The 257,591-nt window shown below is 40.6% G+C and overlaps 4 protein-coding genes across 5 annotated transcripts; 3 read left to right on the forward strand and 1 right to left on the reverse strand.

Annotated features, from left to right (window-relative positions):
* Nucleotides 1–7,058: 7,058 nt before the first annotated feature.
* mims2 (mitochondrial inner membrane scaffold 2) lies at nt 7,059–63,779 on the forward strand. Its single transcript, XM_043710206.2, has 3 exons — nt 7,059–7,581; nt 48,460–48,641; nt 62,213–63,779. The coding sequence occupies exons 1-3, from the start codon at nt 7,327–7,329 to the stop codon at nt 62,427–62,429; spliced, it is 654 nt and encodes a 217-aa protein (XP_043566141.2). The 5' UTR covers nt 7,059–7,326; the 3' UTR covers nt 62,430–63,779.
* Nucleotides 63,780–69,202: 5,423 nt separating this feature from the next.
* Nucleotides 69,203–100,208, reverse strand: aurka (aurora kinase A). Its single transcript, XM_043710203.2, has 9 exons — nt 100,102–100,208; nt 98,641–98,697; nt 91,460–91,769; nt 84,296–84,353; nt 83,451–83,642; nt 76,305–76,443; nt 74,412–74,560; nt 70,947–71,121; nt 69,203–70,241 (listed from the first exon to the last, which is right to left on the reverse strand). Exons 2-9 carry the CDS (start codon nt 98,680–98,682, stop codon nt 70,053–70,055), a joined length of 1,254 nt encoding a protein of 417 aa, XP_043566138.1. The 5' UTR covers nt 98,683–98,697; nt 100,102–100,208; the 3' UTR covers nt 69,203–70,052.
* Nucleotides 100,209–109,504: 9,296 nt separating this feature from the next.
* Nucleotides 109,505–170,177, forward strand: LOC122560031 (NFX1-type zinc finger-containing protein 1). 2 transcript variants are annotated; one of them, XM_043710199.2, is made up of 14 exons: nt 109,505–109,834; nt 120,646–120,780; nt 125,860–127,767; nt 132,599–132,730; nt 137,308–137,456; nt 137,544–137,687; nt 138,431–138,551; nt 147,219–147,451; nt 148,543–148,682; nt 150,402–150,556; nt 153,293–153,438; nt 157,710–157,820; nt 160,490–160,585; nt 165,249–170,177. In XM_043710199.2, the coding sequence occupies exons 2-14, from the start codon at nt 120,660–120,662 to the stop codon at nt 167,688–167,690; spliced, it is 5,898 nt and encodes a 1,965-aa protein (XP_043566134.2). In that variant the 5' UTR covers nt 109,505–109,834; nt 120,646–120,659; the 3' UTR covers nt 167,691–170,177. The 2 variants fall into 2 exon arrangements, with proteins under 2 accessions (XP_043566134.2, XP_043566132.2); XM_043710197.2 differs by lacking the exon at nt 109,505–109,834 and adding an exon at nt 109,864–110,208.
* A 13,404-nt stretch (nt 170,178–183,581) lies between these two features.
* Nucleotides 183,582–214,805, forward strand: ccndbp1 (cyclin D-type binding-protein 1). The gene is made up of 11 exons (XM_043710205.2): nt 183,582–183,736; nt 188,076–188,135; nt 191,921–192,000; nt 192,085–192,166; nt 194,030–194,126; nt 196,906–196,979; nt 199,023–199,099; nt 202,149–202,399; nt 203,027–203,087; nt 204,037–204,083; nt 214,078–214,805. Exons 1-11 carry the CDS (start codon nt 183,619–183,621, stop codon nt 214,184–214,186), a joined length of 1,056 nt encoding a protein of 351 aa, XP_043566140.1. The 5' UTR covers nt 183,582–183,618; the 3' UTR covers nt 214,187–214,805.
* The last annotated feature ends 42,786 nt before the right edge of the window (nt 214,806–257,591 follow it).

The raw sequence follows: 257,591 nt of genomic DNA on the forward strand, positions 1-257,591 counted from the left end.
CAAAGAGGTCTGGAAAATTTCTATCAAAATTGGAAAGTATTTACCTTGCTTCACTTTCATTATGTCCATTTGACTTACATTCAGAGCCGGTTGTTTTGATTTATCATTCATTTTTAAGGCTATTGTGTGGCCAGTCAGGACTGAGAGAAGCAATGCACTGCCAGAGATTCCATTTATCAGATAAATGTCAAACTGACTCAGGTGAATACAAAATGTCCCATGGACTATTTAGAAGAAGGGCAGGAAAATTCCCTATGGAATCCTGGCCAACATTTATCAACCAAAATCAAATAGATAATTTCATCACATTGGTAAAAACAATGACTCCAAATGCTGGAAACCAGATTCTGGATTAGTGGTGCTGGAAGAGCACAGCCATTCAGGCAGCATCCGAGGAGCAGTAAAATCAGGGATGAAGGGCTTTTGCCCGAAACGTCGATTTTACTGCTCCTCGGATGCTGCCTGAATGGCTGTGCTCTTCCAGCACCACTAATCCAGAAATATTTCATCACATTGTTCATGCCATATTTTATTTATTCAAGGATCAGTTACACTTCAAACATACTCAAAGAGCTACAAAGTAAGGTACGCTGAGACATTTTGAGATCATGAACAATGCTATACGAATTCAAGCTGTTTCTTTTTCCACTTTTTTCAGCTGTTTGACTGGTTTTGCAAGTTTTCTAGGCCAGCATGTGGGTGTAATGCATAATTAAAATAGTTTTTGTTCCCTCTTTTTAAAATAACAAAAGCAATTACGAACTAATCTTTAAGCCACTCCCATCAGAAGGTGCAATGACTTGCAGTTTTTTTGCTTTATCACTGATCAGAAACACCTTTAATCACTTATTTAAAAGGAGCATTATTACTAACATGTGAACCCAACAAAGTAAATGCTTGGGACAGCATCATTTCCTTCCAAATTTCCATCCTCAGCAAAGGATGTTGCCCCCTGATGGAGTACAGTTCCATCTGTGTCCCCTGGAACTTTGTCCATTTAACCATTTTTCATGTTACAATGAACAGCAACAGATTGTGATTGTAAAGAAGACAGATTGCAATCTTACCCTAACCCACCTGGCACTGATGGAGAAATATTACGTGGCAAGTGCCTTAGATTAGCAAACAGTGAACTGGCGCTCTCTCTCATCCTGGGTAAGGCCTATAGAGAACAATTATAGTTGTTTTTTATTCTAAGTCAATTCTTCCTCAGCCTGAAAGCAGATTTGCTCCATAGTGCTACAACCTCCATGATGAATAGTGCAAGGAGGTAGGTGAATGGCAACTTTATCTCACTGAGGGTGCATGTATGGAATGAGCTGTCAGAGAAAGTGGCAGAGGCGAGCATGTTTAAAATACATTTGGACAGGTACATGATGGGAACGATTTAGAGAGATATAGGCGAAATGCAGCCAAATGGGACCAGTTCAGCTGAGGAAATTGGGTCCGCACGGATGATTTGGGCCAAAGGTTCTTTTTCAATGCTGTATGACTCTAAATGGCCATCGATGCTCATTCAATTTAAGTCTGAGATACACAAATCTTTATGAAGCAAGGATATCAAGGAACATGCAGGTCCAATGGACCCAAGGGAGGCATATGGAGCTAGGCTGGAGTTGAGAGTGTATGCTGGAAAAGCACAGCCGGTCAGGCAGCACCCGAGGAGCAGGAGAATTGACGCTTCGGACATAAGTCCTTATTCAAGAATGAGACTTGTGGGCCAAGGGGGCTAAGAGGTAGATGAGAGGGGAGTGGGACTTGGGGGAAGATAGCTGAGAGTGCGATAGGTAGATGAAGGTGGGGGTGAAGGTGGTAGGTTGGAGAGGAGGGTGGAGCGGATAGGTGGGAAGGAAGATGGACGGATGGACAGGTCAAGAGGGCTGAGTTGGAAGATTGGATCTGTGATAAGGTGGGGGGGAGGGGAAATGAGGAAACTGGTGAAATCCATATTAATCCCATTTGGATGGAGGGTCCCAAGGTGGAAGAAAAAGCATTCTTCCTCCAGGCGGCGGGTGGTAAGGGTTTGAGGATAGAGGAGGCCCAGGACCTGCATGTTCATGGGGGAGTGGGAGTGGGGAGTTGAAATATTCAGCTTCATGAGGCGGTGGGGTTACTTCGTGCGTGTGTCCTGAAGATGTTCTCTGAAGCTTTCCACAAGTAGGCATCCTGTTTCTCCAATGCAGAGGAGACTGTATCGGGAGCAACGGATACAGTGAATGACGTGTGTGGAAGTGCAGGCAAACCTCTGATGGATATGGAAGGCTCCTTTGGGGACTTGGATAGAGGTGAAGGGGGGAGGCGTGGGTGCAGGTTTTGCAATTCTTGTGGTGGCAGTGGAAGGTGCCAGGAGGGGAGGGTGGGTTGGTGGGGAGCGTGGACCTGACAGGAGAGAAGCGGAGGGAATGGTCTTTATGGAACGCACATAAGAGTGGCGAAGGAAATATATCCTGGCAGTCTTCACTTTTTCCACATGGAGTTAGGCTACAGATCAACCATGATCTTATAGAAGGGTGACAGAGACAAAAAAAAACGCAGGTGCTGGAATCCAAAGTAGACAGGCAGGAGGTTGGAAGAACACAGCAAGTCAGGCAGTATCAGGAGGTGAAGAAGTCAACGTTTTACATGTAACCCTTCTTTAGGACTGGGCCGGTTGGTGTGGGGAAAGCTGCAGATAAAGCAGGAGGCCGGGGCAAGATGGTGAAGTGGGGATAGGGGAAGACAGGTAGAGTGTCCGACCTGTTTGGTCAATGGAGGAATGGATCCAGTTGGTGGCAGGGAGCAGTGGCACTTAGGGGGCTGGGAAGGGAGTCGAGGGATGGGGAGGGAGGTTATTTGAAATTGGATAACTCGGTACCCTCTACCTGTCTTCACCCATCCCCACTTCACCATCCTGCCCCTGCCTCCCCCGTTATTTGCAACTCCCCCCATACCCACCCCCAGTCCTGAAGAAGGGTTACACCCAAACATTGACTTCTCCACCTCCTGATGCTGCCTGACTTGCTGTGTTTTTCCAGCCTCCTGCCTGTCTACTTATACAATGGTGGAGCAGGTTTGAGGGGCTAAATGACGTACTCCATGTTCTGATGACTTTAACCCAGAACTTCTGGCTTAGAGGCAAAGATGCTACCCACTGCACCACAAGGTTTCTCTAAACAAACTAAGTTCGGCTAAAGCAATATAGACTGTGGCACAAAGACTTGGACCTCCCTGATTGCGTTATGCAGTTTGTTGCTAGGTACTGCAACTTTTAGCAGAATTGTTGGGAAGCTGCGCATTCCCAAACGACTGCTCACAGCAGTCATACTATGGTGTGGGCAGCATGTGATTCAGTCCAATAGACTAGTCAACATGTCTAAATTACCCCTAATTATTCACTTAAAAATTGCAAGTAGGCTGCTGATTTTGGCAATCTGTCCCTAACATATTAGTGAGGTGAGTTTGGGTAATAAGGTGGATTGGTGATGTGGTAGTTAGCTTATACACCACTCCCCTCCCTGCTGCAAAAACACCCTCTGCCTAAACTAGTAAAATCCAGCACATATAGAACATAGAACAGTGCAGCACGGGAACAGGTCCTTCGGCCCACCACATCTATGCCGACTATGATGCTATTCTAAACTAATCCCGTCTACCCGCACATAGTTCATAACCTTCTATTCTCTGCCGGTTCATGTGTCTGTCTAAATGCCTCTTAAACCTTGCTTTCATATCTGCTTCTATGACCTCCCCCAGTCACACAGTTCCAAGAAGGATTGGTAATCAAAGAATGGGGATTTAAACTAATTGGAAAATGAAACAGAAGCAACATGAGGCAACAATATTTTATGCGTAATGCGTTCCCTGAAAGATTGATGAAGCATATTCAATCGTAACTTCCATAAGAGAATTGATGAATAGTTGAAGGTGACGATGGGGAAAAGCTGGGGATGTGGCTATCTGGAAGCCTTTGCAAAGAGCTGGCATTGGTATTATGGGCCATATAATCTCCTTTCCTGCTGTACTTTTGTATATAAATATGATGTGGTCCTTTAGAATTATAAAAAGGATGATTGTGCTGAAATGAATTCCAAATCAATTCAGGTTTATCAAGTTTACTTCTTTAGACCATGTCACTCATTGAAGGAAGCAAAGTGTATGACTTGAAAAGGATGGCATATTTGCCAATAAATCCACTCCATACGTAAGAAGCTGAAATTTGAATGTAACACAGAAAACTTTAAATCAAATCAAAATTAGTTTTCCTTGAGTACACAACCCTGACCTACAATAGGTACAAGCTGTTAGTACCTGTGCTCACACCTCTTCCCTTACCTCTATCCAAGGCCCTAAAGGAGCCTTCCACATTCATCAAAGTTTTACCTGCACATCCACTAATATCATTTATTGTATCCGTTGCTCCCGATGCAGTCTCCTCTACATTGGGGAGACTGGGCGCCTCCTAGCACAGCGCTTTAGGGAACATCTCCGAGATACCCGCACCAATCAACCAAACCATCCCGTGGCCCAACATTTCAACTCCCCCTCCCACTCTGCCGAGGACATGGAGGTCCTGGGCCTCCTTCACCGCCGCTCCCTCACCACCAGACGCCTGGAGGAAGAACGCCTCATCTTCCGCCTCGGAACACTTCAACCCCAGGGCATCAATGTGGACTTCAACAGCTTCCTCATTTCCCCTTCCCCCACCTCATCCTAGTTCCTAACTTCCAGCTCCCACTGTCCCCTTGACTTGTCCGGACTTGTCCAACCTGCCTAGCTCCTTTTCCACCTATCCACTCCACCCTCTCCTCCCTGACCTATCACCTTCATCTCCTCCCCCACTCACCTATTGTACTCTATGCTACTTTCTCCCCACCCCCACCCTCCTCTAGCTTATCTCTCCATGCTTCAGGTTCTCTGCCTTTATTCCTGATGAAGGGCTTTTGCCCGAAACGTCGATTTTGCTGCTCGTCGGATGCTGCCTGAATTGCTGTGCTCTTCCAGCACCACTAATCCACAAGCTGTTAGTAGTTTGAACTCAAACCAAAACAACTCCAATGCAAAACACCTTCCACTGTTGAATCATAACAGTGGTTTACTGCAAAGGTCTTTCTGTATTTAAACAATTTTGAGGTTAAATACTGGACTCGCTTTGGATGCTACAATGCATATCTGTCTTCTAACTTCAATGTCCATGTTAATTTTTTATGATTATTATATTAATAGCATGCTTCCTAGCATATTTATTGGTTTAAGTTCTGAGGACTCCAGTAATATTTATAGGTTTTTCATTTTACTTTTCTTCTTCCAAATGCAAATATTTAAACTCACCTCTTGACCCGGACTACACGTGTACTCCGCCACACTGAATTTAGGAGGAAGTGAGGTCTGCAGATGCTGGAGATCAGAGTCGAGACTGTGGTGCTGGAAAAGCATAACAGGTCAGGCAACATCCGAGGAGCAGGAGAATCGACGTTTCAGGCATAAGTCTTTGTGGTACATTTCTCGCAGTTCACAAGTCTTTGTTTTAAATTACAGCTCTGCTAATGATGGCAGATATCAATATAAAAGCCTGTTTAAAACGAGATAACTTTTATCCCAAATGATTATCAATGCAAACAAAGATGCATGTTTGAACAGTGAAACACAATTCTCCATTCCAGTAATTATTCAAACAAATGAAAAAAAAGGACTAACTTGAAGCAATTCCATCGCGATTGTAAAATGGATTCCTGTGTAAGGTAACGGAAAATTAAATCAATGAACAGAAAGCAGACATAAGATAGAAACAACTATAAAATAAACGTCATATTTTATAGGAAGTTTATTTTTCTTTGTGGAAGGTAAACGTGCTGGTCGCATACAGGATGTTATGTTAACACAATACCAGTGACCAAACCTACATCTACAACATTCTCCAAGGCCAGAAGTTTCAGGGTCTTGGAAAGAAACAAATGATACAATAAGAACACATTCTTCCGGTTCAAAAGGTTAACACGTTTTAATGGTCAACTTCCTTCAAGATTTCCCACAAAATTGCAGATCTCGAGATGATAAAGCACATGCAGAAACTGCCAGGTTTGCAGAGGATCTCAAACAGGCTTAGAGGAGGTGAATTGCTTGTTTCTGAGTTGGAACCATCCGTTGATGTAATGACTTCAGCATCAGTTACAATTTCCTAGGCTTTCAAAGGACCGCCTTCAGTACATTTCCAGTTCAACAACACACGAACGTGGAGCTAAGTTACATGTTCTGAAGTGTTGGGGTCAAAATTCAGGCACCATTCTGTGTCCTTTCAGTGGTGTGATGTTGGTTGAAGGCATACCGTGACAACAAAGCAAAGTGAGAAAGCAAATTTTTCTCCCAGCCAAAAGAACCTTACTGCACAAGACCTTTTTTTTCCCTCCCTGATGGTCAATAGTCACCACTCTCATATGATTGTACATCATAAAATCCTGAAGAGTTTCCCATATCACGGTTGTTGATTTTTCTTCCATTTATTTTCACTTACAAAATACACTTTTAAATTCCCAATCGGCGGGGACAAAAAAAAAGCAAAATGAAATTTTCTTTAGATTTTCTTTAGCTTTTAGTGTGCCACGTCATGTTCAATGCACTTGATCCATTCACGCACAGTTCCAGCAACTTCAGGAAGTGCCGTCCCTATATCACCCAGGACAGTGGAAATCTCGGTCTCAGTTGAGAAACGAGGCTGATTTTAATTCCTCGGGCCTGGTGTGTCCCGGCTGTTCTCACATGAGTATTTTTATTTGTATTTTAAGCAGCTGTCCTGCCTTCCCTGCGCTGTGTGTGTGTAAACATTGTGATCGTCAATGTTTTTGCATGGCACCGAACTTCTCTCGTTTTTCCTAAACCCTAATTTGCAGGTCTTTGGGCTTCAATGCATGATTTGTGTGTGTTAACACGAAGTGCCTTTTGTGTTTTTCTTTCTTTGTCTTGTAGTTGTTTATTCTCCAAATTCATGTGTTGGTTGGGACTTTGAAGCATGTGTTTGTGTGTATGGGATGGTTGGCTGTCAATCAGGTCAGCTCCTGGCCAATGAGGCATCTCTCTGCCGATTTTTTTGTGTGTGTTGTGTGTCTGGGGGAAGGAGGGCTTTAGTGTGAAACTGACAACAGCTGAATCACGCGGAGAGAGGAGACAGCCAGACAAGAGGAATAGTGTGGGCTCCGGGGTTAGTAAGTAGCAGCTGTAACACTGCAACACAGTAACAGAGAGGGAGATCCTTCTGCTCAGGACTCTTCTGTGTGTGTGTGTGGCTCGACAGGGACAGAAGGAGGAGAGGAGGTTTAAAGAGGAACCAAACACACCCACCCCGACACTTCAACGATGCTCTCGCCTTTTCTCCTCCAGCAGCCCGGGCAGAGCCGTGCCTTGCTGCTGCTGCTGCTTCCTCAGTGCCCGGGGAGAGGAGCCCGCTGCGCCGCCAGAACTGGGGCGGCGATCGGGAAAGGATTCCGGAGCCGGGCGGCCACTACCACCAGCAGCAGCGGGGCACGGAGTCACTGCAGCGGGGGAGTGAGTTGTGCAGCCGCCCGGGGATGGCCAGAGCCCCGCTTCGGTGTACTGAGAGGGCTACGCACGGTGAGTATTGCTGCGGTAAGATTTGCAAACTGAATCCCACCCCCCTTCCTTTCCTTTCCCTTCCCTTCCCTTCCCCAGTCCGTCTGCTGGCAACATCGGGAACAGGGAACCCCTGTCTGCCTAACACGTGAACATCATCTGTTCAGCCACGGTGCAAAAAAAAGTTGTTTGTATTTTTAATTATTTATTATGTAACAGCGGCGCCTAAGCAAAAAAAAGTCAGATGTGTCGGCGGCTCCTAACACTTTCTCCAGCTACAGTTGTTGCTTTTTTTCACTCCCCTAATAACCTGTGAAATTAACAACTGCATCATAAAACAAACATTGCCTTAAGTCAGCTGTGCCATTTTTCACTGGAGGAGAGTTGTCAGATACAGTACGCTTGCTGGGCGAAGGTCAACAGCGAGACAAGCCCCTGAGTCAGAGAGCTTAGGCTATTTTTTGTTTTGGACGATAAGAGATAAGTCTGGGGACAGCTCGCTGCTCCGCAACTTGCAAATTAAGATAACCCCCAGGGGAAGCGGATGAATGCCTGCGAGGCCGGGATAAATTTAAGGTGCGGTTGAAATTGTTGCATTTCTTTGCTTAACTGTTCACATGTAAATACTACCAGTGCAAACAGGTCCCAAACCGTTTTTGTTTGCAACTTATTGGATAGCAGTTTAATTATTTCCTGAAGACAGGGCATGTTTACAGATTTGGTATTTTGGATTTTACATGACAGCGTCTTCTGAAATCACCATTTGGTTTGGACTGACCTCAACGTCTGTAACTGTGCACCTGTTCATTAAAAATAAGATACATTTGCATTAATTCCTTGCAGCGGCAAAGTGAGGGTTATTTGTTTGCAACTTCCATTATATGAAACTTTGCTAACAACGGACAGCATTTGTGTTAAGCAGGAACATGGTGTCTTGGAATACAGCTTGTTTCAAATTTTGAATGCCTCAGAGGTTTATAAACGACACAGTAGGAAAGGAGTATATGAACTGAACAAAGTGGTAATAAGCTGGATCACTGAAGGATGGCAGCTGCTACATGTAAGCAGAGCAAGTGAGGACAGACTGTTGAAAATGACTGAGGCTAAAACTGAAAATTCTGGTTGGACTTTACTATGGGGATTGAGAGCTCCTACATTTTTTTTATGGAAACAGTATGGTTCACATTTGACAGAAGGGTTTAGTGTTTTGATTTATTTGGTGATCTGATGGCTAAGTAAAAAAAATCATAAATAAAGCTGGCTTGAGAAATGAAGAGTTATCTCTAGTTGTGGTTTTGAGCATGAATCACACACAATATTTACTATTTGCAGGACTTCCAGTGAAATTCCAATGAAGCCCATTCACCTATTTGATAGGAATTATTTAAAATGTGCTCTTCAATGTAATCATGGCTGATCTTAGGCTTCAAATCCTTTTTTCTACCTGCATATTATACTCTTTTAACTCTGAGAGTCCTTCAGTATTATCAATGAAGCACCATGGAGTCATCTGTTTCAAAGTTCAAGAATCTTTAAAGAAATTTCTCCTAATCTCAGTTCTAAATGCTCAGTCTGTTATCCTGGTACTGATCCCACGATCGAGATGCCCAGTCAGGGAAAACAAACCTCTCCCTGTCCATCTGTAAAACATCTTAAGAATCTTCTGTGTTTCACTATGGCATCATAATCCAGAAACATTATTCATGCAAGTTCCTGGCAGTATTTTAAAGATTAATGAAGTTATTTTAATGAATTAGTCCTAAAACAGACTCTGTGTTTCCAGTTGGTGTGTGTGTGTAGTCTCAATTTTTCCTGGTTTTGTAGTTGGCAGTGGTGTAATAGGTCTGAGACAATTCAGAATGAAGCATTCAATCAATTACAGCTTTCAGTGGAATATAAAATAACTTTGCAATTAGTAATCAGTAAAGAAGTATTTTAAGGGTATTCAATAAATGTATATTTATCATGTAATATACTTTAAATCGCAAACAACAATGACTCAGCATTAAAACCGAATGAGACAGAATTCAAATTATTTTTGTGAGAATCACAATAAGTTGCTTGTCACATCTTGTTTTGAGTAGGTGGTGTGAAATTAAAATATGCATTGTGGAAGATGACGTTGTGGGTTACCAAATGCTGCTATTGTCACAAAAAGCATGCTGAGCTAGCACTGTGAAACCTTCATCTTAGCCAGGACTTATACAATTAATGGTAGGGTTCTGGGGAGTGTTGTAGAACAGAGAGACCTCAGGGTTTAGGTATATAATTCTTTGAAATTGCATCCCAGGTAGACCGGGTGGTTAAGAAGGCATTTGGCAAGTTTGCCTTCATTGCTGAGACGCTTTGAGTACAGGACATCATATTGAAGTTGTACAGCACATTGGTGAGGCCTATTCTGGTGTACTGTATGCAGTTCTGGGTGCCCTGTTGCAGGAAGGATATTATTAAACTTGAGAAGGTTCAGAAAAAAAATTACCAGTAGGTTGTTGAGAATGTAGAGTTTGATGTATAAAAATAGACTGGAAAACCTGAAACTTTTTTTCACTGAGCATAGGAGATCGAGGCGTGATCTTACTGAGGTTTATAACATCATGAGGAGCATAGATAAGTTGAACGACAATGGTCTTTTTCCTAGGGTAGGGGAGTTCAAAACAATGGGGGATATTTTTAAGGTGAGAGGAGAAAACTTTAAACAAGATATGAGGGGGAATTTCTTTTAGACAGAATGGTTTGTGTGTGGAATGAGCGAAGGATCTTTGATGAGTTTCTGCACTGCATCTTGAAGGCAGTACATACTGCTGCTACTGAGCGTCAGGAGTGTCAAGAGTGGATGTTTGTAGATGTGGTGCCAATCAAGTAGACTGCTTTGACCTGGATGGTGTAAAGCTTTTCAAGTGTTCGTTGATGATTTCACAATGTTCAGCACAATTTGTGATTCCATGTAACGATTCACAAATGCAACATGATCTGGACAATAGCCAAACACTGTCTGGCAAGTAACATTTGTGCCATGTAATTGACAGGCAATGACCATTTCCAGTAAGAAAAAATCTAAGAACCATTCCTTGATGTTCAATGGTGTTACTGAATCCACTATTATGAACACCTTTGGTGTTACCATTGACCAGATTCTCAACTGGACACACCACATAATCACAATGGCTACAAGATCAGGTCAGAGACTAGGAATACTGAGGTGAGTAACTCACCTCCTGACTTCCCAAAGCCTATCCACCATTTACAAGGTGCAAGTCAGGAGCGTGATGGAACACTCCCCACTTTTCTGGCTGTGTGCAGCTCCAACAACACTTGAAAAGCTTTACATCATCCAGGACAAAGCAGTCTGCTTGATTGGTACCACATCTACAAACATCCACTCCTGACACTCAGTAGCAGCAGTATGTACCGCCTTCAAGATGCAGTGCAGAAACTCATCAAAGGTCCTTAGACAGCACTTTTGAAAATCCAGTGACCACCTGCAGAAGATATTGAATCAGTGAACTCCATACAAATGCTTTAGAATTGAAAACAACCAGACATTATGATTGCATAATTAGCTAATAATATAAACATACAATTACTGTAATTAATTTGAAATGGTGACATTGTATGAGACAAATAGGTTAGTAATGATTTACAGCAAATTGGATCTGAAATCCTTGTTGAAATGAAGTCAGCTGAATGGATAGATTTAATAATGAGCTCAGTGAACATATTCATAAAGTCATGCATGTTGACTTGACCAGTATCTTCAGAGATTATTCCAGTAGCTGAATTTAATTGCTAATCTTCCTTTTCATAAAGTGGACAAAGCAATGATCCCTTTATTTTGAATATGTCCAATGGAGCTTGTATGTGGTAAGCTGCATGACAGGTTTTACAGTGTATGTCATGATGTTATGAAAGGGCAAAACTATGCCCCAGGCAGAAAATAACTTAATGAGTCTTTGTTTGTTATTTAAAATTTCTGAAGAGTGTATACTTTGATTCATATGCTCACTTGTCACATTCACACTTTTGTAGTGTTATCTTAGTGAACTCAATAACAACCAAGGGCTCAGTAATACCATGTGAAAGTCATGGCCTGTGAAAAAGATCGTCCTTGTTGCATGAAAATTATGGCTGAGGTAGTGTTTAAACAAAAATTTATTAGTCAGCTGTGACGTGCTTTAATTTGGCTACTGACGGTTGGTCTATAAAGAAGGGCAATGTGTTCCAGGTCTACCTTCTGTAGCTTTGGTTGAAGTAGGTTCAGCAAATCTGAGAGAGTGTTGTTAAGGCTAAGAACATCACGAGTACCTCAGTGTGTTGAAGCTTCCATCATCTATTGTGTTAAAAATCACACAACACCAGGTTATGGTCCAACAGGTTTATATGGGAGCACTAGCTTTCGGAGTACTGCTCCTTCATCAGATGGTGCACCTGACACAACTACCAGATGAAGGAGCAGCACTCCAAAAGCTAGTGCTCCCATATAAACCTATTGGACCATAACCTGATGTTGTGTGATTTTCAACTTTGTACATTCCAATCCAGCACCAGCACCTCCATATCATTCTCTATTGCAGCCTTCATTGATGTTGCATTGGGATTGCCACCATTACTTTCAATGTCAATAGGCCGTTGAGCACAAGAAAGCAACCAGGATCCGAGCTCCAGATTTGCCGTAGATCGTGTTTCTCCCATCTCATCCACTACAAATTATGTAGAAGAATGTTGGATCAGGACAAGTTTGTGCTTGATTGAAATAGCTTTGTGACCCAAGCACATTAAGAAATGCTGTGGAAGATGAGTAACTTTTTCAGGATAGCACCACGTGCTGATGAAGCAATACCCTTGCATGTGCCATTGTTCTCAGAAGATAATTCAAAAGCAGAATCATGCTGGTACATTTACAACTATTGAACCATAATGAACAGGATCAATCTATAACATTTGTGTGGTTTATTTTAACTTTGCTAATCAGCTAACTCTGTCAGGATTCTACATAATCAAGTTCATTGAGTTTTTGTCTCTGTCTGAATTAAAAGGCAAAGTATGAATTATTTTGCTTGAGAACCAAATGCCCTTCCACTGTGGAATTGAACAAAAAGATGTGCAGCATAGTTAGATATTTATTTGCAACAGCACCAAACTTATTGGATCCTTACTGCATTGCTGTCATTAAGTGAAAGAGTATGGTATTTTATGAATGCAAGTATTGGCACCTATGTAGCCTTTTTTTAATGTTGTTGTGTTTGGAAAACTAGGAGTAAGTTGCTAGTTTGAGAGAAATTGTTTTGCTAATGTGTATGTGTTTCTGCTGGAACTTTTTAGATGTTAAGAGTTAAGCTGTGGAGTAAAAGATGTAACTACAGCACTCAAAAACATGCACAATAATTTTGTAGGTAAGTTTAATCACTTTGTGAATTTTAAAAATTCTTATGAAGATATATGTTTAGTCTCTGGTGTCCACTGCTGCCAAACCCCTCGGCATTTGGACTGTTTGTCTTAGTTTGCTTGCTTTTGACTGCTTCAATACCTTTTCAAATTCTGCTGTGCACCCAGCCACTGAGGTACAATAAGGTCATTCATATGACTTCACTTCGCAGTGTTCACTCCTGGGGCCACACTACCTCAAAATTGGTGAATGTTCCTTGTATGCCTGCCTAGGATTGAAATCTGATGGCAAATGTTGCATTTATTTTAATCCCCCATGGCCTGCCAAGTAATTATTCCCCTGATCACTAAAACAGATTATCTGGTTAATATCATCTTACCTTTTTCTGAACGTTTGCTGAATAGAACTATGGCAGCCAATTTGCATGTTACAAGAATGACTCTAAAGCAGTTTGGAGTGAAAAGCATTATCTAAATGCACGTTTTTGTTTTATTAATCTACATTCCTATTTCTCCACTAAATGTAGAGAATGCTGTATCATTACTCTTCCATCTTATTTGAGGAGATCTGGAATCATGTGAAGTAACCGTACTTAGTAATAGGATCTAGGACATCAGTTCAAAAAAAAATTATTGAAGTACTATGGAACTTTTCAGCTGCAACTTAGAAACAGCCCTTGTGTTTCTGAGTCAGGAGTTCGTAGATTCAAGAGGCTTAAGCACATGTCCAAGCCTAATGCTCCAGCTGTTTTCTGTCAGAGATGGTGTACTTCTGAGAAACCATGAAACTGAGGCTCTGTTTGTCTTAAACAAAAAAAAACCCAGAAATTGCTACAGAAACTCAGCAGTTCTGGTAGCATCTGTGCTGAGAGAAAGAGAGTTAATGTTTGACTCAGGGTATCAAAGGGAGAAGATTTAGGGAAGTAAACATGGGGTTAAAGGACTGGTGTGGGGAAGAGGGGTTCCATTTCATGGGGCACCGACATCAGTATTGGGATAGAAGGGAAATGTAGCTTTGGAAATGGTTCCAGCTGAATCAGTCTGAACCACAAAGACCAGGATCCTTGTGAAAAGGTGGAGTGTGGTGGTCACCAGCACTTTAAATTAGTTGGGGATGGTGGGGGGAGTGGGAAGTGGGTGCAGAGGCCTGATGGGGTGCTATTAAAGTTTGCAGAACCAATAGTAGGACAGACAGTATGGAAAGGGTCAAGAATCTAACTTCAGGCAGAGCACATAAGGGAACAACTATGAGAAGGGGAATGGTCAACGAAGGACTGATGATACTGTATTCAATTCTGGTCTCCCTGCTATAGGAAATATGTTGTGAAACGTGAAAGTGTTCAGAAAACATTTACAAGGATGGAGGATTTGAGCTATAGGGAGATGCTCAATAGAATGGGATTATTTTTCCTGGAGCGTTGGAGGCTGAGGGTTGATCTTAGAGGTTTATAAAATCATGAGGGCATGGAGATAAATAGACAAGGTCTTTTCCCTGGAGTGGGGGAGTCCCAAAACTGGAGGGCATAGGTTTAAGATGAGAGGGGAAAGATTTAAAAGGGACCTAAGGGGCAACCTTTTCACGCAGAGGGTGGTACGTGTATGGAATGAGCTGCTAGAGGAAGTGTTGGAGGCTGATACAATTACAGCATTTAAAAGGTATGTATAGGAAGGGTTCAGAGGATATGGGGCAAATGCTGGTAAATGGGACTAGACCAGTTTATGATATCTGGTCGGCATGAATGAGTTGGTCCAAGGGGTCTGTTTCCATGCTATACATTTCTATGACCCTATGTTGTATTTAAATGCATGTAGCATTTGAATCGAGGTAAATGAACTTCTACATAGATTAAAATTGGCAAGTTGTGGGCATCACAGAGATGTGGCTGCAAGTGGATCAGAGCTGGCAACTAAATATCCAAGGATATGCACGCTATCAAAAAGATAGACAGACGGTTTGTTAGTAAGAAATGAAATGAAATCAACAGTAAGAAGTGATGTATGGTCAGAACATATAGAATCTGTGTGGGTAGGGCTGAGGAACCACAGAATAGAACAGACTCTAATTGGAGTTATGTTCAAGCCCCCCCCCCCCCCCCCCCACAATGTGCCAATGGACTAGGAAAATCCGATCGCTAGCAGATTCCATGAAAAGGAATATGTAGGTTGTCGGGTTTTTTTGATCAGTTTGTGCTAGAGCCAACTAGGGAACAGGAAATTCTGGATTTAGTGATGTGTAGTGGAGTCATAGAGTACAGAAACCAGACCATTTAGTCCAATCAGTCCATGCCAAATGTAATCCTAAGCTATCTAGTCCCACCTGCCTGCTCTTGGCCTATATCACTCCAAATCTTTCCTATTCATGTACTTAACCAAATGCCTTTTAAATGTTGTACCCACATCCACTCCTTGCTCCATGTTATGACGCGGGGTAAACCCTCCTGCTCAACCTAAACCAGCAACACAGAAAAGATTTATCCCATGCAGTAATCTGTGAAAATTTGAGAGGCCGAGAACTACATAAAGTAAAAATTAACAACTTTATTTTTTAAAGTCTAGCAGGATAATTAATTGACAACTATTTCCAACTCCTTTCTCTAACCAATCATTTACTTTCCCTTCTATAATACTAGTCCGATAAAACCCCTAATTAAGATTTACCAAAAATTCAAATTTGAAAACAGGCAGCTGTTGTATCTTCTGGAGAATTTCTTCTTCTTAGGATTTCTCTTTCACAGGTCGTTGATAGATAAATGTACCTTTAAGAGAGCTGTGTTTTGGGCAGTCTGTACGTGCTGGTGGCTTGGCAGTTCTCCCCCAACTGTTCACGTATTCCCGGTCTTACACCCCCAAAGCATCAGATTGTGTCATTGGCTTTTAATGTTGTCAATATACTAAATTCAAACTTGATTGGAGTTTGGTATTTTTGGGGGTAAAATTTAAACTGATTGGCCTAATTCGAATTTGTTTTTGTCTCCAGGCAACCAGCTACACTAGCTGGTGGACCAAAAGGTTGCATTGTATCTTGTTCAGAATACTTTGTGCTGTTAGGTAGTTCTGGTAGCTTTTAATTTTCTTAAAAGTACAATACACTTCTACACCTTCTAATATCAGGAAGTTCATTCCATATGCGAACCACCCTCTATGTAAAAAAAAAAAATTACTGCTCATGAATGACGAGAACTTGATTAGGGAGCTTAAGGTGAAGGAACCCCTAGGGAGCAATGACTGTAACATGATAGAAATCATCCTGCAGTTTGAGAAGGAGGAGTTAGAATCAGATGTAATCATATTACAATTGATGAGAAGTAGCTGAGGGAAGAGCTGGCCAGAGTTGACAGAAATCGGGAACAGCATAAAAACAAAAGATAAAAGCATACAATGTGGTAAAAAGGATTGGGAAGCAAGTGGATTGAGAAGCCTTAAAAAAAAACCCAACAGAGGGCAACTAAAAAAAGCAAGAAGGAGAGAAAAAAATTAAATATGAGAGTAAGCTAGTTAGTAATATAAAAAAGATCACAAAGGTTTTTTTTTAGATAGGCATGAATGGACTTTGGACTGCTGTAAAGTGAGGCTGCAAACATAATAATGGAAACAAAGAAATGGTGGAGGAATGGAGTAGGTACTTTTGCACCAGTTTTCATAGTGAAAGATACCAAAACTTCAAGAGAATAAGGAGGCAGAGATGTGTGTAGTAGCCATCATTAATACAAAGGTGTTGAGAAGCTGAAAGGTTTGAAGGTGGATAAATCAGCTTGATCAGATGGACTACAGTGCAGAATTCTGAAGGAGATAGCTGAGGAGATTGTGGAGGCATTGAAGTGATCCTTCAGGTATCAGTGGAATCAGGGAGGCTCCCAGAAATCCTGTTGAAAAATGGGTAATGTAACACTGTGTTTAAGAAAGAAGGGAGTCAGAAGATGGGAATTTATAGGCTGGTTAGCCTGACCTTGGTTGTTGCTGATACTTAAGAGTCCATTGTTAAGGATGACCATTGCAGAGTACTTGGAAGTGCACAGTAAAATAGCGCTACGTCAAGGTGGACCATGCTTGACAAATCTGTTAGAATTCTTTTGGGAGATAACAAACAAGTTAGCCAAAGAAGAGCCAGTGGATCTGATCAATTTGGATTTCCAGAAGGCCTTTGACAAGTTGCAGCACAGGAGGCAGCTAAATAAGACAAGAGCCCAAGGTACAGGCATGGATAGAGGATTTGCTGACTGAGAAGGCAGAGAGTAAAGATAAAGTGGTCTTTTTCAGGATAGCAGCCAGTGACTACTGGAGTTCACTTGTGTCTATGTTGGGACCACAACTATCCACGTGATACATTAAAGATCTGGATGAAGCAACTGAGGGCACTGTTGCTAAATTTGTGGATGACACAAAGATAGGTGGAGTGACAGGTAGTGTTGAGGATGCAGAAGGACTTGGCAGGCTAGAACTGTAGGCAGAAAAATGGCAGATGGAACACAAGGTGTGAGGTTATGCACTTTGATAGGAAGAATAGAGGCATAGACTGTTTTCTAAATGGGGAAAGGCTTCAGAATTCTGAAGAGATTTGGAAGTCCTAGTTCAAGATTCTCATAAGATTAACATGCAGGTTCATTTCCTAGTCGGGAAGGCAAACATAATATTAGTTCTCATTTCAAGAGGGTTAGAATACAAAGCAGGGTGCCGAGGCTGTGTGAGGGTCTGGTCAAATTGCATTTGGAATATTATGAGCAGTACTGGGACCCATATCCAAGGAAGGAAGTGCAAACTTTGGAGGGAGTCCAGAAGAGATTCACAAGAATGATTCTAGGGATTAAGGGCTTGTCACTTGAGCAGTTGAAGACTCTGGGTCTGTACTTGATGGAGTTTAGAAGGATGATGGGGGATCTGACTGACAGTTACAGAATATTGAGAAGTTTGGATAGAATGGAAGTGGAGAAGCAGTTTTCACTGGTAGGAGAGACCAAGAGCCGAGGGCACAGCCTCATAGTAAAGGGATGACTCTTTGGAACTGAGATAGGAATTTCTTCAGTCGGAGGGTGGTGAATCTGTGGAACTCCTTGCTGCTGAAGACTATGGAGGCCAAGTCATTGAGTGTCTTTAAGACAGAGGCTCTTAATTAGTAAGGGTATCAAAGTTGACTGGGAAGAAGCAGAAGAATGGGATTGAATGGTGGAGTAGACCCGTTGGGCCAAATGGCCTAATCCCGCTCCTATATCTCTTGCCTTATGGACCCTTCTTTGGAATCATGATCACTTACCGGACTGCTATTTGTGGGAGTTCACTGTATACAAATGCTTTACTTACATATGTCTGTCTTTTTGGGTTGTGATAAAGCATTCAATATACGATTGAAAGAGGATTGGGGAGGTTTTCATAAGGTGTTGATCAGAACCTTTCCCTCAACCAAATATATCACAAAAACACATTTGATTACTTACCACTAAAATGAAAATAAAATACCTGTGGCTGCTGGAGATTTGAAATACTATACATGGAAAGTGCTGGGAAAAATCTGCTGATTTGGCAGCATGTGTGGAGTGAGAAATAGAATTAAAGTTTTGCGTTAACTATGACTCTTCATAGAGTCATAAAGATGTACAGCATGGAAACAGACTCTTCGGTCCAAATCGTCCATGTCAACCAGATATCCCAACCTAATCCAATCCCATTTGCTAGCACTTGGCTCATATCCCTCCAAACCCTTCCTATTCATAAACCCATCTGGATGCCTTTTAAAATGTTGCAATTGTACTAGCCTGCACCACTTCCTCTGGCAGCTCATTCCAGACACGCACCACCCTCTGCGTGAAAAAGTTGCCCCTTAGGTCCCTTTTTATATCTTTCCCCTTTCACCGTCAATCTATGCCCTCTAGTTCTGGAATCCCCCATCCCAGGGAAAATATTTTGTCTATTTGCCCTATCCATGTCCCTCATGATTTCATAAACCTCAATAAGGTCACCCCTCAGCCTCTGACGTTCCAGGGAAAACAGCCCCAGCCTATTCAGCCTCTCCCTAATAGCTCAAATCCTCCAACCTTGGCAACATCCTTGTAAATCTTTTCTGAACCCTCAAGTTTCAGAACGTCCTCCTGATAGGGAGGAGAACAGAATTGCACGCAATATTCCAAGAGTGGCCTCGCCAATGTCCTCCGAACCATGATCACTTACCCCATTAGTGTTTGTGGGAGCTTGCTGCTTGACATCTATTTATTTCTGTAATTTATAACAGGGGTGCTCAGAAGAGAAATGTAGTGCATTGACTGTGAAGCATGTTGCGATATCCCAAGGTTGTGCGCTGTTTGGACAAAAGTATTTTTTGATTGGAAAGAGAAGTTTGCAGTCTTCATAAAATTGCTTCAAAAACTTATTGTTGCATAACAGAACAGTGGTAGTTCTAGAGTCATAGAGCGCGGTAACAGATCCTTCAGTCCAACATGTCCATGCTGACCAGATATCCTAAACTGATCAAGTCCCATTTGTCAATATCTAGTCCATTAACCCTCTAAACCCTTCCTTCTCATGTACCCATCCAGATACCTTTTATATGACATGTTTGTACCCGCATTCACCACTTCCTCTGGCAGCTTGTTCCAAATGTGCACCACCATCTGTGTGAAAAAAGTTGGCTCTCAGGTTCCTCTTAAATATACATTGGCAATGTAAAGTCAGATCTGTGTCAGACAGAGGCTGGGCTGCGATGAGCAGTGGGACCAGGTGCATGAACATCTTGAATGCTTGTCCACAAAAAAAGTTTAAAGGTGTGAGTTGGTGGGATTGACTTTGTATGCCGAGATGTTTGTAGTTCCAAAGCTCGAGTTGTAGATACAGGTGTTAAATGAACCGACCATAACTATGATCTATGCAGAAAGGAAGATGATTGTTTGTTTGTGTTTTACTTTCTTACAGATCTGGTTACATTTATCTTGTAGATGAGACAGTGACCTGAGCTTTCCCTGTCAGCTCCCACTGTTATTCCAAAGAGGAGTTGGGAGTTCTCCCTGCTGACCTGGCCAAAATTTATTCATCCACGAACCAACGTCACTTAAAAACAGATTATCTTGCAGTTAACTAATTGTTGTCTGTGGGATCATCCTATGTAGTAGTTGTGCCGCAAAATTCTTGACTGAACACTGTGGAGCTGTTAATAACCATCAGGCTACACAACAGCCAATCATATAATAGGATTTTCACAGACATGCTCCTTCTATCACAAATAAAATCTGCAAAAAATGACAAAAGGAAAATTCTCTAATTTCTTTTCACATGGAGAAAGTTTGTGATTGGGGCATAAATATATATATATTATAGAATGTACGAATTAAAATATCCTGAGCAATGGACATAGCAGTTGCTTTAGGAATCTAACATATTTTTGCACTAACTCTGTCTATTAGATGTTGTTAATTACAGCATTATCAAAAGGTTAGTTTGAAAGAGTAAGCTGTAGCTTTTTATGGACTTTTTAATTGTAATGTTGAAGTAGGGAAGTTGCATTCTCAGAGATTCCAATGAGAACTGCAGTGCAGCCTGTGGTGGAGCACTGTATGATGTACTGAAACTTCAGGATTTCGGTGTGTGCCAGACATTCTGAAGCTGCAGTCAATTTCAGAGGGTAATGACAAATGCTGACAGCTGACTATTATGTAAAGGTTTATACCAATACTTGCTGACTTAGGAAATTGGCCCTTCTGTAAAAGTTTTTTTTAAAAGTGTCTCTGCATGTGGGTCTGTGTGTGAATATATATATTTATCTGTATTGAGGGAATCACAGAATTGTTACATTATAGAAGGAGACCATTCAGCCCGATGTGTTTGTACCAGCTCTAAGTGAAAAATTCATTTGGTGAATTATATGATTATTTATATAAGCCACATCTTTTGAATTTGAGGTGAAGTGAGGGATTCAACATCCGGCACCTTCACTGGCTTGTCCAGATTACCAGAGTAATGTTTGTGTAGATCAATAGCTTCTGTCATTTTGTGGATGGTATAATTACCAAAATGGAAATACTACCCTGTTGGTTAGCACTGTTGCCTCTCAGCGCCAGGGACCTGGGTTCGATTCCAAACCCGGGCAACTGTCTGTGTGGAGTTTGCACATACTCCCCGTGTCTGCACGGGTTTCCTCTGGGCACTACAGTTTCCTCCCACAATCCAAAGATGTGCAGTTTAGGTGAATTAGCCATGCTAAATTGCCCTTGGTGTTCAGGGACATATAGGGTGCATTAGTCAGGGGTAAATGGTAGAGTAATAAGATAGGGGAATGGGTCTGGGTGAGTTACTCTTCAGAGAGTCGGTGTGAATGTGTTGGGCCTTATGGCCATTTCCACACTGTAGGGATTCTGTGATTGTATGAAAATGAAGGTGAAACCTCAACAGTGTGCTCTGTGGTCAGCTACTGAGTTGAGTAGAAGCTATGATTGAGCTGCTTTATGTAGTACATCTACTTCTTTTATTAAATACTGTTCAACTAACCAGTCCTGCTGGGTGGCTACAAGATGTTCTTTCATGTGTATATCTGACAATTTGATAGCAGATCCTTCACACAAGGCTGTATAGATACAGTAGTATTATTATTTATTGGTCTAGATGAACAGTGACGATAATATGTCCAGCAACTGTGTGGTAACTGAAAGGAGATGTTCTCGCTATTAACCTTAAACAGTACACAGCAGCCACTATCCGTGTGCAGTGCTACAATCATAAATGCTATGTGTAGATGAAGTTACACCAGAAAAATGCTAGGCAACAGGAAATATAGTATCTAATGAGCAAAAACAGTGTGAAGTAGAAAATAAAAGAGAGAGAACTTTAAATGTCGTACTAACAATCAGTGCTTTCCAGATTAATTTAACTTTACCCATCAAAAATCTGAACTTGTCACTGAGACCAGGAAGGTGCAAGTTCATGGATGTACTTCCAATCAAGACTTTCAAAGATTTTTGTGTTGCAAATGCTGAAGTTAAGTTTGTGGCAGTAATTGGAAACTGACATGTTTGGGCTGTCTGTGGAAATGAAAACATAAGAATATGAAGCAGGATTAGGCAATTCAGCCCCACGGGTTTGCTCAACCTTTTATGGCCTCTCATTCTAGATTAGTTCACTGGGGCAAAAATAGGCTTTCTGTCTAATCTATCAATCCCCTTTAGCATCTTTTATGCTTCAATTAGATTCCCTCTCTTTCTTCCAACCTGTCGTGAGTATAGGCTTAAATTGCACACACTCTGCTCAGAGAGAAGATATATGCGACATTCAATTGTTTTGATGACAGATCAAATCAGACCATCATAGATTTAAAATAAAAATGCTCTAGCTCCAGGAATGTGTATTACTTCAGATTAAAGATCTGATTAAGGTCAGAACGGCATAATTTAGCATTGATTTATATTTAAATCTCTCCGTTATTAATCTTGATGATCTTGTCATTAAAATCTCTTACTTTTAAAAAAATCCCTAATTTTCTAAACTGACCTGTTACATTAGGTACTGATAACTCCCAAGGCATGAAAAATGAATATTCATTTGTATTTCTTATATCTTCTATTTGTCAAATTGAACTTTTCTGTTTTTAGAATCCTAGAATCCCTACAGTGCACACAGACCATTCAGCCCTCGAGTCTGCACTAACCCTCTGTACAGCATCCCACCCAGATCCACATCCCCACCCAATTCCTGTAGCCTTGCAGTTACCAAGGTTAATTCACCTAACTTGTGCATCCCTGGACACAATGGGGCAATTTAGCATGGCAAATCCATTTAACCTGCACCCATTTCGACCTTAGGAGGAAACTGGTGTTCCCAGAGAAAACCCACACAGATACAGGGAGAATGTGCAAACTCCACACAAGTTCATTACCCAAGGCTGGAATCAAACTTTGGGTTTCTGGTGCTGTGATTCTCCTAGAAAGGGCTGGAGAGGGTTTCAGTTGAGGAAGTTGGTTGCATTTACGTTCGTAAAACAAAATGAATTATGAAGACATGATTTATAAGCCCCTTTTTTTAAGCTCATTTTTATGCCAGTGGACAAGAAACTAGCTGGATGACTGACACAAATTGGTCTCCAATCAGCTAAATTGTAATATTTATTAAATTGTAAACATTTCACTGAAAAGTTGAAAATCAAACTAAACTTGTATGGCCCAACTAAGTGAAAGCCCTGAATGAGATTATATCGGTGGTAATTGAGGAAACCAGAACCCGTCTATTTATCCTGGAAAGTACCAAGGAATCTTTTACACCACTTGAGTAGACAGACCGGTTTATCAACTCATCTGGCTCACTCATCCAGTTTTTGATTTATCAACTGTACTCAAAATTGTACTCCAGTGTCAAGCCCATTTATTTGCCAATGGGGAACTTGCTCTCATGAGATAGAGGTTATAAGTGTGAGAAAGTGTGCAGTACCTCTGTTTACCTTTATTAAAAGACCATTGAAAATAATATTTCCTCAAAGATCTGTTCCCAAACATTTACTAGTCTCAATGACTCTGCTAATGTTTGCAACGCCTGCATCGCCTTTTGTTACATAATACTTTCAAAAAAGAGAAATCTTTTCCATTTAAGAAATGCATTCTATCTTAATAAGTATGATACACACTTGCATAGCTGAAAGCTTATTGGAATAGCATTGATAGATGGTACAAAATAAACATTTTGATACAAAATAAACATTAAATGTTTCCTCCTTTTAATAAAAATTGTTTTATGAGTGAAATTGTACTGTGTTGCATGAACTGTTTCTGCATGAAGAAACAATTATCTCCATTATCTAGTCTTGACACCAATGTCATTAAGGGATTAGTACAAGGGAATGCAGTGGTCAATTTGTGAGTCACTCTAGAGACTTTTAGAGGCTGATAATTGAATAAGGTTGAATGTAGTGGCATCGTGATGCCCAGAGATTTAGCGATTCCATGTACAGTGACAGGTACTTCTTTGAGGATTGATTTATCTGTACGATGTGTCAATAGATTTTTTTTAAATGCTGTAACAAGCCTGAGTAAGTCTAGTACAACTTACTTCAGTGTCATTATTACCATTCGTGAAGGTAAAACTTCACTAGTTTCAAATACCCACTGACTTAATTTCTAACACCAAAACATTGCTAACTAAATGGTAATCATATGGCCAAGCTAATGAATATTTTTCAATATTTTTGTGATGCTTTGTCTGCTGTTACACCAATGTGGAGTATGCTGTTCCTTTAACTATATCTGCCTGAATAGTGACAAGAGTGCTGTCAAACTTTAAGACAAATCTTTTTGGTTAGAAAATATCTTATAACAAAAAAAAATCTGTTAACAGTCTGCCTCCAATTAAATATGCGTCATCTGTTCCATGAGGTAATTTGGCCATATGGAACAGATGAAACCTATCCGATCAGAGTAAACTTGGTGTTTGTGTTATTGTTAGGTCTGTCAGAAACTGTTCCTGAAGGACTAGCTGTTAATGCTGGTGGGGAGGGAGAGAAACACAAGCGACAAAGATAAATCTGAGAATTGGAAATTTCCATGATGGGAATAGGCTGAGTATTGTTTACCTTTTGAAAGAGGAGCCTCAACGTTTTCCAGATTATGAAGGCAGCTGGTGAATTGTGAAGGGTTAAATACTGAGACGTGGACTGATAATCATTAATTTGATTAGAGACGGGATCACGAGGTACATTTTTACCTTTAAAGACAATACAGTTGTGGGGTTTGTTATACAGGAAGGCCATTACAACTGACACATACATTGTCTGTGTTTCTGAAGAGGAGTACGAAGGGCAGGCAAGTAGAACTAATCCATCAAAAAGGATATGCTTCATTTTTCAAAAGATTGCTCTCCTTTAGATTTTGATTGAGAAGGTGACTGTTTGAATACTGAGTTGATTTAGAATTTGCAGTGGTGCCTTATCCATAATGAAGAATAGCGTGAACTGCAAAGAGAGCAATCAATATTTGTATCAGAGCCCAAGTGACCTAGCAGGTCTAGGTTTGGCATTCCTTTCACATTGAAACGTTTAATTGTATCATTGTTGCTGATAGATTTGTTGGAGGTAGTTGTCTTTAGTGCCTGCCTAATATAAGTGGAGGCAGGTCAATGTTAGGGAAGCAGATGCTGGCTTGCTGTTTGGAATGTGTGACAGATATGTGTATGTGGGCAGAGGAAATTTGTGGTGGGTGTGTGTTTTGGGGGTGGGGAAATGTGTGGCAAGCATAATTTGTGCGTAGGGAGAGAAAGTTGAGTCAACAGATTAGCTAATCGACCAAATGTTGTCACATCTGATCAGTCACCAGGAGTAGAGGCGGTGAGAGTTTATGCTGTCATTTGAGGACATGAGCTAAAGTTAGAGACTTACTTAAAGCTCTGTAGAAACGATACTGCTTCAGCAATGTAGTTCCAACTGAACCTCTGTGGTAATAAGGTAGCGTGGCTGCATTCTACCTAGGGCTTTGTTGTGGTTTTCTGTTGTGGTTATTGCATCATTGCTCAAATTGTCTGGCTCCCTTCGAAATGCTACGATAAAGACACTGGTGAAACATGATTTTGCTGTCAATGCAGATTAGCGTCAGTTCTAAGTGCTTATGTTCTATATCTCCTGGCAACATAGTCGCATTCCATCAGTTGGAAAGGCAAATGCTGTATGAAGCGAGAATATTTCCTGAGTAATAATATTGCTGAAACGCCAGTGCGTAATAACCTGTTTTTATTCACTTGAGATGTTTTATTTAGTAATTGTAAATAATTGCTTGCACAAATATAATTAATTTAACTGTAAAAAACATTGTGATTTTCTGTTGTCTAAATCCCTTTGGGAAGGGGAAAACAAACCTGAATGTGCACTGGGAAAACTGAAATAGTTTTCTTTTAAAAAGTACTTTAAGTGATAAAATTAATTGAAAGAAGCAGCCATCTATCGACCTCACAATTAATTTGAAAGTACAAAGTGCCTGGAGACACTGAACTATGTGAATCAAAGCTAGTAATGTATCAAATATTCATAGATCAAAGTTTTATGCTACGGGGGAAGTTTGGTGTTCAACAATACTTCAGTCACATTGAACTGAATTAGCACTTTGGAATGATATAGACTGGAGGCTCAGTGTCTGATTAAAGCACAGGGGAAGGGCAGTCCTGTCCAACCTAGAGCTTTGTAAGATGCTACTTGAGAAACTATTTGCCTAAAAGCCATAGATTGGAAGTGAAGTGTTTGCTGCAAACGAGCAGTGGAGAGGAATGCATTGATATTATTCTTGTGTGTGGTCTGTGATATTCTGAAAGCATTTGGTCTGTTGAATGGTTGCTGTGGGAGTGACACACACTCCACGTGTTCTCCACACTGGTAACATGTCGCAACACACTATATTTAAAACATTGAAAGAGAGCAATTTTAAAAAAAAGACCTGAAGTATTAACTATCTAAATTATTTACTTAAGAGCATTGTATTACATTGCCCCAACTTGAGATTATCCAGTATTTAACTATAAAGTCTTAATTTTGTGCATGAATAACTTTATTTAATTCATATAGTCAGTTTTATAATTTAACTTCAACCTTGCCATTTAATTGTTGATCTCTTTGTTATAATTCTGGATATCTCCAAATCTGACCTTTGTGTCTGTCTGATATTCATCCTCTATCCCTGACAGCTGGGCTTCAACTTATAGATGTCACTGTCTGGAAATCCCTTCTCTTTTTTTTTAGATGCCCCTTAAAAGCCTTGGACCCAAGTTTTTCGTTCACCTGTCTCAGTGGTTAGCAGTGCTGCCTCACAGTGCCAGGGACCTAGGTTTCATTCCAGCCTTAGATGACTGTCTGGGGAATTTCCAGGTTCTCCCCATATCTGCATGGGTTTCCTGTGGGTGCTCCGGTTTCTTCACATGGCCTAAAGATGCGTGAGTTCGGTCCCATTGGCCATGGTAAATCCAGGTTATAGAGATGGGGTTGGATCTGGGTGGGATGCTCTTCAGAGGGTTGATGCAGACTCGATGGACCAAATGGTGTCTCAGTGCTCTGGAAGGATTCAATGATTCTAATACTTCCAGCGTCACTTGGTGACAAGTGTTGCTTGACAATGGTCGTTTGAAGGATCCTGATGTACTTCATTAAATGTGCTCTCCAAGTAAGTATTATTTTATTGCCTATTTCCCCTTCCCAGTTAGTTTACCCTGGGATTGTTTCTCTTCTTTTGTCGAGTTCTTCTCTTGATGTTAGGCCTTATTAGGTTATATCGGTATTTCCTAACCATGTAGCATACAAAAGGAGGCCTTTCGTCCCATTGTGCCAGGACAGATTCTACCCCTGAGCCCCAAGTTGGACATACTTGATTGAGCTTGTTTACAAAACTATTGGTGGAGTGCAGCAGTTCAAGAAGGCAACTCATCACCACCACCTTAAGGCAACAGTAAATGCTAACAAGCCAGTGATGCTCACACCCCACAAATGAATATTAAAAAAATTAAGCTGTCCCCCGCAAATCATTCTGATGTAGGTAGCCAGTGTACCCTTCACCTTTACAAACAGAGTGGAACTTCACTGGCATCATAGAGGAGTTTTATTGATTCCAAGTTTAAAGTCTGCTGTCACAAAAAAAAAATCACATTTCTATGATTATATTTATCCTCTGATTATTGTACTGTAGAAATTTTACATTTTAGAATTCCAATCTGCCACCTCCTTTAATTTTTTTTTTCCCTTTGACACAGTAACTTTTCCTTATTAGAAAAATGTTTGGTGATTCACAACATCAGTTGCAACTTTTTAGGTAGTGTAATTTCAAGGCTGTGAGAACAGATAAGAGAGTTTCGTTATTTCCAGTGGGATTGCACAACAGGATAAGAAAGCGAGCAGCTCGTAATGTTATCTTTTAATGGAAAACCTTGACTTTTAAGTTACTTCCACATTTTTTACACTGGAGCGTCAACACCACCCTGGTAGGTTTTAATGGTTTGGGGGAATGACACGCACGCCCACCCGACTCATGGTAATGAAAACGCTAATATGTGCATTCCAGATGACTCTCTTTATTTTCCCAAAGATAAATGAAGCAGATGTGCAAAGTTGATAAGAAGCAACCAAATTTTCTATTTCATTTCAAATGTGTTCACACAATTGCTTTTTTATAAATGATACCATCCAGAAGGAGGCCTTCATCCCTGTGCTGGCTCTTGAGAGATTTATTTAATTAGTTTCACTGCCTCAGTCTGTGCCCATAACCCTCCATTATTTTTCCCCTTTTTAAGTATGCATCCAATTTTCTCTTTGAAGGTGCTAATAAATCTGTTTCCGTCGCTCTTTCACCAGTGCATTTCAGACCATAACTCATTGTAAAGCCCTCTAATTTTGCTAATTGTCACAATTGTTGTGCCCTCTTGCTATTGAGATCCTGCCAATGAAAATAGTTCCTCTTTCATTGTTCAACCAAAATGCTTCACACTTTTAAGTACTCTACTCTATTAAATCCCCTCCTCGGCCTTCTCAGCTCTACAAATTGTAGTTAGTCACTGAGATATGGCAGTTAATGCTTCCAGGTATTTATTTCACTTAATTATCTAAATGCAGAGAAACTTCAAAATGCAGAGGAATCTTGGCGTCCTCATACATACATCACAGAAAACTATGTAGGTGCAATTGGTAATAAGGAGGGCAACTGGAATTTTGTTTTTTGCTAAGGGAATGGAGTATAAAAGTGGGAAAGTGTTCTTGCAATTGTGCAAGACGTTGAGACTGTGTGTCTGAAGTACTGCGTACAGGTTTTGGTCGCATAACTTAAGGAAGAATGTAATTGCATTGGAGGCACATCACTGCATTATCCAGAGCTCAAAGGGCAGTCCTACAAAGAGAAATTGAGCAGTTTAGGCCTATACTCGGTGGAGTTCAGAAGGATGACAGTAGGTCTAATTGAGATATATAAGATATTAAGGGGATCAACAATATAGATATGGAGTGGATGTTTCTGTTTGAGCAGCAATCAAGAACCAAAAGTCATAATTTTGGGCTAAGAGGTGACATATAAAAGAGAGATTACATAGAGCATAGAACAGTGCCAGAGACCTGGGTTCAATTCCCGTCTCAGGCGACTGACTGTGTGGAGTTTGCACATTCTCCCCGTGTCTGCGTGGGTTTCCTCCGGGTGCTCCGGTTTCCTCCCACCATCCAAAGATGTGCAGGGTCAGGTGAAATGGCCATACTAAATTGCCTGTAGTGTTAGGTAAGGGGTAAATGTAGGGGTATGGGTGGGTTTCACTTTGGCAGGTCGGTGTGGACTTGTTGGGCCGAAGGGCCTGTTTCCACATTGTAATCTAATCTAATCTAATCTAATAAAAGTACAGCACAGAACAGGCCCTTCAGCCCACGATGTTGTGCCGACCACTGATCCTCATGTATGCACCCTCAAATTTCTGTGACCATATGTATGTCAAGGAGTCTCTTAAATGTCCCCAATGACCCTGCCTCTACAACTGCTGCTGGCAACGCATTCCATGCTCTCTCAACTCTCTGTAAAGAACCCGCCTCTGACATCCCCTCTATACTTTCCTCCAACCAGCTTAAAACTATGACCCCTCGTGTTAGTCATTTCTGCCATGGGAAATAGTCTCGGCTATCAACTCTATCTATGCATCTCATTACCTTGTATACCTCAATTAGGTCCCCTCTTCTCCTTCTCTCCAATGAAAAAAGTCCGACCTCTCCTTATAAGATAAGCCCTCCAGTCCAGGCAGCATTCTGGTAAACCTCCTCTGAACCCGCTCGAAAGTATCCACATCTTTCTTATAATAGGGCGACCAGAACTGGACGCAGTATTCCAAATGCGGTCTAACCAAAGTTTTATAGAGCTGCAACAAGATCTCACGACTCTTAAACTCAATTCCCCTGTTAATGAAAGCCAAAACACCATATGCTTTCTTAACAACCCTGTCCACTTGGGTGGCCATTTTAAGGATCTATGTACCTGCACCCCAAGATCCCTCTGTTCCTCCACACTACCAAGAATCCTATCCTTAATCCTGTACTTAGCTTTCAAATTCAACCTTCCTCGCATTTATCCAGGTTGAACTCCATCTGCCACCTCTCAGCCCATATCTGCATCCTGTCAATATCCCGCTGCAGCCTACAACAGCCCTCTATACTGTAGATTACTTCTTTCAAAGATTACTTCTTTCAAAGGGTTGTGAATCTGTGGCATTCACTACTCCAAGAGTGCAGTGAACACCAGATTGCTCAATAAATTTTAAGAAGCAGATAGATTTTTCAGGGTTATGGGCTACAGGCAGAAATAGTGGAGTTGATGCCAAGATAAGATCATCGAGGAGAAAGTGAGGACTGCAGATGCTGGAGATCAGAGCTAAAAATGTGTTGCTGGAAAAGCGCAGCAGGTCAGGCAGCATCCAAGGAACAGGAGAATCGACGTTTCGGGCATAAGCCCTTCTTCAGGAAGGCTTATGCCCAAAACGTCGATTCTCCTGTTCCTTGGATGCTGCCTGACCTGCTGCGCTTTTCCAGCAACACATTTTCAGTCAAGATAAGGTCAGCCATGATCATATTAAATGACAGAACAGACTGGAGGCGCTAGATTGCCTGCTTCTGCTCCTGGGTTTTATATTCTTTCCATTTCTTAAGAAGCAATAATAATAACATGCAGTTATATATTGCATTTGGCTCACAAAAATATCCAAAGCCATTTAATAACAGTGGGAGCAGAGGAAGAGACCCCAGAAGGGTTGAGCTGATGTAAAACTTGGTCCAAGAACTGGATTTTGAGGAGGCCCTGGAGGGAAGTGAGCAATATGAAGGTTGATTACTTTAGTGAAGAAATTCCAGAGCATTTGGGCTTAAACAGGATGCAAGGCTGCCATTAATAGGACAAGGGAATGTAGTAGAGTCAGACTATAACTGTACCCACCTCCACAGCTTCCTCTGGCAGCTCGTTCCATATTTGCACCACCCTCTGCATGACCTCTCGGGTCCTTTTTAAATCTTGCCCCCCTTCCCAGCCTTACCTTAAATCTATGCCCTCTAGTTTTGGATTCTACTACTGCAGAAAAAAGACCTTGGCTATTCATCCTTTCCATGTCCCTCATGATGTTATAAACCTCTACAAGTGCAGTCACTATTAGAATAAATATAGGAATCATGGCAGCTAATGTGTACACAGCAAGTTTGAGTAAACAGCAATGGGATAACAATCCAATAATCTGTTTTTTTTGGCATTGGTTTGAGATATAATTTTTGGTCAAAGCATGTGGAAAAACCCTACCCATCCTCGACAAAGAACTTCGGGAAGTTTGCATCTACCAGAGAGCAAAGACGTCCTTGATCTAACATCTTATCTGAAAGACAGCAGTCCTGATGCTGCAGCATTTCCTTTGTGCCACAGTGGAATGTCCCAACTTTGATTATTTTGCCTAATCCCCAGGAGTAGGATTTGAACCTAGCCCTCTGAATCTGAATCAACCGAAAAGGAATAAAACAGTAAAACTTCAGAATGACGGATAATACTCCCACTTGTTCTGTATACCTTAGAACAATGCTCTAGTATGACTAATATGTTCAGAGAATCTTACAGTATGGAAACAGGCCCTTCGGCCCAACTCATCCATGCTGATTAGGTTTCCTAAACTGAACTAGTCCAGTTTGCCCGCGTTTGGCCATAAATCTTTCCTATCCATGTACCTCTCCAAATGTCTTTTAAAGCTTTGTAATTGTACCTGCCTCTATCCCTTTCACTTCCAATTATGTTTCTTTTAAACTTTTTTTTTCTGGGAAAAGTGCTACCAACTGAGCCAGTCTGGCATGCGGTGCAGATCGAGATTAATTTAAGTAGCAAGCTGTTTTGTTTTTGTGGAGACATCACAATTACTTTTGGAGCACAAGTCTTTAGCATGACAGTTCAGGTGTTGTCAAGGCCCAAAACATTTGCTGTTACCAATATGTTCAGCCATTTCTTCATAACACGTGGAGTTAATCAAATTGCCTGAAAGATTGGCATCTGTGATAATAGGGACCTCACAGGAAACTGTGCTGTTGGGAAACATTAAAGGATAGAAACTTGTAGTGCAGAAAGAGGCCATTCAGCCTCAAATGCTGCTTTGAAACAGCAATTGTGGTTGACTGATTGATCAGGAGTGATATCCTTGTGCCAGTCTAAACACTTGACAGCAAGACCCAGATTTCATCTTCTACCACCATCTCAACAGTCAGTGCCTCACAAGCTCTTATAGCCCTTCCTTTTCCTCTTTCACTCCCAAAGCTGACCAGTTGCCAAGGTGATAGTTGCAGCTCTGAAGTAAAACTTCAGTTTTTACTGATTCTGTCAGAGCTGCTTTTCATGGCACAAACAGGAAAACGTTCACACCAAAGGAATAAACCCTGACCAAGAATTGTGAACCCAGGCTGCAGTGTTGACAGTGCTGCCAACTCCTTAAAAAAAGAAAATAAGAGACCTCAGGAACAAGCTCGAGATGGGCCTGATTGGGTAAGAGTGACAGGTTTACTTCTCTAATGGAGATTAGTGAGCAGATTCGGATTTACAACATAGTAGAATTATTGCACAGCTATATTACAAAGGGAGGTTATTTGACCTGTTGAGCCTATGCCAGTTTTCTGCGCAAACAATTTAATTGGTCCCATAGTAACCTTTTACAGTTACTGCAATTTTATTCTTGATTGATTTAGTAGATTAAATTTAAGTTCCTCCACTCCCTTGGTGGGATTGAGCTCATGGTTTGGATCATTAGGCTAGGTCCCATGGATTACTGTTTGAGTAACACAACATTATGTTGCTATGCCCACGAGTGAAACAAAATCAAAACAGCGTTGCGAAGAATTTGATCTGAAACAGAAAAACCTGGAAACATTTTGGAGAAACAGATCAAAACTTTCAAACCCAGTCTTTCAAGCATTTTATTTTTGATCTCAAATAGGTAGAGCTAGGGCGGACCTGGTTAGACCAGTACAGCTCGGTTTCTCAGTAACTTAATTAGAAAATTGACACTTAGCTGCCAGGCTTGGTGTAAATTTTAAACTTGGCAAGTTGGCTCTGAATCAAGGCATTCTATGAGAAATGTACCAGCAAATGGCTGTGACCAATTTTGTTGAGTTGAAATAGAGGTAATGCATATATATGTTCTTTCCATTTGCAAAGGATGGGGTCTTGCATACTAATATGGGCCGTTTCCACTAAACATTAGTGGACTACACTTTGACTGACAAATTTATGTTTGTTCTAAACAATCTCTGCTTATTAGATGAATGCTCCGATTTGAAGACAATTAACCTTCAAGATGACAATGAAATGTGTTATTTCTAGTTAAGTTACTTAACTGGTAATCTGGACGCCCAGATTAATGATTAGGAAGTACATATTCCATCTCAGCTGGGAGAATTCAAGGGGCGGCACGGTGGCACAGTGGTTAGCACTGTTGCCTCACAGCGCCACAGACCCGGGTTCAATTCCTGCCTCAGGTGACTGACTGACTGTGTGGAGTTTGCACGTTCTCCCCGTGTCTGCGTGGGTTTCCTCCGGGTGCTCCGGTTTCCTCCCCCAGTCCAAAGATGTGCAGGTCAGGTGAATTGGCCATGCTAAATTGTCCGTAGTGTTAGGTATAGGGGTAAATGTGGGTGTATGCGTGGGTTGCGCTTCGGCGGGTCGGTGTGGACTTGTTGGGCCGAAGGGCCTGTTTCTACACTGCAATGTAATCTAATCAATTCATGAGTAATTTTAGAGAAAAAAACTGGTATCATGAATAGCAACCATGAAACTACTGAATCATTGCAAAATCCTTTTGTGGATTCACTAATGTCCTCTTGGGAAGGAAATATGTAATTCTCAGCTGATCTGGCTTCTTTGTGAATTCAGGAATATAGTTGAACCTTAACAGCCTTCTGAAGCTGTCTGGCAAGCCACTCAGTTTTGCAATTAAGGATGGCCAATAACTGTTGGCTTTGCCAGTGACACTCCTATCTTGTTCTCAGGTTACACTGCAGCAGGCACTACTTTGTTTCTTCCTGTTCTTTGCTTCTGCATTAGCATTTCTGGGTCACCAGTCTGCTTTGCTTTATCCAAATGGTTCCCTTAGATGTAGGAGTGGCACTCAGGTGGTAGTGCCCTCGTGACTGTTGTCATGGTGACATGTCTGGAAGCAGAGCTCCCTATACGTGCAGTCAAATGGATTGCATACTGTTCATTGCTGATGGCATTGGCACTGATAACTCAACTCAATAGAAACTGTACAGGTGTGAGAATACATCACTTTAGGGCTAATAGATACTCTCACTTTTAAAGCCACGTTTCCTTTTGGGGCAAAAGCAAAATTCCGTCATCTCTAATGGATTTGGATATGTATATAATTCACGCTGTTTGCAAATGTCACGCCTAATGATACTTTAAGAGTGTTGATAGCTCCGAACACAGGTGGCAGCTGGAGATTTACTGTTTAACACAGCCACAGTCTGTAATACGTAAAAAAATGTATGTAATGGGTTTGTTTGCCTTTTACATTATAAAGTGTAGCCAAAACTCTAGTGTATGCAAAGTCTGGCTGATCAGGTTATTGAGTGCAGTCGAGTTCCATGTGAGAATCCATGGGTTTGTAATGACAACTTGGACCCTGGAAATGTAGACCAATGGAAGGTGAGGGTCAAAGATGATCAGGTGGCGGTGAGAAAAGTGCGGAATTGGATTTTTTTTAAACAATTCTCGAGAACAGGAAGCATTACAAATAATCAGTGAATTGGAAGAAAGATTTGAGGAAAGGGGTGGGAGGTGTGATCTGAATTGTAAAAACTTCTTTTGTAACATCCCAGCAAAAAAAACATTATGGCATAAATGCTGTCCCCTCCACACTTCAGCTCTGATGAAGAGTCATCCAGACACAAAATGTTAATTTGCTCTCTCGCCATGGATACTGCCTGACCTGCTGTGATCTCCAGCATTGGTTGCTTTCTGCAAGGTAGAGATCAATATGCCTGACAACCACAGTGCCATACTTGTTGCAGGTTTGATAATAAAGCTAGGGTTACACTTCTGAGAGCAGAGTGCAACAAGTTTGGGAAAAGGGGACGGTTAGTGGCAGTGAATTTAAGGGAGCCAATGTAATGGACCAAGAGCAGGTAAGATGGTGGAGCCAGATGTCCAAAGGAAGGGAGGGTAATGAATGATTCCATGGAGGAAGAAGAAGACTTTTGTCCAAAGAAGTGGATGTGGAGATAAGGGCAATGAAAGAAGAATTCAACGTTGTGTTGCGCCTGAAATTCATTGGAGTGAGGGCATAAATAGATAGAATGGCACCAATTGTTCAGCGTCACAGAGCAGAAGGCCAGAAGGTGTAGTAAATCCATGACCAGAGGGGCAATTAGAATGAGAGATGGGGGGGGGGGGAAGGGGAAGGGAACAGGATATGAGGAAGGTTTTGGAGCTTGCATTCCCTAATACCTGAAAGGAAGAGAAAAGGTTTCTTGTTAAGATGTTAGATGAGTCGAAGAATAAATGGAACATAGACCAGGACAGCTTCGAGTTGCTGAGAGTCGCTGCTGTGTGTGCTGATATATGGTACTGAATGTGTATCTCAAGCTGCAATGATCACATCAATCTGGGGAACATTCTATACCTCACATGAACAGGCAGCATATAGAGAGAAACAGATCATGTGCAGGCAGATGGGATTGGTTTATAACAGTAACGTGGTCAGCACAGATATAGTGGGCTGAAGGGGTTCTTCCTGTGCTTTACTCTTCTGTGTTCCGCGTTCTTATTGATAAGTGAAATCCTGGTGGATTTGAAACACCAAGATTGGAACTTAAACTGGAATCCAGGTTAGATAGGTCAGAGTTGGAGTCAGACGCTGAGGAAAGAGCTGTGGCTTGAAAGTGAGTTTTCACAGAAATCTTATCAAAACAAAAGCAAATACTGTGACAGTTCTTAATTTCCTGCAGAAGTGGTGGAGAAACCTAGCACTTCTGGCAGCATCTGTTAGAATTCTTATCTTCACAGTTAAATCTTTCCAAGCCAGTCCTTTTTGGCTTCTGGTAGCCCTCCAACCCTCTTGAAAATTCTGTTTTTCTTCCGTTCTAATCCTTTGTGCATTCACCACATCTTTATTCCATTTTCAATGGTCTTCAGGCTCTCTTGTAACATACATTGGGGCTGGAATCACAATCTGGCTCACACAATACACGTACAACTTATTTCTAAACATGCAGGATAAATGTGTGGGAATCATGGGTAATAGACTATGATCAAACTGTTCCCACATCAAACAGGAAATGCAATCAAGACAGATCCCCATACCTGTGTCCCAGCAGGTCATAAAATCTCACTGAATTTCGCAAGTGAGATTTTCCAGTCTGACCTTGTCTATTCTTGTATGAACTGCCTCAGTAATAATTCCTGTTCTGATCCAGAGGTTTTATCTCCAACTCCCTTACCTTTATGGTTACAAATACAATAGAATAGCTTCCTCTCGACTCTATCACCGTTTCAGACTTGTAGCAATTATCTGTGACTTGACAAATAACTTCCCATTCTGACTTCCAGTCCTAATACCCATAATGCAGCCCTTCGGTCAGGGTACCAGTTTCTCCGATGCACATTATACCACCATGAGTCAAACTAACCACTTAGGATTTGACCAGAAATACCTTTCATTCATCAAAAGAATTAAAACAATGGTTATATGATTCAAAATTATTAATACAATACAGAAGTGAACAATATTTTGATTGTGTGTGTGTGTGTGTGTGTGTATGTAGAATGACACATGCAAAGGCTTACAACGTGGAGTGGAATTTGAACCTGGAACATTGTGGCTAGGAGGTAAGAGTAGTATCAACTGAGCCATGACTAAATTTGCAGATGTGGAGGAGCTGGTGTTGGACAGGAATGCACAAAGTTAAAAATCACAACACCAAATTATAGTCCAACAGGTTTATTTGAAAGGACAAGCTTTCAGAATGCTGCTCCTTCAGCTACCTGATCGTTGATCTCTAATAATAACTTTTAGTTTGTGCAAGTTATTTGGAAAATGTGCAACTGAGTTCTTAGTTATTTCTTCACGAGGCACTATATTTATTTGGAAGAAGTAGATCTGAGCTTCTAACTTTGAAAACATTTGGTATTGGCTCAGAGTTGAGGAATTGTAAGTATTCCTTGTGGATTAATCAGATTTGGGGTCGTGTTCTCACTAGGTGGGTGGTTTTTGCCTAAGGTTTTTATTTGAACAAACAAATTGTTGCCGAATTAACACTGCTGTGCACCACTCAAGTAAAAACTGGCACATTATTTCCACTATGTAGAAATTTATGCAATCTTAACTCTTACTGTTCTATTGTGTAGGCATTTTACAGCTTGTGTAGTCGGATTTTCAACCTTTGAAACAATCGAGTTATTGTGGGTGTACCTACAACAAATGATTGCAACAATTCAGGCAAATTGCTCACCACCAACATCTCCGATGGCAGCTAGGGACGGGAGTAAATTCTGGCCCAGTGAGTGATACCCACATCTCTGAATGAATTTAAATAAAAAAACTACTGCATGGTAATTGGGAGGATTAAGCCTATAGTTTATCTTCCACCCGTCATACTACTTAGTCTCCCACTAAATTCTTACGACGTATCATAAGAGGTACAGTTAGTAAGTTTGCAGATGACACCAAAATTGGAGGTGTAGTGGACAGTGAAAAGAGTTACCTCCGATTACAACAGGATCTTGACCAGACGGACCAATGGGCTGAGAAGTGGCATATGGAGTTGAATTCAGATAAATGCGAGGTCCTGCATTTTGGGAAAGCAAATCTTAACAGGACTTATACACTTAATGGTAAGGTCCTAGGGAGTGTTACTGAACAAAGAGACCTTGGAGTGCAGGTTCATAGCTCCTTAAGTGGAGTCGCAAGTAGATAGGATAGTGAAGAAGGCATTTGGTATGCTTTCCTTTATTGGTCAGAGTATTGAGTACAGGAGTTGGGAGGCCATGTTGCGGCTGTACAGGACATTGGTTAGGCCACTGTTGAAATATTGCATGCAATTCTGGTCTCCTTCCTATCGGAAGGATGTTGTGAAACTTGAAAGGGTTCAGAAAAGATTTACAAGGATGTTGCCAGGGTTGGAGGATTTGAGCTATAGGGAGAGGCTGAACAGGCTGGGGCTGTTTTCCCTGGAGCGTTGGAGGCTGAGGGGTGACCTTATAGAGGTTTACAAAATTATGAGGGGCATGGATAGGGTAAATAGGCAAAGTCTTTTCCCTGGGGTCGGGGAGTCCAGAACTAGAGGGCATAGGTTTAGGGTGAGAGGGGAAAAGATATAAAAGAGCCCTAAGGGGCAACGTTTTCACACAGTGGGTGGTATTGTGTATGGAATGAGCTGCCAGAGGAAGTGGTGGATGATGGTACAATTGCAACATCTAAAAGGCATCTGGATGGGTATATGAATAAGAAGGGTTTGGAGGGAGATGGGCTGGGTGCTGGCAGGTGGGACTAGATTGGGTTGGGATATCAGGTCGGCATGGACAGGTTGGTCTGAAGGGTCTGTTTCCATGCTGTATATCTCTATGACTCTATGGCATTATCACTGTGTGCTTACTGTATTCATGGTGTCTGTACAGCACTGAAACAGACCCTTCGGTCCAACTTATCCCTGGCGACCAGACATCTGAAATTAATGTAGTCCCATTTGCCAGCATTTGGCCCATGTCTCTCCAAACCCTTCTACTCATATACCCATCGAGATGCCTTTTAAAGGTTGCAGTTGTCCCAGCCTCCAACACTTCCTCTGGCAGGTCACTCCAACCATGTACCATCTCTGCATGAAAAAGTTGCCTCTTAGGTTCCTTTTCAAATTTTTTCCCTCCTACCTTAAACAATGCCTTCCAGTTTTTGACTCCCCCCCCCCCCCCCCCACACACACACACACACACACACACACACACACACACACACACACACACACACACACACACACACACACACACACACACACACGAAAAAGACCTTGAATATTTACTGAACCTCATGACTTTATAAATGTCTGAGGTCACCCCTCCGCCTCCAAACCTCCAGGGAAAATAACCCCAGACTATTCAGCCTCTCCCTATAGCTCAAACCCTCCAACTCTGGCAGATCCTTCTAAATCTTTTCTGAATCCTTTCAAGTTTCACAACATCCTTCCTATAGCAGGGAGACCAGAACTGCAGGCAATATTCCAAAAATGGTCTAACCAATGTCCTGTTCAGCTGCAACATTACCTCCCAACTCCTGTACTCAATCCCCTGATCATAAAGCAAGCATACTAAACACCTTCTTCACCATGCTACCTACCCATTATTCCAATTTCAAGGAACTACGAACCTGCATTCCAAGATCTTTTTGTTCAGCAACACTATCCAGGACCTTACCATTAAGTGTATAAGTCCTGCCCTAAATTGCCTTTCCAAAATGCAGCACCTCACATTTATCTAACTTAAACTCCATCTGCCATTCCTAAGCCCATTGGGCCCATCAGATCAGATTCCTGAAGAAGGGCTTATGCCCGAAACGTTGATTCTCCTGCTCCTTTGATGCTGCCTGACCTGCTGCGCTTTTCCAGCAACACATTTTTCGGCACCATCAGATCAAGATCCCATTGTACTCTGAGGTAACCTCCTCCATTGTCCACTACACCTCCAATTTTGGTGTCCATCTGCAAACCTACTAACCATACCTGCTATGTTCATATCCAAGTCATTCAATCAAATATTAATCCTTTTCAGACTGATTGAACAGTTAGCAGTTTGCTGTGGGATGTTAACAAAATCTAATTCAATGTATGGATCTTGCAGTGGGCCAGTCTTATAGGGAAGAAGCTGGGAGACCAGTTAACTTTAATAAACGCTCATTTTACAGATGCATTTTGTCTCCTTGTGTTCAGTTGATAAGCATTTGCAATACAATGGTAGCCAGCAATCAACTCACTGTCATTATGCTGTAAAACATGGCCTTTTGTTTGCTAGGTGCAGACGATGCTGAAGCAGTCTGTTCCTCCTCCATCCCATGTAGAATATGTGCTGATTTGATTTTCTTCCACAGTTTGTACTTGATGGAATCAATTTCACTCTTTAATGATTATACATCATCTACACACCATAAGTCTGTCATCACAAAGCTTATAAAATTCTCATTTCACATTTCTAGCATCCACTCGGTATTATGTTTAAGAAATGTACTTTCATGTGACAGCAGCAAATATCTTTGATATCTCCAGATTTTTAAATTATTTATACAGGACATTCAAGGACCACTCTGACATTAATGGGAAGCTGGATTTAAACTGTACGTAAACGTCAAATGGCTAATTCTACCAGATCTTTGTGGTCTATTAGTACAGTTGCTTCTTTGGCAAATCAGTCCAAAAACCACCCATCCTACATTCTCCCCGTGTCTGCGTGGGTTTCCTCCGGGTGCTCCGGTTTCCTCCCACAGTCCAAAGATGTGCAGGTTAGGTGAATTGGCCATGCTAAATTGCCCATAGTGTTAGGAGAAGGGGTAAATGTAGGGGAATGGGTCTGGGTGTGTTGCTGTTTGGAGGGTCGGTGTGGACTTGTTGGGCCGAAGGGCCTGTTTCCACACTGCAAGTAATCTAATCTAATCTAAATCCCTGGGCTGACAAAGCTCTTGCTAAACCAACCAACCATCCAAATGTAAAATGGAATGAGTTGCTTGGCTTTCAAAGGCTGGATTTCCAGGAATCTAGGCTCGTAGTCAACGTTGTTGATGACCCTTCATTTCAATGACTATTTCTGTTCAGGGTCATAGGTTACTACCATGGGTCTTTGTGGCTGCATAGGCCAATTTTCAGCCTTTGGAGCAGCAAGGTCCATGAACTTTTGGGATCTTCAACACAGGATTTTCTTTCCTTCCCTGTAGCTAGTCTGCATCATCACTAAAATATGACTCAAAACCTGATGTAGTCTTATACTTTGAGAGATTAGTAGCAAGCTTCTCCCCATCATTAATGGCGTAGCTGCTGCAATACATGGAGAGCGTTAGAGTGTCTTTATTGTATTTATTTTCTTTGGCCTCCACTGATATGATTGCACCTAAAGAGTTTACCAAACAGGACTTAGCAGAGAAAATAATTTTTAACCCAATGGACACAGTGGCTGGTTCCATCGACATTGATTTTTTTTCGAGAGTTTTGTAGCTTGTAGAAAGATAATAGTTTCTCTTCCCCCAAGTGCAGCCGTTGAATTTCGGAGATTTGGTGGAGATGTTGCTGGTGGAAGGGTCTCTCTCTCTTCTGCTTTGCTAATACACAATCCAGGTCTCGCTATAGTACGAGAGATATCGATGACTAAGACATTTGTTGACTTTGTTCTCGAAGACTTGATGGTGTAGTTTGTGACAGGCTGTGCTAGTGCAGCTGATTCACCATTGGATCTCCTCATCAATGCTGCGTGAGGCGAGTCCTGAGGAATGTAAAGAACTCGATGTTCCCAGGTCTCTCCTTCAACATATGATAGACATGGCGTATTTGACTGATCAGCTGTGGTTGATGTGAGCTTTGTTTGGGTGACATTCAGGAACAGACTGTGTTTCTTGTTTTAAGTACTGAAAAGACATGGCTCTCAGGCACTTTTGAGTCTTCTTCATTATGCTGCACTGCAGTAATATGTGGAAGTGGATCTCATCCATACAATGATGGAGACACCTACCAAATAGATAATTTACCTGCTCTTGTCTTTCCAAAGTATAAACAGATAAATCACGAGTTAAGATTGCTCCAAAACAAGCTTCAATATTTAGTGCAGTGTAACAAGTTGCAGTATCCATGACTGTATGACATGAAACTAACTCGCACATTATTGTGGCCCTGATCTGGGTTATAAATTTCGTCATAGCTGCAGGATGTTTTCAAATAAATGCTGTATGAATATTTAACAGTGAAAGGCCAAGCCATGTCTGTGCTATCAATGTTGTTATCCTGCCAACTAGGCAATTTGCTTGACAGATCCTAGCTGAGATCTAATTAAAGTGGCTTCTTGACCTACAGGGTGCTAGCAAGCTCATCAAGTTACTGTGTGCTAATAGCAAATCTAGTCAAACATTGTGCTCCCACGTCCAGTATTAATGCAATGGATTGTACCCTGCTGGTTTCTACAAAGTGCCCATACTTGCTGGCTACAGTATATTTAAGGAATGCTACGGGTTTTAATTTGCTTGCAAGGCCAGCATATGTTTTCCATCCCTAAATGTCCTTGAACTAGTGTAGCCACTCAAGTCTATTTCAAAGAGCACTTTAGAGTGGACCACATTGCTGTGGTTAAGGAGTCACATATAGGCCAGACCAGGTATGAATGACAGATTTCCTTTCCGATGAGATATTCTTGAACCAGATGGGTTTGTACAATAATCAATGTTTAGAATCATGGTTGCCATCACTTACAGCTAGTTCTGTATTCCAGATCTATTAAATGAATTCCAATTTCACCAGCTGCCCATACGAGATTTGAAACAATACCAGTAGAGTATTAGTCTGGGTCTCTGAATTACTCTGGAGCGACCTCAGACATTACCAGCACTCTGTGCAATGTCAATTATGTCTGCACGCCTCTCAGAATTGGAGACCTATGCTTTTGTAAAGGCCTCAAATTACTCTTGAGTCTTTGATCAATGAATATTTTTTCTCCAAGTGTGAGGCATCAGAGGCAAGAGTACTCTTTCAGATGCATTAGTTAACTAATGTGTTATGTGCCATATCAGGGCAATTTATAAAAGCTAAGGGAGCTGAACTGGGAGAAGTTGAGTTTTAAAAGATTCATCACTTTTTTCCAAATTTTATTCCAAACAAGCATACAACCAGTTTGAAAATATGTGAAGATAGATGGAGAAGGTAAGTTTTATCCTTTACAATTTTTATTGAATTCATTATCCTGGCAATTAAAAAGTGTTTGGGATTGTGTTTGGCACATATTTAACAGAAATATGTGCAATATAAAATATTAATCTTTTGGATTTGGAGTGTGTCTTTTGTGGATTATTCTTATACTATAAAGGTTCTAGCAGAATGAATTTTACAGGGGATGATTTGAACAGTTTAAGGTGCAAAATAGAACAGGGAGGTGCAGTTTTGAAAATTGTCTTTATCAATTTTGTAGATCAGAAGTATGAGTCTGGGTGACTGAACATAACGTTAGCTGAGGAGACCTCTGGAAGGTTAGCTGCAAAGGTGTTTATATTGTCAATGGCCCTGTTGAGCCACTGGGTGGGAAAGTATTGTCACTGCTTGTGGTGAGGTATTGAAGGCTGAGCATTATTTTAGTGTTGTTCTTGTCCTCATTCTTAAGTGTAGGCACATAATGTAATGCAGGAAATACAACAGCCAATTTGCAAAAGTAAACTCCTGTATACTGTACAGAAAACTGCCACCAAACAACAATGTGATCGTGACCAGAAAATCTGTTCCTTTTGTGATATGGATTGAGGGGTAGAGGCGAATGCAGTTACTGAGCCTGATTATAATATCTCCTATCCAAAAAAAAGATCTTTGGTGAGTAGCAATGACCAGTGGTTATTTAACAGACTATAGATGGAATTAATATCGTCACACAGAAATTTGCCAACCAGCACAATAAAAATTAGCTGCAAACAGCCCTTGTCTGAGAGACTATTTCTTTTTCAATCTTCTAAAAAGATGGATGGATCATAGAGTCATAAAAATGTACAGCCCAGAAACAGACCCTTCGGTCCAACTCGTCCATGCCGACCAGATATCCCAACCTAAAAGGCACTTGCTAGCACCTGGCCCATGTCTCTCCAAACCCTTCCTATTCATATACCCATCCAGATGCCTTTTAAATGTTGTATTGTACCAGCCTCCACTTCCTCTGGCAGCTCGTTCCAACGAGCACCTCCCTCTGCTTGAAAACATTGCCCCTTAGGTTTCTTTTATATCTTTCCTCTCTCACCCTCCACCTATGCTGTAGTTCTGGACTCTCATTTTTCTCTCTCTCTGTCCCTCTCCCTCCCTCCCCCCACCCAACACACACCCCAGGGAAAACACCTTGTCTATTTATCCTATTTGTCAAAAAACATATTCTGGCAGCCCATCTGCTTCCAGGTGTATGAATGTGCAGGTTTGACTACTTTCTATGACCATTTATCTATGGAAATATTCTGTTTTCTATCACCCCAGGCTGATGTGTTTCTGAATAAAATTATTAATCTCCATCCATTGCATTAACCTAGTTTCACAGAAATGGTACAGGGTATCATTAATCTCCCTGGTGTTGCATATGACCTGACCTCCTTACTCTCCCAAATCTGTCTGCTGCATTAAATTTGTGCTCATTTTTATTTTCATTGGCAAGCAGTTAAAATGACTGTTTTATCCATATTCTGGTAAATCCTAGTGATACAGCAGGATAGAATACCTTCCCAGAGGGGCTTCCTTTGTAATTTAAGATTGCAGACAGGCAGTTGCTTTCAACAAAGCTGCATTGCTTGTTGCCAAGATGGGGATTGATATGTGATATACCTACAAATGACCTGATGGTGGTGGCTATGTTAGTCAGGTCTCAGTGATTGTAACCGTCTAGGCTTTCAGTTGTTATACATTTTCTCAATAAAAGCATGCATTGCTGGAGTGAAACCTACCCCTTACCACCCTGCCTTTTGCTTTGGCACTTCTGCAGTTTACCTGTTTCAATTCTGAAGTGCCTTGGGCATCTTATTATATTCCAGCTGCTGTACAATTGCAAGTCAGTGTGAAATTCAATCTCTATTTAAAGAAGGATTTTTAAATGCTTCCACAAGGAACATTTTATATAATGGAATTCCGTTGGATTTTTGAAGTCTGTTTACTTAGTGATTTTTCAAATTGGTGACTGTTAATCATTACCACTTAAGTTTTTGATCCTGGTGATAGGAACTTGTACGTTTTCCTGCAATCTAGTTTGGCCAGCGATTACCATTTGTTCGCACTCTCTCGCTGTCTAATTTACAATTTGGAGCTGGGCTGGGAATGTTTCAGGCCTTGCAGCTGATCAGCTGGCACCTACAAACACAAACAATTCATGCAAGTCTTAAAGGAGGACATTCACTCCTCTGCTGTTTTTCCAGAGGTACTGTCTGACCTGCTGTATGATTCTGGCATTCATTGTTTATGTTGCTGATGCTCTCGTGTTTGTATTTATTTTCACCAAGTGGCAGATGAGGGTACTGCAGTTGTAATCTATCAAAGTTTTGGGTAATTTTGAAAAAATTTATTCAATTAAATTCAATTCCCTCTTGTGTATTTGATCAATTATTGCATGGCTAGTGTTGTACAAAGTAGTGATTCTGAAGGGGTTAATGTTAAGGTTAAAGGCCATATTTGCTCCATTTATTCCACTGCTGTCTGTGTGTGTGTGTGTGTGTGTGTACTCATGTTCTCAGAGTGAGACCCCCTATAGTCCTAATCATTATCACCAGACCAAGTATAGTTGTACTGATTACAATCATGCAATAAACCTTCTTGTTACCCAAGAATAGTGTCACTTCTTTGCTGTATAGAGATATTTCCTTCTTTTTAAAAAAGGTATGCTCATAGAATGTGGGCATAGCTGGCTAGGCCAGTATTTATTGCCCACTGCTGTTCGCTCAGAGAAGGTGGTGGTGAACTACCGCTAACCATCAGGTTCATGACAGGAGAGACAACGTTGGTGGTAATCTCATGCAAAGTAACACATACTGAGATGGCAAATATCACGAGGTTCCAGCATTGGTCATCTGATAAAGTGCTAAGGGTCGGATCTCCTGATAAGTCCATACATGCACTAACTGTGTGCCTCAGTACTCCATGCTGTTACCTGGGCCACAATAAATCTAAACTCGAGGATGCAAGTTATATAGTTGGTGAATACTGGAAATATATAGCATGCTACTCATGCTAGTCTCTGTGGTGGAAAAATACACATCACAAAGTTTCAGACAAGGCTCATCAGGATCTGCCTGAAGTGTTTTTGCACTCTTGCAGTTTGTAGGAATACACTGACCTGCTGTGTTTTTCCATCATTTTCTATATTTCATTTTTTAAGCTTTTTTGTCTTGCCTAATGACTAGTGACTAAAATTGTGAGCTTCACTATGTACAAATGCATGAGAAGTAATTGGAAGTAGATTAAAAACCCTTTTTCAAGAACATATTTTTTAATGATTAATGCACAAACAAGTATTGGAAATCTAGATTTCCCTCTGCCCGGGTAATTCATTTCAAATATTTAAAGAAAAAAAATAATGTTAATGTTGATGCTATGACTCTTCTATGTTTAGCCATAACTGAGTTGGTAACCTGATGTTTTGTGTTCAAGTCCTACTCCATTACTTATTTTGAGTGCATTCCTGGGGGAGTGCTGCATTGCCATATGTCCTTTGATTGAGACATTAAAGTGAGGCTCCAATCTGTCTTTTGAGGTGAGCATAAGGGCTTCAAGACACTTTTAAAAAGTGGTTAGGAGAGTTATCCTGGCTAATAGTTATTTCTCAATCAGTGTCACAAAGAAAAATCCAATTATTATTTAGTTGTTTCTGGGAATTTGCTGGCTACAAATTTACATTATAATTACAATCTACAATATACTGCACAACTTGCATTGTAACCATGACAACTCTTCAAAAAGACTTCAAGAAATCGGAGGTGGTTTGAGCCATCTAGTGGTCATGAAAGGTGCTATATAAATGCCAGACTTTTTCTTCATTCCTTGAAGGTTATGAATTGATTGCCTTTCATCAGCTTTTTCTTTTCCTTGAAGCAAGTTGACACTGTTACATGACCATTGTTTGAGTGCCACAAACCTTGGAAAATCCCACTGAATATGTGAAGATACCAACACAGCCCTGTGGCACCTCCCCCTGCAACTGCAGAAGGTGTAACATCTGCCCGTTATCTTCCTCCCTCCTCAGAGTCAGAGGGAACTAAACACACATTCGAGATGAAGCAGCACCATCCACCTGCACTTCATACAATCTAGTCTACTGCATTCACTACTCGCAATGAGGTCTCCTCTACAATGGGGAAAACGAAGCATACACTGGGTGACTGCTTCACAGAAAACCTATGTTCTGTCTGCAAAAACGACCCTGAGCTTCCATTTGCCTGCCATTTCAATACGCCACCTTGTACCCAAAATCTCTGTCTCAGGCTTGCTGCAGTGCTCTGGCTGAGCCTGAAGAACAGCATCTCATTTTCTGCTTGGGAACTCTACAGCCTTTTGGACTCAATATTGAGTTCAACAGCTTTAGGGCTTGACCTGTCCCATGTCCTTACTCCTATTCTCAGACACAAGCCTTATTATCACATGGTCTGCTATTACACACAACCCATTGTTAGCCAATAATGGTCCCCATTAGTAGCTATTCACCCTCCCAATCTGATCGTTATTTACTTTGGCTGTCTGTCTTTTGGCCTTCTATTATTTCAATGAGCCAACACACACTGCAGCAAAGAGGAACTACGCAGAGCAGAGGAAAATCACTGTATTCAAAAAGAATGGGTACCCATTAACGCAGTCCACTGATTGCTCAGCAACAAACCAAAACAAGCAGTCAAAACCCGTCCAGAAACCCAAGCCACTCTCCCCTACATCAAAGACATCTCAGAAATGACTGCCAGACTACTCAGACCCCTTGGCATCATGGTAGCTCACAAACCCACCAACACACTAAAACAGCAGCTAATGAACTTGAAAGACCCTATACAGACAATGAGCAAAACTAACGTCATTTACAAAATACCGTGCAAGGACTGTAACAAACACTACATTGGACAAACAGGCAGAAAACTAGTCACCAGGATGCATGAACACCAGCTAGCCACAAAAAGACATGACCCTCTTTCACTAGTATCCTCACATTCCGATGAGGAATGACACCACTTTGACTGGGACAATACATCCAACCTAGGACAAGCCAATTAAAGACACGCATGAGAATTCCTAGAAGCGTGGCATTCCAACTGAACTCTATCAACAAACACATCGAGTTAGACCCCATCTACCACCCCCTGAGAAAAGGAACAGGAAGTGACTTCACCACAGGAAATAACATCACCACAGGAAATGACATCACCAACCCAAAGAAATCCAAACATAGAAAGCAGGAATTTTCAGCATTGCTTTGCATGAGGCCAACTGATATTGTTACCTAGTAAGGTAACGAAATGTCTGGAAATGAACCTCCAAGCTCAGCGAGCAAACCTACATCCAAAATCTCAACCTGAGCTACAAATCTTCTCAAAACTCGCTTTGGCCTTCACTTCAGCTATTGTTTACTCCTCCTTCTCCAGCACAGCTCTCTTTCCCCCCACCCACTCATCATCTGCATAAAAACTGACATTTTCCTAGATACCATCTGTTATGAGGAAGGGTCACTCTGATTTTCTCTACAGGTGCTGCCAGACCTGCTGAGCTTTTCCAGCAATTTCTGTTTTTGTTTCTGATTTCCAGCATCCACATTTCTTTTGATTTTTATAAGATGTGTTTTGTTGCTTTTGCTTTATCCTTCATCAATAAACTTCCTCTTTGTTGTGCCTCCTTAGAGTGTAAGTGGAGATGGAACAACTCGGAATGAAGCCAGAAGATTTAACAGCAGTGATGGTAAAAAACTCAGCAAGTCCCAGCAGCTGAAACAAGTCTTCAAAGAGTATGGAGCTGTAGGGGTTGTATTTCATGTTGGAATATCACTGACCTCACTTGGAATATTTTATCTGGTGGTCTCAAGGTTAGTCTTCTGAAGGATCCATTTTTAATTGTAATAGAACAGAGAAAGGTACAGCACACAGTACAGACCCTTCAGCCCACAATGTTGTGCTGAGGATTAATCCTAATCTAAAATAAAATAACCTAACCTCGCTCCTCAATTCCCTGCTGACAATGTGAATGTCCAGCTGTCGCTTAAATGTCTCTAATGACTCTGCTTCCACCACTATGACTGCCAATGCATTCCATGCGCTCTCAACACTAAGCATAAAGACCCTAACTCTGATGTCTCTCCTTTACCTTCCTCCTAAAACCTTAAAACTATGACCCCTTGTGGCAGTCAATCCTGCCCTGGGGAAAAGTCTCTGGCTATCAACTCTATCCATGCCTCTCATTACGTTGTGCACCTCGATCAGGTCACTTCTCTTCCTCCTTCTCTCCAGAGAGAAACATCTGAGCTCAGTCAACCTCTCCTCGTAAGACCAGCCTCTAGTCCAGGTAGCATATTAAATAATGAGTGGATATTTCGAACAATGTGATTATGCAGTGTTTATTGTTTCTCCAAATTTTGCCCCTTTTCTACCTTCTGTCCTTAGGCACTGACTTCTTATAAGGCTGTAAGATGTGTATCAGGTGTCAAGTAATGTCATTTTTCAAGTAACTACTCCTTCATGTGTAAGCCTTGGCAGGGCTTATATTTTAAACGTGAAGGCCATCACAGCTTAATCCGATCCTATTCTCACTTTTTATCTAAAACCAGATAAATGAAAATGAGTTCCACTAGATCATAGTCAGGAGACGGCTCATGTAATTTCTAGTTCAGATTAACTAACATGAGGGACTTTCGTTAACTGTTGCATCGTGAGCTACTAACAGCATCCAACTCTGTTGAAAACACACACAAATATGTGAAGTAATCTTTCCCAAAGTGTTTCCCTGAGTCAACATCATCAAAAACCAGTGACTAACATGTTTAGAAATTATTTGAATGCACTTTCTAATAATTGGTTTATAAGGTTTGCTTGAATAACGCAGTTTTCAGAAGTAATTCACTGATTGTCATGATTGTATATTGAATGCAGTGAACGTGAAGACACCAGATGATTGCAACAATTGAAAGGCAGCTCACAATCACTTGCTCAAGCAATTGAACATTGCTAATAAATGGTGGTGTTACCAGCAATGCCCATATCCCATGAACAAATTAAAAAAAAAACCCAGAATGCCATCGAATGTATGTCAGATAAACAGTCATGTGACCCAAGCAATTCCTGGAAACATTTATGCACCATCCAAGCTTCAATCTTTCCTAATTCAACTAGATCAAGATTGACATAAAGAAGTTCAGTAAAAATATGAATGTGACTTTATTAATTTGAAGAATTAGAGCTCCATCATTCATCTCTCTTCCTATATTGAAACACACTGTTGTAAAGCAGCACTGATTTTAATATAGTTTAAAAATTGCATTTAGGTCGAAGAGGTTAACTTGAATCAGAGCAAACAGCAGTTGTTATGATAAGGAATTTAAGGAATGTGTTCATTTCGTGGAACATGTTTTTTTCTATGTTGCTTATTTTCTTTTGATGAAGATTGGAAATTTCTTCCTGTTAACTTTGTGTTTTCCTGAGTAGTCATCCAAGAACATAGAAAAGTACAGCACAAAACAGAACCTTTGGCCCACGATGTTGTGCTGAGCATTATTCCTAATCTAAAATAAAATAACCTAACATGTGCACCCCTCAATTCACTGCTGTCCATGTCTATGTCCAGCAATTGCTTAAATGCCCTTAATGACTTTGCTTCCACCACCACCGCTGGCAATGCATTCCATGCATTCACAACTCTCTGCATAAAGAACCTTTTCTCTGACGTCTCCTCTATACCTTCCTCCTAATATCTTCAAACTATGACCCCTCATGCCAATCAATCCTGCTCTGGGGAAAAATCTCTGGCTATCGCCTCTATCCAAGCCTCTAATGACCTTGTATACCTTGATCAGGTCGCATCTCTTCCTCCTTCTCTCCAGAGAGAAATGTCCAAGCTTAGTTAACCTCTGTTTGTAAGACAAGCGCTCCAGTCCAGGCAGCATCCTGGTAAACCTTCTTTGCACCTCTCCAAAGCCTCTGTATCTTTCCTATAGTAGGGCGACCAGGACCGCGCACAATATTCCAAGTGTAGTCAAACCAGGGTCTTGTAGGGCTGCAGCAAAACCTCACGGCTCTTAAACACGAAATCCCCTGTTAACGAAAAGCAAAATACCATATGCTTTCTTAACAACCCTATCCACTTGGGTGGCAACTTTGAGGGATCAATGCACTTGAACACCAAGATCCCTCTGTTCTTCCACACTGCCAAGAATCCAATCTTTAATCCTATATTTAGCATTCAAGTTCGACCTTCCAAAATGCATCACTCCACATTTACCCAGGTTGAACTCCATCTACCATTTCTCAACCCAGCTCTGCATCCTGTCTATGTCACACTGCAGCCTGCAATAGCCCTCGATACTTCCAAAGGCACCTCCAACCTTTGTGTCATCGGCAAATTTACTAACCCACCCCCAATCTTCTCATCCAAGTCATTTATAAAAAATTACAAAGAGCAGAGGCCCAAGATCAAGGCTCTGCGGGACACCACTCACCACTGACCTCCAGGCAGAATAATTTCCATCTACAACCACTCTCTGCCTTCTGTCAGCCAATCAGTTCTGAATCCAGACAGCCTGACTTTATGAATGTGTCTACCATGGGGAACCTTAACAAATGCTTTGCTGAAGTCCAAATACACCACATCCACAGCTCGACCTTCATTGACCTGTCTGGTCACCTCCTCAAAGAACTCAATAAGATTTGTGAGGCATGACCTGCCCCTCACAAAGCCATATGACTGACTGCCTTTAATCAGGCTATGTATTTCCACATAGTCAAAAATTCTATCCCTCAGAATTCTTCCAAAAACCTTGCTGACCACAGATGTAAGACTGACTAGTCATAGAGTCATAGAGATGTACAGCATGGAAACAGACCCTTCGGTCCAACCTGTCCATGCCGACCAGATATCTCAACCCAATCTAGTCCCACCTGCCAGCACCCGGCCCATGTCCCTCCAAACCCTTCCTATTCATATACCCATCCAAATGCCTCTTAAATGTTGTAATTGTACCAGCCTCCACCTAATCCTCTGGGAGCTCATTCCATATCCGTACCACCCTCTGTGTGTAAATGTTGACCCTTAAGTCTCTTTTATATCTTTCCCCTCTCAGCCTAAACCTATACCCTCTAGTTCTGGACTCCCCGACCCCATGGAAAAGACTTTGCCTATTTACCCTATCCATGCCCCTCATAATTTTGTAAACCTCTGTAAGGTCACCCCTCCGCTCCGAAGCTCCAGGGAAAACAGCCCCAGTCATTTCAGCCTCTCCCTATAGCTCAAATCCTCCAACCCTGGCAATATCCTTGTAAATCTTTTCTGAACCCTTTCAAGTTTCACAACATCTTTCTGATAGGAAGGAGACCAGAATTGCACGCAATATTCCAACAGTGGCCTAACCAATATCCTGTACAGCCGCAACATGACCTCCCAAATCCTGTACTCCATACTCTGACCAATAGAGGAAAGCATACCAAACGCCTTCTTCACTATCCTATCTACCTGCGACTTTCAAGGAGCTATGAACCTGCACTCCAAGGTCTCTTTGTTCAGCAACACTCCCTAGGACCTTACCATTAAGTGGATAAGTCCTGCTAAGATTTGCTTTCCCAAAATGCAGCACCTCGCATTTATCTGAATTAAACTCCATCTGCCACTTCTCAGCCCATTGGCCCATCTGGTCCAGATCCTGTTGTAATCTGAAGTAACCCTCTTCGCTGTCCACTACACCTCCAATTTTGGTGTCATCTGCAAATTTACTAACTGTACCTCTTATGCTCACATCCAAATCATTTATGTAAATGACAAAAAGTAGGGAACCCAGCACTGATCCTTGTGGCACTTCACTGGTCACAGGCCTCCAGTCTGAAAAACAACCCTCCACCACCACCCTTTGTCTTCTACCTTTGAGCCAGTTCTGTATCCAAATGGCTAGTTTTCCCTTTATTCCATGTGATCTAACCTTGCTAATCAATCTCCCACGGGGAACCTTGTCAAGTGCCTTACTGAAGTCCATATAGATCACATCTACTGCTCTGCCCTCATCAATCTTCTTTGTTACTCCTTCAAAAAAGCTCAATCAAGTTTGTGAGACATGATTTCCCACGCACAAATCCATGTTGACTATCCCGAATCAGTCCTTGCCTTTCCAAATACATGTACATCCTGTCCCTCAGGATTCCCTCCAACAACTTGCCCAGCACTGAGATCAGGCTATAGTCCCTGGTCTATAGTTCCCTGGCTTGTCTTTACCACCCTTCTTAAACAGTGGCACCACGTTTTCCAACCTCCAGTCTTCTGGCACCTCACCTGTGACAATCGATGATACAAATATCTCCGCAAGAGACCCAGCAATCACTTCTCTAGCTTCCCACAGAGTAGTCTGGTACACCTGATCAGATCCTGGGGATTTATCCACCTTTAACAGTTTCAAGACACGCAGCACTTCCTCCTCTGTAATCTGGACATTTTGCAAGATGTCTCCATCTATTTCCCTACAGTCTATATCTTCCATATCCTTTTCCACAGTAAATACTGATGCAAAATATTCATTTAGTATCTCCCCCATTTTCTGTGGCTCCACACAAAGGCCACCTTGCTGATCTTTGAGGGGCCCTATTCTCTCCCGAGTTACCCTTTTGTCCTTAATATATTTGTAAAAACCCTTTGGATTCTCCTTAATTGTATTTGCCAACGCTATCTCATGTCCCCTTTTAGACCTCCTGATTTCTCTCTTAAGTATACACCTACTTCCTTTATACTCTTCTAAGGATTTACTCGATCTATCCTGCTTATACCTGACATATGCTTCCTTCTTTTTCTTAACCAAACCCTCAAGTTCTTTAGTCATCCAGCATTCCCTGAACCTACCAGCTTTCTCTTTCACCCTGACAGGAATATACTTTCTCTGGATTCTTGTTATCTCATTTAGATTTAGATTACTTACAGTGTGGAAACAGGCCCTTCGGCCCAACACGTCCACACCGACACATCGAAGCGCACCCCCCCAGATCTATTCTCCTACATTTATCCCTGCACCTAACACTATGGCAATTTAGCCTGGCCAATTCACCTAACCTGTCCATTTTTGGACTGTGGGAGGAAACCGGAGCACCCGGAGGAAACCCACGCAGAATGTGCAAACTCCACACGGTCAGTCGCCTGAGGCGGGATTTGAACCCAGGTCTCTGGCGCTGTGAGGCAGCAGTGCTAACCACTGTGCCACTGTGCTGCCCATTTCTGAAGGCTTCCCATTTTCCAGCCATCCCTTTACCTGCAAACATCGGCCTCCAATCAGCTTTCGAAAGTTCTTGCCTAATACCGTCAAAATTGACCTTTCTCCAATTTAGAACTTCAACTTTTAGATCTGGTCTATCGTTTTCCATCACTATTTTAAAACAAATAGAATTATGGTCGCTGGCCTGAAAAGTACTCCCCCACTGACACCTTAGTCACCTGCCCTGCCTTATTACACAAGGGTAGGTCAAGTTTTGCACCTTCTCTAGTAGGTTCATCCACATACTGAATCAGAAAATTGTCTTATATCCACTTAAGAAATTCCTCTCCATCGAAACCTTTAACACTATGGCAGTCCCAGTCGATGTTTGGAAAGTTAGAATCCCCGACCATAACTACGCTATTATTCTTACAGATAACTGAGATCTCCTTTATAAGTTTGTTTCTCAATTTCCCTCTGACTATTAGGGGGTCTATAATACAATCCCAATAAGGTGATCATCCCTTTCTTATTTCTCAGTTCCACCCAAATAACTTCCCTGGATGTATTTCCGGGAATATCCTCCCTCAGCACAGCTGTAATGCTATCCCTGATCAAAAATGCCACTCCCCCTCCTCTTTTGCCTCCCTTTCTATCCTTCCTGTAGCATTTGTATCCTGGAACATTAAGCTGCCAGTCCTGCCCATCCCTGAGCCATGTTTCCGTAATTGCTATGGTATCCCAGCCCCATGTTCCTAACCATGCCCTGAGTTCATCTGCCTTCCCTGTTAGGCTCCTTGCATTGAAATAAATGCAGTTTAATTTATTAGTCCTACCTTGTCCCTGCCTGCCCTGACTGTTTGTTTGATTCACTTCTGTTCTCAACTGTACCAGTCGCAGATTGATCTCTTCCCTCGCTATCTCCCTGGGCCCCACAACCCCACCTTACTAGTTTAAATCCTCCTGAGCAGTTCGAGCAAATTTCCCTGCCAGTATATTAGTCCCCTTCCAATTTAGGTGCAATCTGTCCTTCTTGTACAGGTCACTTCTACCCCAAAAGAGATTCCAATGATCCAAAAATGTAAATCTTTCTCCCATACAGATTCCCCTAACACAATCGAACTCTTGGAAGCCGATGTATCGCTTGTTGCATTAGAGCCAGTCTCAATACCAGAACTTGACTGGTCTGCCAGGGATTCCCTATTCCCCTTCTTGAAAAGAGGAACAACATTCTCTCTCCAATTCTCTGGTACAACTCCTGTGGAGAGTGAGGAAGCAAAGATCTTCCCCAGAGGCTTTGCAACTCCTTTCTCGCTTCCCGGAGCATCCTAGGATAAATCTGGTCTGGCCCTGGGGACTTGTCAATCTTAATGTTAGCCAAATTTTCCAGCACATCAATCCTGATCTGTTCAAGCCTGTTTCCCAACTTCTCAAAGTTCTCATTCACAACAAGGTCCCTTTCCATCGTGAAAACCGAAGCAAAAATCTCATTTAGGGCTTCCCCTATCTGCTCAAACTCCACGCACAAGTTCCCTACGCTATCCCTGACCGGCCCTACCTTCTCTCTGATCATTCTCCTATTCTTCACGTATGAGTAAAATGGCTTTGGATTCTCCCTAATCCTTCCTGCCAAACCTTCAGTCCATTTCTGAGCTCCTTTCTAGCGAGCCTGTATTCCTCTAAAGCTGTACTAGATCCTTACTTCCTCCACCTTACGTAAGCTGCCTTATTCCTTTTGACGAGAAGCTTCTACGTTCTCGTCATCCAAAACTCCTTAAGTTTACCCCTTCATGTCTGTCTCAGAGGAAGAAATTTGAGCATCATTTGCAACAATGCTCCTTATACAGTGTCCACATGTCTGTTGTGCCCTTTCTGTGGAACAATTGCTCCCAAACTGTACTTCCCAACTCCTGTCTGATAGCGTCATAATTTCCTTTTCCCCAATTAAATATCTTCTCTTTGGTAACTGCTCCTTTCCCTCGCCAAGGCTATAGTAAATGTGAGGCAGTTGTGGTCACTGTGGCCAAAGTGTTCTCCCACCACGAGATCTGACACCTGTCCTGACTCATTGCCGAGCACCAAATCCAAAATGGCCTCTCCCCTTATTGGCCTGTCTACATACTGAGTAAGGAAACCCTCCTGAATACACCTGACAAAAATTGCTCCATCCAAACCATCTGCACTAAGGAGGTTCCAGTCGACGTTGGGAAAGTGGAAGTTACCCATAACAACAGCCCTGCTACTTCTGCATTTTTCCAAGCCTATGAGTTCTTCGATCTCCCTACTGCTATTAGGGGGGCCTGTAGAAAACCCCCAATGAAGTGGCTGCTCCCTTGCTGCTCCTAAATTCCACCCATACTGACTCAGTAGTTAAACCTTCCTCAACAACCTTCGTTTCTGTAGCTGTGATGCACTTTGATTAGCAATGCTACACCCCTTCCTCTTTTTCCACCCTCCCTGTTCGTTTTAAACGTTCTAAACCCTGAAACATCAAGCAACCATTCCTGCCCCTGTGAAACCCACATCTCTATTATGGCCATAATATCATAGTTCCAAATACTAATCATCACTCTTATTTCTGACAGTTCTTATGTTAAAGCAGGCACACTTTAACCGATCCCTTTGATTCATCACATGAAAAACCTTCCCAATAGTTTCACTACATCCTGTCACTGCCCCATCTACAACTACCCCCCTCTCAGATATGTAGCTCCGGATCCCACCACCTTGCCAAACTCGTTTGTGTTGTCTTCAGAGGGATGGGCCAATATGTCACTTACCCCATCCTACTCCAGATAATGATGCATTGTTTTCCTTGTTTAATTTGCAACAGTGTAGAATTCTCTTCCTCCACCAATTTTGTGCATTCCAGATCAGCTCAGTTCTTCTCACAGCAGTTAATTAATCACACTCCATACCATTCACCTTATCATTGTGTCAGCTGCTTGAGGAATATTTCAATCTTGATATCTTTTAATTTTCTGCTTCATGATTTGACTGCTGCAATTTTTGATTTGACTAAAATTCCATGTCTTTCCAAACCAAGTAATTGGATGACCATCTCTGTGGTAACAATTTGGATTGTATTTCAAGGTGTGTGGAAAAGCATAATTCTCGTATTTTGCAGGACATCAAATTGCTACCACAGGGGAAAAAAAATTTATTTTCTGCCTGATGGTAATTTTCCTACTTGAAGTTAGTATTAAGCCTGTTAATGAGATTTTAATTGGACATTCTTATCAGAATTCAGCAGTAGTTAAGTGACAAAAATGATTTGTTTGGGGTGCTCTTCCCAATTTGGCATTGTTCCACACGCTCTTCCTGTTTTCTGGGCAACCTGCTCCCAGATCCTCAGGAGAGAATTGCTTGGAAAGCTGTCATTAACAGCATGCACAAAAATGGCTGAGATGGTTTTCCTGATTCAGGGTTCATTCTCCCACCACTTATATAGGGAAAATAAGTTGGGTTGGGCCTCTTGGATTGTGAGCATGTACATGTTGTGGCACAGGGTTTCTCGTATCTTTACTCCCAAATGAGAATGCTGTTAGAAAATGCCTGGGTAAATTACTGTGCAACATATTGTAAATGATATGGACACCACTGCCGACTGAGAAAGTTGTGGCTGGGGAGTCCAATCAGGTGGCTGCCTTGAGTTGTGATGATATTTTTGTGTTGGAGTCTCACAAATTTGAGCAAAATTGAGAACATGCCATCACATTTCTAATTGGGCCTTGAACATTGGTGGGTAGGCTTTGTTGGGAAGTAAGTTACTCACTGCAAATTTCCCAGCCTCTGACCTGTTCTTCTAGTCATGATATTTGGGTGACTAGTCCAGTTCAATTCTGGTCATTGGTAACCCTAAGCCACTGGGTGATCCAGCAATGGTAATGCTTTTAAATGTAAAAAGCAGGGGATAAGATTTTCACATTGGAGGTGGTCATTGCTTGACATTTCTTTGCTGCAAATGTTATTTGCTACTTATCAGTCAAAGCCTGGTATGGTACCTTACTGAAACAGTGCATACCAGCATTCAACAAGTGAGAAGTTACAGATGGAACTGAGCATTGTTCCCTCATGATTGCACATTCCCATTTTGACCTTCTGATGGAAGGAAAGAAATTGCTGCAGAAGCTGAAACCGGCCTAAACCAGTGTTCTGAAGAAGTGACATCCTGCACTGATGTTCTGGGGAAATGGATTTGCCTACACCACCACAAAGCATCTTCATTTGTGTTAGATTTAACTCTAATGGGCGGCACGGTGGCGCAGAGGTTAGCACTGCTGCCTCACAACACCAGGGTCCCAGGTTTGATTCCAGCCTCGGGTGACTGTCTGCATGGGTTTCCTCCGGGTGCTCCGGTTTCCTCCTACAGTCCAAAGATGTGCAAGGCAGGTGAATTGGCTGTGTTAAATTGCCCATAGTGTTAGGTGCATTAGTCAGAGGAAAATGGGTCTGGGTGGGTTACTCTTCGGAGGGTTGATGTGGACTTGTTTCCACACTGTAGGGAATCTAATCTAATTAGTGGAGAACACCTCACCCCCCCCCCCCCAACTTGCACTAACTCCAACGTTTGGTCTCTTTAATGCCACCCTGTTAACTGCTGCCTTGATGTTGTCTCTCTCATTTCACCATAAACCTTTTAATTTTTGGGGGGCGGGAAGAGAGCGAGTTCTCAAAACCAAAAGGAAATCACCCTGAGCACCTTCAGAAGGAACCTTCACACAGGGGATTTCTGCTCAGACACCCAGAATCTTTATTTTTAGGCACATTTTCTGTTGATTTATCAAAACCACATTTGCGAATTTAATACCTTGAGAAACCCAGGGCTAATTTGGCTCCGTTTGCAACTGTTTTCCAACCTGGAACCATTAATTATTGCTAGTTAAAGTTGAGTACTAAGTTGCATTGAACCATGGAGTTTGTCCTATTTTTTAGTATCACCATAGAAAAACTTACTGTTTACCTTTTGAAATAGTTTGTCAGATAGGAATTTCCTCTTGTTGAAATTTTATTTTGTGCCTGACAGTTGGCTTTCTAACCTGTTTGTCTTCTAAGTTCTGCTATACAAGCAGCTCTCTCTAATTCTGGTCTGAACCAACTGCCAGGACTTGCACAAACCAGAAATATTTCTGAAATTGAGAAGCTTGAGTACTTGAAGCAGGTCACCAATAAAATTGAAAGCAGTAAGAATATTCCATCATTCCTTTGCCAACATGCTGGTGCAACAGAAAAGTGAAAATTATGTTCAAAGACAAACTTGCAGACAGTTCCTGTGGTGCAAAATAGTCTGCCAATTTGCTATGGCCTACCAACTTATAATTAATCTTGACATTCTGGTATGCTACTGGGGTCTTCCACATATAAAGTACTTGTTCAGTTCTTCTGCCAACTTTGATCCCCTTACTTCTCTAGCCTCATTTTCCAGTGGTCCAATGTCCACGCCTGCCTCTCTTCTCTCCTCTCCCCCCACCCCCACAGTTGTCCTCTGTTGGCTATTAAAATATTTCCCAATAATTTTCATCACATTGTATGCTTTTATGTGGTAACTTTTTGTTAGCCATGTTTGTCTTGTCCTCCCCTTAGTACATGAATGTTCAATCATGTTTGTTTTAGATTAGATTACTTAGTGTGGAAACAGGCCCTTCAGCCCAACAAGTCCACACTGACCGTCTGAAGAGCAACCCACCTAGACCCATTCCCCTACATTTACCCCTTCACCTAACACTACGGGCAATTTAGCATGGCCAATTCATCTGACCTGCACATTTTCCGGACTGTGGGAGGACAATGGGAGAATGTGCAAACTCCACACAGACAGTTGCCTGGGCCGGGAATTGAACCTGGGTCTCTGGCGCTGTGAGGCAGCAGTGCTAACCCCTGTGCCACCCATGTTCATTTTGTTTAATAGATCTTTACATTCTGAGTCGACAAAAAGTGGCTTGCCTTTATGAAGCATCTATTATAGTGAATGGTTGTTTTGGAATTTTTAAAAAAGTACTTTTATTCCACAAACCTATTTTCATTTTCAGTGCCGGTTTGAAAGGATTCAAGTTCACTTCAGCTGATTGGTTCAGTGATGAGTCATATTACTTGTTGTGGTGAAGGGTGACTGGCAGGAATATTTTGAAGCAAATGGCTTTTAGAAATCAACGCTTTGAACTTTTACCTTTGACAGTACTGCCATTTAACTGACTGAAGATACTATCTTTCAGCTAGGACACCTGCTCTCTTAGGTAGATGCAAAAGAAAATCACGTGGCATTATTTATTTGAAATTCTCCTGGCACTCAGGATGATCTTTATCACTCAACTGTTATGACATTATGGTAAACCCTTCTGCTAATTAAACAAAACAAACAAAAGCTCAGCTCGCCTCTTAATCTATGAAAGTATGAGTGACAGAACTACCCAAATTCCACTATTTAACAAAAAAATAATTTTATTCTTTAATTATTTACAACTCTAAGCCTCCTTTCTCTTAAAGGTTTGTTATCTACCTCCCACTCTGTAAACAATATACTGACACAATAAAGCCTCTGTTAAATTTACAGCAACTCAATCTTCAAAACCGGACAGTGGCTGTCGTCTCTGGTATCGATCTTCCTCTATTTGTAGACTATGCAGGGAGATCTTCGATCTTCTACTGTACAGATTTTTCATATGAAAAAGGTACCTTTGCCTGAGAGTTTTCAGGCAGTCTGTCAGACAATGGCAGATTAGGGCTCTTTCTGGCTAATTGTCCAAAATTTGGATAATCTAATTGGTTCTATGTTGTCAAAAACAGTAAAATTCAAATTTGATTGGGTTTTTGTACCTTGAGGCATAATTTAAACTGGTTAAATTCAAATAGTTGTGTAAAACATTGGTATCGAAGTTACAGCCAAAATGTTACATCTTTCAGTTTTCCAGCACACTGATATGACAGGTGCTTGGCAGTTTTCACCCCCTCAAAAGTACAATGCCTTCAACTTCATAACACAAGCAGTGCCTGGATCATCTATTTTTAAATTGCTATTTGCATTTAGACCCTGTATGCAAATTGGCTTCTGCGTTTTCATACATTACTCTTCAAGAGTACATTATTGGCTAGGATGTTATTGTAAATTCAAATTATTTCTGGCTTAATAATAAGAGGCTTCTGGCATCTTTCAGCCCAGATGTCAGCCACAAGTATCACAATTCCTGAGCTAAATTGGCCAAGTGTGGCATTGGCCAGAAATTCTACCACCCCATAATCATAAGTCTGACTTTTGAACTTTGGCCTAAGAGCAGCTTCTCATACAGACTTTGGAACAAAACTGCTTCAGGGTAAGGGCAGAGATAGCAGCAGTGTACAATTCACTCTAAACTTAGTTGAGTTAGTCAAAACGTGAAAATATTAAGAACTCTTGCATTTGCAGTCAACTGACAGGGACACCCCTAAATCACTAGACCCACTTTCCTCAACATTTTTAACATATTTGCTTGTTAGAACCTATAGTATATTGGAATATGATACTGTAGGCAGAAGTGGCAAGAATTCTAACATTCATGCGTTTTGGTGTGTAAAAATAAAAGGACACCACAGGTAGGCACAATCTCATCAACTAATAGAAAAGAGTTCCAGTTTTGCAGCATCTCATTTTATGTTCTGTACTAGTCTTAACAATGTGTCCTAAGTTCAAGAACTTCTAATCAACTTCCAATAATAACATTCTATACATTAGGACAAAATTAAAACCTTAATATTTCATAAAATCATGTGCTTATTTAAAAAGGATTTGGCAGGTCAATTTCAATTTTCCATAAAAAAGCTTAATTTTAGTGATTTAATTTGTTTTCTAGTGTTTGTTCCATTTTAGAGATAATTTAACTAGTCATATCTATATCTGTCTTCTGAAGGAAGAGTTTACCTTGTGCCACTTCTACTGTTGAAGTATGGTGCTAATAGCAGTAACTTTATTTTTTACATAATGATCCAATTTGCTTGAGAGACACCGAATTGACTCCACCACTACCACAGACTATGTATGCCCAGATCCTAACCAGGTTCTCACAGGAAAAAGTGTCACCATTTGCTAATCATGTCAAATCTATGTCCTCTGGTTTTTGACCTTTCCATTAACAAAACCTTCTGTCAACCTTCTAAGAGATTGGTTACTTGGAAACAAATATAATAGGTTGAAAATAAAAACCTAGTACAATTCATTGCAGTAAATTGCCTTTAACTTTTTTTTTGCTTTTCAGTGGTGTGGATGTGGCTGCACTCCTTTACAAGATGGGATTTAGTGAAGCAGTCGTGCAGTCCAGAATGGCAGCTGGTACCAGTACCTTTGTACTAGCATATGCTGTTCATAAGGTCTTCGCTCCAGTACGAATGAGCATTACTTTGATTTCTGTGCCATTAATAGTAAGATACTTTCGCAAGATTGGAATTTTTAAAGCATCTACTTCCAAACCATGAAGAAATACTTGAATCTTAAGATTGTAGCTGCAAAGGACCTAGACAATTGAAAAAAAAATCCATAAATGAATGCAGTACTTATGTTGTTAGGCAGTAGTTACCTGTAAGCCTGTGCTCTTGATGGCTGTTTTCAACTTGAAGCTGAACTATAATGTCAATCTCAGCCTTGTGCAGGACACTTTTACAAAGGCATCTATTGCCTAGATTGCAGCAGCTGAAGTGTCAGTTGCAGGGAAGGTAATAATCATTGGAAATATTTGCATGAGACAACTAAAATTAACTGTCAATATGTATCATTTGACAATCTAAAACTTGAATGCAGCCAAATTATTGACTTGAGAAGGAAATAAGTGAGCAGTGTGGAAAAACAACAAACATGCTGTTAGAACACAGGGGGGTATTCTTTCAGCAGACTTACTCACCCAACTAATTTCCCCAGCAAGGTGAGACTAATTTAAAACTCCATTACATGATTGTTGGTTAAGCCTTTCAGTTCACTTCAAATTGCAAACATTCCCATGATGTGCAGCTTAAAATGAAGTTGCACTTCCCTAAAGTAGTGCTTGAAGTATGTGTAGGGAAGAGTGAGAAGGCATTGCCTCCTGTATTCATTCCTTAGCCAAAGCAATGAATTTGGATATCAATGTCCAGAAAAGTTACCTAATAATTTTAGTTTGTTATGCACACACAGGCAAATGCTTGGGAGAAGTAACAGTGAACAAGCTATTTATCCTGATGTAGAAATTTTGGTATTTCAATTTTTTAAAAAAGGATGATCACTTCTGAAGAATATTTTATATGATAAATCCATACACATCCAACTCATTACATACAAATTAGCTGTCAACGGGGGCTACCCCTCTACAATCGTGGCTCTTCTGTTAATACTGCACTACACCTGTCCAATGCAAACTCATAATTGGAAGCTGCAACAGAAAATGTGATATTAGCTCATTCACATTATAGCCAATAACTTCATTAATACAATAGATTAATACATACTACAGACTAAGTGTTGATTTTATTCAAATTAGTATGTACTGCCTGCTAATGCAACTTTCCAAATCCAATACTTCGAGACAAGTTTAACCTAGCATAAATATTAAGTTAAATAATCAAAACCACAACAGTAGCACCAATCTCATCCATTCACTTAAAAATCAATTTAAAATCAATAAGCAATAATTGTTATTCCATTAAGGGTGAATTAGGACCAAAGGAAACTTCAATACCTTGCTGCATTGTGTAAGATTAGTATAATCACAAACAAATACTTGAACTGTAATTGTTTACTGTTTGCCTTTTCAAATACTGGTGTTTCATTAAACAAGACCCCAGACTGAAGATTAATTTTCATTGTCATTTGAGTCTTTACATATTTTGTAAGTTACTGGCAGCGTGCTAGCAAGTGATAGTATTCTAATTACCACTTAATATTTAATTATTAATGCTTTGCTGCTGCACACTCTAATGAGTAAGTGGTAACATTAGAGATTTATTTGGAATCTTAAATTTGAGCATTGTGAAACTTAGGAAGTTTCCATTAAATGGCAAGTATCCCAAATCCTGAAGTGGGGAAAATAACTGATCAAGCAAAAACCAGACTTGAATGTATTCACCATTACAAGTTGAAGTTGCCTTAGTCAATCCATAGCCATCTTTACCTTTCAAAACCAGGCTTTGCAAACTCAAGATGAATAGACAACTCTTTCAAAAGAGAACCAATGTTGATTTTAACACATGGGTACTGACCATCAGAAGTGCAACAATGGCATGCTTTAAAACTAGGAATTCATTAAAATATCTGGTAGATTTCTCCTCCCTCCATTAATACTAATGCATACATTCAAGTTTAGAGTTCTTTCACAGAACATTGAAACTGGTCTCTGCTTGTATTTGCTAACTCAATATTTTTTTAAAAGGGCACATTTTAGAATGGAGATGTAAAGCTAGGAAATAAAAATTGCTGCCAGAATGCAATACCAAATAATGCAGGTGCTCATTGCATTGAAACCTTTACTGTAACGAAATAGTATAGAGTTTTGTGATTTAGTTTATCCTCTTCAATGTTCAAGTTAATCATAACAGTAGGAAAATTCTGCAGTAAATACAAATGCCATATACCACTCCACAGGATCAGAGCAGAGTTTCACTAGTGTGTAGGTTTGTTTTACCATTAGTTCTAGAGATGCATAAACAAGTCATCACCAGCATTTAAACTAAAACAATGTTGCAGAATAGAGCACTTAAATACAAGTGTGATAGACAGTTGAAACTTACCATGCTAGTACTCATAGGCCTAAAGCCATATATTGACAATATAACCTCTACTGTGAATCAGTTTTCTACAAGTAAAACATAGCCTGTAGAACCATTGAATTTTTAAAAACTATGCATATACAAAAGCGTTAAGACCTTCAGAATTGGGTTATAACTAACCTGTAAATAATTTCAGTATGCTAAACATTAAGGCAAATGGTGAAAAGTTTTAATTTAACCAGATAAGTTTTAACATCTGTTTCTTCTACTCGAGTAAACTAGTTACTTTTACACTTTATTCAACTTCCACTGGTGAATCAACTTCAAAAATGTAATGCTTTGATGGATAGTGTTTTCCACAAAAACAAAAGTAAATATTTTTACTTTCCTTGAAAACATTTTCAAAACATGACAGATTTGAAATCTGCAAGTGAATCATTTACTGTAAAGTTAATTGTTTATATTAGAAAAAAAACTAGATTGTAGAAACTAGGAAACAAGAGACTGGTTTTATGTATATAAGTTAAATAAAAGAGTTGGTTTAAAAAAAAGTGTCAGTCCTTACTTTTCTCTCCTGCTACTTGTGCTCCTAAAAGGTTATGAATTGAACAGGTACATTAATCTGAAAGTAGGTATATACATTATGTAGATTCCATTAAACAGAACATTTGTGGAATCAAAAGTTAGAATATAGAAGAATACAGCGCAGAACAGGCCCTTCGGCCCTCGATTTTGCACTGACCTGTGATCTATTCTCAGCTCATCCCAACACTCTCCCAAAATCATCCATGTGCTGATCTAAGGATTGTTTAAATCTCCCTGAACAAACAAAGGCTTTGAAAGATTAACTGCTTGCATCACCCAAAGGAGCCACCAGCAGAGGGATATGTTCAGCAGCTTTCAAAAGAAAAATTCCACAGGATGCAGGCATGCAATATAATTTTTAAACTTGTTCAAACTTCATTGTACAAAATGAAGTACCCATTGTGCTCTGTACCTTTTAAAGATAGTAATTTTTAAGTTGAAGACACCCCACGCTATAATGCCACCCTTACACAATAGTTGTTTGAATTGGAATCATTCTAAGTTTGTGAGAAGATTCGTAGCTCGGGTGCTCATTGGTGTGGTTTTGTTCGCGGAGCTGGGAATGTGTTGCAGACATTTCGTCCCCTGTCTAGGTGACATCCTCAGTGCTTGGGAGCCTCCTGTGAAGCGCTTCTGTGATCTTTCCTCTGGCATTTATAGTGGTTTGAATCTGTCGCTTCCTGTTGTCAGTTCTACTGTCCGTTGCAGTGGTTGGTATATTGGGTCCAGGTCGATGTGCTTATTGATTGAATCTGTGGATGCGTGCGAGGCCTCTGGCTGTTCTCTGCTTGGCTTGTCCTATAATAGTAGTGTTATCCCAGTCAAATTCATGTTGCTTGTCATCTGCGTGTGTGGCTACTAGGGATAGCTGGTCATGTCATTTTGTGGCTAGTTGGTGTTCATGGATGCGGATCGTTAGCTGTCTTCCTGTTTGTCCTATGTAGTGTTTTGTACAGTCCTTGCATGGGATTTTGTACACTACCTTGGTTTTGCTCATGCTGGGTGTCAGGTCCTTCGTTCTGGTGAGTTGTTGTTGGTTTGTGTGCTGTTATGAGTCCTAGTGGTCACAGTAGTCTGGCTGTCAGTTCAGAATTGCTCTTGCTGTATGGTAGTGTGGCTGTTCCTTTGGGTTGCGGCATGTCCTTATTCCATTGTCTTTCCTTTAGGCATCTGTTGATGAAATTGTGCAGGTATCTGTTTTTGGCGAATACATTGTATAGGGGTTCTTCCTCTTTTTGCAGTTCTGGTGTACTGCAGTGTCTTGATGCAACTTCTTTTGTGTGTGTAGGGGTGGTTGCTTTCATAGTTTAGGACTTGGTCGGTGTGTGTAGCTTTCCTGTATACCTTTGCGGTGAATTCTCAGTTAGGTGTTCTGTACCATCATGTCTAGGAATGGGAGTTGGTTGTCCTTTTCTTCCTCTCTAGTGAATTGGATTCCTGTGAGTGTGGCATTGATGATCCGGTGTGTGTTCTGTGTTTTTAATGATTACAAAGGTGTCATCCACATATCTGACCCAGAGTTTGAGTTGAATTTACAGTAAGACTGTTTGTTCTAATCTTTGCATTACCACTTCTGAGTCCAGAGATGGGTGTGCCATTGATTTGTTCATATTTCGTTGTTGAATGTGAAGTGTGTTGAGGCACAGGTCCAGTAGTTTGAGTGTGCAGTCTTTGTTGATAGGTTCAACGTCCTGTTGTCTGTTCTGTATGTCCAGTAGGTTGGCTATTGTTTCTCTGGCTAGAGTTTTGTCGATAGACATGAATAGTGCCGCAACCCAAAGGACTAGCCACACTACCATACATCAAGAGCATTTCTGAACTGAGTCAGACTACTGCAACCACTAGGACTCAACAGCACACAAAACAACAGCCACTCTCAGACAACAACTCACCAGAATGAAGGACCCAACACCCAGCATGAGCAAAACCAATGTAGTGTACAAAATCCCATGCAAGGAATGTACAAAACATGATTCTTGGATAGTCCAGGGTTGCCCAGAATTGACTATTGATGTTTAGAAGAAATTGACTTTGATTAAATCATATTCCCAATGCAGGTCCATAAGACAATTCCAGGAAAGATCTTTATTCCTCAAATTGAAAAAATTGTTTTTCATGATGATCTGTGGGATAAGTTTTATAAATAAACAGGTTTTGTACTTGGAATACATTTGAACAAAGAATCAAAATCCCTTGTGTGGAAACAGGCCATTTGGCCTAACATGTCCAGACCAACCCTCTGAAAAGTAACCCACCCAGACCCATTTCCCTAATCTATTGCTCAACATTTACCCAACTAATGCACCTAACCTACACATTTGATTAGGTGAATTGGCTATGCTAAATTGCCCATAATCTGTACAGAGTCAGATGTACTGCATGGAAACAGACTCTTCGGTCCAACCTGTCCACACAGACTAGCTATCCTAACCCAATCTAGTCCCACCTACCAGCACCCAGTCCATATCCCTCCAAACCTTTCCTCTTCACATACCCATCCAAATGCCTCAATATTGCAATTGTACCTGCCTCCACCACTTCCTCTGGCAACTCATTCCATACACATACCACCCTCTGAAAAAATTGCCCCTTAGGTCTCTTATCTTCTCACCCTAAACCTATGCCCTCTAGTTACCGGAGGAAACTCTCACACACTGGAATTGAACCCACGTCTCTGGCACTGAGGCAACAGTGCAAACCATTGAGCCACCATGGTACCACTTGACTTAAGGCCAAAGGACACCAAAAAAACCACTAAGTTAATGCCAGAGATTTGTCAGTCAAGTCAGAACCATGGCTCAGTTTTTCCCAGTTGAAAATCTAGTGTTTGGTCAGATACATACAGAAATTAGATTTTTTTTTTAAAAATCCAGAATAGTGCAGCATATTACAGGCCTTTTGGCCCACAATATTGTGCTGACCATTTTTCCTATTTTAAAAAGGCCAAACTAACCTACATACTCTTCATTTTACTAGCATCCATGTGCCTATCCAAGAGTGATGTAAATGTCCCTAATGTATCTAACTTTAGTACCACTGCTGGCAGTGCATTCCATGCATCACTGCTCTATAAGAGCCTAACTCTGACATCTCCCCTAAAATCTTCCTTCAAATTACATCCCCCTCATGATAGCCATTTCTGCCCTAGGAGGGAAAAAACCCAGTCTGTCTATCAACTCTTGGCCTCATCTTGTACACCTCTATCAAGTCGTCTATGTTTAAAAAAAAAAGTGATATGCTGCACTCAATGTAATGTCGCAGTAAATTTAGCTGACAACCAAATCCAAATTTAAGTCAGTCAGCAAGTTCCATTTTTGAGCACCACTTGGTTGTCAGTGCATAAACTCCCCCATTGTGCTCATTTTTAATGCTTCACTTAAGAAACTCCATTTACAAAAAACAAAGTGGGAGAGAAGAAAAATGGAGATTGCTGTATTGGGGCAGGAAGCTTAAGCATTGTTGTACAGGTACAAGAAAAAGAAGTTTGCAAGCCCCATTACTGACAGCAATTATTCTTCAGAGCTCATTCCATTATGCCACAGGTAGCACTAGTAAGTCACTTAAAAAGGAGCCTTCATCAGATTCCTATTCTTAATCTTCATTTCCTCAGCATCATTACTGCCCAAGCTCAGCCCAATTACTTGTCCCATGAGCATACGGAGTTTACCCAAAGTTTTGGATCACAGTTTGAAATACTCCAGCAAAAAAGTTTAAGCCATAGCTCTTCAGAGTTAAATATTTAGCCAAAGATGTTTCTTAAACCAAAATCATTTCCATTTCAAGATTCATGAATTGCAAAAGTATGTGCTCCCCTACCCCACTTTGATTATCACAATTCAGTTTGAAAGAAGGTAGTCTTGAAATACAGCAAACACCTTAACTGGATCAGTAACAATTGAAGGATAAAGGGGCAGGAGGAAAAGTTTAATTTTAAAAGCTAGATTGTTTATTAACATAGACAAGATTAACTTCATAGATACTGTAATCATAGCTTTAAGAGACACTTTCAACTAGATCAAGAAATTCAATAGGAAAATTGAAGATAGGTGATCCATAAACTGCATGAAAATCAGAGTTCCTGCATATCAAATCTTACCATTTTCAACTCTGATCGAATAATGGACGTTTTGGCACAAAGTAATAAGTATTTTACAACTGCAGTTTAAAGATCACCTCCCTTGATACCACAAGTACATTGACAGAACAAGACATTGGACAAGTTATTAAACATTAATAATTGTATTTATACAGCCTGGAGTGTAATTAACTCAATTTACACAGTCCAAGAAACCGACCACACAATTTTGACGAGGTGCAAAGGAGTAAATTGTTACTGTCTGAAGCAGTGCAAGCAACAGCTACACAAATGCCCTTCTGGTCTTTAATCCAAGTTAGATCCCATTACATTAGAATTAATATTTTTAAATTCAACTCAGTTATTAGCACAAAACCTGAAGTGTGTCCAATTCCTTATGTAAAGCGACCATGTGCTAGCAGTTGCAAAATTCAGATTCACAACTAGGGTTTTGTTTGTTCATTTCATCCCATTCATTAGTGAAAACATCGTAGTATACACTCACCAGTGAAAACAAATTGTGAATTCTAAACATGTACAAAGAGGTAAATTAAGAAATTCACCAATTCTCTATTAGCCAGAGTCATCTGCTGACAGGAAGAAAGATTCCAGCACTCCAATCAGACAATATGGTGGCTGCTGCCACTCAAAATGGTTATTGCACTGCCAAGTCTCAATCTATACATGTCCTTTACATTCCTGGTTTACAGATTGGGATCAGATGGTGTCACAGGTTCCTTTTTTTGGGAGGCCGATTTAATGGAGTGCTTAACCACCCAAAAATGTTCAAGCACATCTTTCAAAGGTAGTCGTTGGTTTGGGTTATGCTTCAGCAGCCGAGTGATCAGATCTTTTGCACCCTCCATTATAAAGGATGGAAATTTAAGGTCAACCTGAAAAGATAGAGCACAAAATAGTTTTAGTACCAGATTATGTAGGCACATTTAATCAATAATACATAATTTTTTTGTTGGATTTATTAAACTGCTCAGTATTTCATTTTTTATGCAAATTAATTTTCCTTATACTGTCAAACTACCCAAAATACTGATAAGACAAGTAGTTCTAAATTGTAGCTGATGTGGGTATTTATGAAAACCTCATGAGTCTCAGGAAGAAAATTAATAAAGCCCAACACTGATCTTATGTAACCACAAGCACCACCTTGGATATTCAACAAGTCAGTTTGCTAACCTTCTAGGTGAAGGAGAGAAATATCTACCTCCAGGTTATCATTTTTAGTTCGAAGGGGATGCAGGAAATGAATTTATATAAAGTGTGGTTCAGTCAGCAATTAATTAGTTAATTAGTGACTTTGTATATCAGGAAAATGAACATCGCATGTATGTTTAAAGATGGTGATCACCTGGACCTCAAATGCTTGAAGTTAATGCCTTTATTAGATTCAGATCCTACAAAATTAAAAATTTAAAACTAAATTTCTAATCCTTATACACAGATGTAGATGTATCCCTGCTGAAAGCAAACTAGACTACTTCAGGACATTTGGTTCAGCTTAAATGTGAGCAATTTCTACTATAAAACAAATCTACAATAATAGTTGCAATGGAAATTGTGTAATTATCCAGGTCACTCACTTTAGAAATTCTCCGAAAGGTTTCTTGACGGTCTGCTGCTTCAAATGGAGGGTGGCCTACCAAAAATTCATAACAAAGAACACCTAGACTCCAAAGGTCAACCTTTTCATCGTGCATTTTCCCCTCAATCATCTCTGGTGGTAAATAATCCAGGGTACCACATAATGTTGCTCTTCTGTACAAATAAAAACAAAATGTTGAAAATACACATTCCAACAGACTATTAAATGTATTGTTTCTAGTAGTAGTTAATTTTGACAGACTGCCTATACAAAGTACATCAACTTCTAAAGACATTCAAGAGGTATCACAAGGACTTGGGGAAAGTTATAGATAATGAAATTAAAAAAGGAACAAAACAATGTGGATAAAAAAAATTGAATGAAGGATCAAAAGGAACAGTTATAATGGTATTTTAGAATGAAACAGTACAAGGTCCCTTGTGTTGGTGTTGGACTCTTACTTTTCACATGACTTAGATTTTAGTATGCAGGGACAATTTCAAAAGTTTGAAAGTGACAAAGAAAGACTTAAACTGAAACTTCAGAAAAGGATATCAACAAGTTTGAAGTAGTGAGCTGATAGAAATGTAAGGCAGCATACAATAAAAAAAAGGGTACTAGTGGGAGGTAGAGGGAGAGAGTTCAGGAGAGTTTTAGGGATGAGGCTTTAGTTATGCAGAAAGGTTAGAAGATAAGACTGTTATTTTCCTTGGTCAGAAGACGAAGGACACTTTAAACAAGTTTTCAAAATCTGAGGGCATGGCCAAAAGTAGATTGGGAGAATAACCACTTGGTTAAAAAGAAACAAATAAAACTGGATTCATTGCGAGTAGGGGCAAGCACAAGAAAACAGATATATACAGAATGGTATTGAAAAATTAGAAGGAAATGGAGTCACCAACTGAAGTCATCAATTACACAGAACACTCAAAACTATAAAGTTACATTACTAAAGTCCTGTGTAAAAGAAAGGGTCGCTTGAAGCTTTATAATAACTCCATCTTATTAGTTAACCAAACCTGAATCTGTAGGTTATTGCAGCCTTGACTTAGTAATTTTGCCCAAAGCTTAGATTTAAACCAAGCAATTTCCTTCCTTAGTGATTAGGATCAATTTTTCATCTACATTTCCAGCCAAATAAACTTTTATTTCTGCACTGAGGATTTGAGGGGATAAAAAAGTTAATAGTTTGACATCAAATCAGTGAGTACTTCATTTGTAAGTCTTGGTTTTATCTTCCTTGAAACGTTGAAACAGTCCCTGCAGACCAGAACCATATGCAAAGTAGGAATCATCTGAATACTTCAAATGTTGAAAACATTTCTGCTTCTATCACCCTTACAGGAAGAGTTAGATTCCTGCCTTTTTTTGGGGGGGGGGGGGGGGGGGCACAGGGAAGCATTTTCTTCATATACTTTCCAAAACTTTTGCCCTTACCATTAAAAAAAAGGGTAAACTCCCTGGTCATTGATCCTTCCACCAACAGAAAAAGGTTTCCTCCTGTCTATTCCCTAGTCTTCTCTGCTCAAAAAAAGGGACAGTAACAGTTTACCCAATCTCTTTTCATTAACTCTTCAAACTGGAGAACATCCTGGTAGATTTCCTTTTAAGTCTTCTCATGCAAATCACCTCCCTGTGATAATATGGATTCCAAACTGTCCACAGCTAGAGAATCTATACTATGTATTATGCAGTTTCATCACAACCTGCCTGCTCTTCAATTGTATGCCTTGGCTAAGAAAGGAGTTTATCCCATAGGCCTTCTGAGCCACCTGACCTACTTGTCCCATTACTTTCAGGAACCAGTGGACATGCACACCAAAGTGGGGATTCTTCTTGCTCCAAGCTCCTACCAATCCTTTTTTTGCCCATTTGGCCTGCCCAAGTGCACACTTATCAGTTGCCAGCGATCAGCCTATGTCCTCCTATAATCCAAGGCTATCTTCACTATTTACTATCTCAAATTTTTATATCATCTGCAAACATACTGATCAAACCTCCATTCAAGTAGGAATCAAAACACACTCACTCCCCATCAGAAAATGGGCCCCAATACAGATCCCTACAGAACTCACTTCCAGTTAAAAATGCCCCTTAACTTCTTGCTACCCAGCCATCTGAATCCAATTTATCTTTGCTGTTGATCTCACTAACTAAAAACCTTGAAGTCCAAGTATACTAAAGATATTGCCCTCATTTGCTCATGTGGTCACCTCTGAAAAATTGTATCAAGTTGGTCAGACATGAGCTCCCCTTAACAAATCCATACAGACTGTTCTGGATTAATCCCTGCCTCTGCAAATGAAGAATAGCTCTGTTCCTCAAATTGATTCCAAATGTTTCCTCATTTACCCCATCCTCCCTTCTTGATTAGAGGTACCACATTTGCTGTGCTCCAGACCTGCGCCTGTGACCAGAGATGTATTGAAAGTTACCAGTGTTCCTATTATTTACTTGCCTGACTCAGCCTGGGATACATTTCATCCAGCCCAGGAGAGGAATCTAAATTTTAATCTAACCAGACCACATCAATTTTATATAATTAGCCCTTATATCTCTCAGGAAGTTGATTGTTTAACTCTAGGGGACCCACTTAAGGGAAGAATGACACTAACATTTAGAGCAATTTATAAAGTTGCAGAAACTGAACTCAGCAGGTCTGAAATGGTTATTCAAAGTTTAATGGATTGGTTTCTGATAAGTAATTACTTTTCTGCAGAGATATTGATGAAATAGATGAGCAAATGGCCACACTACCCAAGCTCAAAATATTTGGTTGTACCACAATTAAATCATTTGGACTTTACAAGCATATCATGAAGTGGGAATAGTCCAGCCACTGAAGTGATGATCATTGCTGTATTATGTGGAAAGACTCAATTTTTAAATAGTTCACTTTAGCCCATTAAACATGCAAGATCATCTGCCAGCAGAGTCTTCTTTGCCATCTACCCTCAACTCACTTAACTATCCTCTACAACCTGGCTTTCATTTCGAAGAAATCCTGTTACACACATCTCTCCATAACTACTACTTAACATTTCCAGTCAGTGATCAGTACACAAGAATAATCTCTATTAAATGCTTGCCATCATCTCCCATTGAGGCCTACAACTAGATGCCCTTTCAATCCTAACTCCCAACTGACTTTGCAGACAAAAAAGGTTTGCTGTGACATTGATTTTTGCTGAAGATTATTAACACTAAAAGATTCTTTTATCATATTGAATGTAGTGACAAGTGGGTCAATGGGTGCAGAAAGAAAAGTCTATTGACTTAAATGTTTGATAGCAACAATCATACTAAATGAAAAATAGATTTAGAAAAAGTAACTTAGTGTAAGCATCAAAATTTGTTTCGAAACCAGAACTCATAGGAAAGAAAATCTTTAAATAGATGATAGATATATGAACCCAAAATGGAATTCATGCAGCTAAAAAAAGTTGTTTAATAGAATCAGTACCTGGATGCTGGAGCATGCACAGACCATCCAAAATCTGCAATTTTCAGCTCTCCATTTGCTCCTAGTAATAAATTCTCTGGCTTAATGTCTCTATGAATCACCTTCTTTGAATGACAGTATACTAGTGCATCAGCCAGCTCGGATATATACTATAAAAAGGAAAAATGTTACCAAATCATTATGTAGTACTAACAGAGTCAACCCTAATGATTCATTGGTTGTGCTTACAGATCCTCATTGCATTTTTAATGAGATTACTCTAAAGAGCTCGTCCCTCCAAACATTCACTCAAATTATACCTTTTTTTTATTAGATTTAATTCCTTAGAACTCCATTTCTTCTCCTATCTCCTGTTACTTGGGAGTACTTGAATGATGAACATTTAAAAAGGTAACCATGTTCTGCTCTATTCCCTGACTTACAGCTCAATTCTTTAAGCTGAAAGCAAAATTAATGCACACCAATTGTGTCTTTATGAAGTAGCACTCAGCTGCTGCAAGGTGTTACAGAGTAAATCCTTCTGCTCGTTTAAACCAGAAAATCTCAACTTGCCTTGTAATCTGTAAAAGTGAGAGTGACAAAGAACTGCCAAATCCCACTATTTAGAGAAAAGAAATTAACAATTTATTCTTTAACTCCAAGAGAGAAAAAAACGACTATCTACACTGTAATCCTCCTTTGTCTGTTCAGATTATCTACTTCCAACTCTACAACAACATACCGATTCGATAATCGGGGAGTAGGGGGTTAAGATTTACAAAAAAACTCAAATTTCAAAACCAGTCAGCTGTGTCGATTCTCCTCTGAATCTTCCTGGACATTTTTTCTGGGTCTTATCTTCAGTCTTCTGCGGCACAGATTTCACATGAACAGGTACCTTTCAGAGGCTGATTTTGCAGGCTGTTTTTGGTGCTCTTTGCCACTCTGGCTAACTGTTCAAAGTGTCTGGTTTTTATACCCCAAAGCAATCTGATTGTATCATTGATTTGACATAATCAAAACAGCAAAATTCAAATTCAATTGACCTTTGGTATCTGGAGGCATAATTTAAACTGGATTGGCCAAATTCAAATTTGTTGTGTACCATAGCAACAGCTCAGCTAGTTGCTTCACAACCAAATGTTACATTTTTAAACTTTTTCAACACTGTGCTCAAGTGCTTGCCAGCTTTAACTCTCAAAAAGGTACAGTACAAGCTTACACTTTCATAAAAGTAACAATAAATGACATTTCAAAACCATACATGTCTTGAAGGCACACATCCCTGTACTTTGTTGCCTGAAATTGATGAAACCTATACTATAGAATAGGCTTAGGTTTAACTACATTTCATGTTTTCCAGTGTAGCTTACCCAATAGCAGTGATTAATAAAAATTGCTAAAAATACTCAGGTTCAGCAATGTGCGCAGAATTAAACATTTAACTGTTCTCCATTTTCTTCAAACCCACTCAATACTTGCAGGATTCCAGCATCCATAGTATGTTCCTTTCATTTTAATCTAATGGCACTCCATGCAAGTTTGTAACCACCCACACTCTTACCACACACCACCCAAACTGGTTTCAAGCTATGGATCAGAATAGGACAAGAATAAAAAAAAGGACCAAGTATTTCAGCATTGCAGACTTCAAATGAATAGTGTAATGTAACTGAAATTGATAGAACAAATTGACCATGTTACCAAAAGGAAAATGGTCAGAAACAGGTGATACTCTTTTGCAAGCTGTTTCAGTTCACATGTAGAATGTGCATGATATCTTAATGTCTGTGACCAAAGAGTGTCTAACACTGGAGGAAAAGGTTGAATTGCTTCACTGTAACCCTGGTTTGGTTGATTCACATGGGAAGTGATCCAGTGTTGCTGTCCAAAGAGCAAATAATGATCTCATACCGTAGCACTTCGTCCATCGTCAAACTTTCCACATCGCTGCAGCTCTTTATAAAGTTCACCACGGGGAGCATACTCCAAGATCAAATAAACCCGAGAAGCATCATGAAAGTAACCAAATAGCCGTAAAATGTTAGGATGTCTGGAAAAAATAGATAGGTCACAATACTTAGTTATGTAGCTTCTGAATATTAAAACAGTCACTTCTATAGAAAAGTTGTCACTTCATACCAAGTCAAAATAAGCACACAATGGTCTGAAATTTAGAGCTCATCTTAAACCAGTCTTGGCTGTGTTAAAGTCAGATCTGGAGTCAGGCACGGCTGCCCTCTCTCACTCCTGCCTTGTTTGTGTGCTGCATAGAGCTATTTGCCGAGTCCATCAGGAAAGATGCGAGCCTGAGAGGGGTGACTATTCCTGGCAGCGGGGGCCTGCAGGTTAAGGCCTCCCTGTACATGTTTTCTGCTTGGATCCGCTGTCCGTGCACAAACTCATGTGCATATGTGACCAGTTCGAACGGGCCTCGGGGGCCAAGGTAAACCCAGGCAAGAGCGAGGCCATGCTCTTTGGGAACTGGGCCGACCAATCCTCGTCCCCTTCACCGTCAGGACCGACCACCTGAAGGTGCTGGGTATTTGGTTCGGGGAGGCTGGAGCGTGCGCCAAGTCTTGGGAGGAGCATATCAGCAAAGTGAGGCAAAAACTGGGCAGATGGACGCTACGGTCACTCTCCATCGCAGGAAAGAACCTGGTCATCAGGTGTGAGGCACTGTCATTGCTATTATACATGGCACAGGTCTGGCCTATTCCCAGAACATGTGCTGCTGCAGTCATCCGGGCAATCTTCCAGTTCATATGGAGGTCAAAGATGGACCGGGTCCGAAGGGACTCGCTGTACAAAGATCTGGGCAACTGGGGAAAAATACACCCAATGCCATCCTCACCCCGATGGCCACCTTTGTGTGGCTGCATCAAGCTGTGCGTGGATCCCCAGTACGCAAACACCAAGGGTCACTACGTACTGAGGTTCTACCTGTCCCCGGTGTTGCGAAGGATGGGCCTGGCCTCGCTGCCGTGGAACGCTCTGAGTAGTTGGACCGTTCCGTATCACCTGTCCTTCGTGGAGAAGTTTATGAAGAAAAACACCTTTGACCACAAGTCCATCAGGAAGTGGTCAGCACGTAGTGTCCTTGAGACCCTTCGGGAAAAGGAGAGGGCGGATCCTATCGAGCTGTTCCCTGAGCAGACTGTCAAAGCCATTTGGCAGAATGCCTCATCGCCAGAACTTTCCAACAAGCACCAAGACATGGCTTGGCTGGTGGTGAGAAGGGCTCTGCCTGTGAGATCCTTTATGCACGCCCGGACACTCAGCCGCACCGCATGCTGCCCTCGAAGCAGCTGCGGGGGGAGACGAGACTGTCACACACCTTCTGGAATGTGCCTACGCAGAGGAAATCTGGAGAGGAATGCAGTGGTGTTTGTCGAGGTTCGTCCCGAGCAGTGCCGTGACGCGGAACTCCGTGCTCTACGGCCTGTTCCCCGGGACGCACACCGAGATGAACATCAACTCTGCCTGGAGGATCATTAACTCAGTGAAGGACGCTCTCTGGGTGGTCCGAAACCTGCTGATCTTCCAGCTGAAGGAGTTGACCCCGACAGTGTTGCAGACTGGCATATTCCAAGGTTCAGGACTACGTGTTGAGGGATGCGCTGAAGCTTGGGGCAGCTGCTGCCAAGGCACAATGGGGAAAGACCACTGTGTAAAGTCTGCCTGCCTAACAAAGAACATGGGGCCCATGCATGCATTTGGGCTCTGCTGACACCTCAGCTAATTATATGGGCAAATGATTGAAAAATGCACAGATCTGTATAAAAATGATAATTCTGATCTCTATGTACATGTTTACATATGATGGCATACAAACTGTACAGATCAAATTATTTTATGAATAAAGTATATTTTTGAAATAAAAAAATCAGCCCATTTCAAACAAATCTATCAAATCCATTAACTGGTTTACTTTACAAACATCAGAAGGAGGCAGGTTCAGAAAGATTTCACATGTTTTCTAAGCGATGCTGCAAATCACAAATTGAAAGATAGTGAAGGGTGGTAGGGTTTAAAGGCCTTTGAGATACTCATCTAGTTTAATTTTGAACAGTCAGGTCAGACAAACAGACTATGATTACGTCCTAGAAGAAAGGGAGGACTGCAGATGCTTGAGATGAGAGGCGAAGAGTGTGGGGCTGGAAAAGCACAACTGGTCAGGCAGCAGAGGAGCAGCAGAATCCACATTTCGAGCATGTGAGTGTGCGCACATGGTGAAAAGGTAGGAATGAGATAGGTAGATGAATTTGGGAGTGAAGGGGATAGATCAGAGGACAGGATAGGTGGGAAGGAAGATGGACAGGTAGGACAGTTCAAGAGGGCAGTGCAGAGTTGGAGGGTTAGGATAAATTGAGGGGGAGGGGAAATCATAGAATCCCTACAATGTGTAAACAGGCCCTTTGGCCCAAAACATCCACAGTGACCCTCCAAGGATTATCAATGAAATGAGGAACCTCTACATTAGAGACAGGACACCAACTTGTGGAATGTTTCAGAGAATATCTGCACTAAACAGCCCCACTGCCCTGTGGCCAAACACGAACTCCCCCTCCCACTGCACCAAGGAAATGCAAATCCTGGTCTCTTCTACTGCCAAACTGTAACCACCAGATACCTGGAGAAAGAATTACCTCGTCTTTCGCCTTGCGACCCTCCAATTACATGGAATCAATGTGGATTTCCCCTCCCGCCCACCTTATCCCAGATCCAACCTTCCAACTCCGTACCGTCTTCTTGCATTGTCCATTTTCTTTCCCCAACATCTGCTGCACCCTCCTTTCCAACCTATCATTTTCACTCACTTTCATCTACCTATTGCATCCCCAGGAACCTTCCCCTCAGCCCCATCCCATTTATCGGTCAGCCCCCTTGGGCCACAAGCCTCAATCATGATGAAGGGCTTATGTTCAAAATTATGATCTTCCTCAACTACAGATACTGAATCAAGAAATTGACCATAACAGAAATTGCTGGAGAAATTCAGCAAGTGGAGCAGCATCTATGGAGAGAAAGCAGAGTTAACATTTTAGTCGAGTGACTCTTCTGAATGCAGTAGCATTTCAATTTGGATCGAAAGTTTGGTCCCTATTTCTAACCAGTATTGACCACAATGGAGATGTTGCCACCTAAATTTAACAAGTCTATTTAAAAAAAAACAACAAAGCCATGCCACATATTTTATACTTCCGTTGGAGGAAGAATTGTCTTTGTATTTTTTTTTAAAAAGTTGTTTTAGGTGAGGGAAACATTGCACATTTCAAGCATATTGTACTGTAGAGCTAAGCTCATCAAGATGATTAGGAAGAAAGCAGCAAGCTATTTTTAAGTTGAGTGAAAAAATTCAGTTCAGTTGAAGCAAAAAGTTGCCTAGTAAACACAAACCATCTAGAAGAATGCATTTTTAAAGTAGTTCAAATCACATCTAAAACAACTGCATTTGCAGCACCATTCAAATGGTGAAGTAGTTCAAGTGAAAAATTACTCCCAAAAATGGTAATTACTCAATCAAAAGGAAAACAATTTTCTGTTGTATGTAGTCAACGAAGCTGCCAGTCCTCAACTAGCATTTGCTAAGGACTGAAGACCTAAGTAACACATTTAGTATCTCCCATCACCACCATCATTCCACTGTCCACTTGAAAAGTACACTCCTGGCTTTCACTTTGAAAGAATGCTGACTGCTAACAATGTTGCCCAATTAGAATCATTGGTAGATGCAAAATGCAAACAGAAACACTGAACAGTGCCATCAAGTGGTTGGCAAAGATATGAAAGCATCAAAAAAGAGTTGTCAAACTGATGCATCAACTTTATGGAAATAGAAGCTGGCAGCCAATTAACAGCAAGTATTATCCCAGTTATCTGGATCAGTGGTGCTGGAAGAGCACAGCAATTCAGGCAGCATCAGACGAGCAGCAAAATCGACGTTTCGGGCAAAAGCCCTTCATCAGGAAGGGCTTTGCCCGAAACGTCGATTTTGCTGCTCGTCCGATGCTGCCTGAATTGCTGTGCTCTTCCAGCACCACTGATCCAGAATCTGGTTTCCAGCATCTGCAGTCATTGTTTTTACCTCATTATCCCAGTTATGACATTTTTCTCTGGTTTTAGAAGTCACTGGTTGGGTTACTGCTGATCAGTGGATACCCTTCAGAATGAGGCAACAAGCTAGCTTCTACATAATGGGACTGTAGCAGATGAAGGTTTTAGTTTTGACCAGCAATACTATTAGGAAAGGAATTCCAAGATTTTGATCGAGCTACTCTGAAGGAACAGCAACACATTTCCAGGACAGCATGGGAGAGGCTTGAAGGGGAGCTTGCAGCTGGTGTTCCCATGTACAGAGGAATCTCAATTATCCAAATATAAAGATTATCTGATGAAGATCAAAGTCTCAAAAACATTACCTCAAAGCAGTAAAGAATTCAGGTTACCTATACTGAAGAACAAGTGAAAATGCTGGCAAAAAAAACAAAGAAACAAGCATCTCAGGCAACAGCAGCTGGATTTTTAAAAAACACAAGGACTAGTTACACAGTCCTTTGCAAAGTGCTTGGTGTCACTTTACCAGGGTGTTCATGAAGAAAAAAGTAGCAAAGCAAGCAGTGCTTCTGTCTTTCTGCTGCGACACGGAGTTCAGCAGAAACTGAAATGCCCTTATAAGATTGTAGAAGCTATTCGGGACCTTGCTTAATGCTGGAATTTCATATATTTAAGTGATAAGGGTTTAGTCCTTCAGTTTAACATGCAATTTGTAGAATGCAAAAATTAGTTTAAATAGCAGACTTATCAAAATAGATTTAAACAAACTCTCCAGTAGAGCACAGCACTAGATCAGTATGGCTTCCCTTGTTTAAGGAGAAAGTGAGGTCTGCAGATGCTGGAGATCAGAGCTGAAAATGTGTTGCTGGAAAAGCGCAGGTCAGGCAGCATCCAGGGAACAGGAGAATCGACATTTCGGGCATAAGCCCTTCTTCAGGAATGAGGAAAGTTTGTCCAGCAGGCTGAGATAAAAGGTAGGGAGGAGGGACTTGGGGAGGGGCGTCAGAAATGCAATAGGTGGAAAGAGGTCAAGGTGAGGGTGATAGGTCAGACTGGGGTGGGGGCAGAGAGGTCAGGAAGAAGATTGCAGGTTAGGAAGGTGGTGCTGAGTTCGAGGGTTGGGACTGAGACAAGGTGGGGGGGGGGGAGGGGAGGGGAAATGAGGAAACTGGAGAAATCTAAGTTCATCCCTTGTGGTCGGAGGGTTCCTAGGCGGAAGATGAGGCGCTCTTTCTCCAACCGTCGTGTTGTTGCGGTCTGGCGATGGAGGAGTCCAAAGACCTGCATATCCTTGGTGGAGTGGGAGGGGGAGTTGAAATGTTGAGCCACAGGGTGGTTGGGTTGGTTGGTCCGGGTGTCCCAGAGGTGTTCCCTGAAAGGCTCCCCAAGTAGGCGGCCTGTCTCCCCAATATAGAGGAGGCCACATCGGGTGCAGAGGATGCAATAGGTGGTGTGTGGAGGTGCAGGCGAATCTGTGGCGGATATGGAAGTTTCCTTTGAGGCCCTGGAGGGAGGTGAGGAGGGGAGGGGGGGGGGGGGGGTCAAGAGGTGTGGGCGCAAGTTCCCTTGTTTAAAGGCCAAAATCGATCTGAACAAAATACTGCCAGCCCATCTTTGGATAATCAAGGTTTCTCTGTATCTTTGTTCCTCTAGATAGTAGTGGTTAGTGGTTTGTGTTCATTTTCTGTCAAAATTAATGTCCAGGATGTTGGGAATGGGTGGTAATGCCACTGAATTTCAAAGGCTCATGGTTAGAATTGCTCTTTGATTCAAGATGGTGCTGACACTGGGCAACTCTTTGCAAGCCCTCCATAGCAGCTCTTTTTCTCGTTTCTTTTAATTATTCCACACTTAAAATCTAAATCTACAATGTTCTCACCTTTTGTACAGCCAGATGTATGCTTTGCTCTAAGCACCACGAATTGTCCTGGTTTGCTGTATGCAGCACTGCTCTTTTCATTATATACTACTTAGATACAATAAATCAAATTAAATTATACTTGTTGTAAATTTTATTTGCCATCCCAAGTCTGGATATTGTCCCGATTGTGCTACATTTGGACAAGAACTGCTTCAGTATCAGTCTTATCATAAAGGTGTAATGTTTAGCACCAACCCAGTGACAAATATCCCTACTTCTGACTTAGATGGGAGGGAAGATCAATGAAACCGCTGAAGTTGGACCAGGACATTTGCCAGAGGCATTTCTGTTGGGGTGCCCTGGAGCAGAGATGACTAACTAATAGCCACAACCATCTTCCTGTGAGATAAGTATGCCCCTCCTTTAGTTTGTTCTTTTAAAGCCAGAAGAAAAATATTTGTGTAATGCCAAAGTTAACATTTGTATATTATGAATTTCCAATTAATATGTTGGAAACTGAACAAAAACACTACCAAAAACTAGCCACCCAACTTTGTAAGTAACAGCCACCCCATTTCAAAATGGAGCAGAGGAATAGTGTAGTCACTGACCTTTCCTGGAGGTATTCCAGAAAATAAAAAGTTTCAAATTAAAATAGGTCATTGAAAAAGATGCTAGCCATCTCAAATTTAGGATATTAAACAGACGCTTGTAATTCAAGGAAATTATCTTGGCTGCTTTTCAAAACTCCAGCACAAATTGAATGTTAAACTGAAAGCCATCAAAGCAGCTGCAATACATTCAAGCTCCCAAAGCATGAAACAGCAATGCCAGTTACAAAGGAATACAATTTGTCAACCTACATCTGTGGGCCAAAATGCCCAATTTTAGACTGATTTTAAAGGTTAAAAGGAAAAGAAGCAATTTATTTTCCATACAAACAGCTATATGTAACTAAAGATCTGGCCCAATCTTATGAAATAGGCATTTGAATGTCCATACTGTATGTAGTAGACAACTTTATTTCAAACATATTTCTCTTATCAATAATGAACTACCACACAGAAATCATTAGAGTGTCAGTTTTGTGCTCACTATTTTCCTTACACCCCATTCTGACACCTCCACAAATAGTAACTTACCGGAGATGTGATTGGATTTCAACTTCTCTTCGGAGTTGGTGTTCCACACCAGCCTTCTCAAGTTGAGACTTAAAAAGCACTTTCAATGCCAGGATAAATCTGGACTGTCGTTCACGGGCCAAGTACACATTTCCAAATTTACCTTTCCCAAGTGGACGCCCAATTTCAAAGTCATCCAAACACCATTGCTTTCTAAAAAAGAAAATACATTGGATTGTTTTGGCATTTTCAGAAATAAAGAGGCCATGAAATATTGCATTCATTTCCAAAATAAGAATTTACCTAGCATCTTGGGATTAATAAATAAAATGTCCCTAAAACAAAATCATTGTTTCATCAATGTACATCCAACCATATTTTCAAACCTCAACTCTTAAGTAGGTCAAATTGAACTAAGCAGTGAAATTTGAGTACAACATATTTCTTAGGATATTAGGGAAAAAATGTAGAAGGGGCCAAAATTCATTTTTCCCACTAGTAACCTATAGACATTACATTCATAGTAGAGCTCGATTATCATAATCTTCAGTTGGACAAGTGATTACTTAGTTCAACATTTTAAATTAACCCAACAAAATTAGCAAGTCGAAGTGGCCCTAAAGACTTAAAATTGACACATACGGACGCTGAAAGGAACTGGCTTTAGTAGGAAGACCAACTCAACAAAGTGATCAAATAATCAGATCTGTCAACTTGTGATTGACACTGGAAACAAAGGCGATAGATGGGAGTTTCAAAATTAGGTGGTGAGATGAATATTGGTAAGGGATTTGATGGAGGGAAAGTTTTTCCAGAATAGTAAATTCAAAGAGAAGTGTTGAGATAAAAAAAAGTTACCAACTCACTTCTTTTTCTTTTCACTTGTACTATGACAATCTGTTGATGCACTCGCAGTAGTCTTTCCTATTTAATAAAACAAAAATTGACAAAGCTGTCAACAGACAATCCATAGCCAGAAACTTCCTTTTAGAAAAGATAGTCAAAAAATTAGATTCTGGCTCCCTTTCTTAGTTTGTGAAAAACTTTTGTTACTTATGCGCATATCCTCAACTAACTTCAGTAATTAATCTGCTCTACGCTACACACACACACCAAAATTCACTTAGTCAATTCTGTTCAAAAAAGTCATTTGGGAATGGAGCATCCACTTCAGGTGCAATTAAAGATCAGAGTACCAATTTTGAAAAAATAATTTTTATCCATTTTGAAAATGGCAAAAGCTTATGCTTTATAACCATATCCAGAGTTATCCGGTCATGGATTATATTCTAACATGCCCATCCCTTCTCTTTCTCAGAAGACTAAATGCTTGGAGTGAAGGCATTGTAGAGTAAAAGAAATCAGTTGGTTAAAACAAAATCAAATTGAAACACATTGATGCAATTTAATGGCTTTTGTTCAATTAACTCAGAAGTTAAGAAGAAATAGCACAGTTGAGATGTTTTTGACATCAAACCTATCCATGACAATAGGGAAAACATCGAGATGAGTTTGTGCCGATAAGTTTAACTCAGTCACCAATCTTCTAGAATTTTAAAGTCAGTTTAAAAAGCCAGTTAAAAAGACATGCCAAGCAATAGTTGCCATTGCATGTAAACCAGAAGATAACCTAATTCTCTTGGGCTACAAACTATAAATAGCAGCAACTATTGTTTGTTGTTGAAAGAATCTAGTGGTTAAAAGTTCTATACAACTATCACCACTGGAACTCAGGTGCCAAAGTCTGGTTTTTATGTGACAAATTTCTCACCCCTAACATAACCAAAGATCAAACTCCCAGTTCTTCCCTCCTTTTTCAAATTACAAATTCAAAAGTTGGAATAATTGGGTTTAAAACTAGCTTTAATGTATAGAGGGTGATGCATTGTTATGTGTACCTACTACATTTTGGGATGAGGCTTGGATGGGACACTAATTTGTTTTCCTACACTGCAGTGGTGAGGAAATGGCCTAGTGATATTATTGCTAGACTATTAATCCAAAAACTCTTCTGGGCCGTGCATATTATTAAAATTAAATTTTTAAAAAATCTGAAATTAAGAGTTACTGATGACCATGAAACCAGCAATTGTTGGATCAACTCATTGCACTCACTAATGCCCTTCATCACCACCTGGTCAACATGTGACTCCAGACCCACAGCAATGTGGTTGAACCAACTGCCCCCTGAAATGGACAAACAAGACACTCAATTGTATCAAATTGCTACAAAGTCTTGAAAAGAAATGCAATTGGACAGACAACCTAGACATCATAAAGCATGAAGAAACAGCACTATCAATCCTGTAAAATGCTGCTTAGTAATAGCTGGGGGCTAGCGCCAAAACCAGGAGCGCTGTCTCAGACTAGTCAAGCAAGAGCTTGACCAAGTCAGTCATACGCAGAACACCACCTGACAAACATCCCAGCCACTACCATCACAATCCCTGATACATGCCCTGTCCCACTGGTAGGGCTATCAGAAGTGGCAGCACAGTGCTATGAACAGTTGGGAGTTGCACTGGGAATTCTCACCACTCCATGAAGTCTCATGAATTCCCATGGAAACCTCCTGGTGATAAGTGTACTTCTTTCTACTGATTAATCTGTACTCAGTGTTGAGCAACATTGAGAAAGCAATGTGGGTGGCAAGGAAAAGAAAATATACTCTGGATAGGGGATTTCAATGTCCCCTATCAAAACGTCTTGGCAGCAGCACTACTGACCTTAGGTCCTAAAGGACATAGCAACTCGACTGGCTCTGTGGCAGGTGGGGAAGAGAACCAACAGGAGAAAAACATAATTGGTCTTATCCTCACCATTCTACTGACATCTGTTTACCACATTCTGACAGCATTAGTAAATGATCACCTTATGAGAGCAATGTTCTACCTCACATTGAGAATACTCGTGTAGAGTGGCACTTTCACTGCACTAAATAGAACAGACTTCAGACTGACCTAGCAACTCAAGAGTGTTCATGAAGCGGTGTGGACCAATAACAGCAAGATTATACCCAACACAATCTGTAAACTCAGCTTGGCATATCCCCCACTCGACAACAAAGCCAGGGATCAGATGGTCAGAGACAAGGAATACGGCAGCAAGTAACTCACCTGTTTTTCCAAAGCCTATCCACCATCTACAAGTCAGGAGTGCAATGGATTACTCCGAACTTGCATGGATGAGTGCAGCTCTAACAGCACTTTAGAAACTGGACACCATCCAGGACAAAAGCAGCATATTTAACTGACACCCCATTTGCTCCCAGACACTCAGTAACATTGGTAATGATTAACAAGATGCACTACAGAAATTCCCAAAGATCCTTAGACATTACCCTCAAAACCCACAACCACTTCCAACCAAAAAGGATATGACAGCAGATACGTGGAAACACCACCTGCAAACTACCCTCCAAGCCACTTACTATTCTGTCCTAGAAATATGTCACCATTCCTTCATAGTCACTGGGTCAAAATCCTAGAATTCCTTCTCACACGAGATGGTGGGTCAACCTACAACAGACTGCAGCAATTCAAGACGGCAGCTCACCACTACCTTAAAGGGCAACAATCGTGGGCAATAAATGCTGGTCAGCACGAAAGAGGCAACAGCTTGTGGTATTATCACTGGTCTGTTAATCTGGAGTCACAGATAATGTTCTGGGAACCTAGATTCAAATTCAACCATCTGTTGTGATGGGATTTGAATTCAATAGAGATTTGGAATTAACCCAATAATCTAATTATGACCATGAATTCATTGCCAATTGTCACTAATGCCCTCAAGGGAAGGAAACTGGCATCCTTAACTGGTCTGAGCTACATGTGACACCCGACCTACAAAGTGGTGATTGACTCAACTGTCCTCTGGGCAATAAATAGTTTTCAAAATAAATTAATAAAGCAAGTCAGACCATCAAACAGAAAAGTAAGTCAGGATGGGGCAGGGGGTGAAGCAAGAGATTCACAAATAGGAAATATCAGAAGTCAGTAGAGCGAGGTGCTGGAAAAGCACAGCAGGTCAGGTAGTATTCAGGGAGCAGGAGAATCTGTTTGGGGCGTAAGCCCTTCATCATCCCTGATAAGGGCTTTTGCCTGAAACGTCGATTCTTCTGCTCCCTTGGAAGCTGCCTGACCTACTGTGCTTTTCTAGCACTACACGCACAACTGATCTCCAGCAACTGCAGTCCTCACTTTCACCTAATTCCAGAAGTTCATAGATTCAAATTTATCACAATGTTTCAGCCACTTGTGAATATGTCATCTATCGATGACCACACTATCTTCAGATATTTCTGATGAAATCTTTGATCTAAGCTTAGAAGGCCAGAGCTCATTGGGCTACCATATCCAAACTTGGGAATAAGTAATTTTATAATTTACTACCTGAAACATGAATTAATATATTGATTGACATCTATATCTTAGACTTCTGGAGATAGCACTGCAAGTGCAACATTTCCTGGCTGCAGCCAAAGAACACAAACTGCTAGACTGGAGTCACTTAATCTACATCTTCAGAATGGTCACATGACAGTTTGTTGGGGTAATAAAACTACTGCATTTGAACAAAGCCAGAGAAATAACTTGCCTGAATCATAGACTGAAGGCATTAAGTTAAGGAGAATAATGTTGAGCTGCAAACCCACCAGGAAAGTGGATTGCTGAGGTGAATTCAGAATCTACCACTGCAATCTCTACAGAAAAACCAGATCAATTTATGGCTGGCCGAACCAAGACCACACAACCTCCAAAGTCACTTTTACACATAGGCTTCAGCTACAGTCCAACATGTGGGACAATCTAGAGAAATGATTATGTTGCAATCTGAATTATTCCAAGTACTTAAGAACTGCAGAGTTTTGTACTACCCTTATGGTAGAATGGGAGGTTATTGGCAGTTAGTGAAATATCCTCCTTTATGCTACGTATGACTAGTCAGCAGAGAGTTCCAAATTTATTTAGATTCTCAGTGCCTCTACTTTTGCTTTTATCCATGTGGACACCAGTCCTTCCTGAAGGAGGGCTCAGGCCAAAAATGTCGATTCTCCTGGTCCTTGGATGCTGCCTGACCTGCTGCGCTTTTCCAGCAACACATTTTCAACCATGTGGTGATGTCAAGCCACACCTCCCTTCTGTAGCTTGGCTTTTTTTGGCCAAATCTGGGGCTGTGATCATAGCAGAGTACCTTGATGCAACACAAAGGGCTGGTAAGCAGTTGCATTTACTGCTACTATTGACAAATCTTGGTTCTATGATGCAGAGCCACATACATACTGTAAAAAGTTAGCAATGTGACTTTCCTTTGACTTGGTGACCACAAAAGGAGTGGAACAAGGAAAGGAATTCCTAGCAGAAGAACAAATTCAATTTTTTGGAGAAAGTGAGTAATGAGAAAGTCAAAGTTACAGAAAACATTTTGCTGCTTATTCATTTTTAATATTGATGAGAGCATGCTTTTTATTCCATCTACTTTAATGTCAGCTCATCTTTTAAAAGTTAAGAAAATTTGGGGACATATTATAGCCACTAGTACATAAACACTCTTGATACAATCAAGTTTTACCAGAGGTTCTATACTATTGAGAGCAATTATAAAGGTTGCTGAAAAAGACACTACTGAAACTTTAGTCTTGCACTCCAAGCCAAACAAAATGCAAAGTTTCCAGTGATTACAGTAAGGTATACTGCAAACAAGTGTTCAAGAAAAGCTTCAACATATTGTTCAGCAATAATTCCAGCTTAGTTTGATATTGGGTAGTAAAAGCAAATAACTTGCAGGATTATGGGCGGGGGGGGTGGAAGAGACAATATCCATTTTATGACAAGAACAAAAAATAAAAACCTCCAAAACACTGGCAAAAGACTGCCATGAGAAATGACATTTTGTACCCTTGCCAATTGTATACTTGACCATTATTCATTAATTTGACATTGATTTACTGTTTCCATACCAATAAACCATTATTTGCAAAAAACATGGGGGGGGGTTGCAGGGGGAAGACGTCGCCATACAAATGCTAAGGAGACCTTTCTCAAGTCAAAAATTACAGTCAGACAACAACCCACAAAGATTTCAGTGGCCAATCTGTTCAGTAAAATGTACTAGTGTCTCTTCACACCTGCATTAGTCTTTAAATTTTCTTAAACATACAATGAGCACTGAATTTAAACAACATTATCTTCAATCAAGTTTATCCTGACCCACCAATTGCAAAACATTTCTCTTCCAACTCATGAACTGCAAACCAAATAACATAGCAGCACAAAGACAAGGCAGTAGTATGGCAAAAGGCCATTCAACCATCATATTTACTTTAAATCTTTGTTGGAATAAATTCATTTCCCCAGTTGGTATCCTCATGCTCTACTTCACAATATACAAAGCGATGGCAAAACAGATGTGAATTTAAAAAAATTCAAAGATACGAACACGGTTGGCTGGATCTGCCTTATCCTAATTGTCCTTGAGGTGGTCAGCTGCCTTATTGAAGGGCTGCAGTCGATGTGCAATAGGAAGACCTACATTGGGACTAGAAAAGGAGTTTTAGGAATTTGAACTAGCAACTGAAAAAAAAAATGACAACATATTTCCAAGTCAGGTGAACAAGTGACTTGGAGATGAACTTGCAGGTGTTTAATTTCTATGTATCTGTTATCCCTGTCCTTCTAGATGATAACAGAAGTGGGTTGGGAGATTCTTGAATTTCTGCAGTGCATTTTGTAAATAGTACACACTGTTCCCACTGATGCTCAGTAGCAGAGAGTGATTGAATGTTTGTTGACATGGTGCCAATCATCAAGTGGGCTGCTCTGCCTTGGATGGTGTCAAGCTTTAATTGTTGTTGGAGCTGGACTTACCCAGGCAGGTGAGGGTGGGCAAGTGAATTACATCCAATACCCAATTTGTGCCTTGGAGATGGCAGACAAGATTTGGAGATGGCAGACAAGATTTGGAGAGTTAGGTGGCGAGTTACAGACTGCAGAAATCCCAGCCTCTGATCTAAGTAGGTAGCCATTTGGTTATTAATTAGACCAGTTCAGTTTCTAACTAACGGGAAGCTCTCATACTGTGAAAGCAGAGGATTCAGTGATAAGTGATGTCATTGACTCTAGAGTCATTAGTTATATACTTACTGGAAATAGCAACTACACAACACTTTTTGCAAGTAATGCTCATGCCACTTGTCAGCACAAACCTGACTATTGTTCACATCTTGTTGCATTTCGACATGGACTAATTCAATATCTGTGAAGGTACCAACGTACAACATTTACCAACCGTTAGCAAAGATTGCTAATTCTAACTACACGGAGAGGTCATAGATGAAGTAGCTGAAGACTGACCTCTGTCAACCACAACTTACTTTCTTTATGCCGGGTATGACTCCAGTCAAAGAAGAAATTGACCTGATTCCTGTCAGCTCCAGTTTTGCAAGAGCTCCTTGATCCAGTCTATGTCAAGGGCATTCATTCTCACCTTATCTGGAATTCAGATTTGTTCATGTCTGAACAATGTGCAATAAGGTCAGAAACTGAGAAGTCTTGGCTAACCTAAACTGAGCAAGTACAACTTTATAGGACTGATATACTTTCATTACTTTGATTGAGGTAAAAACTGATGGGGCAATAATTGGTCAGGTTAGATTTGCATGCTGTGTATACAGGACATACCTGGCCAGATATATTTGTGATGTCAGACTGGTGCCGGTTTTACAGTTTTAGTGGAGTATCTTGGTTAGGGGCCATTTTTGGGATATACAAGATTTAAATTCTTAGTCAATTAAAAAAAAGTATACACATTGGGAATTAAAAAACTGTTTGACAAATTTACCAAAAACATGACTGCCTGAATCCAAAATTTACCAGTTTTGAATCTGCATAGTCCACAGAACATTAAGGCAGGCATCAAATCAAATAGCAGATCAACCAAGATCTCTCACCGGTTGTGGTTAGCTTCAAAACCAACAAATATTGTAGCATGCTGACATATACAACATTAGCATTGTGAGAAAGTATACATACCATCACTCGACACCTCACCAGGTTGTATACTAGTTTGATTTTTAGGAGGTTCACAAGTTTGTTGACCATCTTTCTGGCAAATTGGTTTCAGTTGGGAAGGCACTTGCACTGCCTGTTTCACTTGATTTGTTAACACTGGACGCTTGATTGGAAGCGAATTGGCAGACATAACCCGCGTTTGAAGTGGTACACTTTGCTGGCCTGAGTTAGGAGCAGATACCACTTGTGTTGACAAACTCCCTGTAGGTGGTTGATTCTGAGAATTGTGCTTTGCTTCTACAACACGTTTTGGACCATCCAAGGCTGGCATCTTTATTAAAAAAAGGAAAATAAAAGTGGCTTTTCATACAATAACATCCAATTGTTACAAATACTCTGCTGGCTCAGCAAGTGCATTGTTTCAGAATTTTTCAATCCAGAATGCCATATAAAAATAACCTAGAGGTCATCCATGTGTCTGCTTTGACCATTGAAATACAGCACAACGACAAATTAATCTTTATTTTGTTGCATGTCTCGGTTGGTGGGTGCATGTGCACATATAGATAGGAGCAGCCACACTTTTGTCTGATGTCAGTGGGTGCAAGCAGAAGGGGAGGCACAGGATAATTATGTATTACTAACACCAAATCCAAAAATCATAGGTAGGCAGGAGTCAGTCTAACGCCTCAGCTGGGTGGAGTTTCAGATACTAAACCATATCACCTCTATTAGAGAAGATACCCTCATTATATCGTTTGAAGATACGAAATTAGTGCAAGCCAGTTTGTTGCATCTAGCACTCAGCAAAGCATTAAACAATTAATTCAATTGCCTTATATATTGCAAGTTATATAAGACGTACGAAAGAGTAACTGGTTTATAGTAGTGAATGTCACATGGGTACAATGTACCCATGTCACAATGTACTCTTGGGTAATGAGTACACAGAGTGGATTTTTGGTGATCATTTGCCATTGATATCTTCTAGGTGTGTTCCTCATGAAGTGAAAATATTTTGTCTATAAACACCCTCATTTATTTTCTCCTGCAAACGAGACCACCCATTCTGGCAACCTTTTCTCAATATGAACAATCTGGCATCTTCAGTATCATCCTGGTGGCTCTATTCTGGTCATAGAATGGTAAGCAGAAATGCTAAATATTCCAAAATCACCTGACCAGAAATACAACCTGGCATTTTCTTTACTTTTGTGGCCATGCAAAAAAATTAACTGTTAGTGACTGATATATGCACAGTTGAATCCCTTTCTCCTCCTCTCCCCCCCCCCCCCCCCCAAATCTTTCAAGGCAAGTTGCCTATTCTATCAGCATTACTTTACTTATCTGTACTAAAGATCTGCAAGTTAATGTCAGGGTGCAATTTCTTGCACTCCAACAATCCTCCCTAGCTTGTCAACTACAAACATCAAAATTGTAGTTTTGATTCCAAATTCCAAAACACCAAGTGTAAATTATGAACAGTAATGCCTCAGCACTGATCCTTGTGGATCACTGAACAGCTACTTTATTTCCACTCAGTTTCATTTCTTGAAGCCAGCTCACAATCTATTTGGCCACTTGTCATGAAATGTTATGATTGATCAGTCTATAATGGGGCATCCTAAATCAAAGGCTTTTTTGAAATTGCAGATGCAGTGGATGCAAGTTCCTGTCTACTGTGCTACCTACTCAAAATAAAAGCAGGAGAAAAGTCATTACGCTTGGTCACAAAATGTGGTTTTCAAAATGAGAGAAATTTAATAATAAACAGTCAACGTTCTCTTCTCTCCATTAGTAAGGGTTCATTATTTTTCCTAGCAGTGGCTTTAAACTGACTGGTCTGCAATTCTCAGGCACATTCAGTATCCTTAAAAATAAAAAAGGGAATTTACCAGGCACCTGTCTTTTGGTACTACAAATGTTTGCGTTATTAAAAAAACAAGCAAAAAAAAAAAGAATAATTCCTCTGTATCTCTTCCCATATTATTTTATAGTAGAGGTGTATTTACCCACAGTTTGTAGAATTATAAAACAAACCCCCTTTATATGCACTTGTGTCCACCTAATATCATTACCTATTTAAACTCCCAGACTCATACTAACAGTACATTTGAGTACTGATAAAGACTGTCAAAGCTTTACAAGCTGTATTCATCAGAATAATTTACAAGAAGACTGGTTTAAGAGTATCACAAAAGGTTCATAATCATGGATAACTTGCAGACATTGAACTTCTATTTGCAAAAGGTTTTTGAAAGAGAAATGGACATGCAGACCAAAAGAATGCAAGTTTGGTCAAAGCTATTCAGTGAGTGCCTGAAAGATCCGTGAATCATCAGTAGTCTCAATGAGTCAGGAATGTCACAATTCATAGATATCAAGGAAGCTTCAAGAAGAGGACTTAAAATGAAGAACTATAAACCCCTATGAGTTCTCAGAGTGTGAACCTGAGGGGAGAAGACAGAAATCTGGACAAAAGACAATGTTTGTGTATTCTTAAAAGTGGAAAACACAAGACCTGGGGTACTTTCAAGTCATGCTTGTGGGTACTAGTGGACAAAGATTTGTTTAAGCGTCACAAATGAGAAACCAAGTCATTCTTGATTTACTTGTAAAATAAAGGGATTATTGTCTCTTTCTGGAAACCAAGAGTAAGCATACAGAGTCAGTCATACAGATGTACAGCATGGAAACAGACCCTTCGGTCCAACTCATCCATGCCAACCAGATATCCCAAACCAATCTCGTCCATCTTGCCAGCACATGTCCCATATTGTGAGGAAGGAGACCAGAGTTGCACGCAATATTCCAATAGTGGCCTAACCAATGTCCTGTACAGCCGCAACATGACCTCCCAACTCCTGTAGTCAATACTCTGACCAATAAAGGAAAGCATACCAAATGCCTTCTTCACTATCCTATCTACCTGCAACTCCATTTTCAAGGAGCTATGAACGTGTAATCCAAGGTCTTTGTTCAGCAACACTCCCTAGGATCTTGCCATTAAGTGTATAAGTACTGCTAAGATTTACTTTAAGCAGAACAAAGGTCTTCCAGCTAACTTACAAGCCCAAACCTCAAAATCAATTGTTCATTTATCAAATGTGTTATTAGTATCACCCAAATTAACTGCCACAACTTCACAAAATTCAAAGACCAACACATCTGTCCTTTTATAAATTCTCTTTAAGATGCTTCACACTTCTAAAGTTGTGTACACTTGTTGCATTTTGATGGGGAAGACAGTGAGTTGGAAGTAATGAGGAAGGGGAGTCACTTCATTCCTCCTCAACCAATAGCTTAATAATCTGGGGTATCACGTCTGGAGCGTAATAAACCCAGAAACTTCAACCATCAATCCAAATTTGTGTTGTAGGAGAGGATTGGTTGACAAATGGACTCATTGTTAAATGTATTGCCCGAGATGGTGCACCAACTTTTCAGAAACATTCAGGTTTTGTATTACTGACCATTTTTTCCCAAGCTGTGCTGGGTCCACTGCTTTTTGTCATTTTATATTAATATTTGGATGGAATATAGGAGGAATGGTTAAAAAGTTTGCAGACTATACCAAAATTGGTGACATAGTGAACAGCAAAGGAGGTTGCCTCAATAAATATGACCGCAGTCAGATGGGCCAAGGAGCAGCAGATGGGGAAAAAAAAAATCTAGAAAGTGGGAGGTGCTACATTTTGATAGAGCAAATCAGGGCTGTACTTCTACATTTACTGACAAGATCCTGGGGAGTGTTGCCAAAACACAAAAAAGGAAACCTTGGAGTGCAGGTTCATAGTTCCTTGAAAATCAAGTCACAGGTAGACATGGTGTTAAAGATAGCACAAAAGCAGAAGTTGCTGGAAAGGTTCAGCAGGTCTGTCAGCATCTAAAACAAAATCAGTTAACATTTGGGTCTGGTGATCCTTCCTCAGAACTGATGGCAGCTAGGAAAATGTCAGTTTATAAAAACCATTCATTGGTCAGTGCATAGAGTATGGAGTTTGGACATCATGTTGTAGCTGTACAGGACATTGGCCCACCCTCCAATTGCAACAAGGTCAGAACCTTCCAAGCCACCAACCATAAGTCACATCATCCATGGACATGTTATCTACAAATGGACCCCAGCAAAGACCATTCCCTCTGCAACTACCTGGTCAGGTCCACACCCCCTAACAACCTACCGTCCCCTCCTGGCACCTTCCCCTGCTACCATAGGCATTGCAAAACCTGCGCTCACACCTTCTCCCTCACCTCCATCCAAGGCTCCAAAGGAGCCTTCCACCTCCAAAGTTTCACCTGCACTTCCACCAATGTCATTTATTGTATCTGTTGCTCCTGATGCGGTCTCCTCTACATTGGGGAGACTGGACACCTTCTCGCACAGTGATTTAGGGACCTCTCCGGGACACTCACACCAAACAACCCCACCACCCAGTGGTCAAACATTTCAACTCCCCCTCCCACTCTGCCAAGGACATGCAGGTGCTGGGCTTCCTCCACCGCCACTCCCTCACTACCTGGAGGAAGAACGCTTTATCTTCCACCTCGGGACGCTTCAACCCCAGGGCATCAATGTGGACTTGACCAGTTTCCTCATTTCCCCTCCACCTACCTTACTCCAGTTCCAACCTTCCAGCTCAGTACCACCCTTATGACCTGTCCCACCTGTCAATCCTCCCCACCCATCCGCTCCACCCTCCTCTGATCTATCACCCTTTCCCTCCACCTACTGCACTCAGCTACTTTCTCCCCAGTCCCACCCCACCCTCCCATTTATCTCTCCACCCCCAAGGCTCCCAGCCTCATTTCTGATGAAGGGCTCCAGCCCAAAATGTCAATTTGCCTGCTCCTTGAATGCTGCCTGACCTGCTGTGCTTTTCCAGCAACATACTTAACTGATCTCCAGCATTTGCAGACCTCACTGTCTCCTAGGGAGTCCAAAACTTGAGGGCATAGGTTTAGTGTTGGGGGAGAAAGATTTAACAGGGATCTAAAATAGGTTGGAAGTGCAAGTTTTATGGTGGGACAGTTGACAAGCAATGGAGGACTTCCAGAGCAATTTTTCAAAGTGCTCAGCAGAAGTAGTATCAGTGAAAAGCAAGGACTGTAGGAAAAGGGAAATCTGCCATGGGTGCCAGAATAAATAAGGGAGGCCATCAAATTAAAAGAGAAGACAGACCAAGTGACAAAAATCAACAGGAAACTGGAAGATTGGGAAAACGTTAAAGGTCAATAAAAAGCCACACAAAAAATGCTGTAAAGAAATGCAACATAGATTATGAGAGTCAACTAGGTCAGAATATCAAGACAGAGCAAAAGTTTCTGTAAATATATAAAATGAAAGAGAGAGGCCAAGGTAAACACTGCTCCTTTACAGGATGAAAAGGGTGATTTAATAAGATGAGGAAGTGGCCAAGGTATTGAACAAATATCTTGTGTCAGTCCTCCCAGTGGAGGGCATGAATAATATACCAGTAATTGTCAAAGAGACAAAGGTAGGTGAGGACATGGAAACAGTCAATCACAAAAAAGAGGTTGTGTTGGGCAAACTAATGGAGCTAAAGGTAGACAAGTCTCCTGGCCCTGATAGAATGCATCTCAAGGTACTGAAAGAAATGGCAAAAGCAGCAAATGCACTTGGTAATTTCCATTAATTCACTGGTTTCTGGGGCAGTTCCAACAGATTGGAAAACAGCAAATTTAATGTCACTGTTTAATAAAATAAAGGTAAACAAAAGATGGGGAATTATAGACTGATTAGTTTAACTTCTGTAGTGAGGAAAATGCTTGAATCTATCATCAAGGAAAAAATAGCAAGACATCTAGATAGAAATTGTATCTTTGGGCAGACATAGCATGGGCTCATGAAATTAGGTCATGGTTCACTAATCTACTGGAAATCTATGAAGACATTATGAGCATGGTGGTCAACAATGACCCAGGAGATATGGTGAATCAAGATATCCAAAAGGCATTTGGCAAGCAGAACAAAAGGATGTTGCACAAAATAAAGATGCATGGCATTACAAGTAATTTATCAGCATGGATAGAGGATTGGTTAGCTAACAGGAAGCCAAGAGTGGGGATAAATAAGTGTTCTCTGGTTAGCAGTGGTTCTCTGGTATGCCTCAGGGATCTGCGTGGGACCGCAATTATTCACAACGTATGTACATGGTTTGGAGTTGGAGATCATGTGTAGTGTGTCAAAGTTTGCAGATGACACTAAAATGAGAGGTAAAGCAAAGTTTGTAGAGGACTGAAACTTTGTATAAGGACATAGATAGTTTAAGAGTTGGGGCAAAGGTCTGACAGATGGAGTACAGTGTTAATAAATGTGAAGGCATCCATTTTGTTAAGCAGTAACAGTAAAAAGGACTATTACTTAAATGGTAAAAAATTGAAGCATGCTGCTGTGCAGAAGGACCTGGATGCATGAATCACAGAAGGTTGACCTGCAGGTGCAACAGGTAAATAAGGCAGCAAATGGAATTTTGTCCCTCGTTAAAAGCAGGGAGATTACATTGTAGTGTATAGGATGCTGGTAAGGCCACACCTGGAGTACTGCATGCAGTTTTGGTCTCCTTACTTGAGAAAGTATGTACAAGCACTTGAGGGGGTGCAGAGGTGGATCACTGATTCCAGAGTGAGGCAGTTGGCTTGTGAGGACAGACTGAGTAAACTGGGATTATATTAATTGGAATTTAGAAGAATGAGGCAAGGGGAAACCTTATAGAAACATATGAAATTAGTAAGGGAACAGATAAGATAGAAGTAGAGGATGTTTCCACTGGTGGGTGGAACTGCGACAAGACAGCATAGCCTCAGAATTAGGAGCAATTGAGAAAGAACTTCTTCACCCAGACGGTCAAGAATCTGTGGAATTCCATATCCAGTGACATAGTTGAGGCATCCTCAATGAGGATGTTTTTAAGCTTAGATAATTCCTACACTGTTCAAAAAATTAAGGGCTCTGGTGAAAGGATGGATAAGTGGAGCTGAGGCCACACGGAGATCAGCGATGATGTTATTGAATGGCAGAGTTTCAAGGGCCAAGTGGCCTACTCCTATTTCTTAGGGAGATATCTGGTTAGCATGTACAAGTTGGATCAAAAAGCCTGTTTCTTAATGCCCAAGTAGTTATTCAATATTTCACCAGCTTCATAACCAATTGTTAGCACATCAATTGACAACAAATATACCTTTCCAGCATGTCCTCTTTGGCTCGCAACCTTTTTCTCCATTTGCAATCAAAAATCCTGCAAGTAGAAGTTAAAAAGTTATTGTACGGACAGCAGTAGCTAGTATGTACAGTTTCCCAGAGAATTAGGTCATATGAAAACCCACTGTGCATCCTTCCCATTGAAGCAGCAAAAACAATTATTTTTGGGCAGGAATACACTCACTCTGGAACAGAATCCAAATTTGAGAGATTTGTTTACTCACATTAACAGTTAATGCAATCAGCATTTCCACCCTGTACATTTTCTCACTCTTCACATCCATGAACAGGATTGCCCATCAAGAGCAATTCTATAGGGGTGTTGAGATGGAACAAAATAGAAAACATTTGGAATAAAATGGTTCAGGGCTTTATAGTGACACCTTCTGCATTTTATTGCATGGGCTTGAAGAAAATAAAGCAAAAACTACTAGTATCAAAAAAAAATCCACTGGACAGGACCACTTTGCACAAGTTAATGGCGTGGTAGCAGCCACGTTTCATTATGGCGATAAGCATACTCTACCCCTACTAATCCAGTTGGTCTGTGCTTATTCTGGATCAGCCAGCAACAGCATCATTAAACACAGAACTCCTAAGAAAGGTCACTGGAACCTGAAACGTTAACTCTGCTTTCGCTCTACAGATCCTGCCAGACCTGCGGAGTTTTTCCAGCAAAACCTGATTTTTGCTCCCAGGCATTTGTCATTCCAATCTCCACACAAGTGGATGAGAGACAGAGTGCTATTTGTCAATCCATCTTGTAATTAACCGAACGGTTCTCGTACAAAGCCACAAGAGTAAGACTAGTGTCTACTGGATGAATGGCAACAAAGCTCAAAAGAAACGAATTCCCCGCATGAGTAAATTAACTCATGCCTAAAAAAAATAGGAGATTACATCCCACAACGTAACACTATCATAAACTTCAGTTCAAAGAACAAGACAAGTGAAATTATCTCAGCACCCATGAATACCTCGGATGTGATTGGCAATTATTTACCATGGGGGGGGGGGGGGGGGGCGCGGAGGGTATGGGGCGGACTCACTCTTAAGCCATTAAGGATTTGAAAGACTACTGAAATATTTAATGCATTCCAAATACCCTGCAATCGATAGCCACCAAAATCAGATGCTGCTGCTCGGAAACATCCCAGCGAAGGGAGTTATACTGGAGAGGGGGGGAGGGAAAAGAGAGAAGACAGGGGCGATCTCGGCACCTTACCACACCCCAGTTTGACCCTGACAGACAAGTTAGGGCCTGTTGAAGGAGGGAGGTGAATGATGATGATGTTGATTATTGTTGATTATTGTTGATTATTATTGCCAGCTCTCCCCCCCCCCAGTCCCTGAGATACAGGGAGGAACAGGAGCACAACTGGAGAAGGCATCACCAGGCCCCCAAAGCCACGGGAGAGAGAAAAGAGCGGACAGAACTCACCCGACAAACGGTCAAGAACGTAAACCGACGCGGGGTGGGGAGCTCTTCCAGCCCCAAGCCCTTCTCTTCCACTTGGTTTTTCTTTCACCCCCCCCCCTTAATCCCAAAGTCACAGCAGCCCTACGTAACCCCCCTCTCTCTCCACCCGACTCACCGCCCGTTTCCCTCAGCTCCTATGGCCGTTTAAATTCAAATCCACCGCACTTTAACCCATTTAACAGAGCCCGCGCGCCAATTGGCCGGCGCTCGCCCGTCGCTGGCTCGCTATTGGCGGCTCTTCAACGGACTGACGCAGGCCGACGTCAAGCGTCATCGCGCACACCGTCTGCGTCGCTATTGTTCCAGCCGGGAGGTTGACACATGCGCAGACACGGAGGCGTCCGGAAGTTGTGAATCTAGTGTTATGCATGGAGGTCATAAGGCCCTGTGGTTTTCTTTAAAGCAGATATATACTTAGTTCTCTTGTTTGTTCTTTTCCTCCATATTTTAAACATTTACATTTATCTGTCACATTTTTTTAACTGTGAAGTTTGATTCAACTACAGTTTCTGGTAGGCCAGCTTCCCTTCCTACATGAAAACAGAATATGTTAAGCTGTCCCTTTTTCTTAAATGTCTATCTTCTATTGACTAGTCAGTTAAAATGATGAATTTTCCCCATTTTTAGCTGGGCTTATATGAATTTTAACATTAAATTTGAAAGGAAGAATCAGGAAGCTATCTAGTCCTGATGAGATATAAGCTATTTTACTGTATTTTTTTCTGATACAAAAACATTAACCTCAAGCCTTAATTCTGTGTCTTTCTACAAATGGTTGCTGAGTATTTACCATTTTTGTTTGTCTGTGCATTGTGCCTAACTCCCAAGTTCTTAATTCTGTATCATACACACAGTATCCTAGAATATGAATGTAAAGAAATGATAGATGACAGCTTGACTTTAATTTTATTCCTCTCCTGCAATGTTCCTCTCCTTATCTATTTAAGTCTTTGTAATTTATAATTGTTTGCCAAGTATATGTTCCCAGTGTGAAACAATGATACCTGATTATTAGTTATGTGCCTGATTTGTTAAATATAACAATAAACTGGCAGAGACATTGCATGTGACTTTATTTTGTTATCTTTGCATTTATACTGGAATTTACAGGTTTTCACAAAAAAGTAACAATTTATAAAGTAATTAAAAACTGAAGCTTGTATGTAATCATATCATCCTTTACATGATGTGTCAGACTTATGGTTTTTCCTTGGGAGAAACTGAGGACTGCAGATGCTGGAGATTAGAATTGAGAGTGTGGTGCTGGAAAAGCACAACGGGTCAGGCAACATCAGGGGAGCATGAGAATCGACATTTCGGGCAAAAGCCCATCATCAGGCTTTTTCTTGCCAGGGAGTTCAGGTCATATAGGTTTGCTATGTTGTTGAGTACAGGTTGGTATAATGCCTGATACTAATGGATTTTGTCAGTGTTGTAGCCATAATTCAGTGTCCCTGAGTGTGGGATTGGAACCTAATATGTGAATATCTGTATCAGAAAATGCATCTCCTTTTGACTATGGAGTCAGTTTACTTCCCATCTACTGGAGCTTCAGTGGGAGGATTACAGAAACATAACGAAAATGGCATTAACTTTGCTTACACTTTTTTTTTGAGGGCTTTTATGGCTCTCCCACCAAAGTTACACTGTATGGTTTTACAAAACTCTTAAAAGCCTTTCCTTCTATGATTTTGTTTTAATGTAATCTAGATTATCCCAAATTTGATCATGAAAGGAAGGTTCATGGTGGATGCTCGGGCATTTACATTATCCTTTGAGTTGTAGGAACATAGAAAATAAGAACAAGAGTAGGCCATTCTGTCTTTTAACATGACTATAGCTGATTCTCAATCTCAATGACATACTCCTGCCCTCTCCACACTTCCCTTATGCATTTAGTCTTAAAAAAAACTATATCTTAAACACATTCAAAGACTTGGGCTTGACAACATGCTATGGCAGAGAATTCCATAAGTTCACCGTCCTCTGAGTAAAGACATTTCTGACCATCTGTCTGATATGGCTTGCCCTATATTCTGAAACTGTGACCCTTTGTCTGGACACGACTCACCCCCACCAACCTCTTTTCTCACCTCCCAGCCAGGGAGACAGCATCCCTGTATCCAGTCTGTCTAGCCCTGTAAGAATGTTATATGTTTCATTGCAATCCCTTCTCGTTCTTACAATCTCCAGTGAGTTCAGGCCTAATCAGCCAGTCTCGTCTCAAAAAAACAAACCTGCCATTCCCAGGAATCAGTCTGGTGAACCTGCACTGCACTCCCTCTATGTCAAGTATATTTTTTAGGTAAAGAGACCAAAACTGCATATGATGATATGTGTGATCTCAATCTATCCATTGCTTGTGAGAATTTTCAAAAGGCCAGGCACCAATCTGAGGTGCAGGTCCTCACTACTATTAAAAACATTTGATAATGTGGTTGACTTCAATATCGAATATGGAAGATGTGTATGTCTTGTTGTTTCATGATGTTGCAATAATTTGTCTTGCAAAGTGACATCTTTACAGAGCCTGCAGAGAATGAAGGGCCGCAGGTGCAATAAGGTAATGGAAGAAGCCAACAGAAGAAACTCTCTGCTGTGAACTTGAAAAATAGGTGCAGCTGTCACATAAGAGACTCTCTTAGCTGAATATATATCTTCATCATGCCTACACTTAATACTCATGTCCATATTCTTACCTTTTAACACAATGCATAAAACTATCATTTGTTTAACATTTTCTTTTAAATCTTTCATGGAATGTGGACATTACCCATCATTTAATGCCCAAACCTAGTTGGCCTTAAGAAGGTGGTGGTGAGCTGCCTCCTTGAATCGTTATGATCCATATGCTGTAGGTAGACCCTCAACAGTATTAGGGAGGGAATTCCAGGATATTGAACCAGCGACACTGAAAGAATGGCCATATCTTTCCAAGTCGGGATGGTGAGTGGTCTTGAGAGGAAGTTGGAGGTGTTGGTGTTCCCATGTAACTACTGTGCTTGTACTGCTAAATGGTCGTGGGTTTGGAAGGTGTTGTCAAAAGAACCTTGGTGAATTTCTGCAGTGCATCTTATAGGTGGCAATATACTGCTGCTACTGAGTGTCCTTGTTGGAGGTAGTGTATGTGGTACCAAATCAAATTTATTCAGGCTGGTTTCAAGCTTCTTGAGTATTGATGGAATTGCCCTCATCCAGGCAAGTGGGAAGTGTTCCATCACACTCCTGACTTCTGTCTTTTAAAGGTGTCAGGAGGTGAGATAGCACCTGCAGGACTCATTGCGTTAGTATGACTAGTCCAGTTAGTTTCTGGTCATGATAACCCCCAGGACATTGATAATTGGGGAATTTATATTAAAACCCATTTCCAGACTTTACAAGTACACTCTGCATAGTCAGCAATTAGGATGTGACTGTATTTTTAATTCGTCAAAAAATCCACCCGTACTACTACTTACCACTGTGTTTGATCTGCGTTATGCTTGATGACAGGATATGATGTGTGTTTTGATAATAATCTGGTGATTCATCAAGGTGATCCCTCAGTGACAAGATTCTCTGAGGTGGCTTACTACTGTGTTAGTTATTGAGTTTGTTGTGGTTCTGTTCGCCGAGCTGGGAATTTGTGTTGCAGATGTTTCGTCCCCTGTCTAGGTGACATCCTCAGTGCTTGAGAGCCTCCTGTGAAGCACTTCTGTGATCTTTCCTCCGGCATTTGTAATGGTTTGAATCTGCCGCTTCCGGTTGTCAGTTCCAGCTGTCCGTTGCAGTCGGTATATTGGGTCCAGATCGATGTGCTTATTGATTGAATCTGTGGATGAGTGCCATGCCTCTAGGAATTCCCTGGCTGTTCTCTGTTTGGCTTGTCCTATAATAGTAGTGTTGTCCCAGTCGAATTCATGTTGCTTGTCATCTGCGTGTGTGGCGACGAAGGATAGCTGGTCGTGTCGTTTCGTGGCTAGTTGGTGTTCATGGATGCAGATCGTTAGCTGTCTTCCTGTTTGTCCTATATAGTGTTTTGTGCAGTCCTTGCACGGGACTTTGTACACTACATTGGTTTTGCTCATGCTGGGTATCGGGTCCTTCGTTCTGGTGAGTTGTTGTTTGAGAGTGGCTGTTGGTTTGTGTGCTGTTTTGAGTCCTAGTGGTCGCAGTAGTCTGGCTGTCAGTTCGGAAATGCTCTTGATATATGGTAGTGTGGCTAGTCCTTTGAGTTGTGGCATGTCCTCATTCCGTTGTCTTTCCCTTAGGCATCTGTTGATGAAATTGCGCGGGTATCCGTTTTTGGTGAATACATTGTATAGGTGTTCTTCCTCTTTTTGCAGTTCTGGTGTACTGCAGTGTGTTGTGGCCCTTTTGAATAGTGTCTTGATGCAACTTCTTTTGTGTGTGTTGGGGTGGTTGCTTTCTAGCCAGAGAAACAATAGCCAACCTGCTGGACATACAGAACAGACAACAGGATGTTGAACCTATCAACAAAGACTGCACACTCAAACTACTGGACCTGTGCCTCACAACACACTTCACATTCAACAACCAAATATATGAACAAATCAACGGCACACCGATGGGCTCACCGATCTCGGGACTCATAGCAGAAGCGGTAATGCAAAGATTAGAACAAACAGTCTTACTGCAAATTCAACCCGAACTCTGGGTCAGATATGTGGATGACACTTTTGTAATCATTAAAAACGCAGAAATAGAGAACACACGCCGGATCATCAACGCCACACTCACAGTAATCCGATTCACTAGAGAGGAAGAAAAGGACAACCAACTCCCATTCCTAGACATGATGGTACAGAGAACACTTAACGGAGAATTCACCACAAAAGTATACAGGAAAGCCACACACACAGACCAAGTCCTGAACTACGAAAGCAACCACCCCAACACACACAAAAGAAGTTGCATCAAGACACTATTCAAAAGGGCCACAACACACTGCAGTACACCAGAACTGCAAAAAGAGGAAGAAGAACACCTATACAATGTATTTGCCAAAAACGGATACCCGCGCAATTTCATCAACAGATGCCTAAGGGAAAGACAACGGAACGAGAACATGCCGCAACCCAAAGGACTAGCCACACTACCATATATCAAGAGCATTTCCGAACTGACAGCCAGACTACTGCGACCACTAGAACTCATAACAGCACACAAACCAACAGCCACTCTCAGACAACAACTCACCAGAACAAAGGACCCGATACCCAGCATGATCAAAACCAATATAGTGTACAAAATCCCGTGCAAGGACTGCACAAAACACTACATAGGACAAACAGGAAGACAGCTAACGATCCACATCCATGAACACCAACTAGCCACGAAACGACACGACCAGCTATCCCTAGTAGCCACACACGCAAATGACAAGCAAGATGAATTCGATTGGGACAACACTACTTATTATAGGACAAGCCAAACAGAAAACAGCCAGGGATTCCTAGAGGCATGGCACTCATCCACAGATTCAATCAATAAGCACATCGACCTGGACCCAATATACCGGCCACTGCAACGGACAGCTGGAACTGACAACCGGAAGCGGCAGATTCAAACCACTACAAATGCCGGAGGAAAGATCACAGAAGCGCTTCACAGAAGGCTCCCAAGCACTGAGAATGGCTCATAGACAGGGGACAAAACGTCTGCAACACAAATTCCCAGCTCGGCGAACAGAACCACAACAACCAGCACCCGAGCTACAAATCTTCTCACAAACTTTGAATTATTGAGTTTCCTGAGATTGAGTTGACCCTTGTCTCACAACAGTTAAGAGTCATATGGTGCAATGTATGAGCAAAGTCAAACATTGGATATGGTTTTTCTCAGCCACATAGAGAGGGTAAAAAAATAAAATAAAATGGCACGTGTAATGCAGCAGACTTCACAGTCAGTTTACAGTAGAAGTTTTGGTATGGACCAGGGTATCATGGTATAGAAACTCAGTATGGAAATACGTATTCAGAATTTCGTGAGAAAGTAAGCATACTTTTTGAACAATTAGTCCATATAAATTTTTAATGTATGGAAGATAGTGGAAAGAAAACTTAAGCTGTTGTACAAGCTTGGGCCAGGGAATAGTTTAACCTTAAGCTGATTGGAAGCTTGGAGAAGCATTTGCCAGCTGCTGAGCTCCATAATAAGACATTAGTAAAAATGAAGAAGTGTTCATTATGTTGCTTAAAGGGTTTCCTGCTTAAAATGTCAAGAATAGGGGACAAACAAGTTTACAATATAACGGAATACTGGTAGACTAATCAGGTTGGCTAAAATGAGGCTTCACCTTTCTCGAGGATAAACTAATCAATAGCACAAGGCTAGACCCAAAAAAAGTCTCATTTGCCTCGTCAGATCAATTGTTTGAGCATAAGCCCCTTAATCGCAAGCTCATGGTTTTTGTTTAAATTATTGAGTACAGGAGTTGGGAGGTCATGTTACGGCTACACAGGACACTGGTTAGGCCATTGTTTGTATATTGAATGCAATTCTAGTCTTCCTATCGGAAAGATGTTGTGAAACTTGAAAGGGTTCAGAAAAGATTTACAAGGATGTTGCCAGGGTTGGAGATTTGAGCTATAGGGAGAGGCTGAATAGGCTAGGGCTGTTTTCCCTCGAGCGTCGGAGGCTGAGGGGTGACTTTATAGAGGTTTACAAAATCATGAGGGGCATGGATTGGATAAATAGACAAAGTCTTTTCCCTGGGGTGGGGGAGTCCAGAACGAGAAGGCATAGGTTTAGGTGAGAGGAGAAAGATACAAAAAGAGACCTACGGGGCAACTTTTTCACGCTGAGGGTGGTACATGTATGGAATGAGCTGCCAAAGGAAGTGGTGGAGGCTGGTACAATTGCAACATTTAAAAAGCATCTGGATGGCTATATGAATAGGAGGGGTTTGGAGGGGTATGGGCCAGGTGCTGGCAGATGGGACAAGATTGGGTTGGGATATCTAGTCGGCATGGACTCTTTCCGTGTTGTACATCTCTATGACTCTATGGTGCTCTTATGGTGCAGTGGTAGCATCCCTATCTGTGTCCAAGGTATGTCATTGACAAGTCTGAACTGATTTATTAAAAATGTCCATAACAAGTGTCTTCTGACCCTAATGCACAACCAAAAGAAGAAAAGATAGACCATAGTCAACAAGAACACTGTAGGAAACAGCACCACAATCAACCAGAGCTGGAACCAGTGTTTGTGAGAACAGATTGTGAGTTAAACTTTGTTAATTACCACTTTATTGTTCTACTTGTGATTCTACTCAATACATTTGCTAGTATTTGCAACAAATTCTTCATGCCGAATGGGAACTAATGGTCCCAAACATTAGCTCAAACTTACAGTCTGATGATTGGCAAAATGAATAATTTGGTGAGAAGAAAGGCAAACAGAAGCCTTCTGTAAATCTAAAGACAGTGCCCTCACTTCATAATTAATTTTTACATCTGGGTTACACCATCCTTTTTCAAGCATTCTCCAAAACTACCCCATTCTCCCACCTCTGCCTAATTAGATGGCATTTCACAAATCTATGATATAAAGTACTTGTAAAATTCTAAACTGCAGGGCAATCTAGGTACTCTAATGCACAAGTCTTTAAACATTATTATGCAGGTACAGCAAATAATTAAGGCTAATGGAATGCTGTCCTTTATTAAAAGAAGAATGAAACATAAAAGTAGAGAGGTTATGCTTTTCCTGTACAAAGCATTGGGAATCGGTTTAGCTCAGTTGGTTGGATTGTTGGTTTACAGAGCAGTGTGATTCCAATAGCATGGGTTCAATTCCCATCATCAGTTTGAAGTTCCCATGAAGGACTCTTCTTCTCAACCTCTTCCCTCACCTGAGGTCTTGTGGCCCTCAGGTTAAATCACCACCAGTTGCTTTTCTGTAATAAGAGAGCAACCCCTATGGTCTGGTAAGACTGTGGTGACACACGCACAAAGCATTATTGAGACCACATCAGGAGTACTGTGTACAATATTGGTCTCTTTACTTTGAAACATAGAAAATAGAAGGAGTAGGCCATTTGATCCATCAAGCCTGCTCTGCCACTGAATATGATCATAGCTGATTATTCAATTCAGTAACCTGTTGCTGCTTGCTCCCCTTGGCCCTAAGAACAATACATAACTCCTTCTTAAAAACCTTTTGCGCATTATCTTCCTGGTAGCCCTCATCAACCTCATTGGCTTTGAATTTTCCTACATTTTTATCCAATTTGTCTAACTCTTAGTCTGTCTACCCCACCAGCCAAATGGAAATACAGCGGAAGCAATTCAGAGGAGATATCAGACACGAGCTGAAAATGTGTTGCTGGAAAAGCGCAGCAGGTCAGGCAGCATCCAGGGAACAGGAGAATCGACGTTTCGAAACGTCGATTCTCCTGTTCCCTGGATGCTGCCTGACCTGCTGTGCTTTTCCAGCAACACATTTTCAGCTCTGATCTCCAGCATCTGCAGACCTCACTTTCTCCTCAGAGATATCAGACAACCCACCCATTGCAGGTATGAGGATAGGTTGAATTGACTGCGCTCAATTCCACTTGAGTTATGAAAAGTGAGGGATGATTTAATTGAAGTGGATTGAAAATCCTGAATGGTTTTGATAAGGTGGACATCGAAAGAATGTTTTCTTTTGTAGCAGAGTCCAAAATGGGGAGGCACTGTTTAAAATTTTGAGGTCACCCTTTTAGGAAAGTGGGTTGAGCAACTTTGAAATACTTTGCCTCAGAAATCAGAGGCCGATTCATTGAATATTTTTAAAGTGAATGATATCAAGGGTACATGGGAATATGGAATTCAAAATACACATTGTTCAACCATTGAAAGTCTTAATTTTCTGCCCTAACTTAAATGTATTTGCTATGTATTATATTTCCTAACTAAATGGAAATATACTGAAGCAGGCCATAAAAGATTATGAAAAAAAGTCTACCTATCATTTTTATTCCATGGACAAATCTGAGCTAAAATGAACTATTTTCTTACGGGCGAGAAGTTACAGATAAGAAGGAGCAGCAATGTAACAGGAGACCTTAATATTATGCAAACTTATGAATACAATAATACGGGTTAATATTGAATGTACATTTTTTCTGGTATTGCTTTTCTTCTGCTTTCACAGCTAAAACTTATAGTATGCAATGTTGCAATGATTGGAGTTTCGATTTCTGATTCGTTTCTGCAATACTTGGCTTATTTTGCCTCGCAACTGTGTTTTATTTAGGCCACTTAGCGTTTTCCTTTAGCAAGATGGGGTCGTAGTCTCCTGCGAGATGACCCTGGCACAGCCTAACTCGCCTTTAGCAAGCTGGCCGCCCAGTGATTCAGCCGATCAGGTGACTGTCTCTCATTGCAGTCTTGGTTGTTTCGGATCAAAAACCCGAGTGAGAAACGAAACTGACGGGGCAGTGATGTGGGTGTTGAACGGATGCATCTCATATAGAGAGAGGGAGAGGGCGAGGGCCATCGTGCAGTCGACTGAGGAGCGGATCCCTCGAAATAAACACCGTCAGGGCAGGCCAGGCTGAAATCGATGCAGTTGTTTTGCCTGAAGTGACATTTTGTTTTGTTTTCTCTCTGTTCAAATGGACCCGGTTCGCTTCATTGTTGCCACCACGGCTTAGCAGCATTCGCAGGGCGTGAAGCTTGAAGAGGGGAGAAAGCAGGAAGAAAGCCAGGTAAAAATCCCCTGCTGCACAATGGGCAAGGAGGCTGGGGGTGACAACCTGTCTCATTTTGGTTATTATAGTAGGAGTGCCGACAGGAGGGGTAAGCATCAGGAAGGGGGTTGGCGATCGCAGTGGGTGCAAGCCCCCTCACTTTGATCAGCAGTGACAAGCCAGACTGGTTCGACCCTAAATTATTCAACAGTTCAGTTCGACCAAGTGGAGTCATCACAGACGATCCGGAAGTGTAATTGTGTTTGCCGAGAAGTCATTGAAACGACGTGTAGCCGGGGAGATGTCCATAATCTCTTTCATTTCTCACCAGCACACCCCGCCACACACACAAAGTTCCCCAAAAGTCCCCCGTGTTGTGTTATCATGTGAAGGTGCGTTAGACTTGGTCCAGGAAAGGTGGCTGTCTGTCCATCTCTCGGTCTGTTGTTGTGCAGCCTCCCTCGGAGCTGATGTTGTTGGGGGTGTGTGCGGGGTGCGGGAGATGGGTGACCCACTTTCCAAACGCTGACCTGTTTTCCGCCGTCTCTTGTGTTTATTCCATTTCAGAATGTTGACTGATTGCGTAAGTGACAACAAGGTGCTATAACTTGACCCAGCGTCCACAGGTATCGGGTGTAACCACAGGGTGAAATTCCTCTTGACGATAATTCAGTTTTGAAGCTAAATCACGACGGGGACAAACTGAAATTTGTTAATTTTGTAACCGCCGGAACTTTAAAGAGAAACACTCACTTTGATGTAATTTATTCTTTCCCACCCTTCCAATTAATGTTCCAGTCCATGGGCATTTGGCCCTTTGGGGAATTTCACAGTAAACTGTAAAAGTGTAGCCGACTGAAAAAGAAACTTGTATTTTACTGGAAATTGGAGGGGAAAAAAATCATTTTAAAGCTTTATTAAGCAGCTTAACCTCTACTGAGAGGCACGGGGAAATACGTGTGCTGATCAGTTCCTGTTGTGGAAAGTTGACTGACATTTAAAGTAACCCTTTATTAACATGCGTTATGCGAATATATTTCAGTTGCTGAAATGATCAATATTAATGAAATTTTGCTTTCGTGTTGGAGACGGAGAATAACTCAAAGTTTGTTGTTGCTTTACTGTTGCTGCAAAATGGCAGGAGCTGATCGTAAAGTTGTCATGTTTCATGATTGTGTTTTTTAATATATGTTGGGTGGGGGCGGTGGGAGGTAAACAGTTTACCGTTTGGGATTGGATGAAGAATATTGCTGTGTGCATTTAATCTAAATGTTCAGCAACCGTTGTTTGTCCAGGAAGACGATTAACGGTTACTGGTTCGTGCCAGAGGACGTGAGAGTGGCTACCGCTGCATCTGACTGATGGTACAATATATCTAGTCAGTTTTGTTTTTCTCCCCTCTGCCTCATGTTAATATCTCTTTTGTCTTGTTGACAACTTTGCAGTCAATGCCAGAAATTGACGGCTCCATCGTGTGGTGACCTATCGCCACTAAATCGACGGCGTATGTCAATCGTCTATTTTTTCTATTCTTATTTTTTTCTCTCCCTTGTTAACAGAAAACTTGGTAACATGTATTGTTACCTTCCTGAAGCCTTAGATAAAGGTTGAATCATAACCTCATGTTCTGTAATTCTGTGTCAAAACAAAAGCTTTTACGGGGTGTCTGTTGTAGATGTCATATAGAAAAAGTAGTTTGACAGTACAATGATATAAAAGATTTCAGCGCAGAAGCGGTGACGGAGAAGATAGTACCTGAAACAGTTTGCATACATCACAAGATGAGCTCCGGCCCAGGACGTCTTCCATATCGTGATGGGCGGAGCTTATCTGTGATGTATGCAAACTGTTTCAGGTACTGTCTCCCGCCACCCTCCAATCCCATGTGGTGAAATATTTTCTATCATTGCGCTGTGAAACTACTTTGGCACCAGTTATTCAAAGTTGTAAGGCCAATCCTAGTGCAAAGTTCATAGGGATAACAGTACTTGCTCATAAATCAAGCCTGTTAGTCTGACAAGATGGAAAAACAGTAACTGCTGGAGAAACTCAGCAGGTCTGGGAGCATCAATACGGAGACAAAGCAGAGTTAACGATTCAAATTCTTCAGAACTGGCAAGAAGGTTGAAACCTTACTGCAATGTAAAAAGATCACTTTCTCCTGACGTGGTTTGAAGAAACTAAAGGAACCAACTTTCCAGAGGAACCAACTTTCAACAGAAACATGAATGGCAGAGAGCATCATCTGCAAAGGGCATTTAGGAGATCAAAAATTTGTTTAACAGTTCTAGTTTTGCAATGAACTGCAGCAGACTTCTGCCCCAACCATGTCATCAGTCATTTGTAAAGTCAGAGACTTTGGGGGGGGGGGGGTTTAGGGTGGGAAGGAAAGATGGGATAGTGCTAAAACTATTTGGTAAGCCAACTTTACTTACCCAAAACAATTGTATAAATAATTTGATAACAAGAGTAGAGCATGGTGACTATGTTGTATAAGACTGTTAGTATCCAAAAGGGTTAACTGAGTCTCCATACCTCAGGGTACAAAGGATGTCCTGGGAGGAGCTAACCAGTGTTTGTGCCAGTTGTTCTAAGTTGCAAGGCAAGTTCTAGTGCTGAGACCACCTAGCTAACAGTAATGTTACTCTTAAGTCCAGCCTGATGGTTTCTTGTCAATTATGTTAACACAAATGTAATGTAACTAGATATTAAGTACTCTGTAACGAATCTGTTTTGTTTACCAAGATTGACCCTATCTTCTGCTGAAGAAATCAAAAGGATTTCCTTCCACATTTGTCAATAACTTAGACTAATATCAAAGTTAAGAATTGGTGACAGTGAATCTACCCAAGGCATCTCAGATAGTTCCACTGGACACTATATTGATCAAGGAGTGAATTTCATGACATATATCAGTGAGAGGCACTTTTTAAGCTTTGCCAGCTGAGTTTGAAGTACAGTGTGTGTTGCGGATGGGAAGTACTGAACTGAATAGCTATTCTTCACCAGTTTTTTTTTATGCAATTGCTGATGCTGGTCCAGAGCAGTTGTGTACCCCTACTGCCCTTTCAGCTGAAGGTGATGTATGGCCTCCTTCCCACTACAAAATTGCAAAGCAACACAACAGTGAAGAGTGGTGTAAAGGTGGAACCAATTTTGAGCTATATACGCTGAAAAAATAAATTTGATCATTCAGTGCAGAACAACATTTGTTTTAATTAATATCACAAATATAAATGCAAGAAGAATCAATTGGCCTGCAATTTTACAGATACATAGGATAATCTAATGAAAATTGAAAACCTTCCATTAAAGATTAGGTGAAATATTTATTTTTCCAGGCAGCCTTCAGCTACCAGGATGATAGTTCATAAACAGTTTCAGACATGTAAAATGTTACTATATCTTGACTTTTAAGGAGAAAAAAATTTCATATTTGGAGCAATACAAACTTGTAAAGAGCATTTATGAAGGAAGTTAAAGTATGTGTCCCAGATGGTTGATAATGTGTTTGAACATTGTCCTCCATTGTTTACAACAGTTTATTAAAACTTACAATTACCTACGAAAACTACATTTTATAGCACAATTTTTTTATTGGAGTGTGGACCCAAGCATTTTGGCAAAATGCACATCACTGCAATTAAGAACTCATTCAAAGTTGTACTTTAAGATAATGGGATAGAATAAACATGACAAATGTTTAAGTCTTGTGAAGGTTAATTTTCACAGTAAAATTAGAATACTTTCACCTAAGGTCAGAAATCTCAGAATGCACCATTCATTGAATTTGTGAAATTTTAACCAAATATTGTAATCAAAGTTTCTAACTCACAGCAAAATTCTTAATTGGAAAAATAGGAATCAAAGATTAGAATTGAAATGGATAGATTGTTTTAAATCTGTTATGTGTATTATGTACTGGTGTTAATTAAATTCTTAGGCAGAGTATTGGAGTCCATATATTAAAATGTGTGAATAAAATTTTATTGCAGGTCTCTCTGCTTGCTAACTGTGATCCTGAGTCATGGAGAGTGGGAAGATTTTAAAATGTTATATCTGGTTGTGCTCATTAAGCTATTCACATCCAAGGTAGATTTATATGTGCTTGATGAAAATCTAAAATGAAAAGCAAAAATATTGGAAATGCTGAGCAAATGAAGTATCAGCTGTGGAGAGAGGAACAGTTTAAGGTTCAGATATTACTTAAAATTAGTGATTTTTTTTAAAGAAAATTTTGTAGCTTAGGTTGATGATAACTATGTAAGTTAGCTCACTGAGCTTGAAGTTTTGTTTTCAGATATTTTGTCACCATACTAGGTAACATCATCAGTGAAAATCTCCGGTGAAGCGCTGTTGGTCTGGCCTGCCTCTCTATTTATAGGTCTTGGTTTCTTAAGGTGGGTGATGTCATTTTGTTTTTTTTCGGAAGGGAAAGTATATAGGATCTAAATCAATTGTTTATTATTAGAGTTCTGGTTAGAATGCCATGCCTCTAAGAATTCTCGTGCGCATTGTTGTTTTGCTTGTCCTAGGATTTGTGTGTTGTCCTAGTTAAAGTGGTGTCCTTCTTTGTATATATAGAAACTAGTGATAGTGGGTCGTGTCTTAAAATTATCAGAACAATTAGAGGTAGTAAACATGGCCACAGGAGTCCTGGGCTACCAATAAATCAGTAAGTTTCCCTGTGTTCACTGATGCTGAGAATGTTATGTGGTTTGTTAGTGATGGTCTTTCACCTTTAAGTGGACTCAACACTTCTACTAAAATTTGCACATGCGAATCAGCTGCAAGTCTGATGTATTAGACAGCTGCCAACACCAATGGAACAGCAATCTAAGAAGAACTGGTATCTTTAGAAGAGAAGTAGGGCTGGGGAATATAAATTGCAGTGGTACTAAATGTACTTAGTATTTTCATCAACCTAAAGAATAAAAGTGATGCATAACAAATTTAAAACAAAATTAGAAATTGCTGGAAAAATTCAGCAGATCGGCATCTTCTGTCAAGAGAAAGCAAAGTTAAAATTTGGGCCCAATGACCCTTCTTCAGAACACCTATCTCTGCCTCTCTTTGCCTGACCTGCTGAGTTATTCCATCAATTTCTGATTTCCAGTATTTGCAGTTCTCTGGTTTTTCAGAACAAACTTAACTTCCATTTTTCCCATTAAAACAGATTGACCTTGTTGCAGTTTGTCTGGTTAAATAAAATGTCCCGAGTTATGTCCTAGCAAAGTCTGCCATCTATCCTGCATTATTTTTTCTGGCATTGAAATTGCGTTGTGACCATAAGCCAATATGATGTGTTAGCCTGCAGTTCCTTTAATAATAAGTGTGCATATATAATCAGTTTGGAATTTGGATTTTTTAAAAATAGAGGCAAATGGACTTTAGTTTCGGTTTTGTGAAGGTAACAGTTTTAATTTAAAGGGTTCAGAAAGTGCTTGAAACAGCAACCTAAATACGTTATTTCTGAGACAGCTTGTGATTCAGTATACCTGTGGTGTTAAGTGTTATGTATACTTCTGAGTTTATGACAGACAGGGAAAACAAGCCGGAGGCCACTGGTTTAGGTTTTGATTTCAGTTTAGAAGAATCAGCAATTCAGTTCAGTAAACCAGTTTCCTCCGAGCAGAAAAAGTACATAAGAGACAACATTTTTACACAGGGAGTGATTAATTCATGGAATGAACTGCCAGGTAAAGTGGTGGATGCAAGTACAGTGACAATGTTTGAAAGAATTTGGATGAATTCATGAATAAGAAAGGTTTGGAGGAATATGGGCCAAGTGCAGACAAGTGGGACTAGTTTGGTTTGGGAACATGGTTGGCATGGACTGTTTCCATTCTGAGTATAAGAATCAAGTTTTCAGTTCAGAGGAACAGTCACTCTAGCAAAAAGGTTTTAGTTTCAGAAGTCTTCAAGCTGTGACAGTTTGTACATAGTTTTCAAGTTGTCAGAATTGAAAAGAGGTTTAGGCCATCAGGACTGGAAATAAACCAGCCCAAGGAGAATTGGAAAGAGTCAGTTAATAAAGAGTTGAGATAGGGTGATATTTCTCTGGATTTTGACGATGTGTAAAGGATATTCCTGAGAAACAAATTGAAGCTTGTTTCAATTAAAAACAACCTATACATAAATAGCTTTGTTTCTTTTAAATTTTATGTAATAAGCTTTGGTAAGAACATTTACAGTCTTGTGTGAATATATTCATAGAATTGTAGAATCCCTACAGTAATGAAAGATGCCATTTAGCCCACCAAGTCTGCACTGACCCTCTGAAGAGCATCCAGCACCCACCCTATCCCAGTAATACCCCTATTTTTCATGGCTAATCCGCACATCCATGGATACTATGGGTAATTTAGCATGGCCAATCCACCTAATGTGCGCATCTTTGGACTATGGGAGGAAACCTGAGCACCTGATAGAAACCCACACAGACACTGGGAGAACGTACAAAGTCCACACAGTCACCCAAGCCTGGAATCAAACACGGATTCTTGGTGCTGTGAAGACAGCATGCTAACCACTGAGCCATCGTGCCACCCCTTAGTGACTAATACCAGAGTAACTAACTGTAGAATGTAAACATATGTTCTTGCAAGTCAGGTTTCACTCTGGAATCTGGCATGTTCAGTCACATTTGTGGGGAGGCAATGCTATAGTGGTAGTGTCACTGGACGCGCAAGCCAGAACCTCAGCGTAATGTTCTGGGAACATGGGTTCAAAACCCACGATGGTAGATGGTAATATTTGAGTTCAATTTTTAAAAAAGTGGCATAATGTTATTTTTCTTAAAAAAAAGTTCTTTTTTTTTCTTTGGGGAAGAAAATCTGTGTCCTTACCTAGTCTAGCAACCATGCAATTTCAGTCCCACACCAATGTGGTTGACTCTTAACTGAATAATTAGGGATGGGCATCAAATGCTGGCAGTGACACCCACATTCCATGAATATATATGTAAAAAAACAAGTAATACGATCAGCTAGAAATAGTATGTGCGTTCCCGTTGCAAATTTTCATGGCTCCGTGATTGGAAGATTGATCTCTGGATTGCTGCTGTGTGCAACCCTAGAGAAAGTCACAGGGATAAAAATGATTGCTTTTCCTTATGTCTTTCAAAATTAGCCATTTCCCTAACAATTTTCTCAAGCATAGAAACAACACTGGTATCTATTTCGCAATATGGAAAGTTGCACTTTCCATATTGCGAAATCTGGATGGGCACATGAATAGGAAGGTTTTAGAAGGATGTAGGCCAAAGGCTGGTAAATGGGACTATATTAGGATATCTGGTCAGCGCAGATGAGCTGGAGCAAAAATTTTGTTTCCATGCCGTATAACTCTGACTCTATGTCCAGAAAAAGGACATTTTCAATGGAATTGGTTATTGACAGCGTTTGCTCAACAATAATGTGCTCACTGATGCCAATATGGGTTGTGCCAGAGTCATTTAGTTCCTTAGCTTCAAAGATGGACAAAGGAGCTGAACTTCAGGCATGCGATTAAAAAGGTAAAGAAGGCTGTTCTTGACATCAAGGCAGCAGTTGATCATGTATGGCATCAAAGATGTTTAATGAAACTCAAGCTACTGAGAATTGGAGGAAAGGTTCTTTGTGGATGGACATTATCCTTAGACAAAGGGAAATGGTTATGGCTGCTGCGAGTCTATAATTTAAGTCCTGGGACAGCATTGCAGGAATTCCTCAAGGCCCATCTTTTTTAGCTGCTTTATCATTGAGATCCAAAGTGAGAATGTTTGCAAATTCCAAAACTGCAACCTCTACCACTATAAGAACCGCAGCAGAACAATGGGAATGTCATCAGTGGCAAATTCCCATTGAAGCTAAACATCATCCTCACTTGGAACAAATATCATGAGATTAAAATCCTGGAACTTCATTATTAACAGCACTTGGATATAACTGCACCCCCAAGATTGCTGTGGTTCAAATAGGCAACTCATCACAAGCTTTTCAAGGGAAATTGGTAATGCGTAATAACACACCCTGGCTAGTGACACTCATCTTCCATGAGTGAGTAGAAAAAAAATCCTTCGAATATTTCTCTGTACCAGATATAAAAATATTGAAAATGAGGATAAATAACTGCTTGGCTGTTAATCAAGCATTACCCAATTACTGAGTAGCCTTCAGGAATACATTTAATCACGTTTGACAATCATAATTTCTGCAGCTTTGTTTTGCATCAAAATATTTTGGATAAAGGAATAGCACTGAATGTTTCATAGTTCTTAAAAATATGCAGCATAAATAATAGCCATGGCAAGAATGAAAATGAAACTGAGATAATATTATAGAGAATCTTTTCAATTATATATAGTGTTTCATTGTAATAAATATAACTGAGTATATGAACTTCAGTATCTTCTTTCTATTGTTTGTAATCGAATAATACCATGGATTTGAGTATTATGCTAAGTATTATTGCAGTGATAAAAGAGTAGGAGCTACTGGAGAAACTTTGATTACTGTGTAAACAGTACCTATCCCAGTCAACAGTTTCTTGTGCATATTTATTAACTTAGAGTGCGTCCATCATAAAATGAAGGTTTTGTTTTAAAGTGCTTTGTGTGTAGCCAATAGGATCGCCATGTGCTGAAAAAATTCAAGTGTTCCCTTGCATAATATCATAGCCATCAGTTTTGCAAAAATCCTGTTTCTTAACAGTTTTTGCCTTCCACATGAATTTCAGTGACAACACAATTAAAGGATTTAGTCATCACTATTGTTATTACTGCATTTATTTACAGGGTCCAGGGCTGAGGAAGCTTTTCATTGTGGTACTTGAGATCCTTACCCATGCCCCATGCATTGACGTCTTCTCAGGATGTATGTTGCTGCAGTGGATGATTAGTAGTCCAGTGGTGAACTAGCTGAACTCATCATTTGGATTACAAAATTACATTTGTCCCATGACCCTGAGGCAACAGGAAGAGGAAAATGGCAGGACTTCTACTCTTATTATTAATGCTAGAAAGGGAGCACATCAGGATAGCATTGTGCTTGGTAATGATGCCTTATATGGATAAATGGTGACACTTTGAAGGCTAACAACTAATTAAGGTACCTGAGGATGGCCAGTGTTTGTAGAACCAATCTGATCAGTTGGAGTTCTAACAAAACCAATAACCAATATTTAGCCCATGGAAGGCACACTCCAAATATTTGACTCTAGTCAAGACACAAAATTTGCATTCACATTAGGTTATCTCAGTGGGCTAGTAGGTAATCTTTTAATGACCAACCTGATTAGAAGGATAACCTCAGATTTGAAACTTTTTCCTGACCTATATTAGTGGAACCATTGACTTCAGGAATGAATCAGGCTAATTAATGCTGGATCACAATATTTCTTTAACTGAAACACTGGGACAAATAAAACTCATATGTTTTATTGGAACTTGCTGTCTTCTAGCAGTTAGTAACCTTAGTCTGTTTACTGGTGAGGAATATACCTACGAATAGCTTTTTTTTCTCATCTGGCATTTTCTCCCATGTTACATGGAATTATCATAATGCCAGTTGATCACTGTTTCATATCAACCATCATTTTTGGATTTGGCAGATGATTTACAGCTGAAACCCTTCAAGGTCTCCATTCTGTCAGACTGAGAATCAATACAAACACATATTAGCTTGTCTATACGAATTACTGAATTATATATTTCTGTGTGTATATGTCTACAATATTCTGAATAGCCCAGTAACATTCCATTGGACTGATTCCTAGCGGCATCATTTTTACCAGGTGTCAGAATAATAATTTTGACTTGATTCTATTAGCTAGTGTTATTATCACCTCCTAGCATTAATGACCAGTTGGTGGTTATATTCTAGGAAATCGATCTATTAATTTGAATGTGAATTCATCAGCAGCATAATAAGAAGAGAACTATTGTTGTGGATCTAATTGCAGCTATAAAGAAAATACTCCTCCTTTAAGACAGGCCTGAGGCTTTAGGCTGTTGGCTGAATCCTTTGAGTCATAATACAATGAATCAGTTTAAAAAAAATGTACTCAGTTGTATTAGGACATAGAATTTATTTGCTTGAAAAATATCTCATTAAATAATCCCAAGGATCTGGAAGGTTGTCTGGGAATCAACGGCTAAAACACTGTGAATATTAGATTTCATTTCCCCACATGTTTCAACCAAATAATGTGCAATATCATTGAAATGTCTCAGGTAGTCTTATGGTGGATTATTGATTTTAATACTCAAATCTATCACCACCCACTGTGTTGCTCAGTTGCTGACTATATAGAAAAGTTAAGCCATGCAGATGAGGAAGGCCTGGGATTCAATTCCTTATTATATATATGAATGTATATTTTTAATCTAGTTTTATAAACAATTTGTTATTACACACCTCTGGACTTGAACCTAGGTCACCTGGTGTAGGAGCAGGGACACTATCACTGAACTACAAGAACTCTCAATTCCTAGTTATACAACCTCAGCTGGTATGGCAATAAATCGCCAGTACTTGGCCTCAATTCTCTTCGATTGGGAATAGGAAATTTCAGCTGTCAATTGTTGTTGTGTGATGAAAAGATTGGTCTTGGTTATGGTAGCCTTTTAATCATAGATTTTCACCGCTTGTGATCCAGTTTTACAGATAATAATTGCCACTTGATCAAGGTACAATTTTCCTTAAGGCCAGGAAAAATTAGCCAGGAGGGCAACAAATGATTCTAGTTCACCCTTTTTCTGAAACTTTGCCCTTACATCATATTTTGATGGAAGATATCACTTCTTGTTGCAAAGTAATGTGATTTAAAATGGCTTGATGTCTTCACAGGGAAGTTTTTTCAAATGGATCCTGACTGGCAGAGGGCAAACCACAGGCGAAGGGGTGAAGAAACTGAGTTGGAAAATACAAACAGAAGAGCAGCTGCAGCAGAAAGGCCAAGACGGAACTCTAGAAGAGGAGATGGTGAGTGGGATTGTGAAAGATTACAAATCTTTCCTTAAATCAGAGAAGAACACATTATTACTTTGTATTATCAAGTGTTATTTCTTCCCCCTCTCTCTCCTGCTGAAATATTCAACATTTTCCAAGCTAGGAACTGGTCTGCAAGAAGGCAATGGCTGGAATGATGTTCGATTGGCTGCTTGAAAGTGCTTGTGCCTGGCATGCAGTAACTTTCCATTTAATTCTTCCATGTCTGTGGTGAAATAGAAGGCTTCTGTCCAGATATCTTCTTGATAAGAGATGGGGTGAAAGACTATGAGGGTAGATGGGAAGGCAGAGTAATCAGATCAACCATGATTTTATTCTGTAGTGGAGCAGGCTCAAGAGATTATGTGACCTACTCCTGCGACTTATTCACATGTTCAATGTGTAAGTTAAAGGAATTAACCCTATCTAAGTCCTGGTTAATTAATAAATGGACCCACTGACTCACACTTGAAGTTCCTCTGCCCTTGACTACACCCCCAGACCAGAATCCTGAAGACCTGACTTTCCTGCTCAGACCCAATTCCCGTCCACTTCTCCAGGGATCCAATCCTAATTCTTCTCTCTATAAACCCAACTCTCCACTACCTAGCTAGCCCCTACCCTCCAAAGACCTGACCACTCCTCAACCTAATCTAATCTCTAACTCATTCTCCCTACCCCCTGTATTCCACTGTTGGTAGCTGTCAAAGTTATTTTGGACATTTAAACCATAGAATAAGATACGCAGTGCTGTGAAAGAGGTGTCTGGTTTCAGCACCTATCCATTGCACTGCTATCCGTATTGGCTCCTAGTCTGGACCAAGCTGCTTTGTCTGGGAGGCTCCTTGCCTGGGAGCCCACCTGAGAAACTCCTCTGAAGTAAGTGGGAAACATTTAGTTTCATCTGGTTGGATCCAACTCAGATCAGAAGATTCAGGCCCTTATCCCTCGACTTCTCGTGATTACAATTGAGATTGGGAATTCCAGTGTCAGAAATTATGGGTTATGTTTAGTGCCAGCTCTCAAATAGCACATTTCAATGTTAGTTTACATGCTTAGGAAGCCTGAGTTTTAGCTAAAAATAGTCATGCAATGTCTTTAGTAGGGAAAGAAGTGCATTTTCCAGTAAATCAAAAGTGCATGTATTGTTTTCCCAAAGGGCATAAGTATGGTGAGTCAGTTGTTGATTGTTCTCTCCCTTCCTGTGAGAAAATATTGATATTTATAACCTGTCATTGCATTTTAACCCAATCGTCTCTGTTCATTGCTTTTTACTTCTTTATATTTCTTTGGTTTACTATTTCTTGGTTGTCTTCAATTTTCTGCCCTTTAACAGTTACATTCTCGTTCTCTTATTTGACTTACACAAGTGACCTTATTACAGCAAATTTGAGACTGAGGAATCTGTTTCAGAATAACAACTCACAGCACAGGGATAGACACTGATCTTGAACTTAGGGGAGTCGGTTTGTCACTGGATTAATTATACAGAGGCCCAGGCGAGTGTCCCAGCCCTGAAAGAACATAGAACATTACAGCACAGCACAGTACAGATCCTTCAGCCCTCGATGTTGCATCGACCTGTGGAATCAAATCTGAAGCCCATTCTATTAAGATTATATCCCACCACTGTTGGAATTTAACTTCAGTTTAAAAATCTGGAGTTGTCAGACAGTTTCAGTAACGTTGACCATGAAACTATAAATGAGTTTTATTAAAAAGAAACATCTTGGTCCAATACTGCCCTTTAGGAAAGGAAATCTGCCATCCTTACCTGTGTGGCCTTATGTGATTACAGACTCTCAGTAATGTGGTCACATACAAGTAAATACACATGCAAGTTACCCAGTTCAACAGTAAGTTTAATAGGCATCAAATGCTGAGTTTGTCAGCAATCCCACAAACAAATAAAAAAAAATTAAAACTGACCGTTCACATGTCATGCATGAATACAGCCATCACCACCTATAGCTAAGCCCTGTGCCAAGCAAACATTGTCTACATAACATATGCTTTAGTTAGGAATATGCTGGAAGTCTTAAGAATATACTATAAGACCATAAGACATAGGAGCAGAAGTAAGGCCATTCGGCCCATCGAGTCCACTCCGCCATTCAATCATGGCTGATGGACATTTCAACTCCACTTACCCGCATTCTCCCCGTAGCCCTTAATTCCTTGTGACATCAAGAATTTATCAATTTCTGCCTTGAAGACATTTAGCATCCCAGCCTCCACTGCACTCTGCGGCAATGAATTCCACAGGCCCACCACTCTCTGGCTGAAGAAATGTCTCCGCATTTCTGTTCAGAATTTACCCCCTCTAACTCTAAGGCTGTGTCCACAGGTCCTAGTCTCCTCGCCTAACGGAAACAATTTCCTAGCGTCCACCCTCTCCAAGCCATGTATTATCTTGTAAGTTTCTATTAGATCTCCCCTTAATCTTCTAAACTCCAATGAATACAATTCCAGGGTCCTCAGCCATTCCTCATATGTTAGACCTACCATTCCAGGGATCATCCGTGTGAATCTCCGCTGGACACGCTCCAGTGCCAGTATGTCCTTCCTGAGGTTTGGGGCCCAAAACTGAACACAGTACTCCAAATGGGGCCTAACCAGAGCTTTATAAAGTCTCAGTAGCACAATGGTGCTTTTATATTCCAACTCTCTTGAGATAATTGACAACATTGCATTCACTTTCTTAATCACGGACTCAACCTGCATGTTTACCTTTAGAGAATCCTCAACTAGCACTCCCAGATCCCTCTGTACTTTGGCTTTACGAATTTTCTCACCGTTTAGAAAGTAGTCCATGCTTGTATTCTTTTTTCCAAAGTGCAAGACCTCGCATTTGCTCACATTGAATTCCATCAGCCATTTCCTGGACCACTCTTCCAAACTGTCGAGATCCTTCTGCAGCCTCCCCACTTCCTCAGTACTACCTGCCTGTCCACCTAACTTTGTGTCATCGGCAAACTTCGCTAGAATGCCCCCAGTCCCTTCATCCAGATCATTAATATATAATGTGAACAGCTGCAGCCCCAACACTGAACCCTGCGGGACACCGTTTGTCACAGCCTGCCATTCCGAAAAAGAACCTTTTATCCCAACTCTCTGCCTTCTGTCAGACAGCCAATCCTCAATCCATACCAGTAGCTCACCTCGAACACCATGGGCCCTCACCTTGCTCAGCAGCCTCCCGTGTGGCACCTTTTGGAAGTCTAGGTAGACCACATCCACTGGGTTTCCCCGGTCTAACCTACTTGTCACCTCTTCAAAGAACTCCAACAGGTTTGTCAGGCACGACCTCCCCTTACTAAATACATGTTGACTTGTTCTAATCCGACCCTGCTCTTCCAAGAATTTAGAAACCTCATCCTTAATGATGGATTCTAGAATTTTACCAACAACCGAGGTGAGGCTAATTGGCCTATAATTTTCCATCTTTTGTCTTGATCCTTTCTTGAACAAGGGGGTTACAACAGTGATCTTCCAATCTTCCGGGACTTTCCCTGACTCCAGTGACTTTTGAAAGATCTCAACCAACGCCTCCGCTATTTCCTCAGCCACCTCCCTCAGAACTCTAGGATGTAGCCCATCGGGGCCAGGAGATTTATCAATTTTAAGACCTTTTAGCTTTTCTAGCACTTTCTCTTTTGTAATGGCAACCATACTCAACTCAGCCCCCTGACTCCCTTTAATTGTTGGGATATTACTCATGTCTTCCACTGTGAAGACTGATGCAAAGTACTTATTAAGTTCTCCTGCTATTTCCTTATCTCCCATCACTAGCCTTCCAGCATCAGTTTCAAGTGGCCCAATGTCTACTCTTGCCTGTCGTTTGTTTCTTATGTATTGAAAGAAACTTTTACTATCATTTCTAATATTACTGGCTAGCCTACCTTCATATTTTATCCTCTCCTTCCTTATTTCTCTCTTTGTTATCCTCTGTTTGTTTTTGTAGCCTTCCCAATCTTCTGATTTCCCAGTGCTCTTGGCCACTTTATAGGATCTCTCTTTTTCTTTGATAGATTTCCTGACTTCCTTTGTCAGCCATGGCTGTCTAATCCCTCCCCGGATAATCTTTCTCTTCTTGGGGATGAACCTCTGTACAGTGTCCCCAATTTTACCCACAAACTCCTGCCATTTTTGCTCTACTGTCTTCCCTGCTAGGCTCTGCTTGCAGTCTATTTTTGTCAGTTCCTTTCTCATGCCCTCATAATTACCTTTATTTAACTGTAACACCATTACATCCGATTTTGCCTTCTCTCTTTCAAACTGCAGACTGAACTCTACTGGTTAGTAATGTAAAAAAACTGTTGCAAAATAAGAGCTTGCAATTGGTTTATAAACTTAGCAACAACACTGAGTAAACTTGGAACCTCTATCAACTAAAAGGACAAGGGCAGCAGGTGCATTGGACTCCGCCACCTCCATCCATCTTGGCATGTAACTATATCAGCATTCCTTCACTGTCGCCTGGTCAAAATCATGGAACCCCCCCTTCCCTAACAACACTGCATACACCCTATCCTGCAGCAGTTGAAGGTGGTAGTTCATCACTACCTTTCTCAAGGGCAGTTAGGGATGGGCAATGAATACTGTGGTTGAAAAGAATCTGTTGTGAATTTAAACACCGTGGTTGACCTGCCCTTTAACTATTCTGAGAGTTTAATAATACTGTACTGCTTTTACCAGTTGAGCCAGACCATAGTTCTAATCCATGGAAGTTAATGTTCATAGAACTATTCAAAACATATATTTTGATAATAAACCCATTAATAACTAGATTACTGTTAATGTACAGTGCTTTAAAGTAACTCATAGATTATACACTGAAAACATTCTAACAGAGAGACATTATTCGGTGGATCTCTCAAATTTAATAGCCAAATAGTTCTTTGAAATAAATAATTACCTAGTGAGTCTGGGGAGAAGGAGATGTTGTTACTCATCTTGCAATGAAAACAAGGGATAGCAACATCTAAGAAAACTGTTTTCAACAAACATGGCCTGAAGAATTTGACTATAAAATATGTAATTCATCCTTCTGTTTTTTTCTAATGTCAATAGCCTCTTTGGAACGACTTCAACCACGAGGACGGCAGTATAATGGAAGCCAAAGGAATCCTGTAGGACCAGGCGACCAGAGAGGTGCACAACAACTGCGACGGGCACTTTCCACACCCAGGCATGGGGAGCTGCTGGCAATTGGAGAGACTGGGGGAAGGAACCAAGAGTGGCACGTTGACCCCAACCCCAGATATGCAGAAGGGAGGCAAAATGTTGTGAGACCCAATAGAAATCCAGCTGGACGAGCTCCTCCTGCTCTGGGAAATCGCCAAGGCCCCCAGCAGGCCAGAAGGGATCAGTATCCTGAACGTAGGAATGAACCGAGGAGAAGGAATGACTTTCGTGAGGGTGGTAGAGGCAGGCAGATTGAAGTGCAGGGAAATCCTCACTTCCAGAGAAGGAGGCCTCAAGAAGGAACTAAAGAGGAACATACAAAGGACAAAGAGCAGTTTGTGAGGAAGTTAGGCTATAAAACAATGGAGGGCCTTTTGGACAAAGAGCCCTCTGAAATTGTCATAACTTTAGCCTACAGCTCTGGCCTAAAAGACTTACTAAGTCAACAACTAAACACATCTTTTATTCAACTCATTTGTAAAGTTTTATGTAAGGCCTGCAGGTCAAAGACTGACAGACAGAGCATTCAGCATCTGTTAGGCATTGTAAAGGACTCCCTCTTTCTGAAGGTTCAACTGCCTCGCTATGTGGTTCAGATGAGTACTGAAGCAGTGCCTTCCCGTAGGCATCAATATCCTGAATATATTGAAAGTATTCTATTCTTACTTCAGGAATTGGTGAGTATTTTCCCAGCCAGTTCAGTTCAGGAAATGTCTATGATGATTTCGGTTTTGGATCCCACAGTGAATACCCTACGGGCCGCTGGAGTTTCAATTAGTGAACAGATTGAAAATAGCCTGGAGAAAATCAAAAATATAACTCATCACCTGCAAGAGCGAAAACGGGATGGAACACTCAGAACAGATACCCATATGATGATTGACAATCAAGAAACTGGTCCTGAGGACAACTATAGAGCAATGACCATATATCCCACGTACAATGAGGTACATTTGGAGGAGAGGCCATTTCTGCGGCCTAATCTTATTACTGAAAGGTATGCAAGCACGGAAGTCTACCTTGATACCCATTTTCGTCTTCTGAGGGAAGATTTTGTAAGACCACTGAGAGAAGGAATATTAGATTTGCTTCAGAATTATGATGATAAGGGTCTGAGGAGGAGAAAATTCGATGACATTAGAGTATATTTCAACACACGTATTATAGTCCCACTCTGCACATCCACTGGTGTAGGCTATAAGGTCCAGTTTGACACAATGCCACTGAAGTTTGTCCGGTGGCAAAACTCAAAGCGTCTGCTGTATGGATCACTTGTGTGTATGTCCAAAGATAACTTTGAAACTTTGCTGTTTGCGACTGTGTCTAACCGGGATCCCGCAGAGCTGAAAGACGGCATTGTCCATTTGTCTTTTAACGTGCGAAGCCGACACTTGTTGGCTGAGATTGAACCTTCAGATTGTTTCCTGATGGTTGAAACAACAGCTTATTTTGAAGCCTACCGCCATGTTCTAGAAGGGCTGCAGGAGATCCAAGGAGAGGATGTTCCCTTTCAAAAGTACATTGTAGAATGTGATACTGAAATCCAGGTTCCAAGATACTTGAATTTCAATGATTGCTATGACTTTTCTGCTCTAATGAATGCAAAACCCCAAGACCCTGAGGAAAATCCTGATCAAATCTTTGAACATTTGCAAAGGAACACCAACATCAATGTCCTTAATCCTGCATCATGGCCAACAAAGGAAGAACTGAACCTGGATGAATCACAGATGAGAGCTCTGCAGATGGCATTGACTAAAGAGTTGGCCATCATACAAGGTCCTCCTGGGACAGGTATACTCAAAGAAGAGCATCTGCACTTCTAGTTTATTTAGAATGTTTTGTGGCTTAAAAATTAGAACTATTGTTGTAAAATCTTTGTTCGCCAACGGTGTTTTCCTTTTCTATCCTAAAAATATGAAATCACTGTGGAATATGAAAAAAATGTACTTAGTAGTTTCCAGCATCTCATCTGTGTGAGTATCATTGAGTTTTGAAATAACATAGGGGCATCACAACCGAATGCCGATCCTTTCTCTGCCTAATATCCACAAACTATTGTGCTATTCTCCCCCCCACCCCCCCCCCCCCCCCCTCAAATTAAATGCATTTAACTGTTTTTGCGTAGCTACCACTAGTGTATTTAATCACAGTCTGTAACCTCATGTCTTGGTGATTCCCCTCTCTACCATTACCATCGAGTCAGAAGATCAATTCTGGTTCAGTGGAGATTGCAGGAGGACAGGCTAGGCAAAGCTCCTGGCATATCTAAAATTGAGGTGTCAACTTGATAAAGTAACAACACAGGACTACTTCCATTCTAAATATTGAAAGGAGCATGTAATAGACATGGCCAAATGATCCCAGAACTAATAGGTTAAATCTATGTTCTGCAGTCCTGTTGCATCCAATTATGAATGGAGGTGGACAATTAAAAAACCTAGTGGAGATGAAAGCCCTGCAAACATGTCCATTCTTAACAATGGATGAGTCTGGTACATCAGTGTGAAAGGACAAGGCTGAATTATTTGCACTATCTTTGGTCAATAACCCAGAGTGGATGATTCATCTTGGCCTCTTCCTCTCCCCCTATCAAAGGTTCAAGTCTTCAATTTGATACACTCCACGTGACCTCAGTAAATCGCTGTGAGTACTGAACAGGCTATGGGCCCAACCAATATTCCAGCAATAATACTGAAGACTTATGCTCCAGAACTAGCCGTGCCGCTAGCCTAGCTGTTCTAGCCTAGCTAGAACTCTGGCATCTACGTAATGCTGTATATTCCTCAGCTTTGTCCTGACAACTTTTGTCCTGACAACTTTTGCCCTGACAGTCTTATCTCCATCATTAGCAAAGTGATGGAAAGGGGTGTAGACTGTTGCAAAGGCAACAAGAGCCAATCATCTCTGATCACATGACAACCTTGATCCAAACACTGTCAAAAGAGCTAAAATCCAGAAGTGGAGTGAGAGTGACTGCCCGTGAGCTCTAGGTGAACATTTGATCAAGTGAGGCATCAAGAATCTCTAGAAAAAACAGAATCAGTGGAAAGCAAGGGGAAATCTCTCCACCGGTTGAAATCATACCGAGCACACAGAAAAATCATTGCAGTTGTTGGAGGTCAATAATCTGAGTCTCAGGACATCACTCGGGAGTTTTGACCAGCTTTCTCTCTCACTTTCTTTCCAGCTGCACAGGCATCCAAGGCCTGTGCACAGCAACGACTTCCAGAACTGAAAACCAGTACCATGATTGGTGTGTTGATGCCAATCACTGTGTGCAACCTTGGAGTGCAGCCGTGCAGCTTGGAGGGAATGCTAGTTTAGATCCAACCTGGGCTCAACTTATTCCAGGGGGCTAATTAAAAGCATTATAGTTCTTGCAGAATTAGTTTGTGCCACATTTGTGTGAGCTCCTCTCTAAATACATCAAAACATTTAAACTGAGATTTATCTGAAAAGTAAATATGACTTTTTTCATCTAGAAATTTAATAAATGTATGTATTGCAGTCCTTCACACAAATAATAATCAATCTGCTAAATCTCTCGCAAAGGAACAAATCTTTTTCTTCAGTAACAGATCGTCCTTAAAGCTCAGATGTTCCAAGGGAAGTAATTGAGACAGTTCCATTAAAACTTGCATTTGTCGCAACTAAAGTGGCAGCACAGGAGTTCCACCAAAGTTTCCAGTAATGTTCTTCCATTTGATAGATGAAGGGATGTGAAGATATAAAAAGGAATTCACAATATACCACATGCATTATGTACCTATCCTTCCCCTCCCAGCAAACCTCATTTACTGTCCTGTACAAACTTTCCTGGGCATGTCAGTGGGAAACTGTCTCCAGCATCTTCTCTTCACAAACGCTATACAGTTGTGCCACTTCCTGAAGGCTGTTCCTCAGACAACTTAAATGTCCTTTAAATAACTCGTGAACATGATGTAAGCAACTCTTTTAAGTCACAGTTCTCCCAAATCATAACCACGAACATGTACTGAAACTGCTCTGTGTAGGCATGTCAAGAAAGTAATGCAATGTACAATATTTTCAACCATTTTCAACCATCTTCAGCTCTCCCGGCAATGGTCTTGCCTCCACTATAAGATCAGAAGTAGGTTCACTGATGATTGCACAAAGTTCAGCAGCAGTTACAACTCCTCAGATACTGAACAGACTTTGTTTACATGCAGCAGGCCCTGGACAACATCCAGACTAGGGTTAATTAGTGGTAAATAATATTTACACCGCACAGGTGCCAGGCAATAAGCAACTCCAACAAGAAAGAATCTAGCTATTGCCCCATAACCTTGTATAGCTACACTAGAAAATTCGAGGCTTGGAACTCTGCAGCAAGTAACTCACTTTCTAAGTCCCCAGTTTCTGTCCACCATCTACAAGATTCAAGGCAGTAATATAATGGAGTACTGTCCACTGGCCTGGATGAGTGCAATTCCAGTAACATTTAACAAAGTTGATACTATTCATGACAAAGCAGCCCATTTGTTTGGCACCTGATCTATTATTTTCAATATTCACTGCCTTCCCAATTGACATACAGTGCTGCAGTATGTAACATCGACAAGATGAACTGTACCAACTCAACAAGGTGAAGTAGCCTCAGTCGTTTCCCATCCTTTTTAAACATTAATTGGAAAGTATATAAATAAGTGAAGAATCTAATTCAAGAATATAACCGCCAATCAGGCCACTAATAAGTACAAAAATAATGAATAATCTAGGGCTCCTTCCTCTCACATAGATGATTTTATGGAATTCTTTACATTTATGAAGGGCTTTAATAAGGCAGATCTGGAAAAGGTGTCTCCAGTTGTGTGACATTACAAAAATAGGAGCCATGAATGTGAGATACTCACTAAATCAGTAAGGAATTCAGCACACACTTCCTTACCCTGGGAGCAATTAAAATGTGGTACTCTGTATCATATAGAGTAACTGAGGTGAAAAGCGTGGATATATTTAAAAATATGTTGGACAGAGAGAAAGGAGTATAAGATTATGTTGAGAGAAAGAGATCAAATAAGTTACAAGGTGGCTCGTGCAGAGAATAAATGTGTTAAGCCAAATGGTCTATTAGTGTGCTATAAAATCATTCAAGTGTTAGCTATGGTAATTTTGTCATTTATTTTCATCCTATCTTTTATGCTGACAATCTTGTTTGATTTCTGTTTTTATGAATTGCCCACACAGAAATTTGAAAGATATTCTGCTGCCCCTGGGGGCACAGTTGGAAGAGTTATTGAAGTGAAGCTGGAAGGATTCTGAATTTGAAAATGTGTTGCTGGAAAAGCGCAGCAGGTCAGGCAGCATCCAAGGAGCAGGAGAATCGACGTTTCGGGCATGAGTCCTTCTTCAGGATCATGCCCAAAACGTCAATTCTCCTACTCCTTGGATGCTGCCTGACCTGCTGCGCATTTCCAGCAACGCATTTTCAGCTCTGATCTCCAGCATCTGCAGTCCTCACTTTCTCCTAGGATTCTAAATTTACCTTGGCCAGGATTTTGTCCACCAGTGCCCTCCAGATCTGACCTCAGCAAAATGTGAAGGGTCAGTGCCCTGGCATCTCACATCAGACCAAAAGTTCTGATGCTTGCTGTCATTGGTGGATGTTGGTTGAGAAATGTCCTATTTGGGACCATGTATTTTGATGAGGGGTGGCAGGAGAGGCAAACAGGTGGTGTGAATAGGTGAGGCACCATTAGTGGGACAAGTTCAACCAACTTTCTTCCTGCCTGGTGGTTACAGGGTGTAAGGGCAGCTAAAAAGGAACAGTTCCATGACTGATTTCCATCCCATTCCATGGGATGTTAACATCACTGTTTTGTTGGTTGATCAGGCGCCTGCCTAAATCATATACATATGCAAGTCAGGGTTAATGTGACCTTGTGACTGTGTCCTGAGCAGAGCTCCCCCCAGTTCCGATGACCCAGCATATGATATCACCCACGTGTGAAACTGTGAAGCCACAAGGAACAGGAATGTTGTCGGATCAAACCAGCAACGTCTTAGACTCTCATACTCTGGACACCGTTCTCCCAACTTCCTGACCAGGAGATGCTGTTGAAACTGTGTTAAGGGGCTTCAAGCTGATACGTAACCTCAGGTCATGTAATTTTAACAAACTGGCTGTCGGCTAATATCTTCTGTCTGTTTTCTTCAGGCAAGCAGCTGATTGCATGGTTATAAATAAGACCCAGGATCTGTAATATGAAAGTAATTCCTTACGTTTCATTTAGTTTGCATTCTGTGTTGCCTCTGGACAGAGCAAATGAATAAGTATGTTCAAAGAATGCTGCTTAGAAATGTTTAGAATTGGATTGCTCAAACCTCTCTCGCAAGATAGCCAATAAACATCCAAACTTAGCACTGATGTGTAGAATAAATCTTTAGAGTGACTGTTTCGGTGTTTGTAATGAGACAGAGTAAAAGAATCTGGCAGATCAGTTATCCCAGATAACATAAATGCAATCACCTGCGGTTTTTTTTTTACAAGAATGTTTAAACTCTTGTGGGTGATAAATACCAAATTGTTGGTATCATCTGGAATACTCTTCTAAAGCTTTTCTTCAACCTTAGCTAAGTGTTGCTGATTTATCATTTACAGGAAAAACCTATGTGGGGTTAAAAATCGTGCAAGCACTGTTAAATAATGAGCCAGTTTGGCAACAATATTTAAGGAAATTTCCAGTTCTGGTGGTGTGCTATACAAACCATGCACTGGACCAGTTTCTTGAAGGTAAGGTTCTGCCATCAATCTGCTTGAATTTCATTTTTGTATACTTTATTAAGCACCCCGATGTTGTACTGGATTGTCATTCAAATATGCTGACTATAAACCGTTTACTATCTTGAATAGATTTACATAAATTAACTTGGATACTTAATCAAAATGTTTTTGTTTTGTAGAGTCCTTTATATTAAATGTCAGAGAGTGATTGTACTATACCTTGGAGATGATCTTGTTATTCTCGTTGCAATTTGTATTTATGGCATAAATCTATTTAATACAATGTGACAAACTTCCATTAACATCTGGATCAAAGAGCAGTTTGCTTCATTCATCGATCAGTTGATAAATGCAGAATGGCTAGACACATTGCAGTCAACCTTGTATTGGTTACCAGTTTGAGACATAAGACTGAAATTTTGTAACTCTCCTGCTAGTGCAGAACAATACGAAGGATGAGTGTGGGTTGGAGAATCAGGTTGTTGTGTTCTAATCCTGTCTTCAAATCACATCCTGCAAGAGTCACTTGCAACCAGAACCAGCCCCATTGTTTATATGTGATACTACTTCAGTTAGTGCCATGGTACTAGTGAAACAAACCATTTATACATCATTCTTTTGAGTATACTCAATAAAACAAGTGACTGGGCTTTAAAAATAAATCATTGTCTGAAACTTGCTTTGAGACATCTTGAGCGCATGCAACCCATTTTTTATAAATTCAAATTCCTTCTTTGACCATCTGGAACCTCTCAAAAACTTACCTTTCCTGATCTTTCCCTAAACATAATCATATGCAATTGAGAAAGGTTCTGTGTGAGTATAAATAATAATAAATTGACAAACTCAGTGGTTAATTATTTTCCCGGAGCCTAGATGGCAAGTGTTAGTAGACTGCTTCCCATTTGAAGGGGGAATGTCTGGCAGTAACTCCCAATCCTGTATCATGGCACTTATTTATTGAATACTTCCAATACCCTGCTATAATAATTGATGTAGAAAGAAATAGAGTTAATGTTTCAGGTAAAACTGAAGAGAATTAGGTGAGAAAGACTCTTAAGTTTTAAACCAGTGGGAAGGAGGAGGGGCTAATAAGTTTGATATACCTATGCCCTATGAGGAGAGATTGATATGACTGAGCCCGAGTTCAGAGGGATGAGAAGGGATCAGCTGGACAGATTGGATGCAGGAAGGTTGTTTTCCCTGGTTGGGAAGCCTAGAACCTGGGGACATTTTTATCAGGATATGGGGCAGATCATTTACAACAAGATAAAGAAGGTTGTCTTTACTCGAAGGATGTCGAAGTGTGTGGTGCTGGAAAAGCACAGCCAGTCACGCAGCATCTGAGGAGCCGGAGAATCAACGTTTTGAGCATAATTCCTGAGGAAGAGCTTATTCTTGAAACTTGGATTCTCCTGCTTCTCGATGCTACCTGACCAGCTATGCTTTTCCAACACCACACTCTCGACTCTGATCTCCAGCATCTGCAGTGTTCACTTTCTCCCTTACTCGAAGGATAGTGAACCTGTGGAATTATCTATTACAGAAGGCTATGGAGATGACAGCTTAATGGTATTATCACTGGATTCTTAATCCAAAGATCCAGGTAATGTTCTGGGGACAGGGGTTCAAACCCCGCAATGGCAAATGGTGGAATTTGAATTAAATAAATATCTGGAATTAAGAGCCTAATGATGAGCATGAATCTATTGTTGATTGTCCTAAAACTCACCTAGTTCACTAATGTCCTTTTAAAGAAGAAAATCTGCTATCCTTACTAGGTTTGGCCGACATCTGACTCCAGACCCACAGCTATGTGGTTGATTCTTAACTGCCCTCTGGGAAATTAGGGATGAGCAATAAATGCTTGCCTAGCCAGTGATGCCCTCATCCCATGTACGAATAATAATAAAAAAAGCCTTGAACATATTCAAGAAAGTGACAGATCCTTTTTTTATGAAAGCTTTGCTTGTCTCCTCTCCACAATGTTTATATATAAACTGTAGGTGAACCACCATACGCCTTTAACCTTCAGACTTTCCAGTTCTAAGAAATCTCATGGTAAGCCCCTTTCAAACCAGAAATTGTCCACTTCCTTCCATCTCTTTCACAAGAGATGCCTGTCACAAAATTAATCATAAGGTCTGATACAGTAGAGTCTGAGGAATTTGCCTGGGAATTTAACATTTCCAATGAGCAATCCTTATGTGCCTTGAACTCTCTGAAAACATCTATTTAAATCCGAGAATTCAGAGGGTTCTGCTGCAGTTCAGTTACCTCGGAAATATTAGGCAATTAAAAAGATAAGTTTAACTCCTGGTTAGCTATTAAACTGATCTCTCAACTTGGCACACACCTTCAAACGACACCTTCCCCAGAATCCTTATAGCCACTGGATTCTGACCTAACAAATTATCTCCCCCACCCCTGGACTTGACAATCCCTGTTCACCTGGGACCCAAAGTTCCCTCTTCTTTTGGGACTCAAAAACCACTTTTCTATCTAAGGTCACCTTCGCCTCTCTCTCCCAGAGACCCAACATCCACTAATCCCTGGAATCTGACAATCTTCCCCTCCATTCAGGAACCAGATATCCCACCTCCCCCACCATGTGGTGCCCCTCCACATTCCTGGACATAATATCCACCCACGGGACCTAATATCCCAAACTAATTTTAAAGACTCCCTCATTTACCTGGCACCCTTATGAACTTGTGTCCTGGTATCCTACCCACCTGGTATCCTTACCAAATAATTACGTTAGATGCTATTTCACAGGAGCTGCGGAAGTGGCTGTTAATTGGACATTTAAATCATAAAATACCTAACTACTGCCATGAGAAAGGAGGAATGGTTTGACTTTCTGTGATTATCCTGCACTTCAAGGCACCTTTAAGTCTGATTTAAGTTGATTTAAGTCTGCTCCACATTTTTGAAGGAGAATGTCCTGCCAGAAATGTAATGCAGTTTCTTAACAGGGAATAAGAGTGAGATGGTAATCTGTCCATGTTTGCTGCTCCTTGGACAATCTGTGATATTGGAGCCTTATAAATGGTTTGTAAATAAATTTTCGATATCTGACTCAAGAAGAACTCTGTAATATATATTATGTTGACTAACATTTAGTTGATAACAAACAGTATCAAGCTTGGAAATGGAGTTTGCAAAAGAGCCATTCCAGAACTTAGCAGAAATTTTTGTCTGTTCACAATTGGATGTGTGACAAAGTGTATGACAAATCAGAGATAATGGAACACTTGAGAGAGGTGGGGTCATATTGAACTGGGTATTAGCAGCATACATGTTGGAAGCTGATATGTTTTTGATTAATGTGTAGCAACCACATTTGGATAAGAAATAATTGAGGCTCAAAGTTGGATCTTTGAGGGACTCCAGTAGAAGAGAAGTCAATGGAGGTTGTTGTCTGTCAATGCCTAGATAAACAGAGCGGAGCCAGATAAAGTCTATCCTATCCCTCTGGATGATGAGGTGATGTATTAAAGGAGCTGTGTTAAAGGCTGCAGGCAAGTGGAAAACCATTGGAGTCATTTACTACAGTCACGCAGACTGTCATTTATTTCTGCTAAAGGCCATTTCAGTACAGTATATATTGATGTGACACTTTTAATTTGAAATGAGTTTACAGAAATTAGCTTTGTAGCTAGAGTTAAGCGCAGAGTTGTGGATTGAAGCCAGATCAGTCAGGGTCATTTATAAAATGTTGCTTGAGCTGAGATCAGGCAATGGGAGTGCAGCAAGATGGTGTTGAGATAAAATACTTTTTTTTTTTAAAACTGCGATGCACTTTTGCCATGGCAGGGAATTCAGTCAGAACAGTAGCTAATTTAACTGGCTGCATAACTGAACAATTGATGGTCAAGTAAAGAGCTTGAAGCCATCCCTCAAATTTCTGCTGAGAAACTCCAGGCATCAGTTGACAAACGAAACTGGCATTGTGAGCTTTCAAGAAGCATGGTCATGATTTTCCAAATTTGCGGCCAAATGGGTGGGGAGGGGGTGGGTGTGTTAGGCATCAACTAACTCACCATTCCACTGCTGATAAAACTCAATCATTTGAGTGCCAATCAATGAGTATTGCAAGCCTTAACAATGGCATTCCAGCTCACCAGAAGCTGCCAGGTATTCAGATGCTGGCCGTGTTCGGGTTCTGATATCAGTTGGTTGAGGCCTACTTCTTGGGAGCCAGTGTCGAGAAGTTACAGCTTGTGCTTATCATGGGCTTGAGTTCCTGTGTGAAGAGAGGTCCAGGGTATCAGACACAAAGGCATCAAAGGCAGGCCTGGCAATTCTGTCTTTGGAGGGTCGGTGTAGACTTATTGGTCCAAGTGGCCTGTTTCCATACTGTAGGGAATCTAATCTAATCATGTAGAAGGGTCTTTGGACTCGAAGCATTAACTTGACTTTCTCACCGTGGATACAGCCAGAGCTGTTGAGTTTCTCTAATAATTTCTGTTTTTGCATCAGAGCTCCAGCAGCTGAAATTCTTTGTTTTATTTTAGAGAGAAATTTGGCCAGATAACTTTATAATAAATGTCATTGTCCATTTGTGCTTTTTTCTTGTTCAGGGATCTATGGATTCTTGCACACTGGCCTAGTCAGGGTGGGTGGAAGAAGTAACAGTGAACTACTGAAAAGATTTACACTGAAGGAACTGAGAAACAGCAGAGATTTCAGAAGAAAACTTCCCCAGCACTTACGAGGCGCCTATTTCGAGGTAAGGTTGCAGTATGATACTGAAATCCCATGACTTTGTGTTATTGTTGGCAAAAATCACTGTCTTTTCAATTTGTGTCCAATAAAGGTCACCAATCAAATGAGAGAATCGGAGCAGAAGATTCGAGCAGCAGCACAGCAATTGGAGTGCACAACGCAAGGGGTTCTTCACGAACAGTATTTAGAGAAATATATTTCTGCAGTACATTGGAACAGCTTGCAGAATGGACTGGTAAGATCACACAAGATGTCTCTCTATATTTTTTCAATAATGCAATATCTGTTCCAAACATATTGATGTCAGTGAAATTGTGGTTTTATAAGAATGCTTGTGTGTCTTCCAGAAGGGCATATTTTTCAGATGAGCCTAGATGTTATTGACAGCTATTTTGATTTGATTTGATTTATTATTGTTATGTGTAGCGAGGTCCAGTAAAAGGTGTTGTCTAATGTGCTTTACAGATAAATTATTCTGTACAGGTGCATCAGGGTAACAGCACAGAGTGCAGAATACAATATTACAGTGCCGAGAAGGTGCAGAGAGATCGACATTAACATTAAAGAGGTCCAATTAAAAGTCGGATTTTTACCTTGGAGGTGCTATCAAGTTACTATCTAGTTCTCAACTGATGCCTGTAAGCATGCTCTGCTAACAGAAGTCACTGGTTGACGTCAGAAGCTGATTGTTCTGAGTTCTGGTTCTTATGGACCGAATGCATTGTTTTTGCCATTACTTCAGATCAGTGCTGGGAAGCCTCAGTGCTAATTGAAGAAGTTTGCTTATAATTTAAAAGTTGAAGTGTGATTCCACTGGGGTTAGGAATACTCAAGGTGTTTGTTAACACAGTTAAAGTTTAAAAATATTACCAAACTCATTTTACATGGTTGTCTGAGGGCTTATGCTGTATGTCGTGCCAGTAACGGTGTTCAAGATATTGAAACTAACTTTCACTGGATATTTTAATGCTTTTACAGGTATTCGATGATTTTGGCTTCCTTGGAACAAGGTATTCATTACTGGTAGAGTGGCTGGGCCTTGGTTTCATGAGTGTGACTGCAATTCCTGGAGCAGATCCACAGAACTTGGAGAATGCTGGTAAAATCTCCACTGTCATGTTCAGAATTTAAAAGAAAAAAATGTAATGAATTTAAAATACAAACAATATCATCTTCTGTTACTTCCCCTGCTGACTTTTATTTTCAGTAGTACCATTAACCAATTAACATGATCTCCTTAACTTGAAAGCCATGACGTGGAGATGTTGGTGTTGGACTGGGATGGACAAAGTTTAAAATCACACAAGGTTATAGTCCAACAGGTTTATTTGGAAGCGCTAGCTTTCGGAGTGCTCTCCTTCATCAGGTGGTTGTGGAGCAGGATCATAAGATACAGAAAGCAAAAGATTACAATGTCATGCAACTGAAATGCTACATTGAACAAACCGAGATTGCTGTTAAGTCTTTCATCTGTTAGAATGGGTTGCAAGTTTCAGTTGATTAATATGTAAATTCCAGACTACTTTTATGTCACATTCTCAAGATAACTTAAAATTTTATTTAAAAAGTGACATCTCAGTTCAGACAATGCATTAAAGGTATGAGGTTAGAGTCTGTCTGTATCCCAATCTTGAGTCAGACTGGTTCTATTTCCAAAGTAGGAATTTATAAAATGTTACATCACACACGCGCGCGCGCACACACACACACACTTATGAATACACCTTCTGACAGGCTTATACTCAATCACACACGCACACACTCTATCAAGCACGCACACATGCAAACAGACTCTCTCTCATGTGCACTCACACTCATACTCACACTCTCTCTCTCTCATATGCACACACACACAAATAAGTCTATGGGGTGAGTTTGCATTTGCAGGATTGTATTTGCAGATATATTCTATTTTGCTCAAAATGCGCACAATCTGCAGGGAGTTAGTGCAGGCAGTCCATCCATGTAACATATTATAAATTCCTAGTTTGGAAATAGAACCAGTTTGACTCAAGATTGGGATACAGACTCTAACCGCAAACCTTTAATGCATTGTCTGAGCTGAGATGTCACTTTTTAAATAAAATCTTAAGCTATCATGAGAATATGGCTTAAAAGAAGTTCTGGGGTTTACATGTTAATGAACCGAAACCTGCAAACCCTTCTAACAGATGAAAGGCTTGACAGCGATCTAGGTTTGTTCAATATATTATTTCAGTTGCATGATACTGTAATCTTTTAGTATAAATTCTGTGTCTTATGATCCTGCTCCATTACTACCTGATGAAGGAGCAGTGCTCCGAAAGCTTAATATTTCCAAATAAACCTGTTGGACTATAACCTAGTGTTATATGATTATCAACCTTAACTTGAAAGCCCAGAAGAAACTGTGTTGCAAACTTGTCACCTTTGATCCTGCCACCTGTTAAATGGCTGTCAAAGTACATTATTCATAGGGTGAATTATTTTGTGTACGTTTTTGCTGCTATACCTTAATTTGATGCTCTTTCAAGCGTGGTTAAGAAAACCTTTAACCTCTGTAATGAAAGCATCAAGTTCAATCTCCATCTTCAATTCATAGTTTAATAACAAGTTTGGAGTGTTTGGTTGTCCTGTAGTATTGTCGCTATCATGCCCAAAAGATTTAATCTTCCTGTCACTGCATTGGAAAAAGATATGGTTTTCCATGGTAGAATTTCCATAACTATCCTGACTGGAGAGACTACAGTTCATCTTGAACAGGGCCAAGCTGACTACTTATCCCACCCCTCCAGTGTATTGATCTGCTTTCCCAGTATTATTATGTCACAACATAACTTGGGAAGAGTGTGCAAATGATCACCCCCTCACTGGTCGACAAGCTGTCACAAAATGTATAAAATTCCAATTAAACAAACAAGCTGATCAGCTTGTTTGATGGACTGCCTTTCAGGACAGAAGAAATTCAGAGCTTAAAAAAAGTAACTCATGTATTCTAATACACTGAAATGAAATGGTGGTTTGAGAGTACCTTGGATCTTGTAGCTGCTTCTGAGATTCAGGTTTATTTCTAGCTTTACTGTTAGATTTTTTACAGTAAGTTATAAGTACATAAATAAGAAATGTTTGGAGGGTTAGGGACCAAGCGCAGGCAGGTTGGACTAGTTTAGTTTGGGATTATGGTCAAGGTGGACTGGTTGAACCGAAGGGTCTGTTTCCATGCCGTATGACTCTATAACTTTAACTACTGAAGAGAAAAGAAGAAATTACTATGCAGTTTTGAATTATGCCCATATAAAACCTGAGAATACCTACACATTTGTTTACAATTAAGACAGTTTGATACATTTTTGTGGATAGTTAAAAGAAAAAAAACAAGTAAAATTAAATTCTGAAGATCAGAAATCCCGATTTGATGGGTGGATTAAACTCTTTCTATTAATTCCTTCTAATTTCAACAATGATAACATTCTGTTTATAATTGCTCTAGTCATCATACATGATGGAAAAATACCTGGGACTTGTTGCTATGCCTGTTCCATCTCTTTAACCTTACTCAGTTTTTCCCATAACCACAGAAAGTCTATGATTTTTACAGCAGCCATATCCTTACCTAGGAGTAAGTTCACTCTGATCCTGCGTAATTTCTTAGCAATTCTTACTATTTTCCTACTGTTCTAGACATCAAGTCTCTTTCCAATTGCACTTTGTAAAAAAGAACCAGGATATAGTCTCTACTTGCTTATTAACTCTTCGGCTTTTATTGCACTCTCTGAATGGTAAATTATCTCTTTCTCCAGCAAAAGAGTGTCAGTAGCTCCTGTTTCTCTTAGAATTCTTGTGTTTAGCTGCATCATTTAAAGAAAAAGAAGTTACCATTACTTTCTGTAAAAGATCTTTACCTTATTCACCATTCCTGCACTGACAGCAGTGTTAACTTCCATTTCATAGTCCGAGCTCGTTTGTTCTGGTGTTTTTGTTTCTTTCGTCTCCTCTCTGGACCCACTCTTACAAATCCAAATAAGTCACATGAGCTTCCCATGTAACTTTGAGCATTCTGAACAAGGGTGTCCTACATTATTTCACTGACACCCTCAACACCTTTTTTCCTGATCTGAGAAGAGGATCTTAGCACATTTCCAACTCTCTTTTCTTTATCTTGGCTACTTCCCATCCTTTTGATTTTCTGTATCCTTCTTGAGTTTGAGGTAGATGGAATAAAGGTTTTGTTTTATTCATTATTTCACAATCATCAGCCATTCCTGCTGTCTGTCCAGCAGTTGTCACTCTCTGGTCTTCAACAAAGGTTTTTACTACAAAACCTAATGAGTTTTTAAGCTCTTCTAAGAGAATAATTTCTCTGAGAACTTCATGCATGGTGTTTACTCCTCATGTTCCTTTCCATCTGTCACAATCACTTTGATTCACCCTTTGAAATTCAGTATATGTTTGCACAGGCTGCTTCCCCAAATTTCAAAACTTTTGCTTGAGAAACAAACTCCTATTCACCAAGAATAGCCTTCTATTTTAATAACGTTATAATCCATAGAAATTTCTCTGACAGTGATGCATATGTTTCATGTCTTCCACCTGTCAACTTATCTAGTTTTCCCTGGCCACTTTGTTTGTCTTACTAGTTTTTCAAATAACATAAAGAATGCCTCCACACTCTTTCCCTGCAAATTTCTCATCTGATGTCACTTCTGTGAACTGCAACATTTTAAGATGGTATTTCCTATCTCTCTCCACTTTTACCCTTTCTTTACCCATTTATTTATGAATCTCTAGTTCTGTCTTCTTAAACACACTCTTTTTATGTTTGACCTCTCTCTAAATTTCAAATTCAGGCTTTTAAGTTTAAATTCCGTTTTTTTTTATTTCCATCAGCTTCAATTCTATTTCATAATCTAGCTGCTTGGACCGCAACTGAGTTTTAGCTAACTCGAGTGACTCAGCTCTCTGTATACCTAGTTTCTCCTGTTCACATGTTCCCTGAAGTTTTGTGAATATTTCAATTAGCTCTGCCTTTTTAGTTCCGGGAGGCAATTCCACTTTTAACTTATTTTCCTATTTTAGCAGTCTAGCCTTGGTTACTTTTGGTTAAATCCATCAGGAATATCTATTCTAATGGCAGGATGGTTTTAGCTGTTTCCAATGCATGTTATTTTAGTATGTGAAAACTGACATCTTTCTGTTTATCTTTTACCACGCACTTTAACTCCGCATCCAATTTTACGTTGACCTCATTCAAAAGATCCTGAACACTAATCTCCTAAATCTCTGGGAGAAGTGCAACAATAATCGTGTTGCACTATTGCACATGCTGTGCTAAATCTATACAATCCCAATTTAACAATAGCCAATTTGCCTGACATTGCTATCCAGGACAAAGGAAATTCACATCATTAACAGAAAATAACTTGTTTATTGTAACACACTTAACTTTAATAACTGGCAGAGAAAAGGAAGAATTCCTAATCTACTACTATACAATTTAAGCTATACAAATTTAAAACCCCAGAATACCCTCACAATCATTAAAACAAACAAAAAGTAGATGGCTTGACATATGTAATAAGTGGAAATACAATATATATAGAAAATAAAATTCTGAAGACCTAAAGTCTCAATTTTGAGGGTGGATTAATTGTCTCTCATAACCTCTTCTTATTTCAGCAATGGCAATATATTGTTGGTCTTTAAAGCAATGGTTGCTTTTAACTTGAATAGTTGACCCAGTAGTGCTACACTTCACAGAGGCCAGGAGTCCTCTGTGCCAAATCACGAAAGGGTTGCTTCACATTCACGTAGATGTCAAGAATAGGTCTCACTACACTGGGCTGAGAGTAATGTATTAGTTTAGATCAATGGAGAGAAAATAGATCATTTTTGAGTTGGCAGGTTATTACTGGTGGGGTGCTGCAAGGATCAGTATTAGGGACTTAGTTATTTCCAATCAATACCATCTTGGATGAGGGGATTGAGTGTAATATGTAGAAGGTTGCTAATGGAAAACTGATGGAAAAGTAAATGTGAGGAGGACACGAAGTGGTTACAGAAAGATTAAATGATTGTGCAAGATTGAGTCAACTGTACAATTATCTACTTTGGCACGAAGGATAGAGAGTAAAATAAATTTTTAATAATGTCACTAGTAAATAATGATGCAGAGGAATTTAAATGTCCTTGCATTCAAATCTTGATCATAACTTTGTTGTTATGTTTGACTCCTAGGTCAGGTTTCAACCATGTATCGATACTGACATTAAGATTGTCTATTTCCACCTTAATCACAATACCTGACTGTGTCCTTTGCTCAGCTCATTTATTGCTGAAATGCTCAATTATGACTTTATTACCTCTGGACTTGGTGTTCTAATGCACTCATGGTTGACCATCCTCATTCCTCTGTGCAAACTTGAGTTGGTTCAAACTTTTGCTGCCTGTGTCCAAACTGGTCAACATCCTAATCCCCGTTCATCCCTATGCATGCTGACCCACTTTGGTTCCTGATTAGGCAACACTTCAACCTTGGAAATTATTATCATTGTATTCAAAGACCTTGCTGCTCCCTACATTGGTTATATCTTCCAATCATGACTGCTTGCTGAGATTTCTGTGTTCCAGCAATTCTGGTACAGTAATAATTGGAAATGCGCAATCATTCCAACAGTTGCAACTGTACCTTCAGTTTTCTAGGCTCTAAATGTTTTGGAATTTCCACTCTCAACCTCTCCAGCCTTTCTACCAATATTTCCTTCTTCATAGTTTCTCTTCAAATGGATCTCTTTGACCAAACCTTTGGACATTTGTCCTAATATCTCCTTTTTGAATCACGGCATAAGAAGGTCATTCCGCCCATCATATTTGAACTAGCTCTTTGCAAAGGCCAACACAAGCTTGTCCCATTCCCCTGCCTTTTCCCTTTAGCCTGACCAACTTTCCTCTTAAAAGAATTATCCAGTTTCCTTTTGAAAGTCACAATCGAATCTGCCATCTACCACTCTTACTCCAGGACTTAATGACTTGCTCCCTAAAAGGGTTTGCCCTCTTATTGCCTTTGATTCTTTTTGCCATTGGTGTCCTCTGGTTCTCCACCAATAAAATTCCTTTATTTTTCCTATGCCTCGATTTTTCATGATTTTGAAAATCAAATCTCTTCCCAACCTACTCTTCTACAAGGACAGCCTCCCCAATTTCTCCAATCCATTCACAAAATTGAATTCACTTATCTTTAGACCATCACATTATTAATATGGCTTGGCATCTAACTTAGGTTTATTCATACATGAAAAGTGATTGGGGATGTTTTATTACAATAAAGGCACTATAGACAGCATGTGCTGTGTTCACTTTTATTCTAAGGAGTTTGGAGAATGAAGTAAAGGGAATTAATGAGACTACACCTGAAATTATATGTACAGTTTCCATCTCTTCATCAAAGAAAGGTGTTTTTATCTTCGCGGGTTTACAGTAAAGATTGACCTGTGAGGTGAGGAAGAAGAAAGCTTATATTAGGATAAAATGTGAAAGCTCAATTAGGGTGCTTGAGAGTTACAGGTTAGCCAGGAAAGACCGAAAGAGTTACGAAGAGCCAGGAGGGGACATGAGAAGTCATTGGCAGATAGGATCAAGGAAAACTCAAAGGCTTTCTATAGGTATGAAAGAATGAATAGAATAAAATTAGGGCTAATCAAGGATAATAGTGGGAAGTCGTGCGTGGAGTCAGAGGAGATAGGGAAGCACTAAATGAATATTTTTAGTCAGTATTTACACTGGAAAAAGACAATGTTTTTGAGGAGACTGCTGAGATAGAGGCTACTAGACTGGGTGGGATTGAGGATCATGAAGAAGAGGTATTGGCAACTCTGGAAAGTGTAAAAATAGATAAGTACACTGGGCCAGATGGGATTTATCCTAAGAATATCTGGGAAGCCAGGGAGGACATTGCCAATATTTATGTTGTCATTGTCTACAGGAATAGTGCCAGAAGACTGAAGGATAGCAAATATTGTTCCCTTGTTCAAGAAGGGGAGTAGAGACAACCCTGGTAACTATAGACCAGGGAGCCTTACTTCAGTTGTGGGTGAAGTGTTGGAAAAGGTGATAGGATTTACAATCATCTAGAAAATAATAAGCTGATTAGTGATAGTCAACATGGTTTTGTTGAAAGTTAGGTCGTGCCTTACAAATCTTATTGAGTTCTTTAAGAAGGTGACCAAACAGGTGGATGAGGGTAAAGCAGTTAATGTGGTGTATATGGATTTCAGTAAGGCATCTGACAAGGTTCCCCATGGTAGGCTATTGCACAAAATACAGATGCATGGGATTGAGGATGATTTAGCAGTTTGGATCAGATATTGGCTAGCTGAAAGAAGACAAAGGGTGGTGTTTGATGGGGAATGTTCAGTCTGGAGTTCAGTTATTAGTGGTATGCCACAAAGATCTGTTTTGGGTCCACTGCTGTTTGTCATTTTTATAACGACCTGGATGAGGACATGGACGGAAGATTAGTAAATTTGTAGATGACACTAATATCAGTAGAGCTGTGGATAGTGCAGAAGGATGTTGTAGGTTATAGAGGGACATTGAAAAGCTGCAGAGCTGGGCTGAGAGGTGGTAAATGGTGTTTAAGACGGATAAATGTGAGGTGATTCACTTAGGAAGGAGCAACAGGAATAAAGAGTACTGGGCTAATGGTAAGATTCTTGGTAGTGTAGATGAGCAGAGAGATCTCGGTGTCCATGTACATAGATCCTTGAAAGTTGACACCCAGGTTGATAGGGTTGTTAAGAAGGAATACAGTTTTAGCTTTTATTGGTAGAGGAATTGATTTTTCGAACGATGAGGTCATGCTGCAGTTGTACAAAACTCTGGTGCGGCTGCACCTGGAATATTGCGTACAGTATTGGTCACCACATTATTGCAATGTTGTGGAAGTTTTGGAAAGGATTCAGAGGAGATTTACTAGGATGTTGCCTGGCATGGAGGGAAGGCTGAGGGACTTGAGGCTGTTTTCATTAGAGAGAAGCAGGTTGAGAGGTAACGTAATTGAGATAATCAGAGGGTTAGATAGGGTGGACAGTGACAGCCTTTTTCCTCAGATGGTGATGGCTAGCACGAGGGGGCATAGCTTTACATTGAGGAGTGATAGATAAAGGACAAATGTCAGAGGTAGTTCCTTTACTCAGAATATTAGGGGCGTGAAACACACTGCCTGCTACAGTAGAAGACTGGCCACATTTTAGGGCATTTAAATGGTCATTGGATAGACGTATGGATGAAAATGGAATAGTGCAGGTTAGATGGGCCTCAGATTGGTTTCACAGGTCTGCACAACATCAAGGGCCGAAGGGCCTATACTGCGTTCTAATGTTCTATGTTCTGTGTGAGATTTATTAGAATAGGCCTATATTTTGTGGAATTTAGAAGAATGAGAAGTTTTCTCAATGAATCATATGACAATAGTTTAGAAACCAGGGATTACAGTTTTAGGATTGGGGATTGGTCAATTTTAACTGAGATGAGGACAATTTCCTTCACTCAGATGGTTGTGTTTTTCAGAATTTACTGTCCTATTGAGCAATGGTACTCAATTATTAAGTAAGCTTAATGCAGACAATACATTTGGAGATCAAGGGATGTGGAGTTGGACAAGGAAATGGAGTTGAGATGGAAAATGAGCTATGATCCAGTTGAACAGCATGGGAGGTAAACAAGATGATATGACTCAACCCTGCTCCTGTCTCTCATGTTATATACCTTCTTATTGCATTTTTTTTTGAAGATGAAGAGCAGGAGGATCTGGAAGATGAAGATATGGAGGATGAATTGATTCAAATCTCTGAGGAAGCAGAGCTTATCCAGAGAGACAGAATGATTGATGACGATGAGCCAAAAATGAGGACCAAGAAGAAACAAGATGCTGATCTTAACGAACTGGCAAACACCTTGTTAGCAATGAATCTTAACAACCGGGGAGCTCAGAGAGGAAATCCACAGGACCAAGATGGCTGGCAGGTGAATCCAGAGGTTTTGAAACTTAGAGCTGCTGTCATGATTAGTTGGACTCATCACTGAAGTTTGGGCTGGATTTAATGCTCTCTTGCTGACAGTTTTGAAAGCAAGGTGGCATGTCCTACATGTCCACTCGGACCCCACTGTAAATACACCAGCAGCAGGGCTGGACTCATACTACCTGCCCACCAGTGGATCAAGTGAGCCTCTTCAAAAGTGGATAATATATTTCCACTTGAGGACTTCTTCCCACCACCACACTCATTTAACTGGCAGGACAGACTCGCATTCAGGTGGCCAACTCACAGATTTCCCCGCATGGTTTAGTAGTGGCAATATCACTCCTTAAGTGGTTCCCTGGTCCATTGAAGTATCCCTTCTCCCAACTTCCCTTCCCCAAGTTGCAACCACTCCCAAGGTTTCCCTTCCATAACGAACTCCTAAACCTCAGCACCCCCTACCCTCTCTGCTGACTCCTGACAGTTACAAAGTTCTGATTCTTACCTCTTATTGCCCAAGTGTAGTACTGACAGTGACCACTATTCATGTTGGCGCTGCTGCTACTTTGACAGCTGTTGGCCTCTGATTGGCTGGCAGCTCTTTCAGGTGGGATGTCCTCTCCCTGAGTGGCAGAAATCCCATCTTCAGCCTATTAGTGATTAAATAACTTAGGGCAGCCATTCTTCCCTTGGACAGACAACTCCCCTTTCTAAGTTGAGGCAAGGCAGTGGGGGAGTCTCAATATAATTCAGTCCATGAAATTTCAACTCTTCGCTCCATCAGTATGAGCGTGCACAAATTGATATAAAAGTCCTCAGAGTATGCCATGGCAATGGGAAGCTTACTGCTATCAGTGCACATCAGAGCATTTGCTTAGAGATTTGAGGCCAAGTGGGCTGGATGAGATTCTCTGAAGCTAACACATAGTTGGAAAAGAATACATTGTAGAAGTAACATGTCACATATGTAATCATTTAAAAGATTCCTGAAGTTTATCCCCTGCATTGCCTAAAACTGTGTTTTATTCCAACGTATATTTTTTTCATGTGATTATTCAATCCCACTTGAAGTGCATTGTTCCTGTTTTGAAACAGGTGCAACGGGGTGAAAGGAAGAAAATGAAACAGAAAGCACAGGCGGAACTCCGCAAGAGTGGTGCTATGACTGCACAAGAGGAGGAGAGAATTTTCAATATCTGGATGCTTCCTCTCAAAGATCGATGGCGCCTGTACAGGTCAGAGCTGAGTGCTGCTTTTGATTTCCCTCAAGATTTCCTGCTGTATTTGCCCAGCTTTTTGTTGCTAAACTCCAGTGTTCTTGAGACCATATAACCTTGCCACTGAACAGAGCTTTATCATTCAGAGAAATACCTCTACTGCAGCTTATTGGGGTTCTGTATGAAATAGGTTTTTCCCAAATGAAGCTACTTATTTCTTGTGTTTGGCATGGTGGCTCATTGTTAACTCTGCTGCATCACAGTGTCAGGGACCTGGTTTCAATTCCAGTCTCGAGTGACTGTCTGTGTGGACTTTGCACAGTCCCCTCATGTCTGTGTGGGTTTCCTCCAGGTGCTCTGGTTTCCTTCCACAGGACAAAGATGTGCAAGTTAGGTGGATTGACCATGCTAAATTGCCTTTCGTGTCCAGGGGTGTGCAGGCTAGGTGAATTAGCCATGGGAAATGCAGGATTACTGGGATAGGGTGGGATGGGGGCTCTTCGGAGAGACGGTGTGGACTCAATGGGCCAAATGCCCTTCTTCCATGCTGTAGGGATTCTATGGTTCTATGATTCTCACTCATGGAATCATTGAACTAAGTTTACTGAAGCCACACAATTTGACTTAGCAAGTGGTTTTAAAATTCATATTTAAAATTCACAACATTAAAAAAGAAACCAAGTTATATATGCCACAGAAACCTTGCATGATGTTATTGAGTTTTATTAATCAATAAATATGTTGTCACCACTTTGGTAACATGAGTTCATTTGATAGAAATTAATCTGTTTTACTCAAATGGTTTTCAAAAAACATTTTTATCTTTACGTTTAGAAGGTATTAAATGTAGTGAGATGTAACATGCATTTCTGAGAAACTGATCAAATGTTGCAAGAGGTACCTTATTTTAGAACTTGCCACCAGCAAATTGAAATAACAGGGCACATTTTCTTCACCTTTGTCCTGAGGAAGCATAGTTTGATAGTGACGATAAAGAAGGTGGAAGTGGACTCTTAATCCCTGTCTGGAAACTACAGAGACCCCAGGAATAGAACCAATCCAAATTTAAGAACATAGGAAAACAGGATGTAAGAGCAAGAGTAGGCAACTCAGACCTTCAAGCCTGTTCCACCATTCACTAAGATCATGGCTGATCTGATTGTGGTCCAACTCCTGATTTCCTATATGCCCATAACCCTAATTGACTTGTCCATCAAAAAGCCGCCTAATCCACCTTGAAAATGACTCAGCCTCCACTGTTTTCTGTGGAAGAGAATTCCACAGACTAAAGACCCTGTGATAGAAAAGATTTCTTCCCATTGCCATCCTCAAAGAGAAACATTTATTTCAGACTGTGTCCCTTGTCATGGTCTCCCCCTCAAGAAGAAATATCTTTCCAATAACCACCTTCTCAATTTCCATCAGGATCATGTTTTTGTAAGTTTGAATCTGAGCACAGAAGTACCTTCAAATTTCTAAGTACAAATAACTGAAAATGATCTAAACAGGTCTAGTGGCTAGTAATGGAGTTGTACTATAACTGTACTTGAATTTCCTGCACATCTGAAGTGTAGGAATAGGGTGGAGCGTGTATTTGTTCCAGGAATACCCAGCCATGACACAACATCTAGGTTTGTGGTGTTTTAAAGGAAGAAGTTCCCACATTGTTTCCTGTACTTTCAGACCAGTGAGCACCCGAAGAATTAGATGCTATAAAAATTCCTTTGAAAATTCCAGGTTATGGTTGTCCATGTATCAAACGGACGTAAGACGAAGGATAATTCAGCATGAGCAGCTCTACCAAGCAGCAGCTGACAGGTTGGCAGAGTTAAGGCTACAAGAAGACCTCTGGGTTCTGAAGGAGGCTAAGGTTGTGGGGATGACAACAACAGGTGTGATCTTTTTACATTTACTTACTGTGCTGACTCAACGCAGATTATGCAACAATGACATCAAAATACTCAACTTGATTTACCAACTTGCGTGTAGGAATGGGGTTGGAAGTAGGAGTAGGAGATTTTCTCTGTGACTAGTATGTAACAGAAATGTAAGCTTGTTTATAAATGGGTTTCTCATTCAAATATACATGCTGCGTATGGAATTTTGCTGATACACTTAACAGGGTGGCCAAAAAACGGCTTCGACAATACAGCCTGAAATGGACAGAGAGTGAGGTGTATTCTAGCAGGGAGACTGTTCCTATTCCTGTCTCATTATTTAATTTGGATTCCACTGTGCCCTTCCTTCATTACTGCTCACATCCTCCTCAACTGTAATCCTTGCAAATTTGCCTAGTGTCCATCCTCGTTACTGGTGTTTCCAGCGACTACCATGTAGAAGGTGATCGAAATGGCTGTAACTGTCATCAGCTCTCTCCTTTCCCCAGCTCTTGTAATGGTGTCATCTTCCTTAAACATAGTCCCCACCTATCTTGTTTAGTAGTCGTAAGCCTCTCCTAAAACCTACAAGGCCAATGACTCGCTGATGTTTGGGATACTTCTGCTTCCTTAAAAGTCAGACTTTTTCATTTTGGTATTGTCAGGAGACCATTATGACTATCAAATGCCCTCCCAGTGGAGAGAAATGAGTCAGGACTGAGGTTAGGCTGGGTGGATTTCAGCTTGAAAGAGGAGAATCCAACCTGATGAACCAGAAGCACACACTCCGTGTCTGCTGATCAGCAGTCTCACTGCTTGGCAACCTTTTAACTTCCTCTTATTGTAATCATAACTCTATATTTGGCTCTTTATTTCGTTGATTTTAACATTGCTTGGGTATATCATCTCTGAATTTTACGACACATACCAAGTAATAGATTGTGACAAAAGGTCACCATTGCACATTGTTGACAGTCCATATGTACAAACTGCACAGCAGCTTCTCCTGGTAGTCATCAGTGTCCATTATCACATTGTGGTGATTGTAGCAGCTCAGAATTTCTTAAACCTTCTTAAATGTGTCACCTGTAGCAAGGTTTAAGTAAATTTCCCTCAGTTATTTGAAAACACAAAAATGTTAAAATCAAAACAAAAAAGACTGGAAGAACACAGATGTGGTGGCAGTGTCCTGTTATGATCCTACCTGATATTACACTGGACAAGTCCAAGCCCAGACTGAAATCTGACTTATTTACCCTTAACAAGTTGTGAAAACACACAATAAGACAACAGCCCCATCTAACTCAACACCATCATGTTCACTGCTCAAACAGCAGAGAGAAATCATTTCTCTATCACAGCTATAGGATTCCCTTCACTATTTCCTTTAATTCATTGAGAGATTGATAACCTTTTTCTTAATTGGTTTGAGCTTAGACTTTCTCATTGACATTGGGATCAAACAAGGGTCCTTGTACTGCACTATGTTACTCAATACAATTTTTACTCAGTATTGCGAATGGGAGGCCTTCCACCATGGAATAGGGACAGCCTGTAGTTCCAGGAAAGAGAGTGGGGGAGAACTTACAGACTGACATGCCCCTTTAGCTGCCAGACCAACTTTGTGCCATTCCAGTCTCCACTTGCAACTGTGATCATTTCCAAGTCGACATTGTTGGATGGGGAGTGGGTGTTTCAAAGCAATCCTGGTCACTTTTATCCTAGCCTGGCAGTTGGGAGGTGACCACCTCATTCTGGCCATGTTTTGGATACTACGGGGTCTGACTGAATCCCTCATGTGCGATGAAATGTGCCTTTAAGAGAGATTTGTCCTGTCCTGTTTCTCTTGAAGAGAGGTGGCTGCCCCATGAAAAGAGGAGTAAATCGCTTTGTTTTTTTTAATTGGGCAAAAGAAGCATGAGTGAAACAGACACAGGATTTTAATTTTGCTTTCAGTTGTTCAAAATGAAGCTGCGAGATACATCTCTCCCTCTCTCTCTTTCTCTCCCCCCCTCTCTCTCTCTCTCTCTCTCTCTGCTGCTAGTTTCATTCTGTTGGTGTTCTTCTGCACTGGAGGTGATAGCATGTGAGGGAAATCTATTTAGTTGAATTTGCCTCTGCTGAAGGTGTGTTTTTGAGATGCTGCTATATTGGAACAGTAGATGAACAGTATTTAAATAATATATTAGTTTATGAAGTATTTTGATCGAGTTAAAGTTATGCTATTTTGTATGTATTTTACCGGAAGTGTAAGAATAAAATATGTTTCTTTAAAATTTGACCAATTAAATTACATCTGGAATACAGTCCCTTACACTTGCCTCTAAATAAGATAAAAATTCAGGTCTAGGTTATGTCCTTGATATGTTTTGAGGGGGTTTGATCTGGTCCGTAACAAATGACAAGCATGAAGTTGCTATTCTGAACCTCACCCAATCTCCTGGAAAATGACCAGAAGTCTGACCTGTGCTGAGAACTGACATGCTAATCAATGGTGAGAAATTGCAGGCTCACTCACAACTGTTCCCAGATTGATGTGACAGATCATGACAAATCCGGCTCACTACAAAAATTCTGCCTAAAATTTTAGAGTAATAATCTTTAGGCGGATCTGGAATCCTGATGAAAGGTCACAGTATTTCTAGCTTTTTTTGTTTTTATTTCAGCATCTGCAATACTTACTTTTGTACAAAAATCAGGAGTTGTGACTCCATGACTAAAAGTATTGACTTGAATTATCCATGCAACTAGGTGCAGCGAAATACAGGAAGGTACTCCAGGAGCTAAGACCCCGCATTGTGGTAGTAGAGGAAGCAGCTGAGGTTCTGGAAGCTCATTTAATAACAACACTCAGCAGTGCTTGCCAACATCTTATCCTGATCGGGGATCACCAGCAGGTCAGTACAGCTGCTCTTCCCTTCCGCCACTTAATTGACTGCTCATTTGATTTGGTTAGGCATTGCTTCCTGCTTTCTTTGATGATCTTCTCTACTCTTTCAAAGCAGTTTAGGGAGTTTGGGGGAGGGGGGAATGCTACTGTCATAGTTCGAAGTGCAGGTCCTTTCAAGGCTGAAAGTAACTGCGTCAGAGTTGATTGAGAGCAGATGATAGTGTGAAGATGGTTTTAAGAGGTATCTTTTATCCTGGTTTCTTTTAGAGAGAGATTAGAGGTGCTGTGCAGTCTATGAGAAGACAATCAACTTGAGAAGCCTTGGGTGTTTTTTTAAAAGGTGAAACAATAGAAGTAGTCTGAGTGGGTATGGTCAAGCTCCCATCCACCGAATCAGTGATTTTAGATTCAGCAGTTGTTGCTGGGGTCCCAGAAGAGTTGGAATGCAGTGGGTCTCTCTCAGCTGCTATACTCTCTCTCAATTGTCTTTTGATGTTCTTTCCTCCTGGATTAGTAAACTGTATGTGAGACCATTTATTTCCTGAATTTGTCTTTTACCAAAGGGGTGTATTTGGGATGTTATTATATTTTAACAGTTAATTAGTAATAATTACTGTATCAATTATTCTGTTAAGTTTTCCAATGGAGTTAGGTTATTCCAAGTTCCTCTTTCTTTTGTTCTATTTTAACTATCATGCTTAAATAAATTGTTTTGCTTAACGTTGAGTAGTTTGAATAGCATCTGGAAAACAGCACCTCACATTTACTCTTAAAACATGATAAAGTTAATGGCTAGACTACATTTTTAATATATGTTCAGGGGCCTGGTCTGGTCCATAACAATAGTCATTGGACATTCATATACTAGGGTTATGTTACAGTTTTCTTTTGAAGTCATTTATTTTGATGTTATCATGAGTTATGTTTACTGTGACGATACTATGACTTTCAGAGGTGTATTTTGTCCTTTCTTTTTAAAGAGGTTTTGAACTGAGTTATCTTTTCCAAGCCAATAAAGTAAACACTTCGTGAGGTCTTGGGTTTTCCTTTTAAAGTTGGAACAATCTAAGCAGCATGAATGGGTGGAGTCAAGCTCCCGTAGAATGAGGCTTTTAGTTTAGCTTTCAGTCATTGTTTGGGTTTGAAATTGGTTTTAGAAGCTGCCATACCCTGCTCTCGAACAGAACTTTCTCTTGGTGTTCTTTCCTCCTGAACTGGAGAAACAACCCATTTTACTGAACTTGCCTCTGTCAAGAGTGTATTTATGGGTTTTACTATTGGAACAATTACTATTTTGCAGTTATATAATCTGGTTTTCTGTTAAGTTTTCCAATAGAGTCGAAGTTATATCAATTCTTCTTTCTTTTGTTTTTACTTTACCTGTAGGATAAGAGTAAAGTGTGTTTTGCTTAAAGCCGAGGAGTGTAACCAATCGAATTACATCTGGAACACATCAACTCACACTTTAAATAATATAAAAGCTCGGGTCTAGGGTATCTTTTTGATATTTTTGAAGAGGGTTTTGTCTAGTCCATAATATTATTAATACATTACGAAATAATGAATGTCAAATAACTCTTCAGATGCTAGTATCCCATCACCAATAACCCTTTATATACAAATGCATAGCCTTTGACAACAGTACTGCCTCTCACTGAATCAGGCACTCCAGCCTCAATATCCTGAAATTTACCCTTTTATGTGAGCCATATTCCCTTGTTTGGACCGGCGGGACCACTGAAGGAACTCATATTATGGAATGTCCAGTTGACTGACCTCATTACAATCACTACAGTATAGAGAGATGTACAGCATATGAAATTAAAAAAAAACTGTGTCCTTTAGTCCACCAGAAGCCTCATCGCTTTAAGAGTGGTGGGACCTTTGGGCTGGAGTGCTTTATCTCCCCTTCCAACAATTCTGATTTAGTTCCTTCCCTTGTTTCTCCATTTTTCTCCCTACCCCTGGTGAGCATTTATTTAATTTGATTAATTGAACAGCTTGTTAATTTGGTGCGTGTGTTATTGAATTTTTTTATGTAATGAGCTGAGTTCTTCCCCAAAGGAGTGTTCATTTCTGGAAAGGGAAAGGGCCCAGGAGGGAAAGATGAAAACTGATGCTTGTGCCAATAAAATGTTCAAGAGTCTTTTATTGGTAAAGACTATTCATGGTTAAGACCCTCATTTGGTTCATTTCATGTGATGAAACTTACTTGCATCTTGCAATAGATGGCAAATTAAAGATAAGTTTAGGATATATGAATGGAATGACCAACACTAATAGCAACATATGCTTCCAGCAAGATATGCTGCAGAGTTTGTGCATATGAACTGTCAATGAGCCAAACTAAGGTAATAGTGTGCACATATAGGAATAGTTTCCTGTATTTAGCTTCACCAGTTGCAATGGAAAATTCATGGCGATGCTTGTAGTCATGAAGTCACAATACTCGATGTGTTTTCTAAACATTTATCTTCGAAATGACAAGTACAAAAATGACCTTAGTGTCGTACAGCATGGAAATGGACCTTTTGGTCCAACTAGTCCACGCTGACCAAGTTTCGAAACTAAACTGGTCCCGCTTGCCTGCATTTAGCCCATATCCCTCCAAACCTTTCCTATTCCTGAGCTTATCAAAATGTCTTTTAAATATTGCAACTGTACCTGCATCCACCATTTCCTCTGGTAGTTCATTCCACACATGAACCACTCACTGTGTAAATAAAAAAGGTTGCCCCTCATGTCCTTTTTAAAACTTTCTTCCCTAGTTTTGAACTCCCGCACCCCAGGGAAAAGAGCCTTGCCACTGACCTTATCCATGTCCCTAATGATTTTACAAACCTCTATAAGGTCACACCTCAACCTCCTATGCTCCAGTGAAGAAAGTCCCAGCCTCTCCTTATAACTTAAACCCTCCATTCCCAGCAACATCCTGGTTAATCTTTTCTGAGCCCTCTCCAATTTAATAACATCATTCCTAGAGCAGGGTGATCCAGTACTCCAGAAGAGGCCTCATCAACATTTTGTACAACCTCAGCATGACATCCCAACTCCTGTACTGAGCAATGAAGACAAGTGTGCTAAATACCTGCTTAACCACCTTGTCTATCTGTGGTGCAAATTTCAAAGAATAATGTACATGACCCCTCTGTTTTACAACCCTGCCCAGGGCTCTACCATTACTTGCGTAAGTCTTGCCTTTGTTTTACTAAAATGCAAAACCTCACATTTATCCAAATGAAACTCCATCTGCCACTCTTCAGATCCAAATGGTCAATTTCACTTTTTAACCTTAGAAAACTTGTCCACCAATTTTGGTGCCATCTGCAGACTTAGTTACCATACCTCCTATATTCTCATCCATATCATTTATAAAAATGGCAAACAAAAGTGAATCCAGTATCGATCCCTGTGGAACACCACTGGTCACAGGCCTCCAGTCTGAAAAACAACCCATCACCACCACCCCCTTGCTTCTTTCCACATTCCACTTCTTGTGGTGTGCTGTCCTATCTGAAGAGCAGATGTACAAGCAAACACAAATAACTTTTTGTTTAACTATTTTTCAACTTGGTTTGTCACCTTTTTTCTCCAGTTGTCCCTAAAGTGAGTTTTTGTCATCAACCTCAAAATAGAACCAAAAAAAAACAAATTTGTTTTGATGCTCATAGATTGTAAAGATGAACACAATTTTGCCCAGGGGTCCTGTGCATAAATTCAATGTCAATCATTTTGTCCTTGCCACAACTTTTTTTGACATCATAATCTGTTTATCAATTATTTAAATATTAGCAATGCATGTTTTTTTTAAATGATGTAACAGGATTGCTCTACAAAATCTCAGATAGTCCACTGAAATGTCTAGGTTTTAAACAAGACAAGATTGCTGTAACCAACAGCCTGTACTGTAATTCAGCAGCTGTAACCACCTAAACTGGGAACTACTTCAATGAAAGTGCTATTTTACACAAACCTATGCCAGACTAGGCTGAACGTCCAAAAGAATGTGCTTTAATTTCAATACATTATGGTTTAACAAATGTCTTCCTTATGACCTTACACTTGATGTTTCTCTCATAATAAGCTAATCTGCAGCCTGTGTGGTTTTCTTGGTGATTATCCAGTGACCACTATGAAATGTCATCTTAACATTCTAATAATGCTTTTGAAGAGTTTTTAATGTGCCTGTCTGATCATCTGTTATGGGCCAATTATGTGAATTTTGTGTGTTTTCTGTGTCTTTTAACTTGTCATTAATATTTAATTCTTTCTTAACAGCTTCGACCTAGTGCTACAGTATATGATCTGGCCAGAAACTTCTATCTGGAAGTGTCTTTGTTTGAACGTCTTGTAAAAGTGAACGTTCCTTATGTACGACTAGATTATCAGGTGAGAATGGATGAATGCAAAAATATTTCAGCTACCTTGCCTCAATGCTGTTGGAACATAGCTATAATTTAAATTGGAGCAAATTAAAGGTTGTCATTTTCTAACTATGATATTACAAAAATTGATAGTCAATATTTGGCTTTCAGGGAGGATAAAATTTCACAGCTCCTGTTACTAATTTCTCAAGAACCGCTACTCCAGTAGCTAGTACAGCCACACAAATAATAAACTGTTTCTTGCTGGAGCTGAAAAATTCCCTCCTGCTATTGTACTAATCTAAAGTAAATGTTCGCATGGGAATTTGTGATGAGCAAAACCTCCCTAGATACAAATTCCTTCCTTCTGTGAACAGGTGTAAAGAGCAGGAATGAGAGCCAGCTGAAGTGCTGCTTCCTAAATTCTTGTTGCATGGTAATTGAGGTTGCTTTGTTCAAACACTCCCAGCAATTATGTTCCTATGGTTTCCACATTTATCATGCACACGTCAGTGCAATGCGACAGCAACAGGGTCAGCTGTCAAATCTCTGCTACAGATCTGAGAAATCCCAGCAGCATTCTGGGTGTAGCTCATGCTTGTGACAGTGTGGGCCCAGCATATTTAGAGGCACTAGTGGTCCTGCTGTTGTTGCTGTTCCAACTTGGTTCAATACAATAACCTGGATTGATCTTGTTGTGAACAATACTAAGTTAATATATATCATGACGTAAATAGTTATTTCATCATAAGAAATGAAGCAATGTCATGTGAGCCAGTAGCCACCTTAATTTGTGCAGTGATCAGCACAATAACAGCAATAAGAAGAAGCCTCATTAAAAATCTGTGTTCAATCGGTATGTCTGTTTCAGTTTTGTGTACATTACCTGATAATGGATAATACAACATAGCAGAAGCTGTATTGAGGCAATAACATTGAGTACTCACTGACAATAATTATTTAAATTGGAATCTCCTTGTGAAAAGGTGCAAATAGATCACCAGCTTTATCTCCGAGAGTGATTGTGTCAGTAGTGTAACTGACTGTATTCTCTGTTTTATCTGAACCAGTGAAGAAAAGCAATGGCAATTTCAGGTGCAGAGTTCACTGCAGTCTTGTTTCTTTGACATCCAGTCCTTTTCTACTATCAGTATATTTGGCCACTATTAATTAATCATGATGCCAGGTCCCTCCCTTGCCTGCAGGCTAAAAGCCCATGCTGCGAATACCACTCAGGGGGCAGCTTGTTCTCAGCTCTGCTGCCATTACAGTTCATGACAGCTTTTAAAGCCGCAGTCCCTCCTGAGGGGATAAAAATAAAATGATACAAGATGTCCAGAGATGTGCTAGAAAGCATCTAGAATACAGACTGTTTAAAGTAGGTGCTTGAACTATGCCTCTAAGACCAAAATGTTATTGATCCAGAGAAGCAAGGTATCAAAGTTAAGGTTACTGTCAGAATTGAAGGTCTCACAGGAGTCATACTTCCAGTCTCTTTGAGGATGACCAGAAGAATGCAGCAAAGCTTTGGAAAGCCATTGTAAGATTGAAGTGAAATCCAATGAATTTAAAATCAGCAACAAATTTTCCAGTGGAAGAATGCAGCTACACAGGTGATGTTGATCTTAATGAGAATGTCAGTTGTAAGCTCTTCATGTGTTGTGCTTAAGGTTTGGGGTGGAGCATCACAATAGCGCCACTAGCACCCTATGTCCCTAGTTATAGTTATTATATTATCTCTCTCTCTAGCTTAAGCAATTAAAGCTGAAGGTAAACATAGAGATTGAATACTGAACTTTTTTGGAGGCTGTTTCATGTACTGCTTATTATACAAATTGATTAAGATGTGACATTGTCTCTCTCCCTGTTATGATCTAACTAGTTGTATAATCATTTCTTTAAATAAACCTACTTTATGTATTAGCAAGCATACTATCACAACATTCCCTTTCCTTGAAGAAAATAAATGTCTAACATGATTGAGTACGTGAACAAGTAATCCATATGAACAAGAGTAATGTTAAAGTTGTCAAATATTAACATGGAGAATTCAGAATACTGAATGAGCCATTTCATAGTCTCTGAAGGGGACTTGCTGCCAACTGACTAGACCGGACCTGGGAACTACCACATAAAGCTGTGATTTTGATCCTTCTGTTCCTTCATTCTGAGGATTGCGTTTGTGTTGACTCTGTAGAGTTATCATTATGTTTAATATGTTTCTTGATGTCTGCTCATTTGCAAACCATACAAGCTGTGCACAGATTATGCTGATTTGTGGCCTTATGTTTGGCTAGCACTGACCTCTGTACACAAACCTTGTGGACTACAGTGGTTCAAAAATGTAGCTCACTACCTTCTCCAGGGCAATTGGGGATGGGCATTGAATGCTGGCCCTGCCCATGAACGTTTTTTTTTAAAGTTAGTGACATTCTTAAAACATTCTTAAGACATGTCTATCTTTCTCAGGCTACAACGTGATGCTGACATACAAGGAGATTATAGGAATACAAGCCAAGTTTTGCACATGGGAGTAACCGACTCTATTAGAGCTAAGAAGATACTCACAATAGACTACAAATCATTACATTTCCCCATGAGTTTAATATCTACAGAATAGTGAGTGTGATTGTATGGGGGAGGTTAACATTTGGGAGAAAATGTTAATTCTGTCATGATTTTTTTTTGTTCCAGCATCGCATGAGGCCTGAAATAGCTGCATTATTGAGTCCTCATATCTATGAACAGCTAGAGAATCACCCATCTGTGATGAATTATGAAAATATCAAGGTTTGGTCTGCATTTCTACATTTGTGAATCAACCATTTTGACAGCAATGGAACAAGTCTAAATTGGATAATATTGAATGCAGTTTTACTCTGATCATTGAAGTAATTTAGAGAAGTCACTGAAGCACTTAGGATGATAAAAGCTTTTGGTCCACACTTCCATTCATATGGTGCCTTTAATGTAATTAAATGCTCCTTCAAAGGAGTATTATAAAGCTAATTTGAAACTAAATCAACGTAAAACCATTTTGACACTTAATTCGTGTAAAATGGTATTTGGGCAGATGGCCATACACTTGATTAACAAAGCAGATTTTAACTATTATCTTCAAGGAGGAATGAGAGATAGAGGCAGACAGATTTAAGGAGGGAATTCCATGTTTTAGGACAATGGTTCCAAACATAGGAAATTGTGTTTGACTGAGTTTTTTTGAAGATTTTATCAGCAATATTGATTAAGGAGAGCCAATAGTCATAGTCCACTTGATTTTCAGAAGAATTTGATAAAGTACCCCACGGGAGACTAGTTAGAAATATTTAAGTACATGGAATCAGATGTAATGTACTGATATGAATTAATGATTGATTAATAAAGAATGTAGTAATGAAAGTAGTAATGAATAGGTCAATCTCACGTTTACAGGTTGTGACGAGTGGGGTACCGCAAGGATCAATACTTGGGCCCCAGCTGTTCACATTATATATCAATAATTTGGAGGTGGGGACCAAATGTAATATCTCCAAATTTGCATATGATACAAAGCTAAGAGCAAAGGTATTTTGGAAGGAAGATGTAATGGGACTCTAGGAAAATTTTAACAGGCTTAGTAAATGGGAAGAATATAGAAGATGGAATATAATGTGGAAAAAATAAGAGGTTATTCACTTTGGTAGGCAAATCAGATGTGCAGAGTATTTCTTAAATGGTATGCTGTTAGAAATTTCAGATATACAAAAGTACATCCTTGTATCCTAGTTGTTAAGTCACTGAAGGCGAACATGCACGTACAGCAAACTATCAGGAAGACTAATAGAATGCTAGCCTTGCGTGCAAAAAAAAACTTGGATCCAGAAGTAGTGAAGTCTTGCTTCAGTCGTCTAGCAGCTTGGTTATACTGCACCTGGAGCACTGTGGGCAATTCTGGTCTCTTTATCTCAGGAAGAATATTATTGTTGCGGAGAGAATGCAGTGGAAGGTTAACACAACTTGCTCCTGGGATGATGGAACTGTTCTAAGAGGAAGATTGGGCAAGCTCAACCTGTATTAGAATCATAGAGTCATAGAGATGTACAATATGGAAACAGACCCTTCAGTCCAACCCATTCACGCCAACCAGATATTCTAAACTAATCTAGTCCAAATTGCCAGCACTTGGCCCACATCCCTCCAAGCCCTTCCAATTCATATACCCATCCAGATGTCTTTTAAATGTTGTAATTGTACCAGCCTCCACCACTTCCTCTGGCACCTCATTCCAGACATGCACCACCCTCTGCATGAAAAAGTTGCCTCTTAGGTCCCTTTATATCTTTCCCCTCTCACCCTAAACCTATGTCCTCTAGTTCTGGACTCCCCACCCCAGGGAAAAGACTTTGTCTATTTATTCTATCCCCTCATGAATTTTTAAACCTCTCTAAGGTCACCCCTCAGCCTCCAACACTCCAAGGAAAACAGCCCTAGCCTGTTCAGCTTCTCCCAATAGCTCAAATCCTCCAACCCTGGAAACATCCTTGTAAATCTTTCTGAACCATTTCAAGTTTCACAACATCCTTTCAATAGGTGGGAGACCAGAATTACACACAATATTCCAAAAGTGGCCAAACCAATGACCTGTCAAGCCGCAACATGACCACCAACTCCTATATTTAATGCTCTGTCCAATAAAGGAAAGTATACCAATGCCACCTTCACTATCCTATCTACCCATGATTCCACTTTTAAGGAACTATGAACCTGTACTCCAAGGTCTCTTTGTTCAGCAACAATTTGCCATTTGCCATTTCAAACATTCCAAAGTGCAGCACCTCACATTTATTTAAATTAAACTCCATCTGCCACTCCTTAGACCATTGGCCAATCTGATCAGATCCCGGTGTACTCCGAGTTAATCATCTTCACTGTTCTCTACACCTCCCATTTTGGTGTCATCTGCAAACTTAGTAACTATACCTCCCAAGTTCACATCCGAATCATATATATAAATGACGAAAAGCAGTGGACCCAGCACCGATCCTTGTGGCACACCACTGGTCACAGGCCTCCAGTCTGAAAGGCAACCCTCCACCACTACCCTCTTCTTCTTTCAAGCCAGTTCTGTATCCAAATGGTTAGTTCTCCCTGTATTCCATGAGATCTAACCTTGCTAAACAGTCTACCATGAGGAATCTTTTTGAATGCCTTACTGAAGTCCATATAAATCACTTTTAACGCTCTGCCCTCATCAGTCCTCTTCATTACTTCTGCCAAAAACTCTATTAAGTTCTTGAGACATGATTTCCTATGTACGAAGCCATGTTGACTATCCCTAATCAGTCTTTGCCTTTCCAAATAGATGTAAATCCTGTCCCTCAGGTTTCTGTCCAACAACTTGCCCACCACCGATGTCAGGCTCACCAGTCTATAGTTCGCTGGCTTTTCCTTACCATCTTTCTGAAATAGTGGCATGACGTTAGCCAACCTCTAGTGTTACAGCACCTGACCTGTGACTATTGATGATACAAATACCTCAGCAAGGGGCCTAGCAATCACTTTCCTAGCTTCCTAAGGAGTTCTAGGGTACACCTGATCAGGTCCTGGAGATTTATCCACTTTTATGCATTTTAAGATATCCAGCACCACCTCCTATGTAAAATGTCCATTTTTCAAGATGTCACCATCTATTTCCCCACATTCTATATCTTCCACGCCCTTCCCAACAGTAAACACTGATGCAAAATACTTGTTTTGTATCCCCCCCCCCATCTCCTGGGGTTCCACAAATAGGCTGCCTTTGCTGATCTTTTGAGGGGCCCTATTCTTTCCCGAATTATCCTTTTGTCCTTAATGTATTTATAAAATCCCTTTGGATTCTGCTGGCTTTCCTGATTTCCCTCTTAAGTATACACCTACTGCCTTTATACTCACAGGATTCACTCGATAATATTTCGAAGAATAAGAGGTGATCTCATTAAAACATCCAAAATACTGAAAGGAGGAGATAGGGTAGATATGGGTAAGATGTTCCCATAGGTTGGGAAGTCGAGAACCAGGAAACACAAGTTAAAAATAAATGGGTTCCCATTTAGATCCAAGGTAAGAAGGTTTTCTTTTTACTCAGTGGGTTGTGATCCTTTAGTAATCTCTGTCACAGAGCACTTGAAAGCTCAGTGTTTGAGTATTTTTAAGGTAAGATTGATATATTTCTGATTACCAGTGACATATGGATTAGAATGAGTAACAGACATTGTCTTGTTAGATCGACTATGATGATATTGAATAACAGAGAAGGCTCAATGGATTGAATTGCCTACTCCTGTGCCTATTTTCTTATGTTCCTGTGCTTTCCCATTGTGACCCCACTTTGAGGTTTGAGTGTTGTGAACTATGACAAACAGGCAGGGGGTGGGAGGAGAAGACCTTTGAAAGTAGTGGGGGGAGAAGGATAGAGATCCGCTTCAACCATTGTGGCTTCAGAACTCAGAATCCCAAAGTCAACGCTCTGGACCCCTTTCGGATTTCTGATCCACGTTTTGGAACACGCTCGCTTAGAGCCTGTGCAACTTAAAATATAGCCATAAATTAAGGCTGCTCAAGAGGACAGAATTAGAGGAGCACAGACAGACACAATGGAGGAGGTTACAGAGCGAGGGACTGTTGAGGCCTTGTAGAGATTTGACAACAAGGATAAGAATTTTAAAAATAAAAGCTTAGCTTAACCAGAGGCCAATGTTGGTTAGCAAACATGTGTGAGAGGTGGACCAAACTGATAAAAGTTAGATGAGCAGCAAAGATGTGGATGGCATCAAGGTTGTGAAATTTGTATCTGTGAAATGGCCAGAGTGCATTAGGATAAAGAAATAAAGGTTGTGAGTATAGAGGCTTCCCACCTGAGACACTAAAATAACAAAACACTAAAATAACAAACATAGCTTAAAATCTCCAACTTTGTAATGAATATGCCTGAATTGATCCTGCTAACTCTGTTTAAAGAAACAGCCTGAATAACATAGGATGCCGATAGCTCAGATGATAAAATCTCGGACTGAAGCTGATCTGGACATAATTTCAAATGCATTCAAGCTGGAACAAATCAGCTTTTCCCCTTACCACTAGTACACGACTGAATTGAAGTGCTTAATGTTACTAATATATATCTGAGATGTAATGTGTACAATGACACTTCTGGAAATGGTCATTGTATCTGTAATAATCTGAAGGGTTTCAAAATTAAAGGCTACAAGCCTCTTACAAAGGAATACCAGGCTTCTGTGCCAGTTCCATTTTAAATGGGGAAGTTCAAAGAAGATTTCTGTAATTTCTCAGCAACATAGATACATCCAGTCCATCTATATCAATTTATTATGTGTTCTGCATAAGGCAATTTTAGTCAGCTGTGGAATTTGTTGCATTGACATTTTCTTTGCATTTTTATTTAACTCTCTTCATTCCCATAATTCATCAACAGGGAGTGTCTTCAAACCTGTTTTTTGTGGAACACAATTACCCTGAAGAGGAAATCCAGGATGGGAAGAGTCATCAGAATCTGCACGAAGCTGCCTTTGTTGTAGCCTTGTGTCACTATCTGATCTGTCAGGATTACGCACCCTCTCAGATTACTATCCTTACCACATATACAGGACAGCTCTTCACTTTGCGCAAGATGATGCCATCCAAGAAATTTGCTGGTGTGAAAGTCCATGTGGTCGACAAATACCAGGGGGAGGAGAATGACATTATTTTGCTTTCACTTGTGAGAAGTAATAAGTCAGGCAAAGTTGGATTCTTGCAAATAGCAAACAGGGTTTGTGTTGCTCTCTCTCGGGCCAAGAAAGGTCTTTACTGCATAGGAAACATGAGCATTCTGGCAAATGTTCCTCTTTGGAGCAAGATCATGCACACCCTGCATGAAAAGGCCAATATTGGTCCCTCACTGATGTTGACCTGTCAGAATCACCCTAAAACTATGACGCTTGTGTCCAAAGCAGAAGATTTCAACAAAGTACCTGAGGGAGGCTGCAGCCTACCTTGTGCATACAGATTAGACTGTGGTCACGTTTGTACTAGAGCATGTCATCCGTATGATATGGAACACAAGCAATTTAATTGTTTAAAACCATGCCAGAAAGTACTTTGTGAGGATGGACATAGGTGTGCAAAGTCCTGCTACGAGAAATGTGGCAAGTGCCAAGTAAGGGTGGATAAAGTGATTCCACAGTGTGGACACTTGCAAAAGGTGCCTTGTTCTATGAAGCCAGGAGACTTCGTCTGTAAAGAACCATGTTCCAAAATCCTGCACTGTGGCCATAAATGTGCTGCAGCTTGTGGCGAAGAATGCGCAATGTGCACCAGAAAAGTGTCAATAACCCTGAAATGTAATCATGTCCAGGAAATTGACTGTTGCATCAAAGAGGCTACAAAGATTGGAACATGCGTTCCTTGCAAAGAAAAATGCAAAATGCTTCTGGACTGTGGCCACCAGTGTCCAGGATCTTGTCATCATTGCTATGAAGGCCGCTTTCATGAAAGTTGCAAGCAGCCTTGCAGACGGTTACTAATATGTTCACATGAGTGTTTGGAACCTTGCACAAAAGAATGCCCTCCATGCCAGCGACGCTGTGAAAATGTATGCAAGCACAGTAAATGTAGCAAGAAGTGTGGGGAGCTGTGTATTCCTTGTGTGGAGCCTTGTGAGTGGGTCTGTCAGCACTATAAGTGTCATAAGCTCTGTTCAGAACCATGTGACAGGCCACCTTGTAACAAGCCTTGCAAAAAATTCCTTAAATGTAAGCACCCATGTGTTGGGCTCTGTGGTGAGCCTTGCCCCAAGTTGTGTCGTGTATGCCACTATGCTGAGCTCACTGAAATTATCTTTGGGAATGAAGATGAGCCTGATGCGAGATTCGTTCAGCTGGAAGACTGCAGCCATATTTTCGAGGTGACTGCTTTTGACCATTATATGAAACAGGAGCAAGAAGATACTAAGACAGCCATAAAGCTAAAGGAATGTCCGAAGTGTCGAATGCCCATCAGGAAGAATCTTCGCTATGGGGCGATAATAAAGAACAGTCTCCGTGAAATTGAAAAAGTGAAGAAGCTTGTCCAAGGAGATGCAGAGAAAAATAACCAAATTAGAAAACAGTTAGAATTAGAACTCAAGAGGCACTCTATAATAGCTGAACAGCTTCCAAAACAAAATAAAGACTTAGTGCATGCACTACAGAACCCTTTGCCATTACAGGGTCTGAGTATAGTAGAAAATAAAATTGCGTTTCTCTCTAGACTTGCTGAACTTAAACATCAAGAGGAAAGACTAAATTTTCAGATGAAAATGAAATTCAAAACGAAGTTGCTTGAATGTCTGAAATGGGTAGATAGACCCAGAGGAAGATTCACGGAACAAGAGCTTACTGATCTGCAAAATGAAATTCAGAGGCTAACATATCTTTCTGACCTTTATATTCGGTGTACTATGGCATCAGATAAGAAGCTAGATTCTTCAACGCAAGGTGATATTGCATCTGTGCAAATGATTCTTGAAAGCACAAAAAGGTTCACAGAAGATAATGAGACATTTGTTAAAAAGGAAATGGAACGACTGAAGTCTATTTTACCTGACACTGGTCTTGCTATATCTGAGAAGGAGAGAGTGATGATAGTGAAGGCAATGGGCCTTCGTCAAGGTCACTGGTTTAAGTGCCCAAATGGACACGTCTATGTTATCACAGAATGTGGAGGTGCAATGGAAAGTGCAAAATGTCCAGATTGTGATGCAGCAATAGGGGGCAGAAACCATACTTTGGAGAGTAGCAACCAAGTGGCTTCAGAAATGGATGGTGCTCACCATTCTGCCTGGTCAGATGTTGCAAACAATATGTTGAATTTTGAAGAGCTTAGAAGATTTTTATAATTGACTCCTATGCAGTGAATCATTGGTGAGAAAAAGATCTTGTATTGTTTACATTGATATTTTGGTAGCTCTAGCTGAATACTGAAAATCATGTTGCATCATTTGGACAGCAGACTTAATTTCTGAGTGGCTGCATTTTTTGTTTTGTCCTTACTAATACAAAAAGAAATGATTATGGTTCAATTGTAGTGTGGCACCTTTTTGGTTTAAATTCATATATAACGCATCTTAAACAATTCTACTAAGCACTGGTGGATGACCAATCATGCACAAACATATTTTTAACCCTACACTGCTTTCAACGCTTGTGTGCATTGCAGTCAATCTTATACTTGCAAATCTCAAACCAAATTAGGAAATGTTTGGACCTCCATTATTAGTTCAGCATCCATACAATTCTTCAACAACTTTTTCTTGTAATGAAAATGGGCCTTTCTTTTTCCTTTGCAACTTAAAACTCAGTAGTTTTACTGTTAAAAAATTAAAGCACCTTCTATTGAGTTGGCTAAGAAACCAAACTGTATTTTTGAATTTACTTCTTACCACCCTTCATCACAAATGAATAGTCATTGGTTGAAATGAAGCAATGGATTAATCATGGAAACTCTGCAGTCATTCAGATATTCTTCCACTAAAACTTCAATGAGTCAACTAAGAACTGTTCGACCAGGAAACACTGAGCCCTGTCCAATCAAATGTAGCCATCATCTTAAAGAAGGGCAGGAGGGGAAGTAAGAGATCCCATTGTCAAGAGTAGTCTTGGCAATATAGTCTTTTGTTGAACAGTCTTCCAACCTTTCAGTTGGAACCACAGCATGATAATTTGAGATAATCTTGGTCAGTCCAAATTGGTTGAAGTTGATCCAATAGGCAATAGGCTGGTGTTGAAAGGTTGTGATCATGCCTGAACAGTCAAATGCCAGGCAGTTTTTTCATAAATGTTAAAATGACCTTCACACAGGCAGGCTTCTTTCATCTCTGATAGATGGGTATTCCTGCAACAACATCCAGCACTGGATTCCTTTTGAGGAGGAAACAGTCCACATCAGGAAATGTCTCCACTTCAAAGTCTGCTGTGGTTAATATAGATTCCTGGCAGGAGATGGTGCAATAGTGAGGACTCTAGATTGTCACACTCTAGATCTCGTTCGACAACAAATTGCTTCTGACAGAGGATTTCATTTATAAATTTATTAATGAAATATAGCTTTCTTTAAAAATAAAAGATGGTGGGTAGAGCTAAAATTTCAAACTGTTTTGGCATTATGGGCAATAAGAACCCAAATTTCTTCAGGCTTTTTAGGCACTATCTTAATCTAGATAGTGAAATATCCTCTGGTTCCAATACATCAGTACCAGCCTTGACTCTGAGGATCTGTGAATTTTTTTTGGAGTGGGGGAGTCACACTATCCGTCTGTTCCAAGCACACCCTCATGTCTTTACATGTCATGAGGAGGAGGTTGAGGTGTTCAGGTGCAGCATTTCTTCTACTCAGATTGCTGATAATTCAACAAGGACATAGACACACCATTGTCACTGGGAGTGTCTCATCTGGACTTGTAAATTAAGACTGGCACTACAGGACCTTGGCTGATCCATATCTTCTGTGGTCTGACTAGCAGTCAGCAAACAATGCTTTTTGCTTCCACACCCTCATGCCTGAAATATGCCCATTGTAACGCAGCTATCTGCCAACATTAGGCAAATCAAAGAGCACCATTTGGACCCAGAACCTCATTGGATGCAGTTCCCATGAAATGCATCCTGACACTTGACCCAGGATTTTCAGGCCAATTAAATTGAAATCAACTAATAAATTAGAAATATCTTGAGCGGCAGATACTTTTGAGTCTTCAAGGTGTTACTTAGGAGCTATCAGATAAGGTCAATAACATTAGAAGAACCTTATGCAGATCTTCAGACACAGAATGGCATCAGGTAGTGAATAAGAAAAACGAGTACAAAATGAGAAAAGAGTTTTGAACTGCATGAATCGAATTGTCAGGGTCTTAGCATCATAGTGTGGACTCACCCAGTGAATGGGTATCCCTTTAAAGGTGTTGGTTGTTGTCAGGCTGAGTAATCCAGTTAGGTAGCAGCCAGGTTGCCATGATAAATGGTATGGATTAAATTTTAGAAAAGCAAAAGTATAGAAAAATAATGATCTTCTGTCAAATTAGTCTTGTTTCCAGAACAAAAGGGGATTTGGTTCTCTGCATTTCTTATACTGTGTTTGTGAATTACAGTTCTTTTGTGGCTTTAATAGAATCAGTTGTTGAATTTTGCCAGTTTTAGTTTTGTTACAGATTTTAGGAATCAAATATCTGTTTCTTTGGTACATATTAATCCATGAATCTTAGAGTTCTGTCTGTAACATAAATTCAATGCATTTTAACAGACTACATGTTCTTAAAGACAAAGGATGAAATGTAACCAATTAATAGGCAAAATGTATTTAATAAAACAGTCTGGATAAACTAACAAAACGTTGACTTTGTTACATATTTTAGCGAATATTGTATATGTTATAAGTGTGGGAACATGAAAACCACTGCAGTGAACTTCACCCTCTGGCTTGATTCCCTTTGGGTTGAAATAAGATTTCTTTTCCTTCGTGTTTCAATTTAATTCCAGTTCAGCCATTGATCCAAGTGAAATCCAAGATTGTTACTACTTTTATTTGTTAAGTGCAAACGTTAAGCTGAAGGATTTGCAACCATCATAAACTAGAGTCACCAAATGAATGATCCATCTAGGCCTCCTCCTGAATTCCCCAGCATTACAGATGCCAATCATAATCCAATTTGACTAACTCACTTCCTGGATATTGCAAGGACTATTGTTCCTGACAAGTCTTCAGTACTATTGCTAGAATATTGTGCTCTAGAACTTGCCATGCCCCTAGACAGGATATTGGCATCTACCTGGCAAAACAGAAAATTTCCCAGGTATGCCCTATGTACAAAAAGCAGGACAAATCCAACCTGTCCTGTGAATGTCCAATCAGTCTACTCTTGATCACCCCCAAAAGTGTTGGAAGGGGCCATAAACAGATGGTCCTTACTCAGCAATAACCTGCTCACTGATGCTGAGATTAGGTTCTCCAAGTGACACTGAGCTTGTCACCCAATTACAGCTCTTCTCCAAACATGGCCAAAGTATTGAATTTCAGAGATGAAGAAAGATGGCTGACCTTGATATACAGACAGCTCTTTGACAGAATGTGATATCAAGGAGCCCTAGTAAAACTGAAGTCAATGGGAATGGAGGTGGGGTGGGAACTCTCCACTGGTTGGATCCATAACTAGTACAAAGGAAAATGACTGGTTGTTAGATATGTTTCATTACAGTCCAAAGACTTAACTGTTTCATCAATGAGATACTAACCTTTTGTCATAAGTTGAAAAGTGGTAATGTCCACTGAAGACCATAAAATGTCCAATACTATTCACGACTCCTTGAATACCAAATGCAAAAAGACTTGTACAATTTTCAGGTGTAGATTGATTATTAAAACATAACAATCATGCCTCAGTTGCCAGGCACTGATTACTTCTATGTAGAAAGTGTTACACCACCTCGTGATATTCAATAACATTATCAGCCCTAAATTCTGTACCTACAATATTCTGAATGTCTTAGCGAGTTTTGAGGGGGAAAAAACATATAAATAGAAAGCAGGAATCATGTACAGTGCTTCGCCTGAGACCCACTGAAGATGTTACCTAGTAGGGTAACGAAATGTCTGGAAATGAACCTTCCAGCTCAGCGAGCAAACCTACATCCAAATTCTGAATGTCGCCATTGACTAAAGCTTACCTAGACCAGCCATACTGTGGATACAAGGCATATCAGAGGCTATGAATTCTGCACAAGTAATACACCACCTGATTCATCTGAAAGCCTGTTCATCTACATGTGTGATGGACTACTCTCTGCTTGACTGGTTGAGTGCAGCTCCTTGATGCCACCCAGGAATAATAAAAGAGCCAACTTGTATGTCCCCCCACCCACACTTCAGCCACAGTATATAGTAGCTGCAAAGTACATTGATAATTCTTCAAAACATTTCCCAAACACATGATTCCAGAAAGACAGGTCAGCAAGTGCATGGAATCTCTCCTCCATATAACCCATAATCCTAACTCTGAAATATGTCATCATTGGTTCAAATCCTAAAATTTCTTCCTTAAAAGGATTAGTTGTACCAATACCATTTGGGATTTAGCAGTTGAAGAAGTTGGCTTACCCTCTCCTCATCAAGGACAATTATGAATGGGTAATAAATGCTGAATTTATCAGCAACACCTATATCCCACAAATGAATTTAAAAAATATATTATCAGTCCTTAACAAATTACTGCATATTAGTAAGCAACTCCCAATGTTATCATTTCCCTCACTGTTACACCTACTTCTGTGGTGTCAAATTGTCTGTCTAATTTTAGGTAAATGAGAAATTCCTCTACTTTAACATCTGGAAATAAAAAAACATTGCTTTCAGTTCCTACCAAAAATTCTACTACTTTATTATTGATTTTCTTCTCTTCTCTGGCTCCTTAATCAGAGCTGTGGGCAATCTTGGGATTGAAGCTGGAATTGAACCAAACTACTACTATATGATGTTTGTAATCCCTGAACACATAGCTACATATTGGTCACTTCACTCACTTTAAAACATTGTGGCCAAAATGCTGACATCCACCTTTTTGATGTTTAGCCTCAATGGCAAAGACTTTCAACCTTCTGTCAAGCCTAGCATGTTGGATTAGACCATATCCATTATATAATTTTTATCTGTTGAAATCAACATTATGGACAGCCTATTGTTGAGACCATGACTGTTTTTCTTCTATTTTGAAAAGTAGCTTTTTTTTTCCTAAAGAAAGGAAGAGAACAAAAGGTTGATGTTTGCTTTTAGGAACTGACTAAGAAAGAAAGTTAATTAATTACTGAAGACACTATACATTTTGGCACTGAGATGTTATGCTCAGCAACTGACAGCTGGTTAAATGTTGAACTGGTCAATCAAGGGAGGACCAATGCTGACCAGCTAACCACAGAGAATGTTGAAAAAGAGAAAACAAGGAGAGAACTGGCTCTGACGGGTTTTGGGGCAGGAGGCAGTGATGACTTAGAAACTGCAGAACTGTTTTTTTTATTTTGTTCTCTCTAGTTACTCTCTAGTTATCGACTTATTAAAAGTCCTAAGAAAACAAGTCCAGTCTATAAGAAATCAATAAAATTCTCATTGTTTACATTGACTAGTGACTTCAGAATTCAAGCAAAATCCTACATGCCTTTACTACAACCATTGGATTTCAGGGAGGCTTGGTATTCATCATTTAAAATGGTTATCAGACAGAACTTATGAATCTTTTGTTTTAAAGAAAAATCTTGTAACTGTGACTGGTGGTATGTGAGTGGAGGTTGGTGATTAAAAAAGATTGGAGTTAGTTCATAGTTCAACTGTGTTTTGCTAAAGTTACATTTTTTCATTAAAAATTGTTAATTTTTGTTTAATTATAAATTTGATGTCCAAGATCAGTTGTTTGTAAAGTCTGGTTAGGAACATTGAGCAATTTTGAGGGTCACTGAGTGTTTTAATTTCACTGTGTTACAATCCATGTTAATGAATCTGATATGGTCTGACATGCCATTTCTGCATCATAATACCCATTCAAGAATTTCACTTCTATGTCTAGGTAGCAGTTTGAAAATCTACTTTAATTTCTCTAACATTCTGGATGGCTTCCTTATCTTCACTTTTCAAGAACTGGAACTTGTCCAAAATGGCCCCAGTTTGACTCTTTGTAGGAAACCACTCACTTAGCCCAGGCTTGGCAATGTTGTCAAGATACTGTAGATAGGTAGTACACAAATGGTTCTCTACTGCTCTGTGGAGATAACAAATTACAGAATAAATTAGTTTCTTTTCAACGGTACACTGTATGCCATTGATAATCAGAAATCCATCAATTTCTAAACTTACTCACTAACTGAGCTTCTTTAGTTCTCTGTGGTAGAGAATTCCAAAGAATCACAAAACTGTGGGTTAAACAAATCTCCACAGCTCGAAGTAAAAGTAAAACATCTCAGTCCTAAGTGGCAACCTTTATTTTTCAGTAGTGCACGTGGTTCTGAACTTTCCACCATGGGAAACTTCTCACCTACACCTACTCTGTCCATCCTTTTAAGTATTTTGTAGGTTTCAATGAGATCAATTTGCATTCTTTGCAAATACAAGATTTAGAATTTGCCCAATCTCTCTTCATAGAATAGTCCCACCATCTCTAAAACAAGTCCAGGAACCTTTGTTTCACTCCCTATCTGGCAATAATATCCTTCCTGAAGTAAGAACACCAAAACTGTGCACACTCCTCCAGATGTGATCTAAACAAGGTCTATGCAATTGAAGCAATATTTCACCACACTTGTATTCAAATCCTCTTGCAAGAAAGACTAACATCTAGTTAGGCTTTTGAAAGCTTGCACTACCATCATGTTAGCCGGCAGTGACTTAATGACAAGAACACCGAAGTTTCTTTGTTCATCTAAACTTTCCAAATTCTCACCATTTGGGAAAAAAAATCTCTGCACATTTGTATCTCCTATCAAAGGGGAAAATCTTGCATTTTTCCACAGTATATTCCATCTTCCATGTTTGTGCTCACTCACTAAACCTGTCTATATCCTTCTGAAACAACTTTACATCTGCCTCACAATACATATTCCTGCTTAGCTTTATATTATCTGCAGCACGGTGGCTCGGTATTTAGCACTGTCGCCTCACAGCACCAGGGTCCCAAGTTCGATTCCAGCCTCGGGCAACTGAGTGGAGTTTGCACATTGTCCCCGTGTATGCGTGGGTTTACTCTGGGTGCTCTGGCTTCCTCCCACAGTGGTTGAGGGGAGAAGTATGGAAACCTAGAATTATTAGTGAGGAAACAAAGTGTATTGAGAACTGTGCAATATAAACAGAGCTGGAGTGGGTAACTCTGGGGCTTTAGATGGAGTCAGAGAAAGGAATAAAATAAGGTCTAAATTAAGTTTGTTGTGCAATCGTGTGAATGTGAGGAGTGTGGGAAATAAGGTTGGTGAGCAGCAGGTACTGATAGCCAAATGGAAACTGTCACAATCCTTGTAGAGATTGATCATTGTTAAAAAGAAATATGAATTTCTCAATGACTAATTCATGGGATCAGCTAACAAGATTTCACTTTTTAAGAATTTGACAGTAATAAAATATTAACATCAGCTTAGATTAAACATTACTTAAAGCATCTCATACACAGAAAACAATGTTCCTGCAGGAAAAAATGTTCATGAGCAATTTCTTAAAACAACCAAAATTACCACTTTGCATTTATACATTACACTGTATTCTCTATAGACATGTAGTCTTGAGCTTGAAGAATAAAACTCCTCTTGAATTTACTTCAAGAGTTTTGACTGTTTAGTTCACCAGAGTGAGTCTTCCAGTATCTTTTTAAACAAAATATTCTTCATTCCCAGTCTTTGAACATTATCAAATAAACTTCCCATTGCAAGGTAGTTATACGATCATTGACTCTTCACAATCTTGTTTCTCCAAATATTGGTTGAAAAGGAGTCATATTCTCCTTGCTATTAGAGCAACACATGTTCTTCTTCCCAAAAACTCTTAGTCTAAGTACTTCTGAAGTCTTCAAACATCAAGAATGATAAGATATCCTAACCTGCAGTGTATTTTCAGTAAGTTTTATTCTGGGCCTCTGGCCCCATGACAGTCAGGTCACATGGCTTGTCTCCAAACAGACTTTGTATTAAGTCAACAACAGAAATCATTGGCAAAACTCAGCAGGTCTGGCAGCATTTGTGTGGAGAAAGCAGAATTAAAGTGTTGAGTCCGGTATCTGTCCATCAGAACTCATATTAAGTTATATAGGCTTGCCTCGAACATAGTCCTTCAATCCTAAAATACTTAATTTGTCTTGAATTAAATGAGACAATTACTGACTTATAATGTCTGGTGGTCACAACAGAATATAGATGTTGCAGCAATACCTGGCTTGAGGAAGAGTAGAAATGTGTGTTCAATATTTCTGGATAAGGTGTTTAGGAAAGGTAGGGAAGGAAAGAAACGAGCTTGGTTAGTAGTGCGAATTAAGGATAATATTATAGTGCTATAGAAGAGGATGTCTTTGAGGATCATAGAATCTAGTTGATTATAGCTAAGAAACAATAAAGGAGCCACTAAATTACTTTGTTTATTCTGCTTGTCATGGGATTAATAGAGAAACAAACTTGCATGGGAATTACAAAGAAATGCAACAACTGCAAAGTAGTTATAATGGAAAGTATTATTTATACTAATATATGCTAGGTCAGTAGTAGTGTAAATGGAAGAGGGGGAAAGTGTTTATGGCATGTGATCAGGAGAATTTTCTAAACCAGTTCTTATCTGGTGCAAATTAGGTAAAACACATGACTGGATTTTGTTCTGGGAAATTCTATGGCAAGTGGATCAAGTGTCAATGGAGGAACATTTAGGGGAGATTGATCGTTGGATTATAAGGTGTAGATCATTCATGAAAAAGGTCAATCAGCAATCCAAACTAAAAATAATAATTTGGATGGTTCGTCAACTTTAATGGGTTGGAATAGATCTAACCAAGAAAAATTGAAATAATAGATGATCAGCAGAGTCCTAAAGGAACAATGAGCTTGTCTGCTTGATCAAGGAAATAGTTCAGTTGCAATTGAGGAGTATTCCCACATTGGGCAAAAGGTTGGATAGTTGGGAGGATAATGGGGGATTTCTTTGGGAACAGTGACCACAATTCTGTGAGTTTTACAATACTTGTAGATAAAGAAGAGAGTGGTCCTAAGGGAAGAGTTCTAAACTGGGCCAAGGCCAATTATATCAAAATTAGGTAGGAGCTGGGAAATGTGGATTGGACACAGCTATTTGAAGGGAAATCCACATTTGAGATGTGGGAGGCTTTCGAAGATAGATAAACAACAGTGCAGGATAGGCATGTCTCGTTGAAGGAAAAGGATAGGAAGGGCAAGATTTGTGAACCGTGGATGACAGGAGAAATTGTACGACTAGCCAAGAGGAAAAGGGGAAGCATACATAAGGTCTAGGCAGCTGAGAACAGAACAGGCCCTGGAGGAATATCGGAAGAGTAGGACAAATCTTAAACAAGGAATCAAGCGGGCTAAAGGGGGTCATGAAATAGCTTTAGCAAGCAGAATTAAGGAAAATCCCAAAGCATTTTATTCTTATATAAGAAGCAAGCGAGTAACTAGAGAAAGGATTGGTCCACTAAAAGATAATGAAGGAAGGCTGTGTGCCGAACCTGAGAGAATGGGTGAGAGTCTGAATGATTGCTTTGCATCAGTGTTCACTGTGGAGAGGAACATGATGAATCTTGAGATTAGAGATAGAAGTTTAATTAGACTGGATCACATTGGCATAAGTAGGGAAGATGTGTTGGGTATGCTAGAGGTTATTAAGGTGGACAAATCCCCAGGACCAGATGGGATCTATCCCAGGTTGCTGAGGGAGATGAGAGAGGAAATAGCTGGGGCCCTGACATATCTTTGTGGCATCCTTAAATACAAGTGAGGTGCTGGAGGACTGGAAGGTTGCTCATGTTGTCCCCCTGTACAAGAAGGGTAGTAGGGATATTCCGGGTAACTACAGACCAGTGAGCCTGATGTCGGTGGTGGGGAAGTTGCTGGAGAGGGTACTGAGGGATAGGATCTATTTATATTTGGAAAGGAATGAGCTTTTCAGTGATGGGCAACATGTTTTTGTGCAGGGGAGATCGTGCCTTACCAACTTGATAGAGTCCTTCGAGGAAGTGACCAAACTGTTGATGTCATATACATGGACTTTAATAAGGCCTTTGATAAGGTTCCCCATTGTAGACCAGTGGAGAAAGTGAAGTCACATGGTGTGCAGGGTGTTCTAGCTAGGTGGATAAAGAAATGGTTGATCAACAGGAGACAGAGAGTAATAGTTGAAGGGAGTTTCTCGAAATGGAGAAAGGTGACCAGTGGTGTTCCACAGGGGTCAATAATGGGGTCACTGTTGTTTATAATATACATAAATGATCTAGAAGAGAGCACTGTTGGTATGATCAGCAAGCTTACAGATGACACAAAGATTGGTGGAGTGGCAGAAAGCAGAAGGGACTGTCAGAGAATACAGGAGGATATAGATAGACTGGAGAGTTGGGCAGAAAAGTGGCAGATGGCTTTCAATCCAGACAAATGTGAGGTGATGCATTTAGGCAAGTCTAATTCGAGAGCAAATTATACAATGAACGGAAGAGCCTTGGGAAAAGTTGATGGGCAGAGAGATCTGGGAGTGCAGGTCCATTGTACCCTGAAGGTTGCTGCACAGGTGGATAGAGTGGTCAAGAAGGCATATAGTATGCTTGTCTTCATCGGACGGGGTATTGAGTATAAGAGCTGGCAAGTCATGCTAAAATTGTACAAGACATTGGTTTGGCTGCATTTAGAATACTGTGTACAGTTCTGGGCGCCACATTACCAAAAGGATGTGGATGCCTTGGAGAGGGTGCAGAAAAGGTTTATGAAGATGTTGTCTGGTATGGAAGGTGCTAGCTGTGAAGAGAGGTTGAGTAGGTTAGGTTTATTTTCACTAGAAAAAAGGAGATTGAGGGGGGACCTGATTGAGGTTTACAAAATCCTGAAGGGTAAAGACAGGGTGGATAGAGACAAGCTTTTACCCAGGGTGAAGGATTCAATAACAAAAGGTCATGCTTTCAAAGTGAGACATGGAAAGTTTAAGGGGGTACACGCGGTAAGTACTTCACACAGAGGGTGGTGGGTGCCAGCAGAGGTGGTGGGTAGAGGCAGGCACAGTAGATTCATTTAAAATGTGTCTGGACAGATGCATGAGTAGGTGGGGAGCAGAGGGATACAGATGCTTAGGAATTGACCGGCAGGTTTAGACAATGCATTTGGATTGGCTCAGGCTTGGAGAGCCGAAGGGCCTGTTCCTGGGCTGTAAATTTTCTTTGTTCTTTCTTTGTTCTATAATAATAAACATTAAGACGATTTAAGTAGGTTGGTGGAACATGTGGATTTAATGTGTAGAAGTGTAAAGCCATTCAAATATGTAGGAAAATTGAAGAAATGTATGGTAAAATAAAAGGGATATAAAAGGGACAATTCTGATGGGACCGCAGAAGTAGAGGGATCCTGGGATATATTTGTACAAATCCTTGAACATTATAGATCATGTTTAAAGAGTGATTCATTAAGTATGAGGAATACGAGAATATTTAAATAGGTTAAGTAAAAAAGGAAGTTATCATCAATCTGTACGAAACTCTGGTTCAGCCTCAAGTGGAATATTGTATTCCATCCTATGCACCACACTTTATAAAGGATGTAAGACATTTGATTTGGTGCAGAATGATTCCAGGGATGTAGAATTTTAGCTATGTGGATAAAATGGAGAAGCTGGGTCTGTACTCCTTGGAGAAGAGATGAAGAGGATTCAACAGAAGTTTTCAAAATCATAAATTGTATGAACCGAACAGAGGTGGAAAATCTTTAAGATGAAAAGCAAAACACTATTGTGATGAGAGTTTTGTTTTAATGTAGCAGATGCTTATGATCTGAAATACTCTGCAATGCAATGTACTTGATTCAGTTGAGACTTGGAAAAGAGGAGCGTTTAAGTGTTATGGGGAAAATAAGTTTGAAGTTAAAATGCCAGAGATGGAGATCAAAGTTTGGGTGAAGATTTGTAGCTCGGGTGCTCGTTGTTGTGGTTCTGTTCGCCGAGCTGGAAATTTTTCTTGCAAACGTTTCGTTCCCTGTCGAGGTGACATCCTCAGTGCTTGGGAGCCTCCTGTGAAGCGCTTCTGTGGTGTTTCCTCCGGCATTTATAGTGGCCTGTCCCTGCCGCTTCCGGTTGTCAGTTTCAGCTGTCCGCTGTAGTGGCCGGTATATTGGGTCCAGGTCGATGTGTTTGTTGATGGAGTTTGTGGATGAATGCCATGCTTCTAGGAATTCCCTGGCTGTTCTTTGTTTGGCTTGCCCTATAATGGTAGTGTTGTCCCAGTCGAATTCATGTTGCTTGTCGTCTGCGTGTGTGGCTACTAAGGATAGCTGTTCGTGGCGTTTCGTGGCTAGTTGATGTTCATGAATGCAGATCGTTAGCTGTCTTCCTGTTTGTCCTATATAGTGTTTTGTGCAGTCCTTGCATGGGATTTTGTACACTACATTAGTTTTGCTCATGCTGGGTATCAGGTCCTTCATTCTTGTGAGTTGTTGTCTGAGGATGGCTGTTGGTTTGTGTGCTGTTATAGTGGTCGCAGTAGTCTAGCTGTCAGTTCTGAAATGCTCCTGATGTATGGTAGTGTGGCTAGTCCTTTGGGTTGCGGCATGTCCTCGTTCCGTTGTCCTCACCGATGGAGAATATGGTGGAGAGAGCTCTGTTGAATGCTGAAGCCAGTGAGGGGGGAGGTAAAGTCAAGATATGTTTTCCCAGTCGAAGTGGTGTCCTTCCTCCTCGGTATGTAAGGATGCTAGTGAGAGATGGTCATGCTGTTTTGTGGCTAGTTGATGTTCATGTATCCTGTAGCTAATTTTCTGCCTGTTTGTCCAATGTAGTGTTTGTTACAGTCCTTGCACGGTATTTTGTAAATAATATTAGTTTTGTTTGTTGTCTGTATCGAATCTTTCAAGTTCATTAGCTGCTGTTTTAATGTGTTGGTGGGTTTGTGGTCAGGTTAATGTTGATTGATGTAAATAGGGCTGTTACATCAAAGGAGACCATTATTTCATCCTCTTCTATCTTACTGTCTTTGATGGTCTTCAGGAATTCTTGGGTGGAGTGAATGGAGTGGCCTGAGTGTTCTACTAAGTGTTTTCATCTTTGGTGTAGCTGGCCAATCTGTAAGTTGGTGTTCCAGGTAGCGGGACAGTAGGGCTGTGATTTGGTTCTCTAGTTGTGGGGTCGGGTCTATCACCACTTGTTGGTACGTGTTGGTATCTGTAAGTAGTACGTTCGCTTTTTCAATATGGTCTCTGATTTAGAATGACTGTCAAACATACTTTATCTGCAGGTAGGATAACAATGGTTTTGTTTTTAGTCTTTCCAGTACTTTCCTTTCTTGTGGACTGAATGTGTTTCCTTCCTTTTTTCTGCTTAATGCTGGTTCCACTGCCTGTCTGATCGTTTGCTGGGTTTATTCTGTGACTTGGTTTTCTTTTAGTGTTGTTTGTAATGCTGCTAAGAAATCTTTCTTGTCCACATCCTGGCAGTTGTAATTTAATCCTCTTAGTAAGACGGCTTTTCAGTGTCTGTTAGGGGTCGGTCAGATAAGTTTTTTTTTTATCCATGCTTCTGTGTTGTCAGTGTTGTTACTTTGTGTAAGTTTGTCTGTTTTTTTTTCTATAGGTCTAGTTTTTTTCATTTTCTGTGTTTGTCACTGGATAATATCTGCGGCTTGCTTTACTGTGTCTGTCCATTCATGGTCTGTTTCATGCGTGAGTAAAGATTTTTGGTGCAAGATTTCCCGGTTGTATTTACCCAGTCTGTTTTGGGAATCATTCATCATTTCTCTAAGCATTCTGCAGCCATTTTTCTCTGATATCCTTTTGGTTAGTGGGGTGTAAATGGGCATAAGCAGAATCATTCCCAAAACTCTCTTTCTTTGTTTCTCTCTCTCTCCCCCCGAACACTATTTGAATGTTCTGCATCCACTTTTCAATAAATTCTTGGCTACACCCCACACCCTGAACATAGCACTGGCCCCATCCTCATCACCTTGCCCGACCCCTAGTCCCTCTCAAGATGGCGGCGGGATACGATGCTCCACTTGGAGCTCCTCCACTCGCCAGTACCTATTCCTTTCTATTTTTTAATCCCCACTGTGCAGTTTTTCTCTCCACCCTCACCCTCACCCAACCAGCCCACCTTTTAACGTCCCCTACCTGGAGAAAGGAGTCAAGGGACACGAGTCGCACCCGGAGATTGGGCGGGAGCTGAGCGCGTGCGCCGTGAGCCGCAGCGGCAGCAGAGTGAGCGCGAGCCATGTCCCAGAGCGATGGCAGCAGGAGAATTCCTGCTCCCGCATGAGGTGAAGCTAACCCCAGCACGGCGCAAGAGTGCCGGTTAGGAGTGGGCTGGAGCTGTGTGTGGAAAGTTGTTAGACTTGGGGCCTGGCGCCAAGTGCTGAGCTGCTGCTGTTTGCAGGGTTTTTGTTTTAACCAAACTGCAATTTAAACCCACTACATCACTGTTTAAACTACCTCATATCTATACCTCATTCTCAGAAGTAATGCTACCGCTTTCCTTTTAATTCTCCTTTGCATAACATCACAATATTTTTCTACTTCTGTAAGCTTTATACCTAGGTACTTGTACCGAAGATGGCACCATTAAAAAGTAGCCATGGTAAAAACTTTTCACTGCCCTCCTGTAATGGAGTACAAGTGACAATAAAGGATATTCTATTCTCATCCTGTACTCTCCACTCAGGCCCCGCCCCACACCTGAACAAACACTAGGCCCCGCCCTGCACGCCTTGCTCTGCCCCGCGGTCCTGCGCCCTCCTCTGTCACCGCCCCTATCTCCTTGCCCCGCCCTACGATCCTGCACCCTCCACGCTGGCTCCGCCTCCATCTCCTTGCCCCGCCCCGCGGTCCTGCACCCTCCACGCTGGCTCCGCCTCCATCTCCTTCCCCCGCCCCGCGGTCCTGCACCCTCCACGCTGGCTCCGCCCAGTGGGCTGGAGCTGTGTGTGGAAAGTTGTTAGACTTGGGGCCTGGCGCCAAGTGCTGAGCTGCTGCTGTTTGCAGGGTTTTTGTTTTAACCAAACTGCAATTTAAACCCACTACATCACTGTTTAAACTACCTCATATCTATACCTCATTCTCAGAAGTAATGCTACCGCTTTCCTTTTAATTCTCCTTTGCATAACATCACAATATTTTTCTACTTCTGTAAGCTTTATACCTAGGTACTTGTACCGAAGATGGCACCATTAAAAAGTAGCCATGGTAAAAACTTTTCACTGCCCTCCTGTAATGGAGTACAAGTGACAATAAAGGATATTCTATTCTCATCCTGTACTCTCCACTCAGGCCCCGCCCCACACCTGAACAAACACTAGGCCCCGCCCTGCACGCCTTGCTCTGCCCCGCGGTCCTGCGCCCTCCTCTGTCACCGCCCCTATCTCCTTGCCCCGCCCTACGATCCTGCACCCTCCACGCTGGCTCCGCCTCCATCTCCTTGCCCCGCCCCGCGGTCCTGCACCCTCCACGCTGGCTCCGCCTCCATCTCCTTCCCCCGCCCCGCGGTCCTGCACCCTCCACGCTGGCTCCGCCTCCATCTCCTTGCCCCGCCCCGCGGTCCTGCACCCTCCACGCTGGCTCCGCCTCCATCTCCTTGCCCCGCCCCGCGGTCCTGCACCCTCCACGCTGGCTCCGCCTCCATCTCCTTGCCCCGCCCCGCGGTCCAGCACCCTCCACGATGGCTCCGCCTCCATCTCCTTGCCCCGCCCCGCGGTCCAGCACCCTCCACGCTGGCTCCGCCTCCATCTCCTTGCCCCGCCCTCGGTCCGGCACCCTCCACGCTGGCTCCGCCTCCATCTCCTTGCCCCGCCCCGCGGTCCTGCACCCTCCACGCTGGCTCCGCCTCCATCTCCTTGCCCCGCCCCGCGGTCCAGCACCCTCCATGTTGGCTCCGCCTCCATCTCCTTGCCCCGCCCCGCGGTCCTGCACTCTCCACTATGCCACCGCCCCCATCTCCTTGCCCCACCCCTCGGTTCTGCTCCCTGCACTGAGGCCCCGCCCCATACAGTTGTCTTGCCTCCTTCCCACAATCCCGTCCCCTTCGCCCTAGCCCCGCCCACCGTTTGTTTTCACTGCACGCTCCGCCCTGACGACAAGATGGAGGGCCTGCTTTCGGCTGCGGCTGAGAGCATAGACTCGGAAGCGAGCGACGACGTGCGGCTGCCGTTGCGGAACCTGGTGAACGGCCTGAGGGAGGTGGTGTCACAGCTGCGAGGTGAGTTCGGGTGGCTCTGCGAGAGCAGGACTCAGGATCCTCCGATAGGACAGATCCCGCAATAAGGGGAGAGGGCTGCGGAGCCCGGGCAGGCCCTGGAGTCGAGGGTCCCTCCACTCTATCCGGACACGTCCAGGGTACTACCCCAGTGACAGTGAAGGGAGCTGTAAAAGGGGGCGAAAGCCGGCTGTAAGAGCCCATTCAGATGTAGACACCTGATTGATGCCTCCAGGCTGGATTCCAGTACCGTAGAGAGGCTCTTCAGTTGTCTCACTGATCCAACCTCAGTATATTAATCCATCCCTATGCTTCCTTCAGGCTGTTTCAGCAGACCTCCTATCTCCTTTCTGTACCTATCTCTTCCCCCCCCCCCCCCCCCCAAAAAAAAATCTGAGTTCATCATATACGCAGTTCGTAGAGTCATAGAGATGTGCAGCATGGAAATAGACCCTTCGGTCCAACCCATCCATGCCGACCAGATATCCCAACCCAATCTAATCCCACCTGCCAGCACCTGGCCCATATCCCTCCAAACCTTCCTATTCATATACCCATCCAGATGCCTTTTAAATTCTGTATTTGTACCAGCGTCCACCACTTCCTCTGGCAGCTCATTCCGTGTACACGTACCACTCTCTGTGAAAAAGTTGCCCCATTGGTCTGTTTTATATATTTCCCCTCTCACCCAAAACCTATGCCCTCTAGTTCTGGACTCCCCCACCCCAGGGAAAAGACCTTGTCTATTTACCCTATCGAACTTATACCTCTATAAGTTCGACCCCTTACCTCTGACACTCCAGCATCCCTTAGAAGTAAATCCAAAAACAGAATCAAATTCTGAAATATAAAAACAGAAAATACTCAATGGTACAGCCTTGGTGAGAGAATCAGAGTTATTATGTCAGGTCTAGAATTATTATGAAAAACTACAGACCTGAAATGTTAACTATTTCCTTCCCCACTGTTGCTGCCAACCTGCTGTGTTTGTCAGTATTTTGGCTAATTTTGCACGAAGTTCTAATTGCTGCCTCCTTCCCTGTACTCTTCATTAGCATCGGCTGCTGGTATGTGCCTTGATTTGGTTTTAAATGAACATTCTATTTTTTGTGCCTAAGTCGCTTCCTGGCTAAATGCCTCTGTACCTGTCACCTTCTCAAGCCTTTCAATCATAATTATGTGCTTTTCTAACTTTTGCATCATGTGCATTTTTGCAGACCATTGATGGGTTTACCTTAAGTTGGTTAGGTTGAAAATCTGGACCTAACAGTGTTGTGATTGCATCCACAATACATGGACTACAATGGTTTAAAAAGACAGCTTATCACCTTGTGCACATTTAGGGATGGGCAATAAATGCTTAGCCTTGCTAGCAATGCTCACATTCCTGGAGTGAATTACAAAAGAAAATCTGGAATTCCCTCCAATACTATGTGCCTCTTTCCCATTTAGAGATAGAGATGTATAGCATGGAGACAGACCTTTCGGTCCAAGTCATCCATGCCGACCAGATATCCTAAATTAATCTAGTCCCATTTGCCCACACTTGGCCCATATCCCTCTAAACACTTCCTATTCATATACCCATCCAGTTGCCTTTCAAATGTTAAAACTCACATAACACAAGGTTATAGTTCAACAGATTTATTTGGAAATGTTAGCTTTCAGAGCGCTGCTCCTTCACCAGGTAGACAGCTACCTAATGAAGGAGCAGCACTGCAAAAGCTCGTGCTTCCAAATCAACCTGTTGGACTATAAGCTTGTGTTGTGTGATTTTTAACTTTGACCACCTCAGTCCTTCTTCAGCTCCAGCACATCATGGTTCTCAAATGTTATAATTGTACCAGCCTCCACCACTTCCTCCGGCAGCTCATTCCATACATGCATCACTCTTTGTATGAAAAAGTTGCCCTTTTTAAATCTTTTCCCTTCTCGCCGGAAACCTATGCCTTCGAGATCTAGACTCCCGCATCCCAGGGTAAAGACCTTGTCTATTTACCCTATTCATGCCCCTCATCGTTTTATGAACTTCCATAAGGTCAACCCTCAGTCACTTCTTTAGTCTGCTGATGTTGAATTATTTTGTCATGTATTTTGATTATTTGTCCCAATATTATCTTAATGACTTAATATCAAATTTTGTCTGATTGCACTTCTCTGAATGTGTTGGGATGCTTTGCTGTGTTGAAGTTTCTATCTAAATGAGAGTTCATGTTATGTGTGCTCTTTTGCATGTGATCTACATTCGATTCCAATGTTCCCAGTTAGCTTTTCTTAGCTGAGAGAGACATAGCTCCAATGGTTGTCAATGTTGAAGCTTGGAACTGTTAAGATAAAGCTTGGAAATTGTATATTTATTCAATTGGAAAGTGGAATTTGGATCCACGACAATTTTCATTCCCTTTTAGGTAGTCCATGAAATTTTGTCTCAACTTGTGTGTGAAATGAGACTCTATTTGTGCTTGTGTTTGTGTGGTTGAGTGTAGTTCACTGTAATGTGAGGGGACACCTCTGCATAGGAAACTATGATGAAATTGGAGCATAGTGGAGTTTGAAACATAAGAAACCCTCTAGTGGTTTTATGTAAACCTGGGTAATGGTTGGTTTGAGAATTAATCGAATGGTTTTGTTTTATTGTTAATCTGCCAGGCTTATTATTGTAGTGAGGAATGAGTGTCTCTGTAAATGTACAAAATGAGTGCTGAAGCAGGCTATTTGATTCTCCAAGCCTACTCTGCCATTCAATAGAATCCCACCTGAATTGTTTGTGTTTTTAACTCAAAACCGTCCCCTTTAACCCCTGATGATTTTTGTCTAATGTCTAAAAACTGTATCGGCGTTTGCTTTAAAAAAAACTTCAACAACCCCTTCCTCTGTCATCTTCTCAGTGCTAAAAGAAAAACAATTCTCTGTCTTGAAAGGGCTAGTCCTAATTTTAAACAGTACCCTGTGGCACTAGATTCACACCAAAGAGGAAGCTTTTTTTTCCACATCTGACTTGTCAGAGCCATTTAGAAGATCTTGCAGACTTCAGTCAATTCACCTTTCTCTCTTCTAACCTCCCGTGAAAACAAGCTCGGTTTGTCCAACCTCTCCTCATAAGACAACCTGCTAAGTCCACGTTTCAGTTGAGTAGAACTCTGAGCCAGTTCCATTGCATTTGCATTGTTAAATAAGGAGAAAACGGTCATATGGTATTTAAGATGTGGTCTCACCAATGCACTGTGTAACTGAAGTTTATCATCTTTGCTTTTATGTTCAATTCTTCAGATAATAAAGGATTGCATTGCACTAATCATAATTACTTGCTGTACCTGTTTACAAGCTTTTTATGACCCACTAAAACAGCTAGATGCTGCTTCACCTTGGAACTCTGCAGTTGTTTTTCTGTTTTAAATAATATTCTGCTTTATTTGATATGTTAAAAGTTTTACCATTTTAAAAACTTTTGAATAAATATGAGCCTGCCCTTCTGCATCTTAAGTTCCTTTGAAATGCTTAGAATTAGATTTTTCTTTTCAAAATCTGTAAAGATACCATGCAATGTTTATTGGTGTGTTGACTAAAATCTTGTTTTGCAGCCACACTGCAAATAAAGTATCTACACCTATGACCTGTATTTATATTGTAGCTTTAATTTTGTAGAATTCTGAGGATATTTGATTTTTTTTTTAAATCCTGAAGATTTAGCTTTACTTAAGTAAATAGACTCTTTCCAATGATTACTGTGTTGAAGATCAGAGGTCACAGGTCTAAAATAATTGGCCAAAGGTACAGTGGTAAAACCAAGAAAATGTTAGTGGTCAGAATTTTAATTACGAGTACCTTTTGTTTCTTTCCTTTCTGTTGTTCCATTAACACTGATCTCCGGAGTCTAACAGTTAGCTGTTGCATTAGGATTTTACTGAAATCCTACATTTTAAAAAAAATCTGTTTCATCCATTGCAAGCCTTCAATATGAAATTGAATAAAGACTTGAAGGAGAAGAGCTGTGTGGAAATATGGAGAGTGGAGTCAACTGGATGCTGTCTGAATGTGCTGGCATAAACTCCAATTTGTCACATGTCTACTTCCTGTGCTGTACTATTGTCAGGGTTTTATAGATTTTTTTTTCTTTTAGTCATATATGTATTCTCTGCAATGGTTGCAGGAGTGAGAGCCCTGAGGCCTACCTTCTCGCCTCACTTTCTCAGTTCGAATATAGAGAGTTCAACTTGTGCTGAACTATTCCAGTTGAAATTTGATAACTCAGCAAAAATGGCTTTTAATGAGATGCACTTGTTCTCTTAATAATCTGCGCAATAAAGCAATGTATTCATGGAAATATTTCTCTTTTTAACAGAGGGAGAATCGTTGTGGAAATCAGAAAATTTTGACTTGCAGCACTTCTGGAAAACTCTAGGTTTGGTACTTGATCTATAAAGATGTGAGAAGACATTACTGAGTGTTGACTGCCTAAGTAAGCTGACAAATGTGTTGCTGGAAAAGCGCAGCAGGTCAGGCAGCATCAAAGTAGCAGGAGAATCGATGTTCGGGCATAAGCCCTTCGATTCTCCTGCTCCTTTGATGCTGCCTGGCCTGCTGCGCTTTTCCAGCAACACATTTTTCAGCTCTGATCTCCAGCATCTGCAGTCCTCACTTTCTCCTAGTTGATTTTTGCCTAAGTGTTCTGTAATGCTTATCAGATAGACTAAAATACATTAAACGTAGATGGGGATGATTTTTAAAGTCATCTTTGGATACGTAAAGGAGCTAAGGCCAGGAACGAGAAAATATACAATTTAAGATTTCTACTCAAATATTGACATTAATTTAGGATCATTTTACTTATTTGAATTTTTAGCTTCTGTATATAAGTATTTGTCATTTGAGGAAATGCTTGTGTTGGGGAAGAAGGATGTTACTATGCATGTTGCAATACGGTAAATTTGCTATCTGTGCATGCACAGGATCAAGAGCCAACTGTCAGAAGATTGCGGTTGAAAAAATATAGAGGAAAGTAGCAAAACTGTTTACATTTTCATTATCATTTTAGAACATTATTTGTACCTTTCCTATCCCAACATTTGTGGCAATGTCACATGCCATGTGACTGACTAGCATATTGGTAAACCCACTCATACCAATCTTGATAGAACATAGAACATTTAAGTGCAGCACAGGCCCTTTGGCCCTCAATGCTGCCCTGACCTGTGGAACCAATCCGAAGTCTGCCTATCCTACACTTTTCCATTTTCATCCATATGTTTATCTAATGACCATTTAAATGCCCTTAAAGTTGGCAAGTCCGCTACTGTTATCCCTACTACCGAGTAAAGAAACTACCTCTGACACCTGTCCTATATCTATCACCCTTCAATTTAAAGCTATATCCCCTTCTGCTAGCCATCTCCATCCCAGAAAAAGGGCTCTCACCATCCACCCTATCTAACCCTCTGATTATCTTAGATGTCTCAATGAAGTCACCTCTCAACCTTCTTCTCTCTAACGAAAACAGCCTCAAGTCTCTCAGCCTTTTCTCATTGGACCTTCCCTCCGTACCAGGCAACATCCTAGTAAATCTCTGAACTCATTCCAAAGCTTCCACATCCTTCCTATAATGCGGTGACCAGAACTGTACGCTATACTCCAAGAGCAGTCGCACCAGAGTTTTGTACAACTGTAGCTGACCTCGTGGCTCTGAATCTCAATCCTTCTACCAATAAAAGCTAACACACCATATGCCTTCTTAGCAAGCGTATCAACCTGGGTGACACCTTTCAGGGATCTATGTACATGGACACAGAGATCTCTCTGCTCATCTACACTACCAAGAATTTTGCTCTTCGCCCAGTGCTCTTTATTCCTGTTGCTCCTTGCAAAGTGAATCACCTCATACTTTTCCGTATTAAACTCCATTTGCCACCTCTCAGCTCAGCTCTGCAACTTATCCATGTACCCTCTATAACCTGCAACATCCTTCAGTGTCATCCACAAATTTACTAACCCATCCTTCTATGCCCTCATATAGGTCATTTATAAAAATGACAAACAGTAGTGGCCCCAAAACAGATCCTTGTGATACACTACTCGTAACTGAACTCCAGAATGAACATTTCCTATCAACCACCATCTTTCAGCTAGTCAATTTCTGATCCAAACCACTAAATCATCCTCAAAACCATGCTTCTGTATTTTGTACAATACCCTACTGTGGGGAACCTTATCAAATGCCTTACTGAAATTCGTTTACATCACATCAATCACTTTACCCTCATCCACCTGTTTGGTCACCATTTCAAACAACTCAATAAGGTTTGTGAGGCAAGATCTACCCTTCACAAAACTGTGTTGACTATCCCCGATTAAGTTATTCCTTTCCAAATGATTATAACCTTTTAACCTTATAACCTTTTCCAACACTTTACCCACAACCAAAGTAAGGCTCACTTGTCTGTAATTACCAGGAAGATCTCTACTCCCCCTCCTGAACAAGGGGGCAACATTTGCTAACCTCCAGTCTTCTGGCACTATTCCTGTAGACAATGACGACATAAAGATAAAAGCCAAAGGCTTGGCAATCTCCTCCCTGGCTTCCCAGAGAATACTAAAATAAATTTCATCTGGCCCAGTGGACTTACCCAATCTCTCTCTTTCCAGAATTGCTAACATCTCTTTGTGAACCTCAAACCCAATTAGTCTAGTTGTCTGTATCTCAGTATTCTTCTCGGCAACATTGTCTTTTTCCAGTGTGAATACTGATGAAAAATATTCATTTAGCGCTTCCCCTATCTCCTCTGACTCCACGCACAACTTCCCACTATTATCCTTGATTGGACCTAATCTTTCTCTAGTCATTCTTTTATTCCTGATACAACCAACAAAAAGCTTTAGGGTTTTCCATGATCCTACCTGCCAACAACTTCTCATGTCCTCTCTTGACTCTTAGCTCTCTTTTTAGGTCTTTATAGGTCTGTAGGTTACTTGTAATCCTCAAATGCCCTAACTGAGCCTTCACGTCTCGCCCTAACATAAGTTGCCTTCTTCCTTTTAATAAGAGATTCAACTTCTTTAGTAAATCATGGCTCCCTTGCTTGACCACTTCCTCCCTGTCTGACAGATACATACTTATCAAGGACACACAGTAGCTGTTCATTGAATAAGCTCCACATTTCAATTGTGCCCATCCCCTGCACTTACCTTCCCGATCCTATGCATCCTAAGTCTTGCCTATTTGTATCTTAATTGCCTTTCCTCCAGCTATAACTCTTGGCCTGTGGTATATATGTATCCCTTTCCATCGTTAAAGTAAACATAACCAAACTGTGGTTGCTATCACCAAAATGCTCATCTACCTCCAAATCTAACATCTTGCCAGGTTCATTACCGAGTACAAAATCCACAGTGGCCTCGGCCCTTGTTGACCTGTCTACATACTGTCAGGAAACCACCCTGCACACATTGGACAAAAACTGACCCATCTAAAGTACTTGAACTATAGCATTTCCAGTCAATATTTGGAAAGTTAAAGCCCCCATGGCAACTACCCTGTTACTCTCACTGCTATCCAGAGTTATCGTTGCTGTCCTTTCCTCTACATCTCTGCAACTATTCGGAGGCCTATAGAAAACTTCCAACAGGGTGACCACTCCTTTCCTGTTTCTAACCTCAGTAGATGAGTCCTCAAATGTCCTTTCTGCCGCCCTAATATGTCCTTGATTAACAATGCCATACCACCTCCTCCTTTACCAAATTCTCTGTTCTTATTGAATAAAGTAAAAGTTTATTCTCGAAAGTAAAACTTACGGTACATAGGAGGTTGCGTGTTTAGCGTTATTTTGTTGTAATTCTACAAAAACTTGTGATTGAAGAAAAGGACAATATTCATTCCAACCAATATCTGGCATTATTTTTACTATTTGACAGAATCAAAATTTCGATGAATTCATCGAAACTTTTGCTAATGTGATTGTACTAATGACTTCCATGAGGTTAACTTGTAGCGTTAAAAGCAAATACAATACAATGGGGAAAATTTTGCAATAGCAATTTAAACTCTGCCTCCATAATAAATTTTAGATTTAAGCTTGTATTAGGCCTGGCTTATTCCACACTTTGTGGTTTCAGTTGTGGTCACTGTAACTACTTCCAGCTTTTATTTTATTTGTTTGAACTATTGCCTAGCTTATCTGAACATGTTTCTTTTAGGTGACTGTTTCAAAGCAATCTCACACGAAGCAACAAAGCTAAGTCTGGCCTTTTCAAAACCACCCTTACCATCTGTACAAGTAAGTATGTAACCTGCACTTCTGATTACAATTCTTGCACATGATGAAGCAGTACTGTATTTAAATTTTTTTTTTCCATATTAGGACTGTCAGAAACTCACTGCAGACTTTCAGAAGAGCACCCTTAATTTAACCACTGTGTACTTCTGGTTACCCAAGAGTCAAGGCAAGTGCTACTGAAGCGCTACACATTTATCATTGGAATGAAAAAGGTTAAAAAGATACCATAGCTGTGAAAAATTAGCAAACATGTTGGATGGATGGTCATTTCTCTGTTGTGTGAGATTAAGTATGTCAGTGACTTGGAATGTTGACCTTGCACAGCTTTAACCTTTTATAAACTGCTATTCCTCATGAACTGCATTTGAACCATAACTCAGTTCTGAAAGACATTGTTCAGTTTTATGTTACAACTTGAAAGTTTGAGTTGCCTTCCTGTTCTGTGTGACTGAGTTGAGTGCAAACAACTTTACTTGACCTTCCAAATAAGCCTACCAAGAGATCTCTGTAGTCAGTTCCAATTATCTGCATGTACCTCCTGTCAAACTGCATAATTTAATGCAGTTGTGGACCTTTTCAGTCCATGTTGGTGAAATGTAAGGCACCTTGAAATGCATGTAGTGCTATGACTGTAATTTAACCATCTTAAACCTTGCAGCAATCAAATGGCGCTCCTGGCTAGTGAAGATAAAAACAAAGTCACTCTTCTGCATCTTCTCAGTTTTTCATACCTCTCCTCTTAACTCCACCAGCCTTCCTACATGCCCTTTTGTTCCCATCCCATAATTTGGAATCTTGTATTCTGTTCGATTTGAACGATTTTACATGTTTCACAACCCCGTTTCCCATCAGCAAAATCATGTATGTTGGTTCCTCGCATTCTCTGGTATTAATTTCAAATCTTTGTTTTTACCTCCAAAGCCTTCTAGCCATGTCCCACTCTGCCTCTGAAAGCTCCTTTAACATCTTGGCCAGGCTCACTGTCACTTCAGAAGGGGAAAGAAAATTACAATGTGTCTGATAATTTATAGATCCCATTTTTAAAATAAAATCACTCATAGAATATTGTCATCACTTGCCTGGCCAGCATGTTTTGCCCATATCTAGTTGTCCTTGAGAAAGTAGTGGTAGTCTGTCACCCTGAATTGCTGCAATAAATTTTGTCTAAGTATTCCCACAATGCCATTGCACCAGACTAAAAAGGAACGGGAGTAGGCTGTTCAGCTCATCAAGCCTGTTCTGCTATTCGGAAGGTTCAACACCCCTCACATCCTGTTCTTTCACATAATCCTTAATTCCTCTATTGATCAAGAATCTAACTGTCTGGGCCTTAAATATATACAAGGACTCCGCATCCACAGCTTTCTGTGGCAAAGAATTAGGAGAAAGTTCTAAGCTTTTGATCTAGTGACATTGAAAGAAAGGCAATATTTTCAAATCAGAATAAGAAGTGATTTGGGAGGGAACTTGTGGATTAGACATAAGTATGTGATATACCTAAACAACAGTCATAAAACTGATGGGCTGAAGTTCTGTTTTGGAAAATATTAGTTGTCACAATTTTATCCTGAAGAATAATTGTCACCAATAAGTGACAACTTTTCAAAGATTCTGGTGTTATCTGTGGATTCAGCATTGCTGCTAATGCACCCATTGTAATCACTTTTCTAGTATATAATGCTTGGAAGAATGTTTCTGTGGTTATGCTGAAATTTGACAATGGTACATTTGGAAAGATGATTTTGTATACTTAATGGGAAGTTTCTGTCAGTATTATACTTTACCATTCTTGCAACCATGAATTTCTTAGGATTTTTTTCAACATTTCTGTTACGAATGTATAATAGAAAGTTTTCATTTTCTGTATTCTAATATTGTTCTTTTAAAAATTGATTTTGAATAAGTTGTTCAAAAAGTATCTGAGTACATTGCGTTTAAGTGTGATGTATTTTGTATCGACAAAAATTATGGATAGAAATCATTGATTGTGATGGTCAAGAGAAGCTAATGATTGTCTCTTCTACTTCAGGTGTAACTCTACGACGATTAGTTCGAGATGCCACAGTGGACATAGTGGAAGGAGTCATTCAGCTTTTAAATGTGATACTGAGCACACCCCTTCAAAGGTGCAAAATTTCAGTTACGCAATTCATCTGACGATATAAAGCAAACTTACATTGTAATTTAAAATCCAGTACTTAACAAAGTACCTTCAGGAGAACAAGAAATGTTTTGCTCAGATATTCTTTTAAAACTGGTGAACTTTGGTACCTCTCTTTACATGTTTAATCTTCAACTGTGAGTTTAATTCAGATATGCAGTTCTCCATGAACCGACTGTAACTATTATTTATAGGAGTCTGGTTACAGAATGGATTGTCAATGCTAAAGTGGCAGACACCCTATCATATACACTGAACTCCTGTTTGGAATGCCTCCAGTAGATCCTCCACACATTGCATTCAAAGTCATTAATCTAAGCAAGCAGGATAATGTTAGTGTTTTGTTTTTGTCTAACATTAAACAATTTGTGCATTACATGGTGCGAATATGGTGGTAAAAGGAAAAGAGGAAAATATGTAGTAAATAGTTTAAAGTGAATCTGATTTTGGATTTTGCATTCTGTCACTCAGCCAGCTTTGCTGTTTTCCCCAAAATTTAAACAAAAAAGTTTTCTGAAAGGTAAATTTATGATGGACTCGTGTTGAGATGAATAGAAAACTGGCAGAGAGGAAGCAGTAAGAATGAGTGGGTCCTTTTTCAAATTGGTAAGCAGTACCTGTAACTAGTGGGGTGCCACAGGGGTTATACAAATCATTAATATTTATTGTGAATTGCTGGGGTCCCAGCTTTCACAATAGATATTAATGATTTGGATGAAAGAACAAAATGGAACATCTCAAAGTTTGCAGATAATACCAAGTTGGGTGGGAGGGAGGCTGAACTGACGTGGATGCAGAGATCCTTCAGCATGATCTGGACAGGTTGAGCGAGTGGGCACATCAGTGGAATGATGCAATATAATTTGGATAAGTGTGAGATTATTCACTTTAGAAGCAAAAACAAGAAGGCAAGTAACTACCTGAATGGCTGTACTTTGGGAGAGGGGAGTGAGCAGCAGGACCTGGGTATCCTTGTGCACCAATGGCTGAAGGTAAGCATGCAGGTGCAGCAGGTGGTAAAGAAGGCAAATGGTATGTTGGCCTTTATTGTGAGAGGTTTAGAGTACAGGAGCAGGGATGTGTTGTTGCAGGGCGTTGGTGAGATCAGCCGAGAATATTGTGTGCAGTTTCTGTCTCCTTTTCTCAAGGGAATGCAGTGAAGGTTTACCTGGCTGATTCTGGGGATGAAGGGACTAATATGAGGAGAGATTGACTGACTCGGTTAGGATTATTTTTCCTGGAGTTCAGATGGGTTTGGGGGGGGGGGGGGGGTAGCAGGTGGTGCGAAGGATATCTCGGATATCTCATACACTTATAAAATTCCCACAGGACTATTCTAATAGATCCCTCAAAGTTGCTACCCAGGTTGATAGGGTTGTTAAGAAAATGTGTGGTGTATTAGCTTTCATTAGCAGGAGGATTGAGTTTTGAGAGCCACACGATTATGCTACAGCTCTGTAGGGTCCTGGTTAGACCACACTTGGAATATTGTGTTCAGTTCTGGTTGCCTAATTATTGGAAGGATGTGGAAGCTGCAGAGGAGATTTATTAGGATGCTGCCTGGACTGGAGGGCATGTCCTGTGAAGATGATTTGAGGGAGCTAGGGCTTTTCTCATTGGAGTGAAGAAGGATGAGCGGTGACTTGACAGAGATGTACAAGATGTTGAAAGGCGTAGATAGAGTGGATAGGCAGAGACTTTTTCCCATGGTGGAAGTATCTATCATGAGGGGGCATAATTTTAATGTTATTAGAGGAAGATTCAAGGGAGATGTCAAAGGTAGGTTCTTTACTCAGAGCGGTGTGTGCGTGGAATGCACTGCCTGCACATTGGGGGCATTAAGTGATTCTTAGATAGGCACATGAAGTTAGTACAATGAAGGGTGTATAGGTTAATCTAATCTTAGAGGAAGATAAAAGGCTGGCACAACATCAAGAGCCAAAGGGCCTACTCTGTGCTGTACTGTTCTATGTTCTATGACTAGACCGCGTAGATGCAGGGAAGATGTTCCCGATGATAGATGTATCAGAACCAGGGGTCACAGTCTGAGGGTTCAGGATAGACCATTTGGGACAGATATGAGGAGACATTTCTTCACCCAAAGAGTGGTGAGCCTGTGGAATTCATTACCACAGAAAGTAGTTGATGCCAAAACATTGAGTGTATACAAGAGGTGCGTAGATTTAGAACTTGCGACAAAAGGAATCAAAGGTTATGGGGAGAAAGCAGGTATAGGCTATTGAGTTGAACGATCAGCCATGATCATGATAAATGGTGGGGCAGGCTCAAAGGGCCAAATAGCCACCTCCTGCTTCTATCCTCTATGTTTCTGTGTAATCAGATTTTTGAAATACCTCAAGGTTCCATTTTAAGTTAAAGGATAAGATGAAAAGAGAGAATTAAAATTATGGTCTCATTTTCTTTTAGCATGAATGCAAATTCAAACTTAGTAAAAAGATGACTGCAACTTTTAAAAAAAACTTGTAATTGGCAATTCAGAATTTGATCATTGTGGCCATGTGCTCATGAACTGACAGTGAAACCCACTTGATGAAATTCAGTTTGTCTTGAAGTCTGTTTGATTTTTCTTTTTAAACTTTAGCACCATTTTAGCCCTGCGTGCTTATGTGCTGAAGAATTATTCTTCATAAGATAATTTTGATCTTAAAGCTTTGGCTACGATTGTACTCTTTTCTTCCCTTGTAGATTTGCATGATTTGTATGTGACTTTTTTTTGGCTTCAGTTTATCACAGGGCCAACTGACATCCACAGGGGGAGTTTGGGAAGCTTGTGACAAGTTTTCTAAATTGCCAAAAGGTAATGTAGATTTCAAAATATGTCATAAATTTCCTCTCCTCTTCCTTTTCCCCCTCACTCCTTTCTCCCTTCCCAATTCTCACTAACCCCACCAAAAATCCTTGTTTATCCGCCCTGTCCCCCTCAACCCCATTTTGCTCTCCCCGCATTCACCTCTCATCTGTTTCTCCCATTCTGCTTTCTCTCCCCCTCTCACATTCCTCACTCCCATTTCTCTTTTTCGACCACCTGTTGATTCCTCTATAAATATTCGTACTTTGATGTTTTTCGTATCAATATTTAACTGTGGCTCATATAAAGTTTTGGAGGTGCTTTGGAATTGAAGAATTGGTTACTGAGCCTCTACCACTTCGAACCTTTTTTTGCTAAGAGCCATGTATGATTGGGTTAGAGTTACTCATGAGATTTGTCATTAACAAAATGTCGAGGTGATATTTTTTCTTTTGAGTGTAATACATAGAACACAGAACATTACAATGTAGTACAGGCCCTTTGGCCCTCGATGGTTTCACAGCTTGGTGCGACAATCTGAAGCCCATCCAAGCTACATTATTCAATTCTTGTCCATGTGCCTATCCAATGACCATTTAAATGTCCTTAAAGTTGGTGAGTCTACTACTGTTGCAGGCAGTGCATTCCACGCCTCTACTACTGAGTAAAGAAAAGGGCACAGTGGTTAACACTGCTCCTTCACAGCACCAGGGACCCAGGTTCGATTCCAGCCTCCGATGACTGTGCAAACTCCACACAGACATTCTCCCTGTGTCTGTATGAGTTTCCTCTGGTTGCTCAGGTTTCCTCCAACAATCCAAGGATGTGCAGGTTAGGTGAATTGGCCATGCTAAATTGCCCATAGTATTAGGTGCATTAGTCAGAGGGAACTGGCTCTGGGTGGATTACTCTTCAGAGGGTCGGTGTAGACTTGTTGGGCCGAAGATAGGTAATCTAATCTAAAAAATCTACCTCTGGCACCTGACCTATATCTGTCACCCCTCAATTTAAAACTATGTACCCTCGTGCTAGCCATCTCCATCCAAGGAAACAGGCTGTCATGATCCACCCTGTCTAACCCTCTGATTATCTCATCTGTCTCAATTAAGTCACCTATCAACCTTCTCTCTAATGAAAACAGCCTCAAATCCCCCAGCCTTTCCTTGTAAGACTTTACCTCCATACCAGGCAACATCCTTGTGAATCACCTCTGAAACTTTTCCAAAGTTTCCACATCCTTCTAATGTGGTGACCAGAACTGTATGCAAAACTCCTAGTGTGGCCGCACCAGAGTTTTGTACAGCTGCTGTGTGACCTCATGGTTCTGAAACTCAATCCCTCTATCAATAAAAGCTAACACACCGTATGCCTTCTTAACAACCTGATCAACCTGGGTGGCAACTTTCAAGGATCTGTGTATCTGGACATCGAGATATCTCTGCTCATCTATGCTACCAAGAATTTTACTATTAGCCCAATACTCTTTTTTTCATTTATTATTCCTGTTACTCTTTCCTAAGTGAACACCTCACACTTACCTGCATTAAACTCCATTTGCCACCTCTCAGCCCAGCTCTGCAGCTTACCAATGTCCCTCTGTAACCTACAACATCCTTTGTCACTATCTGCAACTCTACCGACCTTATTGTCATCCACAAATTTACTATCCCATCCTTCTATGCCCTCATCCAGATTATTTATAAAAATGGACCCAAAACAGATCCTTGTGGTAGACCACTAGTAACTGAACTCGAGGATGAATATTTCCCATCAACCACCACTCTGTCTTCTTTCAGCTAGCCAATTTCTGATATTTACAGAGCAACTTTGATTATCCAAACAGGACAGGTGGGGAGTATTTTGTTCTGATCTGATCGTAAACATGGGAAGCATCTACGGGACCTTGAGATCTTGTTTAGATAATCCAAAGTTCGGATAATTGATGTTCAGGTAACAGAGGTGTTCTGAATTTGCCAAGCATACCTAGTTACCTATTCTAATTTTTTTTAGCAATAATAATGAATGACAGTCTGCCTGCTTTGTACTCAACAGATAACCAGGCAGCTGTTCTATCATTGATGTCTTCTTATGCAGCTATTGTGGAAGATGCTTTGGAAGAAATTGAACAGGTACAAAAAATAGAACATACAAACCAAGACTTAGTGTGTCTGTGAAATTTTAGGAGCTTTATCTGTGCAGTATTGGATTCTGTTCTATTAGAAAGATTGTACAATGGTTGCAATGCTGATTTGATTTGAACATGTCAAGAATGAATAACTAATTAAATCCTAGAAAAAAATGGTTGTTTTTCATTATAACCGAACAGAATGTTAGGAGGAGATGTAGGTAACTGCTGACATGGACCAGTTGAGCTGAATAGCTGTTTCCATATTGTAACTTTAAAGTGTCTCTATAATATTTTAATTGCATTGAGTAATACAGAATGCAGAGAGCATACAATCCTTTAGGATGGAAGATGAGATCTTTCAGCCCCTCAAACCTGCTCTGCCATTTAATGTGATCATCATGGATTGAATATGCCAAAGTCTTTAATCCACATTGTCCACACAATACTTTATACCATTTGTTATCAAAAATCAATGAACTATTCACTTAACCATGCTGAAATAAGTTTCCACAGCCCTATGGGACAGAGAATTCCAAAACTTCCTAACCCTCTCGCAACCTGCTCCTGAATGACACCTGCCTTATGTTTAACTCGTGGCTCCTAGTTATTGACACCCCACATGGGGAAACCTCACCTACACTTTCTATCTTGTTAAATATTTGGTAGGTTTCAATGCGATCACCTCTCCTTCTTGGAAACTCCAGAGACTACAGGCTCAGTTGTCCTCATCTGTCTTCATAGGACAGCACTCACCACCCTGGGAAAAAATCTGGTGAATTACCTTTGTATTCTTTCTATGGCTGTGACACCCTCTCTTACATAGAGACCGAGTCGCCTACAATACTCCAGCTACGATCTGACCAAGCTCCTATGCAATTGAAGCAAGGTTTCACTGCTCCTGTACTCCAATCCTCTTGTATTAAAGGCTAACATTCCATTAGCTTTCCTAATAGCTTGCTGCACCTGCATGTTAGCCTTCACTTTCTTATTCATAAAGACACTCTGGTCTCTTTTAACATCTGCAATTTCCAACCTCTTGCCATTCAAGGTATATGTTGCATGTGCTCCTCCAAAAGAATGTGGATGACCTTACATTTTTCTATATTATCTTCTATCTGCCATGTTCTTGCCCACTGATTAAGCGTGTCCAAATCTTCCTAACGCTGTTTTACATCCTCTTCACAACACAGAATGCTGCTTAGTTTTGTACCATCTGCAAGTTTGGAAATATATTTAGATGCTAATCTGCCTGTATTTGTTCTGAATAAAGCTCTCAATTAGTCCTGTATCCCTGCCCTTTTCCTTTGGTCTGTACTCATCTCTTCTAATGATTAACAAATTCCCTTTGTAAGTCACTATTGAAGCTAGGACTTCGCTTCAAATCAAACCATGCTGTGGAATGAAGTGTCTGCACATTGTACCTCTGGCTTTTTTGCCAATTGCCTTCAAAAATGTGTCCTCTAATTACTGACCCTTCAGTCCACTGAATCAGTTTCTCCTTGCATAATCTGTCAAAAGCTATGTAACTGTCTCAACTCATCCTCTCTGTTCAAGTAGCTTTGTCTTTGCATTCCCTTTAAAACTACATGATTTTGGTTATGTTATTGTTGCTCATTCTTTCCATTAATTTGTGTGAAATTGCATGTGACTACGGTTTCTTAATTTACCAGTTTGTTGCAATCATCTTCACAGTTTACATTGTGGGGTAGGAAATTTCATCCAAAGTAGCACAGAGCGCAGTGCACCTTTTTAAACAAAAAATACCAAAATACTAATAAAAGTGCTTTTAAAAAGTAACTTGTTTAAATGGAGATTCCATTTTAAATATTTTCTTTGACGATCCAAATGTGAAAATACAGTTAAGTATGGTTTGGTGATCTGATTCTATCACCTTATCACACATTTTCCCATTTGTTCTTTACCCAGGTTCCCTAATTTCCATTTGTTTCAAGTCTATCTTATTTTCAACTTCTCTTCTTTCTGATGAAAGGTCATTGATTTGAAATTTGAATATTTTTCTCGCCACACATGTTGCCTGAGTACTTCCAGCATTTTCTGTTTTTATTTGTCACATGTACGACATTGGGCAAGGTGTTAACATTGATCAGAGTGGTTCTGTGGCATCTGAAGTGGGGCAAATTAGCTGCTATCATTTTTATGAAAAAATGTGGAAAGCAAATCAATATGTTCTTAAATAGTTTGACCAAAGAAAAATTGAACACTGTGCTTCCCATTTTGACCACTTGGTGGAAATGTAAATCACTGTTCTCATGAAAGGTAGTGGTTGCAAATAGTACCCGATCAGCTGAATATTCTGGCATTTTCTGTTCTTATTTAATCTCTCAATGCTTCAGTTTTATTTTTCATGTGTACATTCAGATGTCTTGAAAACTTTTCCAATTGTGCCACATCACTGCACATTCTTTACTGAGCCTTTGCTTATTGTATAATCTGAGATTAGAGAGAGGTAGAAAAATGGAAACTTGGTAATAATTAAAAGGCTGGTCAGTGTGTTTTCTTCTCTTTACAAACTAACTGAATGAAAAAGTGGCATCTAAAATGATGTTCACTTTCAGCTAAAATCAGCCAATAAGGACTTGAACCAGAAGTACAAAGACCAGAGGCTCGGAAAACAACTTTCCTCTTCTTTTCTCACACCTAGTGATGTCTGAGGCAGACAAAAAAACTTGTTTGTGTCTGATTAGCCTGTCACCAGAAGTGGTAACTTGAGGGACATATTCCATATCAAAAACGGTTGACCCAAGCATGTCGTTGAAAACCATGAACTGGATGCTGGAAGTTTGAAACAAAAATACATTTCTGGAAAATCTCAAACTTTGACAGTATCTGTGGAAAGAAATCAGAGTCAATGTTTTAGGTCCAGTGATTGACTTCTAAAGAAGTTAAATTTAAGCTTTCAATGCTGGAACAGAGGCACTGTCTAAGACTGACCTGATATTTGTAAGAGCTGACTCTACTGAGCTGTTTTAAGATAGTGGTAAATAAATTCTGTCGAAGCTGTGTAATAATAAGTTGCATGTATTTGGCAGGCTCAGAACGCAGACAATCCCGATCCATTCAGTGACATTTTTGATGATGCCGATTCTCGAGAAAATCGGGACACTTACTGGTCAGAAGTGGACAAGCAAATCATAGCTCCTTGCTTGGGACTAGTAAAAGCAGCCAAAGCCTGTTTGAAAAAGGTCTCTGGAGCAATGAAAACTCATGGGAAGGTAGACAACTTACAACACATAACGCAGTTGGATGATTTGGGCGACATTACCAGTGAAATTAGCCCCAGGTGAGTTGTGGTATTACTATAAAATGCAAACCTGTCTGCGACAGATCTTCCACATCTGTGGGATAGGCAAATATGGTTGGGTTGGGTTGGGTTGGGTTTGAACTTGAGTTTTATTTTCCTTTTAATCAAATATTAGCTCGTGTGAACAATTCCAGCTTGAGCTATCATTAGGCAATAGGGATCTACATTATCCGAGCTGCCACCTTTGGTGGGAGATGTTAAAGCAGAGACTCTGATAGTGGACAAGATCCCATGACATTATTTGAGAAAGTGTAAGGAGATTTCTTGGGTTGCCATGCCCAACATCATTCCTAAAATAACAAGGCTAAAAGTGGTTATCGATCATTTAGTTCAATGTGGTTTGCAAATTAGCTGACATTTGCTGGAATAACATTTATTACAGTTCAAAAATACTATTTCATCCATAAATTGCTTTGGACACTACAAAAATAAAAGTTCTTTTTAATGGATTCCTAATAAATTTTATGCATATTTACAGAAACATAATGTGTTTGTAGACAAGGGATTCATTGTATTAATCTTGCCTGACTTGAATACTGTACTAACCTTACAAGCCATGATAGGTTTATAGGCGTTGTTGGTAAATGTATTGCTTACCTCTTCTAGTGTTGATGAATTGGTCTTGAGTCTTTACCCTCCAATGGACTACCTGACTGTGCGAACAAATGTGAGTATTTGCCTTGAAAAGCATTCAGCAGTGTTGCACTGTACTATGCTTGTCTTGATTCAAGCAGAATGTAGGAATGGCAAGATGGCACTGTTTGTTTCTTTTGTATTTTGTTTAATGGTATGATGGAACTTGATTCCAGGAGTGCTCAGTGTAGATTTGTACAGAAATACAAAATTAGAATGTTTTTGTCCTCAACTTATTCCCTCATACCTCATTGGGTGTAAAAATAGATTTGTGGTGGAATCTGTTTATTTCTTGTTTCTTTAATTAGGTCATTTCTAGACAATGAAGCAATATGCTGTGTGCCTGCTAACAAATGCACAGGTTGGCCTCTGTCACCCACCATCTGTTTTTTTTTCAGTATTTCTCTTTTTTGAAAAAGCGGTTTGTCTCTATTAAATCACTGCTGGGGTGACCTGGATGTGTAGTCTGGAAATTTTAGGCATGGCACTATATAGATAGGAAGGAATGCTGATGAACTGATTTAAGCAGCATTTTGTTGTAGCATATCTTGATATATAGCCATGTGTAAGGTCCTGAGGAAAGGTTCTGACCTGAATCATTGACTCCCCTTCTCCTCTGATGCTGCTTGACCTGTTGTGCTTTTTCCAGCTCAACTTTTTATCCATGTGTTAGACATCCAAACGTCATTAAAACAAAATGTTCGGTGCAAAGGCCACTGACTCAATCAGACAGGTTCATTCCTTCAGTTTTTTCTTGAAGCAAAAGTTGTGATCAACTAATTTTTTGGTTTCTGCTATTTTCTTCTGGCCTGTAGACCCCTAAGAGAACTTTCAAACTGCCATGTGTTGGCCACAATTACTGTGCGTGATATATTTGATCACTTCTGCTCACCAGTAGAAAGTCACAGATTTACTATTTGAATATTGTCAAAATGTTCTTATCTGAATTACTTTGAAATAATTAAAGTATTATTGTGTTTCAGGCTGCAAATGTTGCTATGGTCTTGAACAAAGTTCTGGAAATAACCAAGTGAGTTAAATGATCTGCTGAGAAAACCTAAAATATTTTCTTTTGCATTTCTTGGTTTTTAATTTTTATTTCTAAAACACATTGCAGTGTACATACTGTATATTTTTCTTTTAATATCTGAAGACTATCTATTGCACTTTCACATTTGCCTTCAAACATGAGCTATGCTCTAAACAGAGTCACACAGCATTGGAAACAGACCCGTTGGTCCAACTAGTTCATGCTGACTATGTTCCCAAACTAAACTAGTCCCACCTGCCTGTATTTGGCCCATATACCTCCAAGCCTTTCCTATTCATGTACTTAGTGAAATGTTGTCTTTTAATGTTGTAACTATATCTGCATCCACCCCTTCCTTTGGCTGTTCACTCCATACTCTCACCACTCTACATCTTTGCAAGGGATAGAGATCTAATGCAAAGTGTAAAGATAAAATTAAATGCTTTCTATGTACATATGAATTAGGAGCAGAAGTGAACCATTTGTTCCCTCTATCCTGCTCTGCTATTCAGTAAGGTTGTTGCTGAATTGACTGTAGTCTAAACTCCACATTCTCCTCATCCGTTAGTCAAGAAATTGTCTACCTCTGCCTTAAAAGTATTCAAATGATCCCATCTCCTTCAGTCTGTGGAGTAGAGAGTTCCAAAGACTTGTGACCCTCAGAGCAGAACAAGACCTTGTCTTCTCTGTTTTAAATGTAAGAACTTAGTTTAAGAGTGTCCCCCTCGAGTTCTGGAATAGGCATTCCTCTGTTCAATTGTGCACTGTCTGTCACTAGGTGGCGACAGTGTCACTTGTCTAAATCCTGGCCTAACACCCTCCTATTGATTTGAAAGGGAAATGTGCCTGATTAGTACCTTAGGCTTTCTCCACCATTTGTTGAAATGAATGATCATTAATTTATATTCCAGCTCCATTTATTTTGGCATATTGTGAAATTTCAGACAATATTTTAACAACTTAAACACCAGTATTAAAGTGTCACCTCAAATCATATAACTTTTGGTGTTCTGAGTTTCGATTTTTTTTTGCTTGATCAAATTACTGATTAAGCAACAATTTACTATTTCTGTGGGTGTGAGATCTGTATCTCAACCACCTGTCAGTAAAATTATGTTTGCCAGCCCTTCCCTGAAGGTTTTGGCCCTGATTTTAAAGTTATGCCTTTTTGTAACCTACATTCTCCCTGTTAATAGGAAAAAAAGCTGGCCTCTATCCAGCCAGTCAAATCACCATTTGATTCTCTATATTCCACAGAGTACAAATTGAGTTTATCTAATCTTGGAACCATGGTAACATGTTAGTGTATCTCTGTTAGGCTTCTTCTAAAGCTAGTATAATTTTTCTCCGATGTGATGCGCAGAATTTTACACACTGCTCCAAATGTGATCCAGTAAGGACTTTATACAGTTGTAGCAAACATTTCTCCTTTATATTCTAGCCCTAGATTTAAAGGCCAAAATGCCAAAAAGAATTTTACTTTGTTTTGTTTTAATGATCGCTGTGATGACATCTTTCTGAACTTCCATTATTCTTTACATGATTTTTAAAACGTACCCATTATCCCTTTCTTGTCCAAAATAATTTCCACAGTTATGCCTACTCACTTCAGTTATATTTAAATTTCCAAATTAATGAATTTATTTATTTTCTTTGAGTGTAGAGACTCTCTTATTTGGGCAAGTGAAGCTAACCTATCCTTATGACTTCCTCATATCATTTAGCATAGCTTTTTTTTAAAATTGGGGCCGTATGCATCATTTTTATGATCATGTTTGTTATGTGTTGGACTGTAAGATATAGGAGCAGAATCGAGCCATTTGGCCCATGTCTGATATGTTTCTCAACCTCATTCTCCTGCCTTATCCCTGTAACCTTTGATCCCCATGCTAATCAAGAACCCATCTGTCTCTGTCTTAAATACACTGTATGACTTGCCCTCCACAGCCTTCTGTGGTAATGAGTTCCACAGTCACCACCATCTGGCTGAAGAAATCCCTCCTGATAACCGTTCTAAAGAATCATCCCTTGACCCTGAGCTGTGCCCTCCGATTCTAGTCACATACTATTGGAAACATCTTCTCCATGTCCACTTTATCCAGACCCATCAGTATTCTGTAAGTTTGAATGAGAATTCCCCACCACCGCCCCAATCCTTCTGAACTCCATTGAGTATAGACCCAGAACCCTCAATCGCTCCTCATATGACAAGCACTTAATTCTTCCTGTTTTTCTTTTGAACCTTCTCTGGCCCCTCCAAAGCCAGCATATCCTTCCTGAGATACAGGGTCCAAAATTGCTCGCAGTATTCCAAATGCAGTCTGATCAGAACCTTGTGAAGCTTTAGCAGAGCATCCATGCAGTTAGATTGTAGCCCCCTCAAATTGAATGCCAACATTGCATTTGCCTTCCTAACTGCCAACTGGACCTGCATGTTAATCTTGAAAGAATCCTGAGCTAGGACTTCTAAGTTCCTTTGTGCTTCAGATACCCAAAGCTTTTTCCCATTTAGAAAATAGTCTTTGTCTCTATTCTTCCTACCAAAGTGCATAACCCTCACACTTTCCCACATTGCTTTTCATCTGCCACTTTGTTACCCTCTGTCCTAGTCTGTTGAAGTCCTTCTGCAGCTTCCCTGCCTCCTCAGCACTTCCTGTCCTTGCACCTATCTTTGTGTCATTTGCAAACTTAGCAACCATGCCCTCAGTTCCTTCATCTAGTTCCTTAATGTATAATATGAATAGTTGCAGTCCCAACACTGCTCCCTGCAGAACTCCAAGTCACCGCTGCGATCCTGAAAAAGATCACTTTATCTCCGCTCTCTACTTTCTGCCAGTACCTTGCCCTTAACATCATGGGCTCTTAGCTTACTTAGTGGCCTCCTGCACGGCACTTTGCCAAAGTCTTCTGGAAATCTGAATAAGTTATGTCCAGTGGCTCCTTTACCTATCATGCTTGTTACTCCAAATAATTCTATTGGATTTATCAGACATGACATCTCTGACAAAGCTGTGCTAACTCAGCCCATTTTTACTGTGCAGTTCCAAGTACTTTGCAATCTCAGCATTAGCAATGGATGTTAAAATATTACTAATGACCGAGGTCCAGCTAACTGGTCCATAATTTCCCATCTTCTGCCTCCCTCCTTTAAACAGGTGTGTAACATTGTCCATTTTCCAGTCCTCTTGGGATCCTTCCAGACTCCAGTGTTACTGAAAGAATCAACGCCAACATCTCTAAATCTCCTCAACTATTTCCTTCCGAACTCTGAGATGTAGTCCATCCAGTCCAGGGGATTTATCCATCTTCAGACATAGACATAGAGATATACAGCATGGAAACAGACCTTTCGGTCCAACCTGCCCATGCTGATCAGATATCCTAACCCAATCTAGTCCTACTTGTCAGCACCCAGCCCATATCCCTCCAAATCCTTCCTATTCATATACCCATCCCAGTGCCTTTTAACTGTTGCAATTGTACCAGCCTCCACTATTTCCTCTGGCAGCTCATTCCATACACGTACCACCCTCTGCGTGAAAACGTTGCCCCTGAGGTCCCTTTTATATCTTTCTTCTCTCACTCTAAACCTATGCCCTCTAGTCCTGGAATCCCCACCCCAGGGAAAAGACTTTGTCTGTTTATCCTATCCATGCCCCTCATAATTTTGTTAACTTCTGTAAGGACACCCCTCAGCCTCTGACGCTCCAGGGAAAACAGCCACAACCTGTTCAGCCTCTCCCTATAGCTCAAATCCTTCAACCCTGGCAAGATCCTTGTAAATCTTTTCTGAACCTTTTCAAGTTTCACAACAAGGAGACCAGAATTGCACGCAATATTCCCACAGTGGCCTAACCAATGTCCTGTGCAGTCGCAACATGACGTCCCAACTCCTGTACTCAATACTCTGACCAATAAAGGAAAGCACACCAAACACTGCCTTCACTATCCTATCTACCTGCGACTCCACTTTCGAGGAGCTATGAATGTGCACTCCAAGGTCTCTTTGTTCAGCAACACTCCCTAGGACCTTACCATCAAGTATCTAAGTCCTGCTAAGTTTTAATTTCCCAAAATGCAGCACCTCGCATTTATCTGAATTAAACTTCATCTGCTACTTCTCGGCCCATTGGCCCATCTGATCAAGATCCTGTTGTAATCTGAGGTAACCTTGCTTGCTGTACACTACACCTCCAATTTTGGTGTCATCTGCAAACTTACTAACTATACCTGTTATGCATACATCCAAATCATTTATATAAATGACCAAAAATAGAGGACCCAGCACCGATCGTTGTGGCACTCCACTGGTCACCAGTCTCCAGTCTGAAAAACAACCCCTCCACCACCACCCTCTGTCTTCTACCTCTGAGCCAGTTCTGTATCCAAATGACAAGTTCTCCCTGTATTCCATGAGATCTAATCTTGCTATACAGTCTTCCATGGGGAACCTTGTCGAACGCTTTACTGAAATCCATATAGATCACATCTACCACTCTGCCCTCATCAATCCTCTTTGTTACTTCTTCAAAAAAAACTCAATCAAGTTTGTGAGACTTGATTTCCCACGCACAAAGCCGTATTGACTATCCCTAATCAGTCCTTGTCTTTCCAATTACATGTACATTCTGTCCCTCAGGATTCTCTCCAACAACTTGCCCACCACCAACGTCAGGCTCACAGGTCTATAGTTTCCTGGCTTGTCCTTACTTCCCCAATACTGCCTCCTTAGTAATGGCCACTACACTCACCACTATCCTCTTAAAGTTCTGGTATGCCACTGGTGTCTTCCACCATGAAGACTGATGCAAAGTACCTATTCAATTCCTTTGCCATTTCTTTGCTTCCTATTACTATTTCTCCAGCTACATTTTCCAGTGTTCCAATGTTCTTCCACTTACCTTTCATAAATCAAAAAAAACTTTTGAATTCTTCATATGTATGACTAGCTAGCTTAACTTATTATTTCATCTTCTCCCCTCTTATTCGTTTTGTAGTTATCCTCTGCTGGTTTTTGAAAGCTTCCCACTAATCTTCACCACATTGTTTGTTTGCCCTTTTATTTCTATGCTGTTCCTGACTTCTCTTATTTCTTTTTCCTTGGTGTGAATTTGTGCTGTGCCTCTGAATAACCCATAGAAACACTTGCCATTGTTGCTCCACCATCTTCTCTGCTAAACTTTCCTTTCACTTAATTCTGACCAGCTCCTCTCTCATGCCTTTGTAGTTAGCTCTACTCAAATATAAAGCTGTTACATCCGATTCTAGCTCTTGCCTTTCAAACTGCAGGGTGAGTACTATCACGTTGTGGTCTCTGCTCCCTTCAGTTCGTTCACCTTAAGCTCCCTAATCAGGTCTGCTTCATTACATGTCACCAAATGTAGAATTGCATGTTCTCTGTTGGGCTCTATGCCAAGCTGCATCAAAGAAAGTCTTGTAGACATTCCACAAATTCCTTTTCTTGGAATCTGCTACCAACCTGATTTTCTCAGTCTGCCAGTCCCCCCATGATTATTGTAATAGTGCCTTTTCTAGCTCCTAATTTATTTTCTTCTCCACATCCTGACTACTGCTAGGAGACCTGTACGTAACTATGATCAGGGTCCTTTTTGCAGATCCTCCACTCTACCCACACAGATCCTTCACTTTCTGACCTTCTATTACTTGTTGCTATTGATTTAATTTCATTTCTTATTAACGAGTCATCCCTGATCTCTCTGCCCATCCGCCTGCCCTTTGAATAGGGTGCATTTCTTTGGATATTTAGTTCTCAGCCTTGATCTCCTTGCTGCCACATCTGTGATGCCCCCAGTATTATACCCACTAATTTCAATCTATGCTACATGCTCATTTACTTTGTTTTGTGTACAGTTCATGTAACAATTAGTAAGTGGCGTAAATTGCTAGGGTCTTTCTGTCATAGAAATGATTAGGCACAGCAGAGGACTTTAGGCCTGTTGTGTCCTCACCGGCTGTTTGCAAGAATAAATGATTAACTTTTGTTATTTTAGTGGAATGAGTTTGTCTCCAGCAGGGTATTTTACCTGATGCTTATGTTATCACCGCTAAAATAAGAAATTTGGCATAGACATCGTGATATTGAAGAATCAAGCAGGCATTTATTACAACTAACTGCTATGTACGAGCATCTCATTCTTTAGGCACACAAGTGTCAATATAGCCAATGGCTAATATTAAGCTATGAACGACAACAGAAGCACACTTCCAATAGAGTATCATGCTTTAAGTGATCAGAGGTAAAATGAATATGAGATATTTATGTCTTCTGTTTGTATGCTATAATTAGATTAGATTACTTAGTGTGGAAACAGGCCCTTCGGCCCAACAAGTCCACATGACCCTCTGAAGAGCAACCCACCCAGACCCATTTCCCTACACATAACACTGTGGGCAATTTTAGCATGGCCAATTCACCTAGCCTGCACATCTTTGGACTGTGGGAGGAAACCCACGCAGACACTGGGAGAATGTGCAAACTCCACACAGACCGTTGCCCGAGGTGGGAATCGAACCCGGGTCTCTGGTGCGGTGAGGCAGCAGTGCTAACCACTGTGCCACCGTGCCACCCATATGATGTGGAAATTATATTATGAACATGTCTCTTGAAGGCATACCGACATTTGGGTTATAACACAACTTTTTGTTTTCACTTGAGCACTGTGATCTGAAATCTAATTGTAATTTTTCAAATCTTGAGACAGTTTAAAAAATTCTCTTTGTGACCAATGTTAGTTCATGTGTTTATTTGTTGTCATTTTTACCACTCTAATTATACTTTCCACTTGGGCCTTGGACCCTTCAACGGCAGCCAGTCCCAATTGTACAGCTCCCTCCCTTTCTCGGTGTGCTATGAAATGGAATGCCTTGATTCCAGAATGAAATGTTGGCTGGTTAACAATTTGAGTTCCTGTCACCATTCCCTCCCATGCATTTTGAAAATATTATGAGAATTCCCACATGGGTGTAGATTATCATAAATAGGATGTTCCTGTAAATGTAAAAGGGGTGTATTGAGGTGAACAGTTCATTCAAGTCTTCTGTATTTGAACATGACAATCAAGAAATTTGTGAGCTAAATTGTTATCATTCTTAATTTTTAAAAAATCAGAATTTTAAAGATGCAGTGCACATCTTTATTAGATCCTGTTTGCTTTGTGTTCACCTGATAATTGTATTCTAAATTGCTAGGAATATTTTTGCCCCAGAATGACTATACCCAGAAAGCAGCTGTTTAGCCTATCGTGCTTGTATTCTGTGCAGGAGGCATTTCCTTGGTGCCACTCCCCTGCCCCCCTCTCAACGCTGCACATGTTCCTTTTCAAATGCTGAACCAGTTGCCTTTTTGAATTCCCCAGTTGAACCTATCTTCACCACACTGTAAGGCAATATGTTCCAGATCTTAACCACTCTTCGTAAAGAGGTTTTGCCACTACACCCTTTACAGTTTCCTTTAAAACTGTGCCTTATCACTTTTGATCCTTCTGCCAGCTCGCTATACTGTCCACACCTCATAATTTTGAATGTTTCTAGTAAATCTCCTTTGAAACATTTTTTTCAGCATCCTTCATACATTGTCCTATCTATCCATCTATCTATCCAACTGAAGTTCCTCAGCTCTGGAACTGCTGTTGTAAATGTCTCCACTACACTTTACCCCAGCCATTACTGTCGTCACAACAACACCTTTACATCCTTCCCAAAGCCTGGTGCTTAGACCTGGAAACCATATTACAGTTGAAGCTGAACCAGAGTTTTATGCAAGTTTAAAATAATGTCCCTGGTCTTGTACTTAATGTCCTTATTTATAAAGCTTTAAAGTTGGCTGTTTTCTGACCTAAATCCTAGATCCCTAAATTCTGACGGTAAGATCCAATTCTTCTGTCTGCCAGTGTCTTGCTTGTAATCTCACAACCTCCAGGTCAACAAGTTACCTTTCTACAGTTAGAACAGAATATGCTGAGACTACCCATTAGGTGTGTCAGAAGCTGTGGGGAATCTGTGCTGATTGCCCTAGGACTTTGTATGGATGCTTTCCAACACTGCAGATCTTGAGCATTCACAATACTCGCTCTACAGAGCTCATTATATTGTAAAGAAATATCTCTGAATAATTTCTATGGTATTTGACATCAAATTGGGGAGATAAAGAAAGGCAAAAATGTGTACAAAGAATTGGGAATCTTTTGAAAGAGGGGAGATGAATTGCTTGTAATAATGGTAATCCAGATGACATAAGCTTAGAAATACACAACATTTGTGAAATTCACCTATTAAGGACAAAACATTCTGTTGTTAAATCATTTTAAATCTGAGGTTTTCCTTTTGTATGGGCTAAAGGCAGGTGAGGCCACAGAGTAGCCATGATCTCTGAATCGTGGAAGAAGCTCAAGGAGCTGATTAGCCTACTTCTGTTCCTACGTAGCATAGTTTAGGGTTCCAGAGTGTTGTAGTAGTAGAGCCAGAGTGGGTGAAAAAGGCAAAGTGAAGATGAAAGAATTTCAGGGACCAGAAAATTTATCTTGCGATTTGGGCTCTTCAGCCTGTAGTCTGCTTAACACATACATGATGAGAAGCATTAAACAAAAAAAAGTGTGTAGAGATAACACACCATATCAAACAACGAAAGGTTATGAGGTCTCTCTTGTTTTGTCCTGAATTATGTAGTTCCTAATGACTGAAATTTTTGATAAGGTCAGAAGAATGTTATTTTACTTTGGGGGAGTTGGAGATGTGGGGAAGTATGCACTGACAGCCCACATGTTTTAGCTCACTGCTGTGCCGTTTCACCTACTTTGTTTTCAATATGGTGCAGTAGAGAAGGCTGATTAGGTAAAGTATGAATACAAAACAAAGCAGAACAGATTCTGGCAATTTGAAATTAAAACAAAAATTGATGGAAGAGCAAGAGGTGAGGAAGGATTTAAGTGGAGTTTGGGAGAAGTGGGAATATCTTCATGCTCTTGCAGCAGATGAGAGAGGGAGAGGCTGCAAGTGGTGGTGGAGGGTAAAACTGCAAGGTGTTGGAAGGTAAGAGAGGTAGCAAGTAGAATGCTTGGGTGACGGGGGCTGTATGTGAGGTGAGTGGGGAGTGGAGCCTGCAGAAAAGTGTGAGAAAGCTGCAAGGGGAGGGCCACAAGAGTGTGTGTGGAAATTGGAGGGGGGAAATGGGAGGCTGCAAACAATAGGGGATTAAGAGGAGGCTGATAAAGTGGTGACAGGCTGCCAGAAAGGGGAGGTGGAGACTGCAAGAGGGGAAGGCAGGCAGCAAAGAGAGAACAGTTTTTGAAATGTCGACGAAAAACAGCTCTGAGCAGGAAAATTTGAAATCGCTGAGGTAATGATTTCCTCATTTGGATAAGAATCTCAAATGCAAGACAGCATATCTTCATAGTTATTATGGAAAAAAGATGTAGTCTATGCTTCTATTGTACTGAACACATAATTCTCAACTATTAAATCTAAGAAGCCTTAAAAAGTGTCAAATTACTATTTAATAATTATATTGTGTGCCCTACTTCATGTATTTGCATAACCAAGTGTCCCTTCATACAGTTCTTGACAGTGAATGTAATGTTAAGCCAGGAATGAAAGATACTTATAAATATCCTGTAGACTATGAATCAAACTGCAATTCATTTTAAGTTGTTACAGCATAGATTCTGTCTTGTGCTCTTGTAAGTTATTCTGTGAGAAGCTCTGCGTATCCACATTTAGCCACTTGCACGCAGAACTCTACTCAGAGCTGAAGAATTGGATTTCTAAGAAAGAACTAATCTGGGATGAATAGCTTCAGTATAAAAACACCATAAGTCAAATTACTTTTGACTTGAAAAAGTTAAATATTCATCATTAATGTGTTTCTACAATGTAATTATCAAACTGTTTTAATTGTCGTTTTTTGGAACTGACAAAATAAGCAGTCTGCATTGTATAATACTGCTGTTTCAAGTGCTGTTTTATTTTCTTTGTTTAGATCTAGTCACATGTGCCCTGAATCTGAGAACAGCTGGTTGCAATTTCTAAGTGGAGCAATTGAGCACAATATGGATAAAGTCAAGAATTTAACACAAAGCAGTACATAAGTTTTCTATTGTTTTGTTTGGCGAAATCATCGACTATAGAACATTTAAGAAGCACACAGCATTGAATAAAAATAGTTGTAAACATTTTAGCAAATGAGTGAGTGTTTCTATATATAAGCCTACAATTTCTCTAGGGTGAACATTTATTATCAAAGCTGTTCACTATTCCTTTCCTTCAAGAGACTGGTCTCCTGACTTACTGATGTACTTGTGTGGATTTCAGCACTCCTGTTTGAAAATTGCAGCAACATTTCACCATCAAATTGGATGGCTTTTTTTTTGGGAAGAGTTGTGGCCTATGATTGTTTTCCTTCCATTGGAATAGAAGTCTCCCTGTTAAGCTAAAAGTTGCTTATGAAATATGTTTAACACTCTTAGCCCAGCTTTCATTACATGTACATTTATTACAAAGAATAAGGAATAATTGAGTGCAAGTTGGTATTAATTTTTGATTACTCTTTGTGCATATGAAGTAAATTATGGCACTTAATCTTTCATCTGGCTGAAGGGCAGCATTTGAGATACCTAAAAAGTTCTTCAAGTGAAATGATGTTAGTGTCAAAGGCAATTTTTTTGCTTGTTTTGAATTTAATAAAGTAATTCTGCTCTTTATTAATAATTTGTTCTGGTGTCTTTCGTAAAATAACTGGCATCTGATATGAAATATGTGCAAGTTGGCTTCTTTAACCTTGAATTCTGGTTCAGGTCTATTATTTGGTTGGTTACGAGCAATTCATCGATCAATCAGGTCATTGTAAGTTTGAAGTTGGGCCCTAATGCTGTTCTTTCAGGTGTCACGTTGGAAGCATCCCATCATTTAACAGGCTGGTTGACACTCCTGTATTTCTGTGCTTTGCTGGCAGGCATCTTTGATCCCTAGCCTTTGCTCTGTACTAACACACTCCTCTCCTTCCCCCTTGCTCCCAAACCCTCCCAATCCTGTTCTAGTAGACCTCACTGAACAGTAAACTGTTGCCTCACTTTTCCCATTTGTACAACCGGCCAATGAATCTGATGACTTTATAACCTTTGTCTTACTGCTATAATCAGTAGCAATTTTACTTATGATGAAATGAGTTGTAACTTTCATCTGTACAGAAAACTATTTGTTTTATGAGCATGATATTAAACATCTCCAATCTAGTCCAACTCTAGGTAATTCAGACCAGAAATTGCCATAAGATTTCCCTGTTAAAGTATGGTAAAACAGATCATAAATCTATCTGGAGAACACTCATTCCCTTAGTCGAATCCCATTTTACCTTTACAAAGTCAAGCCAGGCATATCAGCAATGACTTATCTTAATTATTGTCAGCAAAATCAGATAAATGACATTACAAAAGTAAAAGTACTGCAAATATTGGAAATCTGGAAGTCAAGCCAAATGCTTAATATTTAACTAGTCACACAACATCCTGGAGAGAGAAATGATGTTCAGATCATTTTACCTTTTTATCAGAATTGGATAAAGTTAGAAATGTATTTGGTTTTAAACTGGTGAAATGGAGAAGAGTAAGAAGAAAAATGGACTGTGATATGTTTGGAAGACTGGTGAGCATAAGTGGCAAAAGAATGGATAATGTATTGCTCGAGGAGTGATACTGGAAGAAGAAACAAAATATTTAGAGGTGTGAATAGCAGAATTGTGAACAACTGACATCTGTACAGCACCTAATGAGAAAAAAAAATGCTCTTCCCCCCCCCCCCCCCCAACCTACATTGGGCTTCATTGCATTTCTGACCTTGGACTATCGTGTTCCAATGAGAGTGAGGTGAAGAATGAAAATGATAAGCAACTAAAAGCTAGGAATCATACTGATAAACAGAATGGCAATGCCTTTGAGTGATCACTCATTCTGTGTTTATCCTGCTAATGTAGAGAAGACAGCATGTGACCAGTCACCACAGTTAAAGTAAAACAAGTATAAGGAATTTGCTGCTTTGCCTGAAGAATGGAGCCTTGGATAACGAGAAGGAAGGTCATAAAAGAGCAGGTGTTGCAACTTCCTGCAATTGTGGAAAGGTTCTGCCAGAAAAGGAGGCTCTGTTGAGGGTGACTAAGGAGACGACTACCATATCAGTGAGGGAATGGTCCCTCCAGAGTACTGAAAGGAGAGATGATGATGGATGATGTGTTGCATATAAAGGCTGGTGAAGTGGAAGATGAGAATGAAGTGAAACAACACTGAAGGGAGAGGAAGGAGTAAGAAGGAAATGGAATGACTGGTTAAGGGCCCTCGTTTGTGCCCACTGTTCACTTGATTTTATTTCCTTTGGAACTTGCGCTGTTCTCCCATGTGTCACCCTAAGGTTTTCATCAAACCTGCTGCCGAGTGGTACTATTGTTACCTTGAACTGACCTTAGCCAAAAGACCCAATTAATAAGGATACCGTTTTATTGGTCCTGACTCGCCTACATCTACATCATGTTTAGCTAATATACACACATGTATCTCTACAGTAAGATAGCCATTTAATTCCACTCTCATAGTCATTTGTCAGAGGCCTAAAATAATTTCTCTGCAAGGACTCTGGTGAATGAGTGAGTGAAACTAAATGGCTATCTTTCATGGAGCCGGACACGAATTAAGCTAATTAGTTTCCTGACCTGTTTCATTCTGTGATTTTATGATCTTATGCAGATGAATCATTTCAATGAATTGAAGACATGATCAAGTGGCACGATGAGGTGTGAATAAGGTACTTGAGCAAAGAAATTTAAAACAACTGGAATCAGGTCATTAATCCCACCCGTAGTTAAAGTCTTTTTTTCACAGGCTGGAAATGACATGTTAGAGGCATTGGCTTAATTTGAGAAGGGAAAAATTTAAGGGAGATGTATGAGGAAACTTTTTTACACATAGGTTGGTCAGGTGCAATGTGCTGTAAGGGGAAGTGGTAGGAGTAGATATATCAGCAAAGTTTACGTTTGCATTTAGCATCTGTTTGTGTGCTGTACTGTTCTGTGCTCTATGTTCTATCATCTTTTACCACCTCAGTCTTACAAGATCCTCCCATTTTTCTTTCCATAAATATGAGAACATAGAGTCTAATTGACTCAATGTTTATATGTTAGCTAGTCAAAATGTAGGAGGTTTGTTTTGAGAACTACCTAATTGTCGTCCTACCACAACGCTTATCTCTGTCATCTTCAAGTATGCTTACCACTTGATAGTCTTATGTCTCCTTCTTCTCTCCTCTACGATGAAACCTTTTCAACATGTTAACGTGACATAACTGATTCTTCCTACAATCTGGTGTATTTACCAGATAAATTATATTACAAACCCTCTTAATGGCTTTATGTAGATTTCTGAAAGCAAAGTTCAGCAGTACAGTCAGTTCTGCTATGAAGTGCCTTTTATTAACACAAATGAGCTGTAATGTGATTGGGTAAATAGGGAATGCTGTTTCTAAAACACGAACATTTAAAGCATGTGTTGGCTATAATGCGATTACATCATCAATACTTTAAGTGTTTGTATTGTGCGATTTTTGTATAGCATGGCATCGCACAGGAATATAACTATTGCGTTCTAGAAGAAATGACTAATACCTTGCAAAGGCAACAATACTAGTGGTTCATCTCCCACTTGAAACATTCTAGTTGCTGAATGCATATCTGCCTATTCTTTTATTCTGTCCTGTGGAATTTTCAAATGTTCCAGTGCTACCCTACGTGCTCCTGTGGGTCTTTCTATAAACATGAGCAGTGAAACTGCTCATGTTTATGAGTGAGTGAGTGAATGAGTGAGTGAAACTAAATGGCTATCTTTCATGGAGCCGGACACGAATTAAGCTAATTAGTTTCCTGACCTGTTTCATTCTGTGATTTTATGATCTTATGCAGATGAATCATTTCAATGAATTGAAGACATGATCAAGTGGCACGATGAGGTGTGAATAAGGTACTTGAGCAAAGAAATTTAAAACAACTGGAATCAGGTCATTAATCCCACCCGTAGTTAAAGTCTTTTTTTCACAGGCTGGAAATGACATGTTAGAGGCATTGGCTTAATTTGAGAAGGGAAAAATTTAAGGGAGATGTATGAGGAAACTTTTTTACACATAGGTTGGTCAGGTGCAATGTGCTGTAAGGGGAAGTGGTAGGAGTAGATATATCAGCAAAGTTTACGTTTGCATTTAGCATCTGTTTGTGTGCTGTACTGTTCTGTGCTCTATGTTCTATCATCTTTTACCACCTCAGTCTTACAAGATCCTCCCATTTTTCTTTCCATAAATATGAGAACATAGAGTCTAATTGACTCAATGTTTATATGTTAGCTAGTCAAAATGTAGGAGGTTTGTTTTGAGAACTACCTAATTGTCGTCCTACCACAACGCTTATCTCTGTCATCTTCAAGTATGCTTACCACTTGATAGTCTTATGTCTCCTTCTTCTCTCCTCTACGATGAAACCTTTTCAACATGTTAACGTGACATAACTGATTCTTCCTACAATCTGGTGTATTTACCAGATAAATTATATTACAAACCCTCTTAATGGCTTTATGTAGATTTCTGAAAGCAAAGTTCAGCAGTACAGTCAGTTCTGCTATGAAGTGCCTTTTATTAACACAAATGAGCTGTAATGTGATTGGGTAAATAGGGAATGCTGTTTCTAAAACACGAACATTTAAAGCATGTGTTGGCTATAATGCGATTACATCATCAATACTTTAAGTGTTTGTATTGTGCGATTTTTGTATAGCATGGCATCGCACAGGAATATAACTATTGCGTTCTAGAAGAAATGACTAATACCTTGCAAAGGCAACAATACTAGTGGTTCATCTCCCACTTGAAACATTCTAGTTGCTGAATGCATATCTGCCTATTCTTTTATTCTGTCCTGTGGAATTTTCAAATGTTCCAGTGCTACCCTACGTGCTCCTGTGGGTCTTTCTATAAACATGAGCACGTCGTCCAACATTGAGGATTCATCTTTTTGGTTCAAGAACTTCTCCTTAATCAATCTAGTCTCATGACCACTAACTCTTCTCTGTCGTCTTCAAGTGCTCTTACCACTTGACAGTCTTATGTCTCCTTATTCTCTTCCCTATGATGAAACATTTTCAATATTTTAATGTGACATAACTGATACTTTCTACAATCTGATAATCGAATTCAAATGGGCTAAACCTAGTAGATGTATTTGGAGAAACTCTGGTAGAATATAGCAAAAAAAACTATTCCTTTTTCCAATTCTTGTGTATTTGTGACTATTTCTTAATCGTGGTTTTGAGATTCTTATGGTACCTGTCCACAGCTCCCTGTATTTCCTGATTGATAAAGTTAATGTAATCGTTTTATGCCCAAAATGCTAATGATGTCCTCAAACTTTGGACTTAAAGTTTGAACCCAGATCAGATTGTACCTCAACTGATGGCCCATAATGAATAAAGAAAAACAGTTAAACTTTCTGCCAATATCCTAACTTTAGTTGTCCTTAAAGGAATGGCTTCTGAAAATAAGATTGGAATATTCATAATTGTAAGGACATTGCAGTTTTCAATTATGGTCCTACACAATCCACTAACACTCAACTGAAAGGTTCTTCAAAGTTGCTAAAAATACCAAAGTTGTTGGTTTAATTGTTTTTTGTACGATCTGACATATATGACACGTTTTACAGAACCACTTTACACCTTTATGAAGTCCTGGCCATGTAAAATATCTGTTTATTGATGCCTGCATTTTCCTTATTTGTATATATCTTGCCATAGGAATTTGCAATATTTCCTCACAATATCCAGGCAGCACCATTATCTGATGAGCAACTATCCATTCTTCACTCACAGGTCTGTGAGGATGTCTCCACTTCTTTATCAGAACTGTTTCTAATATAATAATATTCAGTTTCAGTGTAAACTCTCTGTGCTAATTTACTTAACTCTGAATCTGATTCCTGAGTCTCAATTACCAAAGTTATGCCAAACATTTTTGTTTGAACTATCCTCATTCGTAAACAGAGTTTCAGCTCTCCTAACATTTGCTTTTATATTATTCAGAGGTCACACGACACCAGGTTTATTTGAAATCGCAAGCTTTCCGAATGCTGCTCCTTCATCAGGTGAAGTGCTGTATTATTGCAATCTGTGATGAAGGATTTTGCTGCTCTGGTTACTGCACATGATGGCAAAATAGCTGGAGCCCGTACGCGCAACTGTTGCATGTTTTCAGCCTCAATTGGACTTTGTGATTATAGATGAAGCTATAACGTTGACTATTGGTATATCATTCACCAGAAGTAAATCAACTCTATCTTAATTATCCTTTCTAGCATTAGTCCAATTAAAAGTCACTCAACTTTGTATAATAGAATCAGGATGTACTTTCCATCTATCCCATTTTCCAGCACTTTGGCTTTCATTGTCAAAACCAAAGTGCTGGTAAATGGAAACCTAATCTGTCTCCAGTAAGAGAGTTTGCGTACTGATGTATCTCTTGATTATACCTATGGTTTGGATGCTTCCTTTGAAGACATATGGGTTGTATTCCCTTTCGTCAAAAACACTTCATATTTCTCAACCATCCTATGTATTTCCTCTGCACTCAGCAGTGTTTACCTCTTAGGTATGCATTTTCCTTTTGAGTTTACTTTGTGGGCATTTTTTTTATCAGCTCTAACTCTGAAGAGTTTTCCTTGTAACTTCCAGTATACTGAACAAGCATGTCCCACCTTATTGAAATGGAAACACCTCAACTTCTGACTTTCTCCTCGACCCTCCGAACATACCTTTCTGATCTGAGGAAGGGTTAGGGAATTCCCAGCTACCCATACTTTACTTTGGCTGCTTTACTTCTTTTCACTCGCCCAATTTCTATCCCTTTTGAATTTGATCAACAGAAAAAGGTAGTTTTATGAAATAGCTTTTAATTGTCATTATTGCTGCCTGTTCATTAGTTGCAATGAGTTAGTTCTTGATGTAGGTTCTTATTATGAAATGCAGTGCATTTTGTAAATTCTTCTCAGAGAGCAACCTGTCTAAGTTCTCCATACATGGTTTCAGCTTCTAATGCTAAAATTACTTTGCTTAACCCCTTTGAATTTAATATAGATTTACTCCAGCTTTTTTCTTAAATTCAGGAAGCTTTGCCTATATGCCTTAGCCACTAACTTGTCTTTACAGAGTCACAATCCTGTGAAACTTTTTCTGACTGTGAAGAATGGAACTCCTGTGCTTTACTTGTCAACTTATTCTGCATGAGCAATGTCCAGTCATCTTTTCCCAATTCCTTTGTCTTGCTAATTTTTCAAATGACATGAGTCATAGAGTCCTACAGCATGGAAACAGGCCCTTTTGCCCAAACTGGTCCATGCTGACCAAAATGTTAATCCACACTAACCCCATTTCCCTGCACTTGGCCCATATCCTTCTAAACCTTGCCATTCCATGTATTTGTTTAAATGCCTTTTAAACATTGGTAATGTACCTACCTCAACCACTCCCGTGGCAGCTCATTCCATATATATACCACCCTCTGTGTAAAAAAAAAAAAAGTTGCCCCTCAGGTTCCCTTTTATTCTTGCCCCTCTAACCTTAAACTGATGCCCTCTTGTCTTTGATTCCCCAACCCTGGGAAAACAACTCAGTGCATTCACCCTATCCAAACCTCGCATGATCTTATCCACTTCTGTAAGATCTCCCCTCAGTCTTTTACGCTGTAAAGAAAAAAGTCTTAGCTTGTCCGATCTTTTCCTATAACTCAGACCATTGAGTCCTGGCAGCATCCTTGTAAATTTCTTCTGCACTCTTTAATGTTTAATAACATCCTTCCGAAAGCCAGGTGACCAAAATTGAACACAATGCTTACCTAGCTTGTCCAATCCCTTGCTATAACTCAGACCATTGACCTCCAGGCAACATCCTTGTAAATGTTTTCTGTACTCTTTCCAGTGTAATAACATCCTTCCTATAACAAGGTGACCAAAACTGAACACAATACTCCAAATGTGGCCTTACCAATGTCCTGTATAACTGCAACATAACTTCTCAACTTCTATACTCAATGCCCTGACTGAAGGCCAGTGTGCCAAAAGCTGCCTTCACTGCCCTGTCTACATGTGACTCCACTTTCAGAGAACCGTAAACCTGAACTCCAAGGTCCCGCTGTTCCACTACACTCCTTAAGGCCCTTCTATTCACCATGAAACTCGTACCTTGATTTGACTTTTCAAAATGCAACATCTCATACTTATCTACATTAAACACCATTTGTCATTTCTTGGCAAACATGAAGATTGCCACATTCTTTTCCTCAAATTGTGATAGGTCCTGTGCAGCCTTAAACATTTCTGAACTTCACATTATGATTTATATTCTCCACACCAAAGCAAACACCAGCATCTGATGTCTGCTGTTTCATCAGCATAATTTAAGCCTGTATTAGTTTTCCCTGGCTTTCTCTTCTTTTGGCAATTTTAATTCTAGTTTCTCATTTCTATTTCCTGCTTTTTCAAATCCATTTCTTGTCTTCTTAATTCCATTTCCCTTTCCTTATCTTTCTCTGCATTTCCTTTGTCTTTTTCTGCTATCTCTAGTTCCTTCATTTTCTCTTATGCTTCTAGCTATTTTAACCATAACTGAATAACATCTGATTCCAATGGTTCACCATCCAGAGTTACTGACCTCTCATATCTTCTTTAGATCCAAGTGCCTTGCTAATATTATCAATTATCTCAATTTTCTTAGCTTTATCAGGCAATGCTACACCAAGTCAATCAACCTGGATCTTTGGAAGTTCTTAAGATTGACAGGTAGACTGTACTGATCTGGACGTGTTGTGGTCTCCTACACCTATCTTATGGAAGGGAATGAGTAAGCCTTCTCTGCATCAGCCTGGTCCAGGTCCCTGTCTGCAAAACAAACCACTAGTTTTCCCTTATCTTCCATATCTGGGGCAAATGTGCAGTACAGTTCTGGACTGACAGTGTTTGACTGTATGCACAATAACCTTTCAAAGATGTTGCCAGCACCAGAGATCCTGGGATATTCCAGTGGTGCCAAGCACAACAAGTTACAGTGAGTAGGAGAACTGGGCTCGCATTAGATTCCCTACAGTATGGAAACAGGCCCTTCGGCGCAACAAGTCCACGCCGACCCTCTGAAGAGCAACCCACTGAGACCCACTCCCCCACCCTAAATTTACGAATGCACCTAACACTTTGGGCAATTTAGCATAGCCAAATCACCTGACCTGCATATCTTTGGATTATGGGAGGAAACCGGAGCACCCAGAGGAAACCCACGCAGACACGGGGAGAATATGCAAACTCCACACAGACAGTCGCCCAAGGTGGGAATTGAACCCAGGTCCCTGGTGCTGTGAGGCTGCAGTGCAAGCCACCGTGCCGCCCTCCATTAGACCAATGGAGTACAATAGGAGCCAGGTAAGTAGTTAATAATACAAGTTTGACATGATAACGTGAGTAAACTTGCTAGCCTCATAGAACGAAACCTTCTGTGAAACTGGACAAAAATGATATTTTTCCCAAATATGGTATGATTCAGTCCCTATATTTCAAATGCAGATTTTTACTGATTTGATCTGAAGACCTGGAATTTTTTTTTATATGTCATGCAAGACACAAGCCTTTTGCATTGCACAATCTCGCGTGACAATGAACAAAATGAATACAAACTCTCGGGGACTTGTCGAGACTGGTAACCCGAATGTCTTTTCCTTTGTAAAGATGCCTTTCTGTATGCTATGCAAATATTTGTAGATAATTACTTCACCTGGGAATAAACTCTCAACCACTCCCATGAAGAACAATCTATCTTCTTATTATGTTGTGGACTGGAATGTCAACAACCGGCAGATAATTTGAAGTTTCATTTTAGTATATCATGCCGCAACATCAAATAAGTGTCTGAAGAATGTGGCAGATGATTGTTGGCAGTTAGCTCTTTTACCAAATCCTTCAGAATTCAACTTTCAAAGTTACTTATATCAAGCTAAGTTTTAACAACAAATCATGTGTCACCTATTTTAAATTTTTAGCATGATGGTAGCATAATCCAACAATGAAGATTTAAAAAAAATTTATTCATGGGATGTAGGCATTGATAGGTGCACATTTATTGCATGTCCCGAGTTGCCCTTGAGAGGATGGTAGCCAATATCCCCTTAAACTGAATGATCACATGGCCACGCAACCTCTGCAGATGTCGATTGGTGTGCTGACATACTGGTTTCCTCTTGTAGGAAGCATTGCCATGCACAGACCTCAGATTCAACAGAAAAAAAAATTATTAGAGGGAATATTGGTGATAGCTGCATTCTTGAACCACTGCAGTTTGTAGCAAGTAAATACACAATTCTCTTAGGGACTGAGTTCTAGGATTTTGACTTAACGACGCTGAAGAAGCAGCAACCTATTTCCAAGTAAGGACTGGCTTGTCAAGGAACTTAACCGTGTTGGTGTTCCCATGTAACCACTGCCTTTGCCCTTCTAGATGGAAGTGATCGTAGGTTTGGAAAGTGCTGTTTAAGGAGTCTTGGGGAATGTCTGCAGTGCATTCTGTGGATGATGCACAATATTGCTACTGAACATTGCTGGTGAAAGGCACAATTGTTTGTGATGTCAATCAATCAGTGTGCTTTGTCCTGGATGGTGTCAAGTGTCTTGAGTGTTCTTCAGAACTGCACTTATCCTGGCAAGTGAGGAGTATTCCATCACACTCCTAACTTGTGCCGCGTGGACAGGCTTTGGGGAATCAGGAGGTCAGTTATTCACTGAAACATTCTTAGTTCTGATCTGTTTTGGTACCCACAGTATTTATATGACTAGTCCAGTTTGGTTTCAGATCAATGGTAGCCTCCAGAATGTTGAAGTGGAAGATAGTGATGATAACACAATGGTGATGGTTGGATATGCTCTATTTGGAGATGTATATTGTGTCTCACTTGTGTGGCGTATGTTACTTGCTATTTGTCAGTCCAGGCCTGAATATCATCCAGGTTTTCCTACATTAGGACATGATGTGAGAGAGAGCTCCAGCACAGAAAAAGGCTCTTTAGCAGATTAAATCTGCGATGTTCAAGAACAAATGCCTAACTATTCTAATCTGATTGTCCATAGACTTGAAAGGACTGCTTCAGTGTCAGGGAGGTTATGAATGGTGCTAATCATTAGCAAATGTCTCCACCTCTGATCTTATGTTGAAGTGTAAGTCATTGATGAAGAATCTGAAGACATTTGAGCTTGTGACGCTAGACTGAGGAACTGCTGCGAAGATGATCTGAACATGAGATGACTGAGAAAGGCCAACCTTTAGAAGGCTTGTTGCCACCGTCCCAGTGAAGGCCGGCTGCTCTTTTCATTAGGCGAAAGTGAGGACTGCGGCTGCTGGAGATTAGAGTTAAGATTAGAGTGGTGCTGGAAATGCACAGCAGGTCAGGCAGCATCCGAGGAGCAGGAAAATCGAAGTTCTTGTTGAAGGGATCCTGCCTGAAACGTTGATTTTCCTGCTCCTTGGATGCTGCCTGACCTGCTGTGCTCTTTTCATCACTTTTTAAAAACTTTACTAAAAATAAATGAGTGCACGACATGTTGAGTCACTCTAAGTTATTTATTGTGTACTGCCAAAGGGATCGTCTCTGAAGCAGAAATGGTGATGGAGAGCCTGTTGCTACCCTTAATTGGAATGAATACCCATCTCCATGTCAATTAATGGCTCACCCATGTGGAAATATTAACTTCAGTCTATTTCCCACTGCAGGCAGTTTAAGATCTGTAAACAATCTTGATTTCTGTTTCTCACCTAAATGGGGAAAGTTGAGTGTCAAATGTTGTGATCCCAAAATAGTATATCGTTTGTCTTCCATTAATTGTGCTCCTCCCAAGCATTCATTTTGCATTGTATGAAACCCTATATGAAAGGCAAGCATTTTATTCATAAAATAAAGCACATGTGGAATATTTACATTTTTAAAATACCAAACAGAAATACAACAGTTTTTATAGAAGTAGGGTATGTGCTAATAATTCAGCCATATAGATGAAAACCAGATTGGGCTCTAACTAATTATACACCTCATTTGAAATATGCATTAAGACAAAAAATTGTTAATAATAATACTTGGTGAAGTGAACACTGTATTAAAAAAAAATGCACATGAGAATTTATCCATGTAAATATATTTCGCTATGATGAAATCCTACGATCTGCCTTTAACGACTTTGCCTAAAAGTGGAAAGAAATTATTCCAATTATTTGACAATTAGTAAACTACATTGTGATTTTAGAAACCCTAATCTTTAAATTACATATATTCATGAAATGGTTTGCAAAAGAGAATGAAGAATGATGCTTATACTAGGAGCACTACAGAACATCTTGCCTTTAGTGTGTTTGTATTTATGAAAAATAAATGTGATTAAGTTGAGAAATAATAAGTAGAGAGCGTGTAATGGAATTTTCTTCAACTTTTGACATAGAGCTATATTTCTTCTATAACTTGCAATAGCATGTTTTAAACTTTGCTTAAGAAGGTCGCAGACTCTAAGTACAGTTGTCAGAAGCATAATAGGAGAGGTAATGGAATGGACATTGAGCTATTGATATCAATGCAAACTGGTAAGTTAAAGTTAAAGGCCGAGCAAAACTTTAGTAGCTGTTACGTATGTTGAAGATAAAGAAATTACTGGATATTTTCTAACTAAGGTACAATAATTGATAACAAAATGACAATTAATTAAAATTTAGAAAATTTTTATTTGCATTGGGTGGCACATTATGACAGCCCTTTGACATTCAACTGGTTTCAATTGAAATACAGAGGAACCTCTGTATACCTGAATACCAATTATCCGAATATCGGATTATCCGAAGGAGATTTCGGGGTCTCGTTAGAAACATTACATCACAGACGTGTTTCCAACACTGATCGTGTCTTTTGTTTACAGTGATTAAAAGTGAACTCAGCTTACTGAAATGCTGCCAAGAACAGACCTGGACTGATGGGAGTCCAGGTACTGTCTCCAAATGACTGACTTCCCGCCCTCCCTCTCTCCCCTCACACATTCCCTGGAGTTCTACACAGGCGTGTACTCTTAAACCCCCCTTACCCAGATAATCTCTCCAACATCGTCTTGTTACAGGGCAAAGGTGGAACTTGTCAAAAAGTTGCAGTAAAAAGGTTTGTATTTATGTGCGTGCGTGTGCGCTATTTGGAGACTCACCCCGCCCCCCCAAAAGGCAACAGCAGCAGTCCTGTTGTTGGTGTCCAGTCTGGCTGCCCCAGAGAGAGGTGGTGGTGCACCGGGGTGGGGGGTGCAGAGCTTTGGGGGAAGGGAGGTGGTGTTAAATGGGTGTGGGGGAGGGCGGGGGCAGACAGATTTGGGGGGAAGAATGGGGGCAGACAGGGAGCGATGTTGGACAGGTTGGGGAGGGTGGGATGGGGCAATGTTGGACAGGTATGGGGGAGCGGGGTGGGGGTGAATGAGGAGCAGTGTTGGAAGTGTTTGGGGGCAGACGGGGGACGGTGTGGGGCGGGGGGGGGCGCGGGGCTTGTGCGCTGTGTGCTGCTGCCTCGTCTCCTTAAAGGGGAGCGGACTTAACAGAAAACTCCGAGCCCCAGAGGAAAGGCATTGAATCAATTAACAGAGTAATCAATTAACCAAATGAAATAGTGCCCACCCATCTTTTTTGGATAATTGAGGTTCCTTTGTAAGGAAATTGACTGTTTTGGAGCAATGCATTATGTAATCAGTGAATAGAGTTTGAAATGAAGTTCCAATAAAAATGTAAAAAACTGAATTCTAAGAAAAATGGAATAGTTTTTGCTTCAGTGAAGTGCTGGTCACCAACATCATCTATGCAGTAAATCTGCTTTTGGGTATAGCTAAGATTAGATTAGATTCCCTACAGTGTGGAAACAGGCCCTTTGCCCCAACAAGTTCACACCAATCCTCTGAAGAGTCACCCACCCAGGCCCATTTCCCTCTGACTGATACACGTAACACTATGGACAATTTAGCATAGCCAATTCACCTGAGCTACACATCTTTGGACTGTGGGAGGAAACCCATGCAGACACAGGGAGGACATGCAAACTCCACACAGGCATTCACCCAAGGCTGGGATTGAACCTGGGATCCTAGTGCTGTGAAGCAGCAGTGCTCACCACTAAGCCAACATGCCACCCCAAAGGATTTATTATGTTTGAGATTGAAGCCACCTAGCCATCCAAACACTGTCAGATTATCAAATTTTATCTCTTCCACTTATCATAACAAATTATAAATTTAACAAATATAATAACTTGACTAAATTCATAGATCTTACATTATATCTGATTTTGTGTCAGAAATAATTCACTCAGATTTCTTTAATCAAAAAAGAGTAGGTAGTTTATTACAAATAAAGCTTACTGAAACAAACATGCAAAAAGTATAAACATAGATGTGATCTGTATTCTAAAATTTCAAGCTTAAAATGAGGTAAAAGTTTCAGCACTATTCATAAGTTCACAGATACTGTAGCAGTCCATGTCCAGGTGACAATGTTCAGGTTTGGGTTGATATGTGACAAGTTACATTTGTGCTACACAAATGCTAAGCAATGACCATCTCTAAAAGGGAGAGCCCATCCATCTCCCACAAGACATTCAATGGCATTATCATCACTATCAATATCTTGGGTGTCACTGTTGACCAGAAACTAAACTGGAATAGTTATGTAAATGCAATGGCTATTCAGTCAAGTCAGAGGCTGGGAAGCCTGGAGTGAATGACTCCCTGTCTAATTCCCTAAGCCTGTCCTCCAGCTGAAAGACACAAGTCAGGAGAGTGATAGAATACTAGATGAGTGCAGTTCTAATAGTATCAAGAAGTTTAAGAACTTTCAAGAATCTTGACACCATCCATGGAAAAGCAGCTTGCTCAATTGGCGCACATGACAAACATTGACTCCATTCATTGCTGTGCTTAGTATCAACAGCGTGCTTATTATCAACAACAAGATAAACTACAAAAATACACCAAGGAGCCTCAGACTGCAGCATCCAATGTAGTACCATTCATAAGTAAAACACAAGAAGACTATCACCTACACACTATCCTCAATGCACTCATCATACAGACTTAGAAATATATCACCATTTGTTCAATGTCGCTGGGTTGATCTCCGTCATTATGGATGGACCTACACCAAAAAGACTCCATCAGTTCAAGAAGGCAATTGACTACCACCTTCTCAACAGCAGTTAATGATTGAAAATAAATGTTGGCCCACTATTGGCACTCACATCCCTTGAATGAGTTAAAAGAGGTGTGCCAATTTCTGCAGCTATGTTGACAATGATAGCCTACATCTCCACAGCAGAGATCTGTTGCATTGCCATTGCCTTCTCAATTGAATGTTACAAAAGGTTTGTTTACATTTTCATGCCCTGATCAAACTGTAGAATATTTGTAACTTTGGGCTGTGTCATTTGTCTTTTTCAGTAAAGGGGAAAATCATGTGGATCTCTTGATTCTAATTTGTTACAATGCAGTTGTGTATTCTGGATGTTATTTCAAAAAAACAAATGCTCGTTTCTGTATAAATTTATAGCATTACCTATAAGGGTGTGAGACTAGTTCCACGTTTTTCTACCTTGGAAGTTTTTTGGTTACAGCTTGGCTAGTTGGAATATTTGGTGCAGCACACTTAAACAAGTTGTTCAATCATTTAAAAGGAGTTAATTCATTATAAGTTTAGCAGAAAGTGAATTTACCAAAACACAGGTGTACTTTATTTGGGTCATACTGTGAGACAAATCCAAATAGCCCTTAGAAAAGCAAAAATAACACCTACCTTGAATTTTCCAATGTCAAAGACAGAAGGAGTGATTTTATGACTATGGGCATAAGCGGATCTGTCAGAAGTTTATTGCAGATTTCAGCACTATGGTGGCTTTCTTGACAAGTTTGTTAAAGATTTAAAAAAGAATAGATTGAGTTGCATTATAATGCCTTTGACAGTTTGGAAGTTGCATTGACAACTGCATTGCTTTCTGCAGGACTGAATTTTGCCAAACTGCCTCTAAGTGTCAGCAACATTGATAGATTTATTACAGAGGATGAGATAGGGTTAGAATTGCCCATCAGTTACATCTCCCAAAGCTGAATTCCTGCCAGTAGAAATACCCAACTGTGATCAAAGAGACTTTAAGTTTGGTATCAGTTCCACTCCATTTTGAAATTTATTTATCCAACAAATCTGCAGAGACCATCACCTCTACTGGCCAGAAATGAAACACCAAAATTCGAGACAGTTGGAATTTAAATCACATCAGTTGTGGTTCAAAGAGGCAATATCAAAGCAGATCAAGAGCATGTAGGGTGGAAAACAACTGTCATGATCAAAAATGATTTATATAGAATGTGAGGAGAAACATGCAGATGCTGGAGATCAGAGTCAAAGAGTGTGGCGCTGGAAAAGCACAGCCGGTCAGGCAACATCCATCGTGCAAGAGTGTCAACGTTTCGGGCAAAAGCCCTTCATCAAAAATGCCTGAAAAGTCAACTATCCTGCTCCTCGGATACTGCCTGGCTGACTGTGCTTTTCCAGCACCACATTCTTCGACTCATATATAGAATATGATTCTTATGAGAAGTCCTTGTTCTTTTGATGCTGAATTATTGTTACTGCTACAGCCTAAAATCTGTGTAAATAAAATAGAAATAACAATAAGAAGATTATGATAGAAAATGATAATGCCTTTGAAAGACATCTGTCTTTCCAAAGAAATGCTGTACGATGAATTGACACCTGGGTCACAACTTGCATCGCTCTTCAACAAGGATACCTGCAAGCGAGATATGAGCATGGTATTTATTGACACTGACAACTGTGGGGGACAGTTGCTGATGTCTGTGAAGTCTGCACGCTAATTATTTGAAAAGGCATTTGAAGAGGCAAGCAGAAACAATAAGTTCAGTTAATTGAGAGGAAGGTAAGAGATTAGATTAGATTACATTGTGGAAACAGGCTCTTCGGCCCAACAAGTCCACACCGACCCGCCGAAGCACAACCCACCCATGCCCCTACATTTACCCCTTACCTAAGACTATGGGCAATTTAGCACGGCCAATTCACCTGACCTGCACATCTTTGGACTGTGGGAGGAAACCGGAGCACCCGGAGGAAATCCACGCAGACACGGGGAGAACGTGCAAACTCCACACAGTCAGTCGCCTGAGGTGGGAATTGAACCCGGATCTCAGGCGCTGTGAGGCAGCAGTGCTAACCACTGTGCCACCGTGCCACCCACAAATCAGGGACCAATGGATTGTGCACCTTCCCAGTCTACTGTCTTCTGATTCAGAATTAGAATTAGAATGAGCTTTATTGTCAAATGAGCACAGTGAAAAGTGTGAAAGCCACCACTTATGGCATCATCTTAGATACAATGTCCTTAGGTGCAGTTTCTCCAGTTACAGTTCTCAGGAAAATAGAGAAGTAAAAAGCCCAATATTGCAGATTTATGAATAAATTATAAAATGGAGGAAAAAAAGTTCAGAACAACCATCTTCCAACCCAGTCCATGCTGGAACCCAGGCTCCAATCTGCAACGGGCCTTGACTCCACACCCCAATGGCTTCACCTCAGAGTTCACAAGGCTGGGAAATCACTTCCGGAATCATTTCAAGACCAGATGTCCACACTGAGGCCATGCCAGGCCAAGAGACCATTATGTATTGCCAGAAGACTGCTGTGCTGGGCGCTGAGAGACTGCCAAGTACCACCAGAAGACCACCACTCTGGGCTGAGGGACTACCACACTGAGCCGCTGGGAGACTGCCATGCCAGGCTGAGAAATTCTATGCCAGGCTGAAAAGCTGGCATGACCTGAAAGACTAGCCCATTTGGGAGGCTGCAATGGCAGGCTGCTACATCTGGCCAGGCCGAGAGGACAACTTGTTGCGTCTGTGCTGAGGCCAGGAGTTCCAAGGCTGGGTGTTCTTAAACCACGAGATCAGAGGGAGCCAGGAAACTGGAGGCCAGGATTTCCATGGCTGGGAGGTTGGATGCCTGTTGGTCGAACACCATGAGACACTGAGGCCATGAGGTCAGAGGCCGGACAGAGAGAAGGCAAGAAATGAATGACAAAAGAGAAAAAAAAAGAAGAAAGAAAAGTTATGAGTGGAGCGGACAAGCTCCATCAGAAGCCTTTTAATCCGCTGCCATCTTGGAGTGATATCAAGAATCCATGTCAAGTAACATTGCAACTTTCATAAACCTTTCCTTCAGAAAACTGACCAAGATTCTGATCCCAGATTCACATGCTGAAACTCAGAGCTATCTCTTGCAAAACGTGGTGGAATAAAATGTGTAACATTCTAATCTTGAGTTTTCTTGTGGCCATGCCATGCCCATGTGTCAAACTGAAACTGTGAAAACTTCCCTGTTGTGGACAAAGAATTGCCATGTCGAACCAACTAATCTTTAGAATAATTGTTCAGACCATTATTAAAGATATTAAAGAACCAAGCTTCCAATTCATCCTAATAGACAAGAATTTCAGTTAATATGGCAGAGACTAAAATGTCTGAGTGGGGCTCCTGAGCTGCACCAGGCAATGCTCAATATAAAGTTAACTATATTGAGCACATTATTGTGTAATTCTAAGATTCATTATTCTATAAGGTTGCCACAAAATCAATGATCCAAAGTAGAATTCATAGTTTCTAATGAATAGAACTTATCTGATAGTTCATGTACAATATCTGTTGAGATTAATTAGATACCTACAACTGTGACACTTAAAAAAGTGAATTCTTGTCAATTGTGATGAGTTGGGAGCTTGGTTCTTTAATGTTGCTGGTCTCCATAATGATTGTAAATGTTAGTTGGTTAGATTTTGCAAGTCTCTGTCCTCAACAGGGAAATGTTCACAGTTTCAGTTTGACACATGGCACAGCCACAAGAAAGTTTGAGATTAGAATGTCACACACTTTATTCTGATATATTTTGTAAGACATAGTTCTGAGGGTTAGTACGTGAATTTAGGATCAGGTCTTGGCCAATTTTCTGAAGACATTTTGAAATTTGCAGTGTTACTTGGCATGATAAATGTTTGATTCATTTTCCATATTACTGTAGCTATTTTAACAGTGCACTTTTCTGCACTGTTAAAGAATTAAAAGTGCACTTTTCTGAAAAAGAGAGAAATGAAATTGGGTCATGTACAAACCCTTCCTGGTCTCTATAGCCTGATTTTTGTTCTAGATGAAACATTGCCATTCTTTTTAACATACAAAGCTATACAACATGCATTGTTATTCTGACATTGTGGTAATTTTGGGTTACTGTTAGTGTGAAAACAGTGCCCAGCAGATCCGTGCTGGTCTCAGTTCACTGCCAGTCAGGAGATGTGCTTACCTTACAGAGTTTGAGCTCAAATGATAATAGGTAATGCATTAAAGTTAGAAAAACGTGAGTAGTGTGAATTCAATTCAATTGAAAAACTAAAAAAGATTTATTAAGAGCTTAGATGACAATTAGCAGTTCCAGATTGCTATGCATGCAATCTCCTGTTAGCTTGCTACTTCCTGGACTGTGCAGAAATGTTGGTTAAATGGTTTACAACTGTATTCTTGGCTCATTAACATATCAAACGCTTAAAGTAATGGCTCTCAAAGCAGTACCACAAAACCATTTTTTTCCATAGGGGTTAATGAAGGAGAAAATATTAATTAGAAGTCTATTTGGAGGTTATAAACCAGTCTTAAATCAGAATTGGATTAAAAATTGACTTGGTAAATGGAAAAGTAGTAGTGGGAGTAATGAAACAAATTCTTATAGAAGGAATTTATTTTGGTGTAATGACCTGACATGTTCAAGAATATAAACTGAAATGGATAAAAGAAAAGACAAGAGGCTGATACATATATCCCATAGGCTCAGTCCTTTGAGTATGGGACTTGGGAATTCATGTTGAGGTTGTACAGGGCATTTGTGAGGCATCTTCTAGAATACTGTGTCTAGTTCTGGTCACCCAATTATAGGAAGGCCATTATCAAGCTGGAGAGGGCTCAGAAGGGATTGACCAGGATATTGTCGGGTACGGAAAGTTTGAGTTATGAAGCAAAGCTCGATAGGCTGGGACGTTTTTCACTGGAGCATACGAGGTTGAGAGATGACCTTATCGAAGTTTATAAAATAATGAAGGCTATAGATAGAGTTAGTGGTAGTTGTCTTTTCCCTAGGATGGGGGATTTCAAGACGAGAGGGCACATTTTTTAAGCTGAAAGAAGAAAGATTTAAACAAGATATGACAGGCAAATGTTAGACACAGAGGGCCATTTTAACATGGAATGAACTTCAAAGGAAGTGGTGGATGTGGGTACAATTATAACATCTAAAAGACATTTAGATAAGTACACGAATAGGAATGTTTTGGAGGGATATGGGCCAGGAGCAGGCAGGTAGGACTAGTTTAATTTAGGATTATGTTCAGCATGGATGAGTTGGACTGAAGGGTCTGTTTCCATTCTGTACAACTCTATGATTCTTTAATGTAACAAACAGATTCTGAATTGAAAGAGTTTTACCAAACAGCCTACTCTGAAATTGAATTTATTTTAGTTTTAGGAATGTGCTGGCAGGTTAAAAATATTGGCCTCACTAAGCAAGGTGGAGCAACCAGTGGAATTAAAGTATTAGTATTAACTTCTGCACTGCCCTGTTCCTGTCTGAAGTCTTTTATGGTCATGTTCAAACTTGCATCACACCCTTATTAACAAATAATCAGAAATAACAACATGGAACAAACAACAAATATGTGTATTGTTATGAAGATGTGGGTGTATTGTACCTTTAAGAGAGTAAAAGCTAGCAGTGACAGCGCCAAGTGTTCTCAAGAAGACACAATGTAACATGTGCTCCAGCTACTAGGGTAGCAAGTTGCCTGGAAATGACAAAACAGATTTGAATTCGGCCAATCAGTTTAAATTATACTCCCAAAAAAATACCAAATTCCAATCAGGTTTTAATTGAGTATATTGACAATCTTAAAAGCCAATGACACAATCTGTTGCTTTGAGGTATAAGACTGGGGAAAATTGAACAGTTGGGAGGAGAACTTCCAGCAGACTGCTAGTCAGAACTCTCTGAGAGGTACCTGTCCAGAGAAGGGGTTTGCTCAGAGAAAAAAACCTCAACACTGACCTGGGGAGCCTATGTACTGACAAAGATAAAGAGAAGATTCGGCCGCTGGCTGGTTTTAAAAATTTGAATTTTCCTGTAAATCTTAATTGGGAGTTTTATCGGACTCGTTTAATAGAAGGGAAGGCAAAGATAGGTTAGAGAAAGGAGGTGTAAATAGTTGTTCTCTGTAAATAATTATTCTCTGTTATACTTTAAGAAATAAAGTTGTTAATTTTTAACTTTAAATAATTCTTGGCCTCAAATTTTCAGTTTAATTCACAGGATAAATCGTTTCTGTGTTGTTGGTTTATATTAAGTAGGAGGGTTTACCCCGTGTTATAGCAGTGTAGGTTCCTTCAAGCCTGAAGTGATCTAGGATGGTTTGGGATATCCACATTTTTTGTCTAACTAAAGTCATAGAGCCATATAATATTGCCCAGCTATGTCCTGGGTACTCAAAGCAGAACAAATCCAACATGGCCAATTATTGCCCGATCAGTCTACTTTTGATCATCAGTAAAGCAATGGAAAATTTTATCAACACTGGTGTTAAGTACAACTTGCTTAGCAATAAACTGCTCATTGATGCCCAGTCTGATTCTGCCAGGGCCACTCAGTTCCTGGCCTTATTACAACACTGGGGGTTCAAACTTGGACAAAACAGCTGAATTCCAGTGGAGAAGTGAGGGTCATTGCCCTTGATACCAAAGATGCATTTGACTCAGTGTCACATCAAGGATCTCTCACAAAACTAAAGTTAATGTGAATCCGGCGGAAACCCTCTTGTCATACCCGGCACAAAGTAAAATGGTTGTGGTTGTTGGATATGAGTTACCTCAGCTCCAGAACTTCTTACTGAATCCCCTAATATCAACACTCTGAGGGTTAACATTGACCAGAAACTGAATTGGACTGTACTGGACTGAATCAGCTACATAAATACTGTAGCTACAAGAACAAATCAGAGATTAGGAATACTGCAGACTCTGACTCCCTAAGATCAGTTCATTGTCTATAAGGCACAAGTAAGGAGTGTGATTTAATACTCCACAACTGTCTGGATGAGTGCAGCTCCAAAAAGAAGCTTGACTCCATTCAGGACAAACTCACTTAATTGGCATCACATCCACAACATTCACTCTCTCCACTACTGATGCTTGATAGCAGCATTATGTGCCCATTGACAAGATGCTCTGCAGAAACACACCATCGGGACTTTGACAGTACCTTTCAAACCCATCACCACCATTACCTCGGAAGCCAAGGACATCATCATGAGTTAAAAATACATCAGCGTTCTCTCTGTATCACTAATCAAAAACCTGGAACTCCTTCCCTACTGACATTGTGGATCTACCTGCACAAAATGGACATCAATAGCTCAAGAAAGCAGTTCAGCAACACATTCTCAAGGACAGCTAGAGATGGACAATGCCAGATAGTCAGCCAGCGACACCCAAATCGAATGAATGAATCTTTAAAAAGTAAACAATATGAAGTGTATTCCATTATTGCAACAATTTTCAGATGACATGAATATGATTTACATTACTATAGATTCTGTGAGGGTCACACTACCTCTTGGTCTGTCTCCTCCAAACATCTTTATTCTGACAAGTCCCTAAGATGTCGTCAATGCGACTGGTGCTTTTACTGCACTCAATCAAGTGTTAACCCTTTCAGACACTTCGATGTATGTACAACTTTGTGATTCCATTAACTAACATCCAATCAGTGTTGAAGATCTGTTCAAAGAGTATCTTTGAAAGGCCACAAGTCAACTGAGATTGGAAGAGAATGCATTGCACATCGAAAACTCTGATTAACACAGTCCTTAACATTACTTTGTTCATATGTTTTGTTTGTCCACAAGCATATGTATCAACAGTGCAGTGCTCAGACAGAATACAATAATCAACTTGGTCAATTTCCTCTCTTAAAATGCAAGTAAATACCAGTCCAACACCTAACATAACCTGAGCAACACCTCACACCATAGCACAAACCATTGCCACTGGATAGTAATTAACAATTTGGAACAAGCAGAGTGTACCTGCTGCAGTAATCACAAAACTCCCAGGTATTGAAATAAGATGCATTTGTCATTAGTCCCCCTGAAGCATGTTGAGAGACTATTGTCACAGGTGCATTATGACTCATTAATTTTCCATCACTTCTATTGGCACAATTATCCTCTCCCATGCCCTTTTCTATAATTTTGTTTACAGGCTACAGTTCAAAGAGGCATGTTACACCTTTTCCAAAAAAATAAGTTAGGGCACAGTGTTTGAGCACTTCACAAAACCAAATTCGATTCCTTTTCTTTTCCAGCAGCTTTCTGCTGTATGTGTTAATGCCTTCCATTATCCTCATTTCATGGTTAGTGTTGACGTTGTTAATTGTTTAAAAATTAACTCCTTCAGTTGCACTCTCTAGTTGAAATTTCAACCATCAAATTTAATGCAGAAGATTCTGTACATTGTTCTAAAAGATTGTTGCTAAGCAAGTCGTGCTTAATACCACAGTTCAGATTGGTTGAGTTCAACTGAGAACTTGCTTAAAATAGAAACAAACAATCACACACATTAAAATGAAAGGAGACACAACCTTTAACATTTCAATTGTCCACATTTTCATCTGTATAATATTGCACAAGTTGATAAGTTTGGTTTTCAAGAGAGAGTTAGGGTATTATCTGAAGCAGAAAAATTTGCCGTGTTATGGGAAAAAGGCAAGGGAGCAGGAACAGATAAAGTTCTCTTGCAGAGAGCCATGTTGCAGACATTTTGCAAACATTTTATGGCGTGCTTCCATGAATTTATTTTCAAAATGCCAGAAGAATAACCATATGTCTAATGGATATCTTTCTTTATGTTTTACATATTCCAATTTTATTGTGAGTAGCTGTGAAATCTGAACTTCGCAGGTCTGAGTCTTGGAAACAGGTTTTCAGTTACGCTTCACTGAAACCAAGCAATTATGTAGGATTAAACTGTACTGTTGTGTAAACTGATACATCGCAGTATTTTTCATTATAATTTCACGTGAAAGAGAATCCACTTTGAAAAATACTGCTGGAGCTCAAAATGGAGTTTGTTTCAGTCTCACCCAGCAACTCACTCCATAGAGAGTGCACGTGGCAATCCCAACAATTATGTTGAAGATTTTGGGCCACTGTAATTGACAAAGTCAGAAAGAAAGTTCTAGTTAGGAAATGTCTTTACTATCCTTAGTTTCCTGATAGTGCCTCAGATATAAGAGGATCTAAAGGACTTGAAACTCTTGAAATATATTTATCAGATAGGAATCAGTCCTGGACTCCCACTGTGAATTAATGCAGTCAACTTCCATATTTACACTGGAAAAATTCACATCATACAGTAATCCAATGCATTGAATAAAAGTGTAAGGAAAATAATTATTAAGGTGACTGAGTTTTAATCACCAAAAATTTCCAACAAGCAATGGTATGTTGCCTCAATCACTGTCCCATTTTGTCTAAGTCCCTGTTAGTTGGATATCGTACATATGTGCTACGAGAAAGTGAGGACTGCAGATGCTGGAGATCAGAGTCGAGAGTGTGGTGCTAGAAAGACACAGCGGGTCAGGCAGCATCCGGGGAGCAGGAGAATTGATGTTCTGGGATTCCTGATGAAGGGCTTATGCCAGAAACGTAGGTTCTCCTGCTTCTCAGATGCTGCCTGTCCTACTGTGTCTTTCCAGCACCACACATCTTGCACATGTACAGCAATTAGTGATGCTCCAATTGAGCTCAGCCTTGGTCGACATCCGGACTCCACCTCTGGGATAGTGCAGCTTTGTGAACCAGGGCAAAATAACAATATTATTGACCTGCTGGAATCAGGTTTGATTTGAGCCTTCCTTCACCATTTGGCTAGAGCACTCCTTGAGACGTATACATGATACACTTGTTATATATCTCATTTAATGTATACACTTACACATAACAGTCAGAATAGTCCCTGGGGGGAAAGTCTCTTCCAATCTGTGGAAGCTGTGCCTTGACAGCATGTGTTTGCTAGGACATCCCCAAGGAAGAGTTGTGTGTATATATGCCTCATAGCCAGATGTGGATTCTCCGCATGTCTAATGGGCTCTGATTGCTGTTGGGTGACAAGCCCATTTGACAATGGCTGCAGGGCTACTTTCTCTTGGCTGTGACTCAGAAAGTGAAATAAATTTATGTATACCACTATGACTCTATGACTATGAGTCATCGTCATCCCCATCTGCCATTCCAAGACACACGAGCACATTGCTGACAGTCAGTGAATGTGACAATGTTGAAATGGAATCTGCAGTCATTCTGGTGGCCCTTGAGGACCTAGCTCTGTGACTCACAACCATAGAGGTACAGGAGAGCTCTTGAAGCCGCACAGTACTGAGCTCATAAGAAACAAATGCCCAGGAAATGAGACTACACTCAAGAGGAATACAATCAGGAAGGTTGAGAGGGTGGGAGTGGACCGGGGTATCATTAGAAGGTGGAGGGGCATGCTGGATGAGTAGCAGTCAGACTTGACAGGAATGAGGAATGTGGTCAGAGGCAGCTAGCAGTATCAAAAAAGAGTAGGGGAGTACAGGATAGAACATGCTCTCCTTGTACTCCAGGAGATGTTATTGTGCATACATCATTCCCCTGCACTGATGAGGGCTATACTCTTATGTCCAACCACCACGTGCATTTTGTAAAAGACACTGAAAAGCACAGTGGGAAATAAATATAAGTAGGCTGGCGTATAATTTCAATATGCACTAAAAAATCATGTGTTTTATATATGGGGTCACAGCACCACTGAATGCTCCCCTGAATGAGGCATTCTAACCTGAGAGAAGATTGCAAATATGTGCATCTTTAGTGCATTGATTTCTATCAGGATCAAAACTGGTTAAATCTGGACAGTACAGCCATTCTTAATATGTGGCCATGCCTTTATACACTTGCTGTCTGCCTATTCTCTTATAGTTTTCAACACTAAAGAAGGTATGGTTTCTGGATGACACCAAAATTGAAGGTATAATGGACCGTGAAGAATGTTACCTCAGAGTACAACGGGATCTTGATCAGATAGGTAAATAGGCTGAGAAATTGCAGATGAAGTTTAATTTAGGTAAATATGAAGCGCTGCATTTTGGAATGGCAAATCAGGCAGGATATACACTTAATGGGAAAGTCCTGGGAATGGTTGCTGACCAAAGAGACCCTGGAGTGTAGTTCAGGGTTCCGTGAAAGCGGAGTCGCAGATAGATAGGATTGCAAAGAAGGTATTCCATAGAGTCATAGAGATGTACAGCATGGAAACAGACCCTTCGGTCCAACCCGTCCATGCCGACCAGATATCCCAACCCAATCTAGTCCCACCTGCCAGCACCCGGCCCATATCCCTCCAAACCCTTCCCATTCATATACCCATCCAAATGCCTCTTAAATGTTGCAATTGTACCAGCCTCCACCACATCCTCTGGCAGCTCATTCCATACACGTACCACCCTCTGTGTGAAAAACTTGGCCCTTAGGTCTCTTTTATATCTTCCCCCTCTCACCCTAAACCTATGCCCTCTAGTTCTGGACTCCCTGACCCCACGGAAAAGACTTTGTCTATTTATCCTACCCATGCCTCTTAAAATTTTGTAAACCTCTATAAGGTCACCCCTCAGCCTCCGACGCTCCAGGGAAAACAGCCCCAGCCTGTTCAGCCTCTCCCTTTAGCTCAGATCCTCCAACCCTGGCAACATCCTTGTAAATCTTTTCTGAACTCTTTCAGGTTTCACAACATCTTTTCGATAGGAATGAGACGAGAATTGCACACAATATTCCAACAGTGGCCTAACCAATGTCCTGTACAGCCACAACATGACCTCCCAACTCATGTACTCAATACTCTGACCAATAAAGGAAAGCATACCAAACGCCTTCTTCACTATCCTTTCTACCAGCGACTCCACTTTCAGCATTTAGTATGCTTTCCTTTATTCGTCAGAGCATTGAGCACAGTTGCGGTTGTACAGGGCATTAGTTGGGCCACTTTTGGAATATTGTGTGCAATTCTGGTATCCCTTCTATTGGAAGGATGTTGTGAAACCTGAAAGGATTCAAAAATGATTTACAAGGATGTTGTCAGGTTGAAGGACATGAGCTACAGGGAGAGGTTGAATAGGCTGGGCCTGCTTTCCCTGGAGTGTTGGAGGCTGAGGGGTGACCTTATAGAGCTTTATAAAGTCATGAAGGGCATGGATAGGATAAATAGACAAAGTCTCTTCCCTGGGGTGGGGGTGTCCTGAACTAGAGGGCATAGGTTTAGGGTGAGAGGGGAAAGATATAAAAGGGACCGAAGGGGCAGTTGTTTCACGCAGAGGGTAGTGCATATATGAAATGAGCTGCCAGAGGAAGTGGTAGAGGCTGGTACAATTACAGCATTTAAAAGGTATCTGGATAGGTGTATGAATAGGAAGGGACTAGATTAATTGAGGATATCTGGTCAGAATGGACGAGTTGGACTGAAGAGTCTGTTTCCGTGCTGTACATGTCTATGACTTTATGACTTTAATCATTCAGAAAGTACCATTACGTTTAAGTATCAAAACAATCTCAAAATTGTACAAAATATTCTCCAATCCTTATTTTAAATGGAGAATTCTCTCCAGGTGAATGCTATAAATAACTGATGAGAAGCCAAATGTGACTGGGAGATTCTTGTTACATCTGTGTCATGATAATTTCCCCTAGGAAAATATCTTCTGGGACTTGCTGTAAAGTTTCTGTGATTCATTGAAATAGACATTGAGATAAAAGTATGCCCTGTTTGAAATATTTCTCTTTTCCCAACCATCATGTCTGCCTTCAGTTTTCAAAGGAGTGTACAGGTGAATTTCACAAAGCTAAATCCCTAAGTCTACACCCATATCAGTTTACTATGTAGATTTTCTTTAATTGGGAGGAGGGAAATTAAAAAAAAAGATTTTGTTTCCAGTTACCATATGGTGATGCCCTTTGGGAACAGACCGATTGTACTTTCCTGCTATTCCCTCCCTGCTGGTTAACTGCTAACACTTACTGGCTGAGCAGAAGGCACACCTCTCTTCTGTGGTTGGAGAATAATTGGAACATGATTTCTTAACTAGCTCACTAAAATTCTGACTAATGCCAACACGCCTGGAATAATTCTACTTAAATACATCTTAAATTGTTTTCTTTCCAAACCACTGAATTCCTGTAACTTTTATAACGCATTCAATTTACCGAAAGAAGCATAAACACTGGCAATATACTAGTGGCAACGCCCAGGTATGCTGGAAATTACCACAACAACATTACTTTAAAATTTAGCTACGTTTGACCTCTTGAGGAATGAAACTCATGCCAATGATAGAACCAACCAATGTTCTTGGGGATAATCATGTCCGTCAGGATAATAACATCACTAAAAAGGACAGAGCATTAGCAAAGTAATGCTACAAATTATTTGCACTATGAGAATATTTGTTGAACTGGCTGTTAGGGTCCTAAAGCAAAAAGAGTTGTATTTATACTTAAAAGAAAACAATACTGCTGGGCAATGGGGAAAGAGCTGCAGAATAGAATTTGCTCTTTCAAACGACATATAGGTTGATTAGTCTCTTTCTGTGCTGTAAGATTCTATGGTTAAATGAGACCTTTTCTAGTCTTCTTGTCTTTCATAATTTCATCACATAAACATTTCAAATTGGACATGGAGGTGCCCATGACTGCCTTGAGGACCAATAGGTCTGTGTTCCCACTGCTTCTGTTTCTATCCATCAGTTAGTTGATATAATAGAATTTAGTTCTGCTCTGGATGAGAACAGATCTCCTCTGTTCCAGGAGACCAGAAAGTTAATAATTTGCTGCTATTCATTGATCATAGTGAAGGCGAGTGAAATAATACCCCAACAAGGTGCAGGATCATACAGATGCAAAAAGGAAGATGAAGGAAAACTTTACCCAAATTGATCGTAATCATATGTTAATGGATGTATGTTTGCTCGCTGAGCTGGAGGGTTCATTTCCAGACGTTTCATCACTCTACTAGGTAACATCTTCAGTGGGCCTCCAGGTGAAGCACTGCTGATAATAATTCCTGCTCTTGAGCGTGTCTCTGTTTGGTCTTTGGCTTCCTAGAAGCATGGCATTCCAACTGGAACTCTATCAATGAACACATCAGGTTAAACCCCAACTACTACCCCTGAGAAAAAGAACAGGCAATGACATCACCACAGGAAATAACATCACCATAGGAAATGACAGCACCAATCTAAAGAAACCCAAACATATAAATAGAAAACAGGAATTATCAGCAGTGATTCACCCAGAGGCCCACTGAAGATGTTACCTAGTAGGGTGACTCAGTGGTTAGCATTGCTGCCTCACAGCACTAGGGACCCAGATTCAATTCCAATCTCGGGTGACTGTCTGTGTGGAGTTTGCACATTCTCCCTGTGTCTGCATGGGTTTCCTCCAGGTGCTCTGGTTTCCTCCCACAGTCCAAAGATGTGCAGGCCAGGTAAATTGCTCATGCTAAATTGCCCATAATGTTAGGTGCAGTAGTCAGAGGGAAATGGGTCTGGGTGGGTTACTCTTCAGAGGGTCGGTGTGGACCTGTTGGGCTGAAGTGAGGCCTGTTTCCACACTGTAGGGAATCTAGTCTAATCTCATCTATCGAGACCATTAGATAAGATAGAGCCATAAATGTAGTTGAATCAGAGTTGGGACAGTTTGGTTAATTACAGCAGCCGCATGGAGTGCAGTACAGAGCATAGGAATACACTTCATGGTAGACCAAATTCATGAGGGCAGAACCTTAGAGGCAGCACCTCAAACCATGGAGACAGCTCAAACCACAGAAAACAAGGCTTAAGTGATATATCAGCACTTCAGAACAGTGGAAATTGAAAGACAGAAACTTCAAAGTTCCATGGTGAGAGCATTAAATATCTTTAAAACTCTTCTTACTTCTTACAAGCAATCTCTCATGTTTGCAAATGCCTTGCTTCCTCTGTTGATTGATTGGTTCTGAAATGATAGATAGGTCCACAGTCTCGAATGACTCCACACTCGACCCTCTGTTACATGTGGCATCCACCATCCAGCTACCCTCTGTCACTCTGTCTACTGTATCCCCACTACCCTCCACACCTGCGTCAACCTTCTCCCCAACCTACTTAGTGTGACTAACTCTTGACCTGGCAATGCCTCCCAAACCAAACCAACTCCTCTTCATGATCCAATCCACACCAATCAAATCACTCCCATGGGCTGCCACCCTTACCTACTTATACATTGATCCAATTACTTGCACATTTAGTTACATGTCCATTCACTACCACACTGAAAAGATTTGGGACTGCTACAATCTGGGTAATCCAAGATGGAAAATGGGAAAGCTTTCTGGCTGTAACAGGCTGCTCCTTTTTTGAGGTATTTTAGGTATTGGAGGTAATTTCTTAGAATTCCAGGAGCAACAATTACTGTTTTATATGCTGTTGCATTGTTTTGGAACTTGGGAGAAAATAAAAGTCAAAACAATGGCAAATTTAAAAGGGAGAGGAACAGACAAAGGCAGTACATTGTGAGATCAGTGCAGGAAAGAGAGAGAGAAAGAAACTCACATTGGTAACTGACCCAGCAGTGAACCTGCACAGTTACTGCCTTTGCTGTTGAAATCATATATCGCTGGACATCGGAAAATTAACAAACAGTGAAATTCACAACTTGGAGGAACCTGTTTGGGAGAGGTCACAGCACAGAAACAGATAAGTGAATAGTTTTAAGTGTGGCATTAAAATAAGTCTGCAGTAGTGAGTAGAGTGGTTCGTTTTTGATTATATATTTTATTGAGATATGTCTCTTGATTAAAATTAAAAATATTAGCCATAAATATTAAGTTAGCCTAGAGCAGTGTTTTGGAGAGGAAAAAGACAGTGCTATTTTCTGGGTCTGTAGATTGAAAGAAGCAAAAATGGCCTTCAGTAGAGTGATATGCTCTTCTTGTCAGATGTGGGATTTAGGAAGAGTTTACGAGTTACTGAGGATTATATCTACAATAAATGCCGTTGGTTGCGAATCATATCAGATCAAATGGATCGGTTGGAGAGACAGTTAGAGGCAATGAGGAAGTTACAAGAGCAAGGGGATGTGATGGATAGCTATTATAGGAAGGGGGAAAAGTCGCAGATACAATCACAGAGATGGATTAACTCCAGGAAAAGTAAGAGAGGTAGACAGGTAGTGCAGGAGTCTTCTGTGGCTATCCACATTTCAAACAAGTATGCTGTTTTGGAAATTGGAGGGGGTGATGGCTTCTCAGGGGAATGTAGCATGAACAGCCAAGTTTCTGGTATCAAGACTGGCTGTAATGTAATGAGGTGTATGTCGGGTTCCAAGAGATCAACTGCGTTAGGGGACTCTCTAGTCCAAGGTTTCTGTGGTCAGCAATGAATAATCAGAATTGTGTGTTGCTTCCATGGTGCCAGGATCAAGGATGTCTCAGAGAGGGTACAGAATGTTCTCAAGGGGGAGAGGGGCCAGCAGGAGGTCATTGTACACATTGGAACAATGACATAGTAAGGGAAAAGGATGAGATTCTGAAGGGAGATTACAGAGAGTTAGGCAGAAAATGAAAGAGGAGGTCCTCAAGGGTAGTAATATCTGGATTACTCCCAGTGCTATGAGCTAGTGAGGGCAGGAATGGGAGGATAGAGCAGATGAATGCATGGCTGAGGAGCTGGTTTATGGGAGAAGGATTCACATTTTTGGATCATTGGAATATCATCTGGAGTAGAAGTGATCTATACAAGAAGGACGGATTGCACCTGAATTGGAAGGGGACTAATATACTGGCAGGGAGATTTGCTGGAGTTGCTTGGGAGGATTTAAACTAGTAAGGTGGTGGGGGGATGGGGAGTGGGGTGGAGTGGGGGGCGTGGGGGGGGTGACGAGTTGGGGGGGGGGGGGGGGGGGGGGGGGTGACCCAGGGAGATAATGAGGAAAGAGATCAATCTGAGACTGGTACAGTTGAGAACAGAAGTGAGTCAAACTGCCAATGCAGTCAGGGAGAAGGTAAATTAAACTGCATTTATTTCAATGCAAGGGGCCTAACAGGGAAGGCAGATGAACTCAGGCATGGTTAGGAACATGGGACAAGGATATAATAGCAATTACAGAAACATGGCTCAAGGAGAGGAATTTATTAAGTGTGTACAAGAAAATTTTCTGATTCAGTATGTGAATGTACCGACTAGAGAAGGTGCAAAACTTGACCTACTCTTGGGAAATAAGGCAGGGCAGGTGACTGAGGTGTCAGTGGGGGAGCACTCTGGGGCCAGCGATCATAATTCTATTAGTTTTAAAATAGTGATTACTTAGATTACTTATTTACAGTGTGGAAACCGGCCCAACAAGTCCACACCGACCCGCCGAAGCGCAACCCACCCATACCCCTACATTTACCCCTTTAACCTAACACTACGGGCAATTTAGCATGGCCAATTCACCTGACCCGCACATCTTTGGACTGTGGGAGGAAACCGGAGCACCCGGAGGAAACCCACGCAGACACGGGGAGAATGTGCAAACTCCACACAGTCAGTCGCCTGAGTCGGGAATTGAACCCGGGTCTCTGGCGCTGTGAGGCAGCAGTGCTAACCACTGTGCCACCGTGCCGCCCACAATGGAAAAGGATAGACCAGATCAAAAAGTTGAAGTTGTAAATTGGAGAAGGATGAATTTTAGGTATTAGGCAAGAACCTTCCAAAGCTGATTGGGGGCAGATGTTTGCAGGTAAAGGGATGGCTGGAAAATGGGAAGCCTTCAGAAATAAGATATCGAGAATCCAGAGAAAGTATATTCCTGTCAGGGTGAAAGGAAAGGCTGGTAGGTAGAGGGAATGTTGGATTACTAAAGAAGTTGACGATTTGGTGAAGAAAAGAAGGAAGCATATGTCAGGTGTAGACAGGATAGATCGAGTGAATCCTTAGAAGAGTATGAAGGCAATAGGAGTATAATAAAGAGGGAAGTCAGGAAGGCAAAAAGGGGACATGAGATAGCTTTGGCAAATAGGGTTAAGGAGAATCCAAAGGGATTTTACAAATATATTAAGGACAAAGGGGTAACTGCAGAGCGAATAGGGCCCCTCAAAGATCAGCAAATCAGCCTATGTGTGGAGCCGCAGGGGTAGATATTAAATGAGTATTTTGCATCAGTTTTTATCGTGGAGAAGGATATGGAAGATGTAGGTTGTTGGAAATAAATAGTGACGTCTTGAAAAATTTATATTTTACAGAGGAGGAAGTGCTGGATGTCTTGAAACACATAAAAGTGGACAATTCCCCAGGAGCTGATCAGGTGTACCCTAGAACTTTGTGGGAAGCTTGAAGTGATTGCTGGGCCTCTTGCTGAGATATTTGTATCATCGATAGCCACTGGTGAGGTGCTGAAAGACTGGAGGTTGGCTAATGTGGTGCCACTATTTAAGAAAGGTGGTAAGGACAAGTCATGGAACTATAGACCAGTGAGCCTGATGTTGGTGGTGGGCAAGTTTTTTAGATTAGATTAGATTACTTACAGTGTGGAAACAGGCCCTTCGGCCCAACAAGTCCACACCGCCCCACCGAAGCGCAACCCACCCATGCCCCTACATTTACCCCTTACCTAACACTACGGGCAATTTTGCATGGCCAATTCACCTGACCTGCACATCTTTGGACTGTGGGAGGAAACCGGAGCACCCGGAGGAAACCCACGCAGACACGGGGAGAACGTGCAAACTCCACACAGTCAGTCGCCTGAGGCGGGAATTGAACCCGGGTCTCTGGCGCTGTGAAGCAGCAGTGCTAACCACTGTGCCACCGTGCCGAGGGAATGCTGAGGGATAGGATGTACATGTATTTGGAATAGCAAGAGTTGATTAGGGATAGTCAACATAGCTTTGTGCGTGAGAAATCATGTCTCACAAACTTGATTGAGTTTTTTGAAGAAGTAACAAATAGGATTGATGAGGGTAGAGTAGTAGACATGATCTATATGGACTTGAGTAAGGCATTTGACAAGGTTCCCCATGGGAGACTGGTTAGCAAGGTTAGCTCTCACGGAATACAGGGAGAACTAGCCATTTGGATACAGAACTGGTTCAAAGGTAGAAGACAGAGGGTGGTGGTGGAGGGTTGTTTTACACAGTGGAGGCCTGTGACCAGTGGAGTACCGCAAGGATCAGTGCTGGTGCTCTACTTTTCATCATTTATATAAATGATTTTGATGTGAATATAGGAGGTATAATTAGTAAATTTGCAGATTACACCAAAATTGGAGGTATAGTGGACAGCCAAGAAGGTTATGTCAGATTACAACAGGATCTTGATCAGATGGACCAATGGGCTGAGGAGTGGCAGATGTAGTTTAATTTAGATGAATGAGAAGTGCTGCAAATTGGGAAAGCAAATCTTACCAGGACCTATACACTTAATGGTAATATCCTAGGAAGTGCTGCTGAACAAAGAGACCTTATAGTGCCGGTTCATAGCTCCTTGAAAGTAAAGTCACAGGTAGATAGGATAGTGAAGAAGGCATTTGGTATGCTTTCCTTTATTGGTCAGAGTATTGACTACAGGAGTTGGGAGGTCATGTTGCGGCTGTATAGGACATTGGTTAGGCCACTGTTGGAATATTGCATACAATTCTGGTCTTCTTCCTATCAGAAGGATGTTGTGAAACTTGAAAGAGTTCAGAAAGGATTTACAAGGATATTGTCAGGGTTGGAGGATTTGAGCTATAGGGAGAGGCTGAATAGGCTGGGGCTGTTTTCCCTGAATCGTCAGATGCTATGGGGTGATCTTACAGAAGTTTATAAATCATGAGCGGCATGGATAGGATAAATAGACAAAGTCTTTTTCCTGGGGTGGGGGAGTCCAGAGCTAGAGGGCATAGGTTTAGGGTGAGAGGGGAACAGAATAAAAGAGACCTAAGGGGGGACCTTTTCACGCTGAGCGTGGTACATGTCTGGAATGAGCTGCCAGAGGAAGTGGTGGAGCTGGTACAATTGCAACATTTAAAAGGCATCTGGATGGGTATATGAATAGGAAGGGTTTGGAGGGATATGGGCCGGGTGCTGGCAGGTGGGACTAGATTGGGTTGGGCTAACTGGTAGGCATTGATGAATTGGACAGAAGGGTCTGTTTGCGTGCTGTGCATATCTATGACTCTGTGACTCAATGACATGATTTTGTGTTACCAGATGAAGCAGGAGAATGCCAAGCTGAAACTTAGTTGTATAAGAGCCCAAATTTCTGATCTTTGCCATTGAGATAAACTTTAGCAATTATGTCCTCTCTCCTCAGAAGGTGAGCGGACCTTCTAGAATGGCTTTTAGATAAATAGTAGGAGTTCCAAGTCCATTCAGGGCACCTGTGTGAATATGTGCAACTCACTTCTGGGGATTGATCTTGTTGTATTGGTCAGCTGAGGGCATGACTGTCATCATGGGGAAAATTGAATGTTGTAGGCTTGGAAGCGTAGAATAAGATAGGGAGCATGAATGGTCTTCAGACTTTGGGGGGACTAGAGGGTATGATGTCAAGAAAACTGAGGGTGACCCTAGCCTTGATATGGGAGGGTACAGTGTCACAACGTTGGTCTTTTACCAAGGCTACTATGCCCTTGAGTTTTTTTTTCCAGAGAGGGGGTAATTGGCCAGGCTCCAACTAGACTGGGTTTGAAAGATGTATTGGAGCACTTTTTGTCTACCCCGAATAGACAATGCCTCCGGCCTAAGGCTTTCATGTTGGACAAAATCAGTATAATGGAAGGGGAGTGGTCAGCTAGCTGTGTAGCTAGCCTTTGTTTAGATTTGAGTTTGTGATTCAGTTCAGCAGCATTGTGTGTGAGGAAAGGCTGTTGGGGTAAGTCCAGCTGAGTACACTCACTCTCTGACTTCAAACTTGTAAGCCCTGATTTGCTTCATCTTTACTCTTTGTGCTAAGGGATCTGTATATGGGGATTGTTGCAAGTAGTATCAGAACAGCATCATTAGGTCTGGATAGTCTGTCGGGCTTTGGATAGGATAAGTCATCAGGTATTCTATTTTCTACTCTTTGTGTTTCATTCTGTAATTTTGTACATAAATTCTGTTTGTTTCAAACTTAGCAGTTGGATCAGCTAATTCACTCTGGGAATATCCACTACACACTTACCTAAGACAAATAACAAAGTTACTATCTGGGCCACTGCTTAAAAATGTTTTGAGGGGTTGGGCCTGATCCATAATAATTGGGCCTAGATGGGCCTTATGTGGGGATCAAAGGTTTTAAACAAGGACATTGATTGTTGTGTGGGAACGAGGGGAAGGTGAGGGATCATTGGGGAAACAAGGCTTGTGAAGCCTCAGGATAGGTGCAGAAAGGTGGAAGTGGGATAAAATGGATCACAGGAAGAGACTGAGACTCACTGCAACAAACACAAATACTCACCACCATGATCCAGAAAATCCATTACAGGTTAGAGGACCACCTTATGGATCTGCTCCTGGGCCTGGCCAAAGTGGCTATAAACAGAGCCAGGCATCAGGCAGTTGAGGGTTTTTTTTTAACATCTGACATGATGTTCCTTTTTTGTAGTTACATGTGTGCCTGGGTATCTTTGAAGGGGACCAGGCAGTGTCCACTGGTACATTTCAACCAAGGGCTTGGCAGGAGTTACAGTTTGTCATCTCTACTTGAAATGTCATTTTAATTTATTTTTTATTATGCTGGCACCTCTTTAGTTTTATTCAGTTTTGTTTGATTGTGTTCAATAGTTTAAGAAAAAATTAGATCACGTCATCCGGTTGTGATCTGAACTCATGAAGTATTGCGTGAAAGAATGTTGTGGCCTGATTGACATTTTGAGACATCTCAGGTCTTCAAGAATCAATACAGGAAGATACATTAATTCAACATCTCAAGTACCTCACTGATGATGACATACAATAAGACTGCATGTTATGACATTCTGGCTCACTCACAAGTTGAAAGGTATTAAGCAAGGTTTGTTATTGCAAGGTTAGAGGTTTGAAGTAGGGATGGAGGATTCGTTACAGATGCTTCATTCCAAGGCAGCAATGACAATTTTTGAGACAAATTAAATTAAGTCAAGCTGATTATTATGGAGGAGAAAGTGAGGACTGAAGATGCTGGAGATCAGAGTCGAGAGTGTGATGCTGGAAAAGCACAATAGGTAGGCAGCATCCGAGGAGCAGGAGGATTGATGTTTCGGGCATGAGTCCTTCATCAGGGCTCATTTCCTGATGAAGGGCTTATACCCCAAACATCAATTCTCCTGCTCCTCTGATGCTGCCTGACCTGCTGTGCTTTTCCAGCACCACACTCTCGAAGCCGATTCTTCTGCATGATTAGTGATTTTACTTTCTTTACCCCCGACATGGTAAACCAATCAATTAGATTTATGGTCATCTGAAAACCTCAACTAAGAGAAATTTCAGATCATTAAAGGAATTAAGTCAACTTTATCAACTGTAGACTGGGTCTGGTAATGGATCTGGGAGTTTTCAAAACAGCAAAATTATCTGAAGATAGAATATATCTTCAGGTATTTTGTAGCAGAAATAACTCTTAAAGTTTATCAATATGAGCCCTTCGAATCAAAACTTGAAAATTGTTGTCTAGATTCGGTTTAATGAGGAGCTAAGTATGAGATTACAATATTTTTATAATTGCTTATGAATATCCATTGTGAGAATTAATTCTAAATAATGTTAGAGGAATGAATCCTTAATCATAGGGAATCCAAGGTAGTTATAAAATGACTATTCCACAGTAAATTTACACATATACCTGTACTTTCAATCCACCTTAGATACTCAAAAAAAGTAAAGAAAGCTTTACTCATAATCCAGAATAATTTCTTTAGAATGTTCTTGGCTCAACTTCAAAAGGGGAAAAATCTTAGAACTCATTTGGCTTCCTATTTTGTGTATCTAATTACATTGTGTTTTAAGAGGTGCAGTTTGTCTTTGTGGCAGAGAGAAGATTGAGAGGGAGAGGCATTCATTGCTGATTGCATATCCTCAAAAACAATCTTACTGTTTCTTTAGAATTACCTCTTTTATGAATACTTGTGTTTTGCAATTTACCCTACAGATGTATGGCTATATTCCACACGCTATGCCACCAAGTTTTCTGGAAGTCCCACACTTCTCTATAATGTTTTGTTTCCAGTTTCTTGGCACCCATTCAAATGCTGCATGGAGTACATTTTAGTTTTAGTGTTTTACTATTAACACTTGGATTTCTTCATTAAATTGGTCACTTCCTTTACAGAAGTAGGTATTGTCAAATGGAAAGGTAAACCAGTTTGATTGGATGGCTCCAAGCTCCTTTGATCTTGGTGTCAAATGGCTGTCCTCAAGCATGCTGACAGGGGTCTTGACCAGGTGTGAGAATCAACTCTGTGACCATAGAGCTTTATCAGCTGTAACACAGTGAGCCCTTCTGTGATCTCATGCTCCTGAATGTTTGCTCTAAAATGGTCTTGCATCAAAGACATATGAGTAACATTAGAAATTCTACTCCAGGCCTGAATGTTACTGAGTTGTTCCACATCCTGAGACTGCTCCTTATGTGCCTTATTCCTTTATTACCTCTGCAGAATGCAATGAGCCTTCACAGTGGCCTTGCAATTCCTGACCATCCTCAATGATGATACTTCCACTATTAGTATTATGAAGTTTGGAGCTGTTCCCGCCATTCAGCTACACAGTTGTGAATGACTGACATGTGATTTGACCATTGCCACCTTCATGGTGTTTGATTATCTCGCATGATTTTGAGAACATCAGTTTACCTTTCCATTTGACAATACATTTGAGACAGAATTCTTCCCTTCTTAGAAACTGTAAATTCAGGACAGTCTTCCCATCATGGCCAGAATGTTCATGTGCGGGATACAACAGTTAGACATCCCTGGTCATGGTTTCTCCCCTTATCATGACCATCAGTGCCCCTGTGAGTAATTTGGAGTGTGGGTATTATAATCCACAACCAATAGGTGTGCTTTTTTGAAAGACGAGGTATCTCCCATTGCTCACGTTACTGATTATGACATAGGCAACAAGGCAATTAAAAGCATTTTGGGTGTTTTAAATATTCCACACTTTAACTCCATAGCCTCAGCTCCCAGTAGTACAATAAGACCACAACAAGACAGAACAGTGCAGGTGAGTATATGTTTATAGAAATGCAGAGTTTATATATTGAGTGGAAGCCTATGCCACAGTGCCCTGAGTGATTGTTTTCCTCTCCACCCTACCATGTCTAAGTGCTGCCTCACCGCCCCCAGCTGGCCTGGATGGATTCTGCTGACTGGGATACCTTGATGACTTTGAAGACTTTAGCATCTACTATCGGGGCCTGCTGCAAGTTTCCTACACTGTTGTAGATGCACCCTTTTTGGCCTCAGCTGCTGCAGGCAATAGCTGAGGGAGGTTGGAAGTGTTGGACACCTCTGGAGTGTCTGGAGATGAAGTTCCTGGGTGCCTTTATGTTACTAATCTCTTTGTCTGCGTGGGTTTCCACCCAATGCTCTGGTTTCCTCCCACAGTCCAAAGATGTGCAGGTTGGGTGGATTAAATTTGTAGGTGCCAGCTGAAATCACTTTGTGTCCATGAGAGTCTGTCTGTTTTGACTCCCTCTTACTTTATCATTGATGCTGAGCACCCATGATTAGAGCAATAGAGTGCAGGTCTGAATACATATCTGGAAGCTTCTGGGAGTCTTGCTGGACTTCACTCTCCAAGGCTGCCACCAAGGTTTCCCTGGAGGTGGCCAAGCATTCACATCCAGAGGCACAGTACTAAGAAGAAGATGGACGGCCTGCTCCACATTTCACTCCAGTCTATCGAGGTCCCCTGACACTGATGACTGATGTTCACCTGTCTGCCCTGCAGGATGACCATGTTGTTATGGACTCATACAAGGGCATGTCTTCTCAATGATGTTGAGCAGATGCCTGGCCTTCAGCAGTAGTCAAAGTATCAGAAAATTAGGATTATACCAATTCCATTAAATGTATTAAGCTGCATCACTTTCTCACCAGTCTCACCTGACAAGAGACTACTCAAGTTTTCAAATCAGACATAAATTATCTGGGACCAATTTCTCTAACTGCAATGGGGCTTGGTTAACTTCAGGACTGCTTTGTTCCAGTATGGCGTGGCAAACAGTGAAATCTGGGGCTTGACAATTACTTTAGCTCAGTGTGGGTGACTAACTGAATCTTTCAGATAAGGTATCGTCCAGGGCAGTAATGTGTTTGGTTCATCTAGCTTATGTATCTTCATCTACCTCCTCTTCCTCATACTCTTCTCCACTGGAGAGTTGAGAAGGTCCAGGAAGTCAGCAGTAGGAATGTGATCCCTCCATATTATGGACAGTATGTCAATAGGATGCAAGACTTTAGTGTGGGGCATACTTTCAGTCTCTAGACTGATTTGCTCAGCATTCTTCAGCACAGTATCCTGCAGAAAAAAAGAACAACACACATTGCTGCTCTACTCATTCCTCCCTCTGTAGGCATCTCACATCCCCACTTGAGCATTCAACTCTCATACTTAGCCTATTGGTCCCACCAGCACCCTCCACAAATGCTGCTCCCTCCCCTCCCTTCATACATTAAAGATTACCAACACTCTCACCTTATGACTTTTCTCTGCGGGAGAAGAGAGAACATGACTTTGCAAGAGGCAGGGATTCTGAGGGAGATCTTCCAGGTTCAGACACATAGACCACCTTGGACAAAGCATGTCCACCTGCTCCACTGGGAGGAAGCTGCTTGTAGCATATGTCAGCAACGAGCTGCTCTGAAATCCTAAGCATCCTCAGGCTCTGATTGAAAGAGCTGAACCTCTTCCTGTAGACTCTGGTTTGTGGTTTTCATATCGTAGGAGCTGAGTTTCCATGTCCATTCTCTCTTCCTGATGGAGAGGGCACATGGTTGAAAAGAAGCCTGCTGGAATTGCTGCTGGAGTTAGTCCTGTTGCTGCTGGAGCTGCTGGTGGTGATGGTTGTTGCCTCTGCTCTTGCCACTCAGCAGAGATGGAATAGACAAATGAAGTGCTGCACTGGTGAAGTACATTCCAACGGAAGTTATCCAACAGTGGTGAGTTTCTGAAAAGTCAGCTGGGAACTACAGGATTCAGGATTGAAGCAGCTTATTTTTATTTTCTTCACAACCTCAAAAACTACTTATCAAACGGATTCAAGGATGTTTCCTGGTAAGTTTGAATGGTGCTTCTCAGAGAAAGCTGGAAGATTGTGCATCAACATTGAAGTCCTGATCTAATGTTGATTTCTTGGATGTTGCCTCCTTGCTAATTCCAGATCTTCAATGGTCTTGGAAAGCTCTGCCCTGATCTAAAATGCAACTCAATCTCCCTTCCCTTTCATGAGATGTTTTCCAAGTGCCCTGGTAGCCTTTGGTATTAATTTCAAATTGCTGCTAAAATCTCATGAAAGAAGCATCAATTAAATATTATAATGTCAGACTTTTAGATTAGATTAGATTAGATTACAGTGTGGAAACAGGCCCTTCGGCCCAACAAGTCCACACCGACCTGCCGAAGCGTAACCCACCCATACCCCTAACCCTACATTTACCCCTTACCTAACACTACGGGCAATTTAACATGGCCAATTCACCTGACCTGCACATCTTTGGATTGTGGGAGGAAACCGGAGCACCCGGAGGAAACCCACGCAGACACAGGGAGAACGTGCAAACTCCACACAGTCAGTCGCCTGAGGCGGGAATTGAACCCGGGTCTCTGGCACTGTGAGGCAGCAGTGCTAACCACTGTGCCACCGTGCCGCCCACTTGGGTCCTCACAGTTGGTTACTCAGAAACCATAGAAAATGCCAGCATTCAAACATTCCTAGCAGCTCAGTAGGGGGTGGTGTTGGGGGGACGGGTGAGGGGTTCATGTGTTTTTTACCATATAACTCCTCCTTACTCAAAACACCTCCAGGTCACAGAGGATAGGTTAAGTAGTTTCCCATGCAGCCAATTAACAAATCCCCTCTGGAGATTGGAGGACAAATTGTCCAAAGCACTGGCAATACATTCAAACAGGAATTTGTGCTTGAGTTCAGACCTTTGTAGAAAGGAGATTCTGGTCAACAGGAATGTGATATTGTCACTTTCTTTATGGATCAAGGAAGAAAAGCACAGAATGGTTCACAGAAGATTCCTAATGACAAATCCCTAACTGTTGGATAGCAGTCTTTGGACTTCCATTATCCTTGCTACGCATATCCAAGACAGGCCAGGGCCCTACACAATTAATCTCCATCACTCGTCTTCTGTATAAGCCCATTAGGCACTTATGGAGAGTGACAACCAATGCTGTCCATTAAGAGGAGAATCCACTCTCTGGACTAAATAGCAAATTAATCACACTGAGCTCAGCAACTATTGCCTGTCTATAGTGATTTGCGTTTGCCAAAGAAATAAACTCATGCACATTGTCATGGATACAGGTAAATCGCGGACTGCAGCAATTCAAAGGTCAGCTCACCACCACCTTCTCAAGGGTAACTAAGGATAAGCAATAAATGCTGGCCTAGCCAGCAACACCCACATCCCACAATCGAATAAAAAAAAGCACTGTAGTCTGCTGGGTTCCTAATTCTTGCAAACAGCACCTGAAAGAACATGTGGGATGATTTTCATATCTGTTTCCACATGGCTGACTTTATTCAAATGTTCGAACTACTCCTGAACGACATCTATTGTGCAATAATACTCAAATGCATTCATGTCCTTTGTAGACATAGAACATAGAACAGTTCAGCACAATACAGGTCCTTTGACCCACAATGCTATGCCAAGCATTTATCTTAATCTAAGATCAACCGAACCTACAACCCCCCCGCACCCCCCCAATTTACTGCCATCCATATGCTTGTCCAGCAGTTGCTTAAATATCCCTATGTCTCTGACTCTGCTTTTCATGCACTCACCTCTCTATATGTAAAGAACCTATCTCTGAAATCTACCTTATACCTTCCTTCAATCACCTTAAAATTGTGACATGTCATGACAGCCCTTTCTGCCCTGGGGAAAAGTCTCTGGCTATCTACTCTATCCATGTCTCTCATTAACTTGTACCCTTCTATCAAGTCACCTCTCTTCCTTCTCTCCAGTGTGAAAAGCCCTAGCTCACTCAACCTCTCTTCATAA

This window comes from Chiloscyllium plagiosum, unplaced genomic scaffold (genome assembly GCF_037043375.1).
Source record: "Chiloscyllium plagiosum isolate Xiang-an unplaced genomic scaffold, Cpla_swu_hap1 HiC_scaffold_15, whole genome shotgun sequence".
NCBI lineage: Eukaryota > Metazoa > Chordata > Chondrichthyes > Orectolobiformes > Hemiscylliidae > Chiloscyllium > Chiloscyllium plagiosum.

Coding starts and splice junctions, on each gene's coding strand:
- mims2 (XM_043710206.2), top strand. CDS start 7,327: ATGCTCTCGCCTTTTCTCCTCCAGCAGCCCGGGCAGAGCCGTGCCTTG. Junction 7,582..48,459: donor TACTGAGAGGGCTACGCACG/GTGAGTATTGCT, acceptor GTGCCTCCTTAG/AGTGTAAGTGGAGATGGAAC. Junction 48,642..62,212: donor TTTTATCTGGTGGTCTCAAG/GTTAGTCTTCTG, acceptor TTTGCTTTTCAG/TGGTGTGGATGTGGCTGCAC.
- aurka (XM_043710203.2), bottom strand. CDS start 98,682: ATGGAGAAAAAGGTTGCGAGCCAAAGAGGACATGCTGGAAAG. Junction 83,643..84,295: donor ACAAGTGAAAAGAAAAAGAA/GTGAGTTGGTAA, acceptor TTTCTTTTTTAG/AAAGCAATGGTGTTTGGATG. Junction 74,561..76,304: donor ACGATGGACGAAGTGCTACG/GTATGAGATCAT, acceptor TCCTTTTTATAG/TATATATCCGAGCTGGCTGA.
- LOC122560031 (XM_043710197.2), top strand. CDS start 110,118: ATGTCCATAATCTCTTTCATTTCTCACCAGCACACCCCGCCACACACA. Junction 110,209..120,645: donor TGTTGTGTTATCATGTGAAG/GTGCGTTAGACT, acceptor ATGTCTTCACAG/GGAAGTTTTTTCAAATGGAT. Junction 150,557..153,292: donor TGTGGGGATGACAACAACAG/GTGTGATCTTTT, acceptor CCATGCAACTAG/GTGCAGCGAAATACAGGAAG.
- ccndbp1 (XM_043710205.2), top strand. CDS start 183,619: ATGGAGGGCCTGCTTTCGGCTGCGGCTGAGAGCATAGACTCGGAAGCG. Junction 183,737..188,075: donor GGTGGTGTCACAGCTGCGAG/GTGAGTTCGGGT, acceptor TCTTTTTAACAG/AGGGAGAATCGTTGTGGAAA. Junction 204,084..214,077: donor AAAGTTCTGGAAATAACCAA/GTGAGTTAAATG, acceptor TTCTTTGTTTAG/ATCTAGTCACATGTGCCCTG.